The sequence below is a fragment of the Bubalus kerabau genome, chromosome 8, assembly GCF_029407905.1.
Source record: "Bubalus kerabau isolate K-KA32 ecotype Philippines breed swamp buffalo chromosome 8, PCC_UOA_SB_1v2, whole genome shotgun sequence".
NCBI classification, from domain to species: domain Eukaryota; kingdom Metazoa; phylum Chordata; class Mammalia; order Artiodactyla; family Bovidae; genus Bubalus; species Bubalus kerabau.
In genome coordinates, this window is record NC_073631.1 from 7,538,344 (window position 1) to 7,796,509 (window position 258,166).

The window sequence follows — 258,166 nt, forward strand, 5'->3', positions numbered from 1 at the left end:
CACAGGGTGCTCCTGGAGGGCTTGCCTGGGGAGGTGGCATCTGAGCAGGGACCACAGGGTGGAACTGGAAATGACACCGCAGAGTATCCCAGGCAGATGCCTGAGATGGGCAGAATGGGAAGGCAGAGCTGCAGCGTGGTGGGCTCTGAGGCTGTGCACCCAGGCCTGAATACCTAAGGCCTTTCAAGTTCCAGCAAGGATTTCCCATTCTGCATCTAGCCCGGTCTCTCCCCTTCCTTAAGGGGAAAGCTGGAGGGCAGCGGGAGGAAGGCTCAGGCAGGCCTCTGGATTCCTCATTACAGTTTTAGACTCAAAGGAACGCCTCCTTTAACACCCATCATAGCAGGCTCACTTACTTATATTTTATTCTAGTCCTTGGAACCCCACGGAAGAGTCATTTTTGTAAAGCAGACTTTCGCACTAGCCCAGATCCCTTTTGTGGCTTTGGGGTGGGTTAGGAGTGTGGGGTGAAGCTTGGAAGATCTGGGGTCTCTGGCTGGCTTGCTCTGGGCCCCACGTGGGCTGCCTGTGCTGGCATTTCTGCCCGCGGCCCCTCGAATTCACCCGGCAGCGCGACCGCAGCACCTGTCTAACAACCAGGCAAACTCGAGCGTGCGTCCACCCGAGCTCCCAGGAGCAAAGCTGGGCCGGCTCCAGGGCCCACAACTTCTAATACCTGACGCGGTGGAGTCCGAATTTGCCTTTCTCACAGGTTCCCAGGTGCGGCAGGTCAGGAAGGCACGTAGAGACCCACCGCACCAGAGCCGCTGCCCAGAAGGAGGTTCTGGGTTCCAGGGCGTCGAGGCTGACACCGCTCACTCTTAGCGCTCCGACGTCCTCCCGTCGGTCCGCCCACCTCGTCCTCGTCCTCGTCCTGCCCGAGAGGCTGCCAGGTGCTTCCCCCTCCGCAGCTCCTCCCCGCCCCCGCGCGGCGCGCTCCCGGGACCCCCACGCGCCAGGAGAGCAGTGCCTTCCCTCCCGGGAGCAGAGGCCCGGGGAAGCAGGAGGCGGCGAACCGGGTATCTTCTCGGGCCCGGCTGCCGCCCGGCCCCCGCCCCGGACGCGCGCCGCTGGCAGAGCCGGCCGCTCCGGAGGCGCGCGGCAGCGGGGGCGGTGCTCCCGGGGGCGCGGCGCACCTTGCTCCCGGCACCCCCGCCCCGCGTCGGCCCCTCCCCGCGGGCCCGCGCCCCCGCCTGCCTGGGTCTGTTCCAGCCCCTTCTGCCGTTCCGGCCGGGCCGCTGTCCTCCGCCGGCCCGCGACGGAGGACGATGGGTCAGCGCGGAAAAAGTGAATGAGGGCCGCGGCGGCGGCTGCGAGCGCCTGACTCGCGGGGCCCGAGCGCCGCCCGCGCCCCGCCTCGCCCGCAGACTCCATGGACGCGTTGCGAGCCTCGGCGGCCAAGCCCCCGACCGGGTAAGCCGCCCCGGGCTCCCCTCGCCGCGGACGCCGGCGCCCGCGCGGCGTGCACTCGGGACCGGGCGCCCCTTTCGGGGCCGCGAGCCCGCGCCCGGCGGGGGAAGGGAGTTGTGTACTTTGTGCGCCCAGGTCGTTGCCCGGGTAACAGTGTCAGCCCGCGGCCCCGGCGCTTTTCGCGTGTGTGCGTTTGTGCGCGCGCTCCTTTTGGGGATTGTGCGCTCCCTTTTGGGGGCCCCCGCGGGCGGAGCCCCACGAACTTTCCCTGCCACCCGCGAGGGCTCCCCCTGCGGGAGGGGAGGAAGGCGGTGGAGACCCGGCCGGGCCCCCAGCCCTGTCGCTGACTTGCCCCTTGGGTGACTGTGTTCCAGTCTGTCACCCCGCCCCACCGTCCGCTCCTCCTCCCCCCGAAAGGAAGGAGAACAGGGTCCGAGCACCCAGAGGCGCCTAGGTGCCGCGGTCTCGGGAAGGCTGTGTACAGGGCATTGCCCTGGAGGTTTTCTCCTGCTCCCCTCCCTGGCTGACTTTTCGGGGCTCCTCGGTACAGGGCACTGGCAAGTGAACCGGGCCCGCCCCGGGGACCCCAGCATCTCACTAAAGTGGGGGCTCCCACTCCCATCCCTGCCTGCGTGGCCGATCCTCTTGCCCAAACCTTCGCGGGGTCTGTTTTACATCCCATAACTCGTGTATGCAGATTACAGGTCAGGTTCGTATTCTACTCGCTGAAAGAGTAACTTCCGTAATACAAGAAAAATAACCCTGCTCTTTAACCAGATCCCGAACTGGAGTTTGAGCCGGGCAGGACCCCCGCCGGGCCCAGTGGCCTGCGCTCAGCGCTCAAGGGGTCGCGCGCTCGGCTTGCCGGGGCAGTGCGTCTCCGCGGGGCACACCCAGGACCTGCGAGCTGTCTCAAGGGCCTGGAGCGAATGTGTGATGAGTCCTGCGAATGGAATGAGTGCCTGGGGTGGGCCCTGCACCTGCTTACCAAAGGGGCCCATGTTCCACTCTAGCAACTGGTCTCCAGTGAGGCAGCTTTGGGGACAACTAATCTCTTTTCATTGCAGTGTGTCCCGTTGACTCATCCTGCCCGCTCGAACTCATAGGCTGCGGTGCTGCCCAAGTGCGCAAAAGGTTTTCAAAAACTGCCTTTTTCTTTCTTTTTTAACTCTGCCTTTAATGCCAGGAAAAAGTGAGCCAGGTTAGCAAATCAAATAATCCTGAAGCTGAGGAATGTTAAAAGGAACTTTTTTTTTTTGCTGTGCGCTTAGTGGCGGTTATGTAATTCCCTTTGAACAAACAAATCTCCCCCAAAGAAAAGAAATGTGGAAAGTCCTTTTTCATGGTAGTGGGCATCTCAAAATGAGATCGAGAAATGTGAAACGGAATTGCTACTAATCTGTCTCCATTGGAGAGGTTATTTAATGAGTCTGTTTACGGAGACCGGAATCCTTTTGGCAAAACTATCTTATATTTGGAGAGGTCAGCAAACATTTAAGAGGTCAGCAAAATTGTATCCAAAAAGTACTTGTAAAATCCTTTAAAAGAATCTGATTGTAGAAGAAATGGGGATTCTAAACTTGGGACACTGTTTCTGGGGTGGTATTGTGTGAGCAGAAAGTCAGTCACCAGCCCCCAACCCGGGCCGAGTCTGGTTCGTGGTGCTTTGTGGATCTCTGGCCTTCACGTCCAAGCCCCCTGGCAGAGACTAGGGGCTTTTGCTGTGGATATGGTAACAAACCTGAGATTGTTATTCTTGATGCATTTGACTTTTTCGTCACACTCGCATGCAGAGCCTCCTATCGTATACAATTATTGTATCTTTTGTTTTAGTACCTTTTAGTGAACAGACGCCAACCAAATGCAGCATACTTAAAATCAGAGGGCAGAAATGGTCTTGGGCTTTTTTTGTTTGTTTGTTTTTCTTTGAATGTTTTATATAATTTGGGTGTATTGGTTGCCTATCAGAAAGGAAAGATACAGATGTGAAATTTCTGGCTTTGGTACATTATTGGTGGCAGTCAGCTTCTGTTGGTTCTTCACCAAAATTACCATCTCCTCTGACCTGTTGCCTAAGAATAAGGCAATGCCTGCCACGTGCTCCATGCTCCAGGGAATGTTTTTCCTCTGATACTGCCATGATTGGTTATCTAATCCCACTTTCATTAAGCTATTACTTTTCCACACCATGGCAGATGACTGATGTGATGAATTTGTTGTCGTTCACTGAGACTGGCGCTTTGCCTTGTGTTATGTAGAAATGGGCTGGATGGGGGACAATGAATTAAGGACATGTCACCTTATAAAATAACGTGTATGACAGTCCTTCTTGAGAATTACTGAAGGGCCAGAGACATTAGTGACTGTAAACTCACTGACTGTATGTCTGCCTAATTTATTAATACATAGTTATTAGTTACTTTTGTTGAGAGCACAAGTATACATTTTATTTGGATTGGAATTTAGGTTTTTACTAGTAATTTCATTAAAACCATATCTTAGGGCTAACTTAATTTAAAACTGTTGGGGAAAAGTATTATTTTAGGAAAGAGGACATAGGCAAAAACTAACCAATCAGACCGTGTGACTTTTCAAGAATTTCAGACCTTAGTTGAGGTATACTATTTGATGGAATATTCTAGAATGCAAGTAAAGGTGAATTACCTTTGAGTAAAGTTTTAAAATATCTCCAAGTCCATTTAAGGCAAAGTTTTTTGGCTTACTTTTAGTTATCTATTTGAGTATTTGTAAGATCTACCCCAGTAGTTCAACCCACTCCAGTATTCTTGTTTGAAAAATCTCATAAATAGGGGAGACTGGTGGGCTACAACCCATGGAGTCACAAAGACTCAGTCATGACTGAGCAACTGGGCATGCATGCGTACACCCACATCCCAGTAGTTGGTTATGGACACAGGATTAAATTTCCCACTGGAGCTCATAGGAACAAGAGGCAGCATGTTGGTGAGTTTGGCAGGGTAGTAGTTAATTTTTTTCCCCTGTGGTGGAAATGCGTATTTCTGTAGGATAAAATAGTCTCCAGTGACATGAAATGTCTAAACAGCTGGTGCCTTTGCCCATTGGCTTCATTCAGGAGCGTGCTTGTGTAAATATCAGTGAAAGTTTGTGAGTCAGTTTCACCAGAATGTGTGCTCCCCGGAGACATAGCTGGTATTCCCTTCTCTGCATAAATTTGTCATTATTTAATCAAGTCATTAGAACATGAAATAATTTTAAAGATATTAATCGAAGTGGGTAACTTGAGCTTCTTGAGTCCTGTTGACACTGAACATACCGCTAAGTATGGGGGGCCTGCTACTCCTGACCGTGAACTTGGGTGGCCACCTTGGCTTTCTCTACCTTATCTGTCACAAGCATGCAAAGATAGTGAAATATTAGCAGGTGTGCTCTGTAAAAACAAGTTTAGGCTTCTGGGCCTTTATTTATTTTTATTTTTTTTAAGGTTTTAAGGCTAACCTGTTAGAAAATGTGTTTATATCCTTTAAAATGACAGTCTGACTGATTATTTGCTACATTAAAATTTTCCCGTTCAATTTGAGCTGTTTTTTTAAGATGTTATTTCTGAGCTCTTCTTTAAGTCAGTAGTTCATTTAAGGACATCAGAACTCGTTCTTGTTTGATATAGAGGAGATCTCAGAATTTTATTCTTTTGTAGTAATAGTTTTTCTTAATCTTTTTTAATACATTAGAGGAGTTGAATATTCCCCTGTTACAATAGCAGGTAAGCTTAGAGCATTGTAAGTATTTCTTAGTGATTGTGTGATGGAGCTGAAGCTAATATGTGATTAAATTTGGTGTGAAGATGTTTGTACCAGGCACAGCAGCCTGTGGCTCCACCTCTTTCCCTCCCCGGCTGACTTTTCCTAGTGCCAGCGGATCAGATTATTATTAGGTAGGTCCAGGCGAGTGACACCCCCATGGGCATGCAGGTCTGGGTCTGGTGGCCTCTTTACTTTGGGACCTGGGACGTGAAGTGATAATTTGGGAACACCTGAAAGTGCTTCCATAATTATTAGGAAAGCAGTGATTGTGAGTTGTCTGCACACCGATGAGTAGTTTATGTTTCTAGGCCTTTTGTGCTTTGCTATTAAATTTAAATTTGTAATTGGTCATAAGTTTTAAAAGTGAGCAGAGATGTTTGACACCAAAGTAGTGTTTAGATTGAAATTGTGCAAATTTAAAACATAGGAACACTTGATTGTGATGTAGGTCTGAGCTAAGTAAAAGTGTTCAGAGTGTTTGCATGTGTATTTCCAGCACCCCTTTATTAGAGAATAAATACAATTTAATTGTGGAGTCTGTGGATTGTATGTGTTGGATAATTTTAGTTGTCAATTTTTTTTCAGTTACTTTATACTGTAACAGAACATAGATTTGGTATTTCATGATTCACTGAAGGTTTTTATATATCTTCATCTTTGTAATTTTTTCTCCAGTTACACTAGTTAATATTGATTTGTGTTATTGACGTTTTGATACTATACCTTTTTACTATTTTATAATTTTCATTTAAGCGAATTCCACCCCCTCCACCTTATACCTTTGTTTTCTCACTTTCACCTTGTCACTGGAGTCTTCATCTTCCAGGACCGCTTGCTGGCTTTCAGCCTGAATTGATGACAGTGTCATCGACTTTACCACTTTTCCTTCATGTTTCCACAATTCTTTATTTTTTACTCGTCTCTCCCAGCTGTAGTATTCAGGGTTTTTCTTGCTTCTACTTTATATGGCTTCATTTGCTTTTATACAAAGCTAATGATGGTAATTGTTTTCAAGACCTGATGATGTTGGTTCTTTTTTTTAAAAAATTGAGATATAGTTGTTTTGCAATATTGTTAGTTTCTGCTGTAAAATGAAATGAATCAGCTATTGTTTTGTTCAGTTGCTAAGTCGTGTCTGACTCTTTGTGACCCCATGGACTACAGCACTCCAGGTTTCCCTGTCCTTCACTATCTCCTGGGGAATTTGCTCAGATTCATATCCATTGAGTTGGTGATGCTATCTAACCATCTCATCCTCTGCCGCTCTCTTCTATTGCCTTTGGTCTTTCCCAGCATGAGGGTCTTTTCCAGTGATTTGGCTCTTCACATCAGGTGGCCAAAGTATTGGAGCTTCAGCAGCAGTCCTGCAAAGGAATATTCAGTGCTGATTTCCTTGAGGATTGACTGGCTTGATCTCCTTGAGGTCCAAGGGGTTCTCAAGAGTCTTCTCCAGCACCACAATTCAAAGGCATCAATTCTTCAGCACTCAGCCTTTCTTATGGTCCAACTTTGACAACTGTACATGACTACTGGAAAAACCATAGCTTTGATTATATAGACCTTTATCTGCAAAGTGATGTCTTTGCTTTTTAATACCCTATCTAGGTTTGTCATATGTATACATATATTCCCTCCCTCTTGGACTTCCCTCCCTCCCCCTCTATCCCACCCCTCTAGGTCATCAGAGAGCACCGAGCTGAGCTCCCTGTGCTGTAGAGCATGTTCCTGCTAGCTGTCTGTTTTACACATGGTGATATATATGTGTCAGTCCCGGTCTCCCCATTCAGCCCACGCCCCGCTTCCTCTTCTGTGTCCACAAGTCCATTCTCAAGTCTGTCTCTCTATTCCTGCCCAGCAAGTGGGCTCCTCTGTACCATTTTTATAGATTCCACATCTGTGTGTTAATATCTGATGTTTGTCTTTCTCTTTATGATTTACTTCACTCTGGTAAGTCTCTAGGTTCATCCATGTCTCTACAAATGACCCAATTTTGTTCCTTTTTGTGTGTGTGCATATTCAGTCACTCAGTTGTGTCTGACTCTTTGCAATGCCATGGACTGTAGCCCCCCAGGCTCCTCTGTTCATGGAATTTCCTAGGCAACAATACTGGAGTGGGTTGCCATTTCCTACTTCAGGGGAATCTTCCTGACCCAGGGATTGAACCCATGTCTCCTGCATTGACAGGCAGATTCTTTACCACTGAGCCAGCATTCCATTGTGTATATGTGCCACATCTTCTTTATCTGTTCCTCTGTCCTTGGACACTTAAGGACCTGATGGTGTTTATTCTGAACTAGATTTTGCTGTGCACTCTCTTGGGTCTCCAGCAGCTGCTGTGTTTCCTCCTGCCTATCTCAGGGACAGTCCCCCTCTTCAGGGACAAGGATGCTCCCTTCCCTAGCTGCGCGGATGCATTGTGGCCTGTAGGGTTTATGCTCACTTCTCTTGGTCTCCTAATTGGCTGCTAAGCTGTTGCTTGCCAGGACCATGTCTTCTACAGGTTAAGGTCAATTAGAATAAAGTTCACAGCCAAAAACATTTCTATTTTAAAAAAGAAAAAGCTTGTCAAGCAACAACTAAGATATATTTTACTGCAATCCATTTGATGAACTGTGTTCCCAGACCACAGATGCTTTTGGGGACTTTTGCAGCTCCAGTCCCCACCTCCACCAAACCAAGTGGAGGTCTCTTTTTTAAGAGACACTGAGCGCTTTCAAAAGATCATTGAAGTCCTTATCCTTTTCCCCCAAAACTGACAAGGACTCCCAAAGGTGAGCCAGATAACCAGGAATCCTGCTTCATCACTCTTTCTTCTTCCTTCTCACCACATTACCCAGGATCCCAGACAAGGGATATTGACTTCCAGACCCTCTCCCCTCCTTCAGATAGGGGACAGCAGGCTGTTTTCCTCTGTGGACACACGTGGACACATGGATGTGCTTGCACCCTTGCTGGGCCAGGCAGGGATCTTTCCCTAATCCAGAATTCCCTGTGCTTGGCCATTAATCCAATTTGACTTTCTTCATCAAAGGCAGACAGGCAGGCTTAGTGGAAAGAATACAGGCTCAGGAATAGGAAGACTCGGGTCCAGGTGTCAGATGTGCAGGATTAAAGTGGCCTCTGAGCCGAGCCCACAGTCCCGTCCTGGAGTGGCTCCTGCCTCTTTCCTGGCTCAGCGGAACACTGTGAGGATGAAGATGCTCTGTGTCTGTGTCCTGTCTGCAGCCACTGAAACGTGAGACTGAATCTTTCACTTTCTTCGGTTTTCATTCATTTAACTGTCAGCAGCCAGGTACGGTCAGTGGTGCCCTCGTGGGCATGCAGGTCCAGCATCTCCTTTCTTACTGTCCCCTTGTCCTTCCTGAACCTCAGGGCACTCTGCTTTCTCAGACTTCCTCTCTCCCCAGGGCCTGGCGACATTTCTTCTTTCCCAGGTAGCTCCTGCTTCCTCCCCTAGGTGTAGCTGGGGGCTCCATTCACAGCCATTGAGATCCTTCATCTCATCTCAGATAATGAGCCCTGACCTTCACCTCTTGTGGTTGTGCTGATTCCCCTGCTGGAAACCCTTGTGTGAGGTTAGGGTTTCCCATTACGTATCTCTGATCTGCAGACTTCTGAGCTCCTGTGAGGCAAGGGTGCTACCTTGTAATAAATTGTGTCATAACTTTATGGCACAGGATTTTTGTTGCTGTTGTTGTTCAGTAACTAAGTTGTGTCTGACTCTTTGTGACCCCATGGACTGCAGCACACTAGGCTTCCTGTCCTTCGTTATCTCCCAGAGTTTGCTCAAATTCATGTCCACTGAGTTGGTGATGCCATCCAACTAACTCATCCTCTACCTCCCTCTTCTCCTTTTGCCTTCCATCTTCCCCAGCATCAGGGTTTTTTTCCAGTGAGTTGACTCTTCACATCAACTGGCCAAAGTATTGGAGCTTCAGCTTCAGCCTCAGTCCTTCCAATGAATATTCAGGGTTGATTTCCTTTAAAATTGACTGGCTTGACCTCCATGCAGTCCAAGGGACTCTCAAGAGTCTTCTCCAGCACCATAATTCAAAAGCATCAGTTCTTCAGCACTCAGCGTTCTTTATGTTCCAACTCTCACATCTGTACGTGACTACTGGAAAAACCATGAAAGTGAAAGTCACTTAATCACGTCCGACTCTTTGCGACCCCATGGACTCGTCCATGAAATTCTCCAGGCCAGGATACTGGAATGGGTAGCCTTTCCCTTCTCCAGAGGATCTTTGCAACCCAGGTATCAAACCCAGGTATCCCGCATTGCAAGTGGATTCTTTACCAGCTGAGCCACAAGGGAAGCCCAAGAACACTGGAGTGGATAGTCTATTCCTTCTCCAGGGGATCTCCCTGATGCAGGAATTGAACCAGGGTCTCCCACATTGCAGGTGGATTCTTTACCACCTGAGCTATCAGAGAAATCCATAGCTTTGACTAAATGGACCTTTATCAGCAAAGTGATGTCTTTGCTTTTTAACATGCTGTCTAGGTTTGTCACAGCTTTTCCTCTAAGGATCGCGTGTTTTAATCTCATGGCTGCGGTCGCCGTCTGCAGTGCGTTTGGAGCACAGGCGCAGGACACACAGCTGGAATGCAGAAAGTGAGGCTGCGTCCCCCTGGAGGATGTTGGATGGACTCAAGACTCACGTGATCTCTGAAACCATAGGAACAGAAGTGTTCCCAGAAATTCTAGGTCCTTGTTTTCTAAAGACTGACTTTTTAAAAACTTGCTGCTTCATGTTGTTTTTGCCAGACTGCAGGACATCAGAAAGATCAGTCATCACTAAACTGTTTAGCCACCCTGCTCTGACTGGGCTTGTGGGCTGTGCCGTCCTGTTCTTTGCAGACTTCGGAGGTATTGGATGTCTGATTTTGAGAAACTAAAGTGACTGTATTAGATGATGCAAAGTGATGGCAGCTGAGAGATGAAGTCATCTTCTCTCTCCCTCCCGTGAAAATCCAGTTCTGCAAGCAGGTGTTGAGGTGTGCTGTGATCTAAATGTCTGTGCCTCTCCCAACTTAACATGTTCAAATCCTAACCTTCAAGCTGACGGTATTAGGAGGTGGGCTCCTGGAGGTGTTAGGACATGAGGGTGGGCCCGGGCCCTCCCTACTGGGATCAGTGCCCTTATGAAGGACACCCCGAGAGCTCCCTTTGACCCTTCTAACCCATGGAGATAGGGGGAGAAAGAAATCTGCGACTTGGAAGAGGTCCCCAGACCACACCAGCACCCAGCCTTGGCCTTAAAGCCTCCAAAACTGCAAGCAGTACATGCCTATTGCATATAAGCCACCTAGTCTGTGGTGTTTTGTAAAAGCAGCCTGAACAGGCTAAGACAAGGTACCAAGTCCAGGGGCACCTGCTTCTTCACATCTGGCGGCTCTGCTGTGGCCCGTGTTTGGCCCCCGTCTGCTCCAGCCCTGCCGACTGTGGGAGGAGGCAGGGGACCTGCCCTTTATTTCGAGGGTCTGATCCTCAAGTTGCACCTCCCTTTGCTCATGTCTATGACCCAGTCTTTTTTTAATCATTGTAAAATTTACATGACATGCCGTCTCTACAGCTCAGTAGCATTGAGTACAGTCCCATTCTTGTGCAGCAGTCAGCATTCATTTCCAGAATTGTTTTCTTCCCAAGCTGAAACTCTGTATCCAGTCACTCCCCACCCCTCTGCCCCCAGCTCCTAGCGCCTCCCGTCCTACTTCTGTCTGGGTGAATTTGACTTCAGGGACTTCAGAAAGGTAGAATCTTGAAGTGTTTGTCTTTCTGTAACTGGCTTATGTCGCTTAGCAGAATGACCTGGTCGTAGCAGGTGTGGAATTTCCTTCCTTTTTAAGGCTGAATGTGTGTTCACCGCCTTTGGTTTGTTCACTCATCTGTCCATGGACACTTTTGCCTCCACTGTTGGCTGCTGTGAGTCATACTTCTCTGGAGGTCCCTGCTCTGACTGCTCTTCTGAGTTTGCCCTGGGGTGGGATAACTGGATTCTATGTTGAACTCTTTCGGGGTCACCACCCCGCTTTCCACAGCAGCGACTCTCTTCACCATTACAGCCAGCAGTGCCTGAGGGCTCCCGTTTCTGCATCCTCCCCACCAGCCTTGTCTTTATCACCGTCTCCTTTCCAGTCATGGAAGATGAGGGGACAGGACCAGGGAGCTGCCCAGGGTCCTTGCTTGAGCACATCTGACTCTCCGTGGGGACTGGAAGGAGCTGCGGTGAAAGTAATCAGACAGGCCAGGTGGCCCTGCCCCTCCTCCTCCGGGATTCCAGGGGCCCTGATTTCTTTAGACCAGGGGCGCCAGAAGCCCCGTGGCCTCTGCTGGAAATGCATCCTCAGTTTGCTCTGAGCGTCACTCGCAGCAGTGTCGCAGGGCTCCTCCGTGGCGCAGCTCTGGGCCTGTGTCAGCCCGCCCTGGGCCGCGGGCAGCGCTGGGCAGCAGTGACGCCTCCCCCAGGCCTCCAGGAGAAACGCATGCACGCGCCTGGCTCTGACCCTGCCTCACCTTTGTCTGAAACAGATCAGGGGGCCAGAAGTTTACTTTTTATGATGTTTCTGTTCCTGCCATGCATGTCCTGTCCGATTTGGCTTGTTAAGAATGGGCACCAGCCTGGAGAGGTGGGGAGGGAGGAAGATTTCCAAACCCAGTCCATGGTGTGGCTGCAGCAGGAGAATCTAGGTTCCTGCCTGGGTAGGGGGTTGGCTGGATTGGTGAGAAGAGCAGCAGAAAGGGTGAGGGATCCTTGCCAGGCCTTTGTCTCAGCATCTGTGCTCCACGAAGCCTTGGGTTCATGGAGTGGACCAGATGTATTGACCCTTCAGAAATGTGGAAATGGCTTGAGGCCTTAAATGCTTAGGTAGTAAACTGAGGTTAGGAGACTGGGGAAAATGGGCTGTGAGTGTGAATGTATGTGTGAGCACATGGGACATGACGTTTAAGCTCACTTCCAGCCCTGGGCAAAGCAGCAGACTCCCAAATCAGATCCTGGCAGTTTTCACAAACCTGATGGTTAGGGAGTTGAATTTAAAAATAGCTAGGGTGGGAGTGATACAGCAAAAGAGGAGACTTGTGTTCCTGAGGCTAATTCTTGAGACTTAAATACAGTTGTGTTGAGTAGAGCCCTATTAATTAAGAACAGAATCCACTAATGTTCAATAAACAAACCATTAGGTTGGAAAGAGACTGATTCAGTGTAGCCAGAATCTAGACATTTGCCACTGAGAGCAGCTCCCTGCCAAGACTCCCTATCCATCTGCCCATTTGGACGCCCGTCTGTCTTGCCGCCTGTAATTATCATGTGGAACTGGCTTGGGGTAGAACTGAGAACTGTCTCCCTCTGACGCTCCGTCTAAATCACTTCTTACTAAGACATCCCAGGGGCTCACGGTGTCCGGGCAGCATCACACAGAGGAAGAGTGAACTGCAGATGTCAGCCACACCAGATCACCCCGCTGGATTTAAAACGTGGCCGTTGCCAGCGGGGAGGTGCTAGGGGAGGGAGGGGTTGGGAGTTTGGGATTAGTAAATGCCAACTCTTAGATATAGGATGTATAAACAACAAGATCTTACTGTGTAGCACAGGAAACTATACTCAATACCCGTGATAAACCATAAGGGAAAAGAATATGAAAAAGATATGTGTATAAATGTGTGTATTTATATGTATGTTAATATATACACTTTGCTATGTAGCGGAAATTAACATTGGAGAAGGAAATGGCAACCCACTCCAGTATTCTTGCCTGGAGAATCCCAGGGACAGAGGAGCCTAGTGGGCTGCCGTCTATGGGGTCGCACAGAGCCGGACACGACTAAAGCGACTTAGCAGAGTAGCAGCAGCAGTAAATTAGCTATATTTCAATAAAAGCCAAGGAGTTTTTAAAAAGGGTTCCTGGGGATCCTGAAGCTGAGTGTCTCTAATGCCCCACCCGTCACTCCCCATCCTCAGATCTCTTTGCTTGGTTAACATGCTGGGATCCACAGATGAAGAGTATGTCCTACATGAGGTTAGGTGAAGGATTTTACCACCTTCGGAAAAGTAATGACAACTAACTAGTTTGGAAATGCAATTCGTTTAAACTGAAAAAGATTTCCGTGTAAAGTGTCTCCTTGTTACTCATCAGTTCTTTTGATAGGCCATCGTGTTTCACAGTTTTGGAATCCTGCCTTTGGGGCTGGACATTTTTCTCAGAGGAGGTGGCAGAAATGCTTTGCATGAGGCCCTTCCTCATTTCAGTGCCTTAGTCATCTGTGACAGTGAGGTTTTCCAGCTGACAGGACAGGCGTTCCTAGCCCTGGCCCGGAAGGGCGGCCCCCACCGATCCTCCAAAGCTGGTGATGGTGATTCTGTCTGCAGCCCGGGGGTGGGATTGTCACGTGACCGAAGTCTCCAGGCCAGTGTCCTCCTCACCCCTCGGTCACTTGGCACATAGAGGTAGAGCTTCCAGAGCCCAGCCACTGTCTGGCCTCCTCAGGTGGTGTCCCAGGCTGCTTCTGAGCCGCCTGTGTCTCTCAAGGGCGTTTTTCTGAAGAAACGGCCCACGTGTCAGCACCACGTGGCTTCCTGCTTATGCGGGGTCTGTGGTGGTGCCCACCTGGCAGTAACCGTGTTGGTACATCTCTGGACGTGCAGCCCTCAGTCCCCTGGGCGGGGTGTTGTTTGGGGAGAGGTAAGTGGGGTGGGAGTGAGAGGTAAGGGGTGGGAGTGGAGCTCTTGTTGAGCACAGACCAGGTATTTGTGAATTAACGTGATGCCTCGAATGCAGCTTCTCCCCCTGGAAGGTGCTCTGCTAGACCCTGGCTTAGGAGTTCATAGCATGTCACAGCCCCCTTGGCCTGGGGTGCTGACTCAGCTCACTGCGTCTTGTGTGTGTGCATTTAAGGAGACCCCAGTGCTCTGCTCTGCCCAACAGGCAGGCCGCCCTCAGAGTGGAAGGTGTGCAGGCCCAGGCTCACAGGGCTGGGGTCAGGCTTTCTGGTGGGCGGCCTTGGCTGGACTGCAGGCTGAGCTGTGAGTGTTGCTGTGAGCCGGGGGCCTTCCCTGTGCCCCTGCAGGTGGGTGGGCATCAGACTGGGGTCTTCCTGGGTTAATGTCCCCCATCTCTGGCCTCCGAGCAGGAAGGAGCTGGGAGTCAAGACGGTCCAGGAGCTCTGAGGTGACTGGGAGTCAAGACGGCCCAGTCAAGACAGCCCAGGAGCTCTGAGGTGACTCTCAGAGCTGAGCCTGCCTGGGGCAGTGCTGATGCTGGCCTGGCCTTCAGTGGGTGCCAAGGGGCCTTGCAGGTAGACGGGATCACCATCCTCACCCGATGGGGTTGACGGAGCAGCCCCTGGGGCACCTGAGTGTCCTGAAGGTCCCTCTGCACAGGCGCTCTGAGCTCCGCAGGGTCTGTGCCCATCAGTCTGTTTTCTTTTTCTTTCTAAGCCGGTTTTTAGTCACGCTCACAAAAATAACTTATCCCGTTTCATGAAGCTTTACTTAACCTATGTGGCATACTCTCCATCTGTCAGTTATAAGTGGTAAGTGACATGTGTGAAGTTGGAAGGAAATGCCTTTTCTGTCTGCTGTTGGTCTGTGGAAAACATTGCTTTTTAGACAAGGCATCTGAATGGCAACTCCAGGGGAAATCATATATTTGGAATGTTTTCTTGATGCGACTTCTCACTTGGAGTTTAAAATGATTCGTATTCTTATGTCAGTGTTTAGACTTTAGCTGGCGAGGTTAATGGGATGTAATGGATGGCTTCTTTTTAAACCAGGGAGGTTTTAATAATACACCCGTGTGCTGGAGGAGTGCACGCTTCACTCTTAACTTTTTACTTCGGGAGGGAGGGTTTATTTTTTAATTGAAGTATAATTGATTTACCATGTTGGGTTAATTTCAAGGGTACAACATGATGATTCAGTTACATATGCATATATATTTTTTTCTTTTTCAGATTATTTTTCCTTATAGGTTATTATAAAATACGGAGTAGGGTGTCCCTGTGCTATATAGTAAGTCTCTGTTGATTATCTGTTTCATACATAGCAGTGTGTATACGTCAGTCTCAACTCCTAATTAACCCCTCAAACCCCTTCCCCTTTGATAACCACGTTTTCTTTCTATGTCTGTTGGTCTGTTTCTGTTTTGCAAGGAATTCCTTTTTATCTTTTTATTAGATTCCACATGTAAGTGATATCGTATGATATGTGTCTTTCTCTGACTGACTTAGTGTGATAGTCTCTCGGGCCATTTGTTTCTGCAGATGGCATGGCTTCATTCTCTCTATGACTGAGTAATATTCCATTGCAGGCTTCCCCAGTAGCTCAGCAGTGAAGAATCTGCCCACAATGTAAAAGATCTGGGTTCAGTCCCTCAGTTAGGAAGATCCCCTGGAGAAGGAAGTGGCAACCCGCTCCAGATGCTTGCCCGGGAAATCCCATGGACAGAGGAGCTTGGTGGGCTGTAGTCCATGGGGTTGCAAAGCATCGGACACAACCGAGTGTGCACACACAATATTCCATTGTATATACGTCCCACGTCTTCTTCACCCATCCCTCTGTGGGTGGACACTTGAGTTTAGGTTGCTGCTGTGTCTTTTCTGTTGTAAACACTGCTGCTGTGAACATAGGGGTGCGTGTGTTTTCAAATTCGTTTTCTCTGGATAAATGCCCAGGAGGGAGCTTGCTGGGTCATATGGTCGCTCTATTTTAGTTTTCTGAAGAACCTCCATGCTCTTCTCCATAGAGCTGTTGTGCACCAGTTTGCATTCCCACCACCAGTGTAGGAGGGTCCCTTTCTCTCCACACCTTCTCCAGCATGTGGTGTAGGTACATCAGGTAGGGAGTGTTTTTATAGTGTTGAGTAGGCATTGCCATTGAAACATATTTTCATTTATTTTCTATGTGCAGAAGTGGCATATCATTGGGAGCAAAAGCTTTCTCCCAGGTTTCACTTGTGTCCCTTCTCTTTTATCAGCCTGCGGTGGTGACTGCCCCTTGCTCCACAGGAGGTCCCAGCGGTGGAGGGCTGGGGATTTTGTGAGAGGAGCAAGTCGTTTTTGCTGCTCTCCAGTCCCTGCTGTGCTGAGGGTATGGGTGTAAGGAGTGGCAGGCGGGACCACTTGGTCTCCAGATGCCCCTCTTGGGTGCCACTCAGACCCTGGCACCCCTCCATCCTTGGTCCCCTCTTGACTGCAATGGAGATGGCGTAGCAGCCTGTGCTTGGATCGCAGTCTCCTGACTTGGACCAGTGGGGATTTTGGAAGAGGGCTTTGCTCCAAACCTGGGCTGTGTCCAACAGTATTGCATGATATGCTTTACTCATTAAAGAGTAAATAATCTAGGTTCACCATGGAGTCCAGTCCGTCATGGTTCGTGTGTATTTGATCAGCTACAATGTAGAATCTTTGCTGAGAAATAACAGCACAAGGTGATTTCCTGAAAATGTGTATTTGGCAATTAGATAAAATACTGAATGAAAGTGAAAGTGTGAAACTGTTAGTCACTCAGTCATGTCCAACTCTTTGCGATCCCGTGGACTGTAGCCGGCAAGACTCCTCTGTCCATGGGATTCTCCCGGCAAGAATACTGGAGTGGGTTGCCATTTCCTCCTCCAGGGGATCTTCCCGATCCAGGAATGGAACCTGGGTCTCCTGCACTGCAGGCAGATTCTTTACCATCTGGGCTACCAGGGAAGCCCTAAATTCTGAATAAGTCTGTAGATCCACTGTGAAAAGTATCAGGAAAGGAAGACTATTTGCTGACCCAAACAGAAGGATCCGGAGGGTTCACACATTCCCTGGTAGAATGAGATCCGTAGACAATCTAAATTTTGATGTATCTGTCTATGTTTTTCATAGGAAGCATCTGAGAGATTAGTCAGCCGCTCACCCCAAGCTCATTAGCTTGAGATAATAGGTATTCAACAGTACTTGTTGCTTTGACAAGCTCCCTCTTGAGTGTTCTTTGCTGTAGGAAAGAAATAGTGATCAGGAGTGTGAACCTGCCTCTGTATCTGCTGCTTTTCCATCCCAGGGGGCAGGATGCCCCCACCACCTCTCACCACCCACCCAGCCCTCGCTGTGTACGCAAAAGCAGATGTGCACCGTGGCCTCATTATTGGATTTGGATAATGGGCTTTTCAGCCCACGTTCAGCCATGTGTCCTGTCCCCAGATTCTTTAAAAGGACAGACGTTTTTACATCTCTGCTCCCCGAAAGTGAATGTAGAGCCTAACCCTGAAATTATGGACCATTGTATTCAGTCTGTGACGGGGCTTGAGAAAGGCTCTCATTCGTGAAGTCCAAGGTTTTGTCCCAGCAGTGGAAACAGCAGCTCATTTCGAAGCGTGCAGCCCTCTGGGTGCTGCGGTGTTGTCATGGTCTCGGCGCCGCGTTGCGATCGCTGAGCCAGTGGCCTGGCGCATGCCAGAGAGTGAGTCACCACGGTGCCCGCAGCTGTCTGTGCCCGCGGTGACAGCCGCGCTCCCGGTCCTGTGTCAGATCTCCTTTTAAAATAGTCGTAGAGACAGTGGTACCAGTTCATGAGCAGGGAGTGAAAAGGAGCACAGCTAGGCTCCTGCCTTTGAAAGCACGGTCATCGCCAGGACTGGAGCTCTTCAGGATAAAAGAAACGGTCTTCTCGTTTGATGTTAGCAATCGACTGTCAGAGTAGAAAGTCTCATCCAAGGTGCCAGCTGGAGGCCATGGCATCTTTGCTTTATTGTGTGACCCCCCTCCTCGTTTATCATGCTGGAGGCGAGGCCGGGTCTGGCCCCTTCTTAGCAGTGGGCTGCCCACAATGGTCCCCTAAGCACGTGGGTGGAGGGTGACTCAGCCTCTGTTCTCTAGATGCTCCCGTTGGGGCGTGGGGTGGGGGCTCAAGGGGAGCGTGACGCCAGCTCTGGGAGGATGTGGACAGTGGGGGTCTTATCAGGCACTGTTTGCGGGGCTGCTGTACGTAACCCCATTTCATCCTTGCAACAGCCTGGACAGGGGGCTACTCTGTCTCCCAGTTTTAATGAGGAAAGTGGGCCACAAAGAGGTTAGGGAGGGTGGCCAGCTGGTGGTGTGGTTTACCTAGGGTCAGTTGAGTGACATGGTGAACTCAGGATGAGCTGGGTGATGTGGTTAACTTGGATTCAGCGAGGTGATGAGGCTAACCCACATCTGAACCCAGGATCACAGGTGTGCTGCAGTGCACGCTTCCTGTATTTGTGGGAAGGTTGCTGGGGGCCCTGAAGAAAGTTCTAGGTGTAAGGAGAAGACATGGGCAGGTTTTCCAGGAGGTGTGAATGGTGGGGGCTCAGTCAGGCCCCTGAGAAGACTCAGATGCTGCTGGAGGCAGGGAGCCTTGGCTGGGGTGGGCTGGAGCTGGACCTCCATGGGCTGTGCTGCTGGTTTTCCTTTCGTTTCCAGGGCCTCCCAGGAGAAGGCAAGCACCTGCTTCCTCCATGAGGCACTGGCCCTGCGGCATCCCGCATCACACAGGCAGTGGTAACAGGGTGCAGGATGCAGGCCCAGCCCCACTGGGCTCAGGCTGCTCTGTCTCACTCAGCATCAGGACCCACTGTTGCGACCCCACCAGGATGCAGGCGTCTGTGCTCAGCAGCCACAGTTCTGGAAGGCAAACCTTAACACCTGTGATGGTGAAGAAAGAAGCAAGGCCAGCGAACTGGGTCCGGGCCAGAGGTAGACAGCCTGTGCTTGCAGCAGGCCCGAGGCCTTTATGTTCAGAGTGTGGTCCGTGGAGCTGCCTGCAGTGAGATGAGGGTGCAGCTGACATGGTGTCCAGAAGCTCTCCTTGCAGTCTGCTGTCGCTGAGACGTTACACAGGTGGCCTCGCCAGACCTGGCCGCAGACCAGCAGCTCTGCTGTGTGGATCTGGTGTGGGGTGCCTCCAGGCTTTCTGTCCTCTGTGTCATGTACCCCCTCAGTAGATCTGTCCCTGGGTGCCAGACTGTCACCATTTCAGGAATGGGGACACTGACTCCCACGGACGTTAACCCAGCAGCTCAGGGTTATGGACCCCAGACCTCTGGCCACGAAGCAATGGAGAGCCCCCTGCCCAGACACTTTCAACTGTGGCTGTGTTCTGGCATTCTTAGGACAGGGCTGCTGCCTCCTGCTGTCCCGCCCCACCACCTCACCCCACCATTTGCCGGGCCCAGGCCCGCGTGCTGGTCCTCCTTGGAACCCGCCAGCTGGCTCTGAGAGCCTCCAGGGACGCTGATGGCCAGTCCCCCTGGAACGGGGGCCCATGGCTGTTGGGGGGTTATTCTTCCTGCAGCCAGTTGGGAACTCATGACATTATGAAGAGAGACAGGAGAAGACAGGCAGAATCTGAATTTCTATAATCCTCACTGATTTACCTCTTTCCTGTCTCACCTCAGAGTTGAGGCTAGGGGTTTGCCAAAGTTCTTCGGAATATAGGAATTTCTTAACGGGCAACTTGGTCCGTCCCAGGCAGCCAGGCTTCTGGCTGAATGTGTAGGCTTTGAAGGCGCTCCCAGGTGGCTGAAGTGTCCAGTCCTTCATAAAGATTATCCATCCATTCATCCATCCCACCTTGCATCCTCCCATCCGGTCGTTAAGTGAATCATGGAAAGAAACACATTGTTTCAAGCTCTCAAGGAGGTAAAGATGTGTTTAGTCTGAAAGAACTGCATAGGTAGGGCCCAATTGTTCTCTGTTAGCAGATTTCCTCTTCAGAGGCCTTTCTGTGTATGTTTTAATATAATGCACACGGTTTAACCAAACTGCCTTGGAAAAAGCCAGTTTACAGGCAAGCACTCCTAGAGGCTATACTTAGGCTCTAGCTGTTGAGTCACTGGCAACATCGCAACATGGAAATGGCTATAAAGCCTTTGCAAGCATCCGGTATGAAACAAGAAGGCTCTGAAATATTTGTGGGGTGATTCATCTAGTTGTTTTCCTGCAGAATTACTTGTCTGAAAAATAAATTGTTGATCAAAAAAGACATAAAATATTTAACTTGCGTAAAATGACTCTTTAGTACAAAGCCGAAAGCAAACTCAAGCTTCATTTTTAATTTTTTCATCAAAAGTCTTTTTAATCAAACATCTTCCAGCATCTTAGGACTAACTCTCGTTGACTGAAGAGAAATGTACAACCTAAAAATTGTGAGTTAAGTTTTATTCAGGGATCTTACAGAGGACTGTATAGGTCAGGAGACAGCCTCTCAGGCGGCTCTGAGGAAGTGCTCCAAAGAGGAGCCAGAATATATAGGATCTTTTGCTGGGAAAAAACATGTAGTCAGATATCAAAAGATTACTTATAATCATAAAAGCCTGACATCTGAAGTTAATGATTTAGTTCTTTTCCATGTCTGGGAAGATGCAAGTGTCTGCACTCATTGAAACGATTCCTTAGATTCAGATTTGCATCTTTACTATTGAGGATGGTGTTTTTCTCCCCATTCTCCTCCTCTGTCTTAAGTTTGGGTTTTATTTCCCTCCCTATAATAGGTATTTAAAAAATGAAATGCTTCATTTTTACTGACATAGGACCCTTTAAAAATGTATTCATTTAATCAACTATGATTTTCTAAGAGTAAGAATCCATTAAAATTCACCCACGGTCTGGCCTCTTGGGCGTGGACAGTTTATCCCTGCCCTGGCAGATGCCACCATGGAGAAGGAAGGCCTGATTGCAGACAAGTCATGGTGACACATGGTGACAGGGACGGTGGGCACACTGCGGCAGGAACACCCAGGAGAGAAGGAGCAGTTAGTCCTGCTTGTAGGGTGGGGCAAAGATCAGGCAGGTTTATTTTTATGAAAGGCCTTCTCAGAAAATGGTTGTGCCCAAGCAGTTCTTAAATATAACACTCCTTCCAGACACAGTAGCAGAGCCAAGCGCGGGGAGCTGTAAATATCTCACCAAGATTAGCTCGCGTAAATAGACACCAGAGGTATATTCAATGGGGAGATTTCTGTTTCTAATGATCAAAAAGGAGGATACAAAGAAGTGGAGAAGTGCAGACATCTGGGAGGCTGTCGGGACTCGATACTTTTCAGCATCAACAAGAAAGTCGAGGACACCAGTTTGAACTGCAGATTCTCTGGGTGGCAGTCCTTGGCCACATCGGCTCAGTGGCCCTGCAGGAAGCAAGTGGCCCGTGGCAGCTGCAGAGGAGTGTGACCTCAGGACCCCTGGGATGTGCAGGCGCCTTGCCCCCAGGGTGTCGTGTCTGCCGGGTGGGACCCGTGCTTGCACAGAAGCCCCCCACCGGCTGCAGTGATAGAACAGGCCTGTGTCGGTGCAGCCCGCGAGGGCGGCCGCTCGCCAGGTGCTTCTCCGGTCTCGTTTACTTGGGGAGTTTTTCTTTAAAGAAACCATTTTGGTAGCTTTAATTGAATAAGTGATACAGGCGAAACTTAATTCTATAGAAATTGAGCACAGATCACATGCAAGGACAATGTTAGGTCGGCAGGAAATATAAAAGTGTACGTATATCCTGGACTAGTGAGGTCAGCTACAGAAAAATACCAAACCGTAAATTGGACAAAGTTGGGCCTAAGGTTGGTCCTGATGGATGAAAAGTGTAGGGAAACTGCTCCCGGCGGAAGAGCTGTGCATTATATCCTAGAACTCTATCCTGACCTCAGACCCTGAGCTCAGTGGGGAGTGCCCCGTGCCACTGAGGCTGCTGGGCCTTAGTTATGAATTATCTCACTCACGCTGTTCTTCTCAGTATGTTGAAGACAAGGGTCTTTTTTCGGAATTGATCCTTTCCTCTTCTTTGTGATTCAGAAAATGTGCCGAATTTTGTAATTATTGGTTGAGTTATGTTTATGTGCAATCGACTGCATGTAATTAAAGCATTTGGTTTGATGGATTCTGATGCGTGTTTACATCCCGGAAGCCATCAACATTGATAGTCAGGGTGCAGGCGTTTTCTCTCACTTTCAAAAGTTACCTCGTGTATCCTTGCCACACACCTCTGCCACGACCCATTCCTGCTCTGCTTTCTGTAGGTCAGTTTGCGTTTTCTAGTATGTTCTCTAAGTGGCACCGAGAGAAGTGCCACTTCTCACATGTTCTTTTTTCTCTTATCCTTTGACTCAGTATAGTGTTTTGATTTTCATTTACGTTGTGGTGGTTTTGTGATTTGTTCCTCTTTGTTGACAGGAGTATTCGTTACATTTATTTACTTACAATGATCTGTGTGTCCATTCTCCTGTTGATGGACATCTGGCTTGTTTCCAAGTTTTGGCCGCTACAGATAAAGCTGCTGTGAGCTTTCATTTATGGTCTTGGTGTGGACATGGGTCATTTTCCTCTTGACTAACTACTGGGGTGCTTGGCTGGGTTGCATGGTAGGCACATGGTTACCATTTAAGAAGCTCACAGCAGTTTTCCAAGCTGCTGTACTGCTTTGCATTCCACCAGCAGTGGAGGAGAATTACACTTTCTGGGTCCATCTCCATCTTCATTGTTTCACCTTTCTTGTGTATGTGAAGTTGATTGAATTTTAAATGTAAATTTTTCATGGGGGACATCGAATGTGTTTGGTAACTACTTCTTCAGTAGTTATCTTAACTCAGAGGGAAGAGGAATCAGGCCAGCCAGGAGCAGTGGCTTCAGCTGCCGGAGTCCCTGTGCATGCACCCAGGCCTGGAGGACCAGGCATTTCTGTGGGGTCCAGGTCCTCTTTACTGGGAGCCTTGCAGGGAGCACAGCTAGTTGGCCTGAGCCAGCTACACGGCGCATGGAAGTAGCTGGATAATACTTTCCCAGCTTCTGATTCAGCATTTTTTTTTCACATGAAAAACTTTTTTAAATAGTACTCACCTTCAAAAACAGAAAAAGGTAATTTTGGAATAGATCACTTTTCAGGGGACTGCCCTATATTTAGTAATAAACAGCTGTCGATTTGAAGATTCAGCTAATTCCAGTCAGTGGATGACTTGAAATGGCAGAAACGAAGTATTTCTCCTTTTAAAAAAATACGACGACAGATTTTGAACACACACAGAGGTAGGGGACACCATGTGGGGGGCCCCGTGTGCCGCTTGTGCCTGTTATCTTGTTTTAAAGGTTTTAAGGTTTTTTATTATCTGGCTGTATTGTTTTACGGGGAAAGCCCCTTCCCTGTCCTTTCATCTGACTTATAGCCACTCATCTGCTCAGGGCCATCACCTCATCATCTTGCCTAACAAATCTAACAGTAATTCCCTAATGGCTGAGTCTCCTGTCCTTGCTTCAGCTGACCAGATTGTCTTCAGGTAACTTGGAACCGTTACAAAAGTCATTCTTAGGCTGAATCTACTCGTCAGGACACCCCAACACATCAGACACAGGGTTCAGCTGCAGCTGTGTCCCTTCTTGCTCATCCCTCTGGCCCCTTTCCTGCTGTCTGTCCTGCCTCTTCCAATCCCTCCAGCTCCCTGTGTGTGTGTCAGGGTCCAGCTCGCAGCTCTCATCACAGGGGGTGTGCTGTGTGCCCCCTGTGCAGGGCAGGGACCCGATCTGGGCAGAGGCCAGCACAGGATGAGGCCGGGGGTTCACGGGACAGAGGGGTGCAGGGCGGCTGCACGGAAGCCGCCAGGCATCTCTGGGGAAGAGTGACGTAGGGTTTGCTGTTATCGTTTTAATCATTGAGTCTGAGAGATGGGGGAGGCTGAGGCTGCCAAGTAGTGGGGATGGCTGGGCACTCAGGGCTATGACCTCTGCCCCCTCACCTCAGAGTTTTAGAAAAGGCAACACCCATCCTTCCCGGATTCGGGGTGCGCCAGCTGCTGGACTGAGACAGGCCGGGGAGGTGGAGCACAGGTCCGTCTGTGCCGGGCAGTGGTTTCTCCAGCTGACAGCCTGCGCTGGGCCCTTCAGGTCTCACGGGACCGCTGCCGCCAGGAAGGGCCCTGGCCGTCCATCCCCCTGCTTCTCCTGTGGCTTCAGAACTCATGTTCCCTGTCGATTAACAACCAGGGAAGGTCACTGAGCCGTGCTGGTGGCCTTTGTTGTCCTGAGTGACCCGGAGCAGGGGCCTGGCTGATCCCACCACGGCTCCTCGATGCCACGTGCAGTCCCATCAGGTTTGCTCAGGGGCAGGAGTCGGCCTGGCACAAGCACTGCCCTTCAGTCTGGCTTGAAAGTGTGGCCAGGCCCAGGTCTGACTGCTCACAGGATTGTCACGTCCATGCACTTTCTACAGAGGCACCCGCCGTCTCCCTGGCCTGCCACGTGCGCTTCCTCTGTGTCTCTTCTGCCTCCCTGAGGCCTTGGTCTAGGGCCTGTGTCAGGAAGATTAACAAAAATGTGAACAGAAAACCAAACCGGGGAACGCAGAGGGCGGGGGAGTGCCAGCGGTGAGAGCAAGTCTCCGTGCAGGGAGGGGGTGTCTGCTGCGTCCTTGTGTTTCTGACGAGCTGGGCAGAAAGGGAAGCGCTGATGTCCATGGCTCTCATTGTTGAAAGTAGGACAAGCTCTCTTCCATAGAGGCCGCATCATCTTTCCTGGCACTGACAGGTCATTAATTACTCCTGGGGTTAGTTCTGGTCATTGCTGCCCGCCTACCTACCATGGCTTGCTGGAAAGCTCACTTCCGTCTAACACATGATGTCAGCACACCTACTGTGTGCAGAGTGGCTGTCAGTGGCTGGCAGAGAGAGGAGCCAGCCATGGACCTGTGGGTACCACGTTGTGGGTATCATGTCCTGAGCATGCCCTGTGGAGCAGGGGAAGCCTGCATCTGTGCGCCTGGGAGGCCGAGGGTAGGAAACGGGTGATTAGCCCTTCCACATGAGGAGGCAGGATGGCAGGAATGATCCAGAGGTGTCCAAGAACACAGCCTATTTCTGGAAGGAGGAGAGAGCTGCATATCCAGGGAGGAAGGCTGCTGGCCCAGACCATCATGAGGTGTGCCTTCATGCTCCCCTTTGGAGCCTGTCCGTCTGAAGGGTGTGGAGGAGGGAAGGAAGTGCATCAGCTGTCTCAGCAAATAGCTCTGGGGCTGTGGGGAAGGCAAGGCTGGAGCTGGGCTGGGAGTTGAGATAGGAGCTTCCTCAGAGGCCCAGGAAGAAGAGGAAGTGTTTGGAGCCCATGGACAAGCTGTGGGTCAGATGGAGAGAGAGGCGTTTAGATGCATGTCGTGTATAGATGGGTGGACTGCTGAGCAGGTGCAGGGGCAGAATGAGGAGGAAGAAGCTGCTGTGACTTATCAACAGTGAAGATGAGAACAGTGGCATTGAAAGGCCCTTTGCCAGTGCTTCAGCCGGTGCTGAGGTTCCGTTGTCCAGAGTCCCATTGGGAGGGCCAGCTGGGTCCTATTAGCCTTGGTTAAACATGTGGCTCCAGGAGAGGCAGAGACTTGTTCAGAGTCACGCACCCTGACAAGGCAGATGCCAGCCTCAGGCTGGGCATCTGACTGGGAGCCCTGGGTGCAGGGGAGGTGGACAAAGCAGCATCTGGAATCTGGAGCTGTGTTTTTGGAGCAAGATGCTAAACAGCAGGTCTCACTTGGGGTAGGGGTGTGAGTGAAGGGACCTTGGAGCCTTGAGCTCTGCACCTGGTGGGGACGCTGCCTTTAGCGCCCACCTGTGTCAGCTGATGGTGAGGAAGGACCCGCGAAGGTGTCTCTTTGGGCTGGCCCCTGCACCTCATACCCGCTGCTTGGGTGGTCGGAGGATACTGAGACCCAGGTGCACTGAGACCCCCCCACGATCTAGGGTTGCCAAATCAAATACAGGATGCCCATCGTGTGAGTTTCAGATAAACAAGTAATGTGTTTTACTGTAAGTATATCCCACATCGTCGCCTTTTCCCAGACTTATGGTTTTAACAACATTTCAGGCATTATTATTATTATTATTTTGTAGATATAGATAAGCTGATCCCCTCACTGTTCACACAGGTGCACAGCCTGGGAGAGAAACGAAGCAGAGAACATCTGCAGGATCAGTAGAGGCGCCCCCAGACATGTCCGCTGCACCTGGGGGCCTGTAGGTCGTCACATTCCCCATCTCCACGGGTAGTGGGGAGCAAGTGATTTATCCTGACTATGACTGCTTGCCTGTAACAGGCACACTGTGTTTTTCCCTGTTATCCTCCCAGATCAGGGACCCAGGATGACACTCTGTGAAACCAAGCTGATTCCTTTTCTGCCGTCACTGCATGCCACTGTCTCCATGACCCTGAGAGTGAACCAGTGTGTGTGTGTGTGTGTGTGTGTGTGTGAGGTGAGGGCAGAGGTGGCAGCCACCCCTGACACTGGCCTGGAAGGTTCTGGGGAGGCAGGAAGAAGGCTGGAGGCCAGATGATGAAGGAGCAGGTCCTTGGGTGGCTGGGAGCAGCTGTGACTTCAGTGTGGGGGGGTGGGGATTACAGAACTGGCAGGGAGAGGAGGGCCAGTGGGTATTGATTGTCCCTGATGGTGACTGGTAGTAAAGAGGAGAATGGTGGGGCAGAAACCCCTGCAAAATAAACAAAAGATATACTCAGTTATTATTTGGGACAGAAGAATATGTGAACATGAGAAACAGCAGTCATAGTCAGGAGAAATCACTTGCTCCCCAGTAGTCGTGGAGATGGAATGTAATGACCTATAGGCTTCCAGGTGCAGCGGACATGCCTGGGGGCGCCTCTACTGATGCTGCAGATGTTCTCTGCTTCATTTTTCTCCCAGGCTGTGCATCTGTGTGAACAGTGAGGGGATCAGCTTATCTATATCTACAAAAAAAAAAAAAATCATGCCTGAAGTGTTGTTAAAACCATAAGTCAATCTGAGTCTTCTGTTCCATGAACATGATATAGCATTTCATTTATCTGGGTCTTCTTAAATTTCTTTGGTGAGTTTCTTGTCATTTTCAGTATATAGATCCATGTTGGGTCAAATGTTTAAGTATCTTACATTTTTGGAGCCTTCGTAAGTAGAATTTGACATTTCAGTTTCCAGTTTTCATTACTGTGTAGAAACAGAATTGATTTGTGTGTTGACCTTGTGACTTTGCTGAACTCATTTACTAATTGTATAAGGTTTTTGGTTTGATTTTTTGCAGATTCTCTGGGATTTACTATATATGCCTAGAAAATATGTGTGTTTTTATTCCTTTTGGTCCAATCTTTATGCCTTTTTTTCTCTCTCCTCTTATTCCACAGTGTAGACTTCTGGTTTGAGATTGAATAGGAGGACGGAGAGTTCACTACCTCGTGTTGCTTCTGATTTTAGGGAGAGTGCATTCAGCCTTTAGGGTCCTTTAGTCTGATAGGACTGGAGGCTTTTTGCAGAGGAAGCTGTCTTTACTCCTGCTGAGAGTTCTTGATGTTGAACAGAGCCAGTCACTTTTCTTTGTTTTAATCGATATGTTCATATGATTCTTCTTCTGCAGATGGTTAACATGGTGAATTACCTACCTTGTTTGATTTTTAAAATATTGAACCAGCTTTGCATTCCTGAGATAAAACCAACTTTGTTGTGGTATATTATTCTTCTCATATACCGCTGATTCTGTTTGCTAATATTTCTTGAGGGTTTTTGCATCTATGTTCATGAGCATTGATATTTAGTTCATGAGGTATTGATATTTAGTTTCCTTGTAATGCATTTATCTGGTTTGGCAATAATGTAATATTGGCCTCATATAATAATTTGAGATGTGTTTCCTCCTTTTCCATTTTCTGGAAAAGATTTGGTAGAATCGGTATATTTTTTTTTTTCCTTAAATGTTTAGTAGAATTTGCCAGTGAGACAATATGGGCCTGAAATTCCTTTTGTAAGTTCTTAACTACAAATTCAATTATTAAATAAGTATATTTGGATTATCTATTTTATCTTCAGTGAGGTTTTGGTAGCTTGTCATTTTGGGAAACTTGTCCATTTCATGTAAGTTGTTTAATTATGTGCATGAATCTGTGCAGAGCATCCCCTTCCTATTCTTTCAATGTTTCTGTAGTAATATCTTCCTTTTAATTCTTCATATTACTAATTGGTATCTTCTCTCTTTTATGTCATTCTTGTCTTACATTTATCAATTTTATTTGGTTTACAAATGTATTTATTTACAAACAGCTAAATTTTGTTGTTGTCTCTATTGGTTTTTTCTTTCTCTACTGTTTATTATTGTCTTCCTTCTACATAATTTAATTAATTTTTCTTTTTAAATTTAATTAAGTGAAACTCAGATTATTGAGATATTTCTTTTCTAAAGTAAGCATTTGATACTATACATCTCTTTCTGAGCTCTTTTCATCTATCCATCAATTTTAATTTATTTATTTATTCACTTATTTCTTTATTCACTTATGTTCAAGTCCTTGAAACTTCCTTTTTATCCCATGGTTTACTTAGAAGTATATTATTTATAATACTAACAGTTTACAAGTGCTTAGAAATGTTACAGTTACTCTTTCTGTTACTGATTTCTAGTCAGATTCCAGTATGGTTAGAGAACTTCAGTAGTGTCTGACTCTTTGTGATCCCCTGGACTGTAGCCCACCAGGCTCCTCTGTCCTTGGGCTTCTCCAGGCAAGAATACTGGAGTGGGCTGCCATTCCCTTCTCCAGGGGATCTTCCTGATCCAGGGATGGAACCCAGGTCTCCTGCATTGAAAGGGAATTCTTTGTCATCTGAGCCACCAAGGAAGCCCAGAACATACTTTATATGCTTTCAATTCTTTGTGACTCCGGAGATATTTTATCTTGGTGATTGTTCTGTGCACACTAGACAACAAATGTTTTCTGCTACAGTTGGATGGAGTTGTAGAAATGTCAGTTAGATCTGGTTGACTGATGGTGTCATTCAGTTCTTCAATATCCTGTTGATTATGTATTATTTATAATTATCACCAAGAGAGGGCTGTTATCTCAAAACTTAATTGTGAATTTGTCTATTTTTCTGATGAGTTTTTCTCAGTTTTTGTCTCATGTATTTCAAAGATTCTTTGTTTGGTGCATTGAAGTTTAGGATTATTATGTCTTCTTGATGAATTGATCTCTTTAGCATTATGTAATGTCCTTTTTTATCCCTGGTAATTTTCTTGAATTCATCTGACATTTTATGTTTGATGTTGACATAGCCATTCCAGCTTTATTTTGCTTAACATTTGCATGGTATAGTTTCACCATAATTTTACTTTACTATTTCGTATATTTAAAGTAGTTTCTTGAAGTAGTATATATTTGAATAATCCATCTTTTAGTTTAAGTGTTTAGACCATTCATATTAAATCGTAATATCAAACCATTATATTCCATTAAACCATTTGTATAAATGAAAAAAATGATTTGTAGCTTTTATGATTTTTTAAAATTTAGGACAATAATTTAGTCTTTTTTTCTTTCTTGCCTGTTTTGCTTTCCTATATCCCCCTTCTTGACTCCTCCTGAGTTTTTTGAAAATTTTAGTGTCTCATTTTAATTTTTCTGCTGTTGTGTTAAAGTTTACCTTTTGTGTAATTGTATGGGTTTTCTATGGATTAAAATATGTAAACATTTCACAGTTTCCCTAGAATTAGTAGTTTATCATTCCATGTGGAATGTAGGTATTCTCCATGGCTACGTGTTATACCTGTATTTTAAAGAATTCAAAAAGAGAGGAATGGCCTCTTACATTTGCCGAGATGTTTATCATTTCTGCCACCCCTCATGGTCCAGGCTTCCTTCTCATATTGCTTTCATTTAATCTGAAGAACTCACTTTAGCAATTATTTTAGACCAGTTCTGCTGGCAGTGAATCTCTTTGCCCTCATTTGCCTTTTCTCTCTTCCTTCTAGCTAGCATAGTTCCTGTAGGCATTCAGATTGTTCTCATATAAGCAATGTGGGTCTGTCTTGTTGCTCTCGTAATTTTGTTCTTGTCCTTAGCTTTCAGTAGGTTGATAATAACATCCTTGTGGGTAAATTTCTTTCTATTTGTCCTGTATAGGGTTCTCTGAACTTCTTGAATATGTAGGCTTCTGTCTTTTAACAAATTGGGAGAGTTTTCTGCCATTATTTCTTAATAAATTTTCCTCTGGAACACTTTCTTTTTCCTCTCCTCCTGGAAGTCTGTTGACATGCATGTGAGACCTTTTGGTGCTGTCTAATCAGTTCCTGATCTGTGCATTTTTTTGTCAACCACTTCTCTTGATGTTATTCAGATTGGAGAATTTATGCTGACATACTCAAAATCAGTAAATCTGCATTTTTTAGTTTCAGTTATTATATTTTCAAATCTAAAATTTCCTTTTGGTATTTTTTAAAGCTTCTGTTTCTTTGCTGAGACTTACTGTGTTTCCATTGATTTCCAGTGTGTTTGCTCCTACCCTTGGAATGTTTTTATAACATTTGTTTCATGTCTCAATCACAGTTCCAGTCCATGGGTCTTTTGTGACATCTGATGGTGTCTTTCCCCATGTGACTTGAGATGAGTAACTGGATAGACCTGTTGAATATTCTGTTATGGTATTCTGGGTTTTGTTTTTGTCTTATGAGAATGTTGATATTTTTGTTTTATCAGGCAGTTGACTCAACTGAGTTCAGCTTAAATTTCTGCCAAGCTTTCTGTAGCTACTGTTTCAGCACCAGTTCTGCTTACAAAGCCTTTTCCGTACTTTCTGATCTTCCTCACGTTTGTTCTGCCCCTGCCAGACTGGGACCCAGCAGGTATTCTCTCTCCTAGTTCAGCTCTCAAAGCCTCTGGTTGCTGGTAAGGGTCAGATCCACATTGGTGCAGTTCAGAGATGCCACAGGACTTCAGACGACTTTTTGGAGTTTCCTAAGCTCTTTTTCTCTACAATCTCCCCAGGGCTGTTGGCTTCTCTGAGCTTCCTCTTTTGGTCCTCAAGCCAGCAAACTGGGGCTGTATTTACCTGACTCCAAGGTGCACTCCCCAAGACTGCCCACTTCTGGGGCAAAGCAGCAGAAGAACAGAGATTAGAAAAAGCAGCGGGGCTCACTCCACCTCCTGGAAACCACCGCTTCCCTGATGGGAGAGGACAGGTTTCGTCCCTCAGAGCTCCAGGGTCCTCTGGGCCCCTGCGGCCCCCAACCTTGCTGCCACCAGCTCTGCTTCAGACTGGGCTCAGGAGGGCAGGGGTGAGCATAGCCCTGCTCCCCCTGAGAAAGGTGTACACCCCATTCTCTCTGAGCACTAGGGTACCCTCCCTGCTCTTAGAGCCGGCACTAGGGGTTTCTTCCTGGAGTGCAATCTGTCCGTGCCTTTGCCCGCCTCAGAGTTCATGCTGCATCGTGTCCAGGACTGGAAAAAACCGTAAACTTAGCAGCCTTTGGTGGTATTGTAAATTCCAGTCTTCATCCCCAGTTCACCTGTTACAGTTTACTTCTCAGAGTTCTCAAATAACTGCTTCAAGCATGCTGACCAGGCTTTACAGCTACACCGAGTGGGAGAGATAGAGCACAGTATGTTTGTTCCCTTGGAGCCTTGTTCTTTTTAAGATTTATGTGCCTGGAATATCAGTCAGTGTAATATAATTCAGCACTGAAAGGAAATGAACTACAAGGCCATGGAAAGACACGGAAGAAACTTAAATGCATTACTAAGTGGAAGAAGTTCATCTGTATGATTCACTGTATGTATCACTGTATGATTCTAAGTATGTGACGTTCCTGAGAAGGCTGTAGGGAAAGTAAGAGGACCAGTGGCTTCCTAATTAGGGAGTCAGGGAGGAAAAGAGAGAGACACATAGGTAGAGCACACAGGACGTTTAGGGTAATGCCACTCCTCTGTATAATGCCACAGCAGTGGGTACATCACCATACACTTGTCTGCACCCATAAAGTCTGTGACACCAGGATTGAACCTTAGTGCAGGCTAGGGTTTCTCGGTGAGGATGATGTTCATCAGTTATAACAAAGGTGCCACTCTGTTGTGAGATGTTAATAATGGGAGAGACTGTACATGTGTCGGGTAGGGGGTATTTGGAATATCTCTGTACCTTCTGCTGAATTTTGCTGCAAATTTAAAGCTGCTGTAAAAATAAAGCTTATTTTTAAAAGGTATGTGTTGGGACTTCCCCGGCAGTCTAGTGGTTAAGATTTCACCTTGCAATGCAGGAGGTACAGGTTTGATCCCCGGTCGGGGAACTAAAATTCCACATGCTTCACAGCCAAAAAACCAAAACATGACACAGAAGCAATACTGTAACAAGTTCAATAAAGTTGTCATCAAAAACACTTAAAATTTTTTTTGAAAGGCGTGTATCAAAGGATCTCATATGAAAATAATAATTGCAGGGCCTAGTAAATAGAGTTGAAAATTTCAGGCAGTTTATTTGAAAACATAGAGGGAAAAAAATTATCAAAAAACGTGTAACGAACCCATGGGAATATCCACATCAATGTCACACATTTTATTTCCTTTCTTATAGTCAGGGCCTACTTTCTTCCATGCAGTTTCTGGGTGGTATCCCTGCTGAGAATGACCTGGGTTTAGTAGATAAGTTTTAAAACATTGAAAGCTCATGATTTCTCCTGGAATGTAAAATGCCTTTGCCATACATTTGTTGTGTGACTTCTCAGCAAATCACTGGGGTTTTAAAGAGAGAAACCCTATGGTCATTAGCCTCTGGGTGCTGGGCTGATTCGCAGGGCGGGCCTGCTGGTAACCTGAGAGTGCTGACAGCTGTCTATTGCCCGCAGGCCCAGGTTCGGGAGGGGAGTACACCGCGGGCGCCTGTGCGCGGGCGCAGGGCGGTGCAGGGAGGCGCGGGGCGGTGCATGAAGAGTCAGCGCGCCACATGCAGCCGCCTGGCCGCTGCTGAAATCTCCTCTCTCCTCCACGCTGAAATCAACAAGCAGCACACATCCCATGTGGAGGGATCCCCCGCCCCCAGCTCCGCAGATTATAGCTGTCACTGTTGTTTTATTATTTTTGTTGTCTCTTTACTTTTGGAAGAGTAGCGCACGGAAGAGGTGGATCCGTGCTTGCTGGCTGCAGTGGCTGGAATCACGGACCCGTCTAAATATAGCGCTGTTGTCTCCTGTGGGGCCCCAGGAGGGGACGGGTGTCCATAAATGGGAGTGCCCTGCCTAGGGCTGGTTCTCGTATCGGCTAAGCTCCGGATCAAGTTCTCCCCGGTTGCTCGGTGTGCGTGTGCGTGGGAGTTTCTGTGAATGTGGAGCTTCTAAATTTATTTATCATCTGACATGGGTATTTACATGCTCGTGTTTGGGGTACTGGCACCAGGCCGGCCACTGTGGTTTGGGTCCTGAGGTAGGACTGTCCTTTAGGCGTACCCAGGGGCTGTGCTTACCTTGTGTGTCACATGTAAGTGCAGAGAGGAGGTCGGTAAATACCATGAAACTGATCTGCTCTGGGGTGTGGCCAGGACTGCAGAAGGCATGTTGGAGAAGGGAGATGGTCTGTCCGCCCATCCAGGAGCCTCTCGTGATGGCTCGCTACCTGTCTGCTCTGTGCTGGGAGTTTTTGCAGAACATGTCTGCATTGAGTACAAGGCCGCCTGGGACAGTGGCCTTGTTGTCATCTGCATTTGATCACACAGGGACTGCAGTGCAGCAAGAACGATGTGTTCTCTCTCTGTCCAGCGGTCCATCCACCCATCCACCTGTCCGTTGTCTGTCTGTTCATCTTTGTCGGTTATTAGTTATATACACATAGGTCCCAGAGGGAAATTAGGATCACAAAAACTTTTTTTTAAATTAAGGATGACTGACCTATAGGGGGGAAAATGACTGTATGGAAAATAAGAAAAGAGTTGTATTGTTTTATCCAAAGAGAAACATTTTAAAATATTCTTTACTCATTATACTTATAAAATTTTAAAAGTGACCATAACTGTTATTTGAGATGAAAATAGCAAATTATTATACATAAAGTTTCTCAAAATCTTTGTATTTTTTCTATATTACACAACCTAAATAAATAAAAGATACACTCTAACTCCATTTTGAACTGACTTCTTGACTGGGTAGGTGGGGATGGGGAAAGGAAGGAGAAAGAAAGAGGGTCAGTCTGTGGAAGGGAGAACAAAGGACCAGAGGAGCCTAAAGAAACACAGAGAAGCAGAGACAGAAAGACCAGGGGCCACGAGACAGGGGAGGGGCTGACATCTAGAGAGGAGGGGCAGGTGCCAGCTTCAGTAGTGGCTGGAGAACCAGACAGCAATCATACCCAGTATCCTTAGGTGGTTCAGTAGTCCTTTCTCCATTTTTATCAATATATACGGTTTTAAATTTTATTCATTCTTTTACTTTTGAGTGCCCTGGATCTTTGTTGCCCACGGGCTTTCCCCAGTTGAGGTGCGTGGAGGCTTCTCTTGTTATGGAACGCGGGCTGTAGGCACTCGGGCATCAGTAGTTATGGCTCATGGGACTGTTTGCTCTGGGGCATGTGGTATATTCCCAGACCAGGGAATGAACCTGTGTCCCTTGCATTGGCAGATGGACTCTTCACCATTCGACCAGCAGGGAAATCCTACCAATATGTTTTTAACTTTGTTATTTTAGAACCAGTCAAGTTTACAGGAAAGCTGCAGGCTTACTACAAAGAATCCCTGCAAACACCCATCCCAGTTCCCCGGTTATTAACATCTGCGTTTGCTGACATCCACCCCTTCCCTCCCCATGTCCATGCACACATCTTCACAGATGCAGACGCTCCTCTCTGGGAGGACACGCTCTTGTCTCCCTGCCCTGCTCTCCATGTGGCTGACTCCCAGCTCTGATGCCAGGAGCCCAACTCCCAGAACCCTTCATGGATGTACTTATCGCTTTAACGCATTGTGTATACTCACCACACCTCTGCCCCACTCCAGCTGCCTCCTTGGCTACCTAAATCTTTTCAAGAAGATAAAAGCAAGGAAAAGAAGGGAAGTGCACGCATGTGTGCTAAGTCGCTTCAGTCATGTCCGACTCTTTGCAACCCTGTGGACTGTAGTCCACCAGGTTCCTCTGTCCATGAGATTCTTCAGGCAAGAATACTAGAACGAGTTGCCATGCCCTCCTCCAGGGGATCTTCCTGACCCAGGGATTGAACCTGTGTCTCCTACATTGCAGGCAGATTCTTTACCCACTGAGTCACCTGCCAAAGAAGGGAAGAGCACCTTTTAAAGAGCCTTATTTTCCACTGAAACGATGAAGACCGGACACGGTATTCATCCAGCCATTAGACTGGAAGGTTCAAGAGATTTTATAAATTTACTTTGGGACTTTAGCATTTTAGTGGGTAAAGAATTTACATTGAAATAAATATTTTGTTTCCATAATTTAAAAAATAACAGCTTTATTGAAATATAAAAAACTTTTTTTTATATTCCATACAGCTCACCCATTTATTTCTGTGAATTGTTGGCATACAAGGACCCCCAGTGATTTCAGGCAGAGGGGGGTCACTATGAGGTCAGTTACTGGCTCATTTGCTGCATCAGTGCCCTTCAGAGGAGAAGGTTCAATATTCACTTCTGGCAGGGGTCTTATAGTGATGCTCTCCAGGGAACCCAGTCCAGACAAGTGTGCGTGAACCTGAATGCTGCCTGCCCGCTGACAGTGAGCTCGGCTGGCCAGCTGGGTGCAGAGGCCTGGCTGCTGACTTCAGGTGCAGCCACACCCTTCAGGCTGTGGGCAAGGGTCATGGCCATGCCTGGCGTGAATGACCGGTTCAGAGCTTCGCAAGCGCAGATCTGGCAGTTTTTTACTTAGCCGGACTGTGGCTTGGACCAGAGCATCCCCGGTTGTCATGGCAGCAGGGGAACCTCACCCAGGGATCCCAGTCCTGATGGGCCTATGGCATGGCCCTGCTGCTGCCTTTGCAGAGGTTAGTGATGGGGACCTGCTGGAGACAGGATGGGAGCCCCTCACCATCTGGCGGGCCAAGTGCTTCTAGGTCTGTGACTCTGGGGCTGTGCCAGCCATTCACTCTGCCTAGTGCTGTCTGCTCCATTTTACTGCCCTTCTCTGGTCTGTCTCCCTCTTTACTCCTGAGTCTCTGATGGACTCCTCTGCTCTGTATGCAGAAGGCCACACTTTTTCTAGGACTCAGGACCCCTCAGTCCTGGCCCCAGGCAACCTAGGGGCTGGTCCACACTGTGTCCAGCTCCCCCTTCCCTCCAGCCTCACGGAAGGCAGGGGGTGAGACCTGAGGAGCACGGGCAGGTGCCCTTCCCCACAGGGACTCACAGGCCCCGCTGCCAGCAAGGCTCCAGCCTGCTGTCACAGCGACTCCAGTGAGTAAAGAGCATCTTGTCGTGGGTTTGAATGTGCTGCTCACTGCTGTTAGCTATCCAGCCCAAAGCTCAGGTTCTAATTCAGATGAATTCCTTAGAATTGCTGCTTTCTTGTCACCAAACCACGGCGCTGTCCTGGAGTCTAAGCCGAGATGCTCCTTACGAGCTTCACCAGTCCTGCTGCTGGACGTTAATTTCTTCACAGGACACATCCTCTGTGTTTGTACCAGGGTTTTGTTTGTAGAAACAAAGGGCTTTTCCTTGGAAAAAGAAGGAAGCTTCCTGCTGTTGAAGAATAAATAAGATGATAAGGGCTTCTTTGTTAAAACAGGGAAACCCCCAGACCTGTGGGGAGGGAGGGCAGACTAGAGGAAGAAGAAAATACAATTGGGGAGGACATGGGGCTCCAGAATGTCATCGGGGTCTGTGAACATTCCTGTTGGAAAAAAAAGGAGATGATTGCTTTTATGTTTCACTGTGAGGTGAACAGCTGGAATCTCTAACCCCTGGATGACTGTTTTTGAATAACTTTATCCTGGAGAAGGTATGTGGGGTATATGCCTGTGGGGTGGGGGCAGGGGATGGGATGAGGTTTGGGCACCACCCCCCACCCCACACACACAGGGACTTGGATCCCAGCAGCTTGGGCTCCTGTAGTTTTGCAAGTTTCCCATGTGACTCTCATGCTTGCCAATCAGTTTGCAGATAGTGAGGAACTGGCTTGTTTTCCTCTAATGTTTCAAAGTAAAGGCCCAGCTCGACTTCTGTTCTCTGGTGGAGCCCTGCTCCCTAGCCATCCCTTCCCGTAGATCAGCTCTGTGAAGTGGGGAGGCCATTGGGCATGGGGGCCATAGGGGCCAACACTTTGGGGGCAGCCCAGGCAGATTGGGCATGGCTCTGTTAGGTAGATCTGGAAGTGGGGGTTCCCCAACAATCACAGTTCTCTTTGTGCAAAGGGAGTCCTGCACCCAGACTCTGAGAATGTCTTTCAGCTTCATGCAGCATGACTGCAGAGGGCAATACACAGAGCTGGTGTGAACGCAGCCTTGTTCTTGCATCTCCAGAGTGCGCCGCCAGACCTTTCCTGCAGCCAGGAAGGCCACGGTCCCAGGGTGACCTGGCTCTCCAGCACCCAGCCCTCTGGCCCCATTCGTGGGCTGGCATTGGCAGCACCCAGTTGCTGTTTTCAGTGAAAAAAAAAAAGTCTCTGCCATATCAGTAAACAAAGGATGTTGCAGCCATCAATCCATCACATTTCAACCACCTTCTCATCACTGAGGACACTCAGGATGAGAGACCACAGGGCACTGGCCCCAGACAGCTGATGTGCATCGAAGCAATGATTTCAGTGAGCCCGGACTCTTGCATCTTCCCATACAGAGACAGCACCAGATTCCTTAACTTGAGATGTCTTATTTTCTTTAATTAATAGTTATCCTTATTTTGGCTACATCACATGGCAAGTAGGATCTTAGTTCCCCAGCTAGGATTTGAACCCATACCCCTTGTGTTGGAAGTGTGGAGTCTTAACCACTGGACCACCAGGGAAGTCCCAACAGTAATCTTTTGATGTTCCAACTACTTGGTCTTTGTTGCAGAAACTCCCATATATCCTGGCTCCTCCCTCAGCTCTTCAGATCAATTTCTCAGAGATGCCTGAGAGGCTGTGTCCCAGGCTGAAGTTGTCAGTGTTGTTTGGCAAATAAAACATAACTGTCAGCTTTTAGGTTGTGCAGTTTTGTTCAGTCGCCACCATCATACATCTGGAGGGAGCACCCACATAGCCTGCCCTCTCCTCCTCAGCCCTGCCCATGTCACTTCTCACTGCTGTGTCACTTGGGAATCGGAAGTTTAGCCATTAAAGAATTGAAGTACAGCCAGGTGATTTCCCTTCAACTTGTTAGTACCAATGTTTCCCCACTTCAGACAAAACCCATGCATATAAAAATGTAGACCTGAGAATCAAGTCCAATTATTTGCATCGGAGAAGAATTCTTTTCATTAAAATTATCTCGGATGTCCCTTAAAAACTGGGCTTTAGAGAGGCAGCAGTGACCATGGACGAGAGGGGGAATATTGGAGAGTCTCGCAGAACTGTGGTCAGTGGGCTGACTTTTGGATGTGTGGACAGGAAGGGCCCATTGCATCGCGTGGTGCCCTTTGCCTAGAGGATGGTGAGATGGGTGATGATGTGACAGGAGGGCATGTGTGGGAGGGGAGATGTTGAAACGAGGCTGGTGTCAGTTTGAGGCAGCTGTGTGTGCTGGGGAGTGTGGCAGCCCATGCAGATGCTCAGCAGGGATGCAGGCTGGGGTAACCGTGAAGGCAGCGGTGTGGGGTCAGGATGTGCTGTGACTCCTGAAGGGGCAGCTGAGGGAGCAGAAGAGGGTCCGGACAGGAGGCCAGGGAAGATGGACTTCCACTCGCTACAGGTGAAGCTGCTGTCCCAGAGATGGGAGTGTTGGACCTGCGAACCAGGGTGAGGCAGTAACACTTTAAATATAAACACCTAAAACAGCTTTTAGGAGGTGTTGGAATTCCAGAACCATTGAAGTGTTTGAGTATTTTTGGATTTGGATTTGATTATTTTTTTAAATTTTATTTATTTATTTATAGCTGTGCCATGTGGCTTACAAGATGTCAGGTCCCAGACCAGAGATTGAACCCAGGCCTTGGCAGTGAAAGCCCAGAATCCTAACCACAAGGCTGCCAGGGAACTTCCTGTATTTGGTTATTGAATTAGTTAGGCAAGTGAACTGTCTTCAAATGGGTAAAATTAGTTCGTCCCTCTGCTGAAATGTCTAATTCATTTTAGGACCTTGATGTTAAATGCCAGATGAATCCACTTACTGTAAATATGCGGTGAACATAGCTGCCCATTTGCTCGGAAGGTAAGAGCTGCCCATCTGGGGTAATTTCCCTTCTAAAAGCAGAATCAGGTGTTGGAACGTAACAGCCTCATTACCACTACCTGCTCTTGAGAACAGTTTTCTCAGGACTGTCACCACAGACATTGGCTTATTTTTTGGGAAAGAGATTTCAAATAGTGGTGCCTGCCATACTGCCCCAGACACTTGTGACAAGCTAGAATATGCATTAAAAATTCGCAACATATGTTAGCTTTATGTTTTGAGGTTGGTTTATAGTCGCCTATGATTTGACTTTTGTTCCCAGAAAAGACAGTGCTATTGTTTGTGGTGGTATTTGCTGTGAGTCCCATAGATGCATGCACAGACATAGAGGTGCAGAGAGAATCTTCCTGAATGGCAGACCACACTGCGGGATCTCTTCCTCTAACTGCAAGCCTTGTCCACAGGCTTGCCCTGAGGAGACTCCCAGAGCATAGGTTTTGGGGTGAAAACGTCAGCAAAGTGCCTGTTGAGTAGACGCCTCAGGCCCTGTACTTGTTTGAGTGTTCAGATGTCTGAGTGCATTTCATTGATGTGTAGGATCTGGAATGGAACTCTGATCAGTTTCTTTCCTGAGTGTGTTAATTCTCCATAATCTGAATCCTCTTTTTCAAACTTCCAAATTTATCTGATTTTTTTGGCATAGCCCATACTGGAGTGTTAAGTTGCAAAAATATTTATAATTTTTATAATCTAAAATATCTTTTAGTTCTGGCTCCTCTGGAGTCTGAATCATAGAGTGGGTGAAGATGCTGTTTCACGGAGTCAGGATGCCTGGGAATGGAGGTATCACATCTCAGCTGTGAGACCTGGGCAAGAGACGGAGAGCCCAGCAGAGCTGCCTCAGCACCAGGATAGCGCAGAGTTGACCCTGGTGGGAGAAGCTGTGCATTGAACAGCACGGCATGTAGGGAACTGCGGGCAGTTCCATTGATCTGACCCAAGTGCGATTGGGATTCATCACTTGAGTGAGTGCGTTGGAAATACGAAATGTCTTAGAAAAATGCATTTACATGTATTTTGCAATCTTTAGATTGAAGGTCCCATCCAGAATGCATTGCCTGTGGTTTCCAGCTTCAGATTCTCTAAAAGCAGCTAAGAAATCAAAAAGAATTTTGATCAACTCTGAGTGCAGTTTACAAAACAGAAATAGACCCACAGACATCGAAAAAAATGTATGCTTACCAAAGAGGAAAGTGTTGGTGGTGGGAAGGATAAATTAAGAGTTTGGGATTAACATATACACACTACTATATATAAAATAAATAAACAACAAGGTTTTACTGTATAGTATAGGGAACTATATTCAATATCCTATGATAAATTATATTGGAAAAGAATATGAAAATGAATACATATTTTCATATATATATACACACACATATATATAACTGAATCACTTTGCTGTACATACAAACCTGACACAACATTGCAGATCAATTTCAATTTTAAAAAAATCTGATTGCAGAACCCTCCTGGGACTGACAAGATTTTTTTTTTTTAATCTTAATTCTTTTCACGTGACTTTCCATCTCCTAAGTAAACCATTCATTTATTCATTATTCATAACAGCTTACTTTGTTTTCCTTAGACATTTAACTTAGGTTACATGAAAATAATCATCTTCTTTCTCTTTACACCCATTAATTTCTTAACATTTTCTTTAAGCAATGTGATCTAAGCAGTTAAGTCCTGCTGGGATGAGCAGCTGGGGGATAACAGAAAGGCCCTCGGGTAGAGTATCCCCAGGCTGGCGGAACCACAGGGAGCTGTTCACCAGAGGGCAGCCCGCCAGCTCCAAGGACAGCCCTGTGTTTAGAGAGCGTGCTGAGGGAACAACTAAGAGGCGCCGGGAGTGAGACGAGGGGCAGGCTCAGGATCTGCAGGCCGTGTGCCCTCAAAGGGCATTTGGGTTTAACAGGTCAGGAGTTGGCACACCTTTCTGGAAAGGGCCAGAGAGCAGATGTTTTCAGGTGTTCGGGTTTCCAAGAGGCCCACTCAGCCCTGGCACTGTGTGGTGGAGGCCTTGCTGTGTAAACACACAGGTGTGGCTGAGATCCGCGATAGCTTTATTATCTGGCAAATAATAGGCAGAGATTCATAGATGATACCACCCTAATGGCAGGAATTGAAGAGGAACTAAAGAGCTTCTTGATGAAGGTGAAAGAAGAGAGTGAAAAATCTGGCTTAAAACTCAGCATTCAAAAAACTAAGATTATAGCATCCAGTTCTATCACTTCATAACAAAAATAGATAGGGGAAAATATAGAAATGGCAGATTTTATTTTCTTGGGCTCCAAAATCACTGCAGACAGTGACTGCAGCTGTGAAATTAAAAGACACTTGCTCCTTAGAAGGAAAGCTTTGGCACACCTAGACAACATATTTAAAAGCAGAGACATGGCTTTGTCGACAAAGGTCTGTATAGTCAAAGATACGGTTTTTCCAATAGTCACATAAGGATATGAGAGTTGGACCATAAAGAAGGCTGAGTGCTGATGGACTGATGCTATTGAACTGTGGTGTTAAAGTCTCTTGAGAGTCCCTTGGACTGTAAGGCAATCAAACCAGTCCATCCTAAAAGAAATCAACCCCGAATATTCATTGGAAGGACTGATGCTGAAACTGAAGCTCCAGTACTTTGGCCACCTGATATGAAGAACTCATTGGGAAAGACCCAGATGCTGGGAAAGACTGAATGCAAAAGGAGAAGGGGGTGACAGAGGATGAGATGGTTAGATGGCATCAATGAACTGACTCAATGAACATGAGTTTGGGCAAACTCCAGGAGATGTTGATAGACAGGGAAGCCTGGCATGCTGCAGTTCATGGGGTTGCAGAGTCAGACATGACTTAATGACTGAACAACAACAAAAATGGACACTGAAATGTTAATTTCAAGTAATTTCACATGCAATGAAATATTATTCCTATTTTGAGTCTTTTCCCTCAACCATTTAAAAACTGTAGAAAAATAATCTCAGCTTGCTTACTAGAGGAAAACACAGGGGACAGGAATTTGCCAGCCCCCGAGATGAGATGGCCCTGCTGTCTGCACCCAGAGTTTGAACTGGAGAAAGTCAATTTAAGTCCACTCTTCTTGCCTAGCGTCACTGCACCTGGTCCTGGGCATCTTCACTGTAGTCCATCCCTTTAAGGAAGACCTTTGGGTCTCATATCTCTGTTTATGTATCTTTCTTTTCTCTATTTTTTCAGCACCCTATTTTCTCTAGAAATACTCTCCCAGTAAACTCTAATCTCACAAAAGGATCCAACAACAGTTATTAACTTACCATCAGTATGTTATTTCTCCCCAGAAGATTTGGGTTTGCATTATCTCTATTTATCCAACAACAAACATTGTCTGTTAAGTGCAAGCAAGCCAGATGTTTCTGTCTGTTGCCAAAATGCGCCCTGCGTTCCCTGACCCTCTCTTCCTGGAGAGACTCCAGAGAATGGTGCTGGCACATAGTAGGCGCATCATAAATGTGTGAATGAATGAGCATATTGAGGAAATTCAGGACTCTGACCAGGAATGTGCATCTTTGGAGGAGATCTTGTTTTGAATTCTTTCTGGAACGGAACTACTGCCATTCACCACCTCAGGGCCAGGGCTGGCTCTGAGCTTTGCAACACTGGGGCTGTATAAAGAAACCTTTCTAGAGGGAATGTTTTCTCTTCCTCTCTTCTTAAAAGGGTGCATTTTATTTTGCTCCAAGGGAGCCACATGTGTTCAGATGGGTGTCCAGGGTCAGCTACTGTCCACAGGTTATGCTTGGCAACAGTGTTTTAAGACAACACAGGTGCTTGCAAACCTAAACCCACTTTGGAGGGCGTATAAGTGGACTTCAGAGGGAAGTGTGCATGTTGGAGATGTTTTGGTTTCTGTCTACTTTTCTGATTTGCTGACTTGATTAAATCCAGATGAGGGGAAAGAGAAGTCGCACTCCAAGGGGCTTCTGAGGAACTCCATCTGTCCAGTGTGGGTACAGCTGTCAACTAGCTTAGGGTTTTCTGTGGGGCTTTTTCCTGCCACATCTTCATTCAGGGGTGATTGAACATACCTTGTGTCTTGAGCCATGATTCTTTGATGAAGAGGGCTGGTAGAACTGTAAACAACCATTTCCTAACGACATCTTAAAACAGACTAATAGACAGAGCCTGTGAAGAAACAGGGTTTCCCTGATGGCTCAGACAGTAAAGAATGTTCCTACGATGCAGGAGACCTGGGTTCAGTCCCTGGGTTAGGAAGATCCCCTGGAGAAGGGAATGGTTACCCATTCCAGTATTCTTACCTGGAGAATCCCATGGACAGAGGAGCCTGGTGGGCTACAGTCCATGGGGTCATGAAAAGTCAGACACAACTAAGCAACTAACACTTTCACTTTCAGAAGAAACTATAAAATACTATCCTTGTCCTGGCTTTCACAAAACCAAGGATTATTATGATGAGTCACAATTGCATTTGCTGCAGTTTAAGTGAAATCTTGTCTGTTCCCCTGGAGGAAGCCATGAAGCAGAGGAGCATGGAGATCTGGGGTAGGACTCACTCAGATCAGCCTTCCTGACCCTGAGCTTCCACCCTGGCCTGAGCCAAGCATGCTGGGCAGGTCCTGAACCCCCCAGATCTGCATGCTGCTCCCCCTTCTGGCCTGAAATGGGACCCCACGTGTGGCTGTCCCCTTCATGTCAAGAGCACATAACCAGCCCTGGCCCCCCTTGAGTACTGAGCATCTCTCTCCTCCTTCCCTGGGGTCACTGATGTAGGACATGCCTTGGCACCAACCACTTGCTGTGAGGATAAGACTTCCTTCCTCTTGCCCCCTGGGTTGCTTGGAGACCCAGGACCATCCTCCAGTGACCCTGAGCAGTTAGCTTGTCACAAGCCAAGTGCAGCTGGGAGCTTCTGGTGTCTGTGCCCCTCTCCCAACACCTGATTCTGGCACCCCCTCACTCTAGCTTCCCTGGAGCTTACACTGCCTCCAGAGGGGGAAGCACCTAAACTCAAGCTCTGGTTTTGGGAGGACCTAGGGTACCCCCTGTTCTTATTTCTTCATCTGGAAAAAGAGATTATGACACACTTGCTTATAGAGCTGTTCAGTTCAGTTCAGTTGCTCAGCCGTGTCCCACTCTTTGTGACCCCATGAATCACAGCACACCAGGCCTCCCTGTCCATCACCAACTCCTGGAGTTCACCCAAACTCATGTGCAACAGGATCATACTTATCAATAATTACCTTAAATGTAAATGGCTTGAATGCCCCAACCAAAAGACTGGCTGAATGGATACAAAAACAAGACCCCTATATATGTTGTCTACAAGAGACCCACCTTGAAACAAGGGACACATACGGACTGAAAGTGAAGGGCTGGAAAAAGATATTCCATGCAAATAGAGACCAAAAGAAAGCAGGAGTAGCAATACTCATATCAGATAAAATGCAGTTTAAAACAAAGGCTGTGAAAAGAGACAAAGAAGGACACTACATAATGATCAAAGTTTCAATCCAAGAAGAAGACATAACAATTATAAATATATATGAACCCAGCATAGGAGCACCGCAATATGTAAAACAAATGCTAACAAGTATGAAAGGGGAAATTAACAGTAACACAATAATAGTGGGAGACTTTAATACCCCACTCACACCTATGGATAGATCAACTAAACAGAAAATTAACAAGGAAACACAATCCTTAAATGATACAATAGACCAGTTAGACCTAATTGATATCTATAGGACATTTCACCCCAAAACAATGAATTTCACCTTTTTCTCAAGTGCACATGGAACCTTTTCCAGGATAGATCACATCCTGGGCCATAAATCTAGCCTTGGTAAATTTTAAAAAATTGAAATCATTCAAGCATCTTTTCTGACCACAATGCAGTAAGATTAGATGTCATTTACAGGAGAAAAACTATTAAAAATTCCAACATATTAAGGCTGAACAACACGCTGCTGAATAACCAACAAATCACAGAATAAATCAAAAAAGAAATAAAAATATGCACAGAAATGAATGAAAATGAAAACACAACAACTCAAAACCTATGGGACACTGTAAAAGCAGTGCTAAGGGGAAGGTTCATAGCAATACAGGCTTACCTCAAGAAACAAGAAAAAAGTCAAATAAATAACCTAACAGTATGAAAAGGCAAAATGATAGGATACTGAAAGAGGAATTCCCCAGGTCGGTAGGTGCCCAATATGCTACTGGAGATCAGTGGAGACATAACTCCAGAAAGAATGAAGAAACAGAGCCAAAGCAAAACCAACACCCAGCTGTGGATGTGACTGGTGATAGAAGCAAGGTCTGATGCTGTAAAGAGCAGTATTGCATAGGAACCTGGAATGTTAGGTCCATGAATCAAGGCAAATTGAAAGTGGTCAAACAGGAGATGGCAAGAGTGAACGTCAACATTCTAGGAATCAGCAAACTAAAATGAACAGGAATGGGTGAATTTAACTCAGATGACCATTATATCTACTACTGTGGGTAGGGACCCTTAGAAGAAATGGAGTAGCCATCATGGTCAACAAAAGAGTCTGAAATGCAGTACTTGGATATAATCTCAAAAACAACAGAATGATCTCTGTACATTTCCAAGGCAAACCATTCAATATTGCAGTAATCCAAGCCTATGCCCCAACTAGTAACACTGAAGAAGCTGAAGTTGAATGGTTCTATGAAGACCTAAAGACCTTTTAGAACTAACCCCATAAAAGATGTCCTTTTCATTATAGGGGACTGAAATGCAAAAGAAGGAAGTCAAGAAACACCTGGGGTAACAGGCAAATTTGGCCTTGGAATATGGAATGAAGCAGGGCAAAGACTAATAGAGTTTTCCCAAGAGAACGCACTGGTCATAGCAAACACCTTCTTCCAACAACATAAGAGAAAATTCTACACATGGACATCACCAGATGGTCAACACTGAAATCAGACTGATTATATTCTTTGCAGCCAAAGATGGAGAAGCTCTATACAGTCAGCAAAAACAAGACTGGGAGCTGATTGTGGCTCAGATCATGAACTCCTTATTGACAAACTCAGACTGAAATTGAAGAAAGTAGGGAAAACCACTAGACCATTCAGGTATGACCTAAATAAAATCTCTTATTATTATACGGTGGAAGTGAGAAATAGATTTAAGGACCTAGATCTGATAGATAGAGTGCCTGATGAACTATGAACGGAGGTTCGTGACATTGTACAGGAGACAGGGATCAAGACCATCCTCATGGAAAAGAAATGCAAAAAAGCAAAATGGCTGTCTGAGGAGGCCTTATAAATAGCTGTGAAAAGAAGAGAAGAGAGGGTGGGAAGATTTGGGAGAATGGCATTGAAACATGTAAAATATCATGTATGAAACGAGTTGCCAGTCCAGGTTCGATGCACGATACTGGATGCTTGGGGCTGGTGCACTGGGACGACCCAGAGGGATGGAATGGGGAGGGAGGAGGGAGGAGGGTTCAGGATGGGGAACACATGTATACCTGTGGTGGATTCATTTTGATATTTGGCAAAACTAATACAATTATGTAAAGCTTAAAAATAAAATAATATTAAATTTAAAAAAAAAAGAAAAGAGAAGAGAAAAGTAATGGAGAAAAGGAAAGATATAAGCATCTGAATGCAGAGTTCCAAAGAATAGCAAGGAGGGATAAGAAAGCCTTCCTCAGTGATCAATGCAAAGTAGAGGAAAACAATAGAATGGAAAGACTAGAGATCTCTTCAAGAAAATTAGAGATACCAAGGGAACATTTCATGCAAAGATGGGCTCAATAAAGGACAGAAATGGTATGGACCTAACAGAAGCAGAAGATATTAAGAAGAGATGGCAAGAATACACAGAAGAACTGTACAAAAAAGATCTTCACAACCCAGATAATCAGGATGGTGTGATCACTCACCTAGAGCCAGACATCCTGGAATGCGAAGTCAAGTGGGTCTTAGGAAGCATCACTATGAACAAAGTTAGTGGAGGTGATGGAATTCCAGTTGAGCTATTTCAAATCCTGGAAGATGATGCCGTGAAAGTGCTGCACTCAATATGCCAGCAAATTTGGAAAACAGCAGTGGCTACAGGACTGGAAAAGGTCAGTTTTCATTCCAATCCCAAAGAAAGGCAATGCCAAAGAATGCTCAAACTACCGCACAATTGCACTCATCTCACACGCTAGTAAAGTAATGCTCAAAATTCTTCAAGCCAGGCTTCAGCAATACATGAACCGTGAACTTCCAGATGTTCAAGCTGGTTTTAGACAAGGTAGAGGAACCAAAGATCAAATTGCCAACATCCGCTGGATTATCAAAATAGCAAGAGAGTTCCAGAAAAACATCTATTTCTGCTTTATTGACTATGCCAAAGCCTTTGACTGTGTGGATCACAATAAACTGTGGAAAATTCTTCAAGAGATGGGAATACTAGACCACCTGACCTGCCTCTTGAGAAACCTATATGCAGGTCAGGAAGCAACAGTTAGAACTGGACATGGAACAACAGACTGGTTCCAAATAGAAAAAGGAGTTCGTCAAGGCTGTATATTGTCACCCTGCTTATTTAACGTATATGCAGAGTACATCATGAGAAATGCTGGCCTGGAAGAAACACAAGCTGGAATCAAGATTGCCGGGATAAATATCAATAACTTCAGGTATGCAGATGACACCACCCTTATGGCAGAAAGTGAAGAGGAACTAAAAAGCCTCTTGATGAAAGTGAAAGAGGAGAGTGAAAAAGCTGGCTTAAAGCTCAACATTCAGAAAACTAAGATCATGGTATCTGGTCCCATCACTTCATGGCAAATAGACGGAGAAACAGTGGAAACGGTGTCAGACTTTATTTTTGGGGGCTCCAAAATCACTGCAGATGGTGATTGCAGCCATGAAATTAAAAGACATTTTTATTAAATTAAAAGACATTTACTCCTATGACCAACCTAGGTAGCATATTGAAAAGCAGAGACATAACTTTGCCAACAAAGGTCTGTCTAGTCAAGGCTATGATTTTTCCAGTGGTTATGTATGGACATGAAAGTTGGACTGTGAAGAAAGCTGAGCGCTGAAGAATTGATGCTTTTGAACTGTGGTGTTGGAAAAGACTCTTGAGAGTCCCTTGGACTGCAAGGAGATCCAACCAGTCCATTCTAAAGGAGATCAGTCCTGGGTGTTCATTGGAAGGACTGATGCTAAAGCTGAAACTCCAATACTTTGGCCACCTGATTTGAAAAGTTAACTCATTGGAAAAGATTCTGATGCTGGAAGTGATTGGGGGCAGGAGCAGAAGGGGACAACAAATGATGAGATGGCTGGAAGGCATCACCGACTCATTGGACATGAGTTTGAGTAAACTCCAGGAATTGGTGATGGACAGGGAGGCCTGGCATGCTGTGATTCATGGGGTCGCAAAGATTGGGACATGACTGAGTGACTGAACTGAACTACCCCTAAAGCAACTAGAAAAGGAAGAAATGAAGAACTCCAGGGTTAGTAGAAGGAAAGAAGTCTTAAAAATTAGGGCAGAAATAAATGCAAAAGAAACCAAAGAAACCATAGCAAAAATCAACAAGGCCAAAAGATGGTTCTTTGAGAAGATAAATAAAATTGACAAACCATTAGCCAGACTCATCAAGAAACAAAGGGAGAAAAATCAAATCAACAAAATTATAAATGAAAATGAAGAAATCACAGCAGACAACACAGAAATACAAAGGATCATAAGAGACTACTAACAGCAACTATATGCAAATAAAATGGACAACTTGTAAGCAATGAACAAATTCTTAGAAAAGTACAACTTTCTAAAACTGAACCAGGAAGAAATAGAAAATCTTAATCCACCCCTCACAAGCATGGAAATTGCAACTGTAATCAGAAATCTTCCAGCAAACAAAAGCCCAGGACCAGATGTCTTCACAGCTGAATTTTAACAAAAATTTAGAGAAGAGATAACACCTATCCTACTCAAACTCTTCCAGAAAATTGCAGAGGAAGGTAAACTTCGAAACTCATTCTATGAGGCCAACATCACCCTAATACCAAAACCAGACAAAGATGCCACAGAAAAAGAAAACTACAGGCCAATATCACTGATGAACATAGATGCAAAAATCCTTAACAAAATTCTAGCAAACAGAATCCAACAACATATTAAAAAGATCATACATCATGACCAAGTGGGCTTTATCCCAGGGATGCAAGGATTCTTCAATATCCACAAATCAATCAATGTAATACACCACATTAACAAATTGAAAGATAAAAGCCATATGATTATCTCAAATAGATGCAGAGAAAGCCTTTGACAAAATTCAACATCCATTTATGATAAAAACTCTCCAGAATGCAGGAATAGAAGGAACATACCTCAACATAATAAAAGCTATATATGACAAATCCAAAGCAAACATTATCCTCAGTGGTGAAAAATTGAAAGCGTTTCCCCTAAAATCAAGAACAAGACAAGGGTGCCCACTCTCACCACTACTATTCAACATAGTTTTGGAAGTTTTGGCCACAGCAATCAGAGCAGACAAAAAAATAAAAGGAATCCAAATTGGAAAAGAAGAAGTACAATTCTCACTGTATGCAGATGACATGATCCTCTACATAGAAAACCCTAAAGACTCCACCATAAAATTACTAGAGCTAATCAATGAGTATAGTAAAGTTGCAGGATATAAAATCAACACACAAAATCCCTTGCATTCCTATACACTAACAATGAGAAAACAGAAAGATAAATTAAGGAAACAGTTCCAGTCACCATTGCAATGAGAAGAATTATATACTTAGGAATATATCTACCTAAAGAAACAAAAGACCTATATGTAGAAAACTATAAAACATTAGTGAAAGAAATCAAAGAGGACACTAATAGATGGAGAAATATACCATGTTCATGGATCGAAAGAATCAATATAGTGAAAATGAGTATACTACCCAAAGCAATCTATAGATTCAATACAATCCCTATCAAGCTACCAATGGTATTTTTCACAGAACTAGAATAATTTCACAATTTGTGTGGAAGTACAAAAAAACCTTGAATAGCCAAAGCAATCTTGAGAAAGAAGAATGGAACTGGAGGAATCAACCTGCCTGACATCAGGCTGTACTACAAAGCCACAGTCATCAAGACAGTATGGTACTGGCACAAAGACAGAAATATAGATCAATGGAACAAGATAGAAAGCCCAGAGATAAATCCATGCACCTATAGGCAAGAATATACAATGGAGAAAAGACAATCTCTTTAACAAGTGGTGCTGGGAAAACTGGTCAACCACTTGTAAAAGAATGAGACTAGAGCACTTTCTAACACCATACACAAAAATAAACTCAAAATGGAGTAAAGATCTAAACATAAGACCAGAAACTATAAGTCTTCTAGAGGAGAACATAGGCAAAACAGTCTCCAACATAAACCATGGCAGGATCCTCTGTGACCCACCTCCCAGAATATTGGAAATAAAAGCAAAATAAACAAATGGGAACTAATTAAAATTAAAAACTTCTGCACAACAAAGGAAACTATAAGCAAGGTGAAAAGACAGCCTTCAGAATGGGAGAACATAATAACAAACGAAGCAACTGACAAAGAATTAATCTCAAAAATATACAAGCAACTCCTGAAGCTCAATTACAGAAAAATAAATGATCCAATCAAAAAATGGGCCAAAGAACTAAACAGACATTTCTCCAAAGAAGACACACAGATGGCTAACAAACACATGAAAAGATGCTCAACATCACTCATTATTAGAGAAATGCAAATCAAAGCCACAATGAGGTACCATTTCATGCCAGTCAGAATGGCTGCTATCCAAAAGTCTATAAGCAGTAAATGCTGGAGAGGGTGTGGAGAAAAGGGAACCCTCTTACACTGTTGGTGGGAATACATAGTAGTACAGCCACTACAGAGAACAGTGTGGAGATTCCTTAAAAAACTGGAACTAGAACTGCCATACGACCCAGCAGTCCCACTTCTGGGCATGCCCACTGAGGAAACCAGAATTGAAAGAGACACATGTACCCCAGTGTTCATCACAGGACTATTTATAATATCCAGGACATGGAAGCAACCTAGATGTCCATCAGCAGATGAATGGATAAGAAAGCTGTGGTACATATGCAGAATGGAATATTACTCAGCCATTAAAAAGGATACATTTGAATCAGTTCTAATGAGGTGGATGAAACTGGAGCCTATTATACAGAGTGAAGTAAGCCAGAAAGAAAAACGTCAATACAGTATACTAACACACATATATGGAATTTAGAAAGATGGTAACGATAACCCTGTATGGGAGACAGCAAAAGAGACACAGATGTATAGAAGAGTCTTTTGGACTCTGTGGGAGAGGGCAAGGGTAGTATGGTTTGGAGAATGGCATTGAAACAAGTATATTATCATATGTGAAACAAATTGCCAGTCCAGTTTTGATGCATGATATAGGGTGCTCGGAGCTGGTGCGCTGGGATGACCCAGAGGGATGGTACGGGGAGGAAGGTGGGAGGGGGGTTCAGGATGGGGACCACATGTAAACCCTGGCGGATTCATATCAATGTATGTCAAAACCAATACAATATCGTAAAGTAATTAGCCTCCAATTAAAATTAATAAATTTATATTTAAAAGTAAATATACATATATGGCACCTCACACAGAGTGAAGGAGCTTGGGGCTGTTGTTATCAGCATTTATCATTATGTGACAGTGTGGTAGGAAAGGCTGTTTCGAGGAGGGATGAAAGTTCCCTACCTCCTCTGTCATCGTTCGTAAATTTGGAGGACACTGCCTCGGCAGAGGTGCCGTGTCCTTCAGTGAATGGTTATCTCACTGCAGGCTCTACATGGTGCATTCTCCTTTTGGACAAACTCCTGGAAATACTGGCACTGCTTTCTTCCATTCCTGGATTGGTACTCCTTGATTGGAATAAAACCCCGGTATGCAGGTTATTTGCCGTCCTGGAGGGATGGGGGAAGTTTCTCACTGAGGATGTCCCAGATGCCACTGGTGGAACTGAGCTGTCTGGTCATCATGTAGCTACCACGGATGTCACTCGGTCACATCTTAGAGGCGCGGTCTTCAGAGTGCAGCTGTGTGTGCCAGTAGTGCCTGCCTCGTGAGCCATTGGGTTTGGGGAAGGAAATATTAACTTTTTATCTTATCCTTTCCAAAATTAGATTTCCGAGTAACTTGTCTAGTGTTCACAGTACACTAGTAATGTGCACCTGTTTAGAAGCAAATGCATATACAAAGGGGCTTCTCAGATGACGCTAGTGGTAAAGACCCTGCCTGCCAAAGCAGCATGTAAGAGATGGAGGTTGGATCCCTGGGTCAGGAAGATCCCCTAGAGGAAGGCATGGCAACCTACTCTAGTATTCTTGCCGTCTGGAGGGTTACAGTCCATGGGGTGTAACAGAATCAGACACGACTGAAGTGACTTATCATGCAAACACATAAAAAAAATGGACCCCTGCTCCCAGCCTGAATGGCTTCACCCTTGTGGTTGTTTTGCTCCAACCTTGTGTGTTCACATTAGGAGATCCTGGCCACACTTCAGGGCAGGTGGACCCCTGAACAGGTGCCAGGAGAAAATCCTTTATGCAGCAATTTACAAAAGGGGGCTGGCAAAGCATGCCAGTGTTGACATCATTAAAGAAGTAGAAATAGCATTGGCTTCAACATTATTTTCTGAGGTTTTTCTTCAAACATTGAAGGTTCATGTGGAAAGAGAAATAGTGGCAGATGGATTTTTTTTTTTAAGTGAGACAATGCCTTGGCCACCTTTGGGGCTTATTCTAAGCACCCATGGAAGTCTCAACCATTATGCTATTTTATATGTTTCTTCAAAACTTCTAATCATGTTATTCAGCTTAGTTCTGTGATATACTGTGGGTTAAAGGAAAGAAGCAGAAGGGGACCTGATGTTGAGATGTTAATTAATGGGGAAGATAACAAAGGAGCGCTCATTTTGTAAATTTGCCTTGTGATACTCATCCTGAGATAGCTAAGTTGTGTATCCAAATAAAAATGATATGTCTCTTGGTCTAAATGTCTGTAAAACTACAAGTTAGAAAATACATATGTGCTCATGCTGCTTTCCTAAAACCTCCTTATTTTTTTTTTCTCCCATGGGAAATAGGAACCGTCCTTATGCATGCTGTACTATTCCTGCAGAAGTGCTTACAAGTAGCAGCTGAAAAGCCATGTCTTCCTTTGTCATTTAAAATAAGAATCCATGGATCTTTTTTTTTTAAAGGAAAATGTAAAACATCCAGTTCCCAAGAGCAGTTTTGCCCAGAACACATAGTTAAGTTTCAGTCTGCATTTTACTGTGCGTTTGATTTGCATACAAAGAATGAAATAATTTATCACTTTGTGATTCATTTGCCCACAACTGAGTTGTTCCTCACAAATGAAAACATTCGAGCAATGTGCACCACTAGTTACATAAAAAGTCAGAATTTATTTTTGCACATGATGAGTATTTGTTAAACAGCATTTAAAATGATCCCACGGGAGCTTGTCAGGTTGTATACGACTGAGAAAGCGGCTCAGGGAAGCCGGTGAGATGGGATTGTGAGTCAGTAAAACGCTGGGAAAGGGCCATGCTCTGGGCCACATCTGGCCCCGAGTTCTGTTTTTAGTTCAGAGCTGTGTCCTCAAATGGAGAGGCTTCTCTGCGAAGCGTGGGTGGACGTGATGGTCACACCCCTGTGAATCCATGTGGATTGTCAGCCCACAGGACTCTGACCTCCTGGTTGGAATCAGAAGCCCCAGCCAGGGCGGGTGATCACAGACAGGCCGCCCGGCACGGCCAGCGTTGGCGAGCCCTGTGCTCCTCTGCCCTCCTGGCACCCCAGGGACCACCAGCATTCTGCACGGGCGTTTTGGGTCTTTGTCTGAAGTCTGTTCTGTTCCCAGGGCTGACAAGCAAGCTGCCTCACCTGCGGCCACGTGGAGCCCTGGGGCTCTGCAGTGGCCTGGTTGTCCTGTGCTGCCCGCGGCTTTTCCTGCTCAGTTCTTGGAGCCCTGCCTGCACTCTCCCCACTGGGCCGGCCCAGGGGCTGGGGAACTGCCCTGCTCTCCAGGCTCCAGTTGCTCAGGTCTTCTCTATCTTTACAGGGCTGATTAATCTTTGACCCCTTGTTCTGTGTCTTTGAAGCGGGGGCAGGATTGCAAACACCATGGCCTGGGAAGTTGCAACAGGAGCCTGTTACTGTCAGATCCAGAAAAGGAAAGAGACTAAAGAGAAAGTAAGATGCTCCTTCCAGGTACCTTACCGTAGATGAGCAGCGCCTGGGTTTCCTGAGCGGGCGCTGCAGGTGCTACCCGTGGTTGTAAGGATCAGCCACTGTCCCCGGGCTTTCCAGGTGACTGTAAGTTAGACCCGAATGCTGAGATGACCGGCCAGTGATGGAGACCCTTCTGTGGCTTCTGGTCCCAGAAGGAGACAAGAGAGGCCTCGGTCTTTCCACAACTAGAAAATATCATCTCTCTCGCTCTCGCTCTCTCTCTCTCTCTCTCTGTCTCTCTGTGTGTCCCTCTCCATCTGGGAGAAGGAAATGGCTACCCACTCCAGTATTCTTGCCTGGAGAATCCCATGGACAGAGGAGCCTGGTGGGCTACAGTCCATGGAGTCACAGAGTCAGATACAGCTTAGCGACTAAACAACAGTGATTTGTCATCTATCTATGTCTGTCTGGCATCTAAGTCTGTATATCTTTCTGTCCATCTGTTTATCTCAGGGAACAGTGTAATGAACCCATCACGTCCCCTTCAACATGGCATATTTTATTTCATCCTGTCCCATGCATCCCATCTGGGGTTGTTTTGATGTTGCCAACTTAATGTACAGTAGATGTATTTGTTCATTTTGGTTCAAGTTTTAGGAATTGCTTTTTTAGACCACATCTTCTTTAACAATTACATGAAAGAGCTGCCGCTACAGCAAGTATCCCCAGTCTTGGTCCAGCTGCAGAGTTCCTCCCTTGTGTGACCCCATCCATCGTGCTTTGTTTAAACAGCCTCCTGGGGGTAAATGTGAGGTTGTTCCTGCCTTTGCTATGACGGGCAGATCCCATAGAACTGCCTTGTATGCACATACCCTCCTGCCCTGGCCTTTGATTCTGAGAATCTGAGATCCTAGGGAAGGTGTCATTTAGACCCAGAAAGCATCTTAGGGAGGTCAGGCTCAGATGGCGCTGGAGGGAACCCTAACTAGCCATGCGTACCTGGACAGATAGTTAAACTCAGTCTCATCTTTTATAAAAGTGAGAATAGTGTTCCTCCCTTGTGGGCTGCCATGAGGGTGAAACGCGGGGCTGGGTCCTTGTGTCCACATCTCAGGGCTGGGTCAGCGGCCCCTAGACATGGCTCGTCCCCGCCCTCTTTCCCGTCCCGGGTTTGAAGCAGGGATAGTGCTCACTGTGTCACTGTGCTTCCTGTGGGGAACCATTACAAAATACCTGGTAGTTGCCAAAAAGACGTTCAGTGACATTACTATTAAGTCACCAGGAGCAGCACAGTCCAGTCAAACGGGTCCGGCCGGTTGTCTCGTGGCACTGAAACCTGCAGGCCAGCTGGGAACCCAGACCTGCTACCACCCCGGGGACGCCTTCGCCCTGGGGTTTCACCTGAGAGCACCGCCTGCCGCAAGAGTGGGAGCCTCCAGCTGCCATGTGGGAAGACTTGGAGCAGTTCACCTACCACCACCAGCCCCTCAAAAAAACCCCATTTTTCTTCTTGCCACTATGAACAGTTTTTCCCAAGTCATATCTGGCATCAGTCACCTTCACCCTTAATCCTTAAACCTGCAAACAGTTGGCAAACATGTCCAAGTCTTGACTGCGTGACTCCTCTAGGATGCTCTTGGGGTGGCTGGGATGGATCTGTCTCCCGGGGACAGGTCCCCCGTGCAGTGCAAACCTGCGGCAGAGAGGTATTGAAGCTGGGATCTGGGGATGGGGACGTGGAGAGCAACTCTGCCCCACACCTTCTGTGGCCAGATGGAAGCCTGACTTGATGCCTGTGGCCCAGCCTACGGGGCAGCTGGGTCCTGGGGATGGGCTATGAGGCCTGGGTACCAAGTGGTGCTGGTAGGGGCAGGAGTAGATGGGTCTAAGGATGCTCTCAGATGCCTTCCGAGCCACCCCACAGCCCCCGCCCTGTGTGGACATGCCATGTGGTCCCTGCGCAATCACAGGTCTCTCCAGCCTCCACGTGGCCTCAGTTCTGGTCCAGGCCCTCAACAGCTCAGTCCTGGCTCTCCTTGAGCCTCTGGCCTGTCTCATCTGTTCCCCATGTGTGCTACTGCCAAGAATAATATTCAAAGCAACCCCATCCGGTCTTTCATCCACTGTTCCCCCAATTGCAGCAGCCCCGTGGGGTCAGGTCTGTGCTTGTCCCAGAGGCCTTAGGTAAGGGGGTCCCTCTGTCGTCCCCCAGCGAGGGCCAGCTTCTGTCCATCCATGCCCCAGAGCAGGCACACGGCAGGGTTGGCTCTCCGTCACTCGGTAGTGTTGGAATGCACATTTATGCTCCGTGTGTGATGGTGAGGAGGGGCCAGGCCCAGTGGGTACCCCAGCTGCCCCCGTTCCCCTGGTTCCTCCTCAGGCCTTCCCCCCAGTGCCCTCATCTCCCGCTCTTCTTGTCCACTTGCTGTCCCCTCTGCTCCGTGTGAAAGTCAGCATGACCAGTGGGCCCTCCTCCCTGTCAAGCAAGGGGGCGTGTATAAGTCACAGATTCACTTACCGCATCAGCTCTTCTTCCTAAATATGCTGTCACACTGACGCTGCCTTGTTTGCTGCGTGCTCAGTTGCTCCACCTCCCTGTGACCGCGTGGACTGTAGCCCCCCCGGCTCCTTAGTCCATGTGATTCTCCAGGCATGGGCAGGTAGATTCTTTACCACCAGTGCCACCTGGGAACCCCCAGTTTCTTAGTTCAGACAAAGTCAGCACTGATGTATTGGGCTTTTGTAGCATTTTCCTAACTCTGGTCTCCCCTCCATGCTTGCATTTAATAGGTATTTATCATGGATTATTATTCACTAGACTTCCCTGATGGCTCAGCAGGTAAAAATCTGCCTGTAATGCAGGAGGAGGTGGGTTCGATCCCTGGGTCAGGAATATTCCCTGGAGAAGGAAATGGCAACCCATTCCAGTATCCTTGCCTGGGAAATCCATGGACAGAGGAGCCTGGTGGGCTACAGTCCATGGGGTTGCGAAGAGTCAGACACGACTGAGCATGAGTCCATACATATTATTCATCTGTGTTTTATACCTGGAATACATGGTGGACAACCCCAGTGTGTTTCGTCCCAGCAGAGAAGAGCAAATACATAAACATGCATCCTTTCAGGAATGATAACTGGGGTGTCACAAAGGGTTGTCAATGGTGCTGTTTGGATGAGCTCTCTGGGAAGTATCTTTAAGGAGGTAGCCATGAAATTAAAAGATGCTTACTCCTTGGAAGGAAAGTTACGACCAACCTAGATAGCATATTCAAAAGCAGAGCCATTACTTTACCAACAAAGGTTCATCTAGTCAAGGCTATGGTTTTTCCTGTGGTCATGTATGGATGTGCGAGTTGGACTGTGAAGAAGGCTGAGCGCCGAAGAATTGATGCTTTTGAACTGTGGTGTTGGAGAAGACTCTTGAGAGTCCCTTGGACTGCAAGGAGATCCAACCAGTCCATTCTGGAGGACATCAGCCCTGGGATTTCTTTGGAAGGAATGATGCTAAAGCTGAAACTCCAGTACTTTGGCCACCTCATGCAAAGAGTTGACTCATTGGAAAACACTCTGATGCTGGGAGGGATTGGGGGCAAGAGGAGAAGGGGACGACAGAGGATGAGATGGCTGGATGGCATCACCTACTCGATGGACATGAGTTGGAGTGAACCCCGGGAGTTGGTGATGGACAGGGAGGCCTGGCGTGCTGCGATTCATGGGGTCACAAAGAGTCAGACACAACTGAGCGACTGAACTGAACTGAACTGAACTTCCTCTCAGACCTCAGTGGGGGAGGAGTAAGCCACGCCAGGGTGTGGGCGGCACATGCAAATGTCCTGGGGTGGGGCTGAGTTGTGTGTATGCAGGAGCAGGAAGGCAGTGGGTGTGGCTGGTGGATCCAGGCTTCAGGGAGAAGGGCAGGAGGCTATGGGGGAGGGTTTCGTGGTGTGGAGTGGGTGTGGATCTTTTCTAGAGTTTGTGAGATGCCCTCAGAGGGTGCTGAGCAAAGGCAAGGCGTGCTCTAAACCCACCCTGCTCACACCTGCAGGGAAGTCGCAGTTCAGTGTGAGTCCTCTCTGGATGCTACCCTGCCTGGAGCCCTGCGTGGGCTTGCTGTCACCTGTGGGATGATGTCCAGTCTCCTGAAGGGGGTCCCTGTGCCAAAGTACTCACTGTCAGTGCCCAGCTCTGTCTCCCTGCAGCCCCAGGTCTTCACCCGCCTGTGCTTGGTCATCTTCTCCTCCCAGTTTGTCTGGCCCTGGGCTGGACGCTTCTCTGTCCCGTTCTTAACACGTGCTTCCACCAGCACCTGCTGTACCGTCTCTGCAGCCACCACCCTCCTTAGGCAGAAGGCGCTGATACTCTTTAAAAATTTCAGGTTGTATTTATTATATTTTCCCTTTGCTTGTTTATTTTTAAATTGATATCTTTAAATTAAGTTTATTTACAATGTTGTGTTAGTTTCAGGAATACAACAAAGTGATTCAGTTATATATGTATATAAGTATATCTTTTTCATATTCTTTTCCATTATAGGTTATTATATTGAATATAGTTCCCTGTGCTATACTATAGATCCTGTTGTTTATCTGTTTTATATACAATAGTGTTCATTATTAATCTCAAACTCCTAATTTATCCTCCCCCCCAACTATCCCCTTTGGTAACCATAAATTTGTTTTCTATGCCTGTGAGTCTATTTCTGTTTTGTAAATAACTTCATTTGTATCATTTTTTTAAATTCCACAAATAAATGATGTCATGTGATACTTGTCTTTCTCTGTCTGACTTGCTTTGCTTGATATGACAATCTCTAGGTCCATCCATGTTGCTGCAAATGGCATTCGTTCTTTCTTTTTTATGGCTGACTAATATTCCATTGTATATATGTGCCACATCACCTTTATCCATTCCTCTGTTGATAGACACCTAGGTTTCTTCCACTTCTTGGCTGTGGTAAATAGTACTGCTATGAACATTGAGGTGCATGCATCTTTTCAAGTTAGAGTTTGTGTCTTTTCTGGATATATGTCCAGGAGTCGGCTTGCTGGGCCAAATGGTAGCTGCTTTTTGTGTTTTAAGGAACCTCCATCTTGTTCTCCACCGTGGCAGTACTGATTTACATTTTGGGCTCCAAGGGTACTTTATACCCTTACAGCACGAGCCTGATGTCTAGTAGCCGTCTGTGTTTCCTGTCAGTGGGGGACTAGAGCCAGAAAGGGGCCACGTTGTCTCATTTGGGACTGTCCAGATTTTATCCCAGAGACAGACCACATGAGGGGAAGTAGCAACTGTTGTTTGCACAGATGAAGGAATAAATCTCATGCTCTCTTTTTTCCTTCCCGTTTTTCAAGCAAAATTTTAAATATTACACAGTTCTATAAATAAGATATACTAGAGCTGTTTCTTAAGTTTCTTTTAGATGTTTAAAAATACTATATTGGCTTTATACTCCTTTAAATAGAACATGGTTTCAATTTATGTAAGACAAAAATAATATATTGCTTTATACTCCTTTAAATAGAACATGTTTTCCATTTATTTAGGATAACAAATTCTAAATATCTTTACTGAGTAAAAGCAGTGACTGAAAGTGTTGTTTCTAATTATAAAAATACATTTCAAGGAGAACTACCTTATTTCGAGGAAAAGTGATTTCAAAATTAGCAAATAAGTATATCATATTACAGGTAAATAAATAATGTATTTTTTTGTTATATCAAATACACAGTCCTAAAGGATTAGTTTTAATATTAAATTTCATAATCAGCATGTTCCTTATTGATTATTGATGCCTGATTGAAAAGCTTTTCTTACAGGAATTGAGAGGGGAAATTTGATCAAATCTGAGTGGATTCTTAATACTTTTGTTAGTATTTTTTCTTTAGATCAGATTATTTTGCTAAACATCAAAATGGCTTCAGTGTCTTTGGTTTCATATTTTGTATAACTAATGCCAAATATTAGCAATATTTTTAGAAAATAAAATTGTAACTAAAAGCTGAGTTATCTATACATTTTATAGGTATAAGTACATTATAGATTTATTTGTGATAATTGTAGAATAAATAACTGGTTTAAAGCATATTCAACCAAATTATTAAGTTTGTAAGCCTGCCTTTCTTGTAAGGAATAAACCTTTGCATAGTCTAAATTTACCAAATTAATTCCCTGTTTTATAAAACATCAGTGGTGCTTTAGATGTGCCATCTTCCATCCTCAATAAGACAGCCCAAGAGATGGGGGTTGACTTGTTTGGACTCTGAATAGAATTGGACCTTGCTTGGTGTCATAGTGTGGGCTTTATTGAAGGAGGGAACAGCTGTTGAAAAACTGCCATGGTGTTTCTTCAGCCTGCCGTTGGGGCACAAGTCAATTTCAGTGCTGTATTCTCACCATGAGGTCCTACAGAAAATGGTCCTAAAGGGCCACCTGCCTTGGGACAGGGAACTTTAACGCTGGCTATGCTTGTCATCTGTACTATGCCCACAGGGGAGCTCAGAGCCTTAGCCACCTATTAAAAAGAGCTGAAAGGGATGTGGCATCCTTCTCCTGTTTAGATCCTGTTCTTGTGGGCTTCCTCATCTCCTCTTAAATCTCATGTGTGTTATGTACAGTATAGTGAATGAACTAGTAGTCAGTGAAGGAAACTTTATGTTTGTGATGGTCCTGTATGTGGAGTCCCAGGATAAAGGAAAGCAATGATCCTTCACTTTAAACCATAACTTAGGGAAATTAGATGTCAGGCAGGAAATATTTATGAGTTAAGCAAGGTAGTGAAGTAATACAACTGCTCATTAGAACACCTGTTGTCTTTTTACCGTTTGGGGACCTTTCTCCAGTCCCATGGCATCCCTGAATTTTTGCTTCCCTACTGGTCCGAGGGAGTAGTCCTCATCCTTCCTGGATCCCCCTGAGCACAGAACACACTGGAAACCTGTGGGCTTGAGGGACACCCAGAAGGGCTTCCTGGGTGATAGAAGTGAGTCTGATCCAGGGGACGCACTGCGAGTGGGCCAGCTCTCTGGGTCCCTTCGCCCCAGGATTCAAGCTTCTCCAGAAGCACACAGAAGCATGTTGGTGTGGCCGCTGCCTTTCCATGATGTTCTAAAATTGGCTCCTGCCTGCGAATCATTGTATGTGCTGAAAGGCCCACAGAGTGGGTTTTTCTGACACACAAAGCCTTGCTTGTGGCCCTGAGAGCTCGCTTTCAAAGGTCCTGAGAAAGGCATGGCTGGAGGCGGGGCTCCTACAGGGAATTTCATGGCCAGACCTTTTGTGCCTTAGCCTCAGCCCTGTGGTTCCCTTCAGTATGTACAGATCGAAAATGCTCATTTGTTCTGAGTCCTGGAAAGTCGTAGCCAGGGCAGTCTGAAGCGGGCGTCCGTTTGAATGGCGGGAGCCCTGGGCATGCTGCCCGGGAACACTCCTGCCTTTGTGCTCGGACCCGCTGGCTCCCTGCCACGATGGGCAATGCGACATCCCGGGGTCTCAGCTACGCCACAGCCTTCCAGAGCTCATTTCTGAGATCCTTTTCCCTGCGGGTGTGTCAGAGCAGGGAGTAAAAATAGCCACCAGGCCCTGGGTGCAGGGATGGCTGCGTGCCAGCCTTGGGGCCCCAGCCACTGGCCGTCTTGATGTCGCGGTGTCTGTACAGCATGGGCTTCCTGCTCAGCGGGAGCTCGGGGGGAGCAGAGCAGGGGCTGAGTAACTGAGTGAGGAAGCCGCCCAGGCCGGTGTTGTTTTCCAGTTGGTGTAGGGACAGTCACGCCCACCTCCACATGGAGTGGATTCCACCCCATGCTGTGCATTGAGTGCGTGGCACCAGGTGTACTGTGAGCCCCTCCATCCGCCCTGGGACCTGCGGGCCCTTTGTCCTCATGGCAGGAAGCAGGTCTCGGCAGGAGGGCTTTCCATGGTCCACCTACCTCCATCCCCAGAACAGGCTCAGAGTTCTTATCTGTTCTCTTCCATGGCAGAGCCCAGGTCCCACCAAACCTCTGACCAGGTCAGCTCCAGGCTCTCAGAAGTGAAGACCCCCTCCATGTAGGTCAACTCAGCATGGGATGACAGGCAACTGATCTACCCTCAAATCATCGAGGCCCTGGATGCTGCTGCTCATTACTGTTCCTATTGTCTGCCTGGCCAGTAATCGCTTCATGAAGAGGAGATACAGGAAAGGCAGCAGCGTGGCTATTTGCCTCTTTTCCAGGAGAATGAAGTATAAAAATCCACCCAGGTTGAATGTTCACTGTGTGCCCAGCAGTGTCCCAGGCAATCTTACAAACATTTTCTCCCCTAACCCTGACAACAACTGTATGAAGTAGCAAGGATTCTCTCTTTTCATTACATTGTGCATCTTAAGCATTTATTTTTAGGCAAAGGAATCTGATGTGTTCTAAATAGTAGGGTCAGAAATAGAATAAAATAGATTGTTTCAGGCTTCACATAGAGACAGTGATTTGGTTTCTTACTGGTTTTAAGAAATATATGTGCAGGGACTTCCCTGGTGCTCCGGTGGCTAAGACTCCATGCTTCCAATGCAGGAGGCCTGTGTTCAGTCCCTCCTTAGTGAACTAGACCCCACATGTCTCAACTAAGAGTTCACATGCTGAAAACTAAAGATCCCACATGTCACAACTTAAAAAAAAAAAGATCCTGTGTGCCGCAGTGAACATCAGAGGTCTTCCATGCCACAGCTCAGACCAGGCGCAGATGAATAAATAAATAAGAAAGAAAGAAAATGTATGTTTGTTTGGCTGACAGTTTGAACTATCCACAAAGTACTTTTTAATTTAGTGATAGGAGGTGTTATAGAAATTGAAGTCAGTTATAGGTAGTAACCTTTTAAATATGGTTAGAGCTTTTAAATATTACCCAAGAGCAGAGAAAAAGACATTTACCGAGGTCTGAGAATGATCAATAGAAAGCATAAAACAAATTGAGGTCAACCTCTGAAGGGTCAGTTGGTCTTTCACCTTATACACTCCCCCACCAAGAAGTCAGATGGCGACTTTGATGTTTGTGAAAGGGACAATGTCACAGAGGTGATTCTGTCTGGCTGACAGACTCTTGTGAATTCAGTAGGTCACTTTCTGGAGAATTCTAGGCAATCAGAGTTTCTAGAATCTAATCTAGAAGGATCATGGAGAGGATAATTTCCACTTTATTTCTCAAGTAAGGGAAAAAGGGGAATGTAAGGAGATCCAGCGTTGAAAGTGAAAGTGCTAGTCACTCATCTGTGTCTGACTGTTTGTGACCCCATGGACTGTAGCCCGCCAGGCTGTTCTGTCCATGGGATTCTCCAAGCAAGAACACTGGAGTGGGTTGCTATTCCCTTCTCCAGAGGATCCTCCCAACCCAGGAATTGAACCCAAGTCTCCCACATTGCAGGCAGATTCTTTACCACTGAGCCAGGGTTCCATGTGGTATATTAGGATTTTACTTGAAGCTTGGACAATTAGTTTTGATTTGGCTTAGTTCAAGTTCCACATTAGATGTTGAAGATATTCTTTCTTTGTCTCCATTTAATACAGATTAACAGTGTATTTTCCCTTATGTACAAGTTTGTATTTAGTTCCTAGTTAGTACTTAATTCTACAGTGGAAGGATTATAGTTTAATCACCAGAAATTGTATGCCTCCCGTTTTGCTCTTTTGTGCAAAAAAAGTTATTCACAGTCTCATGCCATCTACTAAAATTACTTTGTATCAGCCAAAAAATAAATAAAAGGGAAAAAATCATTATGAACTGACTTTTAACAATTCTGAGTAATCATTGGTAAAATGAAAAAAAAAAAAAACAAAACAACTGTGAAAACCATTCGGGGGATGCTCCCTTTTGTGCAAGAAATAAGGGGAAAATGAAAATACACATACGTTCTTTTTCTTTGCAAGAAAATTAAAATAACAGAAAGGATGGAGGTATCGGGCATAAAGTGGGTAACATAAAAATAGAGTGAGACTTTGTAAACATTCCCTTTTATGTGGTTTTAATTGTGAACCACAAAGGGTTTTCCATATTCAGAAAACAAACTAGTATCGAAGATGAAAAAGGAGTTTATGAAGTTGAATAAAACAGAAACAAATGAGACTAGCTCCATAAAGTTGATAAATTGACTTCTCAGAATAAAGACTGCATTCTGATAATTTTTGAACAGAATTTTATGACTGTATGTCTTAAGTGAAATATATATTAAGAACAAAAGAAATAGCAAAGAACTCTGGAGTTGCACCTAGTTCTGTTCTAGTTGATGACGACGCTGCCTCTGTAATTCTGAAATGATTTGGGACTGTTGCAGGACAGCACTGAAGAATCAAACATGCTGCTGTCCTTGGGTAGTGAGGTTGTGACTGCAGGAGGAGGGACTCCATGCGGTATCAATATTCTCTCAGTATACAGGGAGGATATGTATACATATAATCACCATTTTTACATAGGTATATGTAAAAACAATGATATATTTCCCACCAGTTACAGTAATTGTATTTTTCCACATAGATCCTTGGAGAAACAGCTTATTACAGATATTGAACAGGGTAATCTCATGCCAGAAAGCAAGAAAATGGTCAATGAGCTATATCAAAAAAGACCCCAGAGGTGGCCTGAAGGACCTTGTACTGACAAGAATAATCATAGTGATAGATTACAGTGTGTTCAATTTTTAAAATTCCCAAGTTCATAGTGTTACTCAAAGAAAGAAGAGATAAGGGAGAACTGTTAGCTAAATAAACTTAGAAGAAACCATGAATTTAAAGCATCTCCATTTTGCTACCTTGAAATAGGTAAAGATCATGAGGGGATGCTAACGTCCCCAGATGAAAGTTTGTTGGAGAATTGGGTGTGTACACATGCTCCACATGGCCTGAAAACTGCCTGCTACTTACAAAGGGAAAAGCATCCCTTTGCAGTGGAGCAATCTGGGAACCAGCTCCTTAACCCAGTGCTCATAGCCCGAAAACTTCCAGTACCAGGACAACCTGACATTATGCTTCCTTTAATGCCACGGGAAATGACCGATACTCCTCTGTAGTATTCTTGCTAGAAAAGTTTTTAATCTGAATCTCATATTAAGAAACAGATGGACAAATTGAGAACCTTCTTCAAGCCAATGGCAGTGAAGTAATCCACAGAACTCAGTGTCATAATCCTGAAAGTCATGTAGAAATGCAAGGGACCCTGCATAGCCAAAACAGTCTTGGAAGACAAGAACAAAGTTGGAGGACTCACACTTTCCAATTTCAAAACCTAACTACAATGCTGAAATAATCAAGCCAATGTAGTACAGGCATAAACGAGACTTGGAATGATGGGACAGAATTGAGAATCAAGAAATAAATCCTTATATTTATGGTCAGTTGATTTTTGAAAAGGGTTGCCAAGTTCATTCAATGAGGAAAGAATAGTTTTTTCAGCAAATGGTATTGGAGTAACAGGATGTTCACATACAAAAGAACAAAGTTGAACCCCTTACCTATATGACACATAAAAATTAACTCTAAGTGGATCATACTCCCAAGTGTGAGAGCTAAAACTATAAATCTCTTAGAAGAAAAGATAGAAATAAATCTTTAGTGGTCTTGGGTTAGGTAAAGCCATTTTAGAAATGACACCAGAACACAAGAAAAAAAATTAGATTTCATAAAGAAAATTAGAGATATCAAGGGGCATGCAGTTGGGCACAATGAAGGACAGAAATGGTATGGACCTAACTGAAGCAGAAGATATTAAGAAGAGGTGTCAAGAATACACAGAAGAACTATACAAAAAAGATCTTCATGACCCAGATAACCACAATGATTTGATCACTCACCTAGAGCCAGACATCCTGGAATGCGAAGTCAAGTGGGCCTTAGGAAGCATCACTACAAACAAAGCTAGTGGAGGTGATGGAATTCCAGTTGAGCTATTTCAAATCCTAAAAGATGATGCTATGAAAGTGCTGCACTCAGTATGCCAGCAAATTTGGAAAACTCAGGAGTGGCCACATTACTGGAAAAGGCCAATTTTCATTCCAATCCCAAAGAAAGGCAATGCCAAAGAATGTTCAAACTACAGCACAATTGCACTCATATCACATGCTAGCAAAGTAATGCTCAATATCCTCCTACCAGCCGTCAACAGTACGAGAACCATGAACTTCCAGATGTTCAAACTGGATTTAGAAAAGGCAGAGGAACCAGAGGTCAAATTGCCAACATCCATTGGATCATCGAAAAAGCAAGAGAGTTCCAGAAAAATATCTAATTCTGCTTTATTGACTACTCCAAAGCCTTTGATTGTGAGGATCACAACAAACTGTGGAAAATTCTGAAAGAGATGGGAATACCAGACCACCTTACCTGCCTCCTGAGGAATTTGTATACAGGTCAAGAAACAACAGTTAGAACTGGACATGGAACAACAGACTGGTTCCAAATTGGGAAAGAAATTCATCAAGGCTGTATATTGTCACCCTGCTTATTTAACTCATATGCAGAGTACATCATGTGAAATGCCAGGCTGGATGAATCACAAGCTGAAATCAGGATTGCCGAGAGAAATATTAATAACCTTAGATATGCAGATAACACCACTCTTATGGTAGAAAGTGAAGAGGAGCTAAAGAGGCTCTTGATGAAAGTGAAAGAGGAGAGTGAAAAAGCTGGCTTAAAACTCAGTGTTCAGAAAACTAAGATCATGGCATCTGGTCCCATCAATTCATGGCAAATAGGTAAACAGTGGAAACAGTGACAGAGTTAATTTTGGGGGGCTCCAAAATAACTGTAGATGGCGACTGCAGACATGAAATCATGTCTTGCTTCTTGGAGGAAAAGTTATGACCAACCTAGACAGATTATTAAAAGCCGAGGTCCAGCAAAGGTCCATCTAATCAAAGCTATGGCTTTTCCAATAGTCATGTATGGATATGAGAGTTGGACTATAAAGAAAGCTGAGCACTGAAGAATTGATGCTTTTGAACTGTGGTGTTGGAGAAGACTCTTGAGAGTCCCTTGGACTGCAAGGAGATCCAACCAGTCCATCCTAAAGGAATTCAGTCCTGAATATTTATTGGAAGGCCTGATGCTGAAGCTGAAACTCCAATACTTTGGCCACCTGATGTGAAGAGCTGACTAATTTGAAAAGACCCTGATGCTGGGAAAGATTGAGGGCAAGAAGAGAAGGGGATGACGGAGGATGAGATGGTTTGATGTCATCACTGACTCAATGGACATGGGTTTGAGTAAACTCCAGGAGCTGGTGATGGACAGGGAAGCCTGGAGTGCAGCACTCCATGGGGTTGCAAAGAGTCGGACATGACTGAGCAACTGAACTGAACTGAACTGAGAGCTATGGAGAAGACAAGAACCCTTAGGGAATTTGACTACAGAACTTCCATGGAACTGGGGAAACAGACTCTTGGAGGGCACAAACTAATCCTTGTGCACACCAAGAGCCAGGAGAAAGGAGCAGTGTCCCCACAAGAGACTGAGTCAGACTTGCCTATGAGTGTCCAGGAGTCTCTGGTGGGGGGGTGGGTCGACACTTTGACCTCAGGCCAAACAACAGGGATGGAACAGAGCCCTGCCCATCAACAGAAAAATTGCACTAAAGATTTACTGAGCATGACCCCGCCCATTGGAACAGGACCCAGTTTCCCCCTCAGTCAGTCTCTCCCATCAGGAAGCTTCCATAAGCCACTTATACTTCTCCATCAGAGAGCAGAGAGACTGAAAACCACAATCACAGAAAACTAACCAATCTGATCACATGGACTACAGCCTTGTCTAACTCAATGAAACTATGAGCCATGCCGTGTAGGGCCACCCAAGATGGATAGGTCATGGTGGAGAGCTCTGAAAAAACATGGTCCACTGGAGAAGGGAATGGCAAACCACTTCAGTATTCTTGCCTTGAGAACCCCATGAACAGTATGAAAAGGCATAAAAATCTGACAGTGAAAGATGAACTCCCCAGGTCCGTAGGTACCCAATATGCTACTGGAGATCAGTGGAGAAATAACTCCAGAAAGAATGAAGAGATGGAACCAAAGTGAAAACAATACCCAGCTGTAGATGTGACTGGTGATGGAAGTAAAGTCTGATGCTGTAAAGAGCAATATTGCATAGGAACATGGAATGTTAGGTCTATTGAATCAAGGTAAATTGGAAGTGGTCAAACAGGAGATGGTAAGAGTGAACATGGACATTTTAGGAATCAGTGAACTAAAGTGGACAGGAATGGACAAATTTAATTCAGATGACCATTCTGTCTGTGGGCAGGAATCCCTTAGAAGAAGTAGAGTAGCCATCATAGTCAACAAGAGTCCGAAATGCAGTGCTTGGGGGCAGTCTCAAAAATGACAGAATGATCTCTGTTTGTTTCCTATTCACCAGGATGGTTGTAATAAAAAAGACAGGCAGTAACAAGTGTTAAAGATGTAGAGAAACTGGAACCTTCAGACACTTCTGATCAGGATGTAAATCAAAATCTTGCCACCACATTGAAAAATGGTGTTGCATTTTTCTTTTTTTGTTGTCCTGTTCAATTTTTTTTAAATTTTATTTTTAAACTTTACAATATTGTATTGGTTCTGCCATATATCGAAATGAATCCACCACAGGCATACATGTGTTCCCCATCCTGAACCCTCCTCCCTCCTCCCTCCCCATACCATCCCTCTGGGTCGTCCCAGTGCACCAGCCCCAAGCATCCAGTATCATGCATGGAACCTGGACTGGCGACTCATTTCATATATGATATTATACATATTTCAATGCTATTCTCCCAAATCATCCCACCCTCTCCATCTCCCACAGAGTCCAAAAGACTGTTCTATACATCAGTGTCTCTTTTGCTGTCTCACATACAAGGTTATTGTTACCATCTTTCTAAATTCCATATATATGCGTTAGTATACTGTATTGGTGTTTTTCTTTCTGGCTTACTTCACTCTGTATAATAGGCTCCAGTTTCATCCACCTCATTAGAACTGATTCAAATGTATTGTTTTTAATGGCTGAGTAATACTCCATTGTGTATATGTACCACAGCTTTCTTATCCATTCATCTGCTGATGGACATCTAGGTTGCTTCCATGTCCTGGCTATTATAAACAGTGCTGCGATGAACATTGGGGTACACGTGTCTCTTTCCCTTCTGGTTTCCTCAGTGTGTATGCCCAGCAGTGGGATTGCTGGATCATAAGGCAGTTCTATTTCCAGTTTTTTAAGGAATCTCCACACTGTTCTCCATAGTGGCTGTACTAGTTTGCATTCCCACCAACAGTGTAAGAGGGTTCCCTTTTCTCCACACCCTCTCCAGCATTTATTGCTTGTAGACTTTTGGATCGCAGCCATTCTGACTGGCGTGAAATGGTACCTCATAGTGGTTTTGATTTGCATTTCTCTGATACTGAGTGATGTTGAGCATCTTTCCATGTGTTTGTTAGCCATCTGTATGTCTTCTTTGGAGAAATGACTGAACATATGACACAGCAAGTCCAGCCCTTGGTGGGAACATAGGAAAGCACACGTCCACACACACGCAGATGTTCATGGCAGCAAATTCATAGTAACCACAAAGTAGATACAGCCAGAATGTTCATTATCCATTGTTGAATGGATAAATATGTTCCGTTCATGCAATGAAATATTATACAGCCATAAAAGGAATGAAGTACTAATACATTGGATGAACCTTGAAAACATTATGATTGGTGAAAGAAGCCAGTCACAAAAGCACATACATTGTATTATTCACTTAAATGAAATAATCAGAATAGGTAAGTCCACAGACACAGACAGCAAATCAGTAGTTGCCCAGGCCTGCGGAGGTCAGAGGGAAAAGGGGAGTGAGTGCTAATGGCCTTGGTGCTGCTTTGCGAGAGATGAAAGTATAAAATTGACTGCGGTGATGGTTACACGACTCTGTAAATACACTAAAACCACTGAATTCTGCAACATAAATCAGTGAATTACGGGGTACGTGAATTACATCTCAATAAAACTATTTTTATAAAAGTCAATACCGGGGACAACAAAACAAAGCAAAAATAGGAGGGAGAGTGTTCAAGATCTTAAAAAAGATCTGATAATGAAATGCAGTGTGTGAACCTTGATTGTATCATTGATTGAAAAATACAGCTGTAAGAAGTAATTTTGTTATAGTAGAGGACATTCACGGAGAAGGCAATGGCACCCCACTCCAGTACTCTTGCCTGGAAAATCCATGGACAGAGGAGCCTGGTGGGCTGCAGTCCATGGGGTCGCTAGGAGTCGGACACGACTGAGCGACTTCCCTTTCACTTTTCACTTTCATACATTGGAGAAGGAAATGGCAACCCACTCCAGTGTTCTTGCCTGGAGAATCCCAGGGATGGGGGAGCCTGGTGGGCTGCCGCCTATGGGGTCACACAGAGTCGGACACGACTGAAACGACTTAGCAGCAGCAGCAGCAGCAGCAGAGGACATTCAAGTTTGGGTTGGCTATTAGATGGTATTTTCTTAGGTGAGATAAAGATTGTCCAAGCTTACACAGGAAAATTTCCATATTCTCGGGAGTTCCTTGCTGAATACTTCAGAGTGAAGTGTCATTTATATCAAATGATTCATGGGGAAAAAGGGGTATGTGTGTGTACATGCACATGTACACATGTACACACATATAAGTCTGCAAGTAGAAAGTGAATCTTGGGGTCTGATTGGGGTGTATACAGATGTTCATTGCTTCATCTTTCACTGCTTTTGTAGGTTGCAGATTTGCAGTTCCCCATTGTTTCTATTCAATCCAGTAGATATTGTTGAGTCTCTACTGGGAGCCTGGCTTGGGATCCTGGTCCGTAGTCAGGAAAGTACAATGTAGTGATGGGGTGGGTACTTTATGAAATAGGGAGAATTCAGCATAGTTTAGATATCTGGTCCCTGCATTCAAGGAGCTTGGGGTAGATATATCAAAATCTCAATAACTCCTATTAAAAATAAATTCTAAGTGAATCTAAATTGTTTTAAATCAGTGGTAGCTTTGCTTGTACCCTTGGTGCAGTTCATCGAGAATGCTAACACTTGAGGAGTCTAGGCTGGCATGCTCTTAAGTAACTAGAAGCATCCAGAAATGAGTGAACAGATGTATGTTAACATTTGAGCCTCACCCCTGGAATATTAGGAGCTAAAAATCCACTGGGTCTACTTTGATCTTTGAGCTCCTGGGGTGCCATGTAGTATCCAGGAAAACAGGGTACCTGGCATGTCACAGGGGCTCTCCTGGGGTCTTTCCTTTGATACATTTTATATCTCCTATTTTGCTGGCAGAGCCCACGCAGATCTTCTGCCACCCAGGTGACTTTTACCAGTCACTGCTCAAGATGCTCTTAATCATTTAGAATCGAAAAGCACACTGTCGTCTCTTGTCTGAATATGATTATCATTTTTAAGAGCGCTGTAAAAATCATCTTATCACAGGTAGGACCATTAATTGTTCAGTTATTTTGAAAAGCCATTTCAATCAGGGAATCATGAAATATGATACATACCTTCCTTCATTATTTATTTTAACTAAGAGACCTGGAGAGCTGTATTGTCCCATTCTTTGGGGGTCTCCCCTCCTTTGGGTATGGGCAGAACTGCTGAATCAGCTTGTGATGGTGCCCAGTGAAAAGGAGCTTCTCTGTGGGGGTTGGGGGAGCTGCAGTGCAAACTGTCGACACTCACCAGGCCATGCTTCCAGGACTGATTTCAGGAAGACCTTCATCTTTTCCCCATTTACACAAATGGGGAATTGGTGATGGACAGGGAAGCCTGGCGTGCTACAGTCCATGGGGTCACGAAGAGTCAGACATGACTGAGCTGTATGGCCCAGCCACGCAAGTCCACTCTTCAAGGTTCAAAATCTTCTCTGTGAACCATGTCGTAAATGCATATAGTACAGTTATCAGATTCCATTTCTTTAAAAGCCTGGACAGTATAAAGACAATTGCACATAAATCTAAGTAGGAAATCCCTTTAAACTTGGATCATTTCTCCTCCTCTGTCTTTTACAGTTTTCTGGCCCTCACCTCATTTGAGACTATAAAGATAATGGGGCTTACCCTGTCCTCCATCCACGGAATTCCCCTCTGTCCACAGAATTCTCCCAAACAATAATACTGGAGTGGGTTGCTGTTCCCTTGTCTAGGGGATCTTCCCGGCCCAGGGATGGAACCTGCGTCTCCTGCATTGCTGGTGGATTCGTTACCATCTGAGCCATCAGGGAAGCCCGTAAAGATGATACCCTTTGTTAAATCTGTCCGCAGTATTTTACAAAGTTCGCATGGAAGCATCAACAGTTTTAATTGTCAAACTTAAATTTCACAAATTTACTTAATACTTATTTAAATAATATAATTATTGTAACAGGGACAACTGGCAGCAATAAAACTGTAGGCAAAAACGGCTTTGGTGTGGTCATCGTAAAAACTCCTGAGGGAAGAAGTGCTCTGCGTGTGTCTCCCGGCCACCTGCTGGCTGGACACAGGTTGATGCTCTGGACACAGGGCTCTGCTGGGCCCTGGAGGCTGGTGAAGGGAGTGTCCAGTCTGTACTTTATTTTGTTCTATTTTACTTTATATTACTTTGTTACTTACTTAACTATTTTCATTTAAAAAATGTAATTGTTTATTTTGCATTTTATTTTATTACATGAGCTATAATTGGCATGCAACACTATATTAGTTTTAGGTATACAATGTAATGATTTGATACATGTGTACTTGGGAAATGACCACATAATGTCTGGTTAGTATCTGTCACCACATGTGGTTATCATTTTTTTCTTGTGATGAGAGTATTTAGGATCTACTGTCTTAGCAGCAGATCTGTATCTTACTTGATAGATGCGTCCCTCTCCTAGCTCCCGCTGGCAGGAAGAGGGCAGGGTGACAGCCTGGTGGCTGGGCAGCCTGGGCCCAGAGCCCCGTCATTGGCTTTCTGATGAGTGAAGCAACCTAGGGCGTTGACAAGGGGACAATAAATTGAAGTTCTTACTGAGGAGAGAAGTCAGATCCCAGGAAGGGTGAATCAGAGCAGAGAGGGTGGTGAAGGAGTGTGCTTTGCTTTCAGCAGAACTTACCAACTTTATTACTTTAGGAACACAGTTTAAAGGGAGTGGCATTGGAATCTTGTATGATATAACTCATATGATCTTATCGTTGAAAAATTTAAGAAAAATTTATCTGAGTACCTCTCGCTCCACCCTCTGCGATTCTTTGTGTAAAGGTACATTCACATTCTTGCCTAAGTTCAGACTATTTCTAAAATAAAGATAATAACCTTTGTCAAATCTTTCTTCAGTATTTTACAAAGTTAGCATGGGAATATTAACTATTTTTGTTGTCTAACTTAAATTTCAGGAATTTACGTAACATTTACACCGATTCACATTCAGCTTCTGGGTGTCTGTCCCATGGGAAGGGTGATGACGGAATTTCCAGGATGCCTCATTCTTCGGGTTTAACTACAGATTTTCTTGTTTTCACGTCACTCCCTCCACTGTCAAAGACTCTGTTTTCTGAGACACCGTGAAGCCTGTCTTTTGCTTTGCAGGTTCCGCATCCCCTGCCAGACAGGTGTTTCTGCTGCAAGAGCCCCCAGGGAGCCTGTCTTGCCCCCTCCCTCACCACCTGTCAGAAGTAGTCCAAACATCATCCTTCATCTAGATCTAAGACATCCATTAGAGATAAGAGATAAATGGTTAGAAAGTTTCATCATTTCAATGTAGTAGATAGGTACAGAGGCATACTTAGGTAAAAACATACATCAATTTCAGAAAAGGACACATTCAGAATGAGTCGGAATCAACTCAGCTTATTCTGGTATATCTTGCAAATCTTAGACCATTGAGGATATTACTGAAATCAGCTTAGAAAACTGAACTACTTTGAAAGAGATAAAAGTTATAAAATTTCTCTTAATTAAATTTTTAGTGGTTAAATTTTTTATTTAAATTTTATTTAAAATTTCTCTTAGATAAAATTAAATTTTTAATTTTATTTTTCTTCATTAAATTTTTACTGTGGCCTTTGGCATGAATCTTTTCTCCTTAAAATCTAACCTACTTACTATGCAGCATTTTTGGATCTATGGCCATTATTCTGTTTGAGGCTTATTTTATTATGTAAAAATGTTTTGGCAATTTTAAATATTTTTACATACAGCAGATTCCCACCACTTATCTGTTTTACATGTGATATTGAACTCAAACTGGGGGTCTGTGACAACCTAGAGACCTGGGATGGGTTGAGAGATGGGAAGGAGGTTCAAGATGGAGGGGACACATGTATACCTCTGGCTGATTCATATTGATATAGGGCAAAAACCAACATAATATTCTAAAGCAGTTATCCTTCAATTAAAAATAAAATGTTAAAAAAATTAAAGAAAATATAAATATTTTTCTAGTTCTAAATTTAAACTCATTTTTAGATATATATAGAGACTGGCTAAGTTGAGGGGTATTAAAATGGATATAAACTTAAGTGAAGATATTCCCTGTTGGTAGTGTTACACACTTTCAGTATGTCCATTTCTAGATTCCACCCTCCATCTTGTGCCATCAGCCGAGTGTGAGCTGAGTGAGAAGCATGGACAGCAGTTTTGCAGCATCTCTGAGAGCGCCTTGCTGGACCAGGCCTCCTGGAGGGCCTATGGGTGTTTGTGGGGGCCTCAGTCTTGGGTCAGGGGCACCCCGCTCTTCTCACCCCATTATCCAGATGCATGTCAAGAAAGCAGAGTTTTCCCATAAATTAGAGATCCTGTTTCATATAACAAATCAAGAGTAATATTACTTGATATGTATGTTCTGAGAAATGTAACCATCTCATAAACAGAAGCTGTAAGAATGTATCCATTTTTCTTTACATTGAACTCTTACCTGTTTCCTTTAAGCTTACAATTCTATGTGCAAAGCCTTAAAAGAAATTTAAAAGAATCCTTTTGGTCTCATTTCAGGAGTAATTCAAGTGGACAGTCAATCTTAGGAAAATTTCAGTAGGGTCCATTACTGTAGCAGAACCAACATAGCCAGTTATTTCCCAGAGCAGTGCAGAACTTTTAGATCCAGTCTGCACACGTCAAGGAGGAAGACACACACAGTCCCTGAAATGCACTCATCCTTTAGAGGACAGAGGAGAACAAGCCTCGTCCATGGTGTGATTCACGGATGTTTCCTGAGACCACTGACCCCAAGCTGTCCAACTGTTCACTTCCATACACTTTGCTCAAAAAAGTGAAAAAAAAAAAAAAAAAGTCTACCGTCTCTTCTATGCAGCCAACTCACTCTGTCTCAAAGTTTAGAATTAAAAAAGAAAAAAATTCCTATTTCCTTTCCACATTGCAGCCCTCCCAGGAAAGGTACAATCTTATCTGTCATTTATACTTTGCTAGAAAGAACCAGGGAGCTCTCGAACCAAAGGCAGCTTTTGATAGCTGAGAGGGCAGGGAGAACCTGACCTTCCCAGTCTGATTAAGAGGAAGACACGCACCTTGGGGAAGGCAGAGGCCCTGGAAGAACAGGGATGTCAGAATTTACTGTGCTTTGCTTCTTGGGGCCGCACAGGAGCCAAGGCCCAGATGTTCTGAAGACTCCCCTCCATTGCGGGCCTCTGTCTTTTAGGTCTGAGGCTTGTCAGTTTGCGTGACTGGGTAGAAAGAGGAGGATGCTTCTGCCTCAGGAGTGGGGCACAGTTACGCAAAACTCAGAAGATATTCAAAGGTTCAGCTGGTCACAAGGCACTGAGTCCAGGGGTGGGAAGTGCCTGGTATTGGTAGAGATACTGGGCTGGGCTTGAGGAAGATGCATTAGCTGGGGGCTCCATGGGCATATCCTCTGGGCCTTGAGTAGAAGACTAGACCACTGAGCTCATGAAAGCACTCAGACAGCTTCCACCGTGTGAACTGAAGCTGATACTAAAGTCTGACTTTTACACACCATTTCCGTTTCATAAGTTGCCACTGTATCTTCATGTGGTGCAATGCTTAAAGAATCCACCTGCCGATGCAGGAGACATAAGAGATGCAGGTTCAATCTCTGAGTTGGGAAGATAACCTCGAGGAGGGCATGGCAACCCACTCCAGTATTCTTGCCTGCAAAATCCCATAGACAGAGGAGCCTGGCTGGTCAAAGCCCATGGGGTTGCAAAGAGTCGGACAGGAGCGAACATATGAGCATGTGTCTACAAGCAGCAGCCACTTATGAAATATAATTGCATACTAATAGTGCCAGTTCCAGGGGTAAGAGAAAAGCATTTATCTCCTGCAGATAACTGACCAAGAGCTTGTCCTGCCAGCTAAGTCTTCAGCCGATTTTACTTTGTCCCTGGTTTCTAGAAAACTACTTATGTTCCTTTGCCAGGTTATTCACTGCTCCGTATGAGGAGTTGGTGCTTGCAAAGGCTCTCAAGCTCCAGTAAGAACCTAACTTATCAAAGAAACTGTGTACCCAGGAGTTCAGTTCACTGAAATCTGACAAGTTCTATTTGAGACCGGTGTGTATGATCCCTTGTGCCCCCCAGCTCCCACTGACTCCATCCCTCTGGAGGCCTTCATCCACCTCGTCGAGGCCCAGTGGGGTGCAGGCGGCTTGCCCTTGGGGTGTTGGTTCTGCTGCCCAGCACTGGGGTCCTAGCATTCCTCCCCTTCCTCCTGGGGGCTCAGCTGGGAGAAAAAAGCCAGCCCGTCCTCCTGGGGAGAAAGTGCTCCCTCCACAGGGGAGAGACAAGTGGGCATCCTGTTGAGCTCCAGGGATGTCCAACCACACTGGTGTGGCTTATCTCCTGGTCCTGGGGCTTCCCTCAACTTTGCCACCAGCAGCATCACCCGCAGTTTGTGGCCTCGGGGGGGGTCCCTAGGAGCACCTTCCTCTCGGGTCTTGGGTGTGACCACTCAGGATTGCATTTGGACTCTCTCTGGGGCTCTGGTTTGGGGGCCCTGGTCCTCTGCTTGGACTGGACTCTGCCCATTTGTGCAGAGGGGCAGGGCCCTGTGCCCTCCTTGTGCCTCGGAGGGCGGGGCACCAACACATGGTCTTTTCCCATCCGGCTCGGATGCACCCCAATGTCCAGACCTCCAGAGAGCTCCCTATTTCTGCCTTATTAAACACCAACATTCAGTTCATGCCCTCCATAGGTGGAAGCAATACAAGTGTCCTTTGGCGATGAATGGATGAATAAGATATAGCCCATGCCCTCAGTGGACCATTACTCAGTCTTAAAAAGGAAGGGAATTCTGACCTCAGCTGTGACATGAGTGAACCTTGAGGATGTGATGTGAGTCAGTAACAAAAAGACAAAAACTACATGAAATCTACTTACAGGAGAGCCTGGAGGAGTGTGAGTTGCAGAGACAGGAAGGAGAGTGGAGGGGGAAGTGGGGTGTTTGTGTTTAGTGGGGACAGAGTTTTGGTTTGGGAAGATGAAAAAGTTCCGGAGGTTGGTTACGCAATAACTTTAATAGACCTGACACGACTGATTGCACACTTAAAAATATTTAACATGGTTAATGTTATGTGTGTGTGTGTGCACTAAGTCACTTCAGTCATGTCCGACTCTTTGTGACCCTATGGCCTGTACCCTGCCAGGCTCCTCTGTCCATGGGATTCTCCAGGCAAAAATACTGGAGTGGGTTGCCATGCCCTCCTCCAGGGAATGGGACTGAACCTGCGTGTCTTACATGCCGGGCAGGTTCTTTACCACTAGCACCCCCTGGGAAGCCTTATATTATGTGTATTTTACCATAATTTAGAAAAACAACCTTTATCAAACCTTGATTATCATATCCTTATTAGTTAAGTCACTATCTGCTATCTATGGGGGCTGTTATGTGCTGTGTGGAGCAGGATCCTTCCAGTGTTAATACCTCTGTGCAGTTGGTGACGGGAACCTCACACAGAGAGGGGTCAAACATCTCATCGAGACTGTGCTACCAGCTCCCCGTGGCCAGGAGTGCGAGCCTAGGTGTGAGGTTCCAGGCCCAGCTCTTCAGGCCCCCAGGACCTCGCTGAACCCCCAGACCGTGTTTCTTTCTTTCGTCTCTGTGTGGCTGGGACCTCCACTCTGCTTGCCCCTGTGCTGTCTGTGCCACGTCTGAGATGAGCGAGTCTCTTCCTCCATTTACACGAGTGGTCAGTGTCCAGGCTGCACTCGGAGGGCCGCTCAGTGGGATGTGGCCCACCATGGAGGATAAATGGATAGTGAGCACAGAGGGATAAAGGACGCCCTTTTTCACTGAAATGAAGAAAAATTCTTGTACAATGGATGGAGTAGTCTGTCCACAAGAAATGGCTCTTGGCTGTTTTTGGATATTGATGAAACATTCCTGTTGGGAGGAAATGGGTTTTTGGACTATTAGGACCAGGGGCTTCCCAGGTGGTTCAGCAGTACAGAACCCGCCTGTCAATGCATGAGACGTAGGAGACCTGGGTTTGATCCCTGGGATGGGAAGATACCTTGGAGAGGAAATGGCAACCCACTGCAGTATTCTTACCTGGAGAATCCCCTGGATAGAGGAGCCTGGCAGGTTACGGTCTATGGGGTCACAAAGAGTTGGACATGACTGAGTGACTGAGCACATTGGAATCAGATATGCTCATTGTCCATGTGATACTAGTTCAGGGACTGCAACTGCCCTGGAGGCCAAAAGTGCTTGCCTTCCTCTGATGGCCCCAGAGGAGACGCAGCCAGGTGGTCTGCTGTGCTCAGTTGGTATAATATTTGGGGGGAATTTCTTAGCTTGGCTGAATCGTCCTTTCCAAATACCTGCTCCGATTCCTGGTGGGAGGATTAACGAGGTGACTAAAGCAAGAGCCTTGAGTGTCTTAGGCACAGAGTCAGTGTGGGAGGAGAGCCTGCGTCACAGCCCAGCCCTGCAGCCTCCGTGATCATAGGCACAGCGACCTCCCACGCTCTTTGCTTCAAGTTTCATGACAAGAAAACCTTGGGGATCCCAAAGCCACCTTCTCTGCCTGACAGCTATTTGTGGAGTACACCCCAATTTGTCTTTTAATAATTCCCCAATGTTGTCATCTATATCTCATGTCATTTCAAAATGCTTGTTAAAAATGTAAAGCAGACAAGTGTGGAAATAAGCCCATTGGTTTGTTCCAAGATTTGGAAGAAATCCAGAGGTAAGGAGATCTGTTTTTAAGTGATTGGACCAGTATTGAAGTCAAGGTGTCATAGAGCAGCAGCCATGGGAGATGGTCTTTTCCTTTATAAACATTTGACTGCTTCGTTGACCAGCACTTAGTGCATTTCATGAGGCTGCTTGAGGAGTTCTCTGATCCTGATCTGGAGCCTAGCCCTGCAGCAGGCTGAGTGGCTCACGTTGCGGTTCTGTTCTGCCCCTCCTGGCGCTGACAGTGGCAGCAGGGCTGGGCTGCACGCCGGGGGCAGAGTTCACCCCTGGAGTTTCAGGGTGTGACCTCCACGGGGGGTGGAAGGCGGGGACTGGCAGGCACCTGGGGCACAGACAGAAATGTCAGTTGGGTGGGGGGTTGTTTGGCACATGTGTCCTGCTGCCAATGGGTGACGTTTATAATGGGTGCCCAGGACACTCTGTGTGGGCTCCCAAGCTGCTGGGGACAGAGCGGGGTGGCCCTGTGAGAGCTGCTCCTCCCTGGAGAGATGAGCTGTGCTCATGGTCTTCCAGGTCCAAGCATATAGACGACAACTGTCTTCTTATTATTCCTTTTATGTGAAGTGGAAAATTTAGATGCTTAACTTGCTTTTCTGCCTAAGACTAAGATGTTCAGTTCTTCATGTTTTCGGTTTTAAATTCATGGAGTGATAAAAAGAAGTGTGAAGTATTTTCTAAATCCTACTAGATATTCTTAGTCCTTTTTGCTTAAAAATAAACCATACATGCATGCCACATGGTGTAATGCATAGATGTCTTATTTTTCATTGGCAGAGATCTTTGCCAGATTGAAAATTAAGTTTTTGAATAATATACTACTTATACTATGATCATTCCTCCCTTACAAAAGCATAATCTGCAGGCAGGATTTGTCCCTTACCACACTTGGTTTCCTTAATTTAATAATGTCCGTAATAATAGTTTAAAAATACCAAAATTGTGCTTTATGGTTGGCATGTTTCTGAAGTATGCTCTTGCATATTTCACCTCACTTAATCACATGGTTTGTCTTATTGTTTCATAGTTAAGTGTCTACCTTTTCACCTCTAATAGAGCATAAGATTCTTAAGATCTGGGACCATAAATTACAGGATGATTTATGTCACAGATCACCTAGAAAATGCTTTGTATATGGCAAGCATCTAATACCCATTGATGGAACACCTGACATTTTATTTAGAATTTTATATCCTTTGTGGGGCTTCCCTGGTAAATAATCCGCCTGCAGTGTAGGAGACCCGTTTGATCCCTGGATCGGGAAGATCCCCTGGAGGAGGGCATGGCAACCCACTCCAGTGTTCTTGCCTGGAAAATCCCATGGACAGAGGAGTCTGGCAGGCTATGGTCCATGGGGTCGCAAAGAGTTGGACACAACTGAGTAACTGAGCAAACACATGCAGACTTCTTTTGGGTGGTTTGCAGTTCACGTGTGTAATGCTTCCATGCTGGAAGAGGGTCACACCCCTCTGTAACCCCTGGGAATTGAGGCCCAGGGAGGTGGAGTGACTCCCAACCCACTGAGCCAGTTGTTGGGGGAATCGTTGGAGCAAAATCAGAGCTGCAGGCTCCAGAGCCCTGCACTCCACCACTCTACTGCCTCTCAGGGCTGGTACCACGAAGGGGCAAAACCTTTCCAGCTCGGGGAGCAGCGTCCCACTGACTCCTCTGTGTCCCGCTGGCCTTGTGCTGACGTCAGCTCCACCACGCTTTGGCCATCTGCCCCCGGACCTGTTCACTGAGGCGGGCAGTCCACACAGCCGACTCCTCTGTGTCCCGCTGGCCTTGTGCTGACGTCAGCTCCACCATGCTTTGGCCATCTGCCCTGGGACCTGTCTACCCAGGCGGGCAGTCTGCACAGCCGTCCACATTTGACCTGGGCAGCCCTGGTCCACTGCTCTCCTGTTGGTCACTCCTGCTGCCTGGTGAGCTTGGGGGGGCTTCCTGGGGCCTGGACCCTCGCTTTGTGGCCATCACTAGGGCATGCTGTGTGCTGGGCACCCTACTGGATGGATCTGTCCATGCGAAGGTAGTAGTGTTGACTTCAGACAGGCCTCCTGGGGAGGAGGTGCCTCAGAACGCCCTGGGTGCAGCGCTGGGGCTCAGGCTCAGAGCATGGTCCTCTCCCTGCTGTCTGGGATGTCGGCTGTGGGGGTTACCTCTGTGCATGTGGGCATGAAATCCAATCACCAGTATCTACAAAACACACATGCGTAAGTCCTGGCAGGGTTTCCAGCCATGTTCAAACCCCAAGTTGACATTTTTTGTTTGTTTCAGGAACCTTAAGATCATAAAATTAAATAGCAGCAAAAGGGGGTGATTTTGAGACATCATTGTGTCATTTTATGGTTTAGAGGGGTCATGGTCAGCCTGTGTTCACACAGCCACCCAGTTCACCACCCCTCTGGAACTTTCTGGCACCTTCTCTATAATGTCTGACATGCAGGGAGATTCCACCAGGACAGCCTGCAAAATCCCATGTGAGAGAATTAGGGCCTGCAGGACTGCAGGACGTAACAGGGAAGCCTTGTGGGAGCCAGCAGATGAGGGCAGTGGGGCCTCAGAATACTTTCTCTCTTTGGAATGTGTAGCATGAGGAGGTGTTTGTGCATGGTGGTGCCACTGCCGGAGTATTGAACCTGTTTCTTTCTCTCTTTGTCATAATCCTAGTTTGTCAGGTATCAAGGCTTCCGTCTCATGAAACTTCTAATTCTGAGGTTGTTTTTATGCAACATTATTTGTAAAATAGGAAATTGGGTTATTTCTCTGCATCCTTGAGTGGGAAACAATGACTTAAAATGCACATCACAGGTTATGGAAATACAACTGAGAAGCTGTGTGCATAGCGAGATCACGGTCCTTTTGTTGATTTGTGGAGATCCCTTAAACCCACAGGCACTTTTCGGTTGTGCTGGCACACAGGTGCACTTCTGAATGATGTCAATAGACACTTTCATTTCCAGCAAGCAAGATAAAGATGAAAAAGTGAATGCTGAGATTTCAGATTTTCCTCACAAATTTCCAATCCTGTGAGACTTCCTTGCTGAAATGGATCGAATGAAAGAATTCTATCAGAATCTTGCCTTGACCTGTTATGCTGTCCACAGTGTGACAGGTACTCACATGACACCCTTTTGTCTGATCTGCATCGTGAAGATCTTATGCATCATGATCTGAAGTCTAGGCCAGGGGATGGCAAATTGTGGCCAACAGGCTGGATCCCATTTTGGTACAGCCTGCAGTCTAAGAATGTTTGTTAAATTTTCAGTGAGTTTTAAAAAAAAACAAAAGGAGAGTAATATTTTGTGACATATGAAAAATATATGAAATTCACAGCTCAGTGTCTATAAAGGAAACTTTATGGGAACACAAGTCGTTTATTTCCATAGGGTTCTCATGCTCTGAAGTTAGGGGAGTAATTGCAGCAGAGACTAAATGGCCCACAGAGCCCCAGATACTTACCTCCTGGCTGTTTATGGAGAATGCTTGCTCACCCCTGATCTGGTCCATCAGTTAAGGAGCAAAGTACAATTTGTAGCCTTTGCCCATTTTCCGCTGTGAAGAGAAGACCGCCTGGCCGTGACCAGCTACCCACACGGGTCTGAACACAGAGTCAGAGGCCTGCCATGCACAGGGGCTGCGGCTCTGTAAACAACCTCAATGGCAGAGATAACTGAATAACTATGGGGGCGGAATATGTGCTGATTGCTTCTTACCCTGATTTCTAATGTAATTTATTTAATCATAAGTTGATATAACTCAGTTTTTTAAACTACATGTTCATCTAGTCTATTTATTTGACTGTGCTAGGTCTTAGTCGTGGCATGCGGGGTCTAGTCCTTGACCATGGATCTAACCTAGGCCCCTGCATTGGGAGTGTGGCCTCTTAGCCACTGGGCCACCAGCAAAGTTCTAGTATGTAACTTAATTTTTAATAAAGAGCATGTGCCTACAAAATTAACAGTTGGAGGCAACCCCAGGAAGGGGTGCCCCCAGATGGAAGGAGGTCAGTTGGAGGTGTGGCTCCTTCTTCTACCATGGGTCCTTCCTGGGTGAAGGATTTCCTGACGTGGATATTTAGGGACGAGGCAGAGAGGCCAGCAGATAAGAGGGGAGAGTTCTCAGTAGAGGAAAACGTGGTGATGAGTGATAGTCCACAAATTCAAGGTCCTGGACTGGAGCGTGGTGGGTCAGGGGCTGGGGGGCTGCTGGATGCAACCCAAACTGGAGCCTTGAGTAGAAGCCTTGGTTGGTGTGTATTTAAAGCCCAGATGTTCTTTTCCTTTGCTTTAACTTAAAGGATACACCATTTTAGTTTGCAGAGGGATACTGCATGGGTGTGACCCCAGAGGCGTCCACAGCTTCTTCTCTTGCTCTGTCTCTGCAGCCCAGGGGCAGGACCTTTGGCATGTCATCCTGCCAGCCTCCAGCATTTGCCGGTATCCTGCTCTTATGAAAAGAAACCAAGCATTTTCCCCCAAGGATAAGAACACTCCAGGAAAGCTGAGTTGGAGGCTATGCCTTTGTCAGAGCTGGTGGGCAAAGGATGACCCTGGTGTAGGTGAATGCCATGGGCTTCAACAGGGAAGCTGAGAAATCCACCCTCTGTTGTTAAAGTGGCTTTCCCAGGAAGACACATGTGCTGAGGCCATCTTGGAAAAAACCCAGATAAGTCAGAGTCTTTTCTGCCAAGGCCATGTTTGGGAGGGGGGTGAAGGGAAAGGACCACGGTGAGGTCCAACTGTCCCTGCTCCTCAGGAAGGACTCTCACCACCCGAAACTTACTAAACCTGAGCCATAGTCCCATGGCTTCTGTGTACATGCTGGGTGACCAGACCTCTTCCAGTGACATGAAACCAGGGCCGTGCAGGCCTCGGGGTGTCCAGGGAGGCTCTCAGAGCTGACTGTGCAGACTCTGACCTCACCAGGAAGTCTGTCCCCCAGCCTGGGCAGGGAACAGGGCCTGGAGTCCGTCCTGGGCACTGTCCACTGTCAGCCTGGTGGCCACTTGCATGGGTGGGAGTTCTTCCCCCTGCCTCACTCCCTGTGGTCCTGGAGGGGAATCCCACAGAAGGGCACAGCCTGGGAGCCTGAAGTGTCAACAAAGGCCCCTGTGACATCATCCACCCCTCCCAGGACTGGTGGCCAGGTCCCAACAGACCACCAACAGCTTTGAAACAGAAGATGACCCTCGGAGCTTCGAGGACTTAAATCCTCCTGGGGGACCTGATCGTTATCTAAAACACCATGTAAATACTGCATTATTCTGATACATCTTTTATTTTCTTTGCTAACATGTTAATGTTTGTGAAATAATGGCAACTCTTAGACTATACCCCTTGAAAGTTACTTCTTTTCCTTAGGTGTCCCAGAATGGACAAAATACAGTGATAATTCTATATTTTTGGTGATACCATATTCTGATTTCAAAAGCTAGTAACTGAATTGAGCCAGTGTAGGGCAGAGGAGCTTGGCGGGCTATAGTCCATGAGGTCACAAAGAGTCGGGCACAACTGAATGAGGGTGCACACACACACACACACACACACACACACACACACACACGGCATAACTTGTTACTGTAACCTTTTATATTTTATAAGTTAAAAAAAGATGGATAAAGGGAATTATTGATCTCAATGTGGTTTATGTGTATTGACATGAGCAAAGCCCAACAGTAAATTCAGCTGATGCATCTTAGCTGAGTTTATTTTTCAACATTATTGCTAATTGCACTTTTAAGTAGTTTTTGTAAATTTTCAGTGTAACTTTCTGTTCAATGTAAGGGGGGAACACCGTAGGCAAATTGTTATGAGAATGTAGAGAAGTGTGCAGTTTTATTTTTTTTAAATCTGTTTCTTATTAATAGGTCAAAGTCAAGCTGAAAAAGCGTGTTAAGTTTTAAGAGTCATCAACAAGTTCCCAGTTGCTTTGCTGAGAGCTGGGTAGATGTAGACCAAGCTGTGGGATTGGATGGCGGATGTTCAACCCAAGGGGAGGTTCCAGGCACCAACCTGGGCCTTTTGCTTCTTCATTTCTGTTTTTATTTGAAAGAAGCAACGGGAAAGGACTCATGGTTGTCAGAACTGGGGTGGGAGGACAGACAGGGCTACTCACTGAACCAGCTAGGAGCAGCTAACGGCAGGCCAGCTGGGGAGCTGGGGAAAGCCGTGGTGCCAACCCCATGCACAGGACGGAGTGAAGTGGTCCCCAGCCCAGCACATCCCTGGTGAGCTTGGCCTTCAAGAGGGAGCCACCGCCTCCCTGAGTCTGGAAGCAAGTCCAGCTGGGGGTGGGGCACGGGGGCTGGCTGCCGTGCAGCTGGAGGAAGAGACAGGTGCTAGGTGGGCTTGTATCCTGAGTACACCGCATGCCAGATGCCTTGCTCACTGCATTTTATGTGCTGCGCCCCTCACTGCGGGGAGACAGCCCTGGTCCTCTCTCCAGGGAGGAATCCGAGCTGCGGGGGGACAGCTGGTGTGGGGCCCACCTGGGACCCAGTGACCCCCACCCCAGCACCCACACTCCTTTGTTGGGTGCTCTCTGAATTGAGGCTCACACAGGGACTCCAACTTCGCATCTGCTATGGGCTAATGCGACATAGCAGCATGTCAGCTGTCAGTCCTCAGCTGCTTTATTCAGAAGGGCACAGGTCTTGAAGTTCTTTCCAGCCTGCTCACTGGGAGGGCAGCCCCCCACCAGGCACCGCTGTTCCCCTCCCTAGAGGCGGCCCCCGCCCCAGTGCACCCCACCTGGCAGGAGGGTGAGTCCCGAGAGGTCACTGTGGACGGCCTGGCATGTTGGAAGCTTGGGTTTCAGGAACTTCCCCTCTTTTGCTCTTGGAAGTAAAATCAAGCAGAGTAGGCTCTGCTTGCTTGAGGGAGGTCCTTGCCTGCTGGAGATGGCAGTTTCTGTTTGGGGAGCTGTCTGAGTTTCTGCTGCGTTTTTCTCATGATGCTTAGGAAGTCAAAGCCTTCTTGTTCAGCCAGCCTGAAGTGCTCCGGCTGGGAGGGTGGGGCGGGGTGGGGCTGGGAGAGCCTGAGCGGGAGGGTGGCCAGCAGAGCTCAAAGCAGGGGTGCCGGCGTTCCTGGGCCGGGTGGCCAGCCTGCCCTCGTCCTTGCATACCCCAAGGCCTGGACCGTCAGGGCCTCCCGTGTTTGGCCGTGATCTCCTTTTGTGCTATGCTGTCCATTCTCTCTCTTAAAGAGGAGCTCCCAGTCGGGGGCCCTCCAACCAGTCTCTGCCCCTGGTCCAGTGGTTTGGGAGCCTGGGAGCAGTCCTGGGTGGTGGGCAGAGGGACAGCTTTGCAAGGTGAAGCATCAGAGACTCCCTTTCAAGCCCTTGGCTTTGGGTTGAGGGGATATGATTGCTGCCTGGAAATCACAGACTTGCAATAAAAATTCTGCCGTCCACTTCAGCTTTTTGATCTGCTGTTGGGGTGGGGGCTAAAGACAGGACCAAGACAGATACCCTCGGAGGTGGAGGAGTGGGAAGGTGGTGGGATAGTCCAGTGGCATAAGAGAGGACGCTGCCCACCCTCCTTCCCTTTCCACAACTGGACGAGACTCTGGGGGCCCTGGCCAGTGCCAGGTGGACGGACCGTCCAGTCTTCGGTTTAACAAGCATGATGCTTCCCCACGGTCTCTGATTTGAACTCAGGGTGTCAGGGTGCTTGGGGAGCAGGCCGGGCTGGTCCCTCAGCTCTGTGCTCAGTGGCAGGTCTGAAGGTGACAGTCATACAGACCAGGATGGGCCGATCTGGCGGAGCAAGTGAGGAGGCTCCTGCTCAGCTCCGGTTTCCCGGCCCAGGGATCAGCTGCGGGGCCCAGGCCCTATTTTGAGAAACAGTTCACAGGAAGGTTATCAAGTGTCACATTTTCAAAGGAGAATTAAAGGCACCCAGCACTCAGCTCCGAGCCCGGGAAAGCTCCCTATTGGAGGAGAATGACCCTCAGCCTCTGTTCCTGCCTGTGTTTTCCTGTCTTCATTCTCTGCTATCCTAACTGAAGATGTCCCTGAAAATAAAATAATGTCAGCCTAAAGAAAGTGCCATTTCCTTGCATTGTATGCAGTGAGAATTCTGTTTAAGAGGCAGACAGAATATTACAAGGTGACTACATCTGAGGTCGCAGATGCATGCTTTAAAGGTTTTTACAGCAAATCTGCAGCTTGTTGGCAGGAACCTCCTGTTGATAATGAAGTAGTGCAGACTCAGGTCCAGAAATCAGATGTTCTCTGGGAGCATCGAAACTGTGGTTCGTGAGTTATTGGCATCCAGTGAAGGGGTTCATTTTCCTGAGAAATTCTGAGGGCTTTGTCCCATCCCCGTCAATTACTGGCTGTGCTGGAAGCTGGCTTGTCAGATTTCACCGATTTTCAGTTATTTACAAAAGTAAGTAGAAATGGAGCAGGCTTATCAGCAAGTTGCAGGATGCATTTCAGTGAGTGGTGTCCCAGCTCACTTCTTGCTCTGCCGTTTTTATCTCGGGATTCCCACTCGGTTTCGCTCTTTGTTTTTTTCACACTTTACTGGGAGGAACTTAATACCGTCCTGCTCCTTTTTTCCCACTGAAGGGAAGAAACATACCGTGTGGCTTGTTGAAACCAATCACTGTCTGCCTGTCACGGCAGGCATGTTGGTATTCCTTGCCCCTTGCCAACTCCGTTAGTGAACCCGGAGGAAAACTATAGGTTTCGTTCATCACAGGTCTTTTGAGATAAAATCAGTGCTAATTTTACCAGCATGTGTTCTTGGAGGCTGGTATGAGATCAATGGTTTTCTGTCACTGCGGGTAATTTGATGTTCCGCGTAATCTGCCGAATGTTCTTAAGCCATAAAGAGTTTTTTCTTAGCTAATGTTTGTAAACGTTCATTCTGCATGTTCAGTAACTGAATTTGGTAGCTCTTGTGTAATAGACTATTTGAGGTTTCCATAGTGACGTGGGGTGTAATTTGCTCCTGGTCATCTCTGTAATTATCTGTTACGAATCTCCTGAATCAGTGAACTTGCCCACAAACCTCCCTGGTCGGTTTCACAGGGTATGGCTGCTAATAGCCAGACAGCCCAGGAAGACATTTAATAAGTGTGTAGGAGAAAGTCCTAAGAGCCTCTGCTGGTTATTTTCTTTGGGAAGGAAGAGGAGTCATGACTCCAGACCTCGGTGTGGGGATGCGCTGAGCGGTGCCAGGCTGCTGCAGAGCTCTGCGGGGTCCAGACCTCAGTGCGGCTCCTCCCCAGTCCTGCCAGAACCACAGCTGAGGGGTGCTGGTGGATTTCAACTTCTGCCCCCTGCCTTGCACTCCTCTGGAGAAAGGGAGAGAGGAACTAGGTCTCTGCGATAGTCCTTTACCTTTTGCTTTTACTCCTTGCTCGTTCTCATTTTTGACCCATTTGCATTTTTTTACGAAGAAAGCGATGAGATGAGGATGTACAGCCCATTTGTGGGACGGGTTGGACCCATGAGTGTCATTGTTTCCATCACTCACACACGTCAGGTCCCTGCCACCACCTCATTCTAGACTGTGTTTCAGGCAGGTCCCATCACCCTTAGTCCTTGTCATCCACCAGAACAGTCTCATTTCTCAGATGTTAAGAAGTTCAGTTTCATACCCCCTCACCCCCGGCCTCCCCACTCTCTGTGGTACTGCTGCGGGGGTCTGCTGCCCTACCAGGCTCCCCTTGGGTGCGGGTACCGCTTCTGTGGCCCGTGTTGGGGGGCAGACAGGAAGGGAAAGAGCTGGCACTGGTCCCTCATGGGTGCTTTGCGCCCTCTGCTCGCTGCCAGGTGTGTGAGCCCTTGGGTGTAGGAGGCACCCAGATGCCCTGTCCCTCCATGGGGTTCATCTGTGCATGTCCATGGGCGTGGCTCTTCAGCTCCTGCTCTGGGAGCCCACATTATTTTCAGTCCCAGCACTGGTGGGCGGCCCTCACAGACAGGCTCCTCCCAGGCCTCGGGCAGCCCTGCAGCGTCCACCCTCCTCGGAACTGCGAGTCCAGCCCCTGGGCCTGGACCAGTGGGTGTAGGTTGCCCTCTGCGGACCCTCTCTGTTGCCTCTGACCTGGCAGCTCCAGCCCGCCTCCCAATCTTTCAAGGCAGCAGACAGGCATCATGTTTGGTTCCTGAACTTCCCCAGATCCAGGGACCCCTGTCCCGCACTCTGAGCAGTCCCAGGCCTGTAGTCCCACAGCTCCATGTGCACTGGCCCCCAGCCCAGCCCAGGGATGCCTCTCTGGTCTGGAGGCAGATAGCCAGGCACCATGTGGGGGGCACAGGGAGGTCCATGTGGGCTGTGGAGGCACTTCGCTTCCTGTTGACCTCTAGTCTTCACTGTGATGTGCTGGGGGAGGCAAGTGGGGTTTCCTCTGCCCAGGGCCTGCAGGGGGACCAGAGGGCGGGATCCTTGTCTCTGTGTGAGGACAGGATGGTCCTGTCCTGCTGTGCTGGGGTTGAGAAGAGCAAGTCACTGCATCTTTGCAGGAGCCTGTTCTCCCTGTTTTCCGAGCAGGACGTGGAGGTGCAGGAGGCTGAGTGCATGGTGTACCAGTCACGTGGTGAACGGTGGTGTGGAGACAGGAGCCTGAGCGCGGTCACCTCTCCCTGTCACTCCTCCGAGGTCCTGTGTCCACCTCATCCTTTGACCCCCACCCCTACCCTGGCCCAGGCCCACAGTCGAGTCCTGAGACTCTCCCGCAGGACGTCACTCCTGCACTCACTGATGAGGGACTCGTGGGTGGGACCGTCCGGATGGAGGAGCCTGGCCTGTCTGCAGGGCCCTGGGGTTCAGGTGACCCCAGCCTGGCTGACCTGGGAGTGGGGCAGAGGTAGCCTGGGATGGTGGCATCATGGTGGAGAAGTCTGGGGTTCACTCAGCAGGCAGGGGGCACCACGGAGCAGTTTGCACCAGTGGATGGTTGGATGGAGTTGTCCTGAGGAAGAGTCACCTCAGCTGTGGAGACAGGACTCAGGAGGGGTGGGCAGGTGAAGCAGGAGATTGCTTAGCGTCTGTGGTAAGAGGAATGACTATAGTCTGACCACGAAGGGACAGCGGCCCCAGGAAGGATGGGGCAGGAGACAGACGGAGAACGGCGCAGGTGGAATTCAGTGCAGCCTTTGGAAGGGGAAGAGGAGGAGGGGTAGAAGAATGAGGAGCAAGGAGGAGGAGGAGGAAGGGGAGCGGGGGGAGACGACAGTGCAGTGGAAAATAGTGAGGCGCTGGCTGGAATGGAGAGGCACAGAGGCAGTGATGCACGGAGGAGCTCTCTGTCAGGCTCGTAATGGTCTAGAAACCAGCAGACTTGCACAGTCTCTGGAGATTGTGGGGGTAAGGTGGTGGTGGGGTGTGGATTTGGACTCTGGAGTGAGGAAGCTCGGAGGACACCGGGATCTTACTTGGGGGGCGTCCTAGGGGGCAGCACACTCCTTGCTTCCTTGGGGCTATGCTGGACTGGCCATGCCTCCCCCATGGGGGATAGAGGTCAACCAGAACTCCAGGAGCTGCCTGCCAGGAAGCAGGAAGCTCAGGCGACACTGCAGCTCGGGCAGGGCAGACTGTGGGGTCTGCCGGTGGGGAGGCTGTTGTTCTGGCAGCCGGATGACTTCGTCCCGGTCTGCCACGCCCTCCCTGGGACCCTCTGGCTCTTGACTTGGATGCGAGCCTAGGGCACTGCAGCCTCGTGGCCATGTCTGCCTGCCACCTTATCTGTTTGGCAGCCTTGTCTGTCGTCCTGGGATGGTGATATTTGGCAGAAACTGAGTATGGCCTTCAAGCCTGAGAAGCCTCACTATTGCTGCAGGAACACAGCAACTCTCTGATCACCAAGCTTTTAAGGCAAAGAAAAAATAGACTTGTCAGCCCAAGAAGGTGCTGAATCGTGCCTGGGAGATGACAAGAGTTGCTTTAGGCAAATTCAACGAGTGCCTGGTTGCACAAGGTTGGTTAGCTTCGGTGAAAGTCTGACCTGTCTCTGGAAGCGTAATTACACTTCCACCTGAGGGACAGCCTGTGATGTCCACACCGGCAACTCCAAGGAGGCAGTGGGTGCACTTTGTCAGAAAGGAGAAGGAGCTGCTCCTCGCTGAAGACACAGCTCTGCTCTTCCTCCCTGACAGCACGTCCTTTGCAGGGTTTTTTTTTTTTTCCCCCTGGATTAGGATTAGAAGGTCTGAGCTTTTGACCAAGTGAGCCAAGGTGAATTGTGATTTAGTTCCTGGCAGGAGGCGCAGTGGGAATATCTCAGCCAGCGGGTGCAACACTGCAGGCTTGTTCAGTAGGAAGCCCTGCATGGGGTGGCATCTTTATTAAGTCACAGGCTGGTCGGGTCAGAAACCTGTGCGTGTTCTCACAGTTCTGCTTCCCCGCCAAGCTCCCATCCAGGGAAATTCCAGGGACGGGCTCGCCTTGAGCAGCTGGGCTTGCGCCTTGTAAAGGGGCAAGGCAAGGCAAGGCCTCCAGGTGAGGGCAGCGCAGCTTGGGATGTGTGCAGACATCACCAAGTGGTTTGGGAACCAGTAAGTTTTCACCTCTGATCTGTTTCCTTTCATTTGATAAGAATATTCAAACTGCATTGAATTAGTGCAGCCTATTTTTTGGAAGGAGAGATCCTTTTTCTACAAACCTTCAGAGTGCAGTAACTCTTTATCTGATCCCTGGAGCAGGAGCTGCTCTGCTCAGCTTCATCCAGGAGCCTTTGCCGACAGCTAAGTGATCCACACCCATGGCCTCTTTCTTAACTTACTGGAAGCTGGGTAATAGCTGTGGGACTCGGCTCTCAAATGTTCCTCTTTGAATATGAACTTGATGTGTGCTGAGATAGCCACATTCCCATGCTCACGGCCCACAGGGTGAGTTTGCTGTGTGTTATGGATAGCTTTTGCTATTGTGTCTTGGAGAACCCCATCAAGAAAGCTAATCATTTCATGTTCAATTACTGAAAGCTCCTTCAACCCCAGGTCACAGAGGTCAAAGTCTATTGTGAGTAGGGTTTCTTGGTTGGTTTTAAATGTATCTGCTGCACAAATGAGCTTTCACTGGGCATCTGCAGGCGTTAGCTTCTCCTCTGCCCTCATGGAGACAGGAGGCTTGTTTTTGTTTTTGCCCCAAAAAACAACAGTAAAAGCCGATATAACTACTATGGACACCAAGTGTTGTGTAGGGAGCTTCATGAGTCATCTCCTTTAATCCTCATGGGAACCCCACAATAAACAGGGAAAGCATTCTGCATTTGGCTCCTGGGGAAACTGAGGCTGACAAGTACAGTACTTTCCCAGACCGAGTTGTCTGCTGGGGGGCGCACAGCTGGCGATATCATTACCAGATTTGAATTCACCTCTTTCTGACTCCAGAGAGAACCACTGAGGCTGGAGATGCTCTGCAGCTGTGAAAGGCTGTTCTGGGGCAGAATTCCAAAGGACGGTGTCTCCGTGGCCCTGAAAAGCAGTGTTTTTATGAGAAGCCCCCTTCCCTCTGTTTCCTGGGACATGGGTGTTCCTCTCTTTATATCGTCTTTCTCCTTCAAGCTGCACCTCTAAGAGGCCTCTTAATTTGAGAGTTTCATGGGTATAGTTATAGGGATCCTCTGTGGAATGTTTCTCTTGTCCTGAGTTTTGTTTTCAAAGGCAAAGATGATAGGAAATGGAGTAGGAAATGGCACCCCACCCCAATATTCTTGCCTGTAAAACTCAACAGGCAGAGAAAATTCCCTGGGCAGACTCCCCATGAATCATGGGGCCTCAAAAAGTCGGACATGACTGAGCGACTGAAAACACAACGCACACACACACGCAGAGGGAAGCATCAGAGGGACTGTCCTCATTCCTCTTTTATTAAAAGGGATTCTTGTCCCAGAAGACACAGGGCCCTTATCATGGGAGGCTCACAGGGATCTAAGAGAAGGCATCACAGGGATTCCACCTGGGGTCCCCGTTACTCACAGAAGTTAGCAGAAATCGTGTGCACATACATGAAGCTGTCTCAGTGCATCTTTGCCCTAATCAGATGCTCAAAGGAGTCCTGTCCTGATTCTAAAGATGCTGAGAGCCCAGTAGACTGACCCAGGGCCTCCTGCCATCAGCCTGGACGAGTCCCCTTACGTCCCCGGGACCCTGCCTCTCCCTCTGTTCCATGGGCATGTTGAGCTTATTTGTGATTCATGTAAACTCAGCCCTGAAGAATGTCCTTGGGGCTCTGACCGTATTAGACAAGGCTTGTCCAGACCCCACGTCACAGCAGACTGTGCCAGAAACCTTCACCAGAGGGGGCCTCCTGACTCATGCCCTCATTGCCGCTGCCCCAGCAGGGTGCCCACCCTCCAGCAGAGGGCGCAGAGCCTGGACAGTTCAGCACTGGCTACCGGATACCGGGCGTTCTTTGTTTCCAGGAGACAGCTAGGGACGGGGCAGAGGCGCATGCTGGCTCAGGAGGGCCTCCCAGCAGTATGATCCCAAGAGAATCCCTTGCCTGTCAGCTCCTCAGTCTTCCCGTCTGTACAGTGGGGAGGGTAACCCTGCATGTGCCCTTGTTGTGAGAATTGAATGCAAGCAAATTGCTTGGGTCCCAGTGGGCTTATACATTTTCAGAAACTCAGCTAAAAGTCCAGGAACTGCTGGGCTCAGAGCCTTGGGAGTGTTACTGGCAGGTGGGGGGCTCCCTAGCCTCTGGCACCATCCAGTCTACCCCCGGCAGTGCCCTGCTGCCCTCTGGGTTTCCGAACAGTCTCCTGCTCCTAGATGCCCACACAGCTGGGCAGCAGTATGGCAGCTGAATCCTAGCAAAGGGAGCTGACTCACTTACACAGCACTTAGGCGCTGAGTTACTGTCCCTGCTGAGAACGAGAGAGTCTTGGTCCCCGATCTCAAGGAGTTAAAGTACAGAGTTCTGGCTGGTCCTACACACTGTGGTCCAAACCCTGTGAGTGTAGACTGGGAGAAGCACCGTGAAATAAACTGGCCCAATGCTCTGCTGGAGAACATTCCATGGGGCCACAGCAGGGATTGGGGGAAAGGCCTTTCGTAGGAGCTCGCCTTCCAGGCTGAGTCAGGGAGGGTGGGAGGGCGTCTGGGGGAGAGGGAACAGCATTTCCAGCAGGGAACAGCATGTGCGAAGCCCTTGATGCGGGAGAGCTTGCCAGTTCCAGGTAGCAAAGGAGGGCATGTGGAGGAGCATGTGGGGGATGGTGGGGCCGAGGCTGGGGGAGCTGAGACAGGCGTGCTTGAGGCCCCCCAGTAAGTGCAAAGAGAAGTGCTGGGGCCAGGTAAGCAGGAACATGGAACCTACCATGACTGTGATTACATGGTAGAGTGCTGACTGTAGCAAAGGGAGAAGGGGTGAGGTGGGAAGGGCATGGGAGTCAGATGGAGAGGGGTTTTGTCTAATTGGGATTCCATGCAGACCTCCCCGAACCTTCCAGAACAGCTCTCTCTGTGTCCCAGCAAGAAGGTGGGCCTTGTTAGCAGGGGTGTGTCTGTTCCTATCCCTGGCGGGGGTGGGAGGAGGGACCCGATGTCTCTCTCCGCCCTGTCGCTCCAGGTATGGATGCCTGCGTGAAGACCATCATTTCCTACCCTGGTTTCCTCCCTTGTGTTTTCTCCCCTCATTTCTAACAGTCCAAGTAGCCTATTTTCAGTGTCGTCTTTGGGGTCTGATGTCTGCGCTCCACTTTCTCCTGGAATTTCCTGGTCCCTGAAAGGGTAAACAGAAGGATGCTGTTGGCGCTAGCAGAAGGCTTCTTCTTACTGATGCCCAGAACTTGCCTGGGCTCCTCACACTCAGGCACTTGATGTGTTTAAACTTCCACTGGATTTCCTGAGAAAACTATAGAATATATTTTGCAGAAGGGAAACCCTACCCACTACTGAAATACATTTGCAAAAGAGAACTGGGCAACTGCTTTGGTCATGCCCACCCTCTTCAAGGCTCTTTCCTGGGCATGACCCAGTCCCTTCTCTGAAATCTGAATCTCAAGGTGGGTTCCTGAGTGGGGTCAGATGAAGAAAGAAGCAGGGCCAGGGCCACCCCAAGGACACAGGCAGACACTGTGGAAATAACGTGGGAGGCAGAGGGGCCTGGCTTTGAACCAGGCTGCCTGGCCTGAGCCTTCACTCTGCATCACGGTTCTCACTCTCATTCTGTGGCTGATGACACTTGGTTGAAACTGCCAACATTCCATTTAGGTGTAAAAAGTTAAACTTGTGCATTTCAGTTTCTTACTGTCCACATGAAGCTTTTGACTTTGACAGGATGACCATCCTTTACATCAAAACCATCTTCATTATTGCTTTTATTTATTTAAAAATGTCATCGGAGTATGGTTGATTCAGAATGCTGGGTTAGTTTCAAGTGTGCAGCAAAGTGAGTCAGTTATACATATATGTATGAAAGTGAAAGTGAAGTCGCTCAGTCGTGTCCTACTCTTTGCGACCCCATGGACTGTAGCCTTCCAGGCTCCTCTGTCCATGGGATTCTCCAGGCAAGAGTACTGGAGTGGGTTGCCATTTCCTTCTCCAGGGGATCTTCCTGACCCAGGGTTCAAGCCCGGGTCTCCTGCACTGCTGGAAGACGCTATACTGTCTGAGCCACCATACCCACTCTTATGCAGATTCTTTTCCCATGTAGGTCATTAGAGAGTATTGAGTAGAGTTCCCTGTGCTATAGAGTAGATCCTTATTAGTTACCTATTTTTTTTATATAGTAGTCTGTATCTGCTAATCCCAATCTCCAATTTACCTCTCCCCTCATTCCCCCTGGTAACCAAAAGTTTGTTTTCTGTATCTGTGAATCTATTTCTGTTTTGAGATAAGTTCATTTGTATCCTTTTTTAAAAGTCCACACATAAGCAATATCCTGTATTTGTCTTTTTCTGTCTGACTTATTGCTTTTATTTTTAATGCAAATAACCAGAAGCCATTAATTTGATGGATTGATTTCATAATGTATCCAAACATGAATCTAAAAAGCAGTTAAATGAAATAGTCCTCATTGCCTGTTTAACCATGCACACTGCTAATTAAGGACTCCCCAGATGGCAATTTGGAGGCACTTGACTTGGTTTGACCTCCCTTTGGAGGTGCTTGACTTGGTTCCCTTATGTCCTAAGGGAACCCAGTGGAACCTAAGGGAACCTAAGGACCCAGAGTCCTTACTGGGTCCCTTTTGTCCTGACAGAGTCCCTTTTGTCCTAAGAGAACCCAGAGGTTCCTAAGGGAACCTAAGGACCCAGAGTCCTTACCGAGTGGGTCCTTGGCTACAGGTACAGAACCTGAGTCTTGGCCATCACAACCGCATGCCCACCCCCACCCCACCCCACCCCACCCACACACACCTCTGCCTTCGTGTCCTCACCTTTACCTCCACCAGCGCAGCTCGCAGACATCTGGGCACAAAAGGAAATACAGCATCTACCCCCAGACCCTACTGGAGGCTGCTGGGGGCGGGACGCCCCCCACTTTAGGGTGGGGTGTGGAGGAGGGGGAGCGCACAGGTGCCTTTGAGTGCGTCTTCTCAGGACTGTCTGCACACCTGTCTGCGTGCTTTTAGCGTGTTTCCATCAGACAACCTGGCACCCTCGTCCTCACCTCAGCCCAGCTGCTGACGCCTGGCATGCAGAGTCCTTGCCCACGTGGAGCTGTTCTAACAACAGCCAACTTCCCTTCAGTCCTGCTCACATGGATCTTCCTGCCCCTGATTCTTTCCAGCCCCTGTTCCTCTCTTGTTGTTTCTCGTGACAGTGGAATTTATCCTTTAGATCTGATGGTCAGCTGCCTTAAATTTGCACTTGTTCATGAACTTAGCCTCTCAGAGCTATGCGTGAGTGTGTGCACATGTGTATGTGTGTGGTGTGTTGTGTGTGCAGGTATGCATGTGGGGTGTGTGCATGGGTGTGTGCACATGTGTGAGTCACCTTGTGGGCAGAGTCTGTTTTGTTCCTCATCGTTCATAGGAAATACTCGAAGTCCTCCTGCTCCATACTCCCCAGGTCCTCTGTACCCCAGCCTGTACTTATCCCCACACCTTACCACATGCCAGATTCCTGAAATGGCCCTACACCCCAAGCCCTCCCTACCTTGGCACCCTCAAAATTAACCTCCTTTCTGGGGACAGCCTCATGCCCACTTTTTCTTGCCACCTCTGTCTTATTTTTCTTATCACCACTCACAAATCATTTCCAGAAACATGGTGAACTCTGTCTAAATTGAGAGACCTGTGTAATCCTTGTAGAGCACATCTTACCTTCCTTGTTCTTATGGTTCTACCATCCTTCTTTCTGTGTCTGGTGAGCTGCTGTCCACCCTTGGGACCACGAGCTTGTGGAGGGTGACTTCCATCTGCAATTGTCAATCTTAGGATGGCCCTGGGGTGTGATAGGGCCCCTAAGTATTTGTCAGTGGATGACTTTCTTCCCAGACACACGTGGCATTGCTTATAGGAGAAGTTAAATCTAAGTGTGCAAAATGATGTTTGATGATGTCATAATTAAAACCCTGCTCTTGTGCCCCCTTTCTTTGATGCTTCCTTGAAACTGTGCTCCCCAGATCTCTGAATTCTTCACTGCAGTCAAGGCCCACTGGGAGGTGACTCAACGCAGCATCGGGTTTGGGAGGCTGGGTGAGGCCTTTGGAACACCCCCGGGCTCCTGGGCTGCTTCTGGTGGGGAGCGCCTGGCAGCCTCCAGCTGCTCCTTCCCTCAGGGTGAGCAGAGGCCTCCTCCAGCTGCTGTCAGGAGGAACCAGGTGCCACTGGAAGTGACCTGACCCAAGAACCAGGGCAGCTTGTGTCCAACTTTCTGCCTCTTCCAGCAGGAAGCAAACATCATGCTTGGAAAGACTCTTGAGAGGGATGGCGACTCCCTTCTGCCTGCAGCATCCACAGGTCTGTTTATCCTGAGCTGGCTTCACCAGTGGGCCAGGCCCAGGAGGAGCGGGTGTGCCTGGTTGCTCTTTGGAATCCCTTTCAGGCGATGCTGTTCGCCCTGCTTCCTGCCCAGGCTGCCGCCAGGATGTACAGGCAGGGATCCTACAGGCTTGTCATTCAGCTGAGCTGGCGTCAGCATCACCGTCCATGGATAGTGACACAGAGCAGAGCACCTTGGACTCTGCTCAGGGAGTGGAGAGGCATGTGGACTTTCTCTTCTGAGGCTGAGGCCCTGCCACCCAGCTCCTCCGTTCTGGCTGGGCGCCGGCTGGGCCTGTGGAGTTAGGTTTTAACTCAGCTGCCTGGACCAGGCCCTGGGATTTGCACTCAGAGTCTAGACAGTGTTAGACACACAGCCCACACCATCTAGGATCGTCTGGCTTTAGGGGGAGCATCTGTGCCTCCTGCTTCAAGTTGAAGGGCTCTGAGTATAAGAACCGGCTGACTGCAACCTCGCTGGTGTGGGAACTCGCAGGCCTGCTCTTGACGTTTAGGCAATGACTGTGTGATGGTTTTAAGATATAACTGCTTGGAACTCTGGTTGATGACATTTGAGATACCAGAAAAAAATTTTTTTTTTATTCCATTTACTAAGTCCTTCCTGCCCGGGCACTCCCAGCTGCTCCTCTGGGAGGGAGCACTGGGAAGGTAAGTTGCTTGCTCAGTGACTCAGGCCCTGAAGAGCCCCCCAGGGGTCACCCAGGAGGGGCCAGGCCCTGAGTCCTGGCTCCAGGAGGGTCCTCAGACTGGGGCAAAAGCTCAGCCCTCTGACTGCCATCTGCTTCTAGACTCAGGCGGCCCCCGCTGCCCAGCATCTGCACAGACTCTCCAGGGAGGAACCAGCTACTGGACCTGACCTTGGCTTCCCTGGACCAAGTGAGGGTCACTCAGGCCTGTGGGAAGAACAGGGACCCCTGCTGGGTAGAGAAGGCTGGTGGTGCTGTGTTATGGGGAGATGCTGCTTACGATCGGAGGAGCCTGGGGCGTCTGTGCGCCTGGGCAGCTCCTGCTATTGAACTGGCCCATGGTCACCCCCTTGACACAAGCCCGAGGCGTTGTGCTGCTTCTGGGATGCAGGGGTTCAAGGGGGAGGCTGCGGAGAGGTCTCATCGCTCTAGCCCCTTCTCAGCCCCCTGCTCCCGGCAGGGCTCCCTCCCGTGGGTGGATCCAGCTTCTCCCCTTCCTTCCCTTCCTCTAAGGGGCCCATGAGCCCCCACCACGTCAGGTCCTACATCTTCTGCCTTGCCCTCCAGTGTGCTCAGCCAGAGAAGCTGCTCTTGCGCAGAGGGACACGAGAGGCAGAGACTGAGGGGTGCCCAAGAAAGAGAGTCGCGGCAGGAAGACTCACAAAGATGAGGATGCAAACTTCATTTTGTTATGATGAGATGTGGTCCTGTTAGGAGGTAATGGTCATGATTACATTGTGGTACAGTCACACAACATGAAATTGACCACTGTTTGGCCATATGCGAGCATGCAGTTCAGGAATGTAAAGTGCTTTCACATTGTTGTCCAGTCATCTCCAGAACTTTTTTTCATCTGGAACCATCTACCAAACTGGAACTCTGTTAAACAAAAACTCTGTAAACCCATTAAGTAAAACTGCCCGTCTCTTCCCATGGTAACCACCATTCTATTTTCTGTCTCTATGAACTTGACTGCTCTATGTTCCTTCTATAAGTGGAATCATGCCATCTGTGTCCTTCTGACTGGTATATTATTCACTTGCATAACGTCCTCAAGATTCATTCACCTTTTAACATGTGTCAGAATTTACTTCATTTCAAAGGCTGGATAGTATTCCATAATGTGTATTTGCCACATTTTCATTTTCATTCATTTATTAATGAATTCACATTTCATTCATTTATTCATTCATCTGTTGACAGACTCTTGAGTTGTTTTCACCTTTTGGCTATTGTGAATAATGTTGCTCTGAACATGGGTATGCAAATAATCTCTTCAAGTCTTTATTTTCAATTATTTTGGGGTATATACCCAGAACTGGGGCTACTTGGTCATATGCTAGTTCCAATTTTGATTTTTTGAGGGATCTCCAGACTGTTTTACACAGTGGCTTCACCAATGTGCCTTCCAGCCAGCAGTGCACAGGGCTTTTACTTTCCCCACATCCTCACCATCACTTCTTTTCTGTTTTTTGTTTTTTGATACTGGCCATCTTAATCCTGACTACTGCTTAGTTTAATTTTATATAATGGTGGTAGTTTGGGTCTATATTTTTCTCTGATTTGGTCTATTAGAACTGGAAGTCCTACCATCCAGCTTTCAGTTTACGCACCTGGAAACTGAGGTCCAGGAAGGGGAGACTGCCCTGAGATAGCCCAGACCCAGACGGACACTCAGAACGACCTAAGAGGTGCTCTTTTCTGCTGCCTCCTGGCGTGGCCTCAGAGCTGGGTCACCCCTTTCCTCTGCCCGTTTGCGCTCCGGTTGTGCCATTGTCATCTTGAGCTCAACCCATCGAAAGTCTGTTTCTGGCCATCTCCAATGGCGAGTCCTCTGCTGGCCCGTGTGGAGCCCCATGCTGGAGTCTGGTTGCCGAGCAGTGTTCCCCACCCCAGAGCCCGCTGCCTCCCTGACGGCCTCTCTGCCTGGCATCCTCTCCCATCCCACCTGGCCTCCACTTCAGCCCCCGTGCTGTGAACCTGGGGCTGGCACTGCCGCCTCCAGCCTTGCTTTTCCATCTGATGTGTGCCCAGATGCTGCCCCTCTCACCTGACTCCTCGCCTGTTCTCCCAAATCCTCAGGGTCCCCACTGGCTGCAGGATCATCTGGATCCTTGGCAGTGTTCTTACCGGGAACTTCTTCCTGCAGCTGCCGGGCCCCTCCTCCAGACAAAACAGACATGAAACCATCCTCTGCTCCCTTCCGCTTTATCAGTGACCTTGCAAAAGTCATTTAGGCACTCCCCAAATATCTGTGGGATATCTGTGCATTTAGAACCCATCTGAGCATGGTTTCCTCAGCTGTAAAATGAGAACTGGAGATCATATTCTTTAGAATATGAGGATCAGATGAGACAAAGTATATTTTTATTGTATTTATTTTCTGTTGCTGTTGAAGCATAGTTGACTTATAATCTCATGCTCCTTTCAGGTATACAGCATAGTGATTCATGCATGCGTGCACTGGAGAAGGAAATGGCAACCCACTCCAGAATTCTTGCCTGGAGAGTCCCAGGGACAGAGGATCCTGGTGGGCTGCTGGCTATGGGGTCGCACAGGCAAAGGGGCACACAGCAGGCCAGTGCCCCTCAAAACTGTGTGTCTCTACCCAGGAGGACTTGGGGAGGAGCTCTATCATGATGATTCAAAGGCAAGGTTGCAGACGTAGAGTGTGTGCAGGGCGTGCGCTCCTTTAATCTGGCCTCAGGTGGTCTTTTGATGAGCTTTTCTGGTTTCCTTAATCTGGCCTCAGCTGGTCTTCTCTGGGGTGGAGAAAGGAGCATCTTCCATCTGTTGGGGAACTTAGTTTCATGAAGAGCTCAACGATACTGTCATGCGTCTCCCCTGATGTAGAGCCAGGACCTGCCCCAGCTGCATGTTGTTCATCGGCTGCTCCTCTGTGTCTCCGTATCCCCTCCCTCCCTCCCTTCTCTGATTAGCAGCAGGCTGAATCTGCCCTTTGGAAATCAGCAACAGTCATGGAGGCTGGGGTCTGTCCCCTACAAATGAGAAGCAGGGGACACAGAAAAGATTCTGTGCCCAGGCCCTGTGGGGTCCTGCCTGTTGTTAGTTCCTCAAATCCACCTGCACCCCAGGCATTGCTCTTGGTGTGAAACTTTTTCATGTTCACTGCTGAAAATCTGCAGATGTTATTTCTATGAAATAAAAACAGACTGATGAAGTTATGAGCAAATTAATATGTATTAACTGTATATTTTCCTATCAGATGCTTTCACCAAGTAATACAAATTTGCAGGTAAAACCATATACCATTTTCTTTTTTTTTTAATTTAATTTTATTTTTTAAACTTTACATAATTGTATTAGTTTTGCCAAATATCAAAATGAATCCGCCACAGGTATACATGTGTTCCCCATCCTGCACCCTCCTCCCTCCTCCCTCCCTATACCATCCCTCTGGGTCGTCCCAGTGCACTAGCCCCAAGCATCCAGTATCGTGCATCGAACCTGGACTGGCAACTCGTTAAGACAAGAGCCTCTGTTCTCAAGAGATGTTGATTGTTAACATAAACAGGCTCTGAGAGGCTCAGGTTTGATTGGTTTTCGGTGAGAGGTAAACACATTTTAAACTTCCCAGGTGCTTCTGCAGGCAGCTAGAGACCCCTGAGCTCAGCCGTGTGTGTCTGGAGGTCAGGAGTGCCTGGAGGATTCTCAGGAGACAGGGTTTTGATCTGTGTCTTCAAAGGAACAAAACCTCCAGTCAGATGGTGAGGCAGAGCAAGCAGAGATGTCCGTGCTTCCAGGATTGGATATCTGAGACCCATCACCAATCGAGAGGGGAGAGCAGAGAGGGGTCGGGACTGAGGGTGCATGTGTTACTGAATCCAAGCTCACACTGCTCGCTGCACGACAGGCAGATGAATCTGAGAGACGAGATGATGAGGCCAGGAAGAGACTTTATTTGGAAAGCCAGCTGACTGAGAAGATGGTAGGCTAGCACCTCAGAATAACCATCTTATTGGGGTCTGGATGCCAGGTTCTTTTATAGAGACAGAAACAAGCAATGAGAACTAAAGTCAAAAGGCAGAATAGAGAGGGAGAGGCAGTGGGGGAAGTCAAGTGAAAGGGTCCTCAGTCTTGCACAGCATCTCCAAGGGAATGGCCAGCCTTTGGAAGGAGTGTGTTAATCCCGCCTATTAGCAGGTAGGCAGGGACAACCATCTCTCCAGGAGTTGAACAAAGGCACTTTAGTTTACAGTCAAGCAGAGGGGCAGGGTCCTCCAGGCAAGGCATTGAGTATGATTATAATAATAAAAGCAATGGAAAGCAAGTCAAAGAAGCAGTTTCCAACATGAAATTAGAATTGGCTTCCTCCCTGCCACACTTGGAGAGCCCTGATTTTCAAGCTGTGGTTTGGATGTCCTGACGGTTCAAGGGGACAAGTCTGTGATAGCCTGAAGTCTACGGGTCCAGATGGACACACTCAGCTGGGCTTTGTGCGAAGGTGTTCAGGGCCCAATCAGATCTTTGATTTTTGCTTTTTTTTGAAAAGAGTCAGAAATTCGTTTTGTTCACCTGAAACGTCCTAGTGTTTTCAGTGTTGGCCAACTTGCATGTGTACACACGTGCACTCACACACATGCACACCACAGCGTGCTGGATCCACAGAATCCAGCGCAGAAGCCTCTCTGGGCATCTGTGCAGCCCATGGAGGGCAGCTTTGTCATCGGGCAGTCAGGGGTGCTGTGTGCAGAGCAAGGCAGGAGAGATGAAGGTCCTCATGGTCACACTCAGCGCATGTTTGTGGAATGAAGGGTGGTGTGGCAGGAGATTGGGGTGAAAAAAGAGACTGCATTTGTGTAGACCTCGGTGATGAAGGTTTAGTTGGGGGGTGGCAAGAGGTGAAATTGGGGATGGAAAGGCTGACTCAGGGTAGTGGGGACATCATTTATTTGGGGAAACCTGGAGCAGTGGACATTGCTTCTGTCTTTTTTGCGCCCATCTCAGTGCTGGGTGAATAACCAAATGCCTCCTTTTCGACAGTGTTCTTTGAAGGAGTTCAAGGCAGCTTTCTCTCTCTTTTTTAATTGAAATATAGTTGTGTTAGTTTCAGGTGTGAAAAGTGATTCAGTTATACATATATATATATATATATGTATGTATGTATGTATTATTTTTCCTTACTGTTGTTGTTCAGTAGCTCAGTTGTGTCCAACTCTTTGTGACCCCATGGACTGTAGCATGTCAGGCTTCCCTGTCCCTCACCATCTCCCGGAGTTTGCTCAAACTCATGTCCATTGAGTCGATGATACCATCTAACCATCTCATCCTCTGTTGCTCCCTTCTCCTTCTGCCTTCAATCTTTCCCAGCATCAGGGTCTTTTCCAGTGAGTTGGCTCTTTGCATCAGGTGGCCAAAGTACTGCAGCTTCAACTTCAGCATCAGTCTTTCCAATGAATATTCAGGGTTGATTTCCTTTAGGATTGATTGGGTTGATCTCCTTGCTTATTACAAAATATTGAGTAGAGTTCCCTGTGCTATACAGTATATCCTTGCTGTTTATCTATTTTATATAGCCTATCTCTCTGCCTTCACTTTTCCATCTGTAAAATAGCCCAATATCTGGTCTTCCTGATAGTGGTTGAAGAATGCACTGGTTAAATTTTCAGGCTCTGAAACCAAATTGTCTGTAATCTGAGAAGGATGTGCCTGTACTTCATATCTATAAAACAGGAATGGCAGTCCCTCCCTGGAGTGTTATTGTGAGGAATAAATGAATTAAATATACACAGTCCTTAGGCCAGAGCAATATATGTTTGCTACTTTATTTCTGTAAGTTTAAAGAGAAAAAAAATGCAATACATTAGAAGAAAAATATAAAAATATGATGTAGATCTAAGGTTTTTTCATAAGAAAAAAGAGAATTAATTTATACTTACTTGTCAGGTTAGAGGATGAGACCCAAGTGTCACTCCTAAGGTTTGTGTTAACCAGTGGCATGAATGGTGATGGTTTGAGGCCTCATCTGAACCCCACTTGCTGTTTTCCCCCATTTTAAGATTGCCTCTTTCATTTTACAAGGAATATATAGAGAAGTGATACTATAGAAAATATTAGGAAATGCATAGGAGTGAAAATAGCAAAACAAATGTCATGGTGACATACATGTCATCACCTGTATGCCACTGTTGCTAAATCTTTGCTCTGTCTTTCTAGACTGTTTTATAGTCTATTGCTATGTTTATTTCTTTTATAAACAGCATTTCTGAAAAGAGTATTCTGAAGTTTGTTTTCCTAAAATGTCTGTATTTAACATTTTAGAACATCAACTTATATGTTTAAAGTCTATTTATTCTGTTGCTTAACTTCTACAGTTTTCCCAGCACCATTTATTGAAGAGACTGTCTTTTCTTCATTGATTATTCTTGGCTTGTTTGTTGTAGATTAACTGACCGTAGGTGTGTGGGTTCTTTTCTGGGCTTTCTGTCTTGTACCATTGATCTATAATTCTGTTTTTGTGCCAGTATCATACTGTTCTGTTTATTGTAGCTTTGCAGTATAGCCTAAAGTCAGGAAGCCTGATTCCTCAAGCTCTTGTTTATCTTTCTCAAAATTGCTTTGGCTATTCATGGTCTTTTGCATCCCCATACAAATTTTAAAATTTATTGTTCTAGTTCTGTGGAAAATGCCATTAGCAATTTGATAAGAATTGCATTAAATATGTAGATTGCCTGCATTGAATCTGTAGATAATATAGTCATTTTGACAGTATTCTTTTTAATTAGAGGATAATTGCTTTGTGAGCTTCCCCAGGGGCTCAGCAGTAAAGAATCTGCTTGCAACACAGGAGACATGGGTTCAATCCCTGGATGAGGAAGATCTCCTGAAGGAGGATCTGGCAACCCACTTCAGTATTCTTGCTGGGAAAATCTCATGGACAGAGGAGCCTGGCAGGCTACAGGCCATGGGGTCACAAAGAGTCAGACATGACTGAAGTGACTGAGGATACACACAATTGCTTTACAGTGTTGTGTTGGTTTCTGCTGCACAACATTAATCAGTCACAACTACATGGATATAGATAAAGATCTATGCCCTCCCTCTTGAGCCTCCCTCCTACCTCTGCCCCATCCCACACCCTAGGTTGTCACAGAACCCCAGGATGGGCTCCCTGTGTTATGTAGCAGTGTTAGTTCTTCTTAATAACCTAAAATGAAAAAAGAACATACATACGTATGACTGAAACACTTTGCTCTACCTGAAGCACATTATAAATCAGCTACAGCCCAATGTAAAATAAAATTAAAAGTAAAGTATGTTTAACCAACGGAGAAGGCAATGGCACCCCACTCCAGTACTCTTGCCTGGAAAATCCCATGGACGGAGGAGCCTGATGGGCTGCAGTCCATGGGGTCGCGAAGAGTCGGACACGACTGAGCGACTTCACTTTCACTTTTCACTTTCCTGCATTGGAGAAGGAAATGGCAACTCGTTCCAGTGTTCTTGCCTGGAGAACCCCAAGGACAGGGAAGCCTGGTGGGCTGCTGTCTCGGGGGTCGCACAGAGTTGGAGATGATTGAAGTGACTTAGCAGCAGCATGCTTAACCAATACCAGTATCACATTGTTTTTATACTGTCATTTATTTAAATTCCCTCTTTTTGACCTGTGGTTAGAATATCTTATATTTGTTTGCCTTTGTAAATTGTACTGAGCATCTTTGAACCTCCCACAATGCATTCTTGTGGGAATGTTTCTTTAGGATAAATATCTACAAATGGAATTCTCATGTCTGGTGCTTTGAGACAGAATGCCCTGGCACATTGCTGTGCAGAAGTTAATCATTGAGGGCTCACATAGCCTCTTCATGGCTCCTCCATCTGGAGTCTGGAGGAGGGCAGATGGGAGAAGAGCGAGGTGGTTGGGACAAGGCCCTGGGTGTTCATTGGAAGGAATGATGTTGAAGCTGAAACTCCAATACTTTGGCCACCTGATGCAAAGAACTGACTCATTGGAAAAGACCCTGATGCTGGGAAAGATTGAGGGCAGGAGGAGAAGGGGACGACAGAGGATGAGGGTGTTAAAACATCATCAAAGCCCCTGCCTCAAAACTGCCACCTCTGTCCACAGTGCCCGTGCCTGTGGGTGTCAGTCTGGTGGATTTTCTTGATAATTTTGTTCATCTTAATATAGTCCCATCACATCCTCAGTATCATGGACTCATAGATTCCAGATCTTCAGCTAATCATGGATCCAGAGCTGGGTCAGCAATTTCAGCTAGAGTGACATAGACCAGCTGGGAAGCCCCCTTAATTAGCTGGAATTTGTGACCCACTCAATGGTTCAGAAAGGACTGGTCCAAACAGATTCTTCCTCACCAACCCATCCCGAGAGGGGCACATACTTTAGGCTGTTTCTTTCCAGGAATATGTACTTTCAAAATGAATTCTCCGTAGGGAACAGACTGGTGTCTGCCAAGGGGGAGGTGGAAGGGGGAAGGATGGAGTGGGTGGTCGGCACTAGCAGATATGTAAGCTTTTATGTGTAGAATGGATAACTATTGCGTAACACAGGGAACTATATTCAACATCTTGTTGAATAATGGAAAAGAAGATGAAAACGAATGCATTAAATGTATGACTGAGCCTCGCTTTCCTGGTACAGCTGAAATTAACACAGCACTGTAAACCAACTCTACTTCAATTATAAAAACGTGCTCTCCACTCTGCTTAGTTGTCCGTTTTCTCTTAGTGTTGAAGAGTGGCAATATATTGATTTTTTTATTGAAGTATATTTGATTTACAATGTTTCAGGTGCCCAGCAGAGTGATTAAGTTATACATACACACATATGTATTCTTTTTCAGATTATTTTGGCTTTAGGTTATTACAAGATATTGAACACAGTTCCCTGTGCTATACAGTAGGTCCTTGTTGTAATATACTGATTTTTAAAAGTTCCTGTGACCCAGAAGGCCCTAAATACTCACAAGAATGAACAATGAGGAGGAAGGGTCCTTAGAAACTGCTGGCTGTCAACAGCTTTGTTGACTTCAGGTCGGAAGCTGCCACCTAACTCATCCTTCCTCTTGTCGCCTTTCCAGGAGGAAGATGAAGGCTCGCGCTCCCCCGCCACCTGGGAAGCCTGCAACCCCCAACTTGCACAGCGGACAGAGATCTCCTCGCAGAGCATCCCCCGGGCCCCCACAGAACCAGCTCAGCAGAAAGCATTCACTGGACGACGGGGTGGTGGCCATGACCGTGGTTCTGCCCAGCGGGCTGGAGAAGAGAAGTGTGGTCAACGGGAGGTGAGGGCCTGGCCGGGACCAGTGAGGGGAGGCTCCACAGTGCAGTGTGCAAGGCCTCGGGGAAGAGCAATGTGGTCAACGGGAGGTGAGGGCCCAGCCGGGGCCAGTGTAGGGAGGTGCTGCAGTGCAGTGTGCAAGGCCTTGGGGTGTAAATCTGGGCCTAGGAACAACCTGCAGGGTCTCACCCTCCCGGCTGGGTGCCAGCGAGCTCAGCACACTCATCCTGATCCTGGGGGCCGCACAGCTCACTCCTGTTGGAGGTGGGCTCAGAGAGGAGGGCGGTCTCAGGCCCACAAGCCGACTCCAGGCCCCCCGGGCCCCGACACAGCACAGCTGGGGGCAGCCCCTGAGGGACCATCCTCAGATCCTCTTACAGACTGACTGTCAGAGGTGTGATTGCAACCACTTATCAACGTTCCAGATGAAAACAGTACAAGCTTACATGAAGGGATACAGCGGGATGCATGGAGTTGACATTGACAGGAATCAATTTCCAAACCCTTGATTTCCACCTGAATCCTTATTGAGAGCTGATCTGCATGTCAAGGTGCCTGTAGCCAAGGTCACACCCACCACCCAAGCTAAATTAGGGTTAGGGTTAGGGTTAGGGTTACGGTTAGAGCTGATCTGCCTGTCAAAGTGCCTGTAGCCAAGGTCACAGATTGACTTGTTTCCCATCCCTTCCCAGCTGTAAAAGATACAATGAAAGCATTTATAATATTCCAGAGTATTGATACTAATAGAATTTTAATAGTTTTTAATGTTAATAGTTTTTAATGCTAATTTCCTTCCTGGAGAATCCCAGGGATGAGGGAGCCTTGTGGGCTGCCATCTGTGGGGTCGCACAGAGTCGGACACAACTGAAGCGACTGAGCAATGCTAATAAAATTTCTGATATGATGTTTGATATTTATCAAAATGGATCATAATCACATTGTTTAATCATATTTGTACTACTGTTATTAGCTCAATCTGTAATTTAAAAATTTAACAAAGTCACAGGAAACAATTTCATCTAAGTGTTTATACACTTTATTATGTAGAATATGATAGTGATCAATTATAAAGACATTCAAGCACAAAAATATTTTTGTATGATTCTGAAACAAGAGTGAATGGGACTTGTATTTCTAGGAAAGCAAGGGAGGTAAGAAATTATGTAAAATATTTAAATCTTCAAAAATCATTTGTTTGAGAATTTTAAAAATGGATAATGGATAACCACATCACTCTGGGTGTTTTTATTTTCATTGATACATTGAAAAGAGTGATATAACAGTTTTATGTTAAAATATTTTGATTCTACTTAAAATTGCATCCTTTGCAACTGCTTTAGTTTTATAAAGGAAATTTCAAGTAATGATTTATTGGAGCAAAGGGGTTCACAGGTTTTTAAAATTATTTTATGCACCATGTACACAAAAATTTGAGGAACATTGCTCCTGGCCTTAATATTTTCCTAGGATACAACGTCTTTACCTCTAAGAGGTCATGCAAAACAGCTTTTCAAAGTGATACTATTGAGGAACACTAGGAAATGCTCCTCTGTGGGGGCCCTCCTTGTGGCTGCCTCCCAGCAGAAGGTTCCCGGAGCCAGAAATTAAGACCCACATTGGATTCCTGTGGCCCAGCATCCACAGAAGGGAGGAGTTCCTGTGGGCAGGGTCATGCCAGAAATGTGCAGGTTTCTGGAGTGTCTGTGTTCCTTCTTTTACAGAGTGACCTCTGTCCCAAGTGGACTTTTCTCACTAAAACTTGGGAAGCAGGACATATTATCATAGGGTTAGGTGCATGTAAGCCAGGCTTCAGCAGTACATGAACCGTGAACTTCCAGACGTTCAAGTTGGTCTTAGAAAAGGCAGAGGAACCAGAGATCAAATTGCCGAGATCTGTTAGATTATAGAAAAAGCAAGAGAGTTCCAGAAAAACCTCTATTTCTGCTTTATTGACTATGCCAAAGCCTTTGACTGCGTGGATCACAATAAACTGTGGAAAATTCTTCAAGAGATGGGAATACCAGACCACCTGACCTGCCTCTTGAGAAACCTGTATGCAGGTCAGGAAGCAACAGTTAGAACTGGACATGGAACAACAGACTAGGTTCCAAATAAGGAAAGGTGCATGTCAAGGCTGTATATTGTCACCCTGCTTATTTAACTTCTATGCAGAGTACATCATGGGAAACGCTGGGCTGGAAGAAGCACAAGCTGAAATCAAGATTGCCAGGAGAAATATCAATAACCTCAGATATGCAGATAACACTACCCTTATGGCAGAAAGCGAAGAAGAACTAAAGAGCCTCTTGATGAAAGTGAAAGAGGAGAGTGAAAAAGCTGGCTTAAAGCTCAACATTCAGAAAACGAAGATCATGGTATCTGGTTCCATCACTTCATGGCAAATAGATGGGGAAATAGTAGAAACAGTGATAGACTTTCTTTTTTGGGGCTCCAAAATCACTGCAGATGGTGACTGTAGCCATGAAATTAAAAGACGCTTTCTCTTTGGAAGGAAAGTTATGACCAACCTAGGTACCATATTAAAAAGCAGAGACATTACTTTGCCAACAAAGGTCCATCTAGTCAAGGCTATGGTTTTTCCAGTGGTCATATATGGATGTGAGAGTTGAACCATAAAGAAAGCTGAGTGCTGAAGAATTGATGCTTTTGAACTGTGGTGTTGGAGAAGACTCTTGTGAGTCTCTTGGGCTGCAAGGAGATACAACCAGTCCATCCTAAAAGAAATCAGTCCTGAATATTCATTTGAAGGACTGATGTTGAAGATTAAACTTCAATACTTTGGCCACCTGATGCAAAAAACTGACTCATTTGAAAAGACCCTGGTGCTGGGAAAGATTGAATGCGGGAGGAAAAGGGGATGACAGAGGATGAGATGGTTGGATGGCATCACCGACTCAATGGACATGAGTTTCAGTAAACTCTGGGAGTTGGTGATGGTTAGGGAAGCCTGGTATGCTGCAGTCCATGGGTTCCCAAAGAATCAGACACAACTGAGCAACTGAACTGAACTTAATTTTATCAATGAATGTATTAGGGTTTACTCACTATTATTATATTAATATTTAGGCCCAATTTCTAGTTATGTTTTAGCAAATCACTTTATTGAAGTATGATTAACCTATAAAAGCTGCCGCATTGAATGTGTACGACTTAATGAGTTTGTGAATAAGTGTACACATGTGAAACCATGACTTCTATCAGTCTACTTACATATTTTTTTTTAAGAAAATGGACCCACAGATCCTATCTTAAATTACACACAGGTCTGGTTTTATAAATGCACAAGGAGAGATAGAATATCTGCTTGAAAACTAAAAACATTATTTTGAAAAATGTTTTCAAACTGAACATATTCTTCCAATTTTATCTTTAGTTTTCATTTTCTTCCAAAGTAGAAGTTATCACGGTGCCATTTTGCAATACAGCTATGAGAGCAGGTTCAGCCGTAGAGATTAAGTATTAAAATAGATTTATCTTTTCAGAGTAGTAAATACTTATCCCTTCCCCAGGATTCTTGCAGCAGCCTGTGGGCTCCCTGAGCAGCTTGTAACTTGCTGATGCTGCAGCTTCTTGCTGTAGGAATTGGTTTTATGTTTCCTGCTCTTTAATAATATAAGAGTGGGCCAAAGTCACATCCTGACCCTCGCTGAAACCAGATCGCCTAGCTGTTTATCAGTGTGATTTCTCTCTTCATTTTATCAGAGAACATGCCCACCTTTTTGCAGGATAAGCAAGTCATTTATAATTTACAGTTAGTACCTTAACCACACTATTTCCAAACGTGGAAGATTTTCACAAGGAAAGCACATTAGTACATGAAGTCTGGTATATTCTGCATATGGCAGTGATTTTTCTTTCTGTCTTTTTTTAAAGTTTCCTTTGGATTTAAAAACACAGGTTCCAGTCTGTTCTAAAATGAGGCATGGGAACGGGTGTTCTGGAACTTTCTTAACGAAGGTGCTCTGGTAGGTGCTCTTAGGAAGGGTGCTGTCAGCACTGCTCAGGGTCCCTGCGAGGAGAACGCTGGTCCCCTCACTCTAACTGGAGGACAAGTAGAGAGAAGGTCTTTGAAGGGACAATGCCCTTAGGCAAAAAGGGTGCTTCATAAATGGTGTCAAGCATTCACGTGTGGGGGCTGTGTCATCCTGATGTGGTCAGTTAACTCCTGTTGGCATTCATGCCCCAGGGGCCTGGGACAGGAGAAGGCAGCATTCTCTTCTCAGAGCACAGGAAACCTCTCTCGGTGTTCAGTGCTGCGATTCTGCAGCTGCGGGCTGTCAGACCCCTTTTGTAATAACCGAGTTTACAACTCTGCATGGATTTGCAGGTCCCAGGCCTTGTCAACAGCACAAGACCCCCGTGGCATAGGTATGGTCCTCAGTGCCTCTTCTGGAGAGAGCTCATCTGCTCCCAGGTGAAGGGGAAGAGGAGCGAGTCAAGGTGCGGGCCATGCCCCTGCAGAGGAAGGAAGGGAGCTGGCTTCTCTTCAGCACCAGGACATGAAGGGATAAAGCTGAGAAGGGCAGTTTTGGCACAGGGGACTCTGCCAGAGGAACATTTTCTATGTAACAGGCTAACAGTCAGGTTTGGTTTAGTTTGATTTACATTTTTACTTAAAGAATACTCTTTTTAGAGGGAGAGGGTGGGAAGATTTGGGAGAATGGCATTGAAACATCTAAAATATCATGTATGAAACGAGTTGCCAGTCCAGGTTCGATGCACGATACTGGATGCTTGGGGCTGGTACACTGGGACGACCCAGAGGGATGGTATGGGGAGGGAGGAGGGAGGAGGGTTCAGGATGGGGAACACATGTATACCTGTGGCAGATTCATTTTGATATTTGGCAAAACTAATACAATTATGTAAAGTTTAAAAAAAAAAAAAAAAAGAATACTCTTTTTAAAAAAGACCTTATTTTTCAGAGCAGTTTTAAGTTCACAGCAAAATTGAGAGGAAGGCAGTGATATTTCTCACACAACCCCTGTATATACCCGACTTCCCCCGCCATCACATCTCTCACCAGAATGGTGCATCTCTTTTGTCTGATGAACCAGCACACACACATCATTTCCCCTGAAGTCCATAGTTTACACCAGGGTTCACGCTCCATGCTGTACATTCTGTGGGTCTGGACAAATGTATCATGACGTGTGTCCACCATTATAGTATGATACGGAGTATTTTCATTGCCTTAAAAATCCTCCTGGAGAAAATTCCCGGGATATAAACCCTTATGTGACATTAACAGGAGGTGAATCTTATTGAATATATAATACATTTGATTATCCTGGTCCTATTCATTACCATTTCTAGTGACTACCTCCCAAATGTTTCTGCCTTATTAAGTCATTGCTTGTCTGAGCTAAATCTAAGAGAAGTTAAAAAAAAGCACAATCATTCTGTTGATGCAGAATGTCATCAAGAATTTCCAATTACTACTAAGTTTCTTTATGAGAATCTTTCGTACAAGGAAATAGCCTGGTTAAGGGGCTGATCATAAACTCTCAACTCCTTGCTTACCCTGTGAAAAGGTGGGGGTACTCTTTACTGAACGCATGATTTACTCTTTCATAGAAGATGCTGTTACTGTTTTGGATTTGGTGCTAAATCAATCGTCCTAGGAGATAGTCTCCTTTTGTGGGAGACGGAACAGAATGGGATCCAAACAGACTGAAAAAATGAAAATGATCATTTATTCATTATTGAACTCTTAGCTTTCATGAGACACTGGAAAGAGGACATCCCAGCAAACAGAAGGAAATAAATAGCATTTGCAAAAGGACTCGTTTGTGTAAGAAGGGGAAAGTTTAGTGTTGCTGGAACCTGGATTGAGAAGGGAAGATGAGTGGACCTGGACTCAAGGGCCAGCCAGGTTCCAGGAGTCTCCTGGCCTGGCCATCCTGTGGCTCCACGTGCCACTTACAGGATTACATGTGCCAGTGGGAGCACACAGTTCCACTCCAGTGCTGGGCAGGTCAAGAGAAAGCTGGTGCATCAGAGCATAAATTTAACTTACACGTAGGAAGCAATAGTTCTGCGTTAAAGGTAGCATGCAAACTTCACAAGTATTTTTTTAAAGAAGTATAGCCAATTAACAATGTGGTGATAGTTTCAGGTGGACAGTAAAGGAACTCAGTCATACATATACATGTATCCATTCTCCCCCAAATCACATGCCCTTTAAAAAACAAACACTGACAGGGAACTTTAAAGATTTCTGGGCTGTGTCCCAGGTTCCCCAGTGGGCTGGTTGAGTCAACTACTGAGTGAGAAACAGAAAGCAACCTGCCCCCATATGACCTGGACTCAGGAAGCTTTAGATTCTCACGTCACGTGACCTCCAAGAGAGAGGTTAGTGACATTGAGGTTGCAGTTAAGAAAAACACAAGTTTTCATGATTGGAACCCAACCAGAATGCACCCCTAGTTGCCGGGTGCTGCGGTGCCCTCTTCCTTCCTGGAGTCTTTCTCCAGGAGCACCAGAGGCCCTGAAAGTCCTGGCTAGCCGTTTGGAGCTTGGGGACTTTAAATGCCAGTTGACAGCCACTTTCACAGTGCACAACAGCCACCCCGTTTTCTGAGGACACTGTCCAGAAAAGTGTGGGGTAGAAAGTGGTAACTCAGATCACGCTTTACATGAGCCTGGGGAGGAATCACCTGAGTGGGAGGCCCTCCAGGAAACGTGAGATGAACTGATGCTTTGGACCCGTGTCCTCGTGTTCACCCCTATACTGTGTATCCAGCTCCTTAAATGCAACCCAGATCAGTCTGCATTAGGCTGCCATGTCTGTCCGAGAGCCACAGGAAGAGGCCTGCAGGCCAGAGGACTCTCCCACGTCTGAGCGCCTCTCGCGCCCCAAACCTCCCCACTTTCCTGCAAAAACCCTCTGGCCTGGCCTGGGTCCCAGCCCTCGGAAGCAATGCTGTGACCCTTGGCTGGTCCAGTTGAGTCAGTAATGGGCCCTGTGCTCCCAATTTCAGCACATGCCATGGACAGGGTGTGACGGTGCTGAATCTTATTATTATGGTCTTTCTTTTTTTTTTTTTTTTTTGCTTCTCCCTTCACCAAATTGAATGATAAATTTGAGGAAACAGGTCTCCAGCACATAAAATTTTCTGCTTGGAAATCCCTCCCCTCCCCTCCCCCACAGGTGTTTTGTTGAGAATTGCTTCCACCCTAAAGTGTTCACAACACCCCTGCAGCTTCGTCATCAAGGATGACAGAAGAGCAAGAGCAGCTGGGTGGGTCCTGACCCACTGATCAGGACCAGGATCAGTAGAGGGGAGCCAGTCCACTGGTAGAGATGGGGGCACCCAATTCTTTATCCAGACAGAACCGAATACTACACCACTCTCCTGCTAGCGCATGCCAGGATACGTCCCAGATTCTGCTATTACTAGAAGAGTTCATTCTGTGATGGAAAAGCCCCAGAGAGGGTCTGCACCCTTTCAGGTCAAATTCAACCTTTCAAACATGTTACCAATTAGTGGATTCGAAGAACAGAAGGTTACATTAGTCACTTTGGTATTCTTTGTGGTTTATCATCTAAGATTAATTCAACTTTTTGTTTGAGAATTTACCCATATTGGTTTATTTGGTGGCAGTAGACCATGAATGTGGGCTTTCCTGGTGACTCGGATGGTAAAGAATCAGCCTGAAATGCTGGAGACCTGGGTTCAAACATCCCTGGGTCAGGAAGATGCCCTGAAGAAGGGAAAGGCTACCTAATCCAGTATTCTTGCCTGAAGAATTCCATGGACATAGAAGCCTGGCAGGCTACAGGCCATGGGTTGCAAAGAGTCGGACTCGACTGAGCAACTAAGCACAGCATCACAGCCGACTGTGGGTATAGTTTAGAGAGGTGAAGTAAGAGTCATCTTATGGGACCAGGGTGCCAACCCCGCCTCCACGTCCCTCATGGAAGCCAAGGGAGAGTGGTCCCCAGCCGCCAGGATGACGAGAATGAGAGGGAGCAGTGCCATCTGCAGAGAATATGGCAACAATAATAGGTCATTATTATAGCACCCTTAGAGCTCTCTTTTCTATGCTGACTTTTCCATGGAAGTCTCTTTTACGTGGACTTCAGTGCCTTGAAGTCTTTGGTGATGTCGCTTCCTGTTTTGATGTATTAAGCTTATGAGAAAATGATGATTTTTTTTTCCGAGGCTGAGGGAATCCCAGCTGACAGCATCATTAGCCCGCATGCCCACCTTCATGGCCCTTGTGAGGCTCAGTGCTGCCCTGGCCCCACCAAATGCCCTTTCAGAGTCCTGGGAGCCAGGGGCACTGAGTCTCCTAGGTGTGACTCCAGGGTCTTCTGGCTAGAACATGGGCTGTCTCCTAACTACCTCCTGGATAGTAGGTGGGAGTAAGTATTGTCATGGAGATGGCTGTTAGATGTTTCGTGTCAGCAAGAACATTATTGATGTTTTTGGTGAGTGAATGGGAAACGGGGCGCCTTGAAGCTTTGCCTGTGGTGTCAGCGTTCAGCGCCATAGCCCTCACGGTGCGTGACGACCAGATGGTGGCCAGCCTGTGCCTTCACGGGTGTACGCGAGTCCCCAGTCTGCACACCCTGTGTGCCAGACACCTGGAAAGCTCCACTATGGCCTGAAATGGTTGCTATGCCAATTCCTGGCTAAGAAATAGATCAGAAGACAAGACCTACACTTTTGTCAGGGGATTATGCCCCACTGCTCAGGAAATGTGTAGGAAAAGAGAGGTCAGCTTGAAATATAAAAGCATTCTGCCAGCTTAATATGAATAATGGAAATGAAATTTCCCATTCTTTGGGACAATCCACTCTTTTTTAGCTCCCTTAGTAAATAATGATCTGTGGTAGAAGACATAAAAGTTTTTGACATTTCAATAACATAATTTTCATTTTCTTTGTCTTTAAAAAGCATAGTTTCTAGCTATAAAGAAAGTCATTGTCGTCTTCAACTTAAAATTTTGCTGTTTAAGATACACTATATTTGCAAAGAATGAAAATTTTATATCTTGTGCCCAGAAGTTAATATCATCTGTGCTGATCTTACAGGATTGAGGTCAACATACTCATGAGCTTGCCTAGAAATGCAACTATTTTCCCAGCTATTCTTATTTTGATGGTGTTTTCAGTACTGTGGTTTCTTAGTGTTGAATGTATTAAGGTATCTCTGTAGAGTCATGAATGAGGAAATAACCAGCGGCTGTTTTCTTTCTTCATAAGGATGACCAGTTTGCTCCTCTACCCCCTGGTGCATTAGTCCTGACCTCTCTCAACCAGCGGAAAGGAGAGTGCAAGCATTCCCCCTGACCGTGGTTTGTTTCTGTCTTCCAGCCACGCGATGATGGACCTACTGGTTGAACTTTGCCTTCAGAACCACCTGAATCCTTCCAACCATGCCCTGGAGATCCGGTCTTCAGAAACCCAACAGCCTTTGAATTTTAAGCCAAATACTTTAGTTGGGACCTTGAATGTGCACACCGTTTTTCTGAAAGAAAAAGTTCCTGAAGCGAAAGTTAAGCCTGCTGCCCCGAAGGTGCCTGAGGTCAGTAGCACGGGAGTCCGTATGTCATGTAAGGATGTGTGCAGTTCCCTGGGAGCCACGGCACTGCAGGTGTAGTGGAGGGGGCCCCTGGGGTCTCTCCTGTCTAAATTACACGTGCCATGGTTGAGGTTTCCACTTTTGTGGTAGGCAAAGTTAGGCCCTAAACTGAGTTTTAGGAGACCTAAGTTCACAGCTTTGAATAATGCGCATTGTGTAACACTGCTCCTTTAAATGTCAGAAAAAGGACCCACTCTAGAGCAGAGCCATGCATTAATGCTTTCTGCAAAAATGGAAAGCTTTCTTTCCATCTTTTAGTCAGGGGCTTTCTGCAAAGATAGAAATGGTCTATAACTCTGCTCCCTGCAAGCCAACAGCCCCTGATTACACATAGCTGCTGAGCATATGAAATGCAGCTAGTGTGATCGAAAAACTGAACTTTGCATTTCTTAAATTTAATTGAAATAACACAAATAGCCAATGACTACCCTACTGGACTAGTCCTAAAAGTTCCAGTAGAGTTCTGGAGGCCTTCGTGTCCATGGCAGAAATTGGAATATGTAGAAGATTCCAAGATCTTCTCTGAGAAACGAAATAGAAGGGGATTCCCTTTTGAAAAATTGATGTTAGAAATACTTACTCCTTGTCCTTGGAGAATATTTTATGCGTAGGTTTCAGGCTTTTGCATGTTGATTAAAAATAACTTCATCTGCTTACAGTACTTTTTAATAAGGCTTTTATCCTTTATCTCCAATGAAAAGCAATGCTATTTCATTCTTTTAGATTATTAAACTATCTCCTAAATTTCCTTATTTTTAAATACGATACTTTGGCTAACAGGTCATGTCCTCTGCTGCTGCTGCTGCTAAGTCGCTTCAGTCGTGTCCGACTCTGTGTGACCCCATAGACGGCAGCCCACCAGGCTCTGCCATCCCTGGGATTCTCCAGGCAAGAACACTGGAGTGGGTTGCCGTTTCCTTCTCCAATGCATGAAAGTGAAAAGTGAAAGTGAAGTTGCTCAGTTGTGTCCGACTGTTCGTGACCCCATGGACTCCAGCCTATCAGGCTCCTCCGTCCATGGGATTTTCCAGGCAAGAGTACTGGAGTGGGGTGCCATTGCCTTCTCTGATGTCCTCTAGGTTTAGATAATTAATAACTTTTAATTGGTGCCATATCTAGGTGGCTCAGTGGCAAAGAATCTGCCTGCCAATGCAGGAGACACAGGAGACTCAGACTCAATCCTTGGGTGGGGAGGATCCCCCGGAGAAGGAAATGGCAACCCGCTCCAGTATTCTTGCCTGGAAAATTCCACTGACAGAGGAGCCTGGTGGGCTATAGTCCATGGGGTTGCAGAGTTGGACACAACTGAGCGTGCACGCACACACACGCATATTCTGAGTTTCCCCTAATTCTTCAATTAAAATCAATATCCAAGGAAATTCCTTTTATATTCTGTGGCTTTTCTTACCTTCCTGAACCCTAGCTGCAAATTCCAGGGGCAAGTGAGCCCGGGGTTATACAGGAGTTCAATTTGAGAAGCATGGAAAAGATTCATGGTTCCATCTTTCCTTCTAAAATTCATTAAACCCTGGCCTCGGATTGGAAGGGAGTGTGCGACCTATGTCATTCAGTCGGTACTCCTCAGGATCTTAGAACAATGTGGTGACCAGTAAAGACCAAACAGAAGCTGACTGCATGAACCTCAGCCTGCTACAGCTTTCGATGGGCCACTCGATCTGTAGACGTTTACTATCAGCTTTAGTCAAATTGATTTTTTTTCTTTCTGATTATAATATCTATCAATATTATTATATGCCTATTATATTTATATGTCTATTTTTCTAGCTTAAATATATGTGTACAGTGCATATTTATGAAAATTGATTTATATATTAACATTATAATATATATGAATATATTTATGTGAGTATTTTAGCTTCTTAAATGAAAACTTGATATTGCAACCCCATAGACCGTAACACTCCAGGTTTCTCTGTCCATGGAATTCTCCAGGCAAGAATACTAGAGTGGGTAGGTATTCCTTTCTCCAGAGGATCTTCCCAACCCAGGGGTCAAACCCAGGTCTCCTGCACTGTAGGCAGATTCTTTACCATCTGAGCCTATATATTTGTCTAGCTTAAATGTATGTGTGTACTCTCTATATATGAATATTAACTCATGTATCAACATGATACTAGATATGAATATATTTATCTGGGCATTTTAGCTTCTTTAACAAAAATTTGATGTTTTGTGATGTTTCTTTCCTTATCTTGGATTGTTCACCATAGATCCAAAGTATTTCCCTCTAGAGAATATATTAGTGCCTTGTGCTCAGGTCTGTTTAGAATCCTTGAAAGACAACGTATGTGTAGAATCCTTGAAAGACAACGTATGTGTTAGATTCCAAATTGGGGTCCTCGCTGCTGACCATTTCCCCCTTTCATTCACAGTTCGTTCATTAGCAAAAGAGATGGGAAGGTCAATTTATTGTTCTAGACATTTACTGTTCCCTATTCAATCTGCTGTTTCCCCCCACAACCAGTGACTTTTGGAAGAACTTGGTCCAAAGGACATATTGCCCTGCTCCATTGTAGTGTAAACAGGGCTGTGGGAAGATGTGCTTATGGAATTCTGCCTGCTGTGTTTTCCAGAAAACGGTGCGCCTAGTGGTGAATTACCTGCGCACGCAGAAGGCGGTGGTGCGCGTGAGCCCCGAGGTGCCCCTGCAGAGCATCCTCCCGGTCATCTGCGCCAAGTGTGAGGTCAGCCCAGAGCACGTGGTGCTCCTCAGGGACAATGTGGCTGGTGAGGAGCTGGAGCTTTCCAAGTCCCTGAACGAGCTGGGGATAAAGGAGTTGTATGCCTGGGACAACAAGAGAGGTGAGGCCACCTTGGGTCTTTGATGCGGTGCCACTGACTCTGCCTGTGTGCCCTCACGCAGAGCGATGGGGATGCACATTTGCAGACATCTCCAATTGTGTCCAAACCAGAGCGGCAGTGGGTGGGAAGTAAAATACACAGATTGTAATTAGACCTCTTCCCCCCAGTAGAGCATGCTCAGTCGCTTCGGTCGTGTCCGACTCTTTGCGACCCTATGGCCTGTGGCTCAGAAGGCTCCTCTGTCCATGGGATTCTCCAGGAGTGGCTTCTGGAGTAGCTTCTCCAGTATTCTTCCTTCTCCATTTCCTCCAGTAGTGAGCATACCCATTACCCCTTGTCTCCTGTGAGCTTCCATGAAATATGTAAAGGGGAAAAATGAGAACACTAGGGATTTTGCTCTGAAAGAACTTCTCAGAAACCACAGTAGGTAAACCACCTTCTCCTGGATTTCCTTTTCAGTTGTCATTAAGTACTCCCAGGTCTCAAACATTGCTCGTGGTCGAGACCAGTCGCAAACTTCCTTCTCACTCACTTACTCAGTCACTTCAGGCATGTCCGACTCTGCAACCCCATGGACTGTAGCCCTTCAGGCTCCTCTGTCCATGGAATTCTCTAGGCAAAAATATTGGAGTGGGTAGCTGTTCCCTTCTCTAGTGGATCCTCCCAACCCAGGGATCAAACTCAGATCTCCTATATTGCAGGCCGGTTCTTTACCATCTGAGCCACCAAGGAAGCCTATCTTGGGAGATGTAGAACATAATACCTGGGAAAAGCATATAAAACCAATCTCTGCATTAAGGAGTGGGCCCAATGAGACTGTGGTCTTCTGGGAACGTGTGTGAGGCAGCAAGAAGGGAAACTCCCCCAAGTCCCAAGCTCCCTCTTCCAATACCCACGCAGGACAGGACACACGGCTCTACCAGGAGAAATAGCTACCCGGCCCCAAATCCCCCTCTTCTCTGCCTTGGGCACCCTCCCAGGGGCCCTCGCCCGATGACCCTGGCAGCCTTCCCAGAAAATAAAGGAGCATCACCTGGCTTAGGGGGTGTGCTGCTCCTGGGGCCAACATCCCTCCCGTCTGGACCATAGTGTGCCCTGTGGGCTGTGAAATATTTGATTAGCATCCCTGCCATATGCTTCCCTCCCATCCTCCTGGCAGTCAGGCATCTGAGTAGAGAAGAGAACATTCCTCTCCATGAGGAGCCCTTTCCTTTGCTCCTCTGGGGTTTCACCACCTCCCAGCCAGCAGCTGCCTGGGGAAGGGTGAAGGCCGCAGGCAGGAGATGTGTCCCAGGCAAGGTCTGCTCTGCCCTGGAAATCCTAGTGGTGGCAACTGGAGAAAACAGAGGCTTTGCTGCCACCTGCTTCCAGGATGGTGTTTAACAGCCAGACAGTGGCAGGATTCTAGGGGATCAAGGTCAGTGATGTAGGCCTGCCTGAAAAGGCCTGCTTTGCACTTGGCCTTTTCCTTTGGGGCACGGATAGCTGCAGGCCTTGTCAAGTGCTGCTGTGGGTTGAGAAGCCTGCCTTCACTCTCTGTTGCCTGCCTTTTCCAGTTCTTCTGACCAAAACGAAATCGGAGCCTTCCCTGAGCTGTCGAGGTACCGTCAGCCCAGTGCTGCCCTGCCAGGCTGCACCTTGCATGGCTCTGGGCTAGGACAGAGATGCATGGAGTGACTTGAGGGGAGGCAGGGTGGCACTCTGGGGGCATCTGACCAGACTGAACTGGGGCTGTGACTTGGTTTCTTGACTCCCTGGTTGGCTAAGAGAGCAATGTCCCCTGCGTGAGGATTTGCTGTTTGGTTCTGATTGGTGAGAAAAGAAGGATGTCATTGTAGAAAACGGGCCCTTTATGAACACAGAATTTGAGTGCAGAGCAGAAGCAGTCCATGCACAAGAGGCACTGTACCCTTCTTACCTGTTCTTGCCTACCTTCAGGGTCCATCCTGCCCGCTGCAGAAACTGGGGCAGTGTGGATTGTGAAATCTGACCTTTTCTGTCATAGACAAATATGGACGTGATTAGTCCAGATTTTGCATTCATTTCTTATAAATTGTATATACTTTATGTATTGTATTTATTATAAATAGATATGTATTATACTTAATAATACATATATACATATGCATGAACATATGTACATAGACATGTATGCACACACATGTATTGAGATTTATATAAACCTTTTGGACTATACACACACATACTCTAAGAGGCTCATTAAAATTATGAGTGTTCATATTTTACAGAAATTTCTGTCCACGTTTGTTAAAGTGTTTAACAATAGACTTCACTTCTATAAAAAAAAATATAATGCAAAAAGTCCCGTGGCTTTGGTCTGGAGCCACAGTCCAAGTGTTGTGAGTGACAGTGCTGTGGCCTCAGCCAGCCCTCGTATTCCTCATGTTACCTCCTCCATCATACGCCGCAGATTATTGCTACAAATAGAGGGGCTCTCTCTTAAGAAACACCATAGACGTCTCTCCAAAGAAGACATGTGGATGGCCAAAGGGCACGTGACAAGATGCTCCACATCAGTAATTATTAGAGAAATGCAAATCAAAACTGATCAGAATGGCCATAGTTTAAAAGTCTACAAATAATAAGTAAGTAAATAATAAATGCTGGAGAAGATGTGGAGAGAAAGGAGCCCTCCTGCCCTCATGCACTGTTGGACGGAATGTATTGGATTGGCCAAAAAGTCGTTTGGGTTTTTTTCTATAACATCTTATGGAAAAATGGAAATGAACTTTTTGGCCAACCCAATAAATTGGTGCGATCACTATGGAGAACAGTCTGTAGGTTCCTTGAAGAACTAAAAACATCGCCATATGATCCTACAGTCCCACTCCTGGACCTGTATCTGGAAAAGACAAAACTCTTAATTCAAAAAGATGCTTGCATCCCCGTGTTCATAGGAGCACTATTCACAGTAGCCAAGACGTGGAAACAACCCAAAGGTTCATTAGCCTTTGAATGGATAAAGAAGATATGGTAACAATGGAATGTTACTCAGCCATAACAAGAATGAAATAATGCCGTTTGCAGCAACATAGATGGACTTGGAGATTATCTTACTAACTGAAGTAAGGCAGACAAAGATAAATATCATATGATGTTGCTTATATGTGAAACCTAAAAAAAAATGATAGAAATGAACTTATTTACAAAGCATAAATAGCCTCACAAACATAGAAAATAAACTTACAGTTACCAAAGAGGAAAGTGGGGGAGGGATAAATTAGGAGTTTAGGGTTAACATATACACACTGCTGTATATAAAATAACAGCAAGGACATACTGGATAGCACAGGGAAGTATACTCAATATTTATAATAACCTATAATGGAAAACAATCTGAAAAGAGTGTGTATATATACATGTTTCTCTCTGAAGTCACTTAGTCGTGTCTGACTCTTTGCAACCCCATGGACTATAGCCTACCAGGCTCCTCTGTCCATGGGATTTTCCAGGCAATAGTACTGGAGTGCATTGCCATTTCCTTCTCCAGGGGATCTTCCTGACCCAGGGATTGAACCCAGGTCTCCCACATTGTAGACAGACACTTTACCATCTGAGCCACCAGGGAAGTCCCTATAGATACATATGTATATGTATAACTGAATCACTTTGCTTTACACTTGAAACTAACACAATATTGTAAATCAACTATAGTCCAATTAAAAATAAAAGCAGCACCATGAATAGATAGTTGTTTTAAACAGAAAGCTCATATATATGAAGGCTTTATCAGTTCTGAGTGATTTGATGTTGGTATACCATCTAGCTGCAAGCGTGGAAAAGCTGGATCAGAGCTATTACAACCGTTCTTTTTTGACCCTGTACCCAGCGGTCCTGTGATGAGGATGGGCGCTTACAAACGTGTCGTTTTCATGCAGCGCAGACCTGGTTCCCCTTGCTGATGGCTGTTCTGTTTCCACATCTGGAAGAGTGGATGTTTCAGATGAGCCAGTCCTCAGGGGTCCCTGCTGCATGCTCCATCCCTTTGCATCCCTCAGCTCACCTGTATCACCTTCTAAGTCATTCTGATGTTTCCAAACATTATGTGCTTTGAGGATGAAGTATGTCCTCCCCCCACTTGTATTCATATTTAAGTCTTAGTAAATGAGAATACATCAAAATAAAATAAATTCCACATTCAAATTGTTATACATTTAGAGCGATGGATTCAGGCTTGTAAATGGGTATTTTCTCCAGGCCTGACTGGGTATCACGTGGAGCTTTGGCTGATGGGAACACTGTCAGGGGAGCCAGGTGCTCCCGCTCTGTTCTCCATATCATCCTTCCCCCAGTGCCTGCCAGTCGCACACCCCACCGGAGGCTCCATCGGTCCAGAGGCACAGATTAGACAGTCTGCCTGGGCCTCAGCTCAGAGCTGGACAGCTGGGGGCTGCAGTCTCTTGGGCCCTGAGGGGCAGCGCTGTGCTAAAGCAGCCAGAGCCTCCGTCCTGACGCTGGAGACCCGCCGCTGCCCTGTCCAGGAGGAGAAATGAGAGGCTCGATTTTGACCCGGTCTATGGTGGTGAGGTTGGCGTAACAGCCCATGTGCCTGTGATGTCTTCTTGCTCCCTCAACTCTCAGGCGGTGTCATATCCTGCACTTTGCACATCCGGTCACAGAGCAGTCAGTTCTAGAAACAACCCAGATGGGTGGGCTTGGGAGGGAGGTGGGAGGGAAGTTCACGTGGGAGGGGACGTGGGTAAACCTTTGACTGATTCATGTTGATCTTTGATAGAAACTAGTTGGTTTCTGTCAATTCTGTAGAGCAATTTACAATTCTGTAAAGCAAGTATCCTTCAATTAAAAAATAAAACACACACATTCTGGTGCATACTGTTGTTTGTTCACATACAGTTTTACTCTGTAGTACAGAATATTTTAGTATAGGCTCTGTGCCTAACAAAGGGTTTGATGCAATTAACCATGCACATGCATATTGGGGCAATGCATGCCTCACCGCTGAAGCCAGTCTCCTTGCTGGTTTGGTTATCGTGTGGTGTGAGGCTGCTGATGGGCCGGGCTGGAGCCACCTGCATGCAGCTGAAAGACCTGACCCTTGTGATTAAAATGGGAGCCTTTGCTACTGACAGATTGAAGGGACCCAGGGGCTTGGTTTTTGCTTCATTGTGAAGACGGTATTGTGTTAATGCATGTTACAGGGGCACTGACCTCCATGTCGGCCTTCTCTAGTTGGAATATGGAATTCTAGGTTAGCAGATGAGCAGTTCATTGATGTCTACCTGGTTCGGGTTGGTATTTTGGTGACAGAGTTTGTGAAGTCCGGTCCCCACGCCACCAGTGGACTGGTGGCCTGTCCCTCGGCACTTGGCAGTGGTGTGGAGTAATTGATTTTTCCGTTCTCCTGCATCATCTAAATGTCTTCTCCTCTGGCCGTATCTGTGTCTTGGAAGAGAAGAACAGATGAGTTGATGACAAGGGCTGGAGTGGCCTTCGAAGTGTCAAAAGATCAGTGGATAATGGTCATAGAGGCCGTAGTGGCACTGAGTGTGCCAGGCTCAATCTGCAGATAAGTATACTGAGGCCAGAGCATGCCCACACCGCAGCGCCCTTACCTGCTGCTCCCGTAGCTGTCAAGTGCGGTCCCCACAGCTTGTGCACCCAGGGTGAGGGTGCTTTTTAAGTGCAGGGTGCTGGGCCCCACTCCAGAGTCTCCCATGTAGGTGTGTCCTGTGGCCTGAGGCCCCAGGGACGCTGCTGCAGGTGGTCCCGCCCCATCCTGGAGACCACAGCTCGTGCCTCCATCCTCAGCTCCCTGCCTGGGCTCTGGTGTCCTCACCTAGAACCTGAGCATCCCCATTCTAGCTTGACAAATCCCAATGAAGAAAACTCCAGGAAAAGGAGAAGATGGAGCATTTAGAAGTCAAGAATAAAAGAACACAATAGAAGAAAAATGGGCCCCTAGAGCCTGAAATGAAAATGGAAAACATCCTGGTTGATGTACAGGAAGGAAAATCCAGGGACGTGGGTCATACGGGGGCCGATGTGTCTGTCTCAGACGTCCCCGGGTAAGCCAGCATGGTCCCTCCAAGTTCTGGAAACCAGTGGGCCCTCCAAGCAGGGGAGCTGTTGATGTAGTTCATTTAGCTTCATCTTTGGCCACCACCCTCATAATTCATAAAGCAGGTGTTTTGCACAGATATCTCCGTCACGAGAGCTGTGCTGTCCAGTCTGATGGTCACAGCCAGGTGTGGTCAGCAGGCACGTGACTTGTGGCCGGTCCAAGTCAAGACACGCTGTGCCACGCACACTGCATTTTGAAGGCTTCATACCAAAATGAATATGACAACTCATTAATACTTTTATATGGGTTATGTGATGGAATGATAATATTTTAGATCTATTGGGTTAACTAAAACATATAGAAATTAATTTCATCTGGTTCTTTTTTGATGCATCTACTAGAGAATCTAAAATTACCTATATCATCCCTTTATTTTTCTGTTGCACAGTACTGCCCTAGAACGTTGGGTTTCTTTGTTTTTGTTTTTGTTTTTTTTAATACCAAAGATTGTAAAAACATTTAGTAATTTCTTAAACCCAGCTGGAGGTTTTGAGGTGGCTCAAAATGCTTTGAAAGAAATAGTTAATGGTTTTATTCTCTTACAAGAATGAAATAAAAGTCTAAGAGTAGAGTAAAACAAAGAAGCATTTGTTGAGATTTTTAAAGTGTTTAATCTCTTGTTTCATATGCAGAAAATAACTTAGTACTTCTATTTTTTTCAGAAACCTTTAGAAAATCTTCACTCAGCAATGATGAGACAGACAAAGAGAAGAAAAAATTTCTGGGATTTTTCAAAGTTAATAAAAGAAGCAGTAGTAAGGTAATTGATTACTTACACATATGATTCTGTGTTCTGTACAGAGTTTTTTGAGATGTTTGTCCTCTGCCTGTCTTGGAAATTTTCTTAATATATGTAAGCATATTAATCTCTTCAGGGAAAAGGGAGCATATCATGTCAATGTGCCCTGAAAGGCCTGCCCATACCCTACACTTGACTCCTAAGTGGTCTTGGGTGATGGTGTTCTATTTACCGACAGAACACGAAGCCATGAGCCTTCTCTGCTGGTACCTACGCAGTCCTGACAGGAGACTGAAGCTAAGTAAACATCCTCTGGATGGATGGATGGCTGAATGTGTGGTACAGGTTACATTTACACAAAGATCCCTGATGGCTCAGATGGTAAAGTGTCTGTCTACGATGTGGGAGACCCGGGTTCAATCCCTGGGTTGGGAAGATCCCTTGGAGAAGGAAATGTCAATCCACTGCAGTACTATTGCCTGGAAAATCCCATGGACAGAGGAGCCTGGTAGGCTATAGTCCATGGGGTTGCAAAGAGTCGGACACGACTGAGCGACTTCACGTTCACGTTCCCCTTCTCCAGGGGATCTTCCCGACCCATGGATCGAACCTGGATCTCCCACATTGCAGGCTAATTCTTTACCATCTGAACCACCAGGGAAGTCATAATTCAGAGAACAAAAAATGAAGACACTTAAAAATCATCTTGGAAATTCTCAAGTCATATATGCCTTCTAGCTACAAAGAAAGGAAGTGCTTGTAACCCTATTATCTTGGGTTTAAAAGGTTTATTTTGCTGTGTCAAGTATTTTCTCACTAGTAGATGGCATGAGAAAAAGAACTGTTGTGTGGAACATTAGCATTTAACCCACCAGCTGGGTTAGGAAGCATCCACCATCCGCAGAGCATTAGAGGAGGCGTGAGGAGGGTGAACGCAGGTTGGTCCAGAGCCTTCTCTTCCTATCATGTGGACCTCTGCATCTGTTCTTCCATGTATCTTGACCTTCCAGAGCCCGTGGGGCCAATATAACCATTACCCCAGGTCCCAGTGGGGATGCTGGGGCACAAAGAAATAAAGAAACTTGCTCAGAGTCCCAGGGTTAGATCCTGGGTCAGCTTTGGTTCACCGGTGAGAGCTTAGTGAGCAGACTGGGTGGAAGCTTGTGGCCAGAGAGAACTCAGGAGTTTCTCCCAAATCCTGGGTCATTTATTTTAAAAAGCATTGGAGTGTATTGTTTTACGTGCGTGCATGCCTGCTAGGTCATTTCAGTCGCGTCCGACTCTTTGCAACCCTGTGGATCACAGCCCACCAGGCTCCTCTGTCCATGGGATTCTCCAGGCAAGAATAGTGGAATGGGTTGCCATGCCCTCCTCCAGGGGATCTTCTGGACCCAGGGATCGAACCCAAGTCTCTTACATTTCCTGCATTGGCAGGCTGGGATTTTACAACGTTGTGTTAGTTTCTGCTGTGCAACAGAAGTGAATCAGCTATATTTATACATATATCCCTCCCTCCCACGTGCTCCTAAATGGGTGACGTAGCTGAGCACTGTAACTTAGCTTAGCTCCGTGGGTAATCACAGAGCACCGAGCCGAGCTCCCTGTTCTATACAGCAGCGTCCCGCCAGCTCGCTATCTTGCATGTTGTTTAGTTGCTAAGCCATGTCTGACTCTTGTGAGCCCCTGGACTGTAGCCCACCAGGCTTCTCTATCTTTGTGATTTTCCCGTCAAGAATACTGGAGTGGGGTGCCATCTCCTCTAGGGGATCTCCCCTGCCCAGGAATTGAACCTACATCTGTTTGGCAAAAAGTCGAACACGACTGAGTGACTAAGCGCACCCACTTCTGCTTGGCGGTGGGTCTGCTGCTGAGCCACCGGAGAAGCCTGGGAGCGTGTGTGTGGCAGCGCTATGCTCTCCATGTCCCAGCTCCTCCTTTCCACTCTATGTCCACACATCCATTCTCCACGTCTGCGTCTCGGTTCCTGCCCAGCAAATAGGTTCATCTGTACCCTTTTTCTAGATTCCATATATATGTGTTAATGCACAATATAGCGATTCCCTGGTGGCTCAGACGTAAAGCGTCTCCCTGCAATGCGGGAGACCCGAGTTCGATCCCTGGGTTGGGAAGATCCCTTGGAGAAGGAAATGGCAACCCACTCCAGTACTCTTGCCTAGAAAATTCCATGAAAGGAGGAGCCTGGTGGGCTACAGTCCATGGGGTCATGAAGAGTCGGACACGACTGAGTGACTTATTTCAATATTTCTCTTTCTGAGCTACTTCACTTAGCTTATTGCTCTTGATCTTCTGATGCTTTGATTGTGGTTTTGTGGTTCCCTGTCGTTACTGACTATATGTGTTTACCCCACATGTCCTTTGAAAATCTGTGCTTCATGTGTGTCTCTACTTAAGATCTTTGAGCCCCCTACCCCACTCCTGTCCCCCTCCTCTTCCTGCCTCCCCTATCCTTTCCTTTTCTGCCAGAATTACTTGAAATTACAAATTCAGTTTCCCATGTGAATTTTCCTTCACTCTATAAAGGTTGGGTTTCTGATACCTGACATCTTTTTTTTTAATTTTTTAAAGTATAGTTGGTTTACAATGTTGTGCTAATGTCTGCTGTACAAGGAAGTGATTCAGCTACACACGTATATATTTTTTCATATTCTTTTCCATCGTGGTTTATCACAGGATATTGAATACAGGATGTCTGTGAATCTGTTTCTGTTTCATAGATATGTTGATTTGTATCGTATTTTAGATTCCACAAAGTGATATCATATGGTATTTGTCTTTCTCCGTCTGGCTTCACTTGGTGTGATAACCTCTGCATCCATCCACATTGCTGCAGATTTTGTTCTTTGGGGCTGAGCATATGGCTCCTGACGCTCTGAGGTCAGTTTGCTGGGACTGCAGGCAGGGCTGTCCTGCTTGGTCCTCACAATTCTCTCTAGAGTCCTTCTTCTGTGTCTTGCTACTTTTGATAGATGAAACTGCCAGCAAAGCCAATAAAAAGAAATATAGAAATGCCTTTAAGCAGAATAAGAGCCTAAAACATCCAGACAGTCTTGCCCTGATGGATTGGCAGGATTCTCTGCAAAAGTGTCCCAGATAACAAGGAAGTCTGGTCTGTGGGTCCCAGGGGTTTTGTCTCTGTCGTACTCCATGTTTCTTCAGTCTTGGACTAACTAGAACTGTTTTCCTTTCTCAGGCACTTCATCTTTTTAATTTATTTTATTCTGTTTTGTGCTCAACTTCTCTTCTTCAATTGTAACCTTACTAGGTTATTTGTTGTTTTGGGCATTAGCTTCTTCCTTCCTTGTTTCTCTCTGTTTCTATTGTTTGAGTTGCTATGCTAAAAGTAGCTTCCTTTAATCTGCTATAAACCTGGTGAGAGAGGTAGTTATCAACCCCATTTTACAGGTAAAGGAACCTGAGCTACACACTTTCAGTGAATCCTGGTGTTAAAAGCTGCCCAAGTTCAGACTCACCTATCTTTCCAGAGCCTAGCTCTCATCGCCCACACGTTGCACATGTCTGACAAGCCAGAGTCTCAATTTTTCTACATTAAGAACAGGAAGGTTTTGAGTAAATCATTTTTAAATGGTTTCTAAAATCCTGTGACGCCAGATAGTCTACTAATGTCTGAGAACAGAATAGGAAGAATGGTGACATTTAAAGCTAAAGTGAGTCTTCCCTTATCTGCTTAAAGGAAAACAATATGCATCTGTGTGTATAAAACCTCTTATAGAGAATGTATTTAAAAGGATATCATTTTGGCTAAGTTCAATGAGGGCATATATCTTTCCTTGCTTTAAAACTTTGATATTTTAATGTTTTGATGTGATAATTTTTTGTATCATTTTTGCATTATTTATTCTCCTAACCCAGTGGTTCTGAAAGATACCTTAGAATCACCTTCAGTTCAGTTCAGAATCACCTTAAGATCTAGTGTAACAACTGGATTCTTGGGTCATGCCCCCAGAGATCCTCATTTGGGAGGGTAGGTGGGGCCCGGAAGCTGTATTTTCCAGTGCTCCCTGGTGATTCTCTGGCTGGAGGTCCCGACCATCCAGATCAAGGGAAACTCTTTTACATAATGAAGTTACATGTTTATTGTTCGCCTTTTATGGGTAGAGAATGAGATATTTGGTGAGTTCCGTGTATACCCAATGAGCACTGCAGTGGTAAACTGAATTTAAAACATAGAAATTCTCAAAACCTACTTAATTGCCTCGAATATTCATTGAAAGGACTTCTGCTGAAGCTCCAATCCTTTGGCCACCTGATGCAAAGAGCCGACTCACTGGAAAAGATCCTGATACTGGGAAAGATGAAAGGCAAAAGAAGGGGTTGCCAGAGGATGAGGTGGTTGGATGGCGTCACGGACTCTCAATGGACATGAGTTTGAGCAAACTCCGAGAGATAGTGAAGGACAGGGAAGCCTGGCATGCTGCAGTCCGTGGGGTCTCAAAGAGTGGGACACAACTTAGCAACTGAACAGTATCATCATCTCAGATCCGTTGCTGTTTCATGTTGCATAATTTTCTAAGCAAAAGAGCTGTTTTGGGGGAAAAGACAAAAAAAAAAATCTATACTCAAGAGTCCTGAATTTCAAAACTGTTGTTTTCAGATCTGTGAGCACTGATCAGGAGCTATTTTAGAACTTTCAGGTTCTTAGCTGAGGGTCATGGCCTTGGATTAGAGTTGTTTATGCAGATGTTGCTGCCTCGGGGAACGGCCAGGCTGGCGTGTTTGGCTTGAATAGCTGCTAAGAGTGGCTGTGGCGCGTGCTCCTGCTCGCACCTGGAGCTGACCTGGGGCCTGCTTATGTTCCAGGCGAGCAGGTCGGGCAGCCTGGGCTGGGCAGCTGGGAGGACGCCTCTGTGCCCACACTGGGGAGGGCTTCAGATGTGAGCACTCACACCCAGGGGGCTTCTGGCAGCTTCGCACTGCCTTCCGGGAGGCAAAATTAGAAAGTGGCCTAGTTGGTTTTTGCTTCTTGGGCTTTTTTAATCTAGAAAGATGCATAAAGCTTCACATAGCTGCTTTTCTAGTTGCCCATTGGTACATTCAGAAAATGAGGAGCGTGTTAGTCTCCACATGTGTTAGTTTCCATTTCTCCCGCCCCACACAGCGTGGTGGGATGGATCCTCTGTTGAAATAACTGAGTCGCACCGTCTGGAACCACTTCCTCTCATTCTTAGGAGCAGCTGATGGTTCTGGAGCCACAGAGCCCTATTTCCTAAATTCTGCAAGTATACACTGAAGGAATTTTTAAAAAACCATTGGTGACCTCACATTTCAAAACTGGCATGTAGAAAGCTTCTTCATAATTTTAAATGCTTGAAAGAGAAAAAAATTCATAGCATCCTATTAATATTGACATTTTAAATGTGTCTAATAAAGTTTGATACAATCACATAGACAAATTCTTCTATAACAAGAAAACATTTTGCATTATTATTCTTTTTCTTGATTTAATACTTCCCTGCCAGTCCCCATGTAAAACTATATTCTATCCAATATATATTTTATTCTTAAAAGTATTTTCTAAAGACTTGAAGTGTAATGTGATATAAAATGTCTATTTAAATTAGATTTTTAAATTTTAAGTGATCATAAAACTGTGAGTAGGAAAATATTCTATACTGAGTTCTTATTACATTTACAAATACATAAAAACAATATAAATATAATTGCTGATACATAATTGTTAAGCATGAAAAGTAAATCTTTCTTGAAAAGATACCTTTTAATAAGATGAAAGGTAATTTTTAAGTTTATTTCTTATATCCATTAATGAGCATAACTTATAGATAAAGCCAGAATAGCTTCAGATTAATCCTGTGACTCTTTCCATTTTTATTGATTCAAATCCTGAGGAAATATTTTACTAAATATAATACCAATAAATATTAGTATTTACTTTTAATGCTATATAATATATATAATATATAAAATACATAATAAGTACCAAATAATTATTAGAGGATGGAAAACTTTACTGTTTTAACAGTGTCCTTCAATTCTTTGAAGTCCTTCTGGTTAATCCCATAGCGTGTGCATGCATGCCGACTCACTTCAGTTTTGTCCAATTCTTTGCAATCCTATGATGAAGGTCAAAGAGGAGAGTGAAAAAGTTGGCTTAAAGCTCAACATTCAGAAAACTAAGATCATGGCATCTGGTCCCATCACTTCATGGGAAATAGAAGGGGAAACAGTGGAAACAGTGGCAGACTTTATTTTGGGGGGCTCCAAAATCACTGCAGATGGTGACTGCAGCCATGAAATTAAAAGACGCTTACTCCTTGGAAGGAAAGTTATGACCAACCTAGATAGCATATTGAAAAGCAGAGACATTACTTTGCCAACAAAGGTCCGTCTAGTCAAGGCTATGGTTTTTCCTGTGGTCATGTATGGATGTGAGAGTTGGACTGTGAAGAAAGCTGAGCGCCAAAGAATTGATGCCTTTGAACTGTGGTGTTGGAGAGGACTCTTGAGAGTCCCTTGGACTGCAAGGAGATCCAACCAGTCCATTCTGAAGGAGATCAGTCCTGGAATTTCTTTGGAAGGAATGATGCTAAAGCTGAAACTCCAGTACTTTGGCCCCCTAATGTGAAGTGTTGACTCAATGGAAAAGACTCTGATGCTGGGAGGGATTGGGGGCAGGAGGAGAAGGGGACGACAGAGGATGAGATGGCTGGATGGCATCACTGACTCGATGGACGTGAGTCTGGGTGAACTCTGGGAGTTGGTGATGGACGGGGAGGCCTGGCGTGCTGCGATTCATGGGGTCGCAAAGAGTCAGACACGACTGAGTGACTGAACTGAACTGAACTAATCTAACTGGTGTCTCATATGTCTCCTGCATTAGCAGGCAGGTTCTTTACCACTAACGACACCTGGGAAGCCCAATCCCATAGTGATCTATCATAAACTGTTATTTCGATTGATCTTTTGTCTGTGCCTGACTAGGTTCTCTTTTGAATTAGTCAGTAGCCAAGATTTAGAAGCCATTTGATCTGTCAGGGGATTTGTTACTCAGTAATGCTAGAGTTATTGACTCATGGGAGATATAAGAAAAAAAATACTTTATCAAGATTTCTCAAATAATAATTACACTTATTTCTCAGAGGCACTTTCTTTTTTTAAAATATAATGTTTGACGGTATCTCTCCTAAAGGAACATATATGTAGAAATTAAATAGCATATATGAAAATTTTTAATTATAAAGTATTATATACATGTAAAGGAGTATTATAATTCAGTATGATATTGTTACTGAAATTGTATAAATTATTTTTAGAAAATTTAAGTAAGTCAAAATGACCAATTTGACATCATACTCTGGTTTTCATTCATGTTACATTTTTCAGAAGCCTGAGGTTAGAATTACATGTGTAGTAGCTACTGATTTTACTAACGTGTTGACCTGGGCTAAGGAATAGCAAAGGTGACTTTTTAAAAACTGAGACATAATTGACCTATAACATTATATTAGTTTTAGGTGCACAGCATTATGATTTGATACATGTATATATTGGTTGGCCAAAGATTAGTTAATATTCGTCTACCAAAAAAGAAAAGAATTGAGACCTATATCATCAGTAAGTTTTGAGGAAATTGATATTGTCAGTTTTTACTCACTTTTGCCAAAACAGCACTTTTTAGTCATTTAAAAAAATCTCATCCCAAACTTTGTCTATTTTTGTCAGGATCTTAGCTATATAGATTTAGCCCATGTAATTTATTGAGACCATCTGCCACATTAACTAATTAGTGAAATGGGCCCTTATTGTCCAACTGAAAATCCAAGTCACATTTACTTTGGATTAAAAAAGTCATATTTTTAATTTAAATAAATGTGTTAATCCTCGTGACAGTTATCTAAAGGCACCTGCATGTTCTCAATTTCTCACACATCTCTTTAAAACATAGGAGTTTGATATCCAGGGCTTGAAGCCGTTTCCCCTTTAAACCCTATATTTTAAGGCTGTGAAAATCAGCTCTCAACTTTTCTGACAACCAAATGTTACTGGTTTCCAATAAGAAGAAGGATTTAACTCATGGCGGGAACACAGCCTGGGCTCGAACCCAGAGTGGCCGCCGCTCATCCATAAAAATGCCTGTGACCATTATTCTCATCTGACCCCAATCAGCCTGAATGCAGTTATGTAATGACCTTTAAGAAGAGCTCTTCTTCGACTGTCTGATCTTGAGCAAGGCTTTCCCTGCAGCAACCACACCACCGATGCTGCTGCTTTGCTATAAAACAGACTTACATCCACGCTGCTCTTTACTTGCTAAGGCACGTTCAACTTTCTGCAACCCCATAGTCTGTCGCATACCAGGCTCCTCTGTCCATGGGATTTCCCAGGCAGAAATACTGGAGTGGGTTGCCATTTCCTTCTCCAGGGCATCTTCCAGGCCCAGATATCAAGCCCACATCTGCACTGCAGGAGGTTCTTTACTACTAAGCCACATGGGAAGCCTTTAAATTCACTGAGAATGGTTTAAAACATCCACGGCCTCATTAGAATGTAAGACTTTCATCAGTCTCAGTTTTGGCCACAGATTGTTGGAAAATGTCATCTAATGTTTCATGTACTCTGCAAACTACCTTGTGTTTCTGTAGGAGATCTATTGAACTACCCTGAAGGGCTGGACCACTCGTACCTCTTTGGTCATTATGACATGCCAAGTATTATTACTTTTTCTATAGCAATGGATGGTATCAATAGCATAAATTTGTAGTAGACATTGTTAACGTGTATGCAATTTTTTTGTTCTGACTAATGCAGCACAAGAACACATGCATGACATCGGCAGGGAGATAGATCCATGTGTTAGTTGCTCAGCTGTGTCTGACTCTTGGTGACCCCCCATAGACTATAGCCCACCAGTCTCCTCTGTCCATGGAATTCTCCAGGCAAGAATGCTGGAGTGGGTAGCCATTTCCTCCTCCAGGGGATCTTCCAGACCCAGGGATCAAACCTGGGGCTCCCGCATTGCAGCAGATTCTTTACCATCTAAGCCACTAGGGAAGACCCGATAGATAGATACAGTGATAAACAGATTGATAGATAGGTAAACAGACCTAGGCAAAAAGTTCATTGGAAATATCCAAAGCATTTATGAGGAAAATCATAAAATTCTACAAATACACACAAGAGTGTATGCATGCTAAGTCGCTTCAGTCATGTCCGACTCTTTGCAACCCCACGGACTGCAGCCCGCCAGGCTCCTCTGTCCATGGGATTCTCCAGGCAAGAATACTGGAGTGAGTTGCCATGCCCTCCTCCAGGGGATCGGCCCAAGGATGGAACCCACATCTCCTGTGTTGACAGCAGGTTCTTTACCACTAGCACCACCCAGGAAGCCCACACACACAAAAGTAGAGTTGTGCAAATAGAAAGATGGGCCACATTCTTAGCTGTGAAGACTCAACATTATTGTGTTGCAGGTTGAGGTGGTTACACAGAGTAGTTTAAGGGAAGCGGGAAGAGTTTTATATACATATGGATGGTCTCTAGGATGTTATGTTTTGTTTTGTTTTCATTTTTTTAATTATAGGTGACTTTTTACTAGAAATCAAAGTCAACAACTGAATTTCTGTAATGTGGCAGATGAATTATTGGCCTGGAAATAAGAGGTTACTGGGTTTGAAGCCCTAGGGCAAGACAGCACTTACTAAAATGATGCTGGTCAAAGAGGGTGATACTCATAGCTGCCACCACCTGCCTGCCAGGCCTGCGCTTACTTCCACGATCTCCGTTCATCCTCCCCACATCACTATAAGATAAGAGCAGCCTTCCTTATCCAGAGGCAAAAATTTCCAGCTTCCAGGAGCCTAGTGGCTGATCAAATCTGTTGATGTCTGTTTATGTTTATCAATATGTTGTGTGTTCATATTTGTATTTTTATGTCTGTGATATCTTGTCTGTGTTTGAGATTACGTTCTCCTCAATCAAGCATGTTGATGATGTGACATTTCTTAAGAGCACAGCTCCCATTTTTAGAAATTTCCCCCAAGCTCTTGACTCCTAGCTGAGCACAGGCAGAACCCTCAGGGTGTGGAGCTGACCTTTCATTCCTTGGCAGCAGAGGGGCCTCTCTGCCTCTGTTGACTCATCTGTATGATGGGTGTAACACCATCCAGCCTGCAGCATCCTTGTAAGGGTTAGAAAGTATAGAGCTCGACTAACACCTTTAAGGAAGCATTTTGAAATGGTGAGTAAACTGGATGGGAGCTTTATTAGAAAACTTCCAGATGTTATTGTTCATTTTTCCTTGAGAAGATGCAACTGGTTTCTTATATCTGTAACCCAAAGAGCTGGGAGAGATTAGATCTGCATTTTAAAAATTATCCTAATGTATGTGAATGGCCAAAGTAATCAGGTCTTTCCTGGAAAGATTAGTTAGTTAATTAGTTCAGTCGCTCAGTCGTGTCCGACTCTTTGCGACCCCATGAATCGCAGCACGCCAGGCCTCCCCATCCATCACCAACTCCCGGAGTTCACTCAGACTCACATCCATCGAGTGATGCCATCCAGCCACCTCATCCTCTGTCGTCCCCTTCTCCTCCTGCCCCCAATCCCTCCCAGCATCACAGTCTTGTCCAAGGAGTCATCTCTTCGCATAAGGTGGCCAAAGTACTGGAGCTTCAGCTTGAGCATCATTCCTTCCAAAGAAATCCCAGGACTGATCTCCTTCAGGATGGCTGGTTGGATCTCCTTGCAGTCCAAGGGACTCTCAAGAGTCTTCTCCAACACCACAGTTCAAAGGTATCAATTCTTCGGTGGTCAGCTTTCTTCACAGTCCAAATCTCACATCCATACATGACCACAGGAAAAACCATGGTCTTGACTAGACGGACCTTTGTTGGCAAAGTAATATCTCTGCTTTTCAATATGCTGTCTAGGTTGGTCATAACTTTCCTTCCAAGGAGTAAGCGTCTTTTAATTTCATGGCTGCAGTCACCATCTGCAGTGATTTTGGAGCCCCCAAAAATAAAGTCTGACACTGTTTCCACTGTTTCCCCATCTATTTCCCATGAAGTGATGGGACCAGATGCCATGATCTTAGTTTTCTGAATGTTGAGCTTTAAGCCAACTTTTTCACTCTCCTCTTTCACCTTCATCAAGAGGCTTTTTAGTTCCTCTTCACTTTATGCCATAAGGGTGGTGTCATCTGCATATCTGAGGCTAATTTCATGTAAACTAATAGTTACTGTATTCCAAGATCTATCTACATTTTCTTAATCAAGGATCCTTGCATCAGAATGGATATAACCAGCTCACAAATAATTTCAAGCAGTTTTCCTGGATTTGACATTTTCAGGGAAACTGGCCCTTCTCTGTGCCTCTGTGGAGCCCCACAGATCTAGCCCCCAAGACACACGGTGGGGACGTGGCCGGTGTCCACTGCTTGTGACTAGTGGCGAAGTAGGAACGGCCCCGGGGTCTCTGTCTGCATCCTCTGCTCTTTTCCTGAGGCACATATAGCGGGACGAGCTCTGCATGTTGATGGAACAAGGCACCTGACCTTACTTGTAGTTCAGCGCACAGAAATGCCACACATGCAGAAACGCTGCAGCCTCTGATAAGGCGGCGGATAATGCTCTGGTGTAGGAGGAGAGGGACCTGAGTTCCAATCCTGGTTTTGGTTTTGACTCCGCGACTTTGTGCAGATTGCAAAATGAACTGTAGGGATGGCCATGTATGAGCCCGTCAGTTCAGTCACTCAGTCATGTCTGACTCTTTGCAACCCGGTAGGCCTTCATTTAAATGCTGTAAATTTGACGAGTCTAAAATGATACAAATAAGCTTACTTATAAAACACAAAGAGACTCACAGACTTATAGAACAAACTTATGGTTGCTGCGGGGAGGGATAGTTAGGGAGTTTGGGAAGGACATGTACACACTGCTATATTTAAAATGGGTAACCAACAAGGACCTACTGTATAGAACAAGAAACTCTGCTCAGTGCTACGTGGCAGCCTGCATGAGAGAGGAGTCTGGGGGAGAGTGGATACATATATGTGTGGTGAGGCCCTTTACTGCTCACCTGAAACTGTCATGACACTGTTAATCAGCTCTACCCCAATATAAAATAAAAAGTTCAGAAGAAAAAAAATGTGTCAGCTTGAGCCATACCAGATACCATTAAGTTATAAAATCTTCTGGGGAATGACCTGGTAGCTCAGAGGTTAAAGCGTCTGCCTGGAATTCAGGAGACCCAGGTTCGATCTCTGGGTTGGGAAGATCCCCTGGAGAAGGAAATGGCAACCCACTCCAGTACTCTTGCCTGGAGAATCCCATGGAGGGAGGAGCCTGGTAGGCTACAGTCCATGGGGTCCCAAAGAGTGGGACACAATTGAGCGACTTCACTTTCACTTTCACTTTCTTTTAAAAAGCATTGCTTCAATTAAAAAAAAAAAAAAATTCCTCTGGGGCCATTTCCCCTGTTTGGGCAGTTACAGAAATCCTCCACCATCCTCAGGGTCCCTCGGAGACCCTCACTGTTGCAAAGTGATTCTCCATCCAAAGCCTGAATGAGCTCTCGAAGTCCAGGTTGAAATGTCACCGTTGGCCTGAATGGAGGTGGCTGCCATATTACAGTCCTGCCCTTAGGAGCCCAGAAATTGAAAAGGTGCCCTTCCGTAATGTGAAACTTTCAGGAAAACTTATTAAAAACTTAGCTGTAAAGCAAATTCCGTAATGTAGTGCCGAGAGTCCCATACTTTTCCAATATCCTGTATGTCTCCCCAGCTTGCCCAGGCCTGATAAAAATCCCATCCCAAGTTGTGTTAAGAGCAGGCTCCCCGAAGTGTGTGTGGAGTCAGATCTGCCACAGGAGGGCAGTATTTGTACAGGTACAGCGAGCCCTGCTGAGACTCCCAGCTGAAAGTTGCTGTTTTATCGAGCATTCATAAAATCAAGAGGAGAAAAACACATCCTGAGCAATAAGCCTCGTTTGGGATGTAGCACTAATTTTTGTTGTAAATTCATTTTGAAGAGAGATTTAACAGTGTAGCGTGTTTCGAAAGTGTTCTGTGTTCAGAATTATAAAATAATCAGCATATGAAAAAGTTTTCAAAGTGGAGGGGAGTCACGTGGAACACCGAGAGCCCAACCTGGCGCGTGTCACTTCGTGTACTCGCTTGAGCCCCTGGTGCCTACGGGCAGCTCTGAGAGACAGAGTTGTGCTTTTTCACTTTTCCTGCTCTAGCATCATTTACAGTTTGCTCTAGTACAACAATGGTCTCAATTTTTTAAAGGTGGTGTGATCGTCCAGGAAGAGGGAAATTCCTGGCTTTCGCTTCTGGATTCTGACTTTGGCACACACAGCTCCGCGAGCTTCAGGCTCACCTCCCCTGTGTGCACAGCGGGTTTGTCACCTCAACCTCAGGGCTCCTGAGAGGGTTAAGTGAGGCTGAACACACACCAGGCACAGGGAGGCATCCGTAGCTGACACTCGCCGGGCTGTGTGACTCTGCTCCGCTCCTTGTTCCTTTTTCCCTCGGGAACCATAAGAAATGAGAGGGTCCTCTCCGGCTCAAAAGCCCATTTTCATTTGGGGGATTTTCATTATAAAGGGGACTTGCGAAGGTATTAGGGAATCAGAGAGTGAGAGTTTTATGGCTTTCAAGACAACATATGTTACCGCGTGGTTTCTCCAAAGGGTAGTGCCGTCAGCAACTAATCACCGTCATTGTAGCCACTTAGGCTTTCATTTCTAATCCAGTGTCTTGGATAGGAAGCTTCTCTCAGACAGTGGGAAGGACACGGACCCAAAAATGTAATTTAGAAAAATGATCCAAAGCTGCTTTGCATACCTATTTTCCCATTCAAAGTAGTTTTTAAAGTTTTTATGTTGCATGCTCTCCAGTGCAAATCTGGAAACTGTCAGAGGAAGGTTTTGTTTTTAAAGCCTCAAGGAATTTTTTTTCAAAGTACTGGATTCTTAGAATGGGGAAAATATCCTCTAACTGAAGCCTGAAAGGTTGATTGAAGGGCCTCAGGCCAGTACTTAGTACTCATAGTGGGAAGAAGAAAGATGGACTTCTACCCTTTTGGCTGAGGATTTAATGTTTGTAGGAATGAGAAGTAAAAAATTCCTTTCAAAATTCTGATTTTCCTTATTTCCCTTAAAATATGCGTATCTGCTTTCCCCCTAATTTCTGCATTTCTTTTGTGAGCTTCTGCTGCTCCTGGGTGGACAGGCACAAAACTGCAGAACCACAGCGGCCTTCACAGGGGTTGGTGGAGCGGGAGGGATTCGAGTCACTTCCGAGACCAGACAGCAGAGAGAAGCAGACCCTGGTCCCTCCAAGCCCTTCCCTGCCTTGGGAAAAGCAGCTGCGTTGTCATGGTGGCTGAACTCCGAAGCTTGGGGCACCTTTACTTCCTCTGTTCTCCTTACTCCATCTGCAGTCCAGCTCGGATCCCCACCTGCTGCCTTCAAAGGAGGTCCCAAACCCCACCACCTCACTCCTCCCAGGGCCCCACTTCCAGGTTCCTTTCTGGCCTCACTGTTTTGGATGTAGATGAAACTCCCTTTAGAACAGACCCCCCTTCCTCCCTAGAGCGTAACAGCCCTTTTGAAGCTTTTATATATTAATAAAATACAGTCAATGATAATATGTTCATAAACAGTGCACAGTATGTATGTATTAGCAATGTTAGCAATGTATGTAATGATTTGCTTTCCAGAGTCTGAATCCTTTTAAAATTTTACTGAAATACAGTTAATTTACAATGTTATGTTAATTTCCGCTGTACAGCAGTGATTGAGTCATGTGTGTTAGTCGCTCAGTCGTGTCTGACTGTGCGACCCCATGGATTGTAGCCCACCAGGTTTCTCTGTGCATGGGATTCTCCAGGCAAAAATACAGGAGTGGGTTGCCATGCCCTCCTCCAGGGAATCTTCGTGACCCAGGGATCAAACCTGGATCTCCTGCATTGCAAGCGGCCTCTTTACTATCTGAGCCACAAAGGAAGCCTATTTGACTCAGTTATACCTACATATTAAGTATACTCTTTTCCATTATGGTTTATCCCAGGATATTGAATACAGCTCCCTGTGCTATACAGTAGGAGCTCGTTGCTCATCCATACTGTGTATAATAGCTTGCATCTGCTCATCCCAATCTGCCGATTCGTTCCTCCACCACCCTTTTTCCCTGGGCAACCACAAGTCTGTTTTCTGTGTCTGGGAGTCTGTTTTGTAGATAAGTTCGTTTGTGTAACATTTTAAGTTCCACATATAACTGATATGGTATTTGTCTTTCTCGGTGTCACTTCAGTCAGGAGTAGTCTCTAGTTGCATCCATGCTGCTGCAAATGGCATGATTTTGTCACGCAAGTGTATGTTCCTCGGTTCTTTGTCTCATCACAACAAAGATTTGGAGTGACGGGCATTAACGCCCCCTCGGCATGTCACAGCTCTCAGGTCTTGGACAGACCGTGTTATAGCCCTCAGGTCTCGAATGGACCATGTTATAGCTCTTAGACAAATCAGTGTTACAGCTCAGTGTTACAGCTCTATTTTATTTAGAAGATAGCAGGAAAATCCATCTTCGAGGCGTGAGGGCACGTTGATCCAAAGACACGAGGAGAAGAGCGCCCCAGCACGTGGGGGAGAGAGAGAGAGCTAGCTTTGGCTCCTCTTTTTATATGTTTATCTCTCCCTGGGCCTGTCCTACGTAAATTGGGCCAGCCAGGAGTGTTGTTTGTTTTACCTGAGGTTCTCACTCCGGTCCTCGGACCTTCTTTTGCTCTATTTTCGCGGGCTTTTCCCTTCTTTATCTTTTAGCCACTGCCATTTTGGACTCCTTTTCCCTGTTCTATCTACCTAACAATTTCTTTCTCTTTTATGACTGAGTAGTATATGTTTTGTATATGTACCGTATCTTCCCAAAGGCTGAATCTTGACTCATAGAATAAGAATAGTGAATGTGAAGAAAATAAAAAAGACAAGGAAGGACTGCCAGCTGTTTCACACAGCAGTCTCCCTCTGTCTCCCGTCCCTGCCCAAGCCCCTCTCTGGGCAGAATTCCCCTGGGGCACTGCCATGGGAGACCAGGGGGCCACCGAACACTTGGGGGACCCTGTGTTCAGGAGAGACATACACAGAAGAGCCCCCCTCCCAGCACTGCTCAGACTCCAAGTACAGGGGCATCATGGGGTCTTGTGAAAGTTCTTATTCAGGGGGCCAGGGACTAGGGCTGTGACTTGGCATTTCTAATGAGCTCCCAGATGAAGCTCTGTGCTGAGAACCAAGGCCCTGGACCCTGGTTCCTGGGTGGAGAGGTGGAGTCTGGCCTAGAGACACCCACACAGAGGACAGGGTCTGCACAGGGAGATTCAGTCTGTGAGATGGTACATGGGGGCGTGGGAGGATGTGCTGCCCGCAGAGGGCACAGCCAGGTGCTCCCGATTATCTGTGTGTGTGTGTGAGAGAGAGTGTGTGTGTGTATGTGTGTGTGTGTGTGTGTGTCTACGCAGGTATGTTCAGGGCAGTTTGCAGTGATTCTAGGTTGGAAGCACACTGAACAAATGCCTTCCTGCTTCTGACCCTCAGTCTGGGATGAGAAGGACCAGAGCTTTCTTTTCATCTCATGGTCAGAGTGATGCCCATATTTACCTGGTGAAGAATGTTTGCTGCCCCAGAGGACACATTGTGAGTCTATAATTACATCGTAAGTATAGCTCTTGAAGGACAGTCTCCAGTAAAGCCTAACGCTTACTTGTGATGCTTCCTGCTGGGTGACCCCGTGAGCCTGGGACCTCCTTTAGGAGGAGATGCTGAGACCAGCTTTTAGGAGGCACCGATCAGGAATCTTGGCACCTAGCATCAGACTGAGATAATCTGATAAACTTGGACAGTAACTGCTGCTTGGACATAAAGAGAGGCAGAAAAGCCAAGAAAAGTTAAAAGGTAAGAAAGGAATGTTTTGCTTCCTCGGCTTGAGAAAAACATACAACATAGGTATAGATAGGTATCTGTGAGTATCTATCTATATCTTGATCAAAGTATTTGGTTGAACTATAAGAATACATTTTTAATGATGTTTCCTAAGTGGTTTGTTTTTGATATTGTTTCTTTTAGCATGTTAGATTTTTATCTTATACTATCTGGATGATTTTCTAGCTTTATAACAAAAGTGAAGGCAAGTCATAAATGCAGTGGTTATGGAGTTTGTTTCTTTGAAAATTCAGTTATTTACAGAAAAAAAAATATGATTTTCACCTTCCTTTGAATTTCCTTTCCATCTCTGTCTTGGGGTGAGTTGAATGCTCCGTGTTGAGTAGAGGCTGGCAGAGTGCGTGTTTGCATCTTCATCACCGATGACATAGGCCCTCCTCCATACACACCACCATAATGGGACCTGGAACAGTTTCTAAACAACTCATGGAATAAAATTTAAATACTACCAAGCAGGTGTGATATTCCTCCATTCAGGTTCCATTAAGTCAGATGTTTACTGGTTCTCCTTCAGTACACACTGCGCCTTAGGTATCTGGCTTCCAGGTATTAATTTATGGGGATGGGGGTTGAAATCTGTGCAAATGAAGCTGAGGGCACATATGAACCGTGCAGTCTTTTTGTCACCAAGGAGAGCTGCCTTTGTTTTTCTAAATGCATTTTATGACTCTGACAACATGTGGTATCTAACCTTGTCTTTAGAGTCATCTCAGTTGATTTGGCTGTGCCAAAAATCACCTCTGCTGCTGCTTTTAGGGACTGACTTCTGATCTTAAGAGCTATCATATCCTGGTTTCGTTGCAACATTAGAGTTACTTGTAGCAAAAAATGAGGAAAGGATTTTAAGCTCGCTGAAGGCAGGAGCCATTTATCATTATTATTATTATTACATTTTCATGACCCTGTCCCTAGCAGCTAGGCCAGTGCCCAGAACCCAGAGGAGGGACCTCACACGTGCCTGCTGAGTGCATGTGTATTGCGTTCAGAACTACAGCTGCTGAAAGTCAATTTCTGGTTCATTGTGTTACTAGAAACAAACAATGTAAGCAGAGTCAGGTTACACACAAATATAGAAAAATAAAGTTATTGGTGCTGAAGTTCATATCCCAATTGCCCAGCACTCTGAAGTTTTAGGCTAAGATTTTGAATATTGAATCCCTCACTGGAAAGGGGAGAGGAGACAGAATTTCAGAATAAGAAATTATGTCCCACACTTCTGTGGACAGCTTTGGGAAATTTGTTGCTGCCCCTCCTCTCCTTGATCTACGCGTGTAGGTCAGGGATTCAGGGGATCTGGCAGCTGTGCCCACGGCCGCCTTTCCAAATGCCTGCCAGACACCAATGTGACCACCCAGCCCAGCCTGTTCTGTGACAAGGTCTTTGTCCAGGAGGAGGGGGGTTGTTCCTGGGGCAGAGGCAGGTGAGAGCAAAGCTGCCCTTGAATGTTTCTGATGAGTCACAGTGATGTGGATTGTTTGATTAAGCAGTGTCAGATTGAGGCTTTGCAGCTTCCTGTGGAATAGTGCCCTTTCCAAGGGGACTGTAAATGATGTTACCGTATGGTACCAGTCCTCTGAGGTCCTCAGAGCCCCTTCTTTTCTTGGCCTTTGTCACTGCTACCAAGGGAGCAGTAGTAGCCCCTTGCAGGCCCCCAAGGTGAGGAGAAGGTTTCTCCACTCTCGGGCGCTTTGCTGAGACCACCATCCTCCACCATCAGGAGGATGCCATCCTTCACCCAGGCTGCCGTCTGAGGAGCAAGGTAGAAATAGTGTTGAGGGATTTCCTTTACTCTTGAGAAACGGAGACGAGAAGTTAGGGTGCATGATTAGAGATTAGAAGTTACAGACTATATGTGTATCTATTTGCTGTCAGATAATTCTTGGAAATCATACTCTGGATGTTGCAAGTTCAGCAGGACCAATGAGTCTGGTGAGTTGAGAGAGGTTCAGTCTAGAGCCTTGTTCCAGAGCAGAATAAAGCTGTAGAGCCATTTCCAAGCTGAATGTGGAGGCAGATGATGGCCAGGGGTCAAGAAAATCTGAAAGGCTGGCTGTGGTCATTCCCATAGAGGGGTGTGGTCTGTTCCAGACTGGGGCATAGCACACTGGTCCTTACTTGTTCTGCACACAGTCACCTTCTCAGATGTTTGACCTAAGGCTACTATTTAAAACTGTAGGGGATCCAACAAAAAAAAGTTCAGGACCAGCTAGCTTCACTGGGAAATTCTATCGAACATTCAGAGAATTATACCACTCTTTCTCAAATTGTTCCAAAAAGCACAAAAAGGAAGGAACCCTTCCAAACTCATTGTATGAGGCTAACATTACCCTGACACCAAATTCAGAAAGGGACACCACAAGAAAATAAAATTATAGACCAGCATCCCTGATTAATGTAGATGTAAAAAATTCTCAACAAAGTATTAGCAAACCAAATACCACAATCCATCAAAATGACCATACACAATGATCAAGTGGGATTATTCCAGGGATGCAAGGATGGTTCAGCATCAGCAGATCAATTAATGTGACATACCACAGTAACAAATTGAAGGATAAAAATTATACAGTCATCTTAACAGAGTCAAAGAAAGGCATTTGACAAAATTCAGCATCCATTTATGATAAAAACTCTCAACATAGTTGGTATAGTGGGAATGTACCTCAGTATAAAAAAGGTCATCTATGACATGCCCACAGATAACATCAAACTCAAGGCTAAAACTAAGAACTTTATTCTAAGATCAGGAACAAGACAAAGATGCTCCCCTCACCACTTTTAATCAAAATATTATTGAAAGTCTTAGATCAATTTGGCAAGAAAAAGAAATAAAAAGCACCCAAATAGGAAAAGAAGAAGTAAAACTATCACTATTTGCAAATGATGTGATACCAAATATAGAACACTGTAGAGACTCCATCAAAAAAAAAAAAAAAACTGTTAGAACTAATAAATGAATTCAGTAAAATTGCAGGATTACAAACTCAATATGTAGAAATCTGTTGCATTTCTATATACTAATAGCAAACTATCAGGAAGAGAAGCTAAGAAAACCCATTTACAATTGCATGTTGAAGAATAAAATATATAGACATATATTTAAACCAAGGATGTGAAAAGCCTGTACACTGAAAATTATCAGGCATTGCTGAGAGAAATGGAAGAAGACATAATAAATGGAAAGATGTCCCATGCTCATGGATTGGAACAATTAATATTTATATCCTTATTATCCAAAGCAATTGACAGATTTATTGCAATCTTTATCAAAATTCCATGGCATTTTTCATAGAAATGGATAAAGCAATCCTAAAATTTATAAGTAGCCACAAAAGACCCTAAATAGTCAAAGCAGTCCTGAGAAAGAAAAATAAAGCTGAAAACTCTGTGATTTTAAACTGTACTACAAAGCTATGGTAATCAAAATATTATAGCATTGGCATAAAAACAGACAGATCAATGGAATAGAGCAGAGCCCAGAAATAAACCCACACATATATGGTCAATTAATTTATGACAAAGCCATAAAAAATATATAGAAAGAACAGTGCCTTCAATAAATGGTGTTGGGAAAACTAGATAGACAAGCAAAAGAATGAAACTGGGCCACTATATTACATTGTAAATAAAAATGAACTAAAAATGGATTAAAGACTTGAATGTAAGACCTGAAACCATGAAACTCCTAGAAGAGAAATAGGTGGTAAGCTCCTTGACATCAGTTTCGGTGATTATTTTTTGGATTTGACACCAAAAGTTTAGGTGACAAAAGCAAAAATGAATAAGTGGGATTGTCTCAAACTATGGGTTTCTCTGGTGGCTCAGCAGTAAAAAGCCTACCTGCAATACAGGAGACACAGGAAACACAGCTTTGATCCCTGGGTCAGAAAGATCCCGTAGAGCAGGGCATGGCAACTCACTCCAGTAGTCTTGCTGAGAAAGGCCCATGGACAGAGGAGCGGGTACACTGCGGTCCACGGCGTCACAAAAGAGTTGGACACAGCTAAAGTCACAGAGCACACATGCACAAATCAAACTATAAAGCTTCTGTAAAACAAAGGGAAACATCAACAAAATGAAAAGGAATCCAGCTGAATGAGAAAAATGTTGCAAATTATATATTCAATAATGGGTTAATATCTAAAATATATAAAGAACTCATACAACTAGATAGCAAAAAGACCCCTAACACTTCTATTAAAAATTAGGCACAGGATCTGAGTAGACATTTCTCCAAAGAAGACACAGAAATGGCCAACAGACACAAGGAAAGATGCTCTTCGTCACTAATCCTCAGAGAAATGCAAACAGAACCACAATGAGTATCATGTCCTACCTGATAGGATGGCTCTTTCCAAGAAAATAAAAGATAACAAGTGCTGGTGAGCATGTGGGGAAATGGGAGCCCTGTGCACTGTTGGTAGGAATGTAAATCGGTGCAGCCGCTATGAAGAATAGTAGGGAGGTTCCTCAAAAAATGAAAAGTGAAACTACCATATCACCCAGTAATTCCACTGCTGCTGCTGCTGCTGCTGAGTCGCTTCAGTCGTGTCCGACTCCGTGCGACCCCATAGACGGCAGCCCACCAGGCTCCTCCGTCCCTGGGATTCTCCAGGCAAGAACACTGGAGTGGGTTGCCATTTCCTTCTCCAATGCGTGAAAGTGAAAAGTGAAAGTGAAGTCCCTCAGTTGTGTCTGACTCCTAGCGACCCCATGGACTGCAGCCTACCAGGCTCCCCCGTCCCTGGGATTTTCCAGGCAAGAGTACTGGAGTGGGGTGCCATTGCCTTCTCTGAGTAATTCCACTTCTGGATATTTACCCAAAGAAAACAAAAATACTAACTTGAAAAGATATGTATGCTTCCATGTGTATTGCTTATAATAGCCAAAATATGGAGATAACCTAAGTATCCATCGATGAATAAGTGGATATGATGTGGCACACGTATTGAATGGAACATTATGCAGCCATAAAAAAGAATGAAATCTTGCCATTTGCAACAACACGGATGATGAACCTTGAGGGCGTTATGCTAAGTGACATGTCAGACAAAAAAGACAAACACCATATGATCTCCCTTATATGTGGAATCTAAATAAATAAACATACAAATGAGCTCATAGATGCAGAAATTGGATTGTGATTCCCAGAGGCATGGGGGAGGGGAGGGGACAGAATAGGTGGAGGGAGTCAAAAAGTATAAACTAACAGCTATAAAAGGTATAAAATAAATCTGTCCTGGAGACATCATGTACCGGCCTGGTAACTGTAGTTAATAAGGCTGTATTGTGTATTTTAAAGTTGCTAAGAGGGAAGCTCTTAAAGTTCGTATCACAAGAAAAACATTCTGTAACTGAGTGTGGTGACAGATGCTAACTAGACTTAATATGATCATCTCACTATGTCTACAAATAGTGGATCAGTTAAAAAGTAAATAAAATGGTAGTGCATTTCCCCCTCAGTCTGCACGAAGTCAGGGCTTCCACTGCAGAGTGTCCATGGCACACAAACTCTTTTGATATCTGCCACCAAATGATAAGGGTAGGCTGCGGAGCTATAACAATAAGTTCCCTAGATTCGGAAACTTAGATCAGAAGTTGTTGATTCTGACCATAGCCCTTCCAGGACTGGAACTGTCCAGGGATGGAAGCACTAACCTTAGTGCTTGGTTAGAAGAATCCAGATGACCACCCTCATCTTTCTGTCCATCCATTAAAAGGAATGATTGTGAACACAGGTTTCTACTGGCCAGTCTGCAGGTTGCTTGGACATCACGTCCACTCACATTTCATCAGTGAGAATGTAACGACAGAGTCTCAGATAGCAGCAGAGAGCCGGGGAAGTTGGTCTTGACGGGTGACTGTGTGACGGCACTCGACTTGAAATCAAAGAAGGGAGGCTGATGTTTGCTGGAAGCTGGTCGTCCCCAGTGTCAACCCCTGAAGTGGGACCAACAGTCTGACCTTCCTCCTGTGACTGCCTCGTTGTCTGCTTCTTTTCTTCATGGGAGGAAGGGAATGGCTCTCAGCAAATGATCTGAGTTAAAATTAATGCACTGTTTGCAGCCATTTAACTCATTTCCTTTGTAAGAGAATATAAGCATCTATTGGGCTTCCCAGGTGGTGCTAATATGGTAAAAAAAAAAAAAAAAAAAAAAAAAAAAAAAAAATTCACCAGGCAATGCAGGAGACATAAGAGATGCAGGTTCAATCCCTGGGTCAGGAAGATCCCATGGAGAAGGAAATGGCAACCCATTCCAGTATTCTTGCCTAGGAACTCCCATGGACAGAGGAGTCTGGCAGGCTGCAATCCATAGGGTTGCAAAGAGTTGGACACGACTGAAGCAACTTAGCTTGCATGCACACATAAGCTTCTGTGTGGGACTTTAGGTAACTGAACATGCTGTAAACCAAAAACAGAAGCAACAGGAGAACCCTCAGCAATTTCAATTTAGTGACATTTTGTGTCCATTTTTAATTAATAATATTCAGTAATGAAATTACTAAAGTTAATTATATTTCAGTAATAAGATGTAAGAATTAATACATGAATTTTTGATTAAATTTCTGATTTGAATTAGTGGGAATATTACTGAATATTAATTAAAATTCATTCAGTAATGAAATATTACGATGTAAGTAAGTTTGTGTGGAGGGATTATATTTACATTTGCTTTAGCATAATAATGTGGACAATCCTTTTTTGTTATTATTTGAAAATGATTTGCTACATATCTTGTAACTATATATTTAATTATCAGTCGTAATATTTGGCAGCAATAAAGCAAATTTAACAGTGCAACATTATCAAGGAACAGAGTGGCTGCATTTGAAACTCTAATTCGTGTTCATTTAGCATCAGCCATGTGGAAGTAAAAGGCACCCTCCATATACGCTATGGGCTTCTCACCGGAGAGTGAAGAACTTAGTCCCCATGAGAACCAGGATCCAGCCAAGAGGACAGAACTGGGCCCGGGGTCAACTCCGCCGATGCTGGAGTTTAACCTTACAAAAAAAAGTAATGGTAGCTCCCTAGCATACACGTGCTGGTCCTCAGCTAGTTGTGCACCTGAGGGTCTTGGTTCCTGAAAACAGGCCCGTGGTCTGGTTTGGCCCATCACTGAGGATCCCTGAGCCGGGCTGAGTTAGAGGATGCCTGTGCTGGAGCAGCCGGAGCATCCGCATCTCAGACCCGAGAAACAGAAATGCCACTGAGACCCTTACAGACCAGCCAGCAAGGGCAAGAGGAGGTGCCGTTTCCAGGCACACTTGTACTGCTGATTGATTTGTGTGCGAGATTGTTTTTGATTTTGCAGTGATGTCTGCCTTTACCAGCTCTTCCTTATCAACAGAAAGTGTAGATAAAAACACCCTGTGAAAACACTCATGGCAATGGATTCCCCTAAAAGAAGGGGCTGCTGCTGCTAAAGTCGCTTCAGTTGTGTCCAACTCTGTGCAACCCCATAGACGGCAGCCCACCAGGCTCCTCCATCCCTGGGATTCTCCAGGCAAGAACACTGGTGTGGGTTGCCATTTCCTTCTCCAATTTATGAAAGTGAAAAGTGACAGTGAAGTCGCTCAGTCGTGTCCAACTCTTTGCGACCCCGTGGACTGCAGCCTACCAGGCTCCTCCGTCCATGGGATTTTCCAGGCAAGAGTACTGGAGTGGGGTGCCATCGCCTTCTCCAAAGAAGGGGCTACCTGGGCCCTTAGAAAATATTAATTGCTAGTTTATTCCAAGTTATTTGTCTATAAACATGCAGACAGCCCCACAAACATGGACGTTGAGGTGACTGGTGTGCAGGCTTTCCCAGGCCCTGGGGGTGGGGGGAAGAGTGAGGCACGGCCCCGGCTCAAGGATGGGCACTGAATGTCACTGTCATGAAAGGGGTGGGATTCGGTGCTTAACAGCAAGCTACACATACAAGGATTTTTCCCGCAAGGCCAAGTGATTGTTCTTTATTTGACTTACAATTAATAAGATAACACTGTTCTTCGCTTCCCATGTGGTGCTAGTGATAAAGCACCCACCTGCCAATACAGGAGAGGTGAGAGATGCAGTTTCAGTCCCTGGGTGGGGAAGATCCCCTGGAGGAGGGCACAGCAACCCTTGCTGGGAGAATCCCATGGATGGAGAACCTGGTGGGCTACTGTCCGTGGGGTCACAGATAGTTGGACACGACTAAAGTGGCTTAGCACTCAGGCACCTGTTCTTCAGTTCTCACCTTAAATCAGGATTAAACAAGGACCCTTTGTCTGCTTGGGGTCCTTGTCACTCATGTCTGGGTGAAAGGTTGCCATTCCAACCCTAAGATCCTGTAAAGTTATAGTGGAAAAAATAGAGCAGTTTCTCCAAAAAGTCAGAAGAAGACATGTAACCCTTTGAATTGTGGCGTTTGCGTCTCTGTCCAGCCTTGAGCAGCCATGGGTGGCTCTCGTCTGGATGGTGATGACACCAACCAGAACTGTCTTCTGAAGGTGGCCGGGTGGTTCTCTCACCCTAACGTCATCATCTGAGCGGAAAGGCTGCTGAGGGTGTCTTCTTCCTCTCGGAGGATGGACGTCTCTCCTGTCCTCTGTCATGTCTCCAGGAAATGTGAACATTATGCTGAGGACAATCAAAACATAAAAAGAAGAATGTTACCATTTATAAAGAATTATAATGATCTGTGTCAACTCTGTGTATCAGGGGTATTTCCTGGAATTCCATCTCCAGGCTTCTGGGGTTGGTCACCGATGCAAGGAGAGACTTGCAGTGTGTGTGTCCTGTTTCTGGTTGACCAGAAGGCTGGTTTATCCAGCTGATGCATTACTGAGTATATGGGCTACCTGGCTGATGCCCAAGCCAAGGTGTGACCCTTCTCCTGCATCTCAGCAGAGCTGGGCTCCCACTCTGTTTTTCCAAGCCTGTGCCTTCTGTGAAAGCAATCAGTACAGCGTTTCATGTGTGGTTGTGTTTGTGAGTGTGTGTTTGTGCAGCTATGCACAGCATGCATGAACATGTACAGAAGTACCTCCCTAGAGACTGACAACTGCCAGCATCTTAAATAGAAAGAAATGTGACAAGGCCTAAAGATTATGATGGCTTTTGTATCTGTGTCCCCGACATTCTGGGGGAAATAGTGAAATAAATTTGTCAGTGACTCAGATCTGTGAACTAGCAAATTCACCAAACACCATAGAAACAAGAAAAAACGTGTTGATTCACTCATTTCATAAAATGGACCAGCCAGTTTAAAAATTGCTCATGAAGCAGGAGAGAAAATGTAGCCCAATTGTGGACAGGGGTTACATGTGGAGTGAGGTTCATATACAAACACAGGACTCCTGAAGGAAGTGCCGTCTGGGGAGGAGCCAGCGACCTGGACTCAGCTGCCCATGACCCTGAAGAGCAGATGGTGCAGGGAGCCGCCTGGGACTGATGTTTGAGGGGAGGATAGTCCCCACCATGGTGTTCAGAACCCAGGCATGTGTGACCTTGCTGACAGCGACCTCATCATTAGAGAGGCGACAGGCCCTGGCCGCTCACCCTGCCTCACAGAGGGTAGGGGAGGACCCCGGCCCTCAGGCTCAGGCTCAGTGTGTGGGCTGTGGGGGCAGGTGGGCGCCGGCTCGGTAAAGCAGGCTACAGCCTGCACTGCTCTGATAGTGGGCCTGGCACAAGGGGAGTGAGGCTTGTCTCAGAGACTTGGAAAAGAGCCCAGAAATAGAGGCTGAGGAGTCTGCATTAAAGTCAGAAATGAGGGCTTGAGTATTTTCATGAGAAGAGATTTTTATTTTATATATTATTGTATTATATGCCCTATAATATGTGTGTGCATGCTAAGTCACTTCAGTCGTGTCCAACTCTTTGTGACCCTATGGACTGTAGCCCACCAGGCTCCTCTGTCCATGGGATTCTCCAGGCAAGAATACTAGAGTGGGTTGCCATGCCCTCCTCCAGAGAATCTTCCTGACCCAGGGATCAAACCCATGTCTCTTACATCTCCCATATTGGCAGGCAGGTTCTTTATATATTATATATGTTATATTCTATTATTTATGTATTATATATTATATGTAATGTTATATATTATTTAATTATATATTATTTGTATATCATATAATATAGTATAGTACATTGATATAATAAGTATAATTATTATATATAGTAATATATAATATATAGTGAAAAGTGAAAGTGTTAGTCACTCAGTCATATCCAACTCTTTGCGACCCTATGGTCTATAGCCTGACAGGCTCCTCTGTCCCTGGGATTCTGCAGGCAAGAATGCTGGAGTGGGTTGCCATTCCCTTCTCTAGGAGATCTTCCTGACCCAGGGATTGAACCTGGGTCTCCTGCATTGCAGACAGATTCTTTACTGTCTTGAGCCACCAGGGGATTCCCAAGGTAATAGTATATTTAAATTATATATATATATATTATATCTGTGTGTGCATATGTGTACATGTTTCCTCACACATGCACACATACTCAGATGCCCTGAAAAGCGGGTGGGGTGCTGTTGGGTAGAGGCCACTGCAGTGCCAGGTCCCTGAAGGATGGGGCCCTGTGGGCAGCCACCTCGGAGCCACCTCTGCTGGCTCTCTCACTCACCCGTTGGCCTCCGCAGGCTGTTCCTGGGGGCTTACTTGGGGAGCAGAGCCCAGGCAGCTGTGGGTCAGAACCAGAGAGCCTGGTTCGAGGTGGGCAGAGCTCCTGGGGAGGATGCTGTGCAGAGCAGGGGCATTGGGGGGTGCCTGAGAGGAGAGGCTGGGCAGAGCCTCCCGGGTGTCGGCATCGTCTCTGTCTCAGAAGCCACTGTGTCTGGGAGAGAAGACGGATGGCAGTGGGGCTCCTGTGGGCAGGTCAGGCGGGTACCCCAGCTTGGGAAGAGCACCCACACTTTTGCTTCAGGCTGGTGGAGTAGCCCCTTAGAATCTGGTTGGTGAAACAGATGCTGACAGGTGCCCACTGGGGGTCTGAGTTCTGAGAGAAGAAAAGGGGAAAGCGGTAACTCTCTTCCTTTCCTCTGGGGCCCCCATTGCTCCAGCTGTGCCCTGTCCACCTGCCCCACGTGACCTGGGTAGTGAGAGGCGGCCAAGACTGCCAGCCTGTAAACCCCGAGGTAAGACGGTCCCAGGGACTGCCTCAGGCTGCTGTCCAGAGGGACAGACTTCCCTCCCCTTCTGAGTACCTCCTGCTGTCAGGCCTGCATGGACATCCCTGGCCTGGACGATGGCCTGCTTGGCTGGTTTACTAGACAGACACCCCCGCTAGCTCCCCACATGGCACCTGGAAAGAGAACTGCCCTGCATGTCTCCTGGAATGACGAACAGCAGCAGGTAGATCCGCTTCCCAGTTTCCAGATGGGTTGTAGCGACCGTGTTCTGCAACTGTTGTAGTATCTGCTTTTCCTCCTGGCTTGCTCACCTTGCGGTGAAAGGATTGGACAGAACCCCTCAAATCTCCTTTGACGTTTCCTCTCTGTTCCCTGCCTGGGATGAGGAAACCGGCATCCGATCTGAAGTCCCCTCTTCTAACCCTCCTCTCTCCTGGGCCTCTGGGCTGTTGCCACCTCCTGCAGCTCCCCTGCAGTCACCTTTCTCCTTCTCGTTTTTATTTCCAATGGGAATTAATGTCTTCAAGGGAGAGTACAGAGTGGGTGTGGGTCAGGAGAACTGCAGAAGCTTGTCCCTACAGGTCAGGTGCACAGACAAGGGCAGGGCGCCCAGGCTGCAAGAGAAGGTCACAGCAGCCTGACGGAGCCTGCAGAGCTTTACAGGTGGACATCACAGGTGGCCTGACGGAACCTGCAGAGCTTTACAGGTGGACATCACAGGTGGCCTGACGGAACCTGCAGAGCTTTACAGGTGGACGTCACAGGTGGCCTGACGGAACCTGCAGAGCTTTACAGGTGGACGTCACAGGCGGCCTGACGGAACCTGCAGAGCTTTACAGGTGGGCATCACAGGCGGCCTGACGGAACCTGCAGAGCTTTACAGGTGGACATCACAGGCAACCTGACGGAACCTGCAGAGCTTTACAGGTGGACGTTACAGGTGATCCTGTAACGTGTGTGGCCTGAGGCCCTGTCTCTACGGCTGGCACCCACTGGATCAGCTGTGTCTTCTGCAGGCAGTGGAGCCCCAGAGAGGGATCAGGGGTGGGTCACTGGTGCTTTGTTAATTAATAGCAAAGCTCCGGAATTTATGATTGATCTCCTTAAATCAGATGGAAGCTATTCAAGGTTCCCCTGGAAACGGCATTCACTTCCTGAGATGCTTTTCCGAGGGTAAGTCTGAGGGGCAGAAATCATGTATAGTTGTTCCCAGTGGAGGTTTGTCACGCGTGGGAACCCCCACCATCCTTGGACTGGAGACCAGGAAAAATGTCCCGGGCTTATGCTCTAAGGCTCTGTCCTGAGAGAAAAGGAAAAACGAGCCACCTCTGCCCTGGGCAGTGTGCGTGATGGTTCCGGGGAGGGCTGTCCAGCAGTGGCTCCTAATCTTGCCTTCCAAAGCAGACACCTAAGGGCCAGCGAGCCCGTGAAAGGATGCCCGGGGTCCTGATGAGCTACAAAAATGCAAACCCAAACCAGAGTGAGGCACCGCTTCACGTCAAGAAGATGGCTATAATTTTTTATAAAAGGAAAATAACAGATAGCAAGTGTTGGCAAGGATATGGAGGAATTGGAACCCCCTTTTACTAATAGTGGAAAAGAATATAAAACAGTGGAGCTGCCGGGGAGCACGAAGTGTAGACACAGCACGTCTGCTCCGAGGGACCCACCAGAGTCGAGGACAGAGCTTCAAGCCAACACTGGGACACAGCTGTTCACAGTGGTTCAAGTCCCCAAAGTCAAAAACAAGCCTTGTGTCCATCCTCAGGTGAATGGGTTGAACAGAATATGCACTCTCTGCATGAAGGAGCATTATCCAGCCATGATGAGAAAGGATGCTCTGACCCAGGCTGAGACCAAAGGAAGCTTAAAATCTTCACGCCGAGTGAAAGAAGTCAGACCTGGAAACCACGTGTTGTTTGACTCCATTCATGTGAAGCAGCCAGGGAAGTCCACTGAGGGTCAGAAAGCAACCAGGTGGTCGCCACGGGCTAGGGAGATGGATGGGCAGTGGCTACTGAATGGACCAGGGTGTCCTTTTAGAGGGATGAGCAGTTCTGGAATTGGATGGTGGTGTCTGGGCACCATCTGGAATGTACTTCATGCTTCTGAACTGCACATTTTAAAGTGGTTAAAATGATAACTCTTATGTTATACATATTTTGACACTTAAAAAAAAAAAATCAAATACCTACTCCCATCCCAGAGTGTATGCTGAAATTGATCTGGGGTGTGGCTGGCATCTCCAATCTAAAGCTCCAGGGGTTGGGATCCCAGTGTGCAGCCAAGTTTCAGAACCTGTTTCCCACCAGCCTGTCTGGCTTCACACTGTCTGGATGTGATTCTGGAGGATCCGCTCTCTCTGCTTCAGTTTCTTTTCCTGTGAAAGGGGTTTATGTGATTACCAACCTGGCGGAACGGTTCCGTGATCAGATGGGTTGGTGTGTGGGAGCTGAATGACCCCACTCATCCCTGCTGTTTCTGCTCCAGTCTGGGGTGGGGTCCCTTCCTTCCCCCGCAGCCCTGATTCTCCCCACTCTCAGCCAGCGTCTGCTCAGACTCGCTTCTGGAAGGGAGACCACCCTTCTCTGTTTGCCCAGGAAAGTCTGCAAAATGCTGTAGCCCTGTGTTCTTTCTAACTAGACTTTTTCCTTGGACCCTTGCATAAGGGCCCCATCTTCAGTGGTGAATTTTGGGGTCAGTCTTCTACAGAGTGAAGCCTATGGTTAGCAAAGGATGAGGGATGTCTTTGCAGGTGAGAGGGGGGCCTTTGGACAGTGCCCTGAAGAACTGGTCTCCTCAGCCAACAAACGACTGAATCATACCCACACTTCCTGCTTCTTTAAAAAACGAAAACCCTACTAGTTTACTTGAAGATAAATTTGCTAGAAAAGACATTTTATCAACTTGACTTCCTCCATCTAACGACTCAGTTATCTGCAGTTACAGAGCAGCCTTCCTGATTTGATAGGAGTGTTAGAAATCGTCTGGTTGCTTACAGGGAGAATCTTTCTCATTTTATTGAATAGTTTTGTTTCTATATGGAGAAGAGGCGTCTTTTTCCGTCAGCCCTAAGACCCAGCCAATACCAACCAGCTGCCAGATCCAGCCTGCGGTATTCAAGAAACACACATGAGCCACTTGACATGCGAGGCTTGATGTCCTTTGGAGAAATCCATTGATCTCAATACCGTTATTCATTTATCTCCACTGTGACCATGTAGGCAATCTTACTCCTGGTGAGTTTTAGTAAACAGAACTCACAGGTCAGCATTCAAAGTCTGCTACCTTGTAAATTGTAAGAAACTTCACACATTTGAAAGGGAAACCTTTATTATTAAGGTTTTATGGTTCATATGAATTAGAATCATCACTCCCACCTGCCAAAATTGTGCTTGGGTTTGCATCCATTGAAATCTCACATAGACCCACAGCAAGCCATCACACGTGCGCGCACGCGCACACACACACACACACACACACACCCTGTTGTGCGGGTCTGGGTGTTTCCCTCAGGTCTCTGCCCGCCTCGTCCCCATGAGCCTAGCACTGAGTTACGCTCACCTCTCTCCACTCAGCATCACACCACCTCACCCAGGGTTCCTCCTCCACACCCGCTGTGGAGCCTCCACACTGACCTGGGGTCCCAGCGTGCCCACCACCTTCCTGCGGCCAGGCACCTCTGACTTATACCAAGGCTGGTTTCCTTCTCATTCACAAGCTTTTCACAACTTTCTGGCTCTCTAAAATGGTCTTGGTGAAGGTGGTCAATTATAAGTAGTCAATGTATTCCAAGCATCCCCCGTGTTTGCTAAAAAGTTTTCAGGCTCAGAGTTCCAGAGTATTCAGTGTCTTCCCTGAGTTTAGTTGGAAGGCAGACACTACCAGCTGAATGTTTTGGGCATGTTGTAAGGAAAAATCCAACCAATAGAGGAAAGATCTCTGAAATTGTTCTGAAGCTTGAAACTGTCAGAGAGCTTCCATGACACAGTATTTTGTTGGCCAAATAGCTTATACAACTTATCTTCTAAAGCAATGCCATTTTTCAGGCATTCCCAGGAAGAACATGGCCCTAAAGAATGGCTATTTCCCACTCACATCACACGGTAGAAACTAGATTCCTAAGTTCTATGTCTCTGCCCATCACGAGGATTCATTCTCACGAAGCTGATGGGTTTCAGCCTCTTTGTTTGCCCTTTGCTCTGAACTGATGCCAGATTTCCAGGGCACAGGAAGACAGGGTACCCCCTGGCAGAGGGATTCAGCCAAGGGTGTGTCCTTCAGGAAGGCTGTGCTCTGAGGATAAGGAAAAGCAAGCAGAGCATCCAGGGCAGTGCTGGCAGCCGTGGGTGGGGAGCAGTGTTCCCTGCCTTCACATCAGAGGAGGTCTGATAGATCCGGGCTACCCTGTGAGTGTGGGCAGGAGAGCAAGGTCCACCACCTATCAGGCTCTGTCATGTGGCCCTGCCTTACATCCCTGCCAAAACCTGTATCCGAAGAAAGGATGATGTGGTAACAGGTCTGACTAACTTCTCTCCCACTGAATTTTTTGTTAAAGAGAGAACGAAACAAGGAAGGAAGGAGGGAAGGAAGAGAGAAAGGAAAAAGAAAGAGAGAAAAGCAAAGCTATTGAAATCCTTTCAAAAGGGGGCAGCATGGTGAATGGAGAGGAGGGATGCAGGATGCTTGGAACTGACCAGTTGAATCCCATTCCCCAGGAGCTCAGGCATCCTGAGGAGTTCAATTCATTTCCTTGGGCCTCAGCTTTTCTCCCCATTTAAACTCTAAAACCATGCCATCCTAAGAATATCTGGTCTAATTTAGAAGTATGTGATGCTGATAAGATCGTCGATGGCTATTTCAGATTGTACTTACTATAACCAAAATATTTTCCTCAATATTTAGGTCAAAACCTCTATCTGAATGCCTCACCAATCATGTCAAAAGGTCTACTTTATCATGTGCTTTGAGAAGGTAGGCGCCAGTGAGAAAACAGAATGTCGTTTGGGCAGTTTGGTCAGTCTTGAGGATCACTGATTTTATTCTCTGTTTGCGAGGTCAACATAATGAGCCATCTTAACAATGAGACCTCTTATGGGCCCTGTCAGTAGGGTTTGCTTTATTCCCGTTTTCATTATCCATTGCTCTTTCTTAATGATTTATTGGGCTTCTGTCACAGGAGGAAAAAACTAAGAAAATCTGATGTGACTATGAAAGCCAGAACCTGTGAATTTTTCTGCCAACCTTTGTAGGAAGGTATGACTCACTCCCCTATGAGAAAAGGATTTGATTTTTTTTTTTTTAATGCTATTGAACAGTTTGGACAAGAGCAGGAAATGAGATCCCTCCTGCAGGCAAGCCGTGGTCTGTTCCCCGTGAAACTTGGCCACTGCGCAGCAGGAGAAAACCCAACTGGAACAGGAGGCGTGGACCAGGCTGTCTAGACCCCAGGCTACATGGGCCACAGTGCGGTTTACCATCTTATTTTACACTGATATGAATTAGCCTCCCAAACGACATCCAATACTTAGCAATGTTTCTATCCAAATTATTCTGTGGATTTTTTTTTCTTTATTGTGTGCGCAAATTCCAGGAGTGGGGAAAGAAGGAAACCACAAATATCCTCTGGGCAGCCAAGATGTTTTGGCCGCCCCTGGATTGAAAGTTGAGAAGCATTGCTGTGGTGGACCGAGAACTAGGGGACACCGACCCTGGGGGTGTGAAGGGTGGGCTGGGAGGGAGGGAGCTGTGTGTGCTCTGTAGAACAGAGTTGGCTAAAAGACCTGTTGTGTCAGAACTCAGCTCTGTTCCAGAGACATGGACACTGTGAAGCCCGTCAGTGACAGGTGTCAGGACTGGAGACAGCCAGGATCGGTGGCCCTGGGCTCCAACTTTCTGCTGTCAAGGCCATCTCTCTGTGGCCCTGATGAGATCATTCTTACCAAAATACTTATCAAAGGGGGGAAACCACATATATGGGACACATCTAATGTGATAGAAACACGCTGGGTGCTGGCAGCAATTTTGAAGTGAGTGGAAGGTCCCTCGTTTTAAAGATGGAGCCGTTCCTGCCTGTGTGTGCAGGGTGGGCGCTGAGGCAGCCCCCCCACTTCAGGAAAGAGTTGACAGACTCAGAAGTCCCAGTGCTCTAAGGGCAGCAGGGGTATAGCGGAAGAGCCTGGAATAGATATAAAATAGATGCGCTGTGAAGTGCTTTTAACAGAGTGTCTGCACAGAGCCGGGAACATGCTCGGGGCACTAAAGGGACCGAAGTGAGTTCAAAGAGGTGCTGAGGCTTCTGCCAGGCAGGCGTAGTTGTGGTGGGGACTGAGGCAAGGACTGGGAGTGCCAGTGTAGACAGGGAAGAGGGAAGAAAAGCAATTAGGGTCAGGAATGCGAGGCGACCTGTCACAAAGTCCATGTTTAAGGGATGCCAATGGGTCTGGGCATGCTCCAGAGATGCAGGCAGTGGGTAGGGTTCTCTGCTGTGCTTCACAGGCCTTAACAAACCTCCACAGCGCGAGTTTGTATCCTCTCAAATGGGGTGGGGGCATGCAAGTGAGCCAGACCCCCTCCAGTGGGGCCATGCGAGCTAGCCAGCCGCTCAGTGTAATGCATGTCCAGCTCCAGACTTGGGTCAGCCTAGCCCTTGCTCTGGTTTGCTTCATTTACCATCCAGACCCGGCATTGTTGAGTGCACTTAAGTTCTTTTGTCTTTTTCTGTGTTCACAGTTGCAATGGAGGTACGTGTAAGGTAGATGGAAGTATTTAAGAGTTCGTTTTGCATTGGCTCATTTGCTTAGTAGGAGATTTTCCTGGTGGCTCAGCAGTAAGGAATCTGCCTGCAGTACAGAAGATGTGGGTTCAATCCCTGGGTCAAGAAGATCCCCTGGAGAAGGAAATGGCAACGCACTCCAGTATTCTTGCCTGGAAATCCCATGGAGGAACCTGGCGGTCTACAGTCAATGGGGTCACTAAAAAGTCAGACGTGACTTAGCGACTGCTTAGTACACATCTGACGTCTGCAGAACTCGAGGATTTGGGAGAAACAACTGACATTTTTTCTTTGCATTTTTCTGTGGGAGCCTGGGTTTAGTTTTCTGGGTGTAGGGCTCTTTCCTGTGGGTCCCTGACCTGTTATGGGGACTCTGCTTTTGATGATCAGTATGTTTGATAGCGTCTTGCAGGAAAGCATGAATTGGCATAAGAAGCAGGGATTCCATTTTCCTTTGATGTTAATATTTAAGTACAAGAAAATCTGAGTCTCAAAAATCTTCTCAGGAAACTGAATATTGGTGTAATTGGCAGAACCGAATAGGCTGAGGGCACGTCTTACAGGGCTGCTATTGAGTGGTGAGTTTTCTTTCTATATTTATTTCAAATGTGGTGAGCTGATGGCTCACCCACAAGTTCCTGATGTGAAATGTAAGGGCAGATTTGCCCACCCACTCACGCCTGCTTGTGTGGACTCAAGGGCCCACCAGTTACCAGAAGCTGCTGGGAGCCTGAGACTTGGCTGTGAGTGCAAAAAGGGAATGACCACTCTCCTCATGGGACTCACACTGTAATGGGGGAGAAAAAAACCGTACAAATGCATAATGACCGTAACAGCACATACTGGATGCTCACTTTGTGCCTTGAACTCTCTTAAGCCTCTTTCACCTATTGTAACCCATTTTGTTCTCACCATTTCTCTGGGATGGAGGTACTATTATTGACCTCAATTTTGCAGGAGATAAACTGAGGCAGAGAGAAGTTACGAAACCTCTCCAAGGTCACCCAGCTTATCAGTGGCAAAGTCACGAGTCCAGGCAGTGTGTGCCCCTCATCTGCAGCCTGACCACTCCACTGGCCTTCAGTGTGGACCACGTGGAGCGGAGACGCTGGTTCTGGGTCCCCCTCATCTGTGTACTGACCATTCCACACACTGGCCCTCAGTGTGGACCACGTGGAGTGGAGACGCTGGTTCTGGGTCCCCCTCATCTGCGGCCTGACCATTCCACACACTGGCCCTCAGTGTGGACCGCATGGAGTGGAGACGCTGGTTCTAGGTCCCCTTCATCTGCAGCCTGACCACTCCATGCACTGGCCCTCAGTGTGGACCACGTGGAGTGGAGACGCTGGTTCTGGGGAGGGTCAGGGCAGGACAGAGGCATAGAAGGGTAAGGGATGGGCATCCATTTCGGTTTTAATTTGGAATTAGACTGCTAGTTATCTAAATGCTCTTCCGTGCACTAACACTTGCATTATTCCACTAAATAGAACCTAGGAGGAAAAATTGAAAAAAATACATATATATGCCTTTAGTCTGCTCCCTGGATATAGACATTGCTCCTTGGGAGCAATTAACTAGGGTGTTAGGTTGAATTTGTTTTCAGTTAATTAGGGATCTGTCATGAAGTACTGCATTTGATGGTCACACGAAATATCCAGGGCAGGCTGTTTATACTGCCCTGTCAATTATTTGAAACTTCCCCAAATTAGGAGAAACCTAAGCCCCTTCCAGGCAGGGGGTGAGATGCTGCTCCAGACGGCCATGATGGGCTGCTTCTGCGTTCCAGGAGAAACACACCTGTTGATCTGTTCCTTCCCCTTCTCAGCATCTAAGTACTCGGTCTGATGACAGGTCACAAATTTAAGGAGGCAAATTCATCACTGTAGGTGGGTCGAGAGTTTTCCATGATTCTCGCTGGTAAGAATTCCTTGTACAGGTTTAAACAGTCTTGCTGTTTCCTTCACGATTAGCAAAATAAACCTCATACCAGGAACCTGTCCTGTAATGGGGTCTGTGGTCACTTTCCCTGGAGAGTGAAAATAGAAGGGTTTTGCTCCCAAACAAAGGTTTTGTGATTCAAACATTGTTTGTCTGTAAAAACGATGATGGAGAAGCTCTGGTGGGCGTTGGGTGTTCAGTTTTCATCTCTGAGCAGTCAAGCATCCAGAAGCATCTCAGAGTAATGCAGGTTTTCTATTTGTCTCTTCCTCCAACAGGGCTGCTTGACGACCCCGAACTCCCCGTGTGTGAATCCACGTTCTGTTATCCTGGGTCCATCCCTCTCTCTTGGCAACATCTCAGGGGTGTCAGTCAAGTCAGACCTGAAGAAGCGCCGGGCACCCCCTCCTCCAACCCTGCCCCGCGCAGGGCCACCTGTGCAAGACAAGACATCAGAAAAGGTAGGGAGAGGGCATCGCGTGGACCAGCTAAATGAACCTGTGAGTTCTCTGGAAGGTCCCTGTGTACACTGTCATCCTTCAAGCTTGTGGCTCTAGCAACAAGATGGCTCAGGGTGAAAATGTAAGCTTTATTTAGAAGTCTAGGTGAGGTGCTACATTGCTCCAATTAGGGAAGATCAGAAACGATTTTTGTGCCTTCAGTTCTTAAAGGCTTAGACTTGTTGATTAACATTTATCATTAGCTTTGAAATTTAGAGCATGATTGCTTAATGAGAAAATTGCAAGCTCTGTAAGAAATCTGAAGTGTGTTTAAGATAGGGATGACACATAATATTAATGTAATATAGGTGCCCAAATAATCTACATTCACAGCAAAGCTGAGAAAGTGTTTGCATTAGAAATTGGTTTCTACGTGACATAACATCTATTTAGGGAGGCCTTGTATCTGTGGAGCCTTCAGAGCAGAGTGACTTTGCTCATGAATCTCCCGTGGTGACCGGCAGAGTCTGCATCCTCATAGCTGGCATCTCCCTCTGGGCTTCTTCCTTCATCTGCCTGATGATGTGCCTTGAAACACTATTTGAAATATCAGACCCTCCCTTTCCAGGGGCCAGGACATTATTTGACAAGTTTCCTGGCTTAAAGTGTGACATGGAAAAAGATTATTTGGATGGGGTGTGGGAAGAATGACACCCTGCTGTGGTCAGGATGGACAATGTGCTCTGGGCTCTTCCAGAGTTGAGCTCCCCTGGGCAGCAGCAGGTCTGCTCCACACAGACTCTGAGATACAGGCTGGTCGCAGTGTAAAGAGAAGGGCGAGTGATTCCTCATTGAGCTGAGATGGTTCCCGGCATTGCCCCGTGAATGGGGACATTTACATGGAGCCCTTTTAAGCTCAGCTCTCCTCCAGCAGGAGCTGACTGTCTTCATACTTTCCTCCTACTCCATAGGGTCACTTGGCTGACCCATGCCTGTTCATCTCGTCCTTGGCATCACACCCTGCTAGTCTTGAGGCCCAGGTTCTTTGGGGCTTATTCATAAACTGACTTTACATAAAATGAATTAGAAACCAGGTCTTTACCTTCCAGAGGGAAAGCGTGACCCCTGTATCGTGGTTAGCAGTCATGTAAGTGGTTCTGTGGCAGTGTCATGACTTTTCACTTCCTTTCCTTCCTGGCCTGGTTACCTGTCTATCTGTGTATCTGTCTGTCTACTCATCAGTCACCTCTCTCAGTCCCTCCAGGGGTGATCTTTATCCTTGATCTCAGAGATGCCCGGTGCTCACCTACTGGCTTTTCCAGCCACAGCCCTTGAGATTTGTCTGAAAAGCCTGTAACGCAGTGCATTTTAGATGAAGTATTTTGATTTGTGATCAAACTGGGATCCACTGGAGGAGGGAATGGCAAACCATCCCAGTATATTTGCTGTGAGAACTTCATGAGTTGTATAAAAGGCCCAAAGATGAGTCCCCCAGGTGTCCAATATGCTACTGTGGAAGATTGGAGGAGAATTACCAATAGCCCCAGAATGAATGGCTGGGCCAAAGCGGATACTATGCTCAGACATGGAAATGTCTGGTGATGAAAGTAAAATCTGATGCTGCAAAGAACGTATTGCATAGGAACCTGGAATGTTAGGTCCATGAATTAAGGAAAATTGGATGTGGTCAAGCAGCAGATGGTAAGAATAATCATCGCCATTCTAGGAATCAGTGAACTAAAATGAACGGGAATGGGCAAATTTAATTCAGATGACTATTTTATCTACTATTGTGGGCAAGAATCCCATAGAAGAAATAGAGTAGCCCTTATAATCAGCAAAAGAGTCTGAAAATCAGTACTTGGGTGCAACGTCAAAAATGCCAGAATGATCTCGGTTCGTTTCCAAGGCAAGCCATTCAACATCACAGTAATCCAAGTCTATGCCCCTTGGATGGTGAAGAAGCTGAAGTTTATCAGTTCTATGAAGACCTAGAAGACCTCCTAGAACTAACACCTAAAACAGATGTTCCATTCATCATCAGGGATTGGAATCCAAAAGGAGGAAGTCAAGATATACCTGGAGTAACAGGCAAGTAACAGAACAAAATGAAGCAGGGCAAAGGTTAACTGAATTCTGCCAAGAGGATGCTCTAGTGATAGCAAATACCCTTTTTCAACAACACAGGAGACGACTTTACACATGGACATCACCAAATGGCCAATACCAAGATCAAATTCATTATATTCTTTGTACCTGAAGATGGAAAAGCTGTATTGAGTCAGCAAAAACAAGATCTGGGGCCTACCCGGAGCACAGATCATCAGTTTCTCATAGCAAAATTCAGGCTTAAACTAAAGAAAACCGGGAAAAACAATAGGCCAGCCAGGTGTGACTTAAATCCCGTATGAATCCGCAGTAGTGGTAATGAATACATTCAAGGGACAAGATCCAGTTAGCAGTGTGCTGAAAGAACTATGGACAAAGGTCTGTAATATTGTACAGAGGGTGGCGAGCAAAACCATCCCGAAGAAAAAGAAAAGCAAGAGTCAAAGTGGCTATCTGAGGGGGCTTTACAAATAGCAGAAGAACAAAGAGAAGTGAAAAGCAAGGAGAGAGGGAGAAGCAGCTCCAGTTAAATGCAAAGTTGCAAAGGTCGCTAGGAGAGACAGGAAGGCCTTCTTCGACGAGCAGTGCTTAATAATAGAAGGAAACAGCAAACGGGGAAAGACTGGAGATCTCTTCAGGAGCATTGCAAACATCATGGAAGCGTTCTGCCCAAAGATGGGCACAATAAAGGATAAAAATGGTAGAGACCTAGTAGATACTGAAGAGATCATGAAGAGATGGAAAGAATACATGGAAGAACTGTATAAAAAAGATCTTAATGAACCGGATTACTATGATAGTGTAGTTAGTCCCCCAGAGCCAGACATTCTGGAGTGCTAAGTGGGCCTTAAGAAGCACTGCTGTTAATAAATCTAGTGGATGTGATGAAATTCCAGCAGAACTATTCAGATTCCTAAAGGATGATGCCATCAAGGTTTTGCATTCATTATGTCAGTCAATCTGGAAGACCCAGCTGTAGCCACAGGACTGGAAAAGGTCAATCCTCATCCCAATACCCAAGAAGGGTAGTACCAAAGAATGTGCTACCTAACAGACAATTGCACTCATCTCCCATGCTAGTAGGGCTTCCCGTGCTAGTTGGGCCATGCTTAAAATCTCGCATGCTAGGCTTCAGCATTCTGTGAACCAGGAATTGCCAGGTCTCCAAGCTGGGTTTAGAGAAGGAAGAGGAGCTAGAGATCAAATTGAAAACATCTGCTGGATTATAGAGGAAGCAATTCCAGAAAAAAAACAGCAATGCCAACAAAGGCCCATCTAGTCCAGGCTGTGGTTTTTCCAGTGGTCGTGTGTGGATGTGAGAGCTGGGCCATAAAGGAAGCTGAACGCCAGAGAATTGATGCTTTTGAACTGTGGTGCTGCAGAAGACTCTTGAGAGTCCCTTGAACTGCAAGGAGATCAAACCTGTCCATCCAAAAGGAAATCAATCCTGAACATTCTTTGGAAGGACTGATGCTGAAGCTGAAGCTCCAATACTTGGGCCACCTAATGTGAAAAGCTGACTGTTTAGAAAAGACCCTGATGCTGGGAAAGATGGAGAACAGAAGGAAAAGAGGGTGTTAGAGGATGAGATAGCTGGATGGCATCACCGATGCAATGAACTTGGGCAAACTCCGGGAGGTAGTGAGGGACAGGGAAGCCTGGTGTGCTGCAGTCCATGGGATGGCAAAGAGTCAGACACGACTGGGCAACTGAACAACAAAAACAACAATTTTGACTTGTATGTTTCTTAAACATTTTCTACTATTTATTTTGCATTATCTATCATACTTTAACTGTCTTTTGATAAAATAAACATAGGCACAAACTAAACAGGACATTCTTTTTTTGTGCACATGCCCAGTTAAACACTGCAGACTCATGGATGCAGAGCTGCTTCCCTGGGTTCTGCAGTGTGTTTCACCCCTTATTCTGTGGGGAGTTAGATCCTGAACTTTTTCATAACACACAGAGTGTTCTTAAAGCATTTAGCACTTCTCAACCACCTACCTCTGGGGGTGTCTTGTTGCTTTTGATTGGGAAGGGTATTTCTTAGTGGTGAAAAATGTGAGTTCCAGTATCAGAATAATGTGGCCTTTTTCCAATAAGAATTGTATTTGCTTAATGTTACTGATGTAGATGCTGCACTGCATCAGTATTTTTTTTAGTTTTATTGAGCTATAGTTGATTATAGCAAAGTGACTCAGTTATACATATATAATTTTTCATATTATTTTCGATTATGGTTTAATCACAGGTTTTTTAATACTTAACCAATGTTTACTAAGAATACCTTAGACTTTTATACTTCCTATTTTATGTTGGAGTACAATTAGTTAACAATGTTGTATTAGGTTCAGGTATACAGAGTATACATGTATCTATTGTTTTTCAAATTCTCTTTCCAGTTAGGTTGTTATAGAATATTGAGCAGAGTTCCTTGTGTTATACCATAGATCCTTATTGCACATATATGGCAATGTGTACATGTCAATCCCAAACTCCCTAACTATCCCTCCCCCGACCTTTTCCCCTGGTAACCATAAGTTCATCTTTACAGTGGGACCTTATTGTTTATCTGTCCTATATATACTAGCTTATATTTGCTAATCTCAACTCCCAATCCTTCCCTTCCCCAGCCCCTCCACCCTGGGAACCACACATCTGTTCTCCATGTCTGTGAATCCAATTCTGCTTTGTAGCTGTGTTCATTTGTGCTCTATTTTAGATTCTACATAAAAGTGATGTCCTATGGTGTTCTTTCTCTGTCTGACTTACTTCACTCAGTATGACACTCTCTAGGCCCATCATGTTGATGCAGATGGCACTATTTCACTCTTTTTATGGCTGATAGTATTCCACTGTGTATGTGTACCACATCATCTTTATCCATTCATCATTATGGACATTTAGGTTGTTTCCATGCCTTGACTATTGTAAACAGTGCTCCAAAACTTTGGGGTGTGTGTATTTTTTAATATAGTTTTCTCTGGATCTGCACCCCAGATGGGGATGGCTAGATAATATGCAAACTCTATGTTTAGTTTCTTAAGGAACCTCCATGCCATTCTCCATAGTGTCTGCACCAACTTACATTCCTGCCAACAGTGTAAATGGGCTCCCTTTTCTCCACACCCTCTCCAGCATTTATCGTTGGTAGGCTTTTTAATGGTGGCTATTCTGACTGGTGTGAGGTGATACCTCATTGCAGTTTGGATTTGCATTTCTCTGCTAATTAGCGATGTTGAGCATCTTTTCATGTACATCTCATCTTTGGAGAGATGTCTATTTAGGTCTTCTGCCCATTTTTCAATTGGGTTATTTGTCTTTTTTGTTACTGAATTGTAGGAGCTGTTTGTATATTTTGGAAATTAACCCCTTGCTGGTTGCATCATTTGCAAATATTTTCTCCCAGTCCATAGATTGTTTTTTCATTTTGTTTATGGTTTCCTTAGCTATGCGGCCTCAACATTTTTTTAAAAATTTGTTCCATCCAGAGAAGGTGTTATGTTTTTCAGATTTTAATGTACGTATACAGAATGGATAAAGTCGACCTGAGTGGGAAAATGTATATGAAGTAGAGAATCGGGAATTCTGAATGAAAAATAAATAGTACTTGTATACCCTACAGGCTGAATAGAGCTCCCTCTGAGGCAATAAAAGCTTTTTTTTTTTTTTTAACTGAAATCTGTTTTATTTGGCCCAGAATGAGTGGAGAAATTGGCTCACAGCAGCCATCTCCTTTTTTAAGTATGTGAGTGGCATATGGATTCAATTTAAGCATTTGCTATGAACAGGCTTTTTTTTTTCTTTTTAAATGAAAAGATTTTGTTATTTACTAATTTCTGGGAAAGGAACCCAAAAATGTATTGTCATCTTTGGGGAAGAACGTCAATTCCTTCTTCCTGAACTTCCTTCCATATAAAGATAAGATGTTTATTTGGAAAGCCTTATTTATGTGCAACTGCTACTAACATGAATATCCTGAATCAGGAGGAAAGGATTATTTTCAAGGACATGACTAGTTTATAGGAAAATGGGAACCCTTAGGTTTTCATATTTTTAAACACTTTTTTCTTATCAAGTAGTAAAAGACACTTACTCCTTGGAAGAAAAGTTATGACCAACCTAGATAGCATATTCAAAAGCAGAGACATTACTTTGCCAACAAAGGTCCGTCTAGTCAAGGCTATGGTTTTTCCTGTGGTCATGTATGGATGTGAGAGTTGGACTGTGAAGAAAGCTGAGCGCCAAAGAATTGATGCTTTTGAACTGTGGTGTTGGAGAAGACTCTTGAGAGTCCCTTGGACTGCAAGGAGATCCAACCAGTCCATTCTGAAGGAGATCAGCCCTGGGATCTCTTTGGAAGGAATGATGCTAAAGCTGAAACTCCAGTACTTTGGCCACCTCATGCGAAGAGTTGACTCATTGGAAAAGACTCTGATGCTGGGAGGGATTGGGGGCAGGAGGAGAAGGGGACGACAGAGGATGAGATGGTTGGATGGCATCACTGACTCGATGGACGTGAGTCTGAGTGAACTCCGGGAGTTGGTGATGGACAGGGAGGCCTGGTGTGCTGCGATTCATGGGGTCGCAAAGAGTCAGACACGACTGAGCGACTGAACTGAACTGAACTGAGTATTAAAAATTCAGTACAGTCACCTCTTCCTATCTGTGGGTTCCCCATCCTCAGATTCAACCAATTGTGGATCAAAAAAAAAAAAAAATCCGGAAACTTTCACAAAGCAAAGTTTCCATTTGCTGGCAACTGTTTGCGTAGCATTTACATTGTATTATTATGTCATCTAAAGATCCCTTGAAGGAGGGCATGACAACCCACTCCAGTGTTCTTGCCTGGGAAATCCCATGGACAGTGAAGGCTGATGGGCTACAGTCCATGGGTTGCAAAGAGTCAGACATGAATGAGTGACTAACACTCATCTAGAGATGACATCTAGAGATGATTTAAGGTACACAGGGGGATGGGCACAAGTTATATGCATATACTTCAGACTTCAGCCCCTGAGCATTTTGGTGTCTGAGAGGGTCCTGGAGTCCATCCTCCATGGAGACTGGGGGGCAACTGTATTGACTTATTTGGATCTTAAAGGCAAAGTACTTTTAGCCATCTTCCAGGTCAACTGAAACTTTAAAAAAATGTAATGTTTGTCATAGAATTTGTTATCCCATTATACATTCATGATTTGAGTCTTTGTTTTTTCTAAAAGTACTTTTCAAGAATGTTTTCCCAGAGGTGTTTGAGCCAGTGAGAGAAATGCATGGCGTCCTTGTCCAAGCCAGTCAGCAGAAAGATCAGGGAGATGGGTGAAGCCCTGTGTCATTTGCAGAAGGAAGTGGAACTGCTCACTGCCTCAGATCTTCACCTCTCGTCTCAGTGCCTTGAGTGAAGTTTTCTTTACTCGGGATATTCAGACAGGAATGATATACCTTAGGGCACCCCATGCCAAGTCAGTATTTTTCAAGTTTGAGTGAGCCTCAGAATCACCCCAAAAGGGCTTGTGAAAACATGTTTACCTTGGCTCCACCTTGAGGGTTTCTGATTCAGTAGTTCTGGGGTGGGGCCTGAGAATTCAAGGTTCACCAGGTTCCCAGGTGAACCCCACTTTGAGAACCAATACTGCATAGACCTCTCCCTTCCCCACCTGTCTGCCCAGAATTTAGACCAATCAGATGTGAGAGCAGTGTTTCTACTCAATAGAAGTATTTTTTAAAACAGATCTGGAGAGAGTCTTCCATTGAAAAATTACTATCATCCTGCACCATTAGGTGAGGCCTAAAGTAATTTATTGAATTGGGCAAAAAGTTTGTTTAGGTTTTTCCATAACATCTTGCAAAAAAGTCTGAATGAACTTTTTGGCCAAGCCAGTGTGAAGAGACATGAACAGGTCCCACTTCTTCTCACTGGGATCCAGGAAGGTTCACGTGAATCAACAGAGAAACAACTTGTTCCGGGTGGGATCTTTCTGTCTCTTCCATGTTTGGGGTCTAAACTATCCTCCCCGCACCTCACTCCAGGCTGGTGTGACCCCTTGCCCTGCCCCTTTTCCAGGGGCCGGCATTCCTGCCTGCTAGTCTGTGTTTGAGACAGAGCAAGTCTTAGAGGCTGACCAAGGCGACTTGCCTTCCTATGCAGATATTTCTACCCTGAGGCTGCCCTGGGATCAGGATGGGCTCAGATCGTGGGTGGGGAACACAGGTACCTGGGTGGATATCCTTCCGCTCACTCGCTGGTCCTTGGTTTCCTCCTCTGCAAAATGAAAGAAAGAAAAGTGAAAGTGAAGTCGTGTCCGACTCTTTGTGACCCAATGGACTGTAGCCTACCAGGCTTCTCCATCCATGGAATTTTCCAGGCAAGAATACTGGAGTGGGTTGCCATTTCCTTCTCCAGGAGATCTTCCTGACCCAGGGATTGAACCTGGGTCTCCCTCCTTGTGAGCAGACGCTTTACCCTCTGAGCCACCAGGGAAGTACTACAAAATGGTAATGATCCGAACAGCCACCCCAGGCACGCAGAGAAGAGGTCAGAGCAAGGACCCTGGAGCTGCTTCCTGGATTCAGATCCCAGCAGCTCTGTCATTGCTGGGAACATGACCTTGGCAGCTTACTCCACTTTTGAGCCTTGTTTTCTTAGGTGTGCAGACTGCTCCCCAGAATGGAGGTGAGAGCTGGACCCAGCACCCTGGGGAGTGGAGGAGCCAGAGGGTCTGGACAGCACCCCCTCCCCAAAAGTTTGCCTTAACCAAGTGGCAGATTGTATTTAAAAATCAAACTTTATTGCTAGAGACATCAATTGTGAAAAGGGACCAAGCCCCTGAGGCAGGCTTATTCTGTTAAAGGATGCCTCCTTATCTGGGTGGCATTTTCCCCTCTGGGCACAAACTTGATATACCCCATTTATTAGCTCACACCTTCGAGGGTTGCAGAGGGAACACTTGTCATCCCTTGGGAGCCCCTGCTTGAGAAGAAGAGACTAGTACAGAGTTGTGCTTCTTACTCAGGTGACTCAATTCACCTATTAAAGCAAGAAACAACCCCATGAGCCACAGTGGTCCACATCTTATTTGTGTGACCCCTGGCGGTTTAATGAGGGCTTTGTTTCACTTTTAACCTCTGTCCATTGATTAAAAGTAGTAACTTGTAGAAGTCTGCTAAACAGTGCTGTGTCTAATTTTAGCTGTCATCATCTACAAACGTGGGATAAACAGCTAGCCATTAATTTATGCAGCCAATATCCAGTTATTATACACCTGCTTTTATGATAATTACAACTGTGAATCTTTTTATAAGTGGAAGTAATTCAAAAAATATTTTGGTTATTCAAGCTTTCCTGTATTATTTGAATTATGGCATTCATTATGCTCAGCTCCATATAATCCAACATGACAGTGTGTTTGTACATTATCTCCAGTTTATTGCCTTGAGATGAAAATAACTTGTGATGTTAACTATTAAGCTGAGAGATGAGGGAGACTTGTGTTATGATTGGTTCTTAGTATAACCCAAGATGGAACTTTCTATGAAATATATGCCTGTGTAGTCAATAAATACTTTTGAACAGCTGCCTTGAGCACAGTCCTGCACTTGGAAACATGAATTGATATTCAGTAATGAATAATATCTCAATCTAATGTACACTGAAGAACACAGTCGTTTGTGTAAAAAAAAAAAAAATAGGATATTTGCAAATGTTGGGAATTTAATGGAAAGAGCTACATTTTCTGGATCTGGTAATTAGAATGTTATAGGAAATCATAAAATTCTGCTGGCTAGACTCCCAAAGACACATTTCATCAAGAGCTGGGGTGTTCGCCTGGCTGCGGTCAAGGTGTTCTTCCACTGCAGCGGCTCTGCTCCAGCGGGTGTGGTCCTGACTCACTCTGCTTCCCGGGCCAGAGCAGCGGGAAGGCCTGCGGCGGCCCTGGTGGCCCTGGTTCCGGGGAATCTACGGGGAGCAGGAGCACGGCCCTGGGAGGTCAGGCCACACAGCCAGTGGTCCCAGGTCCAGTCTCCTTTCCTGTTAGGACTGATGGTTTTTGCCTACTGGAATGAGCATCCAGAAGATGCTGAGGCCCAAGTGATGCTTGCCTTGAAGTCATTGCTTGTCACCCTTCTGGCCTCCGCCTGTGAAGTCCCCTCCGTTTCCTATCACACAGCTCATGGCGGTGGTTCATTTGTTTCGGAGAAGTGGATGATATTTGGTGACATTTTAGAAGTTATTTTTCATAATAACTAAAGACCTTTGACTACAGCTGGCATGTCAGCAGCACCTCGCACGTGCAGGGCTTGGCGGATGAGCTTCCTGCAGCGCTGGGCTGAAAAGGGAGGGAGGTGAATGGGAGGGGCTCAGCAGAGAGGAGTGGTCCCTCAATTTGCCTTGTGCATCAGACGAGGCTCAGAAACGGAGAGGCCCAGAAAGGGATGACAGGGACGAGGTCTCAGATCCACAGGGCCCTCTCCCACATACACTTTCCATCCCACTTGTCCGTGAGTCTTGATCCAAATCCTGCCCTGCCCCAGCCCCTTTCCCCCCAGTGCTCTGGTCCAGGCTCTCCTGAGTCCCAGGGAGGACTCCCGTTGCCACGGCCTCCTCACTGGTCCCTGCATCTGCCCACCCCTCCCCGCTGGACTGCTCTCCACACCACTGCTAGGGCCACACTCGTCACAACAGGAGGAGGATCGTTCGTAACTTTTCTTAAGGCCTCTGACGGCTTCATCTCGGCCTGAGTCCCAGTGCTCCGGGTGGGTCGCCGCCGGTGTCTCCAGCCCTCCCGCCTCCCCCTCCGTCTCCAGCAGGCCCTCCCATTCTCGCTGCCCCCACCCTGCCTGGTGTCCCCACCAGGTGCATCTCTGGGGCCCTCGCCCCATGTCACTCTCTGTGTCCTTCCCCTGTTCCGTTTGTCTTGTAGCCACTAATGTGTCAGCCCTGGAAGGAGGTTTTGTTTCTTTATTCACTGACCTCTCTCCAACGTCTCACACCAAGCCATTCCATCAGTAAATGTTTACATTAACTATGTCATACATGCATCACTCATATATCAGCTGCCTATCGATGGGCCCTCTCTAAGTGAAAAGCACTGATTTCAGAACGTATATGCAATTGGCTAAAGGACTGCTTTGCTCCAGAATCCCGCTGAGAAAGGGCAGCTCCTCGGGACCACGCCTGCAGTGCCGAGCTGGAAATGGCCTTGCGTGGTCTGCTGTGGACCCGAGCAGGCGCAGGGACGGCTGGGGTGGGGGCGGGGCCGATTAGCGAGCAGGTGGGTGGCTGGGGCCAGGGCACAAGCCTGCTGCAAGAGGACCTTGGGGAGTAGGGGACCCTCTGAGATGGGAAGGCTCATCGCTGCCTCCAGTCCTCGGAAGGAGGGGCAGAACAGGGCACGTGACATGGAGCCCCGCCTCCTGGAGCCTTGTGAGGAGCAGCAGGGCTGGCAGAGGGGCGCAGTGCGCAGAGCTGGGACTGGGGCTGGGGACGCCCCTCGTGCACCAGCGCTCTTCTGCTCAGTGGGTGCAGAGACACCAGAGTGTGGAAATAAAGGGGGAGATGCAGACGGAGCCCAGAGCAACGGAGCTCTGATTCCTTCTCTCCTTCAGCCCCTCCTTCCACCTCTCCCCTCTTCTTGTATTCAGTCTTTTCCTACAGCCCACATTTTTCTGTTATCTGTATATCCTCTTCGATTTCCTTCTGTCAGGTTGGTCTTCCTTCCAAAGCTTCTCACTCATGTTTCTTCAGAATAATGCCCATAATGTATGCATGTGTTTGACACCATTTTCACCACATATATGGAATTCTCCAGGCAAGAATACTGGAGTGAGTAGCCATTTCCTTCTCCAGGGGATCTTCCCAACCCAGGGATCGAACCCAGGTCTCCTACATTGCAGGCAGATTCCATCTGAATCCCCAGGGAAGCCCTATGTAAAGTATGTGCATGCATGCTAAGTTGCTTCAGTCATGTCTGACTTTGCAACCCCATGGACTGTAGCCTGCCAGGCTTCTCTGTCCATGGAGTTTTCCAGGCAAGAATACTAGAGTGGGTTGCCATGCCCTCCTCCAGGGGCATGGAGGCATTGAACCCAGTATCAGACCTGTGTCTCTTACATCTACCTGCATTGGCAGGCGGGTTCTTTACCACCGGCACTACCTGTACACTTCCCCACAAATGGTTCGATTTTACCATCAGCGCCATCCTGGCACGTTTGCTGAGGATGACGTCCCTTCTCCAGGTGAGTGAGGGGACCTAGAGGCCACACAGCCCAGGACAGTGAAGTCAAATCAGCCCAGCTCTGCTTCCTGCAGCCCCACTGGCTGTCCCCCTTGCAGATCACCCCCTTAACCAGAGGAGAACGCAGCCCTCCCTCACCTGCAAACACCTTTCCTCTGGGAGTTTGTAAGAGATAGACCAGACATGGGAGAAGAAGAGTGTGTCAGCAGGAAGTGGAGGAGGGGGAGGTGGGGAGTGGTTCTGTGTCTCTAGGGATGGCCCTGGAGTTTGAACAGACTTGCCATCACAGGCCCAGGCCAGCAGCTGGAACTTTCTCTTGGATGTGACAGGAGTCCCCTCATCCACCACTGAACAAGACCACACCCTTCAGCGTCCATCTGTCTGCAGAGCCTTGGGAGGGCTGTTTCCTTTCCATTTTGTAGTGCCTTTCCCTCCAGTGGAGGTCAGGAACAGGGCAGAGAGCAAATTTGTGTCCAGCTCAAGGTCAGTCCCTAACAATGTGGCTTCCCAGAGGAGCTGAGTGAACCCAACTCCCTGCCCTGGCCTCCTAGACCCCAGGCAGTAAAGCCCCTCCTCTGTCCTCCAGGAAGGAAGGGAGGCCTCCATCCAGCATCTCACCCTGGCAGACCTTGTAGCTCCTTCTGTGTGTTGTCTCTAAGCCTTTGGGGAATGTTTCTTAGGAAAATTCAGAAGTCTTACTCAAACCAAGACACACAAGCATCTTCTCCCCATAGCAGGGCCCCACTCCAGAGTTTGGATCCCAAGCAGGTGCAATGAGTGACTTCCTGCCCAAAGGAAACTCACTTTTCCCAACTGCATCCTCCCCATTAGCAGAGCACAAAGTCTCCTTGATTTGTTGGGGACAGTGCATAGCCTTCTGCATGGCTTCTGTCCCTCTTCGTTGGAGAAGGAGCTGGTCCAAGACATTGTGATGCAGAATGCATCTTGCAGCCTTTGTGATTTCCCAGTTCGGGGTCTGTTAGGACTACCCTTGTTGTCAGCTCTTCTCAGAGAAATCCTCAGCAGAGGTTGGTGATGTGTTGTTATGTGAAGGGACCCCTGGTGACAGTCCAGAGAAGCCCACAGCACCTCATCCCTGCCCATTGTCTCAGCACACAGCATGGATCTGCTGTGCACTTGGCCAGTCCTGGGACAGTGACGTATCCCTCATTCAGTCCCAGGCTTCACTCACAGACAGGCAGCAGACCCCCATAAGCACTTGAGTAGCAGAGAGAAGTGTGCGCTAAGGAGACTCAGGGGAGACCACATAAACTTGTCTCCAGACTCAGTAAATGAGTCATCTGTCTAGGGGGAGCTCTCTGGTGACAAGTCCAGGGAGAGTGGGCCTTGTGTTTTGTTTAGGTTTGCTTTTTTAATCATATAGGTGTTATTTCATTCTTTAATTTAATTTTTATTGGAGTTTAGTTGCTTTACAATGCATCAGTTTCTACTTTATAGCAAAGTGAATCAGCCATATGTATACATATATTCCTTCTTTTTTGGATTTCCTTCCCATTTAGGTCACCACAGAGCACTGAGTAGAGTTCCCTGTGCTATACAGTAGGATTACATTAGTTATCTATTTTATACATAGTACTGTATATATGTCAACCACAATCTTCCCATTAATCCCACCCTCCTTTTCCCCTTGGTGTCCATACATTCATTCTCTACATCTGTCTCTATTTCTGCTTTACAGATAAGTTCATCTGTTATCATTTTTCTAGTTTCCACATGTAAGTGATATTATACAGTATTGTTTTTCTCTTACTTCACTGAGTATGGCAATCTCTAGGTCTATCCACATCTCTGCAAATTGCACAATATTCCATTGTATATGTGTATCACACCATATTTTTCCATTTCATCTACTGATGGACAAAATCTCTTTACAAAATTCAACACTCATTTATAATAAAAACTCTCAGAAAGTGGGCAAAGAGGAAATCTACCTCAACATAATAAAAGCCATATATGACAAGTCCACAGCAAACATTATTCTCAATGGTGAAAAACTGAAAACATTTCCTCTAAGATCATGAACAAGACAAGGGTGCCTATTCTCTAAACTATTATTCAACATAGTTTTGGAAGCCCTAGCCATGGCAATCAGAAGAGAAAGAATAAAAGGAATACAAAGTGGAAAAGGACAGTTGAAACAATCACTGCTTGCAGATGACACAATACTATACATAGAAAACCCAAAAGATACTACCAGAAAATTACTAGAGCTAATCAATGAATTTGGAAAACTTGCAGGATACAAAATTAATGCAATAAATCTCTTGCATTCCTATACACTAACAACAAAAGATCAGAAAGAGAAATTAAGGAAAATATACCATTTACTATTGCAACAGAAAGAGCAAAATATGAATAAACCTACATAAGGAGGCAAAGGGCCTGTAAGATACTGATGAAAGAGATCAAAGATGAAACCCAAAACCCCATGTTTTGGGGTTGGAAGAATCACTATTGTGAAAATGGTATTCTACCCAAAGCAGTCTACAGATTTAATGCATTCCTTGTCAAATTACCAAGGGTATTTTTCACAGAATTGGAACAAAAAATTTTACAATTTGAATGGAAACACAAAAAGCAATCTTGAAAAAGAGAAACAGAGCTGGAGAATGCAGGCACCCTGACTTCAGACTATACTACAAAGCTACAATAATCAAGTCAGTATGATACTGGCACAAAAAAACAGAAATATAGATTGATGGAACAGGATAGAAAACTCGGAAATAAACCCATGCACCTAGATTCACCTAAAGTATGACAAAAGAGGCAAGAATATACAGTGGAGGAAAGACAGTTTCTTCAATAAGTGGTGCTGGGAAAACTGGACAGCGACATGTAAAAGAATGAAATTAGATCATACACAAAAATAAACTCAAAATGGATTAAAGACCTAAATGTAATGCTATAAAACTATAAAACTCTTAGAGGAAAACAGAACATTCTTTAACACAAACCACAGCAAGATTTTTTTTGACCCAGCTCCAAGAGTAATGAAAATTTAAAAAAAAAAAAAATACACAAGCAGGACATAATTAAACTTACAAGCTTTTGCGCAGCAAAGGAAACCATAAACAAGACAGTCTTCAGAACGGGAGATACTCTCTGCAAAGAATGTGATTGACAAAGATGAATCTCCAAAATATACAAACAGCTCATGCAGCTCAATATAAAAATGAAGAAGAAACAACCAAATCGAAAAATGGACAAAAGATCTAAATAGACATTTCTCCAAGGAAGATTTACAAATGGCCAACAGGAACATAAAAAGATTCCCAACATCACTAGTTTTTAGAGAAAGGCAAATCGAAACTACAATGAGGTATCACCTCACACTGGTCAGAATGGCCATCAACAAAAAAATCCACTAACAATAAATGCTGAAGAGGATGTGGAGAAAAGGGAACCCCCTATACTGTTGGCAGTGTAAACTGATACAGCCACGGTGGAGAACAGTATGGAAATTCCTTAAAAAGCTAAAAATAGAGTTGCCATATGATCCAGCAGTCCCACTCCTGGGCATATACCCAGAGAAAACCATAATTCAAAGAGTGCTGTTCACTGCAGCACTGTTTATAATAACTCCAATGCGGAAACAACCTAAATGGTCCTGTTTGACTTGGTGACTCACATGAGTGATGCAGCTGGAGGCTGATGTGGACGAAGCAGACAGACAGGAGGACAGAGAGACCGGGCACGCTGGCAGGGCTTCAGCGGGTGGGGTTCGGGCTCCGTGCAGGATTCTAGTGGCCCTGAGATGTCGTTGCTATGGTCCCTGTGCTGTGGGCCCTGGACAACAGTCACCCATCCCCAGGTCTTGTCAGCCCCTCCTCCTGTCCAGGGCCGGCCCGGGGCCCCCTGTGTCCAGGGTAGGAACCCCTGAGGAAGGTGAGTGGGTGCTGGGGGTGAGGCACCGCCACGTTTCCCGCAGCCTGAGCCCCACCAGCAGGAGCGTGGCGATGGGGAGCGCTGGTGCTGACGACGTCTGCCCCAGGCTGCGGTGTGTCTGAGCCATACCGTGAGAGAAAAAGCTAACCACGCCCAGAGGAGAACACTCTCGGGATCAGGGAGTCTGGGAATGACCACCCCTTATTTCTAAAAATAGCGGAATTTAGAATATTAGAATATTGAGAAAGGGACGGTCTCGCTGGAACCTGACAGCTGTGTTCAGACATTTGAGTTCCTGTGCTCAGGCCCCAGAAGATAGGATGGGAAGCAACACGTGAGCATGCTGCAAATGTTTGGTTTAGTGCACAGGGGAAGAAGTTTTTGTCGGGCAGAGTCAAGGGAGGAAGCGGTGAGTATGTGGGGGAAACACGCGGTGGCAGATTTAGCACTTGCTGACGTTGTCATGGAGATGCCGCTTCACGATCTGAAATGGTCTCACCCCCTCTTGTGGAGTCAGGGTCACATCTAATGGCTCATGGGGCCCCTGAAGCATTAGCGACTTGCTTAAGGTCACAGCAGTGACAAAACTAAGGAGTAAGGCTGAAGCACTGTCTCTGGACAACCTTGTGGACTCTGACGTGGTCTGAATTTTTACCTCAAATAGTGCCTGCCGAGAGCCGCGTTACAGTGGCCAGTCTGCTTGGACCGCCCTCGCAGAACTCCGTCAGGGGGCTTGAGCTCTCACCGTTCCTGAGGCTCAGCGCTGGGCTCACGGTGTCTGCATGGGTCCGTTCTGCTGAGGCCTCTCTTGGTTCATTGACAGCCGTCCTCCTGCTGTGTCCCCACGTGTGTGTGTGTGTTCACCCTTCTTCTGTGGGATACCAGTCATTTGGGTTGGGAGCCACCCCGATGACCTCATTTTAACTGATCACATCTTTAAAGGGGCTTCCCTTGTGGCTCAGCTGGTAAAGAATCTGCTTCAATGCGGGAGACCTGGGTTTGATCCCTGGGTTGGGAAGATCCTCTGGAGAAGGGAAAGGCTACCCACTCCAGTATTCTTGCCTGAAGAATTTCATGGACTGTATAATCCATGGGGTTGCTAAGAGTCGGACACGACTGAGTGAATTTCCCTTCACTTCACTTCACCTCTTTAAAGTCCCCATCTCCAGATACAGTCACGTTCTGAGGTCCCAAGGGTTAGGGGTTTAACATATGCATTTTGTGGAGGCAGAATTCCGTCCATAAAAAAAGAATACTGAGTTTCTCTTTACATGCAAACCAGTTTTCTTGGCCATAAGGAATTCAAGGACAAATGACATATAATATTTTAAAAGTTCTCAATATTTAATTGGTATAAAAATGTCCTGCCCCCCCCCCCACCACAAATCCCAGAAAATGGCCCTCGTGGGACCTCGTGGGGATGGGGAGAGTGTGACACAGAATCAAATATAGTGACAGCAGCCTATCCCATGGGAAGCCCCCACAGGCACTGCGGGTTTTGATCCAGACGGTCCCACCTGATCCTCATCCCTGGGAGATCATCAGATTGGTCCAGTCAGGGGCCAGAGGCTAGACTGGGTGAAGGTGTCACTTCTAACTTCCTTCCTTGCTGGGTGGTACATGGATCATGGGTCAAGTCCTAGTGGAAAAAGATTGTGAGCCCAGCCAGGAGTGTTTAAACGTTATATCAGTTTCGAGTGAGAGGTCATGGGTCCAGACCGACCTCATAGAGCATCCTCTCACCAGCACAAAGCCCTTCCATGGCTCATGGGCAGAGAAGGCGCCTCATCTGACAGCTAACCGGCCCCACGGTTAGCGTGAAACAGTTATAATGACCAGCTCCGGTTCATGCTGGCTGCGTTTCAGCTACAGTGCTCAGCCTTGATGTACATCACTTAACTGCGTCTTTGTAATATCTCGGCACTGCTCTTCTCTTCGTTGTGCCGGTGACGACACTGAGATTCCCTGAGGGGAAAGGGGGTCACAGGGTCACCCAGGGTCTTCAGGCGTCTCCTGCAGGGAGCTGTCCTGCATGGGTGCTGAGCGGGGTCAGAGAGAACCAGGCAGCCGTGGCGGGTGGTGGCGGGGATTGGGGGTTTGCTCCAGTGAGACATGCAGGCTCCAGTCCCCGCTGTGCAGGAGGAGGCGTAGAGGAGGACAGCACGCATTCTGCTAGGTGGTGGCCTCCAATGCAGATTCTCAAGTGAGATGGAAGAGCTTGCTAATTCCCTCTTCATTGCCACGGAGATCATGTGTTTGCTGTTGGAGAACTGAAACCCAAAGATTAACAGCGATCCTAAAAATCTTGAGGGAAGCTTCTGTTTCTGCTCCATGGCACACCACTCTTGCTGTGTGCTTCAGCAAAGGGGTTTCTGAGCGCTCAGAGTTTCTGGGACCCTTTCTCAGTGACCCAGTCTGCTTGTCCTGGAAGTGGTGCTTCAGTTAATGTATCTGGCAGAATCAGGATATACCCAGTTCACCTCCATATGTGCCCTTTGTCAAGGAAATTAAACCAAACTGGCAAGCGGCTGATGGACAAGGCTGGGCTCCTGCCCTGTGTAATCCTGTTTTCTGGGTAGAAACTGCTGGATAAACAGGGTTAATTTTACCTGACTCACCAGGACCAGTAAGATATATATATAACCTGACCCATATGTAAGTCTGAAACCCATATTAAACTCATAGTATAAGAGATGAAGTGCCAAGCCTTTACTGCATACATGGCCAAACCCTGAATATAGATCAACCAGTAAAACTCAAATATGTAGATCTGATTTTTTGACATGCCTTGTCTGTTTTTAGCAGCCCCTCACCCTCACTATAAAGTATCTGTTTATCTGCTATATGTTATAAGACTTCAAAAGTCTTGACAAGAGTGAAGAATAAAACAAGTAGGGGCTATGTAAAGTTCTTTTGAATCTAGGCAAACTGCCTTTCTGTGTATATTTTTAAAAAGAATGTTCACTTAGCTTTCAAATGTTTCGAATATGAAGTATCTCTGTCAGTTTAGTACATAAACAGAACTAACAAAACTAAAGAATGGGTTTGCACTAATTCTCTTTGCAGTAAACACCCAAGAATAGGTTTTGTTTATATTCTAAAATATGGAGAAGCAAATACAAAATTTATCATGGTACAGAATGATCTTTTTAAAAACGTTGGAAGTGGAAACACTGGGAATGTCACCTCTGGTGTTGAGGTATTTCCTTCTCCCCTGGAGGTGGCGAAGATGGAGCCACATTGTTATTTAGAGGAAGTCCAGCTCCTTTGCCTAAACAAACATCCCCAGGAAGCTGTGGGGGTCCCATTGCAGAGGCTGTGAAAACAGTCCTGCGGCCAAGGAACTTCCTTGAGTGGACATAATAGGGAATCAGCGAAGAGAGCTTGCAGAGAAAGGAAACTGGGCTATTGTAGCTGTTTCGCTTCTACCTTTTGTTATGGGTCGTTTCCTGCCTGACACTTCCAGCTAAAGAAACCAGTCTTTGTTGGAAGAAGATTAGATTCTTGTATATTTTTAGCTGTCATTCAGTTCAGTTCAGTCGCTCGGTCGTGTCGGACTCTTTGCGACCCCATGAACCACAGCACGCCAGGCCTCCCTGTCCATCAGTGAGTGACATTTCATGGAGGTGTCTTTGATAAAATCAAAATGATCAGTGAGCTGGCTATTCTACACATTGATGCTTCAGTGGCAGAGGAAATGAACAGCTAGGCTTTGCATCACAGTCGTGTGGTTGAAATATTCACTGTTCAGATACGTTGTTCTTACCTCATTCTTTGTCCTTTCATCACTTCGGTTTTGCTTGTCGATCGTGTCAGCAGTCAGTCTGTTTCTCATTAGAAAGAGAACTTGGCAAAAATAGGATTTCGTTATTTTTCTACCTTTAAATCTCACTTCTTTCTATCCAAGTATTTTCACGATTCTTACCAGTCACTTTGGTAATCCACAGTCAGAGAAGTGGGTTTTAGAATACAAATCAATATTTTAAATCTAAAATATAAAAGACCTTATTTCCTTCCTTTGAAGCATCACTCAACCTTTGGAAATTTGGGACGGTACAGACCTTTCACCCAGGCCCCAGCTTGTCCTGAACTTCCATCCCCACCTCAGCCTCACCTTATCTGGGCTTACTGTGGTTCACTTATCTTCATGTTTAGAAACCTTTGATTTATTGCCCAGCCAAGTTCACAGTTTTAGTGTCTGTGAAGCTTTTACTTCCATGCATCAAAGGACATGATCAACAGAGTAAAGAGGCAACCTATGCAATGGAAGAAAATATTTGTAAATCATATATCTGAAAAAGTTAATGTCCAGAATATATAATGAACTTCTGTAACTCAACAAAAAAATGAACAACCTGTTTAAAAATGGGTGAAGGACTTGATTTGAGATTTCTTTTAAGAAAGTATGCAAAGGGCCAGTTAGCACCCGAAAAGATATTTGACATCACTGAACGTTAGGGTAAAGCAGATCAAAACCAAAATGAGATACCACGTCACACCCATCAGCATGACTCCTCTCAGAACAGACAACAATAACAATAAAACCCAGCAAATAAGAAGTGTGGTTGAGAATGGAACTTAACTGGAACTTTTGTGCAGTGTTGGTGGGAATATAAAATGGTGCAGCCACTGTGGAGAACCATATAACAGTTTTTCAAAACATTAAAAATAAAATATGATCTAGCAATTCCTTCTGAATGCATAAGCAAAAGACAGATCCATGTGATTGGCAGTAGTCAAGAGGCTGAAGCAAACTCTCGGTGTCCTCCAGTGGATGAATGGAGCACGAAACATGGTCTACACACACCATGGGATATTTTTAAATTAATTATTATGGCAGTATAGTTGCTTTCAGTGTTGTGTTAGTTTCTGCTGTACAGCAGAGTGTCTCAGCTGTGTGTATAGCCCCTCTTTTCCAGATCTCCTTCCCGTTCAGGTCACCACAGAGTGCTGAGCAGAGTCCGCTGTGCTGCACGGTCGGTTCTCCTCAGTTATCTGCTCTATACCTGTAGGTTCTGTATGCTAATCCCATTCTCCCAATTCATCCCTCCACCCCTTCCCCCTTGGTGCCCTTACATTTCTTCTCTACGTCTGTGTCGCTATTTCTGCCTTGCAAATGAGATCATCTGTATCATTTTTCCAGATTCCACATATATGCATTAGCATACAACATCTCTAGGTCTATCCCTGTCTCTGCATGGAATATTAGCAACCTTAAAAAGCAAGTAAAATGACACATTCTATAGCATGGATGCACTTTACGCTTGAAACAAAAGGTCGCTGTGCCCATAAGAAAAAGATAAACACTGTCTGATTTCCCCTCTGTGAGCTACACAGAGCAGTCAAATCACAGGGACAGGACACAGCATGGGAGTTTCAGAAGCCCTGCTGGTAATTTTGCCAGAAACACCTTTGCCCTAGACAGTTTCACTGTAAGACAGTTTTGCCATCAAAGATAAACAATAAAAATGAAATTCACAACAGTCTTCAAGAGCATCAGTGATAGTTTCTTTGGCTACTTTAGATACAGCAGTTTATTCCCTCAGGCCACCTCCATCAAATTAAGCAATATTAGAAGTTGGAGGCTAAAGAATCAAACACTTCCTGTACCCCTAAAAGGAATGACTAGGTGATTCCTGATGAATACAAGTTTCTAACAGTTTTTGCAATTGATAGTGGAGAACATCATGTAGCCAGAATTTTGCCATTTGGCACAGAATCTGGCTCAGACGATTTCATGAAATATAAAATGAGGCTTGTGATGGAACATTTAAATGCAGCCCAGATGTGGGCTACCAGGTATGGACATTACACACATTGACAAGGAATACCAGCCTCCCTCGTCTGTTCTGTTTATTTCCAGGGAAACAAGGAGAGACTTAGAGCACATTTTAAATACTGTAAATAACTTAAGCCCAGTGTTAAATCCTGAATCCTTTGAGGCAAGGAGTAGCATTGCTTTCTCTAAGATATGCCTGACTCAACTATAACCATGAATCAACACACAGTTTAAATATATTCAAATATTTATTATATTTTCATTTTCACAATAAATCTTTTTAAAATTTTGTTTTTCATGTTCATGTTGCATTATATCCTTGTTATTTTTAGTTTAAAATTTTAATTTATTTTGCTGTTTTATTTTTCATGGCAAAAGTGTCTTACGGTCAATTGTTGTGCAGCAAAAGTGCTTATGGCAAAGATTCCCAGGGCAAAATGCCTAGAACCATCAGGGACTGGGGGAGGGGAGAGGGTAGTTGTTTAAGGGGTATAGAGGTTCCATTTTGCAAGATAAAAAGAGTTCTGGGGCTTCCCTGGTGGCTCAGTGGTAAAGAATCCACCTACCCATGCAAGAGACATGGGTTCAATCCCTGGTCTGGGAAGATCCCACATCCTGTGGAGCAACTAAGCCCGAGCACCGCAACTATTGAGCCTGTGCTCTAGAGCCTGGGAGCCGAACCTGAGCCCATGCGCCCTGGATCCGCGCCCCATGACGAGAGGCCACTGCAATGAGAAGGGCACTCACTCCAACTAGAGAGCAGATTGCTCAGCAGCAAAGACCCCGCCCAGCCAACAGCAATAATGAAACGCCTAAACAAAATTATAAAGAAATATAACTGTAATACTATAATACTATTTTAAAAAGAGTTCTGGAAATTGTGCAACTATTAGAATGTGCTTGCTATTCAACTGCTGGACCATAAAGAACGCTGAGCATCAAAGAATTGACACTTTTGAACTGTGGTGTTGGAGAAGACTCTTGAGAGTCCCTTGGACTGCAAGGAGATCCAACCAGTCACTCCTAAAGGAAGTCAATCCTAAAGGAAATTAATCTGGAATATTCATTGGAAGGACTGATGCTAAAGTTGAAACTCCAATACTTTGGCCACCTGATGCGAAGAACTGACTCAATAGAAAAGACCCTGATGCTGGCAAAGACTGAAGACAAGAGGAAAAGGGGGATACAGAGGTTGAGATCATTGGATGGCATCACTGACTCAGTGGACATGAGTTTGAGCAAACTTCAGGAGATGGTGAAGGACAGGGGATCTGTCCATGGGGTCACAAAGAGTCAGACATGACTGAATGATTGAACAACAGCAACGACTGAACTGTAGACTTAAAACTGTTTAAGATGTTAAGTTTTCATTGTATATATTTTATTGTAAATAAAAATAATGATTTGCCACTTATTACTGAATGATAAGTGATTTTACTGTTTTCTTTAAAAATTCAAATCTCTTACCATAAATGTGAAAAAATATACTTTCTCCAAATGCCTTACTTGTAGCATATTTTGGGGTAAAATATTTTTAATGACCCTATGAAGGTTCACTGAGGCCTGAAACATCTTTTTAAAATATTCAGCTGTTTATTGTTGGCTGCATCGAATCTTAGTTACAGCACGCGGGTTCTTAGTTGCAGCAGGATCTTTCATTGAGACGGGCTTCTTCTCTCTCTCCTCTTTTCACCATAGTCTGGGCATGCGGGCTCTCTGCTTGTGGTTCATGCTTAGTTCCCCTAGTTGTATGTGGGATCTTAGTTCCCTGACAAGGGACAAACCCATGTCCCCCACATTGGAAAGCAGATTCTTAACCACTGGACCACCAGGGAAGTTCCAACCTTAAACAGTTTTAGTGGGTAGATTTGTTTGACATTGAAATAACTTGAGTTTTAATCCTTCATTTTTCGCCTTCAGGCACTTTCTTTCTCATACGTGTCACACCATTTTGACACTGTCTTTCCCTCTGAGCTGCTCCAGCTGGAGTTATAAAGGGCTCTTTGGTTTTCTCTTTCTTTTTTATACAACTGTTTTTATTTACAGAATTTACTTCCTCCCATATGTTAAAGTCACCAACACGGGACTCCAGCAGGAAGTCTGAAAGCGTGTAGCATGCCTTTGCAAAGGCAGCGAGTAAACAGTGACAAGTTGTACTTAGGTGAGCTCCAGCCATTTGCAGTTCCTGTGGTCATTCTCATCCACTTGCTGCCTGTACAACTTTGGACAAGTCACTTAGAAGGACTTGCCAATCATCCTTTCTGATTTCTATTTCCTCAGAAGTAAAATGGCTTCCCAGGTGGCTCAGTGGTAAAGAAATCCGCCTGCCAGTGCAGGAGACGCAAGAGACACAGATTCTATCCCTGGGTCAGGAAGATCCCCTGGAGAAGGGAATGCCAACCCACTCGAGTATTCTTGCCTGGAAAATCCTATGGACAGAGGAGTCTGGCAGGCTCCAGTCCATGGGGTTGTAAAGAGTCAGACAGGACTGAACATGCACTCATATAGAAGTAAAATAAGCATAACTCCTGCGCTTGTCTGCCTAACCAAAGCTGTTCTGAAATGCCAATATATTCATAGGACTTTTAAGAGTGCTTGCAAGATTAACAAGAATTTTCAAATATTTAAAGTTCTATATGTCACGTACGGTTGTGAAAGCTGGACCATAAAGAAGGCAGAGCACCGAAGAATTGATGCCTTCAAATGGTGGTGCTAGAGAAGACTCCTGAGTCCTTTGGACAGTGAAGAGGTCAAACCAGTCAATCTTAAGGGAAATCAACCCTGAATACTGGTTGGAAGGACTGATAACTGAAGCTGAGATTCCAGTATTTTGGTCAACTGATGTGAACAGCTGACTCATTGAAAAATTTCCTGATGCTGGGAAAGACTGAGGGCAGAAGGAGAAGGGGGCATCAGAGGATGAGATTGCTGGATGGCATCACCGATGCAATGGACATGAACTTGGGCAAACTTTGGGAAATGGTAAGGGACAGAGAAACTTGGCGTCTTGCAGTACATGGGTTGCAAACAGTCAGACACGACTGGGCGACTGAACAACAACAACAATGGATGAATAGTCTTTTCAAGGAAACAATATTTGGAAAATACCTAAATAAAACCTGACTGTTGTCATTTACCCCTGTTTATGTGGGGGCTGCAGGGGCTTCCAGCAAAGACTTCTGTTCAACAGACAGTTGACCTGTATTTGTGATACAGAATCTTATTTTCTCCCTTAGAAATTTTTCTTAATTCCCAGTTTCCATATTAACATAGGTTTGAGGCACAATTCCTAATTTTAGAAGTGAAAGGACCTTGTGGATCAAGAACACAGCTTCGTCCTCTCCCTCTTACTTTATAAACCAGGGCCCGTGGTTAGCAGCCTTGCCCGCTCCACCAGCTGGTGAGTTTCAGTTTCTCCAAAAGAACTTGGTTCTCGTGGTCCTCAGATTGATGCTTTACAGCTATTATTTACAAATCTAACATTTCCATTAGTATTCAGCTACTTCTTCATATAAACTATTAGAAATTGTGTTACTATCTATACCCATTATTATTAGGATCACAACAGATCCAAGATGACAGAGTTTGAATACTGTGATGATTCAAGAGAAGTAATAAAACCACCAGAGAAACTTACCTGATAGCCAGACTGAGAGAATCAGTCTTGGCCAAATAAAGTTCCTCTAACATTTTGGTTTCTCTGACTCAAGCCTGTGTCATCTGTTAGACTTTCTGCTGTGATGTGATCACTGGTGACTTTAATTATAAAAGAGGAACTAAAACACTTTCTGGCAATGCTAGGAATGAAGAAACTAGCTTTGTGTTTGGTATCTGAGTTGCAGATATAGCTGTGATTTCACACGACTCCAGGAAGATTGGATAGCCTTGATTTGCAGATGGCATGTTTCTTTCAGTGCTACTTCTCTGTGGCTGACTCCAGACTGCTCCCATGGTGTAGCGCACAGGTTTACGTGTTAGGCTGTATGCAGCATTCCAGGAGGAGGTAGGCTTTGCCTGGATGTGAATGTGAGGCCCTACCAACACTGACCTTTGCAACTTTGAAGAAGTTATTTTACCTCCAAGGCCCCCAGATTGTACGACAGTAGAATGTACTTTTGGCCCTGGTGCCCCAGCATACCTAATGTGTTTCCCAGAGCTTCACGTCCTCCTGTGACCTCCTATCCTTGGGTGCACGGGGTCCTGCAACTTGCTTCTGACCCACAGAGTGTGACACAGATCATCAGCTATCACTTCCTTGATTAGGTCGCCTTATATGGTAAAGATGGTAGAACGTCTCTTCTTTGGTTACATTTTGTTGTATACCATAAGATTCCATCTTAGCAGAACCAGGAAAGGGATTCTTTCCTTTGCTTCAAAGAAGTAAACACGCATGACATAAACCACCTTTGAAGAGGAAACTGCCTGTGACAGGGAAATTCAGGTGGTGTCTCCAAGCTGAAGGTGGCCCCCAGTCCAGAGTAAGCGCCAGCACCCTTGGGCATGCAGCTGCAAGGGAAGGAGCTCTCCCAATAACTCCAGTGAGCCTGCAGGTGCGTGTTCCGGGCAGGAAGGCAGCCTGATGACACGGTGTGAGACCCCAGGCAGGGAACCCCACGTAGCTGTGCTTACCCTGCTGACACAGAGACTATGAGATGACAAACGTGTGTTTGAACTACTACGTCTAGGTTAATGTCTTATGCTTTGTCCATGGGGTCCCAAAGAGTTGGACATGACTGGGCAACTGAACAACAACAGCAGCATTTTATGCAGCTATAGAAAATTATATAGATTCAAGAAAGTCGTCCATGATCCCCAGTATTCCTGACCTGAAAAAGCAGCACCTAAGTTTAGGACAGCCATCAGCCTCTAGAAATTGAGGGGAAAATTTCAGAAAAGAGAAAGTCAGAGAAACATAAATTCTACGAATAAATTCTGCCCAAATCTCTGGCTGATGGAATTATGCATGCAAGAGATGGGGGCCAAGCAGCCTAGCTAAGGGCAAAAGAACTTGAATTGCCAGTTTTCAGAATTTTCATTGTGAGTCCATTCAGCTTGTTATCTCTTAAAATAAAACAATTAACACTCTTTGTAGGAATATAAGAAAGTCCAGCACCTTGTAAGCAAAACACTCAAAATGTCCAGGAGACAAGCCAAAATTATTCAATATATAACAAACCACAGATATGCAGATGACACCATCCTTATGACAGAAAGTGAACAGGAACTAAAGAGCTCTTGATGAAGTGAAAGAGGAGAGTGAAAAAGTAGACTTAAAACTTAAAATTCAAAAAACTAAGATCATGGCATCCAGTCCCATCACTTCATGGCAAATAGATGGGGAAACAATGAGTGGAAAGAGAGACAGACTCGATTTTCTTGGGCTCTAAGTCCATTCTGAAGGAGATCAGCCCTGGGTTTTCTTTGGAAGGAATGATGCTAAAGCTGAAACTCCAGTACTTTGGCCACCTCATGCGAAGAGTTGACTCATTTGAAAAGACCCTGATGCTGGGAGGGATTGGGGGCAGGAGGAGAAGGGGACGACAGAGGATGAGATGGCTGGATGGCATCACCGACTCGATGGATGTGAGTCTGAGTGAACTCCGGGAGTTGGTGATGGACAGGGAGGCCTGGTGTGCTGCGATTCATGGGGTCACAAAGAGTCGGACACGACTGAGCGACTGAACTGAACTGAACTGAAGATCACTGCAGATGGTGACTGCAGTGATGAAAATAAAAGACACTTGCTTCTTGCAAAAAAAGTTATGACAAACCTTGACAGCATATTAAAAAGCAGAGACATCACTTTGCTGACAAAGTTCCATATAGTCAAAGCTATGGTTTTTCCTGTAGTCATGTATGGATGTGAGAGTTGGACCATAAAGAAGGCTGAGCACCAAAGAATTGATGTTTTTGAACTGTGATGTTGGAGAATATTCTTGAGAGTCCCTTGGACTGCAAGGAGATCAAACCAGTCAATCCTAAAAGTCAATCCTGAATATTCTCATTGGAAGGGCTGACGCTCAAGCTGAACCTCCAGTACTTTGGCCACCTGATGTGAAGAGCCGACTCATTAGAAAAGACCCTGCTGCTGAGAAATGTTGATTTACAATGTTGTGTTAGTTTCAGGTGCATAGCTAGTGATTCAGATACACACACACACACACACATATATGTCTTGAGTTCTAAAGTACAGCATGGTAACTACAGTTAACTATACTGTATTTTACAGACTTGAAAGTCACTGAGAGTAGAGCTTAAATGTTCTAACAAAAAAAGAAAAAAATAGAAACTGCCTGAAGGGAAGAACATGTTCTCAAACCATATTATGGGGATCATTTCACAATATATCAGTATATCCAATCATTATATTATACATCTTAACTTATACAATGTAATATGTGAATTGTATCTCAATAAATCTGTAAACAATAATGATCTAAGTCAAAGAAGCAACAAAGGTAATTTCGAACTGAATAAAAACAAAAGTACAGCATATTAAAATTTGCGGAATACAGCTACAGCAATGCTTATAGGAAACTTTATAACTTTGAATGTTTATATTAGAAAAAGGAAAAAATTGAGGTGGGAGGGGGGTTCAGGATGGGGAACACGTGTACACCCGTGGCGGATTCATGTTGATGTATGGCAATACCAATACAATATTGTAAAGTAATTAGCCTCCAATTAAAAGAAATAAATAAAAAATAAAAAGCAGAGATTTAAGGTTCTATCTTAAATTGCTAGGAATAGTAGAACAAAACAAATTCAAAGAAAAAAATAGAGACATAAAAAAGAATAGTGATTAAAGAAACCAAAGTAGAAAAGTAATAGACAAAAATCAACAAAACCAAAGCTTTCTTGGAAATAATCAAAAGATCAACTCATTTAGATTGATAAGAAAAAAGAAAGATAATGTAAATCACTTCTATCAAGAATAAAAGGTGAATCACTCCTATCACCATTAAAAAGAGAATAAGAAAATGGTGTCACATTATACCAACAATGTTGAAAAATTAAATAGGCAAATTCATTAAAAAATGCAACTTAGGAAAATTACGACATGCTAAAACAAAAAACCTTGAAAAGCACAGAAGATTGCAGTAAATAGTAATCGTTATAGGGTGCCTTCTTTGTCCAGCCTCTCTTCTCCCCCATCAAATAGATATGAACCTCATGCACACTTAACTCCGTAGCACGAGGAGGGCTGCCTGGAAACCCTCAGTGCCTGTACATGGCATGGATGAAGACCAGGGCCTGGGAATTGTTCTTTAGCGAGATGAGACGAGTTTATGCCGTGGTCCACTGCTGTCTTGGCTCTCTCTTTCTTTCAAGTAGGAAGAGTCACTTAAATTAAACAGCCTTGCTGACTATGTGCTCTGGGTCCCTGCAGAAGAGCTTCGAGGCAGGTGGTGGTGCCACGGAGGTGCCAACAGCATGTAAATCCTCATGGTACCAAGCTGAGTGCCCTGCCATGCTCACCAGCCGCACAGAGGCAGTGTTAGTGTGGGGCTCTGGCTGACTATGGAGCTTCTGCTGACGGCCGAGACGGTAATCTGCCTGCAATGGAGGAGGCCTGGGTTTGATCCCTGGGTCAGGAAGATCCCCGGAGAAGGAAAGGGCAACACACTCCAATATTTCTGCCTGGAGAATTCCATGGACAGAAGAGCCTCATGGGCTACAGTCCATGGGGTTGCAAAGATTCAGACACAACTGAGCGACTAATACTTAACTGGCTAACTATGATTTCTTGAATAGTTAAGATTTTCTCCTGTGAGTGGGATTTTTGTTTTGGAATTTTTTTTTAATTTTACTGAAATATAGTTGATTTAAAATGTGTTAGTTTCAGGCGTATAGCGAGTGATTCAGATATGTATCTTTTTATAGTCTTTTTCATATTCTTTTCCATTATAAGACATCAGGTATAGTTGCCTGTGCTCTACGGTAGCTCTTTGTTGTTCATGTATTTTATATATGATAGTGTCTATATTTTCATCTGAAACTCCTAATTTATTCCACCTTTACTTTCTTCTTTGGTAGCCATAAGTTTGTTTTCTATGTACAAGTCTATTTCTGTTTGGTAAACAAGTTCATTTGTATCATTTTCTTTTAGATTTCACTTGTGAGTGATATCGTATGATATTTATCTTTCTCTGTCTACCTTACTTCACTTTGTATGCCAGGTGCAAATGGCATCATTTCATTCTGTTTATGGCTGGGTAATATTCTACTGTGTGTGTATATATATATATATATACACACCACATTTTCTTTATCCATTAATCTATTTTTAGACTTAGATTGCTTCCATGTCTTGGCTGTTGTAAATAGCGATGCTATGGGGTTTTTTTATGTTGAATGCCTAGTTCAAAACACTTCTTCTGCCTACATTTGGAGCACATAGAAACAGTGGTTGGTCTATGTACCAACGAGAAGAGGACATCAGTGTGGAGATGGGGACCACCTCCCGCGGAGGGAAGCTGGCCCGGTGGCGGCTGCCACTGTGACGGGTCACAGCTGAGGCTGTGGCTGCCGGAGCGTGGCGGTGCTCACCCTGGCTCCAGCGTGCAGTAAACCCAGACTCAGGCTGCACTTCTCGTCAGCAAGCTCCCTGCAGAGGGCCAGCTGGAGGTGTCCTAGGGTGGACGCAGCGGTCTGGACAACAGCTCCAGAGCTGTTTGAAGTGTGCCATGCTTTGAATCCGTCTGGTTGGCAGGGGTGAGAGGACCAGACCGACTAACCCAGAAGATATGTGCAGTTACCAGGAGGGCACAGAGGGGTGCGGGGCTCTTACCGCGACAGAGGGGGGTGCGGGGCTCTTACCGCGACAGAGGGGGGTGCGGGGCTGTCGCTGCGGCAGAGGGGCACACGGGGCTGTCGCCATGCAGAGGGGGACACGGGGCTGTCGCCATGCAGAGGGGCATGCAGGGCTGTCGCCGCGGCAGAGGGGGATGCAGGGCTGTCGCCGTGCAGAGGGGGATGCAGGGCTGTCGCCACGGCAGAGGGGGACACGGGGTTGTCGCCGTGCAGAGGGGATGCAGGGCTGTAGCCGCGGCAGAGGGGGATGCAGGGCTGTAGCCGCGGCAGAGGGGGATGCAGGGCTGTCGCCGTGCAGAGGGGGATGCAGGGCTGTCACCACGGCAGAGGGGGACATGGGGCTGTCGCTGTGCAGAGGGGGATGCAGGGCTGTCGCCGCGGCAGAGGGGGATGCAGGGCTGTCGCCACGGCAGAGGGGGACACGGGGCTGTCACCATGCAGAGGGGGATGCAGGGCTGTCGCCGCGGCAGAGGGGGATGCAGGGCTGTCGCCGCGGCAGAAGGGGACACGGGGCTGTCGCCGTGCAGAGGGGGATGCAGGGCTGTCGCCGTGGCAGAGGGGGATGCAGGGCTGTCGCCGCGGCAGAGGGGGATGCAGGGCTGTCGCCGCGGCAGAAGGGGACACGGGGCTGTCGCCGTGCAGAGGGGGATGCAGGGCTGTCACCGCGCAGAGGGAGATGTGGTGCTGTCGCCGTGCAGAGGGGGATGCAGGGTTGTCACTGTGGCAGAGGGGGATGTGGGGCTGTTGCCATGGCGGAGGGGGACTCAGTGCTGTCGCCGTGGCAGAGGGGGATGCGGGGCTGTCACTGTGGCAGAGAGATGTGAGTGTGTGGATCTAGGTTGTTTGGAAGTGAAAGCCCCTTGGTTATCTCTGGGGCTCCCTGGTGGCTCAGACAGGAAAGAATCTGCCCCAGTGCAGGAGACTCAGGTTCTGTCACTGGGTCAGAAAGATCCCCTGGAGAAGGGACTAGCTACCCACTCCAGTATTCTTGCCTGGAGAATTCCAGGGACAGAGGAGCCGGGTGAGTTACAGTCTGTGGGGTCACAAATGACATGACTGAGCAACAATATAAAATAAGCAATTTTAGGTTATATATGAAGAGACCCACACTTAATTCCCTCAAGTTCAAGTTTGTTTCATATTTCTAGCAAACTATTATGATTAAATTCTGAGGCAGCAAATAACACCTTTCTGGTATGGAAGAGAAATGGTTTTAAATAGTATTGAAAAGTACTAATTTCTCTATAAAGGGCTCATTCAACCATAGAAAATGTTTTTTCCCCCCAAATCTATTGTTTTGGTAGATAATAACCACAAAAGAAGCACACCGTCCGTTGTGATGCTCTTTGTATTTCGGTTTCGATTTCTGTGTTTGCCAAAGGACAGAGCATTAAGGAACCACGTTAGTCGTGTTAATCCCGGGCGGCGGTGACAGTCAAGTCTTCCAGCCACTAAAAACTTCCCAACAAAGAATGTCTTATAAGAGGAAACAAGCTTTATTGAAGGGAGAAGAGACCAAAGTGAGAGCATGGTTTCTTCGTGAAAATTTTAGATGCAAAAGCAATAGTAGTTCATAAAACCTGACTTTCCATTATGTAGTTCCAATAGCCGATAGAAAGTCTGATTAAGTCTTCATTACTTATGTTACCACAGTATACTTTGTATTTTATTTCTTTTACATATTCTGAGCATTGGTTTGCACTTGGTGCATTTGCTTCTAGCCTAACAATACTGCTGGAATCCTGGTCCTAAAGTCAACAAAACTAGTGATGAAGCAGAGACATTATGGTGTTGTGGTGTCTTGCTGCTGCTGCTGCTGCTAAGTCGCTTCAGTCGTATCCGACTCGTGTGACCCCATAGACGGCAGCCCACCAGGCTCCCCCGTCCCTGGGATTCTCCAGGAAAGAACACTGGAGTGGGTTGCTTACTGCTAGTTTAATTCCCATTTCCCTAATGACACCTTTTCATATGCTTAGTTGCCATCTAGACATTTTCTTTGGGGAGGTGTCTGCTTTAGTCTGTGGCCTGTTTTTAATCAGATTGTTTTCTATTGTTGAGTTTTAAGAGTTGTTTGTATGTTTTAGATAACATACCTTTATCAGATGTATCAGATATTTTCTCCTGGTCAGTGGCTTGTCTTATCATTTTTCGACAGTATCTTTGGCAGAGCAGATTTTTAATTTTAATAAAGTTCAGCACATCAATTAACTTTTTCACAGATCGTACCTTTGGTGTTATATCTCAGAAGTCATCACCAAACCAATGTCATTTCAGTTATCTTCTAGACTCTCTTCCAGGAGTGTCATAGCTTTGCATTTTATATTTTTGGTCTGTGATCCACTTTGAGTTATTCTTTGAAAAGGGTGTAGGATCTGTGTCTAGATTCACTTTTTTGCTTGTGGATATCGAGTTATTCCAGTGCCATTTGCTGAAAGATTGTATTTTCTCCACTGTGTTGCCGTTGCCCTTCTGTCAAAGATAAGTTGACTATATTTGTGGAATCTATATCAGAATATACTTTTAAACTTACCCTATGGCATCCCACCTTTCTCCCTACTACTTTTGCAAGCTTTGCTTAAATTGTATCCAAGCCTATACAGTTGTTGTGTCTGTGTGTGTCTGGGCATGAATATTTGGGAAAATCTAAAATGGATGTCCACCTGAAAATCCCTGTGAGATGCTGACTGATCCATCCAAGCCCATCCAGAATGGTCCCAGTGCGTGCAAACAGTACACAGCCCCGACCGCACATCTTCCTGGGACATGCTCACTCTGTGTTCCTGTAGATAAGTGTGAAGAGAGTGGTATAAGTACAAAGCATTCTGTTGGCAGGGTCTTCCTCCTGTGTTTCACCCTTAAGAAGTACACCTGCTTCTTGCTTCTTGGAAGAAAAGCTATAACAAACCTAAACAGCATAATAAAAAGCAGAGACATTACTTTACCGACAAAGGTCCGTATAGTCAAAGCTATGGTTTTTCCAGTAGTTATGTGTGGATATGAGAGTTAGACCATAAAGAAGGCTGAGTGACAAAGAATTGATGCTTTTGAACTGTGGTGTTGGAGAAGACTCTTGAGAGTCCCTTGGACTGCAAGGAGATCAAACCAGTCCATCCTAAAGGAAATCAGTCCTGAAAATTCACTGGAAGGACTGATGCTGAAGCTGGAGCTCCAATACTTTGGCCACCTGATGCAAAGAACTGATTCATTGGAAAAGACCCTAATTCTGGAAATGATTGAAGGCAGAAGGAGAAGGGGACAACAGAGGATGAGATAGTTGGATGCATCACCAATCTGATGGACATGAGTTTGAACCAGCTCTAGGAGTTGGTGATGGACAGGGAAGCCTTGCATGGGGCAGTCCATAGAGTCACAAAGAGTCAGACACGACTGAGCGACTGAACCTGAGTTTCCTATTTGCCAAACTGTGGTGGGGGGCTGTTGCCTGTCCTGCCTGGAGCCACACTCAAGTGCTGAGCAACACAGGTGGGCAAACTTTACCCATGCTTTTGATGAGGCCCCAGTCCAGGGGGAAGACAGGCTCAGCAAGTGCAAATGCCCTGGGGCACTCGAGAGGCAGACATTTATGTTTTGTGGGATGGGACATTGCACTGGGGTCTTGAAGGGTGAATAGGAGTCTGCTAGGTACTGGACAGGATGATGCAGGTAGTGGGAACCTTGTGGAGGCTGATGTGTGTGAGTCCTGTAGGAGGGGTAAGATGAGGTAGGAAGAATTGGGGCCCCACTGAACAGCTGCCTGTCTGCCAGAGATATCATTTGGGTTTCATTCTACTTATAATTTAAGTAGGGAGTGAGCTTCCCAGGTGGTTCAGTAGTTTAAAAATTTGCCTGCCAGTGCAGGAGATGGGGGAGACACAGGTTTGATTCCTGGGTCAGGAAGATCCCCTGGAGGAGGAACTAGCACTCCATCCACTCCAGTGTTCTTGCCTGGAGAATCCCATGGACAGAGGAGCCTGGTGGGCTACAGTCCATGGGGTCACAGAGAGTCGGACATGACTTAGCAACTGAGCGCTCAAGATGATGACACCAGAAAAAGCCAAGCTCCTGTCCTGAGGGTCTCTGGCCGGAATGGCCTCCCTATCCTCTTGAGTGGAATCAAAGCTGAGCAGCTCCCACCCTCCTCCTGCCCTCTTCTTGGAATATTCTACAGTTCCTTGTCGTCATTCAAGGCAAATGTCCACCTCCTCAGAGAGGTCTCTCAGCCCTCCAGTTTAATTGCTTGTGTGAGCTCTCCGTCCTCAGCCTGCAAATGTTTCTGTCTTTAAAAAATGGGTCACTGCTTAAAATTGTCCAGGCATTTCTTCTGTCTCCTGTCACCAGGATGTGAGCTTGTGAGTGGAGCGATGGAATCTGCCTTTTCTGAGGCTCTGGTCGCTCATGTGGGACTGTACCCGGCACTTACTGGTATCTAGGGAAATTCTGAGTAAACACGTGAATGACTGGTAGTGGGAGCACTGTGGAAACTGCCTTGGGGACGGGAAAGGCTGGAGGCAGACCGCGAGGTGAGAGGGCTTTAAAGAGATGACCAGACCAGACAGAGATGCTCTGGTCCTGAACGACAGCAACGGCAAAGGGAAGGAGGGAGCAACGCAGGAGAAGACCAAGGCCCATCCAGAGCCACGTGGTGGAGGAGGTGCACCCCCTGGGACATCCCTAACCTCCAAAGATACAGGGAAGAGGACACTCACGGACAGAGCCGAAACCTAGATTCAGTCTTCAGAGCAAAAGAAAGACCCTGCTTTGGCCACGCCCCTTTGGAGTCTCCCAAAGCCTCGCTTCATCCCTGCTTTGCTTGTGTCTGCGCAGCAGCAGCATCTTCCTCTGCCTCCCGTGGCCGGCGTGCTCCCTGTCGCTCCTCTTCCTGCCCTGCCCACTCTCTTACCTCTGCTGTGGCTCCTCCAGGGTTCCTCTGTCCTCTTTCCCCTTTGTGTGTTATCTGCTCCTCCATTACCAACCGTTCCCCTCCATGCGGATAGTTCTCAACCTGCCCGACGTGACCTCACTCCCTGGGAGTTCCAGGAACAACTGCCATCCAGGATCCCCCGTGTGTTTCCTGAGGACATGGGTCCCAAATCACAACCCGTGCCAGAACCTATATCTTTAAGATCTCTTTTTTACAGCTCTTCTGTGCATTCTTCCCATCTCTTCTTGATCTCTTCTGCTTCTATTAGGTCTTTACCCTTTCTGTCCTTTATGGTGCCCATCTTTCAGTGGAGTGTTGTTTTGATATTTCCCATTTTCTTGAAGAGCTCTCTAGTCTTCATCCTTTCTGTTGTTACCCTCTATTTCTTTGCATTCTTCAGTGAAGAAGGCCTTCCTATCTCTCCTGCTATTCTCTGGAACTCTGCGTTTAGTTTAGTGTACCTTTCCCTTTCTCCCTTGCTTTTCCTTTCTCTTCTTTTCTCAGCTGTTTGTAAAGCCTCCTCAGAAAACCTCTATGCCTTCTTGCATTTCTTTTCCTTTGGTTTGGTTTTGTTTGCCTCCTTCTGCACAATATTCAGAGAAGGCAATGGCACTCCACTCCAGTACTCTTGCCTGGAAAATCCCATGGATGGAGCCTGGGAGGCTGCAGTCCATGGGGTCGCTAAGAGTCAGACACGACTGAGCGACTTCCCTTTCACTTTTCACTTTCATGCATTGGAGAAGGAAATGGCAACCCACTCCAGTGTTCTTGCCTGGAGAATCCCAGGGACGGCGGAGCCTGGTGGGCTGCCATCTATGGGGTCGCACAGAGTCGGGCACGACCTTAGCGACTTAGCAGCAGCAGCAGCACAATATTATGGACCTTCACCCACAGTTATTCAGGCACTCTGTTTACTAGATCTTATCCTTTGAATCTATTTGTCACCTCCACTATATATTCATAGGGGATTTGATTTAATTCATACCTGACTGCCCTAGTGGTTTTCCCCACTTTCTTTAGTTTAAGCCTGAATTTTGCTATGAAAAGCTGATGACCTGAGCCACAGTAAGCTCCAGGTCTTGTTTTTGCTGACTGTATACAGTTTTTCCATCTTTGGCCACAAGGGATGCAATCAATCTGATTTTGGTATTGACTATCTGGTTATGTCCATGTGTAAAGTTGTCTCTTGTGTTGTTGAAAAAGGGTGTTTGCTATGACCAGTGCATTCTCTTGACAGAATACTATTAGCCTTTGCTCTTCTTCATTTTGTACTCCAAGGCCAAACTTGTCTGTTACTCCAGGTATCTCTTGACTTCCTACTTTTGCATACACTGATACTATGTATAAAATAGATAACTGATGAGAACAGACTGTTTCCTGATGCACAGGAAACTCGACCCAATGCTCTGTGGTGACCTACATGGAACGGAAATTCTAAAAATAGGGGATATATATATGTGTGTGTATGTGTGTGTGTACACATATACATATGGCTGATTCGCTTTGCTGTACAGCAGAAAATAGCACAACATTGTAAAGCAACTATAATAAAAAAATTTTAAAGAATGAAATTATATCATTTACAGCAACATGGATGGACTTGGAAATTATCATACTGAGGGAAATAAACCAGACAAAGACAAATACCATATGTCACTTACATGTGCAGCATAAAGAAAATGATACAAATGAATTTATTTACAAAACAGAAGTAGAGCCACAGACGTAGAAAATAGTCTCTGTGGTTGCCAAAGGGGAAAGAACAAACTAGGAGTCTGGGATTAAGACATACACACGACTATATATGAAACAGACAACTAACAAGGACCTACTGTCCAGCACAGAGAGCTATGCTCGGTGTCTATAATAGCCCATAAGGGAAAAGAATCTGAAAAAGTTGATATGTATAATTGAGTCTTGCTGCTGTACACCTGAAAGTCACATGCCATTGTAAATCAACTATATTTTAATAAAACAAAAAATTTTTAGAAAGAAAAGTAAGCCAGAAAAAAAAGTAAAAATAAAATTAAAACAAAAAGATTACAAATCTTCAGATAACTGTCTATGTACAGCTTTCTAGCTAATACTGTTTTAGAAAAATTAACCCTTTGTAAATATCTGTTGGAGGGGTATAAGAGTCTTTGGTACACATTGGGGAAATAGGAAGGAAAAATCAGACTTAAAGATTTTATGTTAAAATCTCCATTCAAGAACCAAAAGCACATAATCAGTATGCTGTTTTAGGGCATTTTGTGCTAAGTGAGGTAGACAGAAAGTGCTGAAATAGCAACTTTTGTTTCTTCTCATAACTTTCCATGAAGCATGCCCAGTGTTTTTCTTTCTGGAATTACCAAAGATGGTGATGACAGAAACTGTTTTCCCTGGCAGCTTGCCTGCTCCCACCTGTGAAGAGGGCTTTAATTTTCAGGGATGGAATATAAACAACCAAAGGGAGTCATTTAGTTGACCCGAGGCACTCAAGTTTGGGTGGAGACTTTTCACCCTTTCTTAGGAGCCTAAGAATAAGACAGAATCCAAAAACACTGGATAGGTACTAGAATTTCCATGGCCAAAAGTATGGTGACTTGGTCATCTAATAGTAGCAAATCCCTGATAAATTCCCCACATCTTGGGCATAGGTCTATGCATGGTTTGTACAGTTCCTGGAAGGACTCTTTTTTTCCCCCAACTTTAGGAATGCACCTATCAGTTCAATCAGCTTTTGCTCCATCCATTTGCCCAGATGACACCCAGAAATAGGGACAACGGGAGACACTGCTTTCATTAATATGAGGCTTGCGCACATAAAATCAGTGCTAGTTTATTTGTGCATACGTGCTAAGTCTCTTCACTCGTGCCCAGCCCTTCGTGACCCTGTACACTGTAGCTCACCGGGCTCCTCTGTCCATGGGATTCTCCAGGCAAAAATACTGAACTGGGTTGCCATGCCTTGCTCCAGGGCATCTTCCCATCTGAAGGATCGAACCCACATCTCTTACATCTCCTGCATTGGCAGGAAGGTTCTTTACCACTAGCACCACCTGGGAATTCCCACTTTATTTGTAGTGACCAGAATTAAATCGTGGCATCACCGACTCAATGGACATGAGTTTGAGTGAACTCTGGGAGAGAGTGAAGGACAGGGAAGCCTGGTGTGCTGCAGTTCATAGAGTTGCAAAGAGTTGGACGTGACGCAGTGATTGGACAAAACAACAACAGTATTGTCTGACAGCAAGATTACCTTTTGAACTTAAGACTATACAGGTACTCTAAGATTGAGACTCCCCACATATTATGTCATCGGTGACCATGGTGGATGTACTCTTTATGGTGGGACTTAGGAACCCCTGTAAGACCAGGATATGATGTCACCATCTCCTTGAATCCCCTCCCCAAATTCCCAGAAGGAAAGTCACAGGTTAGTACTAATACCTGAGCACTCTTTCCACAGGGCTGTCTCACCTGGGGAAGGGTGTAGAGAAGAGGTGTTTAGACAACCCCCCACTGAGGGCAGATCAGATCTGCTGAGTAGGCAGGCTCTGAGGGCTGTGTCCACAGGGGACGTTGGAAGGGAAGCATCCTTGAGAAAATGCAAAGCTAAATAAATAGTAAACTGACAGAAACGAGCAAATCCCAAAGGAAACACGCCCTTGGGGTGTCAACTGAAAAATGATGCACAAACTGAAAGTTGAGAATTATGTTTTATTCAGCAGATAAAACTGAGGATTGAAGCCTGGGACACAGCCTCTCAGATAAGCTCAGAAGAGGTAACAGGTGGTGGGGCTGGATATTTAGTGATTTTTGCAACAAAGACCAGGTAGTTGGAACATCAAAAGATTACTGTTACTTAAAGAAAAGCAGACATCTGAAGTTAAGGAATTTAGCACTTTTCTATGTCCGGGAAGATGCAAGTCTGGGCTCCCTGAAATCATCCTTTGGTATGCACCTCAGTTATCTAGGGCCAGTATTCTGTGCTTTCTCATCCTGAGTCTCAGAGTCCACCATTGCGAGTGGTGGTAGCTGCAGTGTCTGATGGTTTGATGGTGGGCATCCTGTCTCCAGGCAGAGTTCTCTTCAGGGCTCACCATTGGGGAGGTTATAACGTGATTTTTGATGGCTGCAGCATCCTTTGTTTACTGAAACAAACCATTGATATGGTGCAATATTTTTTCACTAATGGGCTGGCCACAGCCAGCTCTGGGGACTTGTTAATTCCCCGAGTGATGCACCTTGACCCAAAGCCCCAGACTTTGAACTCTATTTCCTCCCTGGCTGCTACTTCCCCTTCCCTCCCTGAAGGCATGGCACCATGACCAGTGTGTCAGTCTGCCTGGGTTCTTGCATAATCTCTGCAGGTGCCCAGATGAACAAAACTGGGCCAGTGCAGCTGTGGGAGCTGTGGCTTCACATCTCCTGGCAGGCAGATTGGAGCTGCCCCAGGTGCCAACCTGGTCCTCACTTACCCTCTGGTCTGCTCCAGGACAGGTTTCACAGCAAAGGTTCCCTCTGCCCAGAGCTCGCTGTGCGCTCCTATCCAGTTCCCTCAGCAGCTTCTGCCACAAGATTTTACTTTCGTTTTCATTGAAATCTACTTGACATATAACACTATGTGTATTTCAGGTGCCCCGTGTGCAGATTTGGTACATTAATATACTGTAATCTGATTGTAGCGACAGTCAGCACCTGTGTTCCTTCACAGGCCTATCCTTTCTCTTTTTCTGGTGGGAAGAATCAAGATCTAGTGTTTCAACAAGTGATGATTATCATACAATATTATTGCCTATGATCGCTGTGCTAAGTACTAGATCTCTGAGGCTTATTTATCTACTCTGTAAGTTTGTTTCCTAAAACTACCTCTCTCCTCTCTCCTCACACCCCAGCCTCTGGTCACCACCGTTTTACTGTTTTTATAAATTCGGGTTTTTTAGATTCCACATATTCTGAGTCATCTTACTTAGTGCAATGCCCTCAAGGTCCATCCATGTTGTCACAAGTGGTGTCCAAATGGCCAACAGACAGAAGCGTGGAAAGATGCTCAGTATGACTCATCAGGGAAGTGCGAATCGGGACGACAGTCAGTATCACCGCACACCTGTCAGAATGGCTGTTATCAAAAAGTCAGGAAATAACAAATGTTGGCCACAATGTGGAGAAGAGGGAACCCTCATGCTGTGTTGGTGGGAATGAAAAATGGTTAGCCACTATGGAAAGCATTATAGAGGCTTCTCAAAAAATTAAAAATAGAACTGCCCTACAACCCAGAAATTCTACTTCTGGGTATATTCCCAAAGGAAATGAAATCAGTATATTGAGGAGATCTCTGCCCTCGTGGGCAGGACATGGGGCGGGAAGCATTTGCAGATTTCAGGCAGAGCATGGCCTGCTTTGCTGTCCTGTGGAAGGATTTCGGGTGGGTGTGAGGAGGCCAGGGAGGGGCTGTGACGCTTATTCAGCTGAGAGATGACTGTGGGTTCAGGTGAGTAGTGACAGGGACACAGAGGAAGCCTGGCCTCTGTTGGAGGGGTTTGGACTAGTCCAGGAAGGTATGCAGCGTCTGGCCCAGACCGGCTAGAAACAAGGAGTTATTGTTCCCCTGAGATGGAGGAGGCAGGGGGAGGAGCATGCTAGCAGTAAAGAACGCCCCTGCCAATGAAGGAGATGAAAGAGATGCAGGGTCTATCCCTGGGGTCAGGAAGATCCTCTGGAGTAGAAAATGGCAACCCATTCCAATATTCTTGCCTGGAGAATCCCATGGACAGAAGAGTCTGGCAGGCTACAGTCCATGGGCTCCCAAAGAGTTGTAGTCGCCTAAAGCGACTTAGCATCCATGCACATGGGGGAGGAGCAGGTCTGGGGAGAGAATCAAGGGGTTGGTTTGGACATGCACCTGCCCGTGTCCAGGTGCTCTTGTCAACAGGCATTTAGTGTGTGACCTTGGAGCTTCGGAGAGTTCAGGCCAAGCTGTGAACCTGGGAGCCTGCACAAAGGTGGCATTGACACCACTGCATATGGAAGAAACCACCTTGAAGGTTCTCAGGAATAAGGGAAGTGGCCAAGGACTGCCCCTGGGGTGGGCTCAGTTGCCAGAAGCCTGAGGGGGAACATGTGGGCAAAAGACCCCCCAGAAATGTGCCCCCAGCCCCACACCTGTCGATGCTGCTGCATCTTATCCCTTGTCACCTGCCCTGTTGCACATCACCCCCGGACAGCCTGTGCACCCCGTCTCTGCTCCACGCTGCGCTGGTTTAGATACCCCACTCTCCCAGTGGGTGTTAGCGCCCTCCGCACAGTGGCGCTGTCCATCTTTATCCTGCCTGAGCTCTGCAGCCTCTGACTCTCCTGATCACTTTGTACTCCATGACACCGCACCCTCTCAGGTTTTCCCAGCTCTCGGACAGCTTCCCAGAAACTTCCATCCTATACCAGCCTCATGAAAGTTAGGCCTTCCTAGGGTTTTGTCTTTTCCTTTCTTCCCTGACACTCTTCTTGGACAATCCCACCCATGCTTAGTTTCAGTGCCACTGCCATGCAAGTGTCTCAGTGGGACACCTGCAGCCTGTCCACAAGGAAGCCCCACAGACATGGCCAAAACCAACCCCCCTGTTTCGTTTGGTTTAGGGAAGCCCCCTGAACTATTTCTCCACACACGCACCCTGTGGTGAGGAGCAGTGCCATTGTCCATGAGACATTTGGTCATTACCTACCTCCCTGCCAACAAAATCAGCCTCGAGGTCCCGTCCATCTTGCTCACCTCTTATTCTCAGTGCCAAGCACTGTATCTGACACATAACAGGCTCCTACAAAGTCACCTGTCCTCAGGGGCAAACAGGTATTGGTTTCATCATACAGATGCTTTTGGTTATAGCATTCACTGCTGCTGCTGCTGCGTCACTTCAGTCGAGTCCGACTCTTCGCGACCCCATAGGTGGCAGCCCACCAGGCTCCCCCGTCCCTGGGATTCTCCAGGCAAGAACACTGGAGTGGGGTGCCACAGCATTCACTAAGTTAATGGATATTTAGTGCCCACCCAAAATATGCCAAGGACAGTTGCCAGCACTAAGGAGATTGCAGCAAATCCCGCAAAGGGTCCACCTTCAAAACAGGGTATGGTGTCAGAGACCACGGGCTGACCACATGTGTGTCCCCTTTTGTAAGCAGACGAAGTGTCAGAGAGCGGTCAGCTCTGTGGCCTTCAGCAGATGACCGAGGCCCTCTAAACTCACTTCTCTTTAATGGACAGTGAGACAGATGTTCACTCCATTGGGTTGTTTTGATGATTAAATAGGGCAGCAGGGATGCACAGGAACCCTGAGTGCAGCATCTCCTCTCCGCACGTAAGCTGGGGTCATCAATGCTGTCTTTCGTTAGTCAGGGTGAGTCAGGTGAGATTGGTCTTAAATTCAGCTTCTGGTCCTCTGTGTCCTCACCTGTGAAATTAAAGAGCTGGAGTTCCTGCTCTAGAATTTTGTGTTCTGTGGTGTCCTTTGGTTTATTTCCTGTTTCTTTAGCAAACACATATATATCACTTCCTAACAGCATTTCTGGCAGCTGGGGACATTTCTGAGCACTTGTGTGATACGTATGTGATGCCTTATGGTGCCCTGTGAGGTGGGCACTGCTATTGTTCCATTGAAAAGCAAAGAGCAAGTCACAGAGAAAGTAGTGTCTGAGTGAGCATGGGCAGCTGGCGTAGATTCTGTGCGACTCACAGCTCCCAGGGTGGCCTCACTTTTCTGCAGTAGGTACTATCTGCACATGTAACCCCCAGAAACCTAACTAGGACCCAAGCACAGTCTCTGAGAAGCCTGCCATTCGTTGTAGGAGCTGGAACCAAGACTGAGGTCCATCCAGGTTTGATTCTGCAGGTGACCTCCAGTTGTCCAGGTCCCACTGGGCTGTCCACCATTGGCTTGGGGGGCAATGAGAAGGGTCAGGAGGTGAAAGGTCTTAGTAGAAACTACCCATCAGTGAGGATGGCATTCTCTGTGCTTTTCATGATATTAACATATTTAATCCTCCCAGGCACTAAAGACGGAGAAGGCAATGGCACCCAACTCCAGTACTCCTGCCTGGAAAATCCCATGGACGGAGGAGCCTGGTGGGCTGCAGTCCATGCGGTCGCTACGAGTAGGATACGACTGAGTGACTTCACTTTCACTTTTCACTTTGATGCATTGGAGAAGGAAATGGCAACCCACTCCAGTGTTCTTGCTTGGAGAATTCCAAGGACGGGGGAGCCTGGTGGGCTGCCGTCTATGGGGTCACACAGAGTCGGACACGACTGAAGTAACTTAGCAGCAGCAGCAGCAGCAGGCACTAAAGAAACAATTAATATTTTCATCCCTGTTTTACAAGTGGAGAAATTGAGGCACAGAGAGGTTAAGCAGCTTACCTCACAGTGGAAGCAAAACTCTAATCCTGCTTTCTACCTCCAGGGTCCAAGCGTGACCACCATGCTATGCTCTCCTCTTGCTGATATATTTTTCTATGCTGTTCTTGTTCAAATCCTTGTGATCATCCTCTTAAAAAGCACAAGTGTATTTAGAGGAAAATTATACAGAATAATCGTCACGTAGAAGCAGTTGTTGAAATTTTAAATGACAGCGACCTCATTATACCCTAATGTTGGCATCCTGGTGTCCCTGGAGAATGAGAACATGATCAAGAAATAAATACCTTAGAATGTGGGTCCCCAGCCTCCGAGATCTAATGCCTAATGGTCTGAGGTGGGGCTAATGTAATAATAATAGGAATTAAGTGCACAATGAGTATAATGTGACTGAATCATCCTGAAACCTTCCCCACTCCCATCCGTGGAAAACTTGTCTTCCATAAAACTGCTCCCTGATACCAAAAAAGGTTAGGAACTGCTGCCCTAGATGACTGAGGATTTATCCCTTAAAGTAAAAATTTGTTCTGTTTAGATCTTATTTAAGCAGTTCCAAGGGAAATCTTTCTAGACTGCATCACTGGCTTTTCAGAGTTCTCGGATGTGACACTGACTCTTCCCAGGACACTCTGGGTTTATTGTTTGTTGTTGTTCAGCAGCTAATTTGTGACTAACTCTTTGCAATCCCGTGGACTGCAGCATCCCAGGCTCCCCTGTTCTTCACTCTCTCCTGGAGTTTGCTCAAACTCATTTCCATTGAGTCGGTCACGCCATCCATCCAACCGTCTCATCCTCCATTGCCGCCTTCTCCTGCCCTCAATCTTTCCCAGCATTAGAGTCTTTTCCAATGAGTCAGCTCTTCCCATCAAATAGCCAAAGTATTGGAGCTTCAACTTCAGCATCAGTCCTTCCAATGAACATTCAGGGTTGATTTCCTTAAGGATTGACTGGTTTGATCTCCTTACTGTCTAAGGGACTCTTAAGAGTCTCCAGCACCACAGTTCAAAAGCATCAATTCTTCGGTGCTCAGCCTTCTTTATGGTCCAACTCTCACATCTGTGCATGACTACTAGAAAAAGCACAGCTTTGACTAGACGGACCTTTGTTGGCAAAGTGATTATTGTTTAGACCAAGCTTGGCAGGAGCCTGGCAGGTGTGGCAGGGCAGGAGCCTCCTGTTACTAATCACAGACATGAGCTGGCAGCCAATTTCTACTTGGTTCTAAAAAGGTGAGGTTTCCAGCAGGCCAGATTTTCCCTGGATAAGATGCTTCAGAGGGGAAAGGAAACATCAGTCACAACATCAGGTTTTCAGATTCCAATGTGTGCTGTTACTGGGTTTTGTGTGAGGATAATACAGGAGCTGCAGATTCATAAAACAGTTGTCGTTTGTGTTGTAAGCCCATTTCATCACTTTGGGAGAAATGTAGAGCACATGACAAGATTAAGTCCAGATTGATTTAATACAAACTATGAAAAAGTATACCAGGAAACTACATTAAAGTAATAAGAATTTTAAACATTTGAAATCAAGAATCCCTTTCTTAGTATGACCCTGGGTTAGAAAAAGGAGGTGGGGAGACTTGACAGGTTGAATTAAATAACTTTTATATTCCAAAAAATGTTAAAAAAAATACAGAAAATGAAAATACCATAAGAAGCTAGGGAAGATATTCACAACATATATGTCATTTAGAGGGTTGATACTAAGATAAGGATGACACCACAGTAGGGAGAAAACAGCTTACTGGATATGAACTTGCTCTTTCTCACACGCACAAGTAAAGAGTAATCATTAAAAAATGCTAGCCCTAGCATTTAAAGAATGTAGATCTAAAAAGTAATTAGGGTACTTTTCATTGACTCTGATAAAAACCAGAATGGTTATCTTGGTTCTGTTGTTGAGTGGGGTGGGGAGAAAGTGCAGCGTTAGTGAGGGTGTAAGCTATAATACCACTCCAGTGCTCTTGCCTGGAGAATCCCAGGGACGGGGGAGCCTGGTGGGCTGCTGTCTATGGAGTCGCACAGAGTCGGACACGACTGAGCAACTTCACTTTGACTTTTCACTTTCATGCATTGGAGAAGGAAATGGCAACCCACTCCAGTGTTCTTGCCTGGAGAATCCCAGGGATGGGGGAGCCTGGTGGGCTGCCGTCTATGGGGTCACACAGAGTCGGACACGACTGAAGCAACTTAGCAGCAAACTATAATACAGCCTTTGTGAAGGTCTGTTGGGCAACATGTCTCCTGTTTTGTCTTGGATTTCATTTTATTGTGCTTAGAACCCTTGATATGAGACTCACCCCCTTAAACCGTGGCGTGTACCATGCGTCCCCCTCGATTCTGCCTGCAGGCTTGTGCAACAGACACCTGGAGCTCACCCACCTTGCTTGACTGAAATGCCTACTGGTTAGTGACTCCCTGCCTCCCTTCCCCAGCCTCTGGCAACCACCATTCTACCCTTTGATTCTGTAAATTTGCCTAGTGTATTAGACCTCTGTGTGAGTAGAATCGTGCAGTATTTGGCTTCCCAGGTCTGGCTTATTTCATGTAGCACAGTGTCTTCGGGGCTTATCTGTATTGTTACATGTTGAAGAATGTCCTCTTTCTTCATGACTGAGTGCTCTTTCATTGTACGAAGGGACTACAGTTTCTTTACCTGTTCATGTCGATGGACATTTAGGTCACTTCCACATCCTGGCTATTGTGAACATCGCTGCAGTGAACACTGGGGCACTCATATCACTTTGAGATTCCGATTTCAGTTCATTTGAAAATTGCATTGCCTGTGAGCCACTGAGTTTATGGAGCTGTATTAGAAGAGAACAAAGTGCAAACAGATTAAATATGTGAGGAGTCTCTTTGCAAATGTATTCAAAATAGTTGTTGGAAAAATCGAAATGCCAAACCTTGAGGATAGGTACACACACGTGTGGTTCCTGCAGGGGTGGACCCGTCCCCTCCTCAGGACGTCGGAGAGATTTCCTACCCAGCAGTGGGCAGTATCACAGGTGAAAAAAGCAGTTTTCCTTCTGAGAGTGTGTTCTCATTTTAGTAAATATTCATATATGTAGATACACAGAAAGCAGGCTAAGGAGAAACACATCAATTTAATAGAGGTTGTCTTTTAGGGGTAGAGGTGAGGATTTTCACTTAGCATGTTATATGCCCCTCTATTATTTGAAATATTTTTAGTGATCATATATAGTCTTCATTTGTCAGAGTAAAAACAATAGAGTATTCACATTTTGAATGAAAGAGAAATGAGAATACGGGGCCAGGGCTGTGTTATTCTTGCAGGCTCTCATAAATTCCTTCTATAATATGCTCCATTTATATAAAAAATTCCTACTTCATTCTTTCTTATATTCAAATAAACATTTGATTCCTGAAGTGCAAAGGCAAGAAGCGAGAAATTGTGGCAATTCAGAGACTGATAAATCACACCCTTTACTATAGAGAACTCAAAGGCAAACAGGTCTCAAGGGAGCAAGCATGGCAGCAGATGGCTAGAACCCAGGGAGGGCAGCTAAGGGCTGACCTCTGAGTGATGCTCTGCTCCTGCATCTGGGCAGGAAGAGGGGCTGACTAACTGTCCCCCGAGGATGTCAGGGGTCTTCCTGAGAAGTGGCCTTAAGGAGTGAGGAAGATTTCAGCAGGGGCAGATATAAGTGCTGGGAAAGGAAGGATGTTCTAAGCAGAAAGAACAGCTTGAGAAAAGGCAAGGAAGCAAGGACCCAGCTGGGCACAGCCAAGCCCCCTGGATCTGTCGATTCAACAGGAAAAAGATGCTCCTGGATTCCTTCTTTCACTTGTGTGTGCCCAGTGCCCAGCGTGGAGCTTACTGGTTCCAAGCACACATGCTTGGGATGATGGATGGGTGAGGTAACAGGAATAGATATTTCCACTCAAAACTCTCAGAGTCCTATCTTCCAGACCTGAGTAAAATGGTTTAAACCAAGGTCAAATCTCAACTCTGCCCACTTGTGAGCTGTCTGACCTTGGGCAAGCAATCTTTTACAAGCTTTAGTTTCTTCCTTTATAAAACAGAGATAGTGAAATTACCTGCCCCTGGGGGCCTCTGAGGCAGTTTTATGATATGCATTGGCACCCTTAGTAAATGTTAATAAATTCTCATTGCTGCCAGTGTTAATAGTGTTTTCTATGAGGCTGTATATATTGGGTTTTAAACACCTAAACAAACTTTTTGGCCAATCTAGTACTTTTGTTTAAACACCTTGAACTAACAAAAGCTCCAGAAAAAAAAAAAAGAGAGAGAGAGAAGTTTGCCCATTAGATCTTGTCTTGGTTGGAGTCTCAGACCTTGCCAGACACTTTGCAAAAGCATTACCTTAATTGATCAGAAGTAGCCGTGTGCCCGGAAAACGCATGCTCTTCAACCATTGTTGAGGGGCTGTGCTTCTATCCAGGAGAAGGGCAACCGGGAGCAAAGCTGGGCCATCTTGGCAAAGGCTCCAGGAGTTTGATGCTTCTCCAAATCTTGTAACGAGGAGTGAGCCAGAACTTTCTTTCAACGGGGAAAAATTGCTTTTCCAAGCTGCTGAGCCAGAATCGCTTTCCTGATTCGTTTTCCTAATTATCTCCCACTTGATGCCAGCGCTCAGCAGAATCTGGAACACATCGTCATTATACAGACGTCAGTGGGAGCTTAGCAGGCACTGATCAACCAGCGTGAACTCACAGAGGAGACTGTGTCCCAAGTCAGCCCCAAATTGCAGCTCTCGGCAGCATTTCCAGCCAGAAGATCATGTCATGTTACAGAATTCTCTCTCCTTCACTCGATGGTGGGCATCAGTAGGAGGTCAGGAACTCTGTCATTCCCATGAATCCTTTGAAGTCACTGTCTTGCAGTCACAGAACAAGGAACTAGCAATAGCTGGTGAATTAATGGAAAGAACAAGTGAACAAGTGACATTAAACAAAATCTCTCGTCATCTTTTAAGAAGAGATGGAGGAATGTGGACTAGAAAATCATACAGGCAGGCACATCCATAGTGTTTGAGCAATCCTGATTAATGAATGGATGACTGTCAGTCCCGAAGGAAGAAATCCAGGAACCAGAGCCAAGGCTCTCTGCCTTTCAGCACCATCATCGCCCGCAGCTCGATGAAGATGGAGGCAGGATTATGATGGTGCTGGTGGTGAGAGAAGGTGACCGCCTCGGACCAGGGCCTCCCCTGCTCAGGGTCTCCTGAGGTTCTAGTTCACACACCCCATGGGCAACCAGACCCCAGGAAAACTAGGGACATTAACAATGTATAGACACTGATGCTGCTGCTGCTGCTAAGTCACTTCAGTCGTGTCCGACTCTGTGTGACCCCAGAGACAGCAGCCCACCAGGCTCCCCAGTCCCTGGGATTCTCCAGGCAGGAACACTGGAGTGGGTTGCCATTTCCTTCTCCAATGCATGAAAGTGAAAAGTGAAAGTGAAGTCGCTCAGTCATGTCCGACTCCTAGCGACCCCATGGACTGCAGCCCACCAGGCTCCTCCGTCCATGGGATTTTCCAGGCAAGAGTACTGGAGTGGGGTGCCATTGCCTTCTCCAATAGACACTGATAGAACAGTGGAAAACTTTGACAGCCGTTTATTTGAAAGAGTCTTGGTGAATTTATCCTGAGTTTGGGAGGTAACCACGTGATGAAATTTCTTAAATTTGAGGAATCAGTTTTTGAATCTGCCTTTCCTCCAGTCTTATGTGTTCCTTACCTCAGAGATTATAGTCAAGGAATGTATCCGAAACTCAGTAAAAGGAGAAGAAAAGGGCACGTGGGGAAGATAAAGGACTTCTAGGAAGTTTAATTTGTCATCACTGAAATCACAGTCTTCATATTCTACCAAAGACAGAGGGGGTGAATTGAATGGACTGTGGCTGATGGAATCCACACTTGCGTCTCTTAGATTTCCTGCATTGGCAGGCAGGTTCTTTACCAGTAGCACCAGCAGGGAAGCTTCAGAGAGTGTCCTAAAGATATGCATAGCTGGGGATTACCCCAGTGAGCCAAGTGGGTTTCTGACCAGAAAACTCCAGGAAAGCTCGTGAATGTTCACAGACCCTATCCACAAAAACACACTTATTTAGGAGCAGTTGGCTAAGGGCTTCCCTAGCGCGCGTGTGCGCGCGCACACACACACACACACACACACACACACACACAAAACAGAAGAAAATGAAAATAAAGAGTTTTTATTGAAGTATAGTTGATTAACAATGCTATGTCAGTTTCACTTATACAGGAAAGTGATTCAGTTATACATCTATCTATTCTCTTTCAGATTCTCTTCTATTATAGATTGTTACAAGATATTGAGTTCCCTGTGCTAAACAGCAGGTCCTTGTTGATTATCTAGTTTATGCATAGTAGTGTGTATATGTCAATCCCAACCTCCTAATTTATCTGTTCCCACCGCTTGTCCCCTTTGGTAACCATAAGTTTGTTTTCTTTATCTGAGAATCTGTTTCTATTTTGTAAATAAATTCATCTGTATCACATTTGAGATTCCACATATAAGTGATATTACATGGTATCTGTCTTTCTCTGTCTGTCTTACTTCACTTAATATGATAATCTCTAAGTCCATCCATGTTGATGCAAATGGCGACATTTCATTCTATTATATAGCTGAGTAGAAAGACGTGTTTTTAAAGATACAAATTAACAGCCTCAGAGAGAAAAGAGAGTGTATCCAGGAAACAAGACATGAACGTATTTCAAAAAAATACAACAAAAAAGAGTGCTTGGAGGTTAAAAATATAGTAACCGAAAACTTAAAAGCCAAAAGAGTTGGATAATGAAATAAAGGAGATTTCTAAGAGAGGGGGTAAAAATGTTTTTTTAATTAGTCAAGAATATTCAAATACAACACAAATGAGCCTATTTACGAACAGAAACAGACTCAGTTAGCTGTACAGCAGAAATTAGCACATTGTAAGTCAGCTTTGTTTCAATTAAAAAGGAAGAATACTCAAAAAAATTAGGAAATTGATTTAGAAATCACAGTGTTCAAGTAATTGGAATCCTTAAAGAAAAGAGAAAACAGAGAAAAGAAAAAATCTCTGAGAAATGGCACAAGAACATTCTATAGAATCACAGGATGTACAGACCTCTAGAGTCCGTGGACGCCCCAGCAGAGCGTAAAGAGCAGTTTCACCCCAGGCATGCCTTAGGATGACCTAAGGAGTGAGGGAACACCCAAGCCTGCGGCAGGAAGAAGACGGACAACTAGCCTGGGTGGGGTGTCCTCACCGCAGGGTTGCAGGCCAGGAGGGGATGGGGTGAGCGCTGAGCATCCTGAGAGATTTCTTACCACCAGAGACCCCACAGGCACCATGCGGATGGCTCAGTGTAGCAGAACTCAGACATTCTCAGATTTTCAGGATCTCAAAAATTCACACCACATCCTTCTTGTCTCAGCTGATAGTCACCTTGCCCTGCTAAAATGAAGTGAAATTTTAAAAGGCATGGGATCCAGGGTACAAAGGATAAAATATCTGGATAAACAGATAACCAGGAGACTCAGCAAAAAGAAAAAAGTTACAAAACAAATCAGTTATCAAGTTTAGAGAAAACAAAAGTTCACCTAGAAAGAAAGTATAGTCAATATACACTTTATATGTCTTGGTTAAAGAAACCTGCTCTTGAAGAAAACATCTGTTTTCATAATTATATCTACTATAACTCTATATGGTTAACTAAATGGTGAATGTTAATTTAATCCTTGTGCTCTAAATTTTTTTAAAGATTTGGGAGGAAAAGTATGTGTGTGTGTGTGTGTGTGTGTGTGTGTGCACGCACGCACGCACAGGGCAGGGGGTGAGACGGGTATTATGGGTCTGCATGTGCCTGTGTCTGAGAACTTCTGGGGTAGGAAGCCAAAATCTAACATGGGGAAAATCCAGAAATAGCAGAATAAGCTTATTATTTAAAAAAACAGGGTAAATGCTAAGTGAAAGAGAGTTTGAAGTGGCTGCTACTAGAGTGGGCAGGTTTGACTAAGCTTTGTGGAACTGTTTGCCTTTTTATGGCCATGTTTTTCATAAAGAATTTGAAAGTTATAGGAGGTGGTTATAATATATTGTGATAGAATAATAGAAAAAATATGACTTTTAAAAGAAAGCAGAAAGCCCAGAAAAATGTTTGCCAACTGTTAGCAGTTAATCTGAGTGTCAATTAAAGGATTTTTCTTCCCTCCTTTTACAATTAAAAAAAAATTGAGATATGTATTACTGATGAAGTTGTAGATTTTTACAGACAGACATACTACACACACGTACTTCACACACACATACACACTCATGCTACACACACATACACACACTACACACATGCACACACTTGTTTAGTTACTCACTCATGTCCGACCCTTCCGCAGCCCCATGGACTGTGGCCCACCAGGCGCTTCTGTCCATGGAATTCTCCAGGCAAGAGTATTAGAGTGGGTTGCCATTTCCTATTCCAGGGGATCTTCCCGACCCAGGGAACTCCTACACTGCAGGCGGATTTTCTACCACTGAGCCACCTGGGGAGCACACACACACACACACACACACACACATTCTACTCGCATACTTGAAGCACCAGGTCTGGCCCAGAAGAGGAGGTTGCCTTCCCTGGGAAGCGGAGCCACGTGCCCTGTCCTCTGGGAGCCTGCTTAGGTTAAAACACCCAGCTCCAAGAGCAGGACGGGAGACCCAGCGGGTGGTGTCGGCTGCACCCCTCCCAGGATGAGCCCTCGAAGGACTGGGTGTCCCTGGATTTGGAGCCCGAGGCTTCTGTCCACCCCCCAGTGCAGGAACTCTGTGCACATCCTCACGTGTGATGAAGTGTTCTTTATGCACACATTCAGCAGTGACAGTGGCTATACAAAAGCATGGAGAATCCCATGGACCGAGAAGCCTGGTGGACTTCAGCCCATGGGGTCACAAAGAGTCAGACACGACTGAGCGACGGAGCACACACATACGAGAGCTGAGGATCCCCTTTTTCATACTGACACTGAGGGGAGATTTCCAAGTCTTCCGATTTGCCTGCAGGCCCTGGGAAATATAGGGCAGAGCTTCTGCCCTCTGCCACCTAGCGGTTTTAGGGGCATCTCTGAACATCCCTGGACCACCACAGGGCCACTCCTGGGCAACACAGCCAGTCCTCACACCCCTGCCTCCATTGCCCACACAGGAAATCCAGTGAGGGGACTGGCAACCTGCCAGCCCTCCTCGGGGTGCCCATCACCGTGGCCAGCTCCTCCACGTACACGGCCACCCTCACACTGACCCTTTGTCCTTCTTTGTGCTTTGCAGATGTCTCTGGGGTCGCAGATTGACTTACAGAAGAAGAAGAGGCGGGCGCCGGCTCCCCCTCCACCACAGCCCCCACCACCCAGCCCGCTGGTGCCCCCCCGCACGGAGGACAGGGAGGAGGGCAGGAAGGGCAGGACGGGTGAGTGACCATGTCTGCACGCCTCTGGGTGCTTGGCCTGCATCTTAGCACTGCTCCTCACCCCTGCAGTGGCCTCTCTGGGATGGCATTAACCCGAAGAATATTTAAGGTAAAGAAAGAAAGTCTGGAAATAAACAGTCGTGAGTCATGTAATACCCTGCAGGCGTTTTCTGGGGGTGGTGCAGGCATTTAGAAGGTGGGCCAGTGGGGAAAGGTGAGGGTGACTGAGGAGGATCCAGAGGGGGCACATGATGGGGAGCCTGTGTGTGTGGCTGGGAGTCGATGTCTGCTTGTAGAAGGCAATGAGTCCAAGGATGGAGCCCACGGATGATGGTGTGAAAGACTTTCAACCCAGGGGATTTATAGATCAGGTGACAATAGTTCAGTTATTTTTTGAGCACACCAGTTCTATAGCTTTCATGTATGATATTCTTAGAGAAAAAGGGAACCCAAGTTAAAGAGGGTGCAATCATAATATAGTTTAAAAGGGTGCAATTATAATATGTGTGAGCAGAAAGACCTATTAGATCATAATATCCTACTCCCATCCCTAGGTCCATGAGCCAGGGCTAGCCAGTTTTATTCTAAAATCACTGTTTGTTATTTCATTTATGGAGGGACCAAGATAAGCCTCTGACACAAGTGCCTCAGCCCCGTTTCAGGGGTGCTGTTCAGTCTCCTGGGCACCCTCGTGGTCTGCCTTTGACCTCATGGCTGCAGCCCCCAAAGGGAAAAGATGCCCAAGGATGCAGTGTCTCACTGTTGGTCCCTAAAACTTCTATGAGAGCTTACTTGGCTGCTCGTCAGCATTTTCCCCTGGTTAGTACCTCGCTTTTAACGTCTTCGCATTTCACAGCGTGGGAATCGGCTTTTCTAAGGAGCCGCAGCCTGTATTTCACGTCAGTGCATCCTCTTTCCCAAAGGAAAAGCTATCCAATTTAAAGGATCAATAGCTCCTTCAGCTAATCCTGTTTTCTTTTTCTCTTAACAATGAGACCCCTATTCTGCCTTCCAAGCCGCCTCCTCACTCTTTTCATAAATGGATGATGAACTCAGATTGAGAGTTCCCTGTTGAAATTCTTAGAGGCATCCATGCTAAGGGTAGTGTGGATGTGTTGAGTCCTGCAAACCTCCTGGCCAGACCAGCCCATTTCAGCCCCAGGAAGGGCCTCCTGTTGGAACCGTGAAAGACTGAGGCCCATCTCTGATGAGCTTAGAGATTCTGGCATGGGTTGGGCTGCTGGTACCCAAGGGGATCACAGGAGAAGGGAGATGGGATTTTAAAGTGAGAACTAGGGTGATAGTTCCCTCTACAAAGAGGTGTGGATGGTAGTAACTCAGCATGAGTCTCTCTCTGGTTCACAGACTTGTTTGTGAGGATTGAGGAGGAGGCCAGAAGTTCCTTTCCTCCAGACAATAACTTTGAATAATTTTTGAGGTCAGGGGTCTTGGCCACTTCAAGGCAGATTTCCATCACCATCAGAAATCCCCATGAATTAAAAGTACAATATTGGCATCACAAGCAGAACTTTTAGCCAAAATCTTGGCTTTAGGTTAAAAGATAATGCTTTAAAAGTAGTCCAAACCACAACAGAATATGCTGAGCTTTTTGTATCAGATCCCTAGAGATCAAAATGTTTTAAATGTTTGGTACTTGTGCTAAAGGAGTATTGCAGCTGGCTGGATTTGGGTCTTGATCCAAATTTCTTGGTAAACAAGACCAAGCCTTCTAGTGGAGAGCCTCTTCGTCTACCTGCCTTGGGGTTGGTGCTGTTTTGTCGTGCCAGGTCCTTACCTGTGGGCCAGGCGAACCACACCCATGCAGACTGCCTTAGCTCATTTGCACTTTGAGAGAGGAAATGATATGTAGATATAGGAAAATTAATATTTTTCTGTGTCTAAAGAACTATAACCAAGAGAAGGAACAAATGGATATATCCCTTGATGAAGAAATGAAGTCTCTTAATATTTTTATTCATAGTCTGATAAAGAGCATGAAGTATAGACTCTATTAGTTACTAGAAGAGTCTAAACATTAGAGCTTGAAGAAACTCTTATAAGATGAAGAAACTCTTATAAGAAACCCTTATAAACTCATATAAGATGAGTATAATGAGCACAACTTACGACACTAGGAACTCATATCATGTGTCAAGTCATTGACTTTCAAAAATTTTATTAGCAGATCATTTTCATAGCAAACTGTAAATAAATCCCCAATGTGAATAGATGAAAGAGGGTTACTCTGATGGTCTGAGAGATAGACAGGAGTGAGGGACCCCACTTCTCTCCCTTTCTCCAGCCAAGGACCCTTTTTAAGACAACGTTTGAAAGCTATTACCACAAACAAAGAGATTGATAGTGTAAATGAGCTTAAAGAGGGAAACAAAATTAGGGGATTATTGAATGTATAATAGATGATAAATATAAGCAACAAGAATAAGCCAAAAAAACAAAACAAAACAAAACAAACCTGTGAACCTGAAAAAGACTATCGTGAAGAAAAGGAGTTCCTTTTAACTTGACAGAACTATTTAGGGAGTTTTAATAATAGTTACACATCCAGAATTTGAAAATACTGTGCCTTCCAAAAACAAATGGTAACTGGGCAGGTATTTTCAAAGAGACCCAAGGATAGAACACGTATATAAAATAATTGAATCATGTGAGAGGTTGGATTTGGTGCGGGGTGTGGCTCCATTTGGTGCCAAGAACGGCTGGATCCGGTGCTGGGTGTGACTGGGTCCGGTGTGGGTGTGGCTGGACCTGGTGCGGGGTGTGGCTGGGTCCGGTGCAGGGCGTGGCTGGGTCCAGTGTGGGGCGTGGCTGGGTCGGGTGCAGGTTGTGGCTGGGTCCGGTGTGGGTGTGGCTGGATCCGGTGTGGGTGTGGCTGCGTCCGGTGTGGGTGTGGCTGCGTCCGGTGCGGGGCGTGGCTGGGTCCGGTGCGGCTGTGTGCGCGTCTGGGGCCGTGAGTTTGTCCTTGGTGTGGGTAAGTGCTGGTGACGTGCCTTCTGTGGGAGGCGGAGAGCCGTGGCTTCACCTTCTGAAGTGACTCCTGTTGATTCCATGTAGGTGTCGGACGGCAGGTGCCACAGAAGCCCCCCCGAGGCGCCGCTCGGGCCCCTCCCCAGCTAGTGCTGCCCCCGCCCCCACCCTACCCGCCTCCTGCAGCGGACGCGGCCGAGCCCCAGCTTGGCGCTCCCGGGGAAGGCGCTGCTCCCGAGGCCTCCAGCCCAAGGCCAGCCCCCGCACGTACGTGCCTCTTGCTTCCCTCCGTGTCGACGCCTCGTCTCTGCCGTCTCTGGTGTCGGGGCTAGGTTTCCAGACTTTCCGTTCTTGCCTGGGGATGTGTGTGCCTCTCCCCTCCGGCTTTCTTCGCTAAACGCTCGACGCAGTGTGTCTGGTTAACAGTGAACGCACCTTGGATGCCAGGCAGGCACCCGTGTAACATTATTTAACCCATTAATCATTCAGAGCGCGGTTAGAGTTCAGCCAAAACTGTATCCTGTGGGCCGAGGCTGCCAGCCGAGAGCAGAGAAATGTTCCTCGAGTTAGAACCGGCTTCAGAATGCTCGCCAGTGGCCAGGTCAGCTCAGCACAGCGATGATGTGGTCATACAGGTCGTGGTGGTGAGCCCGCTGCGGCCGGCTGTGAATGCCGGTGGGCAGGGGGCTGTGCTCCAGAGATGGACTTACCCATTATCTGAACCCAGTGGCCAAACATTAGTCCTGAAGAAGGGGAGGCTGAGGCCCCAGGAGGGGACCAGCTTGATTTGAGTCTAGCAACAGCCAGAATCGAAGGCTGGTTTTGTTTCTGCTTCCTGTCACATCCTGTCTGAGATCATCCTTTCTTGTTTCCTGGGATTTCTTTTGAACTTTAACAAACACCATGTAGAGCATCCCTGCTTCCAGACGGGCCTAAGTTCTTTATATATACCTACACATATGTATGGGAGAAGGCAATGGCACCCCACTCCAGTACTCTTGCCTGGAAAATCCCATGGACAGAGGAGCCTGGTAGGCTGCAGTCCATGGGGTCGCGAAGAGTCGGACAGGACTGAGCGACTTCACTTTCACTTTCCACTTTCCACTTTCATGCATTGGAGAAGGAAATGGCAACCCACTCCAGTGTTCTTGCCTGAAGAATCCCATGGATGGAGAAGCCTGGTAGGCTGTGGTCCATGGGGTTGCACAGAGTCGGACACGACTGAAGCGACTTAGCAGTAGCAGCAGCACACATACGTACAAGATTTCCTGGTGGCTCAGTGGTAAAGAATCCACCTGCCAATGCAGGAGACGCAGGTTTGATCCCTGGGTCAGTAAGATCCCCTGGAGAAGGAGATGGCAACCCACTCCAGTATTCTTGCCTGGGAAATCCCATGGACAGAGGAGCCTGGTGGGCTACAGTCCATGGGGTTGCAAAAAGTCAGATGTGACTAGTGACTAAACATCAGTAACACACACACACACAGAGGGCATCGTCCATATACTGAGCCTGTGTGTGTCCCTACTTCAGGACTCCTGAGCTATGCAGGATGCGTATTTATAAACCAGGTACCCTCCAGGGTTGCATTTTCCCAACAGCATAATGTCTCTGTGCATTCCACCTGGGGAGCAGCTGATGCCTATGTCCCACATGAGCTCTGCAGCCCTCTGGTTAGGAAGTTCATCCTTTTCCACTATCCGACCACTTGATCTTTTTCAATCTTCCTTGGAAATGACAGCTAGCTCCCTGCCAGCTTCTGGGTAGAGAAGATAATTGTTGAATTACTTACCAACTTTCTCTAGGCAAAATAATCCTGATTCATTTTATCTCTTTTCACAAAAGATTTCTTTTTCATCCTCAAAATACGTTTGATCATCTTGACATTGGACCTACTTCCAAATGCAAATGAAGTTTGTAGGGGATTCAAAAATGGAGGATTAGACAGATGAGTCAGAAAGATGACAACCGAGGCTTGGACAGCTCCTGGGCTGTTTCATCCCTGAAGAGGGTGGGTTTGAAGCTCCGCATGCCAGGGCCCAAGCTTTCAGTGGCTGCCATCCTTACCTCCATGGATCGTCCTCCCTGGGGAACCAGTGGGAGGAAGGACTGGGTGGAGAGCGGGGCCCCTGGCAGTGAGGAGGGGCCACCGCCCAGGGGCCCACAGTGGGTGGGAGAGCCAGGCGTACATGTGACTTCTGTCAGCCTTCAGACCTCAGTCTCCCCCAGCCTGCCTGGGTTTGAGGGTGGTGTTGGCATGTGTGGCATCTGCCAGGCAGACTAAGGACAATATTTAGCAGCTGCTTTTCTTTTGTTTTGGCCATGCCACGTGGCAGGTGAGATGGTAGTTCTCCGCCCAGGGTTGAACCTGTGCCTGGGCATTTCCAGGGCAGAGTTCTAACCACTGGATGACCAAGTGTCCGGCTTGTTAAAAGCTGTGTCATCCTGGAGAAGAGTTTGTTCCTGCGTCCCTCCAGTGCTGAGGAGCCACACCCCACCCACCCTTGGGAGCCTTTGAGACAAAGGTCTGTGCAGAGGTTGGACCCGCACCAGACAGAAGGGAAGGTCCCTTGTGTTCCCGTGTGGAGGCCCCATCCCTTTCTCAGTCCTGGGTCAGTTGCACACCTTAGTCTCCCCACGTGCGTGTCCAGGGGACTTCCCCTGCCCTCCCTCTTGCTCGTCCTCTCAAACACACTCACAGAGATGCCAGGAAGAGAGCATAGAGCCACAGGGGGTGCAGAGAGAAGGGCCCATTCATGCTAGGACCACCCAGAGCCCTGCGCCTTCTGCCCCCGCCCTGCCTCCTCCCCCACCACCACCAGCCGTGGGTGCCCCGAGAGTTAAGGCATCCATTTTGAAGCATTTACTTACCTAATTAGCAGGACTCTGCTGAGCATTGTTTACAGTGTGAAAAACTGGAATAGACCACTCAGCCAGGGAGAAAGCAATTCGCCAGCTTTGATTCAGGTCTTTTAATAAGTGAAAGAAAAAGAATCCTTTGTTATCATTTGTTTGATTTTCTTACATCATGCTGAAATCTGGGTACTGCTCTTAGCCTATCTCCAGGGCACCATGGGTTGTTGGCACGTAACGTACTGGGTGTGATTTTACCCCCTGTCGGCACACACACCTCACCTGCGTTCTCATCAGACGTCCACTTATTTATAGCTGTGGGAGCTCAGTAGGGACGTTCGGATGCCAACCACACACGCTGGTGTGTTTGCTCCTGAGTTCAATGTTAGACCTGTGTTCTCTCTGAGAAACAATGTGTCTGTGGTGCAAACAAAACCTGACCACCTGGAGGCCAGGTGAGATCTCGCTCTGTGCTGTCTGGGGAAAGCCAGTGAGGAGGAAGCTGAGCCTGAAGCAGCTTCACCTCTGGCCCCAGTCTCCCAGGTCCAGCAGCCGACATTAGGTGTCTTTGACCTTCAGTCTCTGCTGGCCACTCCCCGCACTTTCCTCCTGCTGTGCCGGAAGCTCCCTCCAGACCCCTTCCGCTGTGCACCTTCTTTGTGATCTGTACCCTGGTGGTGTCTCCACCTTGTTACAAGGAGGTGAAGTATGTTTTCCTGAAAACCAGTCAGCACAACCAAAGATAGGATGGAGAGAGTTAAGTAGCAGTGAATCAGTAACAATGGATTTTCAGGCAGATGTGTGAAGGTGGTAGAGAGTGTGCATGCGTGTGCGCTTAGTCATGCCCGACTCTTTGAGACCCCATGTGCTGTAGCCTGCCAGGCTCTTCTCTCCATGGGATCCTCTAGGCAAGAATACTGGAGTGGGTTGCCATTCTCTTCTCCAGGGCAGCTTACGGACCCAGGGATCAAACCCCAGGCTCTTGTGCCTCCTGTACTGGCAGGCAGATCCCTCAGCACCAGCACCACCTGGCAAGTGAGAAGGTACGAAATAGGTCCTCTGCACCACACCCTCGATTTCTCGTGATCTCGCCTGCTCCAGAGCCTTCTGTTCAAGCCATCTCCCTGTCCCTGGTCTTGGTTGCTGTCCTCATGCCTTTACTGGTGTTCCTGTCACTGCTCCCAAGCCTCCCGTCCATCCCTGGCCTTCTGCCAGCTGACGTGAGCAACAGCTGGGCCCCAGGCCCTGAGCCGGGACAGGCCTTCCTTCCCATTGTTATGCTTAAACTCTTAGCAGCACTTGGCTCGTGGCTATTAAGATCATGCTGACCCAGAACAAAGGCGCACTAAAGGAGCTGTGTGCTAGCCCAGTGCCACGCTTACCTGGGGCTCCTGGGCTTTTCTTTGAAACTTCCCTGGTGGCTCAGAGGGTAAAGCGTCTGCCTGCAATGTGGGAGACCCAGGTTCGATCCCTGGGTTGGGAAGACCCCCTGGGGAAGGAAATGGCAACCCACTCTGGTACTCTTGCCTGAAAAATCTCATGGACGGAGAAAGTTGGTAGGCTATAGGTCATGGGGTTGCAAAGAGCTGGGCGACCTCACTTTCTTTCTTTGGGCTCTTTTGGAATCGAAATTGGTTTGTAGTCAGAAAGTCACTGTACCCTAGTGTGTGTGTCTGGTTCTAAGAGGCCTCCTGTAAGTGACTGGCCCTTCAACTGCTGGGGACCCCCCTGGATGCAGATTGATCTGAGTGCTCCCTGCACTCAGGCCCTTGCCAGCAGGGTGGGCCTCTGCTGGCCCTGCCCCATCCTGGGAGCCTGTCTTCAGTGTGGCTGCCCCTCCCCATCATCCTCCAGCCGCTCGTCCTTTCCTCACCATGCTTGCTACCGAGGTCAGTGTGTGCTGCTCCACTAGCTGGAGCTGCTTGGAGGCTGTTGCGGTCTTAAAGGGCATCCAGCCCCAGCCCTGAGGTCTGTGTGTGAATGCTCTCCACAGTGTCAGCAGGGCCTCCCATGCAGGCACGGTATGGAGACGTGGAGCTTGTAGCAGCCGTCAGCATCCCAGCTGGACCCCCGTTCCTCAGCGGTCTCCTGGTCTGGCCCAGCTGTCAGGAAGCCCTCGATGCCCCCCACCTCATGTGTTCACCCCCTGTGTAGCCCCTCCTCTTGAACATGGACTCCCGTCTAACGAGTAGAATATGGCCGCAGTGGAGTCACCTGTCACCTCTGAGATTGGGTGCAGACAGTCTCTGGCTTCCATCTGGAGCCTCTTGAGTGCTCACCCCAAGGGAAGCCAGCTGGCACATTGGTATCTGCTCTACAGGGCGACCCCATGGCAAGGGCAGAGGGAGCCTTCTGTTAACACCCAATGGAGAACTGAGGCCCTTCGTCCACTGACCTGAGAGCTGAGTCCTGCCCACAGCCACTGAGCAACCCTAGAAGTTCACACAGGCTCCCCAGTCGAGCCTGCAGGTGAGACCGCAGCCCTGGTCCACACCTTGATTACAGCCTGTGAGACCCAGAGTCAGAGGCACATGGCAGAGCCATGCCCAGATTCCATACCCACACAGACTACGGGATAGATTCTTATGCTTTGAAGCCTCTACATTTTGAGGTCATTTGATCCATGGCAGTAGATAACTAATACAGGTTGCAAAACTCCTGTCTTAAGCCTGCTCAGGTAAAAATCTCTCACCTAGTGGAACAGGAGTCCCAGGAGGGCACACTTCAGGGCTGAACCTGAGGCCCAGAGTTTCCATCAAGGACCTCCCTAGTCATCTCTGAGGTGGGCTTCCTCCTCAGGCTGGCCAGGGCGCCATGGCCATTCCCTGCATCCCATCCAGATGCCAGAATTCTCAGAAGAGGGGAAGAGACCATTTTCCTAGTAGTTTCGTAGGAAAAGGAAGCCTTTCCAGAAATGGCCAGCTGCAGAGTTTCTCTCGTGTCTGGTAGACCAAGGTTGGGTCCAGGGCTGACCTAGTCCCTGGTGAGAATGGAATCTCAGAAGAGGAGTCAGATGCATCCTGATTGCTGGGATGGGAATCAGCTTTCCCTGGGCATGTGGAGCTGCTGGTCAGCACAGGCATTCTGCTCATTGGGAAGTGTGGAGAATGCATACTGCTTCCACAACAAAGTGTTCACCACATGTGGGATTCAGCCTGTGATTTCCTTCTTGCATCTGGAGAGCAGCAGGTGCAGAGGGAAGACCAGGTGCCAGGGGTGAAGACACGTACATGAGTCCAAGCAGTGTGGCCACACACCTGAAAGGCAGAAGTCACCAGGGCACTGTCCCCTCCAGGGACAGGCTCAGTGCAGGACTGGCCAGTTCAGGGCTGACACCCGGCTCCATTTCTCATTCCTGCTTTTACAAACCAAACGGATGATGAGAAATGCTCCTGGAGTTAGCATGTGTGCTCCTAGAGCCCAGAGACGAAAGGACTCAGGTTCCTGATAGTCTTAGAAGGTAAGAGGAGAATAGAACAGGGTGAGTGGAGTTGTGTGTTCAACCCGTCAATCTTTGGAATCCTATATGTCATTTAAAGTCACTTTCTTCTGCAAGAAGCATCAGTAACTCTTCCATGGTGAATTGAACTTAGGGTAAACAAAATGCAGCCTCTTCAAAGTAGGTCAGAGCAAATGTGAAGCTGCGTGGACTTGGCCTCTGCATCACTTGGTGCCGGATTGCGGGTCCCCTGGCCTGGTCCGAGCTGTCACCCTCTCCCCGGCACCCTGGTCAGGCCAGCCTGTGGGGTCTGAGGGGTTGAATGCTGGGGCATACGTGGAGGAGAATGATCTCAGCCTCGTGGCACAAAGGTCACTGCAAGTAGGGTTTTGGTGATGCGTTTGAACTTCCCTTGCAGAAATGTAGCAACAGGAAATAGTAGTTCCTTGGCCTGTACACTTTAATCTTTTTCTTATTAATAAGCTTTCATATTAACCTTTGGATATCTAATCATGTGCATTGGTGCTTCATATGCATGTCTAAACCAGTATAGCTGTGCACATGGATTTCTGCCCATCACTAACCAGCTCACTCTCTGACTTCAGTTTTAGTTGAACCTTCATTGTGGATCATGCTGGTGGAGTTGATCCACTAGCTGCACTGAATTCTTTATTTAAGAAATCTGCAGTATTTGTTATGATTAAGTTATTAACAAATTAGTAGCCACTTGTTTCAATGACAAGACCCTGGGGATTTTAGAAATCAATGCATAGAGAGCTCAATTTGTTTTACATTTGATTAACAGATCCTCAGTTTGTTTTATATTCTTTAAATTTTACTGTCCAATGATTGTTCTTATACATTTTCCTACACCAGGTTGGAGGAAATCAGCCTTTCCTTGGGTATCCATTTCTAAGATAATTGGCAAAGGATTTTAAAGACATAGAGGGAAAAGGGAGCCATTGTCTCCTGTTCTAAATGATTTATAGGTTAAAGCACCACCATGACAACCATTGTGATGTTTCAAGCTAATCATTTTTCAATTTGTGAACAAATATTCCATTTTAAAGAACTTTGCTAAATTCTGAATTAAGGGAATAAAATGAGAGAAATAAAGTATCTATTTTCAATAGAAGATTTGAGTTTGCTCAATGTAAAATTAATAATAATAACAAGAACTTGCATTGTTGGCTGTGTGATTCAGCAGCTCTGAAAATCTAGAAGTGTTCTGGGTCCGGCTGTGTGGTTTCCTGGCAGAATAGCTGTCAGCAGATCCCTGTGCTTCCAGATGAGAGCTTCTCTAGCTCAGAGAAGAGCTGGCCTGAGCTCAGAGAACACAGGACAGGGCAGGAGCTTCACTGATGGTCTCCCTATGTGGGGGCCAGTCATCTTCAAAGTCACCTAGCGTCTTGCTCTACAATTGGAAACAACATTAAACACTCAGCCTGTTTCCAGACAAAGCAGTTAATTCCACAGCTCATGACACAGTGGGCTTCCCAGGTACTCAGCAGTAAAGAATTTGCCTGCGATACAGAGACAAAGGAGATGCAGGTTCAGTCCCTGGGTCAGGAAGATCCCCTAGAGGAGGTAACGGCAAACCCACTCCAGTATTCTCACCAGGAAAATCCCATGAACAGAGAAGCCTGGTGGGCTACCATCCACAATGGTCGCAAAGAGTCAGACACAGCTGAGCGACTCAGCACACACACACACACACACACACACACAGCTGACACAAATACAATTCTGGGAATCTTGTTTGTCATGGAAGCACCCTTGAAACCCTACGGGGTTGGGGGGTGGGAGGTGGGATTCAGAGCAAGCCCAGGAGAGCACTCTCGCCCTTCTTGTGTGTACTGGCTGCTTCCTTCCTGTGGCAAGAGGACTCGTCACACCACTGCTCCTGCTGCCATGGGAAAGGGCACAGCATCCAGCGAGACAGGAACTGGGTGGTGAGCAAGTGACCTTCTCATCAAAGGAAGGAAGTCCGTGACTGTGGGAGCAGAGTCTGTCCCTGCTCACAATATATTTTAAAAATGGGTGGAAATTGTAACCTGTTATTATGGAACCTTGAAAAGCATTACATCTATCCAATATGAACTAGACTGAGTGCTGCTTAGAAGCAAAGCAATAAGAAGCATGATAGAGTTATGCAGTGTTTAAAAAAAGAAAACCCTGTGAAATTATTTCCTTTGGCTAATTGTCTTTGGGCACTTTATTTCCAAGCTGTGTCGCTGGCTTAAACAATTGAAGAACTTAGTGACAACTCAGGGAAGCCCAGGTGTGCACTCAACCTAGCTCATGCCATCTAGCTGGTGAGAGCAGATTGTTGAAATTTTAAAAGTTTTGCAAGCCAGGTGTTAAATAAGTGAAAGTGAAAGTCGCTCAGTTGTGTCCGACTCTTTGTGACCCCATGGACTATACAGTGCATGGAATTCTCCAGGCCAGCATACTAGAGTGGGTAGCCTTTCCCTTCTCCAGGGGATCTTCCCAACCCAGGGGTTGAACCAGTGTCTCCTGTACTGCAAGCAGATTTTTTACCAGCTGAGCTACTAGGGAAGCCTGTTGTTAAATAAAGCAATTATTAAAAGGGTAAAATATGTAAGCTTGCAAATAAATACTATTAAAAACAAAGGTACATATTAAAAACTCAGCACTTTCTAATTATTTTACTAATGTTTTACTATTTCTGTGTTCTTGAGGTTATGTACATTGAATCAATATGATTTAATAATATGATAATAGTGAAAATGCTATATGACAGCACACATCTTCCCAACACCACATTCAGTGACTGATAAGACCTGGAAATCAGCCAAGGAAGGAGCATTTACACCACGGACATTGGCAGAGGTTCTATGTCAGGACTGGATTTATTGTCTGTTAATTGTCCAGGCATACAGTGTAACCCTGGGTAAGGTTAATAGTGCAGATTAATTATAAAAGCATATCAAGCCAATGCATTGTGAAAAGTAGCCCCCCCCAAAAAAAAACTGAAGAATGATTCTTCCATTTTTCAAAAACCATTATTCAACTCAGCAAAGTCATTCACGTGATGGACGAAGAAGCCAAGTTCTTCATGGTTTCATGTTCATCTTACTCCTTAACGTAAAATGATTAATCCACACTGGTGTCAAAAGTACATGTGTTTGTCAAAGGTAATAATAAGCTGGCCATAGGTAAAATAATTTGGCAAAAAATAATAAAAGAGTACTGTGTGTATCAATTGGTCATATAAAATTTACAACAAAGACTGTTGTAGTTTTTATCACTTATAAATTCTTTATAGCAGTGAAACCTCATTGTTCTGTCTGTCCCTTTTCCTTTTTCCAGAAGAGAGCTGGTGACTAACCATTTATCAGCCTCCCACCACAAAGCAACAACAAATATAAATAGGAATGCTGAAAAGAAGTAAAATAATTTAGCTAAGAAAATGGATGGCAACATTATCTTTGATTGTCTAAGTCACTGCTCAAGCTGTGAGTTGATACAAACAATCAAACAGGTTTCTGTGTCTCTCAGAAGTTTAATTTGCTGCCTAAGTTTAGGTTCGGAGAAGGCAATGGCACCCCACTCCAGTACCCTTGCCTGGAAACTCCCATGGGCAGAGGAGCCTGGTGGGCTGCAGTCCATGGGGTCGCTAAGAGTCAGACATGACTGAGCGACTTCCCTTTCACTTTTCACTTTCATGCATTTGAGAAGGAAATGGCAACCCACTCCAGTGTTCTTGCCTGGAGAATCCCAGGGACGGGGGAGCCTGGTGGGCTGCCGTCTATGGGGTTGCACAGAGTCGGACACAACTGAAGCGACTTAGCAGCAGCAGCAGCAAGTTCAGGTTGGGTGTAAAAAACAACTTTTCAGTGCCAAGAGTTATGAGAACTTCTTACTGGGTTCACATAAATTTAAGTTCTTCCTGGAAGTAAGAGACAGCTTGATTTTTTAAGAATGGTTCAACATTCTTATTTAATACCATTATTGTATTTGATTAGTTAAAAAGTGAGTAGGAATTATAAGCTCACCATTTTCTTACTGACAGTGGTCTTCTGAAATGTTGTCTTACAAATTTTTTGTGATATGCTGTGAGTTTAGGCACAGCCATTCTGTTTTAATCCCTAAGCCTTGAGGCCTTCAGGGCCTTTAAGTTTCTCCATGCAATGGCCCTTCATCAGACGGTCAGTCTCTCATTGGGGAAAATAGCAAGACCCAGAAGCTTCATCCTTGAAAACAGTGGTCAGCAGGCACATGCCATTGATGGCCTTTCTCCGGCCCAGTAAATCAATCAGTATTTTCTGAATTCATGCTTGAGCCCTGCTTAGCATCAGCATTATCAAGGTTTGATTGATTGATCTGCAGTTGAGGGCATTGCTTTGCAATGTTATCTATTTTAACCCTGGAGTTCTGAAAGCAACTGAGACTTCTTTCCAGGAGGTAAAAATTGGGTTTTGCCCACCAGCTGGTCACTGTCTCTGCCTGCAAGGACTTTCAGGTTTCTGATCAAATCCAAATCATTTTATTAGACAACCTCAAAGACAGCAGTGAATGTGGGGCTGCTGATGTAGCTCTTCCAGGGGACAGAATCGGCTGTGTTAGATCAATAGGTCCTTTAAACAACTGACACAGAGAGAGACTGGAAGGAAGTGGATGATACTCATGAACTTACATACAAAACAGAAATAGACCCACAGACATAGAAAACAAATTTGGGGTTCCCAAAGGGGAAGGGGGGAGGTATAAATTAGGAGTTTAACATTAACATGTGCACAGCACTATAAATAAAATACATAACCAACAGGGACCTCCTACATAGCATGGGGAGCTAACTATACTCAGTATTTTGTAATAACCTATAAGGGAAAAGAATCTGAAAAATAGATACATATATGTTATAACTGAGGGCTTCCCTGTGGCTCAGATGGTGAAGAATCTGCATGCAATACAGGAGACCCAGGTTCCATCCCTGGGTTGGAAGGATCCGCTGGAGAAGGGAATGGCTACCCACTCCAGTGTTCTTGCCTAGAGAATCCCATGGACAGAGGAGCCTGCCGGGCTACAGCCCATGGGGTCACAAAGAGTCAGACACAATGTAGCAATTAGCACAAAACAAACAGCATGTATAACTGAACCACTATGTTGTACACCTGAAACTAATTCAATATTGTAAATCAACTGTACTTCAATAAAGACAGTACATTTTGAAAGCAAGAAAGAAAGTGGAGGAAACAGTAGTAACGTGGTTTGGCCGACACCTCACTCTCTATGCAGTGCTCAATCCCCAGGGCCTTGGTGATGCTGAGAAGGGCGACATTTTTTTGGCAGTGTGTGTTCATGTTTCACCCTTTATTTTCCCCCACAGTTTATTGCTGTGCATCATTCCCCACCCATGCCAAGCACTTCTGATGGACGGCCCCTCCCTGGAGCTCCGTGCCTCTGACTTTTCCCTGTGCATCTGCTGTCCTGACTCTGATTCTCCTGTCGATCTTCCATCTGTCAGCATAAAGGGCTCATTTGTACACCTGCAACTCACTTTCCTTAGAATTGACATATAAGTGCAGAAACAACAGAGATTTGTTTGACTGGGGTTTATATTTCCTTGTAGGAGTAAAGAGTTTTATATGTAAATTCTAGGTTGATAATTTTCTGTCTGAAATTCCTCTTTCACTGATACGTGGATATGTTTTTATTAAGAACCTTGATTTATTTGAATTCATTATTAATTCCTACTTTTCTTGTTTGATATTTGGATGCAAAATTTCTTCTCCACTTTCCTTTCAGCAAGATGGTGTCCATAAATCGACCAGTGAGGGCAATGTGGATAGAACTGCAATAGTCTGTCTTCCTGGTAAAAATAAGTGCCTAAGCTCATGAACTGTAATATAACCTGTAGGGATTCACAACTCATGACCTATGGTTATCCTTCTGGGATATGTAGGACCCAACTTTTTTCTAGATTTTTTTTAGATTTTCTTATTACTGTGTCCCCTGCCATTTAGAGAGTTTATGAAAAGAAAACAGGAAGAAGATCTTGTGTCTCACTTCATCTGTTCATGAGGCATGCAGTCATTCAACCATTGATTCATTGAACATGGGTACTTGCTTGATGCCAGGAGGCTTTGGGGGCTGTTAGACTGAGTAGCAAATGACCTCCACCCATGGCCATTTCTTACTATGGCTCCCCATGGGAAAAGAGGTAGCAATGGTGCCACTTGATAAATGCTGGTCTGGAGGTTTGCGCAAGTGGGAATCAGGCCCGGAGGTGTAGCTGCCATGTCCGTGTAGGAGTGTTGACTGCTCTTCCTAGAGACTGAGGTCCTTCTCCCATCTTGAGAAAATCCAGGAGTCACCTTAGCAGTCCTAAGACAGAGCAGGTGAAAATATTCATGTGAAGACTTAGGATTTAGGAAAAAAGGCTTGCTGTGGTAAATTTTTACTATTGTGCAAAGATTCATTTGAATTGGAGAGGCTTGTCACATTTCCCTCCAAAAGATTTTTTAAACATTATTCTCAAGAAAAAAAATCAGAAAGTGTTTTTTACTTAAATGACTGTTGTCTGCTCGATCATGATGAGAATGGTGGCGATAATGTAAGAATTATTGCAGCTGATATTGATAGAACCAATAAAGAAATATAAGCTAGAGCTTCTAGAAATATATAGCTAGAGCTATGTATAACCAGTCCAGTGCCACGTGGTGGGAAAAACACAAAGTTACAGATGTTACTCACAAGGAAACAGAACAAGTTAGAAATGCTTTTATTTGCATTGAAATAAAGAACTTTTGTCTGATAAGCAGCAGTCATTTGACCTCAAATCATTAATTGGAAACGTCTAAACAAGAAAAGGAAGGCATGATGCTAAAGCTGAAACTCCAGTACTTTGGCCACCTCATGCGAAGAGTTGACTCATTGGAAAAGACTCTGATGCTGGGAGGGATTGGGAGCAGGAGAAGGGAACGACAGAGGATGAGATGGCTGGATGGCATCACTGACTCGATGGACGTGAGTCTGAGTGAACTCCGGGAGTTGGTGATGGACAGGAGGCCTGGCGTGCTGTGATTCATGTTTCATGGGGTCGCAAAGTGTCAGACACGACTGAGCGACTGAACTGAACTGAACTGAAACAAGAGAAGGTCTATGACCTAGACATTGAATATTGTAGAAGACTGGATGCAATTACAGCCATAAGCATTTGTGTAAGGAGTAGCTATTATTGCTGAAGAAAGATAGCGTAGGAAATCTTAAGGCCAAAAGTTAGGAGAAGAGCAGGGTAAAATTACATTAATGATATTGTTCACAGAATTCCTGGTTGGGAGGACAGAAAGTATATACGAAAATGTATCAAAGTCTATGAAAAACAGAGGACACAGATGTTGGGGGTGGGGAGGAACAAACAGAATGAAAAAGACCAAATTATATGACAAGTCAAATTCGACCAAAGCACCGCAGATGTCCTGGATTACGAAGTTGGACAAAGACATGGATGACTGACAATACCTCGGGGATCTCTCTTGCCAAAGTGTCTCTCACACAGCTGGGTAAAATTTAGGGCAATCCAATGGACAACTTTAGAGATCCATGTGTGTCACGACTCTGTGTTTACCGAGTGTCAGAAACTTCTAGGAACCAGACAAATTCATTTGGTTCAATATTTTTTCTCAGGGCAGTCACGTTTCAGAGAGGCTTTCATTTCTGACTCAACCCAAAAGTCATCCCTCTTTGTGGGTCATCTCCTCTCCTTACAAGCCAACAGATTTGTCTATTTCTTTTCTCCATGCTGTTACACATACTATCAAGAGTTGAACTCACAGAAAAACAGATTATGTGTCTAACAGGAGACACATAAATCAAGCAGCCCTACTGACAAGACTTGATTAGCTGTGCCCAGGGATGCCCTGAGGCACATCAGCCCTATAGCAAGTGCCACAGCGAACAAACATTAACTTTATGCTATTTTTCAATTGCAGTGGGCTTAAAGGCTTCCATTTTCAGTGCAGAGACAGTGTCAGCTGTGTGCAGTGGAACAGCCATGACTTCTAAACTGCTGCACAGTTTAGATGAAATGTTTTCCATCTTACTTCATTGGTACTTGTGACCTTCTCCTATGAAAGTTCAGAGACTATTTTCTGGTAAATAAATTGCTCCTAATACTATAGATGAAGCAATTTGGAGAATCTTACTACTGTTTCCTCATTGGTATTTTATTTTCTCACCCATTTTAATCAATTACACATTACATCTGTGTTTCCAAGGCTTATCAACTGCTAATTTTCACAGTTTTCATGTTAATTTGGATCCATCATATGATACTGTTTGTTCACAACTTTCATAACTCATGTTGTCTGATCCAAAATATGTCCATATGCAGACTGACATTTTTCATGGCAAAACAAAACTTTTCTGTGATAGGGTAGGATTGCTTCTTCCAAATATTATGAGCGGGGTTGAGAGCACCTCTGCACAAGTATTGAAGGCACCTTCAACCAGCACAACCAATTGTCTAGAAATTAATCCACTCACAGAGTACTCACTTAGTTCCCCCCTGAATTATGTGTGTACATGTGTGCATGCGTGCAGGCATATGCGTGAGCTTTAACTACTTCATAATTCACACCCAAGAAATGTAGAGCAGGAGAAAAACTCAAAGTAGCTTTGCTCCTTATTCATTGCCATGGTAAAGCAACAACAAGCAAACTTCAAATAATTGGGCAAAAACGAAGGTCCAAATCTGAGATGAAATGAGACTTGGAGTTCTCTACAGGCTGAATCCCTGGGCTTTCCTTGTCATCAATAGCAACACAGAACTGGTGACCCTTCTATCAAAAATTCTGCCCAGAAAATTGTGAGATTAAATTTATACTCACTTTCTATGTTTATTCCACCCTTAAATGCTTTATATAATCCTTCTTTTGCCTTCTTCTTAAGAAAATAATAAACTTTTTATTACTATGAAGAAGCTGTGTAGAAGTCAGAAAGTTGTATCTGCCACCAGGAAAAACAAAAAAAAAATGCCCTTCAGAAAAAAATTTTAAAAAACAGCAACAGAGAGATGAGAACAATTGAGATTATTTAGGCTGGCTGCATTGATTACAGGGTGTTAAATCTGCACTCCACTTTTGAGGGAGGAAAGTAACCCAACTGTAACCTAAGTCAGAATGCAATAGCCAGAGCAAATCATACTTCTTTCTTTGGCATTAGAGGAACTGGGATTGAGGAGAAAATAGATCCTTATATGTTTCATATGAATTAGCTCAGTTCAGTCGCTCAGTCGTGTCCGACTCTTTGCGACCCCATGGACTGCAGCACACCAGGCTTCCCTGACCATCACCAACTCCTGGAGCTTGTTCAAACTCATGTCCATCGAGTTGGTGATGCCATCCAACCACTTCATCCTCTGTCGTCCCATTCTCCTCCTGCCTTCAATCTTTCCCAGCATCAAGATCTTTTCCAAGGAGTCAGTTCTTCACATCAGGTGGCCAAAGTATTAGAGTTTCAGCTTCAGCATCAGTCCTTCCAATGAATATTCTGGACTGATAATGAGGAATATAAAGCCTTACTAATAGCTCAAATCCTAAACCACATGGCACATGGCCATGTCTGGCCCACAGATGTGTCCTCCTTGCCAGTATTAAGTCAGATGGGCCTCAAACTTCCATCTCCTCTGCAATGAGTAAGAATGCTCATGCCCTTAGGGCCCAAAGCTTACCAGCACTGGGCCCCACCCCCTACCCCCCAAGGCCCAGCACCTAGGAATCACATTGCTATGGCTATTCTTGGGCTATGGTTTTTCCAGCAGGAGAATGAAGGGGAAAATGATGAAGTCTTACCTTCAGGCTCCTGATAATAAGTGGACGAAAGTAGGGAAATGGAGCATAAGTCTCTAGGGCTGCAGTTTCAAAGGAAAAGAGACAAAGCCCAATTCTGGCTGAAAGTAAGGAGTATTCACATTTCTGGCTGGTTCCTCTTGTGGAAGGTTCTCTGTAATCCCTGGAGCATTTGATGTATGACTTCTATCTCAGTCTTTTCTTCCCACCCCTTCCCTCAGTCCTCTCTTAAAGTGTGAAAGTCGCCAACCCCGTGGACACTGACCCCGTGGATTATACAGTCCATAGAATTCTCCAGGCCAGAATACTGGAGGGGGTAGCCTTTCTCTTCTCCAGGGGATCTTCCCAACCCAGGGATCCTGCATTGCAAGTGGGTTCTTTACCAACTGAGCCACCAGGGAAGCCCAAGAACACTGGAGTGGGTAGCCTATCCCTTCTCCAGCCAATCTTCCTCACCCAGGAATTGAACTGGGGTCTTTTGCATTGCAGGCAGATGTTTTAACCAACTGAGCTACCAGGGAAGCCCCAGTCCTCTCTTAGGCTAGCCTCAAATCTGCACCCACAGAGCCAGGAAGAGGGTGCCTCGGGGGCAGGAGTGGGGGTGTCTGCCTTGTGCGTGTCCCTCTCCACCCCACCCCATCACAGCTGCCATACAGGTAAGACCAGGCTGAGACCCTGCTGAGGGCAGCGGGTGCCAAGCCTGAATGTCCACTCCCTGGACAAATGCCCTGCATTAGAGCCCCTGGGGTTCCAGGACAGAAATATGTGAAGACTAAGTTCATTAAGTTCCATGAACATTAAATAATAGTGAGTGGTTTTAAATTGAGATTTTTTTCCCCTCTTTAGTAGTAGGTTGAAAGCTTCTTTTTACTGTTGCAAGTTGAAGTATAGGAATCAAATGGATGGGAATTAGCAGTTTTTATTTTGGTTTTTTCTTTTAAGAGCATTAGTGATGTATAGATTGGAGAAGGAAATGGCAACCCACTCCAGTGTTCTAGCCTGGAGAATCCCAGGGACAGGGGAGCCTGGTGGGCTGCCGTCTATGGGGTCACACAGAGTCGGACACGACTGAAGTGATTTAGCAGCAGCAGCAGCGATGTATAGGGCTTCCCTGGTGGCTCAGATGGTGAAGAATCCGCCTGCAATGTGGGAGACCTGGGTTCAATCCCTGAATTGGGAATATCCCCTGGAGGAGGGCACAGCAACCCACTCCAGTGTTCTTGCCTGGAGAATCCCATGGACAGAGGAGCCTGCCGGGCTACAGTCCAGGGGGTCGCAAAGAGTCGGACATGACTGAGCGACTGAGCACACAGCGCACAGTGATGTATAACTGGAACACAGAGCTCCTACCTATGTGTAAAGAAAGTATGTCCTTTGATAAGTGTTGATACACACACCCATCACTGCACCAAGATAGTAAAAATATACCACCCCCTCAAGAGTTTCCTTGTGTCACAATGTAATCGTGTTTAGTGTGTTTGTGTCTTCAGTTCAGTTCAGTCGCTCAATGATGTCTGACTCTTTGCGACACCAGGGACTGCAGCTCGCCAGGCCTCCCTGTCCATCACCAACTCCCGGAGCTCACTCAACCTCATGTCCAGTGAGTCAGGGATGCCATCCAACCATCTCATCCTCTGTCGTCCCCTTCTCCTCCCACCTTCAGTCTTTCCTAGCATCAGGGTCTTTTAAAATGAGTCAGCTCTTTGCATCAGGTTTCCACAGTATTGGAGTTTCAGCATCAATCCTTCCAATGAATATTCTGGACTGATTTCCTTTAGAATGGACTAGTTGGATCTTGTTGCTGTCCAAGGGACTCTCAAGAATCTTCTCCAACACCACAGTTCAAAAGCATCAATTCTTTGGCCCTCAGCTTTCTTTATAGTCCAACTCTCACATCCATACATGACTACTAGAAAAGCCATAGCTTTGACTAGATGGACCTTTGTTCACAAAGTAATGTCTCTGCTTTTTAATATGCTGTCTAAGTTGGTCATAACTTTCCCTCCAAGGAGCAAGCATCTTTTAATTTCATGGTTGCAGTCACCATCTGCAGTGATTTTGGAACCCCAAAAAATAAAGTCTGTCACTGTTTCCATTGTTTCTCTGTCTATTTCCCATGAAGTGATGGGACCAGACACCATGATCTTAGTTTTCTGAATGTTAAGTTTTAAGCCAACTTTTTCCCTCTCTTCTTTCACTTTCATCAAGAGGCTTTTTAGTTCCTCTTCACTTTCTGCCATCAGGGTGGTGTCATCTGCATATCTGAGGTTATTGATATTTCTCCCGGCAATCTTGATTCCAGCTTGTGCTTCATCCAGTCCAGCATTTCTCATGATGTATTCTGCATATGTTAAATAAGCAGGATGACAACCAAATGAAACCTTATACATGTAGCTAAATAGGTAACCTTAGGACAGTACTATCAATCTAATGGGGAAAGCTAACAAAATATACTTGTTAATACCCCAAGTTCTAAATCAATTGAGAAGTAAAGCTCTGTTGAAACTAGTTAGGAAAGTGTCACAAGTGATGACTTTAATGGGTTGTTCCAGTTGGGTTGATCTGAGGGGAGGGAAAATACGTTGCAACATTTTCAGCCAGAGCAGTAGCGTGGACGCATGTTGATGAAATTCAGTCACACATGTGCATCTGCACACATGGACTGTGGGGCCATCGCTCCTCTGTCCAAGTTTTCAAGAGAAGAGCAAAGATTGTTCTCATTGGCATCATTCTCTCCTGCTGAAGAGGCACACGTGGGTGCAAAAAGCTGAGACTGCTAAAAGTTCACTGAATGGAGGTCAGCCACATCCCCTCTGCTCTCCCCAGCTCCAGACCCACTGGTCCAGCCAGGGGCCTGGCTGACACCTGGGGAGGCGGGGCCAGGCGCCAGGGCAGCAACCACTCATCTGCAGAGGCAGCACCCCCTCACCTCCCCTCCCTGCCAGGCTAGGGAGCAGCTGAAGGGGTGGCTTACTTACAGGGCTGGAGGAGCCTGGATAACCAGTGTCTCATCCCAGTCCCTACTCCTTTCAGCCACCGGGGAGGGACCCTTGATGGACAGTCTTGAGAATGGAAACAAAAGTACAGGAAACCAACACGAGGGCTCTGAGTTTAGGCCAGTATTGTTACAGCCGATCACGCAAATAGCTGGCTTGAGTGGCTGCATTCATAGGATCCAGACCTCCGGGTTTACAAAGAAGCAAAAGTGAGGCCAGAGAAGTACAGTGACTTTTCTAAGGTCACACAGCAGGGAGTCTTGTGTCAGATTGGCACAAGAGGATGGCACCCCATCCTCTGTGTCTGGAGTGACCAGGATCTAAAAAGGAAAGTGAGTGTGGTGTGGGCATGTGGCTCTGTCTATATATCAGTACATCTGTATATCAGTGGGCTTGTATCTCTGTATCTCTCAGTCTGTCTGTCTGTCTGTCTGACATCTGTAGGTCTGAGGACAGACAATCTGCAGTGACAGTCACTACCCTGCAGGTCAGTCCACACTCATGCAACGTGTTTCTGAGCCTGTCCCCCTGGCACACTCCCCCCCAGGGCTGCAAACCTGACCACTAGCCCCCCCAGAAATAACTATCAGGCCCCTGCTTTAGTGTCTAGCTGAGCACACAATTAAGGGGAACCTGCTCAACCTGTTGTGAAATCCGCAGTTATCCCATGGGGACAATACAGTGCAAGGGAGTGGCAGCCCCTGGTGCTCCTTCCCTGACATCCGTGCCTGTCTGGCTGCAGAGCAGGCTGGCTCCCCTGGGGAGGGTGCCCATGCAGGGGGCTAAGCTTCACTGACCCCTGCCCCCAGGAGGGACAGGCTGAACAACCCCTCGCACAGTGTGTGGATAAACTCCTTCCCCTTTACTGCCACCATCTGGGGTTAGTGATGTTACTTATTTTACAATGCAAAACCCAGGCACAGAAAGATGACATGTGTCTGAGGCCAGAGGCAAGAATGGGTTAACGTTAAGGCAAGACTTGAAGCCTGGGGGTCAGGTCTGCGAGTCCACAAAGGCCTGCCCGACCTGCTATTTGCTCCGAGTTGGTGGTCTCCTCTCTTTCTAGAACCACCCCTGCCCATCCCACACACATAAGGCCAACAGCTGCAAGCTCAGCTGCTTTTTAAAACCTCAGATGAGCACACAGGCCAGGCTGCACAAAGCTCAGAAGATGGGCAGGCAGAGCGTGGGCGGTTCATGTTAGTGGCTGTCGAGCCCTGGAGATGCGGGAGATCCAGTGTTTCCTTCCCCAGGATGGGGGTCCAGCCCGTCAGTCAACTCAGGCTGCGTCACCAACCCCCACAACCCTCGGGGCCTAAATGCACACGAGATGTTTGTTTCTCATCATCCCAGAGGCTGGACATCTGGGGTCAAGGTCACAGCAGGGCTGGCTTCCTGGGAAGCCTCCCGCCTTGGCGGGCAGACACCGCCTGCCCACCAAGCCCTCACGTGGGTGCTCCCTCTGTGTGCACCCACCCTGGGGTCTCCTCCTCTTCCTACAGGGATATCAGTCACACTGAATTGAGACCCATCCTTGTGGCCTCTGTTTAACTTAACCACTTCTTTAAAGATGCTATTCCAATACAGTCACATGCTGAGGGACAGATGGTTGTCAGGATGTCAACGTATGAATTTGGGGATCACCACTCAGCCCACAGCAGCTGGTGGTGTTTATTGCCCCAGTTTTCTGATGGGACGACAGGGGCTGTGGAGCCCGTGCCAGGCCTGCAGCGGTGGTGCGGGCAAGCACCCAGGCTCCAGCCCCAGGCCGGGTCCTGCCACGGCCCTGTCCTGCCCCTGTTATTAGTGATTGTGCCCAGAGCCGGCCATGGCCCAAGCTGCCCTCAGGCTGTCTGTGCCCATGTGTCCTGTCTCTGCCCTGACTTTGAATTCCATCCCCTGTAGTTGTCAGGTGTCTGCAGCCCTGGTCAGACTCTTGCACTTGACTCTGAGCATCTATACAAAGGCATGGCCCAGCCCAGGGTCCTGGTGAGACCTTCCACCACGTAAGGGCCAGGCTGCAGTTTTCCCTGTGGTCCCAACATCTCATGTCCTCGTCCTTTTCCTCCTGGTCCTTGCTGTGCTCACCTGGCTCTTTTAAGCATTTGTGAATGTGTATGCCCACAGACACAACACATGCGCACACACGCGTGCGCGCGCGCGCGCACACACACACACACACAACCCATCTTGTCACCATGAAAAACATCAGGGCTTTGCAGATAATAAATTCAGTATGTCAGTTTAGACTACCGTGTGTGTAGCTGCCTGCTGTGAAGACGTTCTGTGTGTGTTCCCTTCCAAAAGTTGCTCCCAAAAATCAGCATTATTCATGTGGTTCTATATGATGGATTGGATCAATGTCAAAAGTTCCCATGTTGTCAATGGCTTCCGGGGAAACAGGACTCCCTGGTTAGCCAGGGACGTAATGGGCTGGGCGACAGGCTTTCCTAGCAAGAGGACCCGGCTCTGCTCTAAGGCCTGGCAGCCTCTGTGCTCTGCATGAATGGGTTTGATCAGCCTGTGTGGGGCTTCTTCAATTGTTTGAGTAAGCTGCTTAATCAGTCAGGAGTCTTTTTCTTTTTTAACTGTGCCTTAAAAAAAAAAAAAAGATCCAACAACATTTAACATGATTGCAACAATTTTTAAGTGTCCAGGTCAGTGACATGAAGTTTTTTTGTGTTGTTGTGAAACAGATCTCCAGAACTTCACCATCATGCGAGTCCAAAACTTCACACCAATTCAACATCAGCTCCCTCTACTCCTCCCCCAGCTCCTGGCACCCACCATTCTGCTTTCTATTATCTTTCTACTATTTCTGCTTTCTATCTCTGTGAATTTGACCACTAAGAATGCCATGGGCTTTCCAAGTTGTACTAGTGGTAAAGAAGCCACCTGTCAATGCAAAAGACGTAAGAAACAGGGATTCAATCCCTGGGTCGGGAAGATTCCCCTGGAGGAGGGCATAGCAACCCGCTCCAGTTTTCTTGCCTGGAAAATCCCATGGACAGAGGAACCTGGCAGGCTGTGGTTCATAGGGTCACAAAGAGTTGAACATGACTGAAGCAACTTAGCACGCACGTGCAAGAATGCCGTAACAGCAGAATCACACACTGTTTGTCTGTGACTGACTTATTTTCATTTAGCAAAATGTCCTCAAGCTTCATCCAATTTGTATCATGAGACAGCATTCCTTACCTTTTAAAGGCTGGGTAGCACTCCATTATATGTATATCCCATGTTTTGTCTGTCCATTCATCTGTCAGGAGGCATGGGGTTGCTTGGCTACTGTGAGTCCTGCCTCAGTGAACGCTGGGGTGCACATGTCACTTTGAGACCCTGCTGTCAGTTCTTCTGGATGTCATCCAAGAGGAACACTGTTGGTGACTCAGTATAATTTTGCCTGTAGACAAAGCAACTCAAATTGGCTTAATTCACAAGGAAATGTACAGGTTCCTGCAAGACTAGAGGTTGAGCAGTCTTTTAACCCACAATCACTCGCATAACAGCTCTGAACCAATCATTGTGGCCCAGGGCGTACCGTGCACCCATTGGCTGCAGCTGGGAGGCACAAACCAATGGCTGGCAAGGAGGGCGGAGTCCCCAGCTTTGATTGAACCATCAGGGGCCATCTTCGGGGAAACATGGACGCTGAGGGAATCCAGCCTGAAGCTGGATTCTTGTATGGGGTTGCTGCTGCTACTGCTGCTAAGTCGCTTCAGTCGTGTCCGACTCTGTGCGACCCCATAGACAGCAGCCCACCAGGCTCCTCCGTCCCTGGGATTCTCCAGGCAAGAACACTGGAGTGGGTTGCCATTTCCTTCTCCAATGCATGAAAGGGAAAAGTGAAAGTGAAGTCGCTCAGTCCTGTCCTACTCTTGCGACCCCATGGACTGCAGCCCACCAGGCTCCTCCGTCCATGGGATTTTCCAGGCAAGAGTACTGGAGTGGGGTGCCATTGCCTTCTCCAAGCATGGGGTTAGGAGCACAAAATAGAACTCGTGACCTTGGGCCACTTATCCACTTCTCTGGGTTTGAGTTTTTCTATTTTGATAGCAAAGATGGTTTTGCGAATTACACACATGAGTACCTGTAAAGCATTTAGAACAGTGGCCAACTCTGCAAATTTTAACTATTATGAAAGTGACCAACGTTTCGATGCAAGCGATTGTGCCTTAAAATCTTGATTTTTGCTTTTTCAAAAAAAATTTTAGGTGGCAACACTGGTGTTCATCGAGAAAGAAACTGTGGGACGCAGCAGGAGCTGCCCATTTTAGAGGAATATAGACCGTCCTCCCCACAGTGCCCCCACACATGGCTTCACTTCCAGCTCTCTCAGACATCCCTTGGCCCTTGTAAACATGTCAGTTTGGGTCAGCCTGGCGAGATGAAACAACTTAAGCCCTCAGTTTTAAACATTGGAAAAATGTAAAGATCCTGTTGTCACATAAGCCTTAAATTACATGTATAATTTTCGTCTTCATATGCTCACACAAATGATGCAGGGCTCTTTCTTTTTCCTCCTTTTCTTAGCTATTAAATGACTATACATACTGTCTTTGAAGAGACTTCATTTTTAAGTTTTTACTTTTTATTTTGAAACAATTTTAAAGGTTACTTTCCATTTACAGTTATTACAAAATATTGACCCTATTCCCTTGTTATACATCTTTGAACCCATTTTATACCCAATAGCTTGTACCTCTCACTCCCCCACCCCTATCTCACCCTTCTTCCCCTCTGTGGTAACTACTGATTTGTTCTCTGTATCTGTCAGTCTGCTTCTTTTATGCTGTCTTCACTAGTTTGTTGTACTTTTTAGATTCCACACATAAGGGATATCATTCAGTATTCATCTTTTTCTGCCTGACTTATTTCACTTAGCATAATACCCTCCACATCCATCCACGTTGCTGTAAATGTTCAGTTGTATTCTTTTTTATGATTGAGTAGTATTCTATTGTGCATATGCACCACATCTCCTTTATCCCTTCATCTGCTGATGGACATTTAGGTTGTGTCCGTGTCTTGGCCATTGTACATAGTGCTGCAGTGAACGTTGGGGTGCATGGATCTTTTCAAATGAGTTTTTGTTTTGAGTTTTTTTCCCCCTTTGGATATATACACAAGAGTGAAATTGCTGGGTCATAGGGTAGCCCTATTTTTAGTTTTCTGAGAAATCTCCATACTGTTCTCCACAGTGGCTGCACCAATTTACATTTCCATCAACAGTGCCGGAGGTTCCCTTTCCCCCACATACTTACCAACATTTCTTTTTGATGGTGGCCATTCTAACAGATGTGAAGTGATATCTCTCTGTGGTTCTAATTTGCATTTCTTTGATGACTAGCAATGTTGAGCATCTTTTCATGTGCCCAGTGGTCTTCTACATTTCCTCTTTATTTCCTCAAATATCAATTCAGTTTTTCTACTAATTGTTTAATTAGGTTGTCTGGTTTTTCTGATGTTGAGTTGTCTGACCTATTTATACATGTTGGATGAAGTGAAAGTGAAAGTCACTCAGTCGTGTACGACTCTTTGCAGACATGCAAAGATTGGACTATACAGTTCATGGAATTCTCCAGATCAGAATACTGGAGTGGGTAGCCATTCCCTTCTCCAGGGGATCTTCTCAACCCAGGGGTCAAATCCAGGTCTTCTACATTGCAGGCAGATTCTTTACCAGCTGAGCCACCAGGGAAGCCCAGGAACACTGGAGTGGGTAGCCTATCCCTTCTCTAGGGCATCTTCCCAACCCAGGTCTTATTGTAAAAAGCCTTTTCATTAAACGTAGGAACTTTTGCACAGCAAAGGAAACCATGGACACTATGAAAAGACAACCAACAGAATGGAAGGAGGTATTTGCAAATGATATGTCCAATACATGTTGAATATTAATCCCTTATTGCTCATATCATTTGCAAATACCTCCTCCCATTCTGTTGGTTGTCTTTTCATTGTGTCCATAGTTTCCTTTGCTGTGCAAAGCTTCTAAGTTTAATGAAAAGGCTTTTTACACTGTGCCCTTTTATAGCTCATGAGTGAAGTATCCTGCCCTGTCAGGGGGCTCTGTGGGGTGGCAGGTCCTCTCTGCCCATATTAAAACAGCTGCTGAGTCTCTTGCAGCCTGGGCAGACAGGGGTGAGTGCAAACAGCGTTGGGGTACCTCTGCAGATGCCCAGAGCTTTCCACTGGTGGCCCGTGCTCCCTGAGAGGTAAGCCTGGGCCTGGGTCCTTCAAGATGGCAGAGCTGGGTCATGATAGGTGTGCACAGGTCCCCTCTCCGCAGAATGGAGGACCCAGTGCCAGCCAGGCTCAGTGCTGCCTCACAGGACACGATGAGCTGTGCCTGAGGCTGATGAAGAAACCCAGAAGGAAACAGGCTGCAGTGTCACTCTGGCATCACAGGAGCCCATGTGGCTGCCTTCTCACTGGCCTAGTCTAGCGGAAGCGCTTGGAATGGTGGCTCATCAGCCACTCCAGAGAAATCACTGTGCTGACTGACAGCTTCTCTCCAAGTCTCAGCAGGCAGCCAGGGCCTGCACTCCAAGGCTCCGACTTAAGCCGTTGCCCCTCAGTAACACTGTGACTCAGGATGCCAGAGCAGGGGCTCAAGGAGACTTCAGAGACAAGCATGCCTTCATGCTAGCGGCCTTGTGTCTGTGTGCCCACCACCTCTCGTGGGCACCTGGGCACGCGAGCAGGGAGACAAACTGGGCTGAGCTGCTGCAAACAGCGGCACTGGCTCCTCTCTTCCAGTTGCATCCACCCAGGAGAGCTGCTCACTGTGGAACCTAATTACACAGACTTAAATTAATGAAGAGGCTATTGCTAAATGTGTGTCTTTTCAAAGCAATTTCAAAGCAAGGGAAAAGTAATGAACCTTGGGACTATTGCACTCCTTACTGTTTAACCCTGGGCTTCCCGGGTGGTGCTAATGGTAAAGTGCCGGGGCCCAGCCCCGGCTGATCCAGGGTATTCGAAGGAGAGACGGCATAGGCGACCTATTTATTTAAATATTTATCAAAGATATAAAGAGTAATATAATGAGGATAGCTCAGTAGGAAAATTCAGTGGAGAAAAGAGGCTGAGTAGCTTGGTTTACCCGGGAGACCAATAAAACTTGAAGACAAGAAGTTTGCACCACTTACGTAGGCCGCAGGCGTCCTTCCATTCTCCCGAAGGAGAGGAGACACTGAGGCCTCCCTGGTGGGATCTTAGAAGCCCAGGCATAATTAGTAAGCATGGCGGGTTCCGCGCTCCAGATGGAGACTCAGCCAGAATTTGAGAGAGAGAGTGACATGGGGAGACCAAGTTTCGGTCTTTTCCAAAGTAGTTTTTATACCTTAAGTTGTGCATAGAGGATAATGGGGGAAGGGGTAGAGTCATGCAAGGACAGCAGTTCCTGATCCTAATCGAAGCCAGGCTTTCAAACTTATCATATGCAAAAGTTTAGGTGATTTACATCATCTTCTGGCCAGGAGGCCTGTTAACATTTTAAGAAACTTATTTTTCTCTAAAGGTGATTGGTCAGGAGCCACCCTCCAAAAGCATTAGATAAAGTTGCATTTCTATAGGGCAAAGGTGTGGTGGGATCAATCAAGAAAAGAATTAACTCAAGGTTCCAAGGTTACAAACATTAAAGCTACTACTTACACCAATTATATTAATCAATACACTGCCAGGGACACAGCAGGTAAGGGATATGGAGACTTAGCAGCAAACATTGGCCCAACAAGTGAAAAACCCTTCACCAATACAATTTCTAATCAATCTTTTAACTGCTCAAAGGACTCTGTATTTAGACAGTTTAGAACATCTCATGCCTCTCACAGTTGGGAGGCTCTGAGCAATCACATGTGGCCGGAAAAACCTATTCAGGCAGGCTAGAGGACTTCCAAAGGAGTTTGTAGGTTGAAACACTATCACACCCAGGAACTTTATTAACTGGAGCTATAAGTTAACTCTTTTTTCAGAGAGAGGTAGTGGGGGACAGCCCCCCCCATAAAGTCAGAGGTGTAGGTGAGAGCACAAAGCAGAAAGTAGACAGACTCTGGTTTTGGGGGTAGATGCTCGAGAATTTCCAGGGGGACTCCTGAGGCTTGATCCCGCCTTTTCGTATGCCTAGCCTCCTTCCTCATGACCTTTGCCATGGGCGGAGTTCCTCACACTGGCTCCCGGCAGTGATAGAATTCTAGTTGAGCTATTCCAGATCCTGAAAGATGATGCTGTGGAAAGTGCTGCACTCAATATGCAATATGCACTCAATATGCAATATGCCGGCTCCTGGCAGTAAAGAATCTGCTGCCAATGCAGGAGACATAAGAGATGTGGATTCAATCCTGAAATGCCAACCCACTCCAGTATTCTTGCCTGGAGAATCCCCATGGACAGAGGAGACTGGCAGGCTACAGTCCACAGGGTCTCACAGAATCGGACACAACTGAAACAACTTAGCACGCATTACTGTTAAACGCTGATGAGATATACATCCCCTAAGCATGTCAGCATGCCTGTCTTAGCCTAGTGGACAACAGCAGTTCAGGATGAAAACCCACGTGTGGATCATTTAGAATGTGCCCGCCACGGGCAAAACAGAGTCGCCAGGTCTGGAAGGATAAAAAAAGGTGGAAGAACTCATGCCTTACAGGGAAAAGAATTCACTTTCCATTTTTCACCAACCCTAGAGAGGGCCAGCTCAGAAAATGCACCAAGGATTCATTTGATACCTTAGGGGACTCTGTCCTTGGGAAACCAGTGAACAAATGAGGAAGGGAATGGACCACAGAGGATGTCATATTGTGGGACAAGAAATGCTTGAATTCCAGGAGCCCCTTCACCTGTCAGCTGCCAGGTCTGGTGTCCTGCCCTTCATTTAGGAACTGAGACCCCGAGGGCAGGCTGTCCCCAAGGTCACATCACTCAGAGCAGTGAGAGGTCCCCCATAGAGGCCTCAAGCAGCCAGGGACACTGAGCCTGATGTGGGGGCACCTGGGGACCATTTGACTGGATCAGTGACCCTTCCCCAGTCTTCCCACCTCATCACCTCCAGCATCTTTTTCGATCAGTAAATGATTTCCATGTCCCCTACTTCCTGGGCCTCCCTCCTGGGAGCCCCCTACTCAGGGCCTCCTCGCTGCTCCCACATGTCTGGGCCTGGGGCTGCAGACATGCCATCCTTGGAGAAGGCCTGCAGAGTCTTCAGACTGCACCTGCTGAAACCCCCGTGTGATGGAGGCTGTTCTTAGACCTGCCGGCTTTGGAGAGACAACACCTGCAAATGATCTGCCTGGAGACTGAGATGAGTCAAAGTAACACAAGCTCATTGTAACCACTACAACTGCTGAGCCCCAAGTGTGTGCCAGGCCCTGTCCTCAGACTTGACCTCCACTGTCATATGCCATCTCCTGCTGGCTCCTTGAGTGAGGGATGATGTTTCTCAGCCCCATGTACAGAGGAGAAAGTCAGAGCCTCTAGGCACCAATTTTTCTCAAGGCCATGGTTGAATCAGCCCCCTAATTATTTAAATTGGAACATAGATGCAGGAGCGGAAAAGGCAATGGCACCCCACTCCAGTACTCTTGCTTGGAAAATCCCATGGACGGAGGAGCCTGCTAGGCTTCAATCCATGGGGTCACTAAGAGTTGGACACGACTGAGCGACTTCACTTTCACTTTTCACTTTCATGCATTGGAGAAGGAAATGGCAACCCACTCCAGTGTTCTTGCCTGGAGAATCCCAGGGATGGGGGAGCCTGGTGGGCTGCCGTCTATGGGGTCGCACAGAGTCGGACATGACTGAAGTGACTTAGCATAGCATAGCATAGCATAGATGCAGGAGAAATTTCCTGCAAGCATGAGGTGAGGACATGAGTGTTTCAGTGGGGTGTGCATCTTATTTTCCTCGTGTATTTAAGCAGTTTTGTTATATGTTCATCCTAAAAGCATCTTAAAATAAAGGCTAGGAATTCTAACTACGAATGATTACTTTCTAATCATTGCTTGTGTTCTCAGACTTCCTATAACAAGGAAAAAGAAAATAAACTTTATTTTAAAATTCAAAAGAATCCTAGTAGGAAAACTCAGGTAAAGTGCAACCGGGAGTAGGGTCTCCAAAACCACATGGGGTGCACAAGGTGGGTGTGGACCCCTTCCTTCCAGGAGTAGAAGAAGAGGTGCTTTACTGCGCAGGGGGTGGAACCCAAGGTGGACTTTTGGGCAAAAGCAGAAAACTGAAGCTGAAGTCCAGCATCTCCTGGGAGGTTATTTTGGGTCCTGGCAGGTTCTGCTGAGATGAGTACTTTATGGTCCATAGAGCAAAATTATTTTGGGGTCACCATAATTGTGAGTGGGTCTTCCCCAGTGGTTCAGGTAGTAAAGAGTCTGCCTGCAATGCAGGAGACCCGGGTTTGACCTTTGAATTGGGAAGATCCTCTGGATAAAGGAATGGTAACCTACTCCAATATTCTTGCCTGGGGAATCCCATGGACAGAGGAGCCTGGCAGGCTACAGTCCATGGGGCCGCAAAAGAGTCGGACAGGACTACATGATTAACAGTAACACTGAATAATTGTGAATTAGACAGGAGGTCTGTGTGTGCAAGGTTTCGTTTACTGTCTGTGTGGCTTGTTGGCTTTGGACAAGGCTGTAAACAATGCAGCAAGTTTCCCAGAAGGACGGGCTCTGACGATGACCTTACTCTTGTCATGAGCAGATGCCGTTTCCAAGGCAGGCGGAGCTGGCAAGGAGGCTCAGAGGAAAACCGTGGTGTCACTTGGAATTGTCTGTGTGCTCCCTGCTCTGTGCTGTATCTGAGTGGCTTTGAGGCAGTGGCTCTGCTGTGTGCGTGTGTGTGTGCAGAAGAGCACACGCACAAGTCGTTATCAGTCACTTAGCTTTTCCCACACACTTCGGATGGCGCGTGAGCGTTTCGTGAGCTGTAAACCTTCCATGCAGAATGTATTTTCAAACCAGCACCTATTAGAGTGTCTCTTCAATGTTTTAAAACATTAACGCAGCCACTATAGACAACCATATGGAGGTTCATCTAAAAACTAAAAATAAAATTACCATATGACCCTACAATCCCACTTCTAAGCATATATCTGGAGAAACCTCTCATTTGAAAAGATACATGCACCCCCAATGTTCACTGCAGTACTGTTTACAATAGCCAAGATGTGGAAGCAACCCAAGTGTCCATAGATGGATGAACAAAGAAATTATGATGTATTTACACAGTGGAATATTACTCGGCCGTGAAAAATGAAATAATGCCATTTGCAGCAACACAGATGGACCTAGAGATTGTCATACTAAGTGGAGTAAGTCAGGCAGAGAAAGACAAATACCATATGGCATCACTTTTTTGTGTAATCTAGAACATGGGACAAATGAACTTATTTATAAAACAGAAATATTCTCACAGACGTAGAAAACAAACTTATGGTTGCCAAAGGGGGAGGGATAAATTAGGAATTTGAGATTAACATACACATACTACTATATATAAAATAGATAAACAACAAGGACCTACTGTATAACATAAGCTATACTAAAGATTTTATAATAACCTATAAGAGAAAAGAATCTGAAATGAAATATGTGTATGTGTGTGTGTGTGTGTGTATCTGAATCACTTTGCTGTAAACCTGAAGCTAACACAACCTTGTAAATCCACTGCACTCTAATAATAAGTAAATAAATCTAAAAATTTAAAAATTGATAAATAAAAACATGTTTTATACATTATTCCAGACCCAGATGACATTTTGAAGATGCCATCTTCACATCTGTGCTATTCAAACATCAGGCAGTTTATACAAATAATTAAGGAGGCAAATGTAACCACCTTGTTTGGCTAGGCTGTTGGGGTTTGGGGCCAAGGTGCAAATGCAGGGAAAGTAGCCCTGGAGACTCAGACTTTCTTTCCATCATTGCAAGGCCCTCTGCTCCCCAGATGACTCTTGGAGGCAGCGGCTTCTAGCTTTGGGAGAATGTTTGGACACAGTGACCTGTGGGTCCCGTTGAAAGGTTGTTTCTGAACCACGAAACACGCCGGGATTCTTGGCCTCCAGAGGAGAAGAATTCAATCCGGGGCCAGAGACAAGGCTTGATTGCTCAGAGCGTTTGTGTAATAGTTTTATTAAAGTACAAAGGAGATAGAGAAAGCTTCTGACATAGACATCAGAAGGGGGCAGAAATTATACCCGCCTGCTAGTCTTTAGCTGGATGTTATATAGTTACTAGCAGTCTGTTAATGAAAGAAAGGAATGTCTCAAAACTCAGAGAATGGCACCAGGCCCCTCACCTGCAAGATGCATTTTGAGATAATCTTGGCACCGGGCGAGTCATCCCGGGCCATAAAACAATTGACTTGAGTCTTGTATAAAGGCAGACTACCATACAAATAGTTCCGTCTACATGGATTAGGAGAACCATGTGTGAGGATAACATAGTGGTTTTCAAGTCAGTTCTGAGCCTTTAGGGGAACCGACTTGAAGACAGAGTTTGGGGTAAATGCACAGTACATTAACATAGCTTAAGACAAACATTTCCGTAAGAAAAATGCATTGGTTAACTCTAAATTTGAGAAAAGTTAAGTTCAGGAGGAACTGTGTGTCATTATGGCAACACAGTGTTTTAAGAGAGACCTCTTTTTAAATTTGTATAGAGAAGGGGGAAAATATATCACTAGTTTTTTTTCCTCCTGCCACTTAAAAGAGAGATTAAAAGTGTCTGACACTTGCAGCCTATATCCTCCGTTGGAGACCCCTGGCCTCCCTGCCTGTTAGCCTCTCACCGTTGCTGCTTTGCATCTGTGTCCTGGCATCTCCAGACCCACTTCCCTGCATTCTGCATGTGGGACGCCTCCTGCCTCAATGCAGAACCTGGGAGTCCTTCCTGCTCCTCCCCCTCCCCCAGTGTGAGTTCTTTCCTTCTCATCTCAGGCGTATTTTACAGCCATCTGGGATGTTTTGTGCCACTTCCTCACTCGCTCTTTCTGAGACTATTCTAATATGTGTGTGCATGCTCAATCACTCAGTCATGTCTGACTCTATGCGACCCCATGGACTGTAGACCCCCAGGCTCCTCTGTCCACGGGATTTCCCAGGCAAGAATACTGAAGTGGGTTGCCGTTTCCTTCTCCAGAGCATCTTCCTGACCCAGGGATCAAACTGATCTCATGTCTCCTGCATTGGCAGGCAGATTCTTTACCACTTCACCAATTGACTGGCTACATTCCAATATAATTTCCACAACTATTATGTTCATTCTGCTGTCTTGAGGAAAATGTCACTTTTAACTCTGTTGCGGACATCCTGTGGTGGTGACTTCCCATGAAACGGGACATGGGAAGAACATTGAGACAGAAAGTAGACTCTAATAGTTTAAAAAGGGAGAGAAACTCTGGTGTTTTGAGCACAATCATTGAATGTGACTTTTCAAGAGTGGTCTGTTCAGTAACTCCAGGACCCTTGTTAGAGAAGTCACTGTCTTCGGAAAAAAGGAATGAAGGGGTTTTGGTCTCAGGAGGTGATGAATAGGATTGAATTCAAATTGTCCTTCACTGAGGCTTAGCCAAGTGAGGCAGATAGCAAGCTGGCCATGTGCCCTGGTGAGGCGTTTGGGGAAGCACTTCCCCTAGTGTGGGCCTGGGCCAGCAGCTTCAGCATCACCTGGGTACATGTGAGAAATGGTATTCCAGCCCCAAGCCTGGACCACTGATTTAGAAGCTCCTTAGGGAGAGGGGTGACTGGGCTGCTGTTTTAACAAAACCAGACATTCTGGGTGCTTGTCTTGGGGCAGGACCCCTGGGCAGGGAGCCCAGTGTGGGGCTCAGACCCTCCGTCTGTGAGTCATGATATTCTTCCCATTTGTGAGTCACCAACCTAGGGGTGTGGGCTCTGAGTTTACTGTATGTCCACCACTTCTGCCCATCTCATTGTGGAGCCTTCTCTATGCCTCCAGCCATGGAAACTTTCTTCTAGTTGTCTGAAGGTTGTTCTTACAGATAGTTGCTCTGTAGGTTTTTGCAGCTTTGGTGTGCCCTTTGAGAGAGGTAATCCTAAGGTCTTCATACTCCACAATGTTGGCCACCTCCCTAATACTGTTTATTTTAAACATTCAAAATAATAAAAGATATATTGTTTATTTCATATTGCATAAACATATGTGTGTATATCACATATATACATATGAATATATGTGTGTGTGTGTATATATATATACATACATGTATATATATGCTACTTTAAAAATCCTTATTTCCTAAAGTGCTTAAGAATAAACACCAGAGAACTTAGGGATACTTGTGATGAAAACTGAAGTACTGGGGAGAATCCATGCGAAAGTTCTAAAAAAGACTAACTTTGCTCCTGACCTTCCTGGGCATCAGGCAAAAAAGCCAGGCATGTGGACACTCGACCAAATAGTAAGGCATTCATTTAATCAAAAGGAGGGAATACATGCTAAGTCGCTTCAGTCGTGTCCGACTCTGTGCAACCCCATAGACGGGAGCCCACCAGGCTCCCCGGTCCCTGGGATTCTCCAGGCAAGAACACTGGAGTGGGTTGCCATTGCCTTCTCCAAAAGGAGGGAAAGAAAGATCTAAACTTTAGGACAAATTAAAAGGGATGCTTTTTTAAAAGACATTGAGTACTATGATAGTTTCTCCATCAGATACAAAACGTTCTTCATTTGGTCATTTTCATGTCAACTTTCGGTCAGTGGCAATGGCTGAACAGTGCTTTACAGAAAACTAAGCCAAAGCAGGCCACATGCTTTCTTCTCTGGGGTTCTGATGACAAAGGAATAGAGCTTGGGAGAATCTAGCAGAGCAGCAGATGGTATTTTTCTTAGACCGCCTGTCAAGAAGGCAGGCAACTCACCTGTGCTTCATACCAGGCCTGACTCATAGTCAATTCAGTTTGGCAACTTGGCCAGTCCCTGAACTTCACCTTTTCTGAGCTGCTGATCAAATGCGTTTCCCATCTTGAGTGTCCTAGACAACCTGGGACAGGGTTTCTGTTTTGATGATGCACACTGAAGCATCAACTTCGTTCCTGATAGCAGGAACCACCATCCTCATCCCAGAGGTGAGGCCCCAGAAATACGCATGCAAAAGAGGGCTGAGTCTTTTTATCAAAAGTATTTTATAATATATTAAAATCTCTGAACAAATGAAACCCAGACTTGTTCCATAGAACATGGAAGAAAAAATTTTTTAAACATTTAAATGTAGGTATTCTCAGCAAAAGTCATCTCAGATTTTCTTGGTGCAAGAACCTTGATTTGACTTTTGCTTAATACATGATTTTGTTTGATTTTGAATGGACTTATCCTGTTCATGGGCCTGGCAAAGTATGTGTCTATAATAACACATACCCTCAGGTATGCATGAAATCATTTGTTGGCTGGGGCTTTTTTTATAATTTGCAAAATACGAATAATTATTTTCATACTACAAAGGACACTAGATAAATCAGGAATTAGGTAAATATTACCCATGTGGACATTGCAGAATATCTAAACCCAACTATCCTTATGGTTTCAAATATCAAGGTTGAACTGTAATATATGATTGTTGTTAGCCAACAGTCTAGTATCCCAGGCTATTCTTAAAGCCATGTCATCACTGTGGAGGAGGAGTTCTTTTTAGCTATTTGCTAAAACAGGCACATGAAAACAAAATGAAACTTTAGTCTCAGTATGGCTGAATTGAGTCTGACAATCATCAGCCAAGGTCAGTGTTGTGGCTACTGCGAGGAACCAGCCACCCCGTCCAGATGGAGTCCTCCCCAGAGAGTGGCTTCCTTCTTGCCCTGTGGGACTCTGCTCAGCCCAATCCACCAGAAAGCTGCCTGCTCTATCCTAAGGCACCCGTGATGGCCACATGTACAAAAGATTAGCACAGGAAACCAGTCAAGAATTACTAAAGAAAAATTTTTTCAATGTTTGGGAAAAGGACCACAAACTGATCAGAGGAACCAACTTCAAAAAAAGTAGAATGACTTTAGGCCATAGAGTAGAACTTTAAAATATATATTTGTAGTTATTGCTTCAGAAAAATTTAATGGATTATTACATACATAAAACAAGAGCAGGCTGTATTGAAAAACACATGAAAAAAGAGCATCTAAAAGTTCTTGGAAATTAATACCCATCCTTAGAGACATACAGGCTTCCCAAGTGGCACTAGTGATGAAAGAATCTGCCTGCCAATGCAGGAGACAAAAGAGAGGCAGGTTCGATCCCTGGCTGGGAAGATCCCCTGAAGGAGGAAATGGCAACCCACTCTGGTGTTCTTGCCTGGAGAATCCCATGGACAGAGGAGACTGGTGGGCTTCAGTCCAAAGGGTCCCAAAGAGTTGGACACAACTGAAGCAACTTAGCATGCAGGCATAGAGTCATAGGCTTTTAAACACACTTTTTTTGGTGAAATCTTGGATATTCATGGATGAAGAGGAGAATCTTATGGCTTCTAGAGATAAGGCTGTATATAGTCAGCAAGAATCATGCTGGCATGTGTGTTCTCATTTGTGAGACAAGATGCCAGGAAACGGTGGTGCTGAGAATCTGGTCTTGAGGGTTTTGATATGAACTTACTTCAGTTTAGCCATATTGATAGTGAAGGATTAAGTGAAGACAGTCTTCAGATACCAGAGGCCTTAGAAAGTAAACTAGATCCTAAACTGGATTATTCCAAAATTAGAATTACCAAAGGTGTAATCTGAATAGTGAAAAGTAAATCCAGGAAAGGGAACATGCTCTGCAGATGTCACAGTTAATATACATAGTTTAAAATTAAAGTTCCTGTAATGCAAACACCATAAAATGAAACTGTGTGTGTGTGTGTGTGTCTATGTATTTTGTGCAAAATTCAGGGCAATTTAGACATTTATTAGACAAGACTATTTAATTCCAAGAAATGTGTTTTGAACTAGTTACAAAGAAGTGGGTTTTTGTGAAATTTCTTTTGCTCACCTAACTGGGAATTTTAGGAAATACATCCTTATTGTGGTCACAGCAGGGTCCCCAAGCCCAAACGCTGTCCTAGGCCTGTGCTCCTGTCTGTGGACAAGCCCTCCCCATGTGCCAGTCCAGATGACTGTAAGTCATCCAGGCCTCCTCCCCCTCCATGGGTTCCAGCCCAGTGAGGCCACTTGCCCAGTAGCTATGGCAGGAGGGCCCTGAGAAAGGCCTTGATTGGTCCAGCTTGAGACACATGCCCATCTTTGCACAATGCTTGATTGGCCAGGTTTGGGTTCATTTCACACCCCAACCCAGCAGCCAGGAGTAGTGAGGGGGCAGTTAGACCTTCCCAGCTGTTGCAAACAAGGTTAGCTCCAGGAAGGAGCAACTCATGTGGCATAGTCAGGGAAGGGGCAGTGCGGAAAGACAGAAGACGCCGCTGGCGCCTCTATAGGCTTTCAGAGAAGAGCAATCTGAGAGCAGCCCTC

The 258,166-nt window shown here is 46.0% G+C and overlaps 1 protein-coding gene across 1 annotated transcript; it reads left to right on the forward strand.

The window, feature by feature from the left end:
• The first annotated feature begins 1,236 nt into the window (after positions 1–1,236).
• On the forward strand, positions 1,237–234,679 carry LOC129658833 (protein cordon-bleu-like). Its single transcript, XM_055589643.1, has 9 exons — positions 1,237–1,413; positions 108,281–108,484; positions 117,827–118,037; positions 120,689–120,917; positions 122,474–122,518; positions 127,683–127,780; positions 164,848–165,030; positions 218,482–218,620; positions 233,248–234,679. Exons 1-9 carry the CDS (start codon positions 1,373–1,375, stop codon positions 233,289–233,291), a joined length of 1,194 nt encoding a protein of 397 aa, XP_055445618.1. The 5' UTR covers positions 1,237–1,372; the 3' UTR covers positions 233,292–234,679.
• Positions 234,680–258,166: the final 23,487 nt, after the last annotated feature.

Bases quoted from the DNA above. Each gene is read 5' to 3' on its own strand.
- LOC129658833 (XM_055589643.1), top strand. From the start codon at position 1,373: ATGGACGCGTTGCGAGCCTCGGCGGCCAAGCCCCCGACCGG. The intron at 108,485-117,826 runs GTGAGGGCCTGG...TCTGTCTTCCAG, and splicing joins AGAAGTGTGGTCAACGGGAG to CCACGCGATGATGGACCTAC. The intron at 122,519-127,682 runs GTACCGTCAGCC...TATTTTTTTCAG, and splicing joins GCCTTCCCTGAGCTGTCGAG to AAACCTTTAGAAAATCTTCA.